At 41.9% G+C, this 288358-nt stretch overlaps 3 protein-coding genes and 1 pseudogene across 4 annotated transcripts in view; 1 reads left to right on the forward strand and 3 right to left on the reverse strand.

Annotated features, from left to right (window-relative positions):
- The first annotated feature begins 14077 nt into the window (after positions 1-14077).
- On the forward strand, positions 14078-22016 carry dio2 (iodothyronine deiodinase 2). Its single transcript, XM_085342698.1, has 2 exons — positions 14078-14522; positions 19383-22016. The coding sequence occupies exons 1-2, from the start codon at positions 14301-14303 to the stop codon at positions 19941-19943; spliced, it is 783 nt and encodes a 260-aa protein (XP_085198824.1). The 5' UTR covers positions 14078-14300; the 3' UTR covers positions 19944-22016.
- A 7178-nt stretch (positions 22017-29194) lies between these two features.
- nrxn3a (neurexin 3a) lies at positions 29195-227023 on the reverse strand. 2 transcript variants are annotated; one of them, XM_085379218.1, is made up of 24 exons: positions 226339-227023; positions 225088-225090; positions 217399-217416; positions 203216-203242; positions 201690-201701; positions 155927-156228; positions 152822-152983; positions 129037-129330; positions 122657-122804; positions 122041-122424; positions 109625-109828; positions 107864-107890; positions 104490-104609; positions 104087-104207; positions 103741-104001; positions 103294-103484; positions 101209-101382; positions 95226-95345; positions 55609-55790; positions 54618-54789; positions 47238-47327; positions 46192-46499; positions 41415-41502; positions 29195-29499 (listed from the first exon to the last, which is right to left on the reverse strand). In XM_085379218.1, the coding sequence occupies exons 1-24, from the start codon at positions 227021-227023 to the stop codon at positions 29195-29197; spliced, it is 4398 nt and encodes a 1465-aa protein (XP_085235344.1). The 2 variants fall into 2 exon arrangements, with proteins under 2 accessions (XP_085235344.1, XP_085235343.1); XM_085379217.1 differs by lacking the exons at positions 217399-217416; positions 225088-225090 and adding an exon at positions 204340-204363.
- A 31410-nt stretch (positions 227024-258433) lies between these two features.
- On the reverse strand, positions 258434-259044 carry LOC146611520 (uncharacterized; annotated as a pseudogene).
- A 26478-nt stretch (positions 259045-285522) lies between these two features.
- The window catches only part of adck1 (aarF domain containing kinase 1), a 91608-nt gene continuing 88772 nt past the window's right edge, over positions 285523-288358 (reverse strand). The window contains exons 10-11 of the mRNA XM_085343298.1: positions 286848-287041; positions 285523-285667 (exon numbers count right to left, since the gene is read on the reverse strand). Of these exons, the coding sequence (XP_085199424.1) occupies positions 285523-285667; positions 286848-287041 (339 nt within the window). The remainder of the gene's footprint in view (positions 285668-286847; positions 287042-288358) is intronic.

Here is a 288358-nt window from a genome sequence, read left to right on the forward strand (position 1 = left end):
CTATTTCTGACTTCACGACGGACATCCAACCATGGCTGACTATTTGTCCCGCGCACTGGTTTCACCTGTTTATGTCAGCACAGACCATTCTGCTATGGCTGCTGACCAGTGTGGTGAATCGGACATCCTTCACTTAAGTCTGCACTGATGGGCCTCATGCTGGAGGACAGACTGGTGTAGGATGGCGGTCCTCCCCTGATCTATGACGTTTCCACTGACTGCCCACCCCCGTGGTTCCTGTTTCATGGCATCGTTGCGTTTTTGACTCTGTGCACACATGATCACATCCAAGGGTCTGGGCCTCTGTTAAACTGCTCAACTCCAAACTTGTTTGGCCGGGCCTTTGCAAATCTGTTAGAAAATGGGCGGTGGCACCATGACACCATGGTTCCGTGACACCATGCAAAGGTCCATGAGCACACCAAGGCACCTCTTCAGCCGTTTCTCATCAATGGCAAACGTTTGATCACGTGCACGTTGATCTGGTTGGCCCCCTACCACAGTCACAAGGTTTCACACACCTTTTGACTGCGGTTGATCGCACCACCCAGTGGCCAGAGGTGGTCCCCCTGGCATCCACGACCGCGGTGGTGGTGACCAAGGCATTTTTGTCGACTAGGTTTCACATTTTGGCCCCCCTGCTGACATTATGTCCAACAGGGGCCCCAGTTTGTTTCGGAGCCTTGGTCTGCCATGACTGAGAGCCTGGGAGTCAAGATCCACTGCACCACTGCATACCACCCACAGGCTAACGGGATGTGCAAGAGTTTCACAGGTCGCTTAAGGCTGCGCTCTACACTTCTTTAACTGATGACGGCTGGGTTGACTGCCTCCCATGGGTTTTGCTGGGGCTAAGGGGGAACTTGGTGCCTCTCCAGCCGAAGTGGTCCTCGGTCAGCCTTTCCGTGTCTCTGTGGAATTCTTGCCCAGGAGCCCCTCACCGTGCTCCCGTTCACTGGTGTTGTCTCCTCACCCTCAAGTGGACTCATTTTGTGTTCTGGGTCCGGTGCACCAGTGCCTGCCTGACACCTTTGTCCTGAAGACTTTAGAGACTTTTAAGTTTGTTTGCTCCTTTACCCACCAATCAAGATGAGGTGATGAGGGAACTCCTGATGACAATGAGGGAGATTAGGCAATTCATGATTCAGTTATCTCCTCCCCATTCTCGCAGTTCCTCCAGATCTTCAATTCACACTGTCTCTGATGAAAGCAAATCCTCTGTTTGCGGTTCACATAGGACACCACTGCGTCCACTGTATGACGGCCCATTTCGGGTCCTTGGATCGGGCCAGAAACACTTTGTTTTGGACTTCAGCGGGTGTAGGGAGACTGCATGTGGACAGACTTAAACTGGCCCATGTTTTTGTGGACAATCAAGTAGCAGCGGCCCAGGTCCCCCGCCGCGGCCGGCCTCCTTCCACAGGATTAATGGACTCTGGTTTTCCCTCTAGCAGCACCTCTCAACTGCCGGAGCTCGGGTTTTCTTTAGTCTTTCCTGGCTGCCCACGGTGGTCTCATCCTCCCAGGTTCACCCCTTCTGGCTGTTTGCTTAAGCCCACGCCAAAACAACAGGGAAACACTCTCTCTAGAATCAAAACAAACCCCCACTCTCTCTATTCGCCAGCTCACGCCCCCTTTTCCCCAGACACACCAACAACACTCTCTGTAACTCCCATCCCCCCGCAACTTTTTTCTTTTCACTAGAAAAAAGAAAGGACAGAGCAAGTTAATACTAGGGCTGGGAAATATGAGGAACATCTAATATCACTATATTTTTTTGGCTATATCACGATACAATATATATATTGCGATATGTCTTTGCCCCGTTACCAGAGGGCAAAACTGCAGTTTAGGCCTCAGTGAAGTCAAGTTTTTTTATGTAAAAATGTGTGTGGTATCCACAGAAACCTCAGAATCTCAGCCAAAGCTCATATAAGTAATTTCTTCAGCCACCAAAGACAGCAAAAACAACAAGCAACTAAGTGTCAAATGAGTATATTCAATATATCCAAAGATACTGAATCCCAAGTTGCCCTCCAGGGTTTTCATTGGTGAATGAATGCATGTGATGTTAGACAAAAAGGAGGAAAACGAGCTTGCATTATTTGTCACAGTCCTAGGTCATGAACCCAGCGTTTAGTGTTCTCTGTGCCTCCCTTATGTTTGGTCTCTGAAACGCGCTACACTCACGCGCGTTTCAGGCGTTTTGGCGACGCAAATCTGCTTCCGAATTTTCGCGGGAGCCGCAATCGCGGGTCAGCGCGCCTTTCCATTGACTTTACGCTCTGCCTGCCTCTATCGCGTTCGGTGTGAACACACCGTTAGGTGCTCGGTCTCCCCTGTCAGCTGTATCCCCTAGTCAAGTTCGCATCTCAGTGTTACATTTCCTGTTTTACTTTGAAGGTCTGTGTCCTGGGTGAATATATTGAGTTTTGCTTCCCTTTGGTCTCGTCCTGTCTGATTTCTCCCAGCTGTGCTTTTCTTCTGTCTCATTCCCCTCAGTACTCCCCAGTGTATTTAAGCCCTGTGTTTCTCTGTGTCAGTGTCGCATCCTCCCTCATGCTGTGTATTTCCTTGTGTGCCTCTTAGTGAAGTTTAGTTTATATTTTTCAGTTTAGTTTAGTCCTGTATCATTTCTGTGTGTCAGCAATAAAGCTGCGTTTTGGGTCCTCTTCCTGCCTGCACACAGCCGAATCATGACATTGTTTGGTGTGAACTGGTGAATAAGGCATTTTGTATAAAGCAGTTTTTGCTCTAATAAAGTAGAAAAGCACTTTAATAAGAACCAGTCCATTTACCATTAAGAACGGGAAACTGGGGGATTCTTTTTGCCTTTTTTAAAATTATATTTCATTTTTTATTTTCATTATTGTTTATTTTTAACATCCTTTTTCAGCTCTGGGGAGAATACACTGTATTGAACACCTGTGCAATGACAAATAAGGCATTCTAATCTATTCTAACTCTCAGTATTTATAACATGTTCACCGTTGTCTGACAGAAATAAAGTCAGCAGGCTGAATCGAAAGCAAATACCACTTCAAAAATATTTGAAAGGTTTCTTTTGCTTGGTTTGAAGCAGGTGTTGAAGCAGATTTTCAATGCCCCTCTTCTTCTCTATTTTTCTTTCTCTCTCCATCTGTTCACTCTCTTTCAAACTTCTGTTTCCTTTTACAATCCATCCTGATTGTTATAACTTAAAAATTTTAAAAATTAAATAAAAATCGAATAAACTATGACAATCAAGTGGACAAACGCTGTAATGATCCACTTGGAAAAATAAATCTGTTGATCATTTTTCTTGGCCTTCAGATAATAGTTATGATTGCTGCAGTGCCAGACAGGACAACCAAAAAAAGAAAAGATTTGAAAGGTAACTCATATTTTTTAAAATGAAGCCTATTTAGCATGTGACTAAAAGACAACAAAACCCTAACCCTACCTCTAAGTGTTTCACCAGTGAGTGGATGCAAAGGGGTTAAATGACATTGATAAGAATCATTGACAAGGTCACAAAATAGCCAAACAAGCAAACATGTGAAGGAACTCCAACTCAGTCTTTCGTAAAATTATATAAGATTACGCCACTTGCCCAGACTTACACATTGTTACATATTTGCCCAGTTGAGGCTTGAAATCCTGTTTCTGGTAATAGAGTTCAGCACACTGTGCCACATCTATTGATCTCTTCTCCTCCACGCACATTCTCTATGTGTGCGCAAGACTTCATAGTTTCCATCTGGGCAGTGGAAAAAAGAGAAACATACATAACACACTGATTCAGTATGAAATAAAGTGACCTGACCAATTTTTCTTTTTTAAATATACACTGGTTTGTTAGTATATGCTGTTTGTAATTAACCTTTTTAATTAGCCTTATTTCACATGAGATTAACGGTTGAACTGGTTGAACCTTACCTTAATTTTAGTGGAGCCCACCAATAAAGCCTGTAAATATACCACTGGGTTCACATAACACATGTTGCTCTTTATTCAACATTGCATAACCACACTGTCTAAACAAATCCTGCATATTTCTCCTCCCAATAGCAAAGACCAGTCAGTTGTACCTGACTCGGGAATGTAGAAGTGACACTGAATAGCAATGACCTTCTTCTTTGGAAGTTTTAATCCGATAACTTTGGTCTTCATGTGAAACTTCATGGTCCTCATTTAATAATTAATACTACCTTTAAACAATTAGGACTTTTTTGGGGGGAGACATTGTTTGCCACAACTCACACACATTCAGTATATCTGTCTGACTTGTAGCCGAGTATATTAAAATGCTAACCCAGTTCTGTCCGTCTGTAAATTCCATTTAAAGGGGTAGAAGTGAACCTAATCCTACACATGATGTTGAGGGGTTAAACAAACAGAGTGAGATGTTGTGGTTGGTTGCTCTTGTCTGGCTTTAAATATATTTTTGGAAGACAGTCAAACATTAACTAATAACAGCTGAGTAAACTTTGTTTTTTTTGGATTCTACTCATGCAGCATTGCCTTTATGTTTCTCAGTATTATGACTAACACTAAGGCCCAGTGCTTAATATGGGGATGAGTGTATTTTTCACATTATTATCGTACCTGGTGGTGTATTCTGAAAAAACAACATTTTGCATGCAACGGTCGACATTTTGGTGAGTACTTGATATACCAGCACAGTCAGTCAATGTCTGTTTTTACCCTAATAGTGGCCTATGACCTGTTTACTGAGTAAACATCTGGCTTTGATATGGAGGTTTGTGCTCTAGAACATTCTAGTTAATGCATTCACAGAATACTGGGAACCTGAGCCATACAAGGAATGGGAAGTTGACACAACAATAATTTTCATCTTGATGGTCAAAAGGGATGTAATGATTGGAATCTGTGCCTTTCAAATCTGGTGGTTGAAAAACATGCTTATACCAAGTACTGATCCAAGCTGTGTTCCTCACTGGAAGTAAAAGACTGAAGTCATTTGTTTTAGGCAGCACCAGGTTCAAATTAAAAATGAAGTTTTGAGCACATCTGGATTTCTAATATGCTATTACAAACTGAGCAAGAATTGCTCTATTCACTATTTAAAAAATAAAAACAATGGGACCATACACAAAATTAAACATTAAAGAGGCCAATAAGTATTACACCAAAGATAACTAGAGTGAGTGTAGGAGCAAGAGACAGAGAAGCATCTGAGCCTTTGAGTCGTATTAAGTGGATTTGAAGTGTGTGTACTAATGTGCTTATAGAAGAAATGTTAACCACACAGCTGCTCAGCTAAGTTACACATTACAGACTACAAATTTAAGCTGACATTTACCACAGTCAGCTGACGCCAGAACTCCTGTGAGTCTGAATCCAGCAGATAGTAGAACAGTGCATTGACTAGTAAGGTTCATTTGTTCCTGAGAGATACAACAATGTATCTTGGAGGTCCATGTTATATTGTGCCTTTAAATGGTAACTAGACTGGTTCTTATATAGCACCTTTCTCCTCTGAGCATCCAAAGCACTTTACACAACTTGCTCCATTACTTTTTTAATAGTTTTTTCTTCGCTCTGTGTGCTTTCTAACATTCACGCACATTAATACTTGGGATACATGGTGGACACACGGAGCAGCTTCTCTCTGTCCCGACAAAACAGTGTTCCCGTCCTTGTTATGCGCTTTTTCTTGTTCTTTTTCACAAAAACACTCATACAGTTGTGAGCTCCTGCTCAAAATCAACAAAAGCAAATCCACCAACTTTTCATACGTGGACGAGCTACAAATTACACTAAGGAACTGCGAACTGCTTCAGAGACATTTACCACAGTGGAAATGTCTCAGGCGGTGCAAGAGGAAACAGAAGAGGGGTAAATGCGGAGGCATCCAGAGCAGGCTAGCGGCTAATCCACACAAACCTGCTATTCCCACCATCCTACTGTCCAACATGCGCTCCCTGGACAACAATCTGGATCATGTATGGTTACTTTGGTCCACTTTGAAGTCAGCGAGGGAGTATTGTGTCTTCGTGTTTGTAGAAACATGGCTTAATAATAGCATTCCTGACAGCGTCATTCGAGCAGACAGAGCTCTCATGATGCTGTTCTGGCTTGCAAACACTGTTCACCTCTGCTGGAGCTTATGATCGAGTGCAGACCGTTCTACCTACCGAGGGAATTTTCAGCATTACTGCTTGTTGCTCCAATAACAACAATGGGAGTGAGGCACTGAATGAACTATATCAGCATGTCAGTGAGCAGCAGACGGCCCACCCAGATGCTTTTCTCATCCTAGCGGGTGATTTCAATCATGCAGACCCAATGACTGTGCTTCCCAAACTGCACAAACACATTATGAGGTGAGCCTAAGAACAGCATGGGCAAAGCTGTCACGTGGCATCAGAGAGGCAAAAAGGCAATACTCCAGGAGGATTTCGCAAAGCTTTAGCGACAGCAGAGATACTCGGAGGGTGTGGTAAGGAATACAAACCATCACAGACTACAAGCCCACACTGCAGACCACCATCAGTCCCATCTCTCTACCAGATGAGCTAAACAAATTCTTAGCTACCTTTTAGGCACAGAACTACACCCCCACACAGGAGACTCCACCTTCATCTCTTCCCTCCAACCTGGATCCATTTCAGTTCGCATACTGGTTCAACTGCTTAACCAATGATGCAATTTCAACTGCCCTTCAGTCAGCCCTCACACATCTGGACACTACAGACTCATACGTCACCATTCCCCAGCAACTCATTAACAAACTGGATCTGCTGGGAATCAGCACCTCGTTGTGTAACTGGCTGCTGGATTTCCTGTCAGGAAAACAGCAGACAGTACGGGTCGGCAGCAACACCATCATCACAAGAAAACTGAATACGGGGGCTCCCCAAGGATGTGTGTTGAGGCCCCTTCTTTTCACTCTGCTGACCCACGACTGCACACCATCACACAGCTCCAACCTTTTCATCAAGTTTGCAGATGACACAACTGTGGTTGGTCACATCAGCAACAATAATGAGACCTACTACAGTGAAGTTAACCATCTGGCCTAGTGGTGCAGCAACAACAACCTTTCCCTGAATATGGAGAAGACTAAGGAGATCATCATAGACATCATAGAACTCGCACCCTGCACACCCCACTAACCATCAATGGTGCTGCTGTGGAGAGGGTAAGCAGCACCACGTTCCTGGGTGTGCACATCTCAGAAGATCTCTCCTGGTCAAAGAACACAGCTTCACTGGTCAGGAAATTTCAACAGCGACTCTACTTTCTCAGTAAACTGAGCCTCAATCCCCATTATGAGCACCTTCTACAGAGGCACTGTTGAGAGGATCCTCACCAGCTGTGGTGAGAGTCATACCACACAGGACCCTGCACTGGGTCCTGCCAGAAAAAGCTACGAGTAGTGAGAGCAGCGGAGAGGATCGTGGGTGTTTCTTTTCCCCTTACTCCAGGACATCTACTGCACCTGCCTCACCCAAAAAAGCTCTCTGCATTACAGGTGACTCCACTCATCCATCCAACAGCTTTTTCAGTTTGCTGCCATCGGGAAGGAGACTGAAGAGCCTCCAGGCTAGAACCAGCAGACTGAGAGACAGCTTCATCCACCAGGCTGCCAGGATGCTGAATTCTCATCCTGCTCTGTCCCGCTCGACTCTCACACACACAAACTCAACCAGGGTTGTACTAACGAATAAACTCAACGATCCAGTGTCGACTGAAGCTTAGCCACACAGTTAAGTAGGGAGGCTTTTGGCGATGAAAATCAGCTTACAAAAGCAAAACAAAACTGAACATGCTGGGACATGGGACCATGACAGACATCTTGCCCAAGTATACTTTAACATGCAGAACGGAGTAGCCAGGAAGCAAACCACTGACCTTCCAATTGGTATATGACTCACTCTAGCAAGTGAGACTCTTATGACACATGTTATGCCTGCAGATGAGAGAATATATTCTCTTTCAAAATTTCTTGAATGCCTTATTGCCAGCCCACCCAACCAGGAAACACCAGGTGTCAACCTTGACATAGAGTAGCTTGTATAAAAGGTTCATGTTAAGGATGGTATAAAGTTCTGAAAAAGAGGAAAATTCAAGGGCCAGTTGAGAGATATAATCCCTCCAGCGTGTACTGGGTCTGCCCCGCGGCCTCCTCCTGGTGGGACATGCCCGGAACACCTTGCCTAGGAGGTGCCCAGGAGGCATCCTTATCAGATGCCCGAACTACCTAAACTGGCCTCTTTCAATGTAGAGGAGCAGCGGCTTTACTCTGAGCCCCTCAGAGTACCTGAACTTCGCATCCTATCTCTAAGGGAGAGGCCAGCCACCCTTCGGAGGAAGCTAATTTCCTCCGAAGGGTGGAAATTAGGATGGAAATTTCTGCCACTTGTATCTGCGATCTCGTTCTTTTGGTCACTACCCACAGCTCGTGACCATAGGTGAGGGTAAGGACATAGATCGCTCTGTAAATAGAGAGCTTCGCCTTTACACTCAGCTCTCTCTTCACCACGATAGACCGGTACAGCATCCACATCACTGCAGCCACAGCACCAATCCGTCTGTCGATCTCCCGCTCCCTTCTCACTTGAACATGACCCAGAGGTACTTAAACACCTCCACTTGGGCCAGGAACTCGTCCCTGACTCAGAGTGGGCACTCCACACTTTTTCAGCTGAGAACCATGGCCTCAGATTTGGAGGTGCTGATTTTCATTCCCACTGCTTCACACTCAACTGTAAGCCATTCCAGTGAGGCTGGAGGCCATTGCCTGATGAAGCCAACACAACCACATCATCTGTGAAAAGCATAGATAAGATTCTGAGACTACCCAAGTGGAAGCCTTCCACCGCTTGGCCACGCCTAGAACGAAACCAGGAAACTGCATTGTTCCTCCTGTATCCAAAGTCCAACTATCGGACGGACTCTCCTTTCCAGCACCCTGGCATAGACTTTCCCAGGGAGGCTGAGGAGTGTGATTCCCCTGTAGTTGGAACACACACTCCAGTCCCCCTTCTTAAAGATAGGAACCACTACCCCGGTCTGCCAATCCAGAGGTATCGCCCCTGATCTCCATGCAACTATAACACAGAGAGCCTTCAGGAACTCAGGGCGAACTTCATCCACCTTAGGGCCTTAGGCCCCTGCCACCAAGGAGTTGTTGAACTGCCTCAGTGGCCTCACCCCTGGAGATAGATGAGTTCTCCCCCCATCCCCTGCTTGCTCCATGGAGGACATACCAGTGCAATTAAGGTCTTTAAACTATTCCTTTCACAGCCAACAATGTCGGGTGTATCTCTTTGAGGCAGTCTTTTTCCATGGCCTCTCTGAACTCCTGCCACACCTGAGTTTTTGATTCAACCTCAGCTGTGCTCCGCTTGGCCGGTTGGTACCTATTGGCTGCCTCCAAGGTCCCATAGGCTAGCTCAATAGGATTCCTTCACCTCTGGTGTCCACCATTTGGTTCAGGGGTGACACCAACCCCAGGCACCAACCACCTCTGGTGTCCACCATATGGTTCAGGGTTTACCACCACCTCAGGCACCAACCACATTGTGCTACGTCTGTCCAACATCCTCCCCCGCCACCACGTCAGGTGGCAGGATGGTGATGGACTGTGCTGTCAACTGAGGTGGTAATCAGTTGACAGCTCAGCGCCCCTCTTCACCCGAGTGTTCAGAACATATGGCTGCAGATGTGATGATACAATTACACACACTGGTGCCACCCGAACTTATGGATACCCTTATGTTCGAACATGGTGTTTGTTATAGAAAAACTGTGGTTTGCATAGAAGTCCAGTAAGAGAAGAGGTTTAGATCTACCAGGCCATTCCTCCCAGTCACGCCCCTGCAAGTCTCACTGTCATTACCCACATGACCATTGAAATCTCCCAGTAGGACAACAGAGTCCCCAGGTTGAGCAACCTCAAGCACCCCACCCAGGGACTCCAAGAAGGCTGGGTACTGTGAACTGTCATTCGGCGCATAAGCGCAGATGACAGTCAGAGCCCATTCCACGTCCCGAGCAGGGAAAAGACCCTCTCGCCTACCGGGTGAAACCCCAACGTACAGACAGCAAGCTGAGGAGATACTAAGATACCCACCCCGGTCCGCTGCCTCTCACCAAGGCCAACTCTCCAGGAGACTGGTTCCAGTGTCCAACCCATGCGTTGAGGTGAGGTGAGACTATATTTAGCCGGTATCTCTCAACCTCAGGCAGGGTGAACTATTCCCTCGATCTTCTGCTCATAGGGATTTTTTTGTCTGGTCTCTCACCCATGACCAAAAGACCCCGGACACACAAACCCCTCCACCACGTTAAGGTAGCAATTCAAATTTGTTTTTACATTCCAGAAAAAAACTAATTTCTCATTTGATTCTGTCTTGCCACTTCCTGTCATTGCAACCCTGTTCTCCACCACCTAAGAATGTCTGTCTTACTACCACTACGTGAGAAGCTTCCATGTTAAATATAGTGGTGTGAAAAAGTGTTTGCCCCCTTTTTTGTATGTTTATCGCACTAAATGTTTTTGATAAAATCAATTTAAATATTAGACAAAGATAACACGAGTAAACACAAAATGCAGTTTCTAAATGAAGGTATTTATTATTAAAGGGGGAAAAAAATCCAAACCTGCATGTGAAGTAGTGACATGCTGGCTCCTTTTGCTGTGCTTCTGGTCTCCCTTGATACTCACCTTGTGTTTCTTCTTGCATTCTTGTATTGCTCTTGCAGTTTTTCACTTGAAAACCTCACTTGGAACATGTCTGTTTGGAACGTCACTTACATGTAGCCTTTGGATGCCTCCTTTAACTCAGCTACCTGCTGCAGCAAGAACATTCACTTGCCTGTTCATAACCTGCCTACCCACTCTCCACCTGTCAGCTGTCTGGAACTCTCTTGCTGACTGTGTACTTTCTCCATGCTCAGCTGACCTCTCATTAAGTAAGACAAAATCAGGTTAATCTACAACTAAACACTACAATACCTACCTGTTGGATGTTTGCTAAATTAAACTCTCTTCTCAGGCAGAGCCATTGTGATTCCTTCTGAGCTGAGGTAAATTGTAACTCCCAGTTACCTGTTTGCTGAGAATTCTTAATTTTTCAGTAGAACTTTGCTCCAAATCTATTCTTTGGGTCCTGCCAGAACCAAACCATAACAATATTTAATTAGCAGGGGAAATTCTCAAGTGTGCAGGGCTATACTCCTTGCTCGGATCTATCTACTTAGATTTTTTCCTTATTTTTGCTATGTTTTTGCAAATTTTCTATACTTTTAACATTATCAAATTATTTTTAATATTAGACAAGAAATAAATAAATTAGCTGTTTTCGAGCATGATTGCATTATTAAGGGAAAATGGCTATCCAAACCTACCTGGCCCAATGTATGAAAGTAATTGCCCTGTAAAAATGGTAATTTGTTGCGCACCCTTTGGTAACGAATGGCGAGAATGCCAACGAAGCATTGGTAATAACTGGCAATGATTTTTGTTTTTTTACATGGCTGTGGAGAAAATTTGACCCACTCTTATTGTTTTGTCTTTTTGGTTAATTTGACCACATTCAAGGATTTTTGACTGTTAACTGTCATGACACCAAGTTTGCGATGACTCACTGGCAGGACGCAGACCAATCAGAGTTTACAGAGTTTATTAAACAAGTTTGGAATCAAGGTAGAAAAAAATGAGTAGATTGAATGGAGGCTAGCGAGCAGGGCTGAGGCAGGCTGGATCACAGGGACTCACTACACAAACACAGTAGCTTGGAAGGCCTCCTTTACGCTAAGCAGCCTGCACAGAAGCACAAAGAAATAATCCAGGAAAGACCAAACATGAAATTGACAGCAAAGCTACTGAACCTGAGATGTTTCCACAGGTGAAGCAATGACCTGGTGGCAACTGAGGAAAACCTTCAGCCTTAAGCAGACTAAAGAATTCATAGATTACACATGAGCAAGGTGAGTAAATCGGCCTAATCAGTAAATCAAGTTTTCTCTTTTTGCACTTTTCATGCAAATAAAGCAAAATGGTACCGCTAAGGGAGAACACAGCCACCCTACAGAGGAAGCTCAAATCCGCTGTTTGTATCTGCGATCTCCTGCTTTCCATCACCAACCAAAGCTCGTGACAATAGGTGAACATGGTACATCTGAAACGTTATCGTTGTTTACAAAATACTTGTGTTATCACTCACAGTGTAACGTCTTGGCACTCTCCTGTGGATGCTGGAGAGTCTGGATGTTTTTTGTAGTGAGTTTCTCATCCAAGGTTGACAGATCACGTGTGCCTTGTCCTCCACCTGTATTCTTCTTTTTCTTGTAGTCTGTTAGTATTTTTCACTTTATCAACTTTGATTCCAAACTGACACGTGTTGAAATGATATTCACGTCCACATCACTTTGTATTTATTTATTTAGACTGTCATTTTTGGAAAGCTGTGCCTCTTCTGGCTTCCTCCTTGGGCCTCAGACACAGACTACAGTCAGACTTTAACATTATCTTTTGCTGTCGAGGTGCAGGCTTCTGTCTTTTTCTGTCTCCACCGGGAGGTAAATGTATCTCCTTATACAGAGAAACTGGGGTCGGGCAGTATGCAGATAATATGGAAACTGTTTGCACAAGACTGTTGCCTCAGAATAACTCCGATTTACTAACATTATTACTAACTTGCGTGTGGTGGTGAACAAGATAGGCCGTACACACGTTTCATAAATCTGACTGTGGTTTTGCAAACTAATTTTTTCACAGGGTAAGTTTGATAAAACTTGGCTGAAACTGGATCAAACAGTAGGATTGAAAGCAGACATGCGAGTTATTCAAAAGAATTAAGGTGTTGCAATGCCCTGTCAAAGGCAATGACTCAGCCTGACTGAAATGCTCAAAAACCATAATAAACTGAAACAATGTCTCAAACAAGAGGGAGGAAGTTTTTTCCATAAGAGCTCAGGATTGTGGAGTCACGATTGCAATGCAAGCCCACATTTATAAAGAAACAGACATAGAGGTTACTTTGCGGTTTGAAATGAACAATGGTGAGTTGCTCAGTTCTAAAATGAAACAGTCATGCATAAAACTGGAGAAAAGCCCCTTTGGGAATGTGGTGAGATTTTTGTCCTTTCCAGCTTGGAAGCAGCAACAAGGAGATGAGATTGTGCAGCCAACAATGCATGTCTTGGATAAAAGTTAGAGGAAGAAGCAAAAACATCACTTTCAATCACATTTTGAAAAATCTGTTGTGTGACCGCAGCGGTTTTACTGGTATGCCACCATTACAGCAGATTTAACCGTTAAGGTTACATGTTATATGGGTGTTGCTGTGTTACAGAGCTTAGATGTGGGCGTTATCTTGACTGTAGCTTGTGGCAGCATAGATAGAACGACAGAAAATATTTAGATGTGTTTGTTTGTTTCTTTTTTAAACAGTTTATGAACTATGACAGTGTGATCCTGACCGTTACGCTTCTGGCACACATCAAACTGTTGCATGGTTAGAGGCTGCATCGCTAATGCAAAAACGTCTTTATGTTTTCAGAAACCAGCTTATGAAATGCAACAGTGTGATTGTGAATGGGTACACAGACATTAGAACATTATTTAAATTGTATTTATATAGCACCAAATCATATCAACAGGGCACTTTCTGCTGTAAGGTAAAGACCCCACAATAATACAGACAGACAGCAAGCCCTTGGCAACAGTGGGAAGGAAAACTCCCTTTTGACAGGAAGAAATCTCTGGCAGAACCAGACTGGCTGGAGGAAGACGAGACAAAAAAGAGAGCAGCAGATTAAGAAGAGAGATTAATAATAAGTAATGAGTAAATGCAGAGTACCCACATATTGAGTAAAAAAAGTTCCCACTTCTTTAAAGCATAGTCACAACTGGATCACTGGAATACTCTGGAAGAGTATGGAAAGTATAAACATTTCATATTTAGTCGATGTAACATGGTAAAAACAGTGAAAGCGTCGATCTGCAGCTTAGTGCAGCCGCTACGCACGAAGCTGCGGGGGAGAGGAAGGAGGAGGAGGAGACAGCGATTGCTCTATTTCTGACGTCAGAATCTTGCCGCAGAGATAAGCCGCGAGGCTTAATATTAACTACAATGTTCCTTCTTTCAAAAAGAGCGACAGCGCGCCAAGGGATTGTCGAGCTGATGAACAGAGACGCTTTGCGAGACGCATTCCAAACACTTTTCTCGTTCTGCGCACCGACTCTGGCGCAGTGCACGAAACAGAGCCCAAACTATGAGCTGAGCAGATAAGAGCTGTGGTGGAGGAATTGGCCAGCGGTCGTGTAAACGCACAAACGGAAGATGGGAACGGCGGGCGAGGATCTGCTCGTGACACTCCAGATACTACCCGGTTTCTTTTCCAACTGCCTCTTCCTTGCCCTGTACGACTCGGTGGTTCTGCTGAAGCGCGTCGTTTCGCTGCTCAGCTCTCGGTCCGCCGGCTGCGGAGAGTGGCGCCGCATGCTGACCTCGGCGGGACTGCGCTCCATCTGGAACAGCTTCCTCCTGGACGCCTACAAGCAGGTAAACTTTTTATTTGGGTAGGGTCTAAGTGCTTCGAGTGCCTCGATGCAGTGACGTCATTCAAGTGCACTCCAAAGTGGTGTAAAAGACAGGAAGTGTTTCTTAGCGTCTGCTCGCTCACCTGCCTACACGGCCGTGTGCACGAACGTTTGCGGCACGCCCTCGGAAAACTTGGTTTTTCATTGTCTTCGCGCAGATGGAGCAGAACTTGTTTTTCGCGTTTGGAGCTGTGCGTGTGTGTGCGTGCGCGCGGAACAATACAGTTTACACAAAGGGCTGGCCAGAACGAGAAGCGTTACAGAATCGCGTGACCAAATAGTTAATGTTTTATCACTACAATACTGTGTAACACGAGTATTATCAGAGCAAATACAGGTTATCACGTTAATCGCGTTGGATAGAAACTGGTTGCAGTTCATGTGGAGGTGCAGCAGATGGCCCCCGTCCTCACAGCTGTGTAACTTTCTGCTGTCAGGAGGCTGCTGCTACAAATTCGCTGCTAATGTTTCAAAAAGCTGATTTTGTTACGTCCTGGTGATACTGTGGCGTTTATACTACAGAGATATGTGGATACATCACAACCTGCAAAATGAAACAACATCTGTCGTTCAGCTGCTCTGATCAGACAAAATTACCAGAAGACAAATATTTTACCCACAAATTGTGTTTTTGTTTTGTTTTGTTGTTTGTTTGTTTTTTGGGGGGGACTCCATAGTGCCCAGTGTCTCACCAGTGCCTCCTGTGGAACGAGAAACCGCAGAGTGGGAGTCTTTGATTATATAAGAAGTTCTCTGCATATTAATTTATATTACAGTTATTAATAAGCTCACACTATAACAACAGCTCTTGTCTAAAACTGGTTTAGCAAAAAAGTTCTGCTGGAAAATCATTAGTTACTGTATTAACTATTCGTATATGTCTATATGTCTATACACAAGTGTGTGTGTGTGTGATAGCCGGACTATAGTGTGTGTCCCTTGGCTTTGTGCCTTGGACCCACTCTTTTAGCACAACAGCCTGGGCCTGTGGGTATGTAGGGGCCCCTTCTCATGTTAGCACACATCAAAAAAACGTTGTATCTGAAATGAACTGTGCACTTTTCAAAGTGTACAACTTATTGTGCTATTGTAATGTAAAGTATGACAGAGGCTTAGCGAGGACCCAGGTTCCTCTATGCGTCCACTGTGCTATTAGTTAAAAAAGAAGCCACTGACAAATCTCTGGGGATTAACATGTTCTGTTAAGCCTCCGCACAGCTGTGGCACATCCAGGTACCACGGCTGTGTGCAGTTTTCCTTTCAGGCCTTCGTTTACGATTACGCAGTCTACGCCTGACTGGCATCTGTCAGCGTTTCTGTGAACTGTAAAATGTTCAGGAATCTCCTTTAAATCTTACGAATAAGGAATTAATAAAACGTACATGTGGATACTGCACAGCACGACAGCTCCAGCCTGAACGTCATGATTGAGGAGTTCCTATTGGCAGTATTCATTCTGGGAAATATGTCACAAGAGATTAACTTTGGGTCTGTCTCCGTACCCACATTTTCCATCTTGTAACTGCCAAAGGCCCACTATAAGACCTCGAAGCCTGTTTTACCTCCATGCAGTTCTTGGCAGATATGCCGCATGGTTCGTTCCTGCAGTAAAGACAAAAAAAGTACTTTTCCTGTGCCAAAGCAAGAACCCAGTACGTAAACATCACAGTCTGTCTATCTGTCTGCCTACATGTTTCTTTCAATGTTATTACGTAAAAACTGACAGGCCAAACTTGGAGAGAATGTGGTGTGCAGCACGCAGGGATCGGGGTCGGCATAGTGCACGTGGTCCAAGGAGCTCTTCAGAGAAGCTTCCTCGGATGAGAGGTGAAACGTCTTCAAGCAACTTAAAAAAGTCCACATATGTATTTTAGCTTGATGACAGTATAACAAACTGGGCTGCACGATTTTGCATAAAATGAGAATCACGATTTTTTGGCTTAGAATTGAGATCACGATTCTCTCACGATTTTCTTTTCCAGTATAAATATTTATTGCGCTTATTAACTGCACATCAACTTCGTAACAGTTGAGACTGAACATAAAAACAATTCCGTCTCCACCGTTGCTCGACGCTGCGTGTATAGAGCAGGTAGTGCAACAATAGAAAAATAGTTGCGGGACGGCACTGTGTAGCGTTTGTCTAGGGTGTTGATCATTTTCCTAAATCCCTCGTTTTGCACAGTGTTGATGGAGCCATATCTTTGGTCAGGTGATAAGTAATAGCCTCCGTAGTTTCTTTGTGCCTGCGGGAGGTCGACGGGTATAGGGAAGCGCTGTATAAGGTTCCCGTTATTGATGTTTGGGTGGTTGACGGGGACTGATTTTCTCCTGTCACTTTCTTGGCCTTTACAGCTTCGTCATCTCTCACGTGCTCTCCGTTGTTTTTTTCCTGCTAATTTTAGCAGCCAGCTTCTGTATCACGTGGTATAAGGCTCCGCCCTTGTCATTTGTTGAGCAGGAAGAGTGAGCGCTTGTTTTCATGCAGATTACGTCCCGGATCAAAATGCGGTACAATCGTCACCTTTAATTATTAAGTAACGCGTTACCTTAACTACGTTATTATTGTGGTAACGAGCACAGTAACTAGTTATTATGCCAAAATCAGGAACGCGTTAACTGTTACTGGGATTTAGATAGGCTCGTTACTCGTTACTTCGTGTGGTGGCATCACGGAGCTTCCACAGATTCAGTAACATTAGCAAGTGGTGGAGGCAGCAGGTGGATGAGGGAAAGGGGAGGCAGAAGGAGGAGAGACCCGAGGCGTCCTTACTGGATCATCAGAGCTGAACAGGTGATGGAGAAACAGGTTTACCTTTTAGGTGACATGGATGAGTTGAAGTTATGAACTGCTTCTGAGAGACAAATAACACCAGGATCCTTTTCTAAGTAGCTGACAGCTGGTAACTGTGCAGGGGCGGGTCTAGCAAAGTTTTGCCAGGGGGGCATGTAGGGCATTAACAGGGAGAGGGGGGCACAAAGAAATACTTTTCTTTCTTATTCTCATTTAAAATGTCTCACTTTTAATAAATAATTATCTGAATCTTACAACAAACGATTGATAGATTGATGCATATACACCATCAGAACAGTGAACATCACTGTCACAACAGTGTTTATTTTCATTCAAAGGCTTTATGGTTTTTCCTATAATGGTGGGCCGGTCTCTAGTCAAAATGCCCGGGACGATTTTCTGTCCCAGTCCAGCCCTGTATGCAGCTCACCTGCAGTCTGCTGTTACCTACATCTTCCTATTCAGAAGGCAGAATTTCCGAGTTCTGAGTACAATCAAAGCACCACGACTGCAGTTTTTGTGTTGGATGTAAAAGGCGCACATGACGCTGTGACATAGGCTAGAATCATGGCAGCGGTCAACGACGGTCCAGGCGTGGGACTTCTCTCGTGGAAATATGCACATTATCTTTTCCTTTCCCTAGTAACTAGTTACTTTGAAAGTAACGAGTAACTTGAAGTAACTGAGTTACTTTTGATAGAAGTAACTAGTAATGTAACTAAGTTACTAATTTTAACACTGGACATACTGGATTCATTTTGAGAAAAGTGTTCTGTGTAATACATTACTTTTTTTGAGTTACAACCCCAACACTGGTCACAACAAAGTGGGGAAATGAGCTCACAGCAGGCGATTAATCTGCACGAATGTTGATTTGCTACTGACAGATGGGAGGAACTCTCAAAGCAAAGCCAATGAGAATCAATAAGCAATATCAATAATGGAATTGGAATCACCAAATTCCTATTTTAATTTTCTTTGTTCACTTACTCAGCAGTTTTAAAGTGTTTATTTATTCATCTTTCTTTATCCATCCATCCATCTTCATCCGCTTACCTGGGGCCGGGTCACGGGGGCAGCAGCCTAAGCAAAGAGGCCCAGACCTCCCTCTCCCCAGCCACCTCCTCCAGCTTATCCGGGGGAACACCAAGGCGAGAGATATAATCTCTCCAGCGTGTCCTGGGTCTGCCCCGGGGCCTCCTCCCAGTGGGACATGCCTGGAACACCTCAGCTGGCTCCTTTCTATGTGGAGCAGCAGCGGCTCTACTCTGAGCCCCTCCCGGATGGCCGAACTTCTCTCTAAGGGAGAGGCCAGCCACCCTTCGGAGGAAGCTCATTTCTGCCGCTTGTATTTGCGATCTCGTTCTTTCGGTCACTACCCACAGCTCGTGGCCATAGGTGAGGGTCGACCGGTAAATTGAGAGCTTCACTTTTACACTCAGCTCTCTCTTCACCACAGCAGAGGTGCAGCGTCCACATCACTGCAGCCGCTGCACCAATCCGTCTGTCAATCTCCGGCTCCCTTCTCCCATCACTCGCGAACAAGACCCCGAGATACTTAAACTCCTCCACTTGGGCCGGGAACTCGTACCGGGCACTCCGCATTTTTCTTTATTTGTGTATATTAGCTTATTTAGTTGTATTTACTCAAAATTACTTCTGTAATTTTCTTTCTTACAGGCCAGTGGGTGCAAAGTTGACTCTTTGACTTGTTTTAAATCACAGCCTCCTATTTTCAATACCAATGCAGAAATGCCTAATCATAGGCAGATATATATATATATATGTATATATGTATATGTATGTGGGTGTGTGTGTGTGTGTTGTAGACATAATTATAACATACTGTCAAATCTAAATCAACCCCATACTGAAATTCCAGCACAATGCCAGATGCTTTGCAATAGCAACAGTTAAACTACACCAGGCCCAATATGCCAAAACAGCAGAAATGCAAATCCCAGTTCTCCTTCTTCTTCATGTGCACACAGTCTACATTAAGTGTTTGTCTCTATTTTACCTCTTTAGGTGAAACTTGGCTGTGAGGCACCCAATTCCAAAGTGGTGAAGGTACCTGATGGCCCTCGGTGGAGCAGCACCATCAGAATCCAAAATGGGGGTGAGTGCAGACTTCTGGATTTTGAGTCATCAGATCGCCCCCTGGTGGTCAACTTTGGCTCAGCCACCTGACCCCCCTTCATCAGCCACCTGCCGGCTTTCCGGCAGTTAGTGGAAGACTTCAGCGATGTGGCTGATTTCCTGTTAGTGTACATTGATGAGGCTCATCCATCTGATGGCTGGGTGGCCCCTCCCATGGGTTCTTGCTCCTTCAGTTTCCGGAAACACCAGAACCTGGAGGAAAGGATGGGAGCGGCACGTCAACTCACTGAGCACTTTTCTTTGCCGCCGCAGTGTCAACTAGTTGCTGACTGCATGGACAATAATGCTAATGTGGCTTACGGTGTGTCCAACGAACGGGTGTGTATAGTGCAACAAAAAAAGATTGCTTACCTGGGGGGCAAAGGGCCATTTTTTTACAATCTGAAGGATGTGCGCCAGTGGCTGGAACAGAGTTATGGTAGACGGTAGGAGGATTAAAAGTGCCTTTTTAAAATTTTGAAAACAGAGATTATTTGGTTTTGTAAGAATGTGTTGTGATGGTATTCTTTACCATAAAGCTGTAACGAAGGGTCCCTTTTACCAAAAAAGGGGGGGAAAGGGCAAAGGCAAGAGACAACTCAACCAGCATCTTAATCAAGTCAACCTCACCCTCCTCACCTCAAGCCTTACCTCCTGAACTAAAGTCAAGTCTTTTCCATACAAATATTGTGCATAAACGTGCGTATTTATTTCAGATTTTGTCCGAATTACTTACTGTCAGCAGATCAGACATGCGACCCTCCCGTCCCCAGACAGCTGACAAGAGCAGTGAAACAACAACAGCAGTAGCTGGGATGACGTTATTCCAGCTACACACAGAGAGGAAAGATGCTGAGTTTTAGTATTTCTTAGTTTGGTAAAAATGTTATTACATCTCACCTGATGAATGTGTTATTGAGACTGAATCTCTAGAAGACTGTGAGTCAACTGCTTTGAAAACCTTGAGATAACAGCCACATTAAATCTAGTAAATCTAATTTGATAATGAGCACTGAACGCAATCCAAAATATGACGTGTAGGCACAGTGAATAAGTACATACACAGATTATTGTTCAAAGCATCGGATCACGACTGCACATGTACTTTGCATGTAGACACAGACTGAAGTGAGCCTTGTAAAAATCACATTTAAAGTTGATTTGCATGGTTTGCAAAGGAAGAAGCACTTTTGTTGACTTTATGACCAGATCTTTTTCCAGGAGGTTCCGTGGGCTGGACTGCATGGAAAACTCTAGGCAGACGCTCAGGGGGATGATGGGTATTACCAAGTGCAAAATTTATTGTCAGTAAGTGAAGCGTGTATCTTTCCGAATGTTGTGTACTGAATGTTCGATGGTTTGGCCAAGTCTTGTAAAGTGATGGTTTGGTTAAACTCTTATGCCACGAGTAAACTGCTGTGGGTTAAGGTTAGGTTGCATCTAGCTACATGCTCAACATTCACAATTTCACATGTAACTGGAAGTCATTACCTTTCAAACCAAGTCTTTGCTTTTGGCTCTTTGTTATAAGATATCCATTTAGATATGTAATAAAGATGAACAGTTCAATAAAGCGGTACTAGTAAACCTAACCCTAGCCCCATACTTCTCATTGGTGGCTCTGTGGATGTTAATAGACCTGCTGTTGCATCTATGTCACTTCCTTTAAACACTCTGAGAAAAGGCTTAAAAGGGTGATCAACTTTTGGTTGAGCATTTCATTTGAAGTTAAATAAATAACTGGCAGTATTAATGGAAATGCATCAGACTTTGAGCACATTACAAACGTGGATAAAATGACTGTTATCCAGCTATTACTCTGACAACAGGGGAGATGCACTGGGAGCCTTTAGCTGTGTGTGCCTATAAACAAATCAGTCACCTAAGCTTTGTTCATGAACTATCAAGTGATCCGCACCTTCGGTCAAAAGTACACCCCCTAACTAACAGAAGAGCTCTGTTTTTGTTTTTTAATTAATATCTTTTCAAATATTCATTGATAAAATACAATTTCTTCACATTAGCACAAATGTTTTGTTTTAGAGTCAGATCTCTCCTGCATACAGCTCTCTCTCTCATGTCTTGTGAAGAATTCATTTCATGAAGATTTCATTTGTAAATGCATATTTAACAGCTAAATGTAGATGTAATTTCAGATTTAAATTCATATTTCTCAAAATATGAACAGTGGAAGTTCAGTAGCTGTTCGGGTGATTCTTTTCAAATGAAAGCTCCTTCGAACAGATGCTTTGTTCTGGTCACAGTGACAAAGGTGTGCAAATGAAAACCTTTGACGAAAGAGTCCACAGCTCAGTCTCTGGTTGGATAGAGAGCAGCACCTGGTCAACGTGACGCAGATCCAAAGCATCTGTTTTCATTGTCACTTTGCTAATGTCTCAATGACTGATATCAATAGCTCTATTTTCCATTCTCTTTACTGTACTTTGCCATTATTTGAAGCGTAATGTATATTTTTATATGTCGAAGGAAAAATAAGTGGAAAATAAACATGAATGTGTTTGTGTGGAATTCTTTTATATGTTGTCTCTGCACCCAGTGCACAAAAAAGTCCTTTGCTTCAGCATTTCAAATAAACAGTATAATGTGTTTACTGCAAAACTTCAAAAAATAGAGTAGTTTACATCCAGGGATCGAAGATGCATCCATCACTTTCCTCTTATCCTCGTCAGGGTCGGGGGGTGGGGAGCATGTCCCAGGCAGGCTGCACCCTGGACGGGTCGCCAGTCTGTCCCAGGGGTGGATCGAAATTCTCCTTTTCCAGAAATCCAGAAAGGACATTTTATAATGTTTTATTTACTTTCAGTGGGACTTTTTTTTACTCTCCAAAAATAAATATGAATTATGAACTCGTACTGTGAAGCTGGCCATGCAGATAAATAACTGCAGGAGCCATTTAAAAAGTCCAAACACCAAGAAAGTTGTTAGACAGAGGGGATTTTTTTCAAACTTCTATTTCCTAATTTATTGAGGAATCTTAGCAAACGTATTAACTAAAACTAAAAAGTAGATGTGTGATATGTTGGTAACATGCAGCAGGTTTTCAAAATGAGGTGAAATCTTGCGGACACTCACCTGATCTACTAAAGCACAATCTTGAGAAGTCATTGATCCACGTTCTTCAAAACACTGTGTGCAAATCAACCTCTAATATTCTCTTCTGATGATAATGAGTCCCTCTCAACATCAAAAGTACAGCTTCATTTGTACAGCTGTCGTCAGCAGCCTAAAGTAATAATTATAAGAAATGCTTTCATATAACAGCTGCTCCACCACATACTGCAGTTCTGGTTTTGTAGGTCAGGTACAACACTGACACCATGAGGTCAAGTGGGGTCATGTACAAACCTGGTTGTTTTATTTTTGTTTGATAAGAACATTTTCTTAATCTTTGTCATTTCACCATCTGACAGAAGTTTATTTCTTATAAAGGATGTTTTACACCTATAGATGAGCACAGCCAGGTGTCAAGAATTAGGAGTTTGGTTGTTTCTGCTCTTGATTCACTTAAAGCTTGTGTGGTGAACATACAAACCTGACAAGCACACATTGTTTGGGCCTTTTAAGAATGTTGTTAGCATGTTTGGATAAATGTCAAAGACTTCAAAGACCGGGCTCTAGGCGTCAAGGTCAAGGTCAAGGTTCTTTATTTGTCACATGCATAGTTATACAAGTATAACACACAGTGAAATGTAGCCTGACACGCTCCTCGACATGTGCAAAAAAATTGGGGGGGTGTAGAGGAAAAACATTATATATATATATATATATATATATATAGATATAGATATGTATATATACATATAGTATATACGTTGGGTGAATGTGCAGTAGTAGCAGCAAGCAGGTGAATTCTGTACATTAATATGAATAGATATCTGACTATTTTACAGGATAGACAATATAAACATATTTAAAATTAAAGGAATTGAAATGTACATTGTGCCTTGGTTTAGTGTCTGGAAGAGTCCTGTCTCAGTCAATTATAGATGATGTGAGAGGGCGGGTGTGTGTGTTTAGGGCACGGATGGCTTGGGGATAGAAGCTCCTCTTGAGTCTCTCTGTCCTTGCCCGGAAGATGCGGAACCTTCTACCAGATTGCAGAAGTTGGAACAGTTTGTAACAGCTGTTGGAACAGCGTGTGACAAAAGCTGCAGTCAAGACTAACTGCTTACAGTGAGCTTCTGTGTGTACACTCACATCTATTAAAGCACATCCTGGTTGAATCAAATATTAATGATCCTGTTTGTTCAGCTTCACTTATTCAGTATTATTTAGTAGCATCTCCTTATTTTCTTTTCTCATTTCATTGTATCTATAGTGACCCAAATATTCTGACGAAGCTTACATATAATGTCATAGAAGTCCAAATGAATATATACTGATTATATACAGGACATATTGTGTTTATATATTGGACACATTTATGGGCACACTGCTAAAAGAATGTGGTTGTATACGACTCATAGTTTTAGATTAAGATTCAGGCTTTCATGGTCCCGGGTCTTCTCTTGTTTTCTTGCTTTTTCTCCCTCATGTCTGTGTTGTTGCACACGTGTTTGTTTACAAACGTTCCCACATCCTTATTAGTTACCCACCTGTCAAAAATCAGCTGATTAACTCACCTGCTCCTCATTGGGTCGTTGTGGCAGCTATTTCTATTGGTATTCTATTGAACACGACACAAAGCCATCTTTGACAGGCACGTTAGAAGCATCTCAACCTACTGTGGTTTTGTACAATCCATCAAATCCACCAAGTTTTTATCAGAAGCGATTTTGGTTGAAAAATGATGTCCTGGTTCAGCCAAAGAGGATAGATAACGTTTGTTGTACCAACTCTTTGTAGCTCGATCAAGTCTTAAGGACTGGCTCTGGCAGTGATTCTCCGTGGATTGTTTCCTCCAGCATGGTGGTAAATTGCCTCCTCTTGTTTGATGTTTGCCTTCATATGTTCTGCTTGGTTTTCATCTGGTCTCTGGTTGACTATAGAACTTACCTGCCTTGTCCCATGGCAGTTCTGTTCACTGCTAGACCCAGTCCTTGTTGTTCTTGCAGCTATCCACCTCACTCCAGTAGATACTACGCTTTGGATAAGCAGTAGAGAGTGAGCACTGACAGTCCTCTCCCTCTCAAGTACCCTCCCTGGACCTCAACCTCAGACTCTTCATTTATAGTAACGGAAGCTGATGAAGGCCTCAAGTATAGCAATGATTTAGAAATACCTTAGCTTTCTCTTATAATGAAGAATGCATTTCTTAAAAATATGACTGTTAGCATGTTGTATTTCCATAAAAGCAGAGGTTAAAGTGGACCGGCACAATCTGGAACAGCCTTCCAACACATTCAGGTAATGAGCAATTAAATCTGATAGGCAGGTGAATGCATACTACTATTGAATTAATTTTTCATGTGCTGCAGCTTAGCAGCCCTTCCAGTGATAGCACTGAGATACATCCTCTGTAAATAAGAAAGTAATGACATCCCACAGCTAGCTTACACGTCCAATGCACCCTTTGTTCTTCCCCCTGAGGTGCAGATATAAATAAATTTGAAGTCGGAGTATTTCAGCATTTAGCTAGTACTACAAAATAAGAGCAAACATAAGCAGAGTAACATTTTTTTAGAGCGTCAGGTAATTTCAAATGTAACTTTTCAAACATCTCAACAAATGCAGCCAGTTTGGCACAAAAAGTATCTGTTAGCCAATGTTTAATGCTGCTCGAAAAAAAAGTGCAACAGTGAGAGATGAAGAAAGACAGGACAGGACATTTACTGCAAGCTAAAGTGGTTAGTTTGCATTACTGTGGTGAAATGCACAGCGATGTACTGTGATGGGACTGGAGCAGGAGCAGGCTGTGGCGTTCATGGTCAATATTAAGTTACATCACGGATAACAGAAATCAATTTATACTTAAGGTAAAGACCAAGATGATCCAAATGTTACCTCTGGTAGTACCTTTATGCTCTCGGAAATCAGTCATAAACTCATGTAACATGTGGTTACATCTTGTTCAATTCACTTGCTTGAATCCACAAAGAGCAGTGAGATGGGAGTAACAGAAAACTGATCACAGCGTGAACACAAAACTCTGCTTAATCTCACAAAGAAGTTGTTAGGACTTAATAAATGTGACGGGTTTTGCCCCCATGCTGCACTGCATACCCAATGTTAAGGTTAAACAGGTAAAATGTTAAAAACAAGCGACCTATTCTCCAACGATATCTCCAAGAAGTTTCACCCTCAAAACAGTGATTAACCTGCAACACTGAAGACACCATGAAATAATAAATATGGAGTTTTCTGTGAGTTGAATATGATTCGACCTAAAGCCACAGTTGAGTATCTGTCAGCACATCGAGGGCTGATCACCTTTAGCGGGCCCGCCTTGAGACTTACTGGGTTGTAATTTTCCAAAGGCTCATATGTCTACAACATGTGGATATTGTACTGTGTACCTGTCTCACGGTCTCCTGGGGCCTGTACTGATAATTATAAGTTTTTCAGAGGAGAACTACAAAAATGATTTGGTAAGCATACAGTTAAAGGTTTAGTGTCATCACTAATGATCAGTTAAACTGTGGGTTTTTTAGAAGTAACCAGAAGGTGTTAATTTTAGCTAATAGAAAAATTAAAGATAGATTCCTTGTCAAAAAAAGAAAATTACAGACAAAAATGACATGAATAAAAAAGTTTTTCGATGCCAGTAACTTCTTTCAGCATTGTTGTCATGACAATTTCAGTGTCAAAGAAATGAAACAAACAAAAAACCAAAACAAATATACAACATAGATGATGATTCACATAGAATGCTCAAAATGCGTTGTCTCCTTATTTTGCCAGGCACTTTCACAACCTCAGTCTCAGTTCTAATTTCCTATTCGTCAGAAGAATGTTAAATGCTTATTGACAGTGGACTCATCTCTGTGCTTGTCCTGCTAGACCTCAGTGCAGCGTTCGATACTGTCGACCATAATATCCTATTAGAGCGATTAGAACATGCTGTAGGTATTACAGGTACTGTGCTGCAGTGGTTTGTATCATATCTATCTAATAGACTCCAGTTTGTGCATGTAAATGGAGAGTCCTCTTCACACACTGAGGTTAATTATGGAGTTCCACAGGGTTCAGTGCTAGGACCAATTCTGTTTACATTATACATGCTTCCCTTAGGCAGTATCATTAGAAGACATAGCATACATTTACACTGCTATGCAGATGACACCCAGCTCTATCTGTCCATGAAGCCAGATAACACACACCAATGAATTAAACTGCAGGAATGTCTTAAAGACATAAAGACCTGGATGGTCGCTAACTTTCTGCTTCTTAATTCAGATCAAACTGAGGTTATTGTACTCGGCCCTGAAAACCTTAGAAATATGGTATCTAACCAGATTCTTACTCTGGATGGCATTACCTTGGCCTCCAGTAACACTGTGAGGAACCTTGGAGTCATTTTTGACCAGGACATGTCCTTCAATGCACATATTAAACAAATATGTAAGACTGCTTTCTTCCATTTGTGCAACATCTCTAAAGTTAGAAATATCCTGTCTCAGAGTGACGCTGAAAAACTAGTTCATGCATTTATTACTTCCAGACTGGACGACTGTAATTCATTATTATCAGGAAGTCCTAAAAACTCCCTGAAAAGCCTTCAGCTGATCCAAAATGCTGCAGCAAGAGTCCTGACAGGGACTAGAAAGAGAGCGTGTACATCACCCATACAAGGCCTTGTCTAAGAGGAATAGTGCTGTATTATCCCCACAGAACAGTTTACTTGTGGTTCGTAAGACATTTGAAAGTAGAGGCAGAGCCTTCAGCTTTCATTTGAGGAGAAAAGCTAAAAGTTTTTATAGTTTTTAAACTGTTTTCCTCTAAGAAATAGTATGCCTGATTCTGTGATGAGATTTGTGGTAAATGTCAAAACGGTACAGTATTTTAGTGAAGACTAACGACAGTGAAGACTAACCATATTTACCCAACGAGTACAGTATAACGTCTGAAGAAAAAAAGTTTTATTTGTTATCAAACTGATGGAAAAAGGTTATGAAAAGTAACAATTGTGACAAAAATGTGATTTCTAAGAAAAAGACTGCACCTGGTGACTTAATGACAATGACAGGTAATGGAAACATAAAAGGACAATTGAGCAATGATTTATGGTCCCACAGAATTTGTCTTTCCAAACTTTGAAGGCCCATTCTTTTGTTGTCTCTTTGTCATAAATCTGATGTTGTTCTCTCCAAAAAACTTAAAATGAAACTAAACAAATCAGTACTGTCACCCAGAACAAGAAAGTCATGGTACAGAAGAAAGGGCACGTTGTATTTGTCGGACAGTAATTAAATATTCATGCAACTTTAGAAACATCTCTTTTTAGATTTCTAGGCTAACAATACATTTTATTCTTTATGAATAGCAATATGATTCTTCACATTCTCGTTAGAGTCTTTCTCCATGTAAATTAATAACAGTTAATAAATTTCTCATGAAATCTGTTGATAAACCATGTGTTTAGTCTGTACAATAGTGGTACTAAAAATTACAACTGTCATGGTATATGTACAATTTACTACCTACAAAGTACAACAGATAGCATGTAATAAAATATGTAAACAAATTTCTTCTTTTTTGACACAGTTGACTGCGATAGCAGATAGAATTCACACTTTCAACATTAGATTTATTTCTGTATACACATTTGTTAACAGTGTTGTAGTACTGCATTTGTCTTCTTCCTGACACCTCCATAAAAAAGAGAATGATACGCAATGAACCAACACACAATTTTGCAAAGAGAGAAGACCACCACTAGCTATGCGTCGATATTAGACCTTTTTCTTTTGCAGATTTTTCAGCAGTTTTCAGGGGCTCAGGGCAAGTCCCAATCTAATGATGACGTTTTGGCTTGTGCATTAAAGAGAACGTGGTCCAAGTCGAACACTGCATACTGGACTTGTGCTATACCATATGAATCAGGATGGCATGCATTTTACAATCACGTGTTTCTTACCGAGAGAACTGGCAAGCTCTCTCCACAAAGCTTCACTGTGTCAGCCAGACAATGAGAATAATTGTGTTCTGAGGTATGCCCTCTCCATTAGTTTATACACAGAAATCATTTTCTTTTCTTGCTGTTCTTTTGTTGGTTTCTCATTAGCCTGGAGCAAAAATAGTTAAGACACAGCACTTATTTATAAACCATAAAAATTGGTAATATTTTGATACAAGAGTCCTTTATTTTTACAACCATTGTGTGCCTGACCCCCTCTTGTTAAGCACTATGTTGTTTACATGCTGAAAAGGTGTAATTTTATGAGCCTTTTGTAATTAACAATTTCACAAAAAATTGTTTAATGCCAAGGATCACGTAGCTCTAAAAGTCACTTAGGAGAATGATGCTGTGAAGTATTTCTCTACCAATAATGTCTCTGACCAGATAGAAGAGTAAGGTCTCTAAAGTTGCTATTTAACCTTGTCATTAAGCTTTTGCTTAATAGTAAGTGTGCTTTATGTTACAGTACATATCATCAGTTCAACTACTCAGCACAGTATAAGAATTTTCAAGTTCCATATTATACCATCATTTGTCATAGCTCCTCACGAGGAAACTGATAAGTAAAAGTTCTCTTAGTGCTCTCTTTCTTCGCTCTCTCGTGTACACGAAAGTCTCACAGTCACACATAATACTCCTTATCCTTGTTTTTCTGTCTCTTGTTGCTGCCTTTCAAGCTTTGCTGTTTGTCCTTCATGACAGCGCCATTGCTCTGCACAGCCGAGTTGGTTATGTAGTTCCTGCTCTCGTCCACCTGGTAGGAGCCTTCATCCCTGTTCCTGTACTTATACATGGCATATAGAAGGATGAGGATGCACAGGGCAGCGGCCGCCACTATTCCGATGACCATCCCGGTGGTGCTGCTAGATTCGCGGACCACTTCCGAGGGCCCTGGAACTCGCCTGACGCCTGGCTCTGTGGGAAGTGCTGTGGGTATATTACGGAACATTGGGGAGGTTATTAATGGGCCCCTCAGCTTGGTGCTGTCTACCTCAAAGGATGTGGGCAATGGAAGCAACGCTAGGTCGGGCCGGGGTTTTAGCTCGCGGTTATTCGTTTTGCCAGCTGGCTGTTTGGAGGGTTGCGGTGGAGGCAGAGGTGGTGGTGGTGCGGCTCTGGTCGGCGGTTCGTGCTATGGCGATAGTGGTAGTCCTACTGCGTCTGGAGATGGAAGGTTTGTTACGTATAAAAGTCTTGGTTGCATTTGCTTTGTAGTCACCTTGAAAGCCTGACGTGGACAAGGTCTTATCTGTTACCAAGAAGAAGGTTGAGTAAAAATCTTCATCATCAGTAGGGTGGCAGCTTAGACTTGAACGCTTTCCCAGAGCCATACCCCGATATCACCAAGCCATCATCATCACAATCATCGCTGCCTCGGTCCGACAAGCAAGGTAGCCCCGCCTCAGTGGCCTTGGACAGGGACTCTTTGGTGGTCTCAAAATGGTGAGGAGTGGGTGGTGGGTTGAGGGAGTGGGAATGAAGGGTGTACAAGGAGCTACAGAGGGGTGCACTAATGGATCCTCAAGTATTTTGACGACTAACTCATCTCCTGGGGTTAGAGACACACATGTAGACACGTTAGAGGGCAACGTTTTATTAAGACAGTGCAATGCATTTGACACACCTGGACTCACAACACCTCATCTCAAATCAATGATCATGACTTGGCATATCGGTTTCTAATAAATCAGTCAAAAGTGATGCACATTTATCTTTGAATCCTGCTCTAAGTTCCAAAGGAAGTAAAAATGCATGACTTATCTATCTTTGTTTAACAAACTGAAGAACAAGTTATTTCTGCAACAAGAGCAGGTAGGTGCTGTTTGACGCATATACATAGAAGATACCGTTAATAATGTGTCCTCAAAGGTGATTTCTGTCAATGGAGAGAAATGATCCACTTACTAATAGGGATGGGTACCGGTATCCGGTGCCATGATGGCACCGGTTCTGACATAAACGGTAGTAACCAGACCAAAAAGCAGCGCACATTTCGGTGCTTTATTTCGGTGCTTTTTTTTCCCTGAGACGTCACACACTTTAGATTCTAGCCAATCATTTTACCTTTGCAAGCGTAGTAGGCAGGCCCAGGTATGTACGTTCTTTTAGAGCAGAGCTACAGATTAAAAATGCCCAAGGCGAAGCGGTCAAAGTCTGTCTGTACTTCACAGCAAACGATGCAGACTCAGCAGCCTGCAACAAGTGCTTTAAGGTGATACTGTGCAAAGGAGGTAACACCTCGAATCTGATGAAACACCTGGCGATGTATAGCGTTTTGTTAAAAGCCGAGAAATGCGCCGTATTTGATAGCTTGAGTGCGGGTGTGGTGCCTGTTATCAGACCCGGAGTTAGCAACATCTCCCAAGAATCCGAAGAGGAGAGTCCTGGCCCCTAGCCCTGCCAGTGTAGCAGAAATGATGACAGATGATGATGCAGCAGCAGCCGTTCTTCTCTGCGTGAGCAGCTTAATGTTGTTCGTGTGTAATTTATGTTGCGTAGGCTAACCACGTTATTACATTAATGCATGTAAGGTGAACTAGCAAACATCATCATAGCTACATGCGGCTGTCTTCTTGTTTGATGGCAGATACTCCCTTCACCCTGGCCAAAAAGGCTAAAATGACCAAAGAAAAAGAGGGAAACAGCTGAACATGAGAGGTTTTTGGACAAAGTTTGTGTTTTTCCATTGTTTAAGCACCGATTCGAGCACTGTTTAAGCACCGGTATCGGATAAAACCTAAACGATACCCATCCCTACTTACTAACCACATTTAACAAACTCTCCGGTCCTCAGATGTAATCCATTACATTTTGTCATGCTAAATTGTGCTAAATGCAAATTACTTAAATCATATTTAGTTGAGTCGTTTTATAAGATACAGTTTTTTCCTAAAGAAAGTAAGGTAAACTGATATATCAAGCCAAAATCATTTTATCGCACATGCAATAAAAATAATTTTGATAAAACAGATGATGCCACTATATTTCCTCCTGAAAACATTGGGAAAGGCTGAAAAATCTAAATAAAAACACAGTACAATGATTTGCAAATTATTTATAGTATATTAAAATATTCACTTTGAATTTCATGCACTTCAAGATTGGAAAAGTTGTTGAACAACAACAAAAAACGAAACAAAAACACCTAATCAGGTTATCAAGTAACATATGACTGTGTATGTAAATGACTGTCTTGGGCCCACACTCATTTGAAATAAATGCAAAGTGGAAAACTGTGCTCTGGCCTGACTGCTTAACAGTTCTTTTTGGAGAGAGAGGCCATCTAGCTTGTTATCAAGCACAGCTAAAAGCCAGCATTTGTGATTGTGCAGGCATTGGCATTGGTTACTCGCACTGTAAACATGTTTACAAGGTATGGCATCAACCAGGCAATATTTATTACAGGAAGTCTTGCTTATTTCAACAAGTCAGTGACCACACACCTTGCACGTTTTGACATGGTGTACCAATTTTCAAGAACGAGCTGATGAAGCTCGGCTACAAAGTGGGGTGAGGATCAGTGAGCAGACCTGAGGTATTTAAACTAACCTGAGGTGTTAGTATTAGAAAGAAGAAGGAAAATGCCAGTTTAAACTGTTTGTTTGTTTGTTTTTCATTGTTGTTGTTGCAAATCATTGCATTCTGTTTGTAGTTACATTTCATACAGCATCCCAACATTTGCAGAATTGAATTTGTACAAAAATAGGACTGATAATATTTTACACTTTGTATAAAAGAGTTTGATGTACTTATCATAGTCTGTAATCTAAAGCTGGCAACAGTCGGCGTAAACATCGAAAATGCGACTGTTACACTGACATAAAAAGTCTCCATGCAGTAGAGCACCTGTATACAGTTGTTGATGCACATACCAAATTAGATGTCAACTAAAAGCAGCAAGTATGCAACTCACAAATAATCACAAACACAACATCCACAAGCACAAAATTTAAGATGATCATTTCTATAAAACATATCCAGGGTTAAGAGATGCAGTTTGCAAGATTTTAAAACCAAAACCTGTCCTTAAGATCATTAGCTTCTAAAAAGTGTTACTACTGTATATATATTACATACACATATTCACCACTAATCAGTTATTTCTTTGGATGAGTAGTAGTACAATACCTGCATTTTAAAAGTCATTTTAAATTTATTAACGCTTATTCTGCATGAAAGTATTCTACAACCGCGAGGATATTAACCAAAAAGGGAAATTTACACTAATGTGAACCTAATGCTTTGACTCTATCCAGACGTGAGAAGTAATAAAGTATACCATTTTGTTACTGTACTTGAGTATTTATTCCTCTGAAACATTTCTGAACACTTTCCACATTTTCAAAACAGGCTTGTTACTTTTTGTTTAAGATATCTGAAGGGTTTTACTTCATCAAACAAACTGGTGTGAGCCTAAACCGTTAATGAAAGGCAGTCTTTCATGTCACGTCATGTTATGTCAGTTAGACTAAGTGTGTGTGTGTGTGTGTGTGTGTGTGTGTGTGTTGCATGTTAACAAGTATAAGTGGCTTTTACGGGGCATCAAAATAACAATCCAATATGGCTACATATAAAAGGCTGTTGTCATAGTTTAATTTACTTATATCCCTAAAGGATATATATCGAAAGGTTTCTGAGAGCAAGTGCCGGCATAACAGCTGATCGATACTGTAATGCAGAATAAGAAACGAATAAACTCTTTAAAATGACTACGATAGGATAACCTTTATTAATGCCACACGTGGGAAATTTGAAAGAGCCAGTAAGCTACTAATACGGATGGAAGAAAGCAGCTAATTCCGAGTATATTAATGTAAAATGTCACCTTGCCAGTAGTCTGACACACCTAAAATGAAACATTGGGAAAAGCCTCACATTTTACAAACTGCATCTTTGAAAATCAGTGCAAGGAGAAAACGTACAGACTGGATATCGTCAACTTACATCAACAAATTGCCCACGTGAGTTAGGCATGAGGAAAAGAATTTACAAAGGAAAAGTTGGGTAAGACTGTTGGATAGCCACTGTTAAAGGTCATTTTTATCCATTGTAGATTGTGTTCTATCTTAAAACGTGACGGTACAGGGAGGCAACAACACATACAACCACACCACATAACATAAAAAATAAACACCATAATACTGTTTTTTATCTTTTGTTTTTTCCTGGTAAATAAGTTGTTTTGTACAAAAAAATCTGTGTATCTTTTTTTCATTGCAAGAGACTTCAGTGACACCTAAAATCTATTCATGTTATAGTTTTTGCTTAATTTGACATATGTTCTTTAGAATGGATGGATGACTTTATATTGTAAAATCTCTAAAGACAAGGGAAAGGGTGAAGAGGGATTGGGACCTACGAACATATTACATAGGAAATGAGGATGATGAGGGTGACAGTGTAAGTCAGTTGCCATGTCCATGTAAAGGCAGTACGAAGCGGTCGGGCGGCATTAGAGCTTTGGGCTGTAAGGAAGGGATGGGGATATACAAACAATGAGCAATATACATGCCCATCTACAGAAAAGAACAGAAAAACTCTAACACTGACATGTCTCACAAACCCTAAACTGCAACTTCTTAGCCATGCAATTCATTCGTTTGTTTGTTTGTTTGTTTCATTACAGTCAAAATATTCTTTCTTTCTTTTTTTTCCCTCTTTTTTGTGAAAAAAGATTGTAAAAAATCTGAAAAATGGAAGAAATGTGACAAGTGGATGTGGAACTGCTTCACCTACTAATTTGTGAGTTTCTGAACAGGTTCAAACAAGTCGGACTTTTTTGCCATCTTTTGAATGTTGCTTTCATTGTGACTTAGGAGAGCTTAGTGCTGAAAGTAAAACACACAAACTAGTCGCTGTGAAGGAGTTCCAAAGCCCAAAAAGTTAAATTATATGGAAATTGTTCACAAAATAGTAATTTATGTATTATCTGATTTCAAAAAGAAAAACCATAAAAGAATAGAAAACAGACTTGTAAAGCCAAAAACATATTCAAAACCAATTGGATAAACTACCAAAAATATGACCAGTTAAAAACTATCAAATGAAAAATGTTAAGATGGAAGAACGAAGCCATTTAAAATTTTGCACACACTACAACCAGATGCACACAATAGAAAACAGACACTGCTGAGAAAGGTGCTCGACTGGACGACGGGCTCCTCTCTCGTGTGTTTCTTGATGACAAATCTATTTGTAATGTTAGTTTTTAAACATGAACCGGCCGTGCAGTCTGGGTGTACATCGGAGAGCGATGGTACTGGCTGAAAATGGGTTGTTATTAGAACTCTCCTTTGGTTTCGTTTTAGTTGTACTGCAGGATGTTGATGCATGCTTAAAGTAAGTTGCATTTAGGGAAAGTAGAAAAGAAACGACACAGCAAACTGGGCGCAGGTAGGACTGACCGATGTTAGAAGAACAGGAGACAGACGCTGTGTCCCAATCTCATAACCAGTGAAGTTTAAACAGGAGTTTACACTGAAAAGAAACGTGTGCTGCAAGGTTGCACACAGCCAAGCTGCAACTTTGGAAAGCCATTAGCAGTTCCCCGATGTCTGTTCATTCAACGTCCAATGTATCCAGGACGCAAACTCACATGACGAGTTTGTCACTTTAAACAATCCCAATAGCCCCACCCCTCCAATCACCAAAGAAAATAGTTGTATAGAGTATGCAATTGGGACACAGCTCACGTTGAACTAACAGCAGTGTGTGAGAAACAGAAACAAGTAACATAAAACATACATTAATAATGTTTTATTAAATGTGGAATGCATTTCATTAGAATTTAAAAGACAAGTATAAAGCTGATATCCATTAGACTGTGCATGTTGCAAAGGTGTTCTCCAGAGGGGGAGTTTGGGATAAATTGCTGCCAAGCCAAAACTTATCTTATTAGATCAAACAAGGATCTTAAAGTAGCAACTTGGACAACTTTGGTCCATGCTGGGTCAGCACTCCAAATGTTCTCGTGAGAAAACAGGTGAATTCCTCAGTCTAGTTTAGGAATTCTGCCTCGAGTGGAGGACTTCAAATATGTCTTGGTTAGCTTCATGAGGGGGGGAAGAAAGAGCATCTGTGCTTATGTGGACACTGTAGCAGACAGCTGTGCAGAGAGAGCCAGGCTTTTGCACGGTTTTTGATTTAGAACAGATTCATGTTACACTCGCACCTATGTCCACCAGCTGTGACTGAAAGAATGCAACTGTGGGCACATGTGGCAGAAAAGGATTTCTTCCAAAGGGAATCTGGCCTTTTATAGAAGCGCGAGAAGCATGTTGAAAGGTGTGGTCATTCAAGCAAACACAGCTCCTTTTCATTAAAGCAAGAGCCGGTTGACGTGGTCCAGGCATCTGACTAGCATGCTTCCTACTCCTTGTTGAGCTGTTTCATTCATTTTCTATTGAGACGATAGGTTGGTGAGATTATGTCTGACAGCTGGCTTGGGCCAAGAATGTAAGGTCTGGGAATCTCTGATTAGACTGGTGCCTCTGTGACCCAGACCTGATGAGGATGGTAAATCAATATATGAACAAAACACTATGCATAACTTGTCTTCTTCCATCACGACTTTTTGCTGCACTCACTGTGAGTTTAAACTGTAGAGCATAATGAAAGTTGACTTGTTGTTCCTAGAGTATTTAAAAGTAGAATGGGAGGCAGAGCCTTCAGTTTTCAGGCCCCTCTTCTGTGGAACCAGCTTCCAGTTTGGATCCAGGAGACAGACACTTCACTGTTAGGGTTAGTCACTCTTTCTTATTCACTGTGGGTTTATACAAGACTTTATTCATTTGTTATTATTAATCTCTGTCTCTCTTCCACAGGATGTGTTCTTTCCCGTCTTCCTCCCCTCACCCAAAATCAGTTGGGGCAGATGGCCCCGCCCCTCTGTGAGCCTGGTTCTGCCGGAGGTTTCTTCCTGTTAAAAGGGAGATTCTCCTTCCTGTGGCCAGGAGCTCGTTCTTAGCGGAGGTCAACTGTGTTCTCTTTTCTATGAAAAGTCAGCTCATGTTTCCCTGCTTTAATGTTTTCAAGATGAAGACGCAGCAGTAGGAACTCTTTGGTTTACATTAGCGTCAGCAGTAACTTATTTGCTTCTTTCTAGTTGTGTTGCTTTTGACAGACAGATTGTACTGCCGCAAATATAAAAGCAATCGTTTCATCAGTGAGCTTAAGGTTTAGTTACAGTTGTGTTACTTCTAGAGACTTGAAACAAAAATCCTAGAAACTGTTACTTTAAACCTTAATAAAGCATAAAACTGTAAATGTTACTATTGAGAATAGTAACATTTACAGTTTTATGACTGCAATCTTAGTTTAAAACTTTATTTATTTAATGAACGAAACCACTTGTTTTAATTGGGATATAGTTTTTGTAGTGTCAGAATGTTTGTTGTCCTGTATCAATATAACTACAGTGAAACAGAAAGTACAATATGTTTCCGTTTTAAGGTTTGATATATCAAGACATTAATATCGTAGGTCTGTTCTGAATTATCCCCATATATCATCATACGGTCCTCAGTAGATTCTAAAATTATTTAAAGTCAGATGCACAACAAAACGTGACATATTATACTGTGCTATTAGTTATCAAAAACTAAGCAAAGTGCAGAAGCAGTGTGTGAAAAAAGTACACCCAGTGATTCAATACACCTTCAGTAACAACTTCCTGTGCAGCTTTATCAGTCTCTCATATTGTGATGGAGGAATTCTGGCCCATTGAAGTTTTTAAACATTAGTTTATACATAAATAGTGTGTGAATGTGAGAGTGAATAAATACTGCAATTGTGAAGCGCTTTGAGGGCCCCGAAAAGCGCTTTGTAAAAGCAATCCATTATTATTGTTATTATTATAAATCTCTTGGCACAGCCTTTCAGTGAGGAGTTGTGGCGTTACGCTGGGCCGATTCGAGACCTTTGTTCCCATCTTCTGTTGAAGGAATACTTCATTTTCACACGCTGCTTCTGCATTTTAGCTCAATTTGCACAAAATAAACAATGATATAGTGTAATATGTCATCTGATGACATTTATGTCTTTCACTTCTACATATCGTTTTACGTTCAGAAACATCCTATTGTCATTGAATAATTGCAGCATTTAAACATATATAATTGTAACTTATTCTACAATTCTCATAAATAGAAATGATTATCATTTGATGATACAAAAAATAAGGATATCAGCTTTAAACCTGTAGTGTCATCTGATATATGAGTCAGTATTATAACTACATGTTTTTCCATGTAGGTCAAAATTGAATTCGACATGAATTCCATAAGATGGCAAATCTCTGATTAGCCTGAACTAAATAAACAATGTCAGAGGTTGTAGGAAGTCAAAAAAAAAAAAATATTATCATGAGTCACGCTTCAGAAAATGGTCAACACCTTTCTGTGTGTGATTTGTGTTTGAGTGCACATCCAGCATATAGTCTCTAAACCCCTCCCTTATATAATAATTTACTTTAAAATGAACCCTTTAAAAAAAGGAAATTATCATTATTATTGTTAAATTTATGGCTTTGCTTTTATCTGTTACTTTCATTTTTATCACACTGGTTGATTATGGGTGAAATCCATTGCATAGGTTGCTAAAACCTATGTGGAGCCACAGGATAAGAAAGTAAAGTCACTAGAATAGCAGTTATCTGAAGACCACGAGAATTTCCCAAAGATCCTACATTATACTGCAACAACTACCCTAAGGAAAGATATTTTTCTGTTCATAGGCCAAAGACGACTTCATCCTGGTAATAACTGACAAACCTTTGTGATAATCAAATTAAAGAGAAGAAGGAGCCTAAATATCCAAAAGCAAGTTTGATGCAGCCAAGATCCCCCAGATAATCAAAACATCAGAAGAAAATGAAATGCTTAAATTGATAAATACTGTCTCCAAAGGTAAAACCCATCGAGACTTGCTGGGATGTACGGTCTTAAAGTACAACCTATTTTTGAGCCAAACTTTCCTAAATGTGTTGTATGTACAAAAACACTATTTAACATTTTATTTAATATTATTAAATAATACTTAAGAGTCAAAGAGATTTTATTCTGTATAGTTCAGTAAAAACTAGAGAAGAATAAGGAACCCTATGACAGAATGTAAATGCATCTTTAGCCGAACCCTGCAATCACAAACTAATATTATATGATCCAAGTTATTTTTTCTCTACCCTGTTTGATAAAACAATTATTGTTGCAACATTTTTGGCATTTTTCATAAGAACAACTGGACAATTAACTGAAAATGCTTCTCAGATTTGATCTAGTTAGACATGTTGAGTCAGAAGTTTATGTTTGTCTCTAGTGCAGTCTCATCAGTGAGTGATGCTAGCATCTTACAGGATTTAAATGAAGGATTAGCACAATATTTGTTACTGGTTGTTGGCCTTTTTCATGGAAAAAATGTAACCTGCTTATTTGCACACTGAAGGTTTTTAATAGTTTGCAGTAAAACCATTTAAGAAGCCCTTTTAGTTGCCATCTTATGAAATCAACTGAAAGAAAAAAAGGAAAACGGAAAATTTACAACAGAGAACAGAATCACTTGATAAATTCTCTAAACAAACCAGACAGACAACAGCCACACGAAGAAAAGAAAAGGAAAGAAAAAGAAGAAAAACACTGCGTTGAGTGAGAAAGATGACCATTGATGATGATGCAACCACAAAAAATGGCTTCCAACGTAAACAGAAATGCAAACAAAACAACCAAGTTTGTGTAATTGCAGGCGCATGGTATCAGTCAAAACACATGCAAGAAACGATCTTCCTGAAGTCAATGATTTTTAGAGTTTATCATACCATGATAACAATGATCGCTTAAGAAAAGAAAATGAAGAAAGCAGAATTTGTGGCAAAAAGTCCTTTTTTGCCATCAGCACCAAAACATGTTCAAATGTAAAGCAGCTTTAGAAAGGAAGTCAAAGCAGGACGGCAGACTGGTTCTGCCGTCAGTCTCGTGTGGACCTCGGTATGTTCAGGATTAAAACGTTGATGGCAAGAAAAGTTTCTTTTTTCTGCCTTTGTAGCTGCTTTGAAATAATAAGGTGATGTGTGTGTGTTTTCTTTTTTCTTTTTTTTTTAACAGCTGGAAACAGTTGTCACCCACCAAAACGTCATGCCACACATGATGAGGCCAAAATACAAAAATGCATTTTTAGACAACTGGCGAAAAGGCGGGAATGAAGTCTTGGCAACAAAACTTTAAAAAATGCAAAACAACCAGAAAAAAGCATCGACTTAGAAAAAGGAGCAAAAGAAAAGTAAAATCAAAGCATGCAGCTGTCAACGTCAACGTGATGTCCGGGTTAGAATGATGTGAATTTCTGTGTAAACATATGATTGGATGACTGGGGCCCTGTCTTTGTCTTTCTTCACAAATCCCCATGGATCTCACCCTGGACCTGACCGTTTTAAACCCATTTAACAACAATATTTCACATACTCTGAAAAAATTTGGGAATGACCTTCAGTAAGGGCATATGTTGTGATGAACATCATCTTTCCGGATTAGGAATCACACTATATCCATTTCCCTAAAGGGAACTTAAGAAACGGCGTAAATGTTTCTTTATCACACTATCACCTCCAACATTTGTGATTTTATAGATATCTCGACTGTTTTGGAATTTGAATATTTTAACATGCAGTTCACACCCATAGCTCCACTTTGGTGGCATTACGTTTACTATTTGGGTGAAAATCAACCTTCGCATCGACGATTGTGCTGTAAATGAGACACAGAACCTCCACCTATTTACATCCACCAGATGACCTGTTTGGGTGTTAAAGGTAGAGTCAGGTTTAGTGTTACAATAAATCTTATCACAGAAACACTTTACTTGAAAAGCAACGTCTTTTCCATTTCTGAAAATACTTTTTGGTGTGTGGCTAAGATGTAGCTTACCCCAACTCCTGAGTGACCTGGTGGATGTTCCTGTGATCATATTAAAACTAACAACTTTCAACTTTTTATCTACCTAAGAAATACGTGTCTATGCTTTTGTGCCATAGCAAAAATATATCTGTTAACTGTCCACTACAAAAACTGAAATATGGAAATTCCCAAACTCTTTCAATTTGAGTGTTAAGTTATCGCAACATTTTATTTATTTAGTCGTTTATTTTAAATATTTAGGTACAAAAAAGACAGAATAACAAGTACACCTAAAAGCAAAAGTGTAACCCAAAAAAAGAAAAACCTGTACACAGAAATTCAATGATATCTGTTCTCTAGCACATGTACCAATGCAAGCCTCTAAATCTGGGAAAGCACAAATAGAAACCAAAATTAAAATACATTGATGTAAACTAGACAACACTTTAGCTGAACACAAAATCTAAAACCAAAAACTGTTCAAATGTACTGTTTGAAACTTAAAATCAACAGAGCAATGAATGGCAGAAGCAATGGACTCAAACATGATGTTATAAGTTCAGCATCAGTACAGAGAACATGGTTCACCATCATACAAACTCGGCATACTGGTGATGACATGGACTAACCCTCATTTTCCCCCTTAGCAGACAACAATTGAATGTACATTGGTGACCATGTTGACTACTTTGTATAACCCCATGTGCAAGTGTAGCTCATGACCTTGATACATTAGCACTGTGCTAAATTAAGATTCTGAATGTACAAATACATTTGAATACCCAGTTTTCTTACATTAAGTATTGCTGAGGAATTGGGCTTAGCTTACTGTTACCACCTTGGCCATTTATTAAGATACACTTTGACTGACCATGGGGGCGTGATGCTTTAAGGATACCTCGATCCTCTATTGCAGATGAGTGACAGCACATAGAAAGCAAGCAAATGCAAACTAACCTAGCCCACCTGTACGGCTAGTTTCACACTCCTCCTCATCTTCATCATCACTCGAACACTCGGCAGATGACCCAATGTCCTCTTGGTGCTTCAGGGCCAGAATGTTGGTCATCAGAGACACAATATCCATAGCAAATATACCAAAACAGCAAAGAGCCACCAGAAGACACAAAGTAGCGCATAAAGAGAGGAGAAGAATATTTAAGACAAGTTAGAAAGTGAATGCCAATCACAGGAGCACAACAACGAGCAAAAGATCTTAAGTCAAGGTTCATCGTTTTTCAGAGCTTTCAGTTTGTTATAGTTTTTTCCATGGCTCAGCTGTTATTTACACTATTTTGTTGGTGGCGTTCTAATTAAGATGGTCTTTGGTGTCGAACGCAAATACCCTCTTTCATACTTCTCCAAACATCTACTGTCTCCCAAATTTATTTGGACTTTTGATGACTTTAGGGTCTGCCCCGTCTATTGAATGCTTTGGAGTTATGCTAAGTCTACACTGGGTGCAAAGTCCTCTGCTATTAGGTCAGGCAAAGTTGCTAAATGTTATTTACTTTCTGTAGGCTCTGGGTGTTATATACCTGACATATACACAGAATGACCTCAGCTGGTGGTTCCACACTTGAACCTTTCTTCTGTTGCCTGCTTGCCGGGTAATATAACTTCGGAACTGGTTCAGTGCTAGGACCAATTCTGTTTGCATTATACATGCTTCCCTTAGGCAGCATCATTAGAAGACATAGCATAAATTTTCACTGCTATGCAGATTACACCCAGCTCTATCTGTCCATGAAGCCAGATAACACACACCAATGAGTTAAACTGCAGGAATGTCTTAAAGACATAAAGACCTGGATGGCCGCTAACTTTCTGCTTCTTAATTCAGATAAAACTGAGGTTATTGTACTCGGCCCTGAAAATCTTAGAAATATGGTATCTAACCAGATTCTTACTCTGGATGGCATTACCTTGGCCTCCAGTAACGCTGTGAGGAACCTTGGAGTCATTTTTGACCAGGACATGTCCTTCAACGCACATATTAAACAAATATGTTAGACTGCGTTCTTCCATTTGTGCAACATCTCTAAAGTTAGAAATATCCTGTCTCAGAGTGACGCTGAAAAACTAGTTCATGCATTTATTACTTCCAGGCTGGACGACTGTAATTCATTATTATCAGGATGTCCTAAAAACTCACTGAAAAGCCTTCAGCTGATCCAAAATGCTGCAGCAAGAGTCCTGACAGGGACTAGAAAGAGAGAGCAGATTTCTCCTGTTTTGGCTTCCCTTCATTGGCTTCCTGTTGAGTCCAGAGTTGAATTCAAAATCCTGCTCCTCACATACAAGGTCTTAAATAATCAGGCCCCATCTTATCTTAATGACCTTGTAGTACCATATCACCCTATTAGAGCACTTCGCTCTCGCTCTGCAGGCCTACTTGTTGTTCCTAGAGTATTTAAAAGTAGAATGGGAGGCAGAGCCTTCAGTTTTCAGGCCCCTCTTCTGTGGAACCAGCTTCCAGTTTGGATTCAGGAGACAGACACTATCTCTACTTTCAAGATTAGGCTTCAAACTTTCCTTTTTGCTAAAGCATATAGTTAGGGCTGGACCAGGTGACCCTGAATCCTCCCTTAGTTATGCTGCAATAGACGTAGGCTGCCGGGGGATTCCCATGATGCATTGAGTTTTTCCTTTCCAGTCACCTTTCTCACTCACTATGTGTTAACAGACCTCTCTGCATTGAATCATATCTGTTATTAACCTCTGTCTCTCTTCCACAGCATGTCTTTATCCTGTCTTCCTTCTCTCACCCCAACCAATCACAGCAGATGGCCCCGCCCCTCCCTGAGCCTGGTTCTGCTGGAGGTTTCTTCCTGTTAAAATGGAGTTTTTCCTTCCCACTGTCGCCAAAGTGCTGCTCATAGGAGGTCATATGATTGTTGGGTTTTTCTCTGTATCTATGAAGCTCCTTGAGGCGACTCTTGTTGTGATTTGGCGCTATATAAATAAAATTGAATTGAATTGAATTGAATAGATGTTGTAATGTACAGATGATCTGAGTTCAACTGAAAGGCTCTGCAATAGAACCTTGAGTTGAGTTTTTTTTGGTTTGTTTTTGTTTGTTTTTTTACTAATAAACAAAACTCATATAAACATTTGAAAAATAGTAGTTCTACCAATATTATCTAAGGGTTCCTAACATTAAATACATTCAGATGGTTTTACATTTAATATCAAAGAGCAGCTATTCCATTTGCATCAGCTGACATAAACCCAAGCAGGGCAGTAAGAGCAACAAGCAAAGAGTAGTTCGGCTGTTATCCTTGCCCCAGTTTCTTTTTAATCTTTTACACCTAAATTTGGCACAAAAGACTCTGGAATCTACCAAACCATGCCAAGCTGTGAATGCCCACGTCTTTAATATTGTGTAACGGTAAACAGATACTTTTAACATAGGTTAACTGACAGATGAGCTCTTTGCATTAATGCAGTTTTTACTTTTATTTCTATAGTGCTAAATCATCACAAGTCATCTTCACAGCAGTTGCTCTGAATCATATTAAATCATTAATTCTTTTTCATCAGAAGAAAAATCCTTTAAAAATATTCAATATTTAAAAATATTTCATATTCTAAAATCTGTCAAGATACTCCAGTCGGTCTTTCCCTTCTCTCCCTAAAACGGGAACAGCAGATACACAAGCGAGATAATCTGATACTACAACACAGCAATGAGACATTCACTTTCAGCTGCTACTACTTTGTATTAGGTTCAGATAACGTGTAAAACCTTTGAAATTGTATCCAGACTATAAGCTGCACATAAAGCATGAATACAGATTCGAGTCTGTAAAGTAAAGCCGGTGGAAATGCAATAAACCTACATTCTTTTTAATGACCAGTAGGCGCTGACTCTTCTGGTTTCAAAAACATTAATAGTTGTATGATATCTATGGGAGGTGGGCTTTTGACTTTTTTGCTCTGTGGCCTCAGTTAATATTTTCCTTATGTTAAGTTTTCTTCTTCCAGCTGCACCTTTTAGTGGTTGCCACAGTGGATCATGTGTTCACCTGCCTGTTTCATAGTTATATTGAATCTACCTTTTTAAAAATTATGGTCATTATTGGAGTTAGACACGACTACACTGCTATAGTCGCTCGTCAATAAGCATTTGATTTTTTTTAATAAGCATAAATAGAAGCAGCTTGCAAAGAGTTGGCTGGCGGTACGTGGCAGACTGCTGCCTACATTCTACTCTAACTGCTAACTTTAGCCACCATTTGCATCCTTTTTGGCCTCATAGAGCCATGCTTGCATAAACCAACGGATTATACCAATACATTTGGAGTCAAACCCATATTACAGCAACTGCTGCAGGACTGCAAGGTATGTAAAACCTTTTTTATTCCTTAAGTTATATTTAGCACCATGTGACTTGTAGTTATTAATCTATGTTACATACTGTCAACTTACACCACTAACAGAGTAGCTAACAGCAAGTTAGTAGCTAATGTTAGCTTAGCTAATAATACTTAGAGTAGTTCTAAAAACTAAGGTTGCATAAAAGTGATGCTGTCATGAAATAAGCTGATCATTAATATTGTAAATATGGACAGACAACTAGATGTGGTTAGTTATACTTTCAAATAAGACATAGTCACCAAAAAATAAAGCACTCCAGTTTTCAACAGTTTAGGGTGGTTTAGTGTACTCAGAATATAGCTATCCACCCCCAGCTAGATCTATGGATGGCAGTGCAGGGCGATGGTGTTGCGCCCCCCCCCCACCCTGAATTGTACAAGCAGGGGAAGATGGATGGCATCTTATTTTTGTATACAGGACATTTTAAAAATGTGCTCCACTTTCTTTCCTTCTTTCCTGAAATAGATTGACCGTATTATGTGTTGTCATCCATGTGAAAGAGCGTTATCTAAACTCCAATACGAGTCTAATGTAATCATATGTGTTATTCTTTTAAACTGAATTATTTGCATTTTGCACAAGTGTTTCCGGTTCATTACTTATTTCCTGATGCTTGTTTTAATTTACGATCATGACCATGGTATTAAACTCCTGCTTGTTACACAAAAGCTTCCACAGGTGTTTCCTGGTAGTCATTACTATTCTTTAAGTTTGCTTTAAAAGGTTATTACATGGTTATTAATATATTATTAAATGGAAACAGGCAGTTATGCATTTTGCAGCGCTGTTTCCTGCTTATTACACAGAAACTAATAGCAATATTTCCAGGTAATAATCACACTTCTTTAAGTTAGCCTTAATGGGTTATTCATATGTAATTAATTGGAAACAGGTCATTTGCATTTTGCAGCTGTTTCGTGCATATTACACAGAAACGACCATGGGTAATTGAGTGTTAATAACCACACAATTGCATTCTTGTTTCTTCCCTGATACCTTACTATTACCACTTTATTACCGAGCTGTATTTCCACATTATTACCCTCAGCTTTTGGGCTCTTATCATCCAATTACATAAATTTGCATGTAATATTACTCAGTGTGAACACTGTTGCTACCAGACTAATATTACTTGGATACTAAGTGGTTATTACTTTGGCAATTGCATGGTAAAAACTTAGAAATTACCACATTATTACGTTCTTGTTTCCGCTTTGTTACCCTACTATTACCACTTTATTACCGAGCCGTGATAGAAAGTGCAACCAAATGTTAATGCATCAAATCATGAAGGTTGAAGAACAACAAATATGACTCTTGCTTCCTGTATGTATAGTCATAAGAACATACATACCTGTACAGTTGAGGAAGATCTGTGTTTCCGTGTGGTCGTAGTGGACATCATGGTAGTAGTCTCAATGAAGGACGTTGTCATCTCTGGAGACATGGCTGTGGTCCTGGCTGAACCTGGCACACTAGGTACATCGCCTACCAGCCTTACACTGCCATTAATCTTGATGTTTGGGTTGCCTTCAGCTGCCATGTTCAACACCTTTAGGCCATTGTAATAAAGGCCCGAGAGCTGACCTTGAAAGGGCCGGCCACGATCACTACCACCAATTGCCACTGTTGCTTGTGTGTTGAAAATTGTTAACTGCCGCCCTAGAGAAGACATCCAGAGTAAGATATAGTCAACAAAGAAAGGACCTTTGAATAAAACAAAAATGCAAACACCCAGGTGCAGTGCCACTAAAACCCAATACTAAGCAAACTGCAACAGTGTGCACAGTAGCCAACCTCAAACATTACACTACACATATTTAGCTGTTGATTCCACCTTACAATGACAAAAGTAATTCATTTATCTTGACAGTGTGAAGGACAATACATAATGTATTCCTTTATTAAAACTGAATGATATTATATGTACTAAACTGAAACATAGATTTCTCACACAGTGGCATAAAACTGCATGATGAATTTTACCAACAGAACATAAAAAGAACCATTAACAGCACATCATTTGGTGAAAATAAATTAGTAAGGAATGAATCAGATGTGCTTGATCTCACTACTGCGTAGTGGAGACGCTGAAAGGCAGATGTGAGCTGCATAAGTGCAGCGGTTGTAGGGAGATGACATCTCCTCTGTGGACGAAGTTTGTGTACACACTCGCTAAATTAAAAACACAACCTTCACAGTTATTGCTGCTCTGTTTCTATAACTTTCAGTGACATTGCTTTTGTACAAATTCATTCACTTATCTAGTTCTTTGGTGAGTTCTCATTTTTAAGCGGTGTGTGGGTTCACATTCATGTTCAGAGGTTTTCATGCTATTCTAGAGGTTACAGTTAACTTTACATTAGCACAATCAGATACATCAGGTTGATTTGAAATTACCTTTCTCTTGTAGCCATTCTTCTACTGGTCTGGCAAATTTAAAAGGAATTTTCTTATTGGCCATCTGATAGCGTTCAATGTCGCTGTTCCCTTTAAAGTTTAAAAACACATGTATTAAACACAGATCGATGACCGGAGTCACATCATGAAGGAAATATCAATTTCTAGCTACATTTACAAAATAAATCTGAATTTAGCAGAAACATTAATTTTGGTTGAAACGGTTGTTGGTTAGAGGATGCACAGGGCTCATCATCTTTGGCTCTTTGGCTGTTACCAAACATTTTGTTTACAATCCTGACTTTTTTCTTCTTCACATTGTGTAGAGCAGTGTCTCCGACTCCAGTCCTTCAGAACTGCTGTCCTGCAGCTTTTAGATGCATCCTTGTTCCAACACACCTGAATCAAATGATTGGCTTGTTATCAGGCCTTTGCCCAACTTGATGGGATGCTAAAGAGGTCATCTAAATATACCTGTTGAAGCAAAAATGTGTGTGTCTGGTATATATCCAAAGAACTGTGACTTTAGCACCAGACAGCTAAAATTAATTGACTTTGGCCTCCTGCAAGCTAGGCGCTTAATATCTTTGTATTGGAAGAAAGTGGATGTACTCTCAAGTCATATGTGGGTGAAGGAGATGGCATCATGTATTGTATTGGAACGACTTACTTATATTGTCAGAGGAAAGGGAGTAGATTTTGAAGAAATATGGTTACCTTTAACTGAGTTTCTGAGACATTATGAAGGGAATTAATTTAGAAAGTGATACTTGGTGCTGAGTTTTGGGTTTCTTTGTGTGTGTGTGGGGTTTTTTTTGGTTTTTTTGTTGTTTTTGTTGTTTTCTTTGTTATCTGTTTCTTTGTTTTTGTTGTTTTTATTTTTCGTTTGTTTTACCCATGCTGTGCATCGGTTTTGTTTTATTTTATTATTTATTTATTTTTATTATTATTATTGTTGTTTCTTTTAATTTATATTTGTTTATTTTGGGGACTATGTTCTTTAATATAAATCTCATGTTAACTGTACTGTTATTCTTTGCTTGTTCTGTAATATAAAAGTCAATAAACATAATGTTTAAAAAAAAAAAAAGAAAAAAAAAAAGAGGTCATCCAACCATTTGATCCAGCTGCGTTGGAGTAGGGATGCATCTAAAAGCTGCAGGACAGTAGCTCTTGAGGACTGGAGTTGGAGACTCCTGGTGTAGCGTATGCACTGATGTCACATTTAATGCAAGATTAGTTTTCTTACTATGGAAATCATCACAAACACTTTAAAAACTTGCCTAATCCTATGTGTTCCGAATACCAAGTTATATTCTAATGAAACTGTACAATCCCTCCTACCAGTCAGGTTTGCCTACCTGGTAGGTAATGTCTTAGGGGTAACTTTTTCATGCAATGAAATTCATTCATTATCACTTTTTGTCACTGGATGTATCTTCACATACCTTAAAAAATAAGATCTTTCAAGACTCGCTAGATTTCTTTTAACAACCTGTGACGTGAAAAACTCAGGTAAAAATTTCCTACAAAGGATGTAATAGATGCTTGCTCCAGAGCAACTTGCCTTACTCCTTTTACACTTACAACATCAACAGTAAGTAACACTACCAAACATTACATTAGAAATTGATAATAATCAATCACTAAAATTCAACAAATGATCATCTGTAGACATGAAAGACTAAATGGGGAAAAACTGGTTATTTTGCAAGTCAAAATGTTGTTAAGCAAGCAAGTTGAGATGAACCTGATAGCTGTTATGTAATAGCTAGCCATTTAGTTACACAGCATGTACAGTATCTGTTTGCTCTGTTGTCATGACTGATACTCAGATATACAGTAAAGTGGGATTTTATGAAAGTCTCAACACTATTTAGGCCCATGCAAACTCAGGCACATTTAAGATTACAACAAGCTGTGTGGAAATGTGAACAAGACTTAGTGCTGCTGGCCTTTCTCTTCCACTGCTTCTTGCAGGTGACAGCAAGCAGTGTCTCATCTTAAACAATCAAGAGTCAGTGTTCAGAAAGCCAGTGAGCCTGATGGCATACCTGGCAGATTGCTAACAGATTGTGTTTATCTTGACTGACATTTTCAGGCTTTGACTCAGTCAAGTGTACGATCCAAGGTTAAAAAGGCTACATTTATTGAATGACCATAGACGAGTTGGACTGATTTCTGTGCTTTGAAAAACTACGTCACTCAGCAGCCGTGTGTCATCATTGAAAACGAGTTCCCTTAGGTTATGCAGAGCTCATTCAAAGTTCTTAAAATGATCACGCTCTTCTCTGACAATATTAGCTTGCCCCAAATCTTCATTAAATATACAGCACATATGATGTTTACACAGAGAAATCCTCAAACTGCCTTCCCACTTCAGTAGCTGATGTGCATGTTTGTGTTTATTCCAACTTTCTCCACATGTATTTGTTGCTGTGATACCAGAAGACTTTTTAAAATAAAATGTTTCGATCTTTTCATCACTTTCTATACATTTTCACTAGGATTTGTAAACGTTTTCCTCTTGTACAGGTATAAATAGTCCTGTTATCTAAAAGTAACCCAGCACCCAAAGCACAAAAGGTGGTGCCATATTACAATTGTGAAGTTGGATCTTTCTGAAAAAATAAACTTAACAGACTTTTGGAAATTATCTTTAATAATATTGCTTCTATTTTTTCACCTTCACCTGTCTGTTACAAATCTTCAACATCTCAGTTTGACTTGACTCAATTTTAACCCCTAAATTGTATGATTCATCAAATGCACACTCTCTGTGGCTAGACCAAGCTTATTTAACTGATATGAACAGTGCTTTCATTCAATCATGCTAAAATTAAATTTTAGTGACAATCAAAATGATTAGATATATCTTCACCGTATAAGGTAACATATATTTCAGCCAATACCAAAGAGGATGAGCCCGAGTAAAATGAAAATTTTTCAAAAGACTTCTGGGCTGTCATTAATGTAAAACAACAAAGTAAAACAGCATAAACCACAAAAAAGGGCCGATCCAAACACAATGTGTAGTTCACTGGGCAGTAGAGGTGCAGCGGATCACGGTTGATCCGTAATCCGATCCCACTCCACGGTTCGGTGCGCGCGGTCAGTCTGTCAAGCGATAGTTATGGTCAGCGCTAGCGGTCCAAGTGGAGGAGCGGAGGAGTTTTCGGTATTTAAGCAGCCCTTTGCTGCCCAGTCCGACCGGGCTAAAGCTATTACAGAAGCTACTGGGGTGTTTAGCTGCAGACGTTGTGCAAAACAAGAGGTTTAAACTATGATGAACGTGCTTGAGCCACGCTATGATATCCCGTTCGCGTCCACTTCAGTGGCAAGATCGTTCCAAGCATGTATGAGCAGGAAAAGATTTAAGTTATGGCTGAACTGTCCCAGGCATCTTCTGTTGCCCTAACTGCTACAAACGGGCGGAGCTCCAGGGCAACGGAAAGCTACGTGACCGTGACCGCTCGTTATATCACAGCGGAGTGCGATGTAATGAGCGGTGTGTATTATTGTAGGGTCTACCTTACAATATAAAGCGCCTTGAGGCGACTGTCGTTGTGATTTGACGCTTTATAAATAAAATTGAATTGAGTTGAGTGGTAGATACAAAGACTGTACTGCCCTATTATGTTTTTTTAATAATTGTATGGAATGAGTCTTGAGTTGAATGTTTTTAACAGGCAAAAAAACTTCAATAAGTAAATAAGTAAATGTTACATTTTTGTCTTTTTTCTTTTTTTGCTGATCCGAACCGTGAGATTTTTGATCCGTTGCACCACGACTGGGCAGCATGTGTAATTATGGACATCATATTTTAAAACTACACAGGATTATGTAAATGACGGTTTAAAATGAGGACTCTTAACGAGAGATTTGCAGTATGTCAAATCTATCTTGTTCATTTACAAACAAGCTATCATTCTCAAAAGTGAAGGGTGAATTGGCCACTGTGGGGTGGGAATTAGATTCTGGATGAGGACATCAAATCATGGGTCTTATCCATGATCGGGGGAAGAACAACGTGGATCATGGACAGATGGATGGGTACAGCTTCTGTTAAGCAAAGCTATTGCTCTGTATCTACTTTCACTTATGGCCATGGACTCTGTCTTGAGACTGAAAGAAAGAGAAAGAAGACACAACCAGCAACAATAGGTTTACTGGTGAGGATGCCTGGCTTTCCCTTTGACATGCATTATATTGCCAGAAGTATTCAATTCAAGACAATATTTTTATGGACCGGCCTTTAAGATGTCGCGGTTTATTCAAAACACACGGGAAAAGACTGTACTGTCAGACACTAGTGCTCAAAGCATAAAGACATGGAAGAGCTGGTGTCTGAAGTCTGGTGTGGAAGAATCTGCCTGCACAGAGTCTTGGCATCAACTCAATACAACACCCTTGTGATAAGAGCATCATCACAAACAGCAGAGACTGCAAAGCAGGGCTTCTCCTCCAACATCAGTATCTGATCCCACAAATGTGTTTCTAGGGTGAAGAATTCCCATTAACACACTTCTAAATTTTGCGAAGAGCCTTTCCAGAAGAGCTGAAACTGTTATAGCTTCAAATAGTGGGCCCTATGGATTAAGCATGGAATGTTCCTCAAGTTCATATGTGTGTAAGGACAAATGACCGAATAGGTCTCCTGATAAGCTCAGAGAAACATAGCAGACACTGGTTACACATAGATTACCCTCCAGCAGAGTTTATAGATTATAAGATATTACCCTTCATATAAACTGTCTTACATAAATCTTATTCTTATATCTAATAGAATAAAAAAATTTAACAGTTTAAAATATTACAATTTGAAGAGATGAGTTTATAGGAACAGGCACAGGTTTACAGGACAAACTGAAGGCCCATCCCTCAGCACTGCACCATTCTTTGAACACCTCACTGCTCCACTACTGCAGCCTTGTGAAAAGACTGTGGAAGGCTTGTGTACATCATGTATCCATCCAGGGCAAGTGCCAGGAAGCGCTGCCAAATAGTTCAGTACTTGAAAGCTTGTCTAACAAAGAGTGCCACACTGAATCACAAAACATTATACTCAAAGACCCTTCCTGGAGGCAGAAATGTTGTTGGCCAGAACAGCAGAACAATTTGTCCGTTACACTTGCCTCAAACACACTGTTACCAAGACTCCAGGGTGCTGGTTACCCATGGGAAACTGAATCAATGATCGAAAGCACTGAAGCAAATGATGGCGCAGGCTAGTAGAGGAGGGTGCCAGAGTGGATTCTATTTGACTTAAGGGATTTTGTCTTGGACATGAACGTGATGGAAATTGTTCTGCAGTCTGCACAAGGCCCTGCAGCCAGACGCTCTCTAGAGTCTGGATTTAATTTGTCTGTAGTTTCTGGGGTAATAGTGACAATTTTGTATGTTAATATAATGTCACACAAAAACAGTCATCATCCAGTGACAACCCCAGCTGACAAACCTAGCCCTATGTGACTTAGACCTCACAGAACAAGGTCCAAACATGGTTACACACAATTAATGGGCATTTCTATAACACGTTTTAAACGTGATGTTCAAAGCTCCACATGAAAGCTCTGTATTATATCTATATCTGTTTCCACCTTACCACCACTTATCACCAGTTAACCCTGTGAAGTCAAAGTCATCGTCAATGATGACCCTAAACATAACTGTATGCTTTTACATGTGTTCATTTAGTTCCCACGTGAAACTGTGCTCCAGGGTTAACCTAACCTTCTGACTATGGGAGGAAACCAGAGCAATGAGCCAGGCACCACTAAGATTCAAACCTAGAACTTTCTGGCTTTTCTAGCTGTGTGCTTTCATTTCGTTTAGGTTAACCCTGTGATGTCTAAGTTCTCATCACTGATAGCCCTAACCTAATCATGTGTGTCAGACAGGCAGATATACCGGACATATCTCCAGAAGGTAGGCCAGGTACTGAGACTCCAGCTGAAGTCTGCCACAGTTGACAGGAAGTTACAGACTGACCTCAACTACAGAAGGTATACCACAGCTGTGATGTGGAAATCCCAGTGGATAGTAACTTCAGGAAGAAGGAGTACAAAAAATACATAAGTACCAGGGCCCGAAGGAATAACTGGAGCAAATATGGAAGGTAAAGTCTAAAGTGGCCAAGTGGTAATAGGACCAGTAGGAGTTGTGACCCCGTAACTGGAAGAATGGCTCCAGCAGATTCCAGGCACATCAGAGGAACAGCTAAGATACAGCAGAGCCCTCAAACTCTCAGAGGACCCAAGCTAGAGGAACAAATACCAACACCCAGGGGATGAGGGCAATTATTTTTGTCATTATTTAAATTTCTCCCAAGTCTTTTCAGCTGTGAGATTCTGTATGGACATAGATGGAATTTACCTCATATCTCTGGCATATGAGGTGTGGATGTGGTTCATGCAAAGACTATTTATTGATTCAATAAGTATCAGATTTTCAAAACACAACTGATAATATACCTTCCTTACTGTTCAAACTACTTTGACTACAGGATAGAAGAGACACTGAAAATACTTCAGCTGACAGACTTAACCCCTTAACTTCCACCAGGTCACTAGTGAGCCACATAGGTGTACAATTAATGTTAGGTTGCATTTCTGCCACATCCTAAACAAGCACAGTTTCAGAAACTAGAACATGCTATCCTCAATCTATCCATAACAGGTCACTGGTCAGAAGACTTTATGTTGACTCTTACAGCTTTCTCCTTCCTCTCAGTATTTCCACAAACACTTGATCCTCATTGTGTCAGTATGATAAAGTCACCATAGTTCCATTATACCACCCCATGGTATGTGGGTGTGTACTGGGTTTCGACAGGCTGCACGAATCACAGCAATCATCATTTGCCAATCTGTGCTTTTTCAAAGTGCGATCTGGGATATCAAATTATCTCAGACAGTTGGAGCAAACACAGGAATAAAAAACACTACTGCTAACAGAGTTCTGCTCTTCACTCATGTAAAAGGGTTACAAATGAAAGGAGATTTTTGTAAACCATCACAGCAGCAGGGGCCCTGAACTTTAGCACTAATACAGCAATCCTCAGAAATCCTGATGGAGGCTTGGAACATCATTCTTTTTGTCTTTACTTTTAGGACAACGCGTCTAACATGTCCATCCAAAGTCTACAGAGTTACATCGTAATCCCTAATGCAGTATGGTAGTACGTAATGTGTTTCGCTCCTCACAGATAAATCCCACTATGTTAGACACCGTTTTATGCTAGAAATTAAAATCTGATGTTACTGAAGCACATGCTGCCCAGTGATCTCGTATCATAATGACACAACCCCACTGCATCATTATTACCAGTTAATACCAGTTGTTTTTCTTTAACAGCTGACAGATTTATTAATACTGTACCTGGTGGGAAATGTTCATTGATAGACCAGTTATCCACCTGCAGTGTAGCATTGCCACCATTTCTGGTGAAACGGACAACGTGATACTTCCCATCATTCACTGGGGTGCTGCTTTCCTGCACGCTGATATCCACTGTGCCGATGTTGAAGGTCACTCCAATTTTGCCTTGTTGCTGAAATGAGAGTAAAGAGTTATTAAACAGGACGTGAAACACTACACATATAAAGGCTAATTTACATCACGGACCCCTGCTCTCAAAATCTGACTGTTTGGCTAGCTGCACTCCAACGGTAAAATCCGCCTGTTAGCCATAATGTTTGGGTTTGTAAAGCACTTTATGAATGAGGACTGTGTGGAGGAGAGCCTGTTTGAGCCAAACAGTACTACATAACAGGTTACTACATGCATATCACACCAAAGCTGCGTCTTACCAAAGACGACTGGAAATCCTAACATTCCATCAACATGTCTGCAGGGGAAAAAGTCTCCTTGTTACAGTCGGGCTTCGGATTTCTTAAATTGTAATGAGAAGTAATCCAGTCAGTGAGATGACGTGAGGGAGGAAAGTGCGGCATCTCTTCCTTTGAGCCTTCTCTTTTTTTTGGCTTGTGTTTTTGGGCCATTGCACACATTGACCTATTTTCCCTGCTGACATACTGCTGATGGGATTCCCGGTCCAGCTTCACAGACAGTCTTACATCTATGTCAGTTTTTGAGAGCAGGGCTCAGTGATGTTAATTTCTATCAGTTTAAATATTTAGTGTTTCATTGTCCTCTGTGTCCCTCTCTTTTTCACAAGTAATGAGTTCTTGTATACATAGTCCTGTGTCCTTCTCTCTAAAATCCACATATTGTGACAGCTGAAGCCTGTGGAACATGCTGGGGGATAAAACTATGAATCTACTTTACTGTAAAAAAAGGAACCAAAAACTCAATAAAAGGACAAAAAAATCACAAATTATTCAAGGACAATATTTTGAGTTGAACTTACTATATGCAGCATGAGATAGTCCCCTAGACCAGGTGCACTGTCAATTCTGACTAAGATGCCATCTTTCAGGGAGGTGCTGAAGCCGACAGTCAACCTGTCCGTCCTGGTGCTTGGTCTCTCATTGGCTGGCCAATTGAATGTAATGAGGCCCCCACCTTTGCCAAAGATGTATGTTGTCCCCGCTGAGCAAAACAAGGAGAAATCATGAATTAGAAAATAAAGACCTGCTAACTGTAGATCTGCATCTTTTCACTAAGTGTTGTAAATTGTATCGTGGTAGCTTTGAACAAGAAGTTGAGGTAACTACACTAAATAGAAGCTCAGCTTCAACGTGCTTACTAATGTACAAAGAGTGCCCACAGGTTCTGTGCTTGGGCTGCTTTTACCACCAGTTTTTTTAAAGGATCATAGTTTATGCTAATTCCATTGGGGTCAGGAAGACTCAAGCAACAGACAGAGGACTATCAAAATAAAAGAGGAAGTTGTACACATGAGACCAGACTTAGATACGTGAACTTGACACACGTACTGGCGAAAAATAGCAGAGGTGGTACAGACATTCTGTACTCAAGTAGAAGTACAAGTACTAATGTTAAAAATACTCCAGTAAAAGTTTAAGTACTGATTCAACTTCTTTACTCAAGTAAAAGTGAAATATTTTAAATGTACTGAACGTAAGTAAGTAGCTCTTTGGAGGACATTTCTACCAGCTATTTTTGTGAAACGTTAACTAAACCTTGTAGTATTAGGAGATGGAAAACCACATTTTTTTCAGCATAAAATTTAATTCTGACAAATGTACTGAGCTTGGATCAGTTAAGTACAACATGATCAGCAGTGTTGGGCAGTAACGGAGTACATGTACCGCCGTTACGTATTTAAAATACAAAATATGAGTAACTGTATTCCGTTACAGTTACCGGTTAAAAAGGTGGTATAATGGTATAAATAAATGGATTACACGGTGGTCTTTTCCTGTTTCATATGTTCAGCTATGCCCTCTCTGTTTTTGGTAATTCCACGCCGCTGGAAACCCAAATAGAAAACGCATTAAGAGGCTCTGATGTCTGTGTCTCAATCTCGCGGCCCATGTCTCTACTTGCGGTTCGCATAATGACTTGAAGAAATATTTTTAAAAATTATTCACAAAACTGATTTAATATGAAGGCAATAGCAGAGTGTTACAGGCATCGCCCTAAAGCATGCAGCCTGATGGGCAGTGTAGTCCGTGCTGCAGGGAGAATGGACTGCTGTACCCGTTATGTGTCTGTGAGCGAGGGAGGAAAAGGAAAAGTACGAGCTGTCATCGAGCAAAAACGGGAGCTGGAAGCATGTAAATATAATAATAACCACTGCAGCCAAGAAGAGAGCCTGACGAGCCCAGCTGTAAGTAAGCTATTAAGACTCGACTGTACACCGTGTTCGTGTTTTCCTCCGAAAACAATAAGTTCCGTTGGAGCAGCCTTTCAACGCCTCTCTCTGTCTCTCGCTAGCAAAGTTGACCCAGACAACAAAGTAAAGCTATTTTTCAGCTACGAGCCGACACGAACCCGACGTATTAGTCAGAGGTCCCTTTACTACGGTACGGAGCCGCAGACCTGTTTTATATACGCGTGGAATAGTTTTCTATACGAGATCGCTGCAAAAAGTGCAGCCTTACCTAATGTCCACCTACTGTTACTCATTTATATTAAGATTTAAACATCTAGTTGGTGTTGGTGTGGAGAGTAACCTTCAGTAATAGTAATAAATCACAGCAATAGTACATTCATGTAGTTGTAAAAATCATGATAATATATTAAGTAATCCAAAGTATCCAGAATACATTACTCTTATTAAGTAACGTAACGGAATACATTACAAAATTTTGGGGCATGTAATCTGTAATCTGTAGTGGAATACATTTTAAAAGTAACCTTCCCAACACAGTAGGGAATGGGATTACAATAAGATTCAGCACATGGTGGAATCCTAAAAGTGGTTGCAGTGGCTCAGCGTGTGGAAAAGGATCACAAGTCACAATAATTTCTATCGAGAGCTCCAGTAGATTTTTTTAATGTACAGGCTGTGATCTGGGCTCTGAGGTTTCATGAACTGCCCTGGAAGGTTTCCATACTCTGCATTGACAGGATACTGTCAGTATGCTTGTAGAGACTGCTGTCTTTATACTAGACAGTATGGAGTTGGAATGAAGGATCTGGTATACTTGACGTAACTGAACTCTGACCATGAGCTCCACAGCTACTGTGCACCAGCCCAACACAGCACTTTATTTTAAATCCATCACAGCAATTCAATTCAATTCAATTTTGTTTATATAGTGCCAAATCACAACAGCAGTCGCCTCAAGGCGCTTTATATTGTACAGTAGATCGTACAGCACAGCAAACTAACCGGTTTATCCTGCACTAACCTGCAGGTTACTTTCATGCAACCTTTAAATAACACAGTTAACCTACTGTGCTCTCAGTAACGCCCCCCTCCAACAGCCAAACCCATCTGTTCTCTGATTGGATTGTTAAATTTGTGATTGACATGACATTGAGTCAAAGGAGCTTGCAAAGAGCTTGCATTGAGACATGACATTGACCAATCAGCTGAAAGGAAGAAAAATCAGGTCAAAATTTGTATGTGTAAGTGTAAATCCACATGCAGCCAGGGAACCTGAGTTTTACATGGAGTTTTTTGCTTTGTACCTGTAAGCAGACCTTAAAAAAATTTTGTAACTTGTGTAAATATTTTTTACAAACACAAATATTCATCTGTAAATGCACAAACATAAATTTTCATATATTTTGGTTTACAAGGTTACAAAACTCAGTACACAAATACGCATTTGATTTACAAGTACAAAATATTTATGACCACAATCTGAGCTTTAGCTGCAACACACTGTGCAACAAACTCAGTTTGTGTGTTTGCTGATGTTTGTTAAGCTGATAGAAATGCTGCATTTAAAATGACCTGACACTTAAAAAACGTTACTCACTTTATGCTTGCTCCTCTTTTGTGGAGCTAGCTAGATGCTGAAGACAAGCAGGTCATCAGCAAGACTCTGTGGAAGTTGACTGAATGCTGAGGTGGCAACCCCTAACCCTTCAAGTAAATTTAAACAGATGTAACTAAATGTAAGTGTTTGGGAAAATGTACTTCTAAAAGTACTTTTACCACACCGTGTTCATTCACTCATGAGCTGTAACATGAATCAAATGGCTGAACTGCAACATGTTCAAGTTCTGTGTTGACTTTTCTTGGTTCTGGTATGAAGTATATGTGAACCTTTGTACATATTAAAATGCTAATGCTATGTAAACATGGGAAATGTTATAGATCTCTATGTGGCTGGTTTGAAAGAGGAGTGAAAGAAGCATCCATGTCCACTGTGAGCGACCATCTTTGAACAGAGGCGGGGTTTACGACACCAACTCTCTGCCATCTATAATCCAGTTTTGAGTTCCCTTCCCAGACGCCTTAACGCCCACTCACATCCTGGGCCATCTGACCTCAGGAATTCGCATGATAGGGTGGGGCCAGGTTTCACAATGAGCTCACCTGAAACCCTGGCTGATTGTGACCCACACCCACTTTCACACCTTGGCTCGTGTGATTAGGTAGAGGATCATTATGGGGTCCATTGACCCTCTTGGGGGGAAACTCAAATCTGGGACTCTCCACCTAGAACAGAAGAAGCTTCTCGGATGAGAGGTGAAACGTCTTCAAGCAACTTAAAGAAGTCCAGACGCTTTTCTTTCAAGCTCCTTTGACTACGATGACCTGGATGACTGAGAACCTTCACAGACATCTCCATGTAAGTAAAGTAAAGTAAAGTAAAATTTATTTATATAGCACTTTTTAAGACAAAAACGCTGTTACAAAGTGCTTCACAAGAAGACATGTCAAACAAACAATATAGCAACATAAAGGAAGTATAAAAGCATATCAAACAAGCAATAGTACAATATAAATATAAAATAAAACAACATATTACGCATTAACATTACCCAAATGCCTGTCTAAACAGATGAGTTTTAAGCTGTTTTTTAAAAGAGGCCACCGTGTTGATGGTGCGTAGTGAGGAGGGTAAACCGTTCCACAGTATTGGAGCCAGGGTTTGAAAAGCGTGATCCCCCTTTGTTTTCAGACGAGTCCGTGGAATAGATAGACGACCGCTATCAGTGGATCTAAGAGTCCGCTTTGGAGAATAGGGCTGGAGAAGCTCCGAGATATAGATGGGGGCCTCACCTTGTAGAGACATAAACGTAAAGGTGAGGATTTTAAACTTATATCTATACTCAACCGGAAGCCAATGCAGGGATTTTAGTATAGGAGTGATATGGGAAAATTTATTGCTGTGGGTTAAAAGCCTTGCTGCAGCATTTTGAACCGCTTGGAGCCGATTTAGTGAGGCCTTAGATACGCAGGAGAAAAGTGCATTACAATAGTCCAGCCGGGAGGAAATAAAGGCGTGGACAAGCATCTCCAGTTCGGTTGTGGAGACAATAGTCCTGAGTTTGGCAATATTTCTTAAGTGAAAAAAGCAGGAGCGGGTCACGGATTTAATATGAACGTCAAAGGACAAAGATTGGTCGAAAATTATCCCAAGATTCCGAGCAGTGGCTTTTATCGACGATGAAAAAGCACCCAGATGTTGACTAATCTGGGGCTTGATATTCTCTGGGGCTAGGATTAAGCACTCGGTCTTGTCTGCGTTCAGCTGCAGGAAATTGTTTGTCATCCAAAGATTAATTTCCTTAAGACAGTCCATAAGAGTGGATAGCTTGTGAATTCCCAAGATTTAAAAGAAATGTATAATTGGATGTCGTCCGCATATAAATGATAGGAAATATTTTTGAAACCGCTAATGATCCGGCCTAAGGGAAGAATATATAGTGAAAATAACAGGGGGCTTAAAACCGAACCTTGTGTGTCTACAGATATCCTAAATACACAATCTGGGATGGTGTCAGAAACTGCATCTTTCCCTGGTTTAACTGGACACAGAGCCCTTTGTCTTAATCCCAGCAGAGAGTGGCTTTACTGACATGATATTTTGGGGTTCAAACAGACTGAAGAAAACATTTAGAGCATTGATTAAGTTATAGAAGGTGGTGAAGATGAGCTGCATTGCTATATGCTTGCTTTATGTGCATTTGTGTCATGGTCCTGGGTCTTTTGACCCAGCGTTTTAAGTTTGAGTTTATTTTGTTCATTAGGTTATCTAAGTTCATTTGGTTATTAGACTCCTTGTGTTTTCTTCCCCTGTATTTAAGCTTCCCCTCACCCTTCGTGTTTCATGCTGCGTGTCTTATGTTATCAAGTTTGTATTATCATGCCTAAGTGTTTCTAGTTCTTATTATTTCCCCCTCCGTTTCCAACCATGTTAAATCTCCCCTGCTCTTCATGCGTTTCATGTCTGTGTCTTACGTTGTCAAGTTCTGGTTGTCGTGTCTAAGTCTGCATGTTTCCTGTTTTATTTTGAAAAGGGGTCTTGTGTTCTGTGCTCATGCGGTTAGTTTTACTCTTGCCTGTGCATCATTATGTTTATCCTAGTCAGCTGTTTCCTCATGTGTCTCCACTTCCCCTAATCACCTCCTGTGTATTTAAGTCCTCTGTTTTCAGTGTGTGATTGTCAGGTCGTTCTGTCACAGTCTGGCGAGAGCAGACTGTATGAATTGAGAAAAGAACCCAAAACGCAGACTCCAAGGAACAGGGAACAGAACTTGAAATGTTAACAAAAGGCGAGCCGTTTAATATGGCTGGTAGAAAAGGTACAAACAAAGGGCAAGGCAAACTGAAGCAAAATTAACACAAACCTAAACTGGGGAATCTAAACAAACAATAAGAAAAACCTAGACAAGAAACTTGGAAGCATGGCATCGGAAACATGGCGTGGACAACAGACGACCTGACAATCACACACTGAAAACAGAGGACTTAAATACACAGGAGGTGATTAGGGGAAGTGGAGACACATGAGGAAACAGCTGACTAGGATAAACATAATGATGCACAGGCAAGAGTAAAACTAACCGCATGAGCACAGAACACAAGACCCCTCTTCAAAATAAAACAGGAAACATGCAGACTTAGACACGACAACCAGAACTTGACAACGTAAGACACAGACATGAAACGCATGAAGAGCAGGGGAGATTTAACATGGTTGGAAACACGAGGGGGAAATAATAAGAACTAGAAACACTTAGGCATGATAATACAAACTTGATAACATAAGACACGCAGCATGAAACACGAAGGGTGAGGGGAAGCTTAAATACAGGGGAAGAAAACACAAGGAGTCTAATAACCAAATGAACTTAGATAACCTAATGAACAAAATAAACTCAAACTTAAAACGCTGGGTCAAAAGACCCAGGACCATGACACATTTGTACATAAAAACACTGTCATGTCAGGCTGGTAGTTTAATTGTGTAGCGTGTACTGAACTTGCGCTTTGGCTTAGTGAACCACAATTTCATCATCTCGGCTTGAATTTCATAGTCTATTTGAAAGTACAGTATTTGCTTGTCCATCTGTTGTGCTTCAGTCATACCAGATTAAATCTAAGACAGTGTGGTCTGATTCAGACTTGCTGTGATCATTAAACAGAGTAGCGAAGGCAATGCTCAGTGGCAGACATCCAATTGTCCAAGAATTGGACAGCACCAGGCCCTGACATGGTTCACGTCTACTGGCTGAAGAAGGTGACTGCACTCCATGACTGTCTGGCAGTACACATGAACCAGCTGCTAGTCAATGAGAGACACCCAGAATGGCTAACTGAAGGCTGGATAATTCTGATTCCCAAAGACCCCCAGAAGGGACCAGTCCCAACAAATACCAGTCAGTAACCTGCCTCAGTACCACATGGAAGCTCCTGTCAGGCTGCATGTGCGCCAAAAAGAACAGGGAGACACGTCAGGGACAAGAGGAGAAAAAAGAACTCTTTTCGACTCCTGACTGGGAGACCAGTTTGATGACAGTACAGAAAAATGCCTCTGCACAAAAACACACTGCTCATGCTGATGTTAATTATACAATGTGATTTGACCATGGTATTCTACAGGAAGAAAACAAGTACTTTTACTTATTGAAGACAAATTCCTAAATCACATATTGCTCAGAAAAATAGCGATGACGATAAAGTGGAAACACCTTTGTCTATCTCTTTCTTCGTTTTGCATTTGGCCGTGTTTTCTGTGATGTCTGACTTCTGTGACAGGGGATGCTGAAGTCTTGGACCTAACAGTATATTCTGTATGATGTACATGACCTTGGTATGTATTTGTGGATAGAGATTTATTTATAACATTTGTGCAAAAAAGTAGCTAAGCAACAACCTAATGTGCAGCTTGTTATAGATCTTTGAATTGTATTTACACATTTTTAATTGTGAGGCTTGAGGAAGTTTTTTTCATGTAGGCTGGAAACCTGAGTGTCCATGATAACAGGAAGGAGAACAAGAACTATTCACTATACTGCTAACTGATGGCAGCCGTTCATACTAGAGTTTCACATTTTTACTAATACATTTGAAATTGAATTCCCTGTTCTTTGAATGTTATTGTGCTGTTTTTTGATACTCACTGTGACCACCCTTTAGCAATAGTGGAGATCTATATATGGAGACGGGTGAAGTGGAGTGGTGCCTTGCCACCTCTAAGTGTAGCTCCTCGGGGTAAGCAATCAAGCCTTTTTCCATCCGAGGTCTGGTGGCGCTCCTGGAGTTCTCTAACCTCCCTGATGGGGATGAACTGTGTTTGGAAGGTCCAGCAATACATCCCAGAATGAGCCATCCTATCCAGGCACTCTTATAGAGAGCAATTAGTCCAGAGGCTTGGGATGGAAACCTTTTAATGGGACCCCGCGAAGGTAACAGGTCAGTGGGGCACATGATTCCAAACAGTTCACGTAGACATAAACTGAAACACGGCTCTAGACAGCAAAACTGTCATGACTGAGAAAATTTAAAAAACTAAAAGACGATACCTCACTCTCAGATCTTTCAAAAGACATCTGAGAGATGCAATTGGTTGACCTGAGAAAAACAGTCACAGAGAAACAGTTTTAATCCTCAAATGCAGCAAATAAGGACTCAAACGAATGCAGATAAGTTGATTCTGCTGATCTGGACGTAGCGTTTTCAGTGGGAGAAATGTTTCGTTACTCATCCAAGTGAGTGACGAAATGCAAATGAATATCTTTTGCAGCCTCTTCTGAACGCAACTTGCAGATTAGCTTGTGCAGCCCTTTTCCAACTCAGCACCTGCTCCTCATGTGCTACACTTTAGTCACTGCCCATCTCTCTGACTATCCCTTCATCTCTGCTTTTTCTCTCGGAAAGGAATTTCAAAGTCACAGAGAGAAAGAGAACTGTTCCCTGCCTCTTGATCTTCTCCAGTTTGCAGAGAGATTTGGTCATGTGTGGTCCTCTTGATTTTGTTTCAGTTTCCTTTCCTCAAAGATTTTGTGTCCAATAAATTACAATTTAAAGAAGAAAATCCTTTCTGCTGTTTACCATTGTCCATCTTAGTGTGGACCCTTCATTGATATTTGCCTTTCAGTGAAGGCGGCAGCAATGATCTGTAATCTAGGTGCCAGAGCATCCCAGAGTGAGAGAGCGAGAGAGTGAGTGAAAGAGATAAAGAGGAAATGGGGTGGAGGTGTTGGAGGGGTGGGTGTTTTAGAGGTGCTGAGAGAGATAGCAAAATTAAAAGAGAGGTAAAAGAGTGATGTCAGGACAAGAGCATGTGGAAGCAAATGCAAATATAGAAGTGAACAGCCTGTTGTAAATATTGACAAAGGCCGTAAAAAGAGATAGAGGGTTGAGTTGGAATGGTAAAAACACAACAGCAAAAGGCAGGGAGTGTTTATAGTGAGGCAGAATGTAAATAAAAGAATGGCAGGAAGGCAAGAAAGACAGACGTGGCAGAAGAAACATAGACAGGGTAAAATAAGAGAGACTGTCGAGATTCTAAGAAACCCATTCACCTTTAAATTTATGAGTCACTTTTACCACCATTAGCAAGTACTGACATATAGATATTAGGGGTGCAACGATACACAAAATTCACGGTTCGGTTCGGTTCGATACTTTGGTGTCACGGTTCGATATTTTTTCGATACAAAAAAAATGTTCATGCCTTTTTAATTTGTCATTTATTAAAATTATAAATATATATTTTAACTCAAAAGTACAGTTTTTAAATTTAACCCTAACCCTTGTGCGTGTTTTTTATTTTGACAGCGAATGCGCACCTGCGGACCACTTATGTGCAGCCCTGGTTATTTAGCTCATCATATTGCAGTCCATGAAACAAAACAATGTCGTGGCGATCGTGGCTCAAGAGTTGGGAGTTCGCCTTGTAATCGGAAGGTTGCCGGTTCGAGCCCCGGCTTGGACAGTCTCGGTCGTTGTGTCCTTGGGCAAGACACTTTACCCGTTGCCTACTGGTGGTGGTCAGAGGGCCCGGTGGCGCCAGTGTCCGGCAGCCTCGCCTCTGTCAGTGCGCCACAGGGTGGCTGTGGCTACAATGTAGCTGCCATCACCAGTGTGTGAATGTGTGTGTGAATGGGTGGATGACTGGATATGTAAAGCACTTTGGGGTCCTTAGGGACTAGTAAAGCGCTATATAAATACAGGCCATTTACCATGAAACCATAAAGCTGCACTTTCTTTTTGTCTGATTTGTCATAACTTTTCCGTTTTGTGGTAAGCTCTGTGGTAAGCAGAGAATCAGCGATTCTCTGCGCGATCAACCTCTCACATGTTTAAGCTTGCTGCGGGAGATTTCACTTGTTATGTTTTGCGTAGTAAGCTAACGATTGATAAGACGATGTCAGAGGAATTGGTGCACAAATTATCATCACTCACCAATCAGTGCTGTCGCTCTCTATACACAGTTCGCGCGATTGCAAAGTGAAAGCAAAAAACAAGCGCAAATTCAAACGCGATTTCAATATGTCACATAATGACAGTGGCTCACCGATGCCAATGACATAATTACCCAGCTACATTTCTGAAAGAATGCAAAAGCATTGACATATATTTTTCCTTCGGGCTATTGTAGGAAGTTTAGAAATGACCTTAACGCCACAACACGGCAAATCTCCGTTAATGAGCTACCCCTGATCGCCCCGTGCATGGGGCTAGACGGCCAACACGTTAACGAGCTAACTGCGCTAACACACTAGTTCCCACCCATGTAATTGAGCATTGCGTGGCACATCCAACATACTGTTTTACTTTAGTCCATGACGCGCTTACCTTCAGGGTCATACGTCACATGAAAACCAAAATAATTCCAAACGCCAGATCTGAATGAGGGTGGGGGAGGTGCCCTGCGCTCTTCCTTCTGACTATGCTGTCTGTGTTGAGCGCTCAGTGGATCTGCGCTCGACAGTGCAGCCTAGGTGGAGTAGTCGAACGCAGATCCACTGAGCGCTCAACACAGACAGCATCGTCAGAAGGAAAGTTGATAAAATAAAAATTTTGTATTGTTCGATACATATGCGTACCGAACCGAAAGCACTGTATCGAACGGTTCAATATCGATACGAATATCGTTGCACCCCTAAAAAAAACACCCAGCACGCCCCTGCGGGCGGTTTATCCTTCAAGCTCGGGTCCTCTACCAGAGGCCTGGGAGCTTGAGGGTCCTGCGCAGTATCTTAGCTGTTCCCAGGACTGCGCTCTTCTGGACAGAGATCTCCGATGTTATTCCCGGGATCTGCTGGAGCCACTCGCCTAGCTTGGGAGTCACCGCACCTAGTGCTCCGATTACCACGGGGACCACCGTTACCTTCACCCTCCACATCCTCTCGAGCTCTTCTCTGAGCCCTTGGTATTTCTCCAGCTTCTCGTGTTCCTTCTTCCTGATATTGCTGTCATTCGGAACCGCTACATCGATCACTACGGCCGTCTTCTTCTGTTTGTCTACCACCACTATGTCCGGTTGGTTAGCCACCACCATTTTGTCCGTCTGTATCTGGAAGTCCCACAGGATCTTAGCTCGGTCATTCTCCACCACCCTTGGGGGCATCTCCCATTTTGACCTCGGGACTTCCAGGTTATACTCGGCACAGATGTTCCTGTACACTATGCCGGCCACTTGGTTATGGCGTTCCATGTATGCCTTGCCTGCTAGCATCTTGCACCCTGCTGTTATGTGCTGGATTGTCTCTGGGGCATCTTTACACAGCCTGCACCTGGGGTCTTGCCTGGTGTGATAGACCCCAGCCTCTATGGATCTTGTACTCAGAGCTTGTTCTTGTGCTGCCATGATTAGTGCCTCTGTGCTGTCTTTCAGTCCAGCTTTGTCCAGCCACTGGTAGGATTTCTGGATATCAGCCACCTCCTCTATCTGCCGGTGGTACATACCGTGCAGGGGCCTGTCCTTCCATGATGGTTCCTCGTCTCCCTCCTCTTTCTTGGGTTTCTGCTGCCTGAGGTATTCACTGAGCACTCGGTCAGTTGGGGCCATCTTCCCAATGTATTCTTGGATGTTCGTTGTCTCATCCTGGACTGTGGTGCTGACACTCACCAGTCCCCGGCCCCCTTCCTTCCGCTTAGCGTACAGCCTCAGGGTGCTGGACTTGGGGTGAAACCCTCCATGCATGGTAAGGAGCTTTCTTGTCTTTATGTCAGTGGCTTCTATCTCCTCCTTTGGCCAGCCTATTACCCCAGCAGGGTACCTGATCACGGGCAGGGCGTACGTGTTGATGGCCCGGATCTTGTTCTTACCATTCAGCTGACTCCTCAGGACTTGCCTGACCCTCTGCAGGTACTTGGTGGTTGCAGCCTTTCTAGCGGCCTCTTCATGGTTCCCATTTGCCTGCGGGATCCCCAGGTACTTGTAACTGTCCTCTATGTCTGCAATGTTGCCTTCTGGTAGTTCAATCCCCTCAGTTCTGACTACCTTCCCTCTCTTTGTTACCATCCGACTACACTTCTCCAGTCCGAACGACATTCCAATGTCATTGCTGTATAGCCTGGTAGTGTGGATCAGTGAATCGATGTCTCGTTCACTCTTGGCATACAGCTTGATGTCATCCATGTACAGGAGGTGGCTGACAACTGCTCCGTTCCGTAGTCGGTATCCGTAGCCAGTCTTGTTAATGATCTCACTGAGGGGGTTCAGGCCTATGCAGAACAGCAGTGGGGACAGAGCATCTCCTTGGTAGATCCCGCACTTGATGGTGACTTGTGCTATGGGCTTGGAGTTGGCCTCTAGTGTTGTACGCCACATCCCCATTGAGTTCCTGATGAAGGCTCTTAGGGTCCCATTGATCTTGTACAATTCTAGGCATTCCAGTATCCAGCTGTGGGGCATTGAGTCATAGGCCTTCTTGTAATCAATCCAGGCAGTGCACAGGTTGGTCAGTCTGGTCTTGCAGTCTCGGCTGACTGCTCTGTCTACCAGTAGCTGGTGTTTTGCGCCTCTGGTATTCTTGCCAATTCCTTTCTGTGTCCCACTCATGTATTGACCCATGTGCCTGTTCATCTTAGCCGATATGATGCCTGACAGGAGCTTCCATGTAGTACTGAGGCAGGTTATTGGTCGGTAGTTGGAGGGGACCGGTCCCTTCTTGGGGTCCTTGGGGATCAGGACCGTCCGACCTTCGGTTAGCCATTCCGGGTGTCTCTCGTTAACTAGCAGCTGGTTCATTTGTGCTGCCAGACGCTCGTGGAGTGCAGTCAGCTTCTTTAGCCAGTAGGCGTGAACCATGTCGGGCCCTGGTGCTGTCCAACTCTTCATACTGGAGACCCTTTCTTGGATATCTGCCACTGTGATGGTTACTGGACCCTGTTCAGGGAGGTCGCTGTGGTCTGCCCTCAGATCCACTAGCCACTGAGCATTGCCGTTATGGGTTGCGTCCTTCTCCCATATGCTCTTCCAGTATTGCTCCGTCTCCAGCCTTGGTGGTGCTGTTCTCTTATTGTTCCCTTGCCACTGAGAGTACACCTTTGCTGGTTCTGTGGAGAACAGCTGGTTTATTCTCCTGCCTTCTATCTCTCTGGTGTACCTCCTCAAGCGGCTGGCCAAGGCTGTGAGTCTTTGCTTGGCAGTTTCCAAGGCCTCAGGTATGGACAGCTTGCTGTATTTCTTATGCACCTTCTTTGTCGCACCTTTCTGCAACTCCGTTAGTTGGCTAACCTCCCTCCGTGCTACTTTGATCTTGCCCTCTAGCCTCCTTCTCCATGGAGGGTACTGCCCCTTGTGGCTGTTCAACTTGTAGCCAAGCATCTCACTGATCACTGCTGCCGTATTGTAGATCAGCTTGTTAGTGTCGGTAATCGTGGTTGTAGGTATTGTCCGTAGTGCTGCATTAACATCATCTAGCAGACCTTCTGAGGGTACTTCACGTAATCTTGGTAACCGGCTACGGGGGATCCAGGTTTCAAGCTTGGCCATTATCCTATTTTTCAGGTCAGTTCCTCTCGCACTCAACGATCCTTCTCCTATCGCACTTGGGGCTATGTACCCAATCTCGGGTGGGGGTGATGATATCTCCCCCCTGACCTGGCGTCCTGACTCCTCCTTGCTACGTTGTACCTCGTCAATCTCTAGCTGTGAGAGCAGTCCCTTCTTTCGAATGTTGGAACACTGAGCTACTAGTTGTTTCGCCGTCATTGTGGATGTTGGGTATCGAAGAATCCATAGGTCCGTCATCCTATTCATGTAGCCCCTTCCGCCGGGGTTACTTGCGTAGTAGCATTCCAACAACGCCCTGTTTTCGTCTCTTGCCCACCGATGCCTTCTTGTTCCAGTAGCCCACTTTTCGTCAGGGTGCCCTGGTTCCTCAACACCTGACGCGGACCTTGTTGATCCGGGCGACGTCCGAGCCGGCATGCCTTCATATTTATCTGTCTCGCTCATGTCTGCGGTAGGCTTGCTTAGCATAGGGGGTCTAGCCTTAGGACCCTTACTGGATACAGACGCCCCAGGCAGGAATCGAACTTGCGATCCTGGGTTCCAAAGGCGTGTAGTCTAACCACTACGCTATCCAGCTGCGCACCCCTAATATATATATATATATATATATATATATATATATATATAGGCCTATGACTCAATGCCCCACAGCTGGATACTGGAATGCCTAGAATTGTACAAGATCAATGGGACCCTAAGAGCCTTCATCAGGAACTCAATGGGGATGTGGCGTACAACACTAGAGGCCAACTCCAAGCCCATAGCACAAGTCACCATCAAGTGCGGGATCTACCAAGGAGATGCTCTGTCCCCACTGCTGTTCTGCATAGGCCTGAACCCCCTCAGTGAGATCATTAACAAGACTGGCTACGGATACCGACTACGGAACGGAGCAGTTGTCAGCCACCTCCTGTACATGGATGACATCAAGCTGTATGCCAAGAGTGAACGAGACATCGATTCACTGATCCACACTACCAGGCTATACAGCAATGACATTGGAATGTCGTTCGGACTGGAGAAGTGTAGTCGGATGGTAACAAAGAGAGGGAAGGTAGTCAGAACTGAGGGGATTGAACTACCAGAAGGCAACATTGCAGACATAGAGGACAGTTACAAGTACCTGGGGATCCCGCAGGCAAATGGGAACCATGAAGAGGCCGCTAGAAAGGCTGCAACCACCAAGTACCTGCAGAGGGTCAGGCAAGTCCTGAGGAGTCAGCTGAATGGTAAGAACAAGATCCGGGCCATCAACACATACGCCCTGCCCGTGATCAGGTACCCTGCTGGGGTAATAAGCTGGCCAAAGGAGGAGATAGAAGCCACTGACATAAAGACAAGAAAGCTCCTTACCATGCATGGAGGGTTTCACCCCAAGTCCAGCACCCTGAGGCTGTACGCTAAGCGGAAGGAAGGGGGCCGGGGACTGGTGAGTGTCAGCACCACAGTCCAGGATGAGACAAGGAACATCCAAGAATACATTGGGAAGATGGCCCCAACTGACCGAGTGCTCAGTGAATACCTCAGGCAGCAGAAACCCAAGAAAGAGGATGGAGACGAGGAACCATCATGGAAGGACAGGCCCCTGCACGGTATGTACCACCGGCAGATAGAGGAGGTGGCTGATATCCAGAAATCCTACCAGTGGCTGGACAAAGCTGGACTGAAAGACAGCACAGAGGCACTAATCATGGCAGCACAAGAACAAGCTCTGAGCACAAGATCCATAGAGGCTGGGGTCTATCACACCAGGCAAGACCCCAGGTGCAGGCTGTGTAAAGATGCCCCAGAGACAATCCAGCACATAACAGCAGGGTGCAAGATGCTAGCAGGCAAGGCATACATGGAACGCCATAACCAAGTGGCCGGCATAGTGTACAGGAACATCTGTGCTGAGTACAACCTGGAAGTCCCGAGGTCAAAATGGGAGATGCCCCCAAGGGTGGTGGAGAATGACCGAGCTAAGATCCTGTGGGACTTCCAGATACAGACGGACAAAATGGTGGTGGCTAACCAACCGGACATAGTGGTGGTAGACAAACAGAAGAAGACGGCCGTAGTGATCGATGTAGCGGTTCCGAATGACAGCAATATCAGGAAGAAGGAACACGAGAAGCTGGAGAAATACCAAGGGCTCAGAGAAGAGCTCGAGAGGATGTGGAGGGTGAAGGTAACGGTGGTCCCCGTGGTAATCGGAGCACTAGGTGCGGTGACTCCCAAGCTAGGCGAGTGGCTCCAGCAGATCCCGGGAATAACATCGGAGATCTCTGTCCAGAAGAGCGCAGTCCTGGGAACAGCTAAGATACTGCGCAGGACCCTCAAGCTCCCAGGCCTCTGGTAGAGGACCCGAGCTTGAAGGATAAACCGCCCGCAGGGGCGTGCTGGGTGTTATATATATATATATATTTATTTATTTCAGACCACCGCTGCAGTCTCTTCACCACCAGTTCATCAACTTACCCACGTTAGTAACAGGCTTTCATGCTTCATGTTATTATCCCAAACCTTTGTATTTACCTCGTTTTCTCGTGTTACAGTTCTCTGGTCAGCTCGCCCCTCGGACACTGAGCTACACTCACTACTGTTCATGCTCCATCTCCTGGGAAGGATTCCAACCATACACCTGCCTGCCCTCTTGCCACCACTGCACACAGTGGTGCCACCCTGCCTTGGAACTCAGGTCATATCTCTACTCATCTCACTCGGACCTTCACCTTCTCCTCTCAATGCACCCTCTGACTCCACCTGCAACATAAGCCATACCCCTCTGTTAAATCCATGTACACCTGGAGGAGTTCTGGAATACGCCAACCCCTTGTTTGTCCTCTCTCCTCAGCGCAACCACTCTTGTATCCAGCCATGCTTTGTGCTTGCCCTTAGACCTCCATGCTAGAGTCCCTAGGCATGAATGCTGAGCAAAATTGTATTTTGTGTCATCCTAAACATTGTGTCACGTTCCCGTGCCAAGTTGATACTTTGTGCTTTGGCACAAAGATTGCGTAAAGTTAACTGTCTCCGCACCTTTTCCAGCACTTGAGCCATGTTTTGGTACAGGCCAAGTGCAAGATGGACTCAGCGGATTCTGTGCGGGCGGCAATCGCCAAGCAGGTAGCAGTCCTGGGGAGTCACGAATAGGAGTTGCAGGCTTTAGGCGTTCAGTGCAAAGCCATCAGTGACACCCAGTCTGACATCTTCTTGTCCATTCAGGCTATTCAGGCTAGCTTACCTCCCACGCATGTACGCTCCCTTCATACTCCAAATATGTGACCCCGACAACTGCGACAGTTTCCCTGCCGTCGTTCCAGGTTCTGTCTGTTCCGGTAGGGTCGGTGTTTCATGACGCTGCGTTCCTGGATCCTGAACCGTATTCCGGTGCGCAGGGTCAGTGGGGGACCTTTATATTAAAATGTTCACTCATGTTCGCCCATTCTCTGACGTTTTCCGGACCATTTTAGAACCACTCAATCCTCCCATCCCTGTCACCACATGAAATAACCAAGTGTCTTCACTTATTTCTTACCAAACTGGCCCCATAACTCTCGTCACGTCAGGTAACCACCATGAAATCATCTCCCTCACATCTCTAGACTCACCCCTAATTCTAGGTTTCCCCTGGCTAAAGAAACATACCCCCCATAATGATTCTCTGGTTGCCAGTTGGAGTCTATTTTGCCTAGCTAACTACTTCAACTCAGCTCTTCCATCTGAACCCATTGAAACTAAGATCACCGAACCAGTTCTTCCTGATCTCACGACTGTTCCTCAAGAATATCACGACCTGCAAGAAGTATTTAGTAAGCACATAGCACTATCACTTCCACCCCATATTCCTTATGACTGTGCTATTGATTTCCTCCCTGGTGCCCCTTTGTTCTTGTCTGCTGTTCAACATCTCTAAGCCTGTAACAGAGGCTATGGAAAAATATATCAGAGTCACTGGCCGCTGGAATCATCCGGCCGTCCCTCTCCCCCGTGGGTGCTAGATTTTTTTTATGTGGCTAAGAAAGACAAAACCCTGGACTACAGGGGACTAAATTAAATAACAGTTAAAAACAAGTACCCACTTCAATTAATCAACTCCGCTTTCGAACCCCTCCATGGCACCACCGTTTTGACGAAGCTCGACCTCCATAATGCCTATCACCTGGTCGACATAAGGGAGAGGGGTGAATGGAAAACAGATCTGCTCCGGGTTCCTCATTTCCCTGTGTGTGTTGTTGTGTCAGTTTTGCTGCCCCACCAGGCCTGGAGAGTCCCTGCCTTTGAGCCAGCCACACCTGTGATAATCACTCACCTGTTTCCGATCTGTCTAATCAAGGAGCTCTACTTAAGAGAGCAGTGGAGCAGCAGTTGGCGCGGGATTGTTAAACTAGAAATAGAGTTAGTGCTCAGCTCGTATGGTCGTGTTTTCAATTACTCTCTTGTTGGAATGGTTAATGTGTTTTGTCGGCCGGTGGATGGGACGGTACGCATTGAGGCATCCCTTGTTTCCATGGTGATTACAGAAACATGTGGAGGGAGCAGTACACTGTTGAACACAGGCACCGAGGACGACGAAACACTAGCACGCATCATGGAAAGGAATCACGGCACGGGGAATTGGGAAAGCACAAACTGTGGACTGTTGGCACAGTTTTCTCTGTAAATAAACACACTTTCTCCATTCTAAAAGTCCAGCATTTGGGTTCTCCTTCAGCCAACCTTGACATATAACCTGAAATGTCTCATGGAATACCGGCTTTATGTATAGGCTGAAAAAGTTCCACTCTGCTTCTGTAACTTTAGGTGGGCAGGTGAAGACCTACCCAGGTAAGGTTCTAGCTGTCAAGGAATGGCCAATACCCTCATCCTGCAAACAGCTCCAACGCTTCCTTGGCTTCACCAATTTTAATCACCATTTCATACGAAACTACAGCCAGGTAGCTGTTCCACTCACCACACTCACCTCCACCAAGAGACACTCTCACTGGACACCTGAACCTGAGTCAGCTTTCAATATGTTCACCTCAGCTCCTGTTTTGGTTTATCCTGATACCACTAAACCGTTTATTGTGGAGGCTGATGTGCCTGATGTTGGGGTTGGAGCGGTGCTTTCACAATACTCTGGACCCCGTGCTGCGCTACAACCCTGTGCACTCTTTTCACGCCGTCTGTCTGCTGCGGAAAATAATTATGATGTAGGAGACAGAGGACTGATAGCTATAAAACTAGCCTAAGAGGAGAGGTGTCATCTCGAAGACAGGGCTGAACATCCATTCACCATAGTCACCGATCATAAGAACCTCACTTACCTTAAGCCAGCTAAGCACCTGACCACCACCAGGCGTGTCTCTGCCCTTGGTGTGTATCCCTGACTGTATCAGTGGCATTTTTGCCCAGCATTCTATGTGTCTACATAGCAAAATTGGTATGGCCCAGATCTGGCCCACATAATGTGCTTACATATGGCCCACATACCGCAAAGAATGATAGCCCTTTGGTGGCCCAGATCTGGTTTTCCAGAGAGGATCACACATGTGTTACGTTTCGGTGTTGTCAGTGTTTTGTTTTTGCGTGACTGTCATGTGTTTCCTGTTTTACTTTGAAGGTCTGTTGTTATCTTAGTGTGTTCAGTTTACGTTTCCTTGTCTCGTCAGGTCTAATTTGCCCCAGCTGTGTTTCCCTCCTGTGGTCCATTCCCTGATTGCTCCTTCTATGTATTTAAGCCCTGTGTGTCAGTTGGTCATGGTCGCGATCTCCCCCGTGTTGTAAATAGTTTGGTGTTTTGTTGTAAATAAATAGTTTGTTGTAAATAGCTGTAAATAGATTTGTCGATACTTTCGTTTTGGGATTTTGGTGGTGAGCTTTAGTGGGGGGTTTTTTGTGTGTTTTTTTTTCTTTATTTTTACTTTTTTCGTGTTGCACTCCGGTTGCCTAGGCCGGGGTGTAACACATGGGCCAGCATAGGACCACCAGTGTGTCTGCAACTGGCCATGTGCTGGCCCATGTGTGGGCCACCTCTGGCAAACCTGATCTGGGCCACCAAAGGGCCATCATTCTTTGCGGTATGTGGGCCATGTGTAAGTTGTGCGCAGCCACGGGCCAGTTGCAGACACGCTGCTGGCCCAGAACAGTTTAAGTTCTGGCCCCAGATGTCAGCCTAATGTGTACCTTAATCAAGCCATGTAGTAACAACATGTGCCGCAACATAATAGTGCAAAACTGGGTGGGAAACTTCACTAGATTTTGGATAAAGCATATACTCACAACCCTGTCAAACCTGCATTTGAAACGTTGGCTACCATAGCAGTATAGTATTGCAACATGGCATTTGGGTCTTCTAACTAATAGGAATACAATAGGAACACAAATAGTGCCATCATTGGCATACACCCTGCAATGACACCAGTCAGTCAGAAGTGCCAGCTTGATGCCAGACCAGGGCCAGACCTGTTTTCTATGGGCCTGGGCCACATAAACCAAACCACAATCAGGCCAGGTGTGGCATGCCATCACATAGACAGTGCCATCTATGCCAGGCCTGGCCCATATCTGGAAGACATACCACTTACCATGCCAGAAGTCAGCCAGCAGTGCCGGCTTGACACCAGATCTGGGTCAGACCTGTCTGCTATGTGGCTGGTAGATCATATTCTCACAAAATATAAGAGTTTATTCAGTAAGCATCAGAGTCCAACAATGTTATGTTCAGCATTTCACTTTTCGGTCACAAGTTGTTAAGTAAGTAACATTTATTTATTAAGCGCTTTTCATAGACAGGCAGTCACAAAGTGCCGTACACGAAGGCTAAAATAAACAGACAATATAAACAATACAAAAGGTTAAATGTAAATAAAAGTTTAAGATAAATAAAAAGAAAATTGGATAAATAAAGTTTTAGTATGTTAAAACTTTGTATGTTAAAACAAGAATTTTAAAATTGGCTCCCAATAGATTTTAGAATTAATGTAAAGAATATAAAATAGGAGTAATGTAAACTTGCTTGGCTGCTGCATTTTGTATAGCTTGGAGGTAGGGCTGGGCGAAATGGCCTAAAATCCATATCGCTGTATAATTTGAAGCATGTGCGGTAATGTTATATATCGCGATATAGTCTTTTCTTTGGTATACTGTATTTTCCGCACTATAAGGCGCACTTAAAATCCTTTAATTTTCTCAAAAATCGATAGTGCGCCTTATAAAACGTGCTTCGTCTCTTCACTATTACTGTCACCTGGCATAATTTGTAGATGTTGCTTGCATTTTTCATTTTTTTATTCCATTACACCTAAAATGAGTGACAAAGATTATGAACTAAGAATCAGAAGTCCATGTTGCTAATTACACCTGATAATGGAACAATGTCATGAAATTATAGTGTTTGTTTTTGGGGAAGTCTGTGTGATAGGGATGTCCATGATTATGTCTGTGATCAAAAAAAAATCCAAGGACGTCCTGTACTTCTAATTCAGCGTGGTTAAAATATCAGAGGTGGCTGTTGATACAAACAGGAAAGTTCCATTAAAGAAAAATGAAGAGCCACAAAGATCATGCCTCAGCAGGACTATACAGCATACCCTGTCCCATTAACATAAAGCATGGTCCTGAGAAATTATAAGCCTCCCTAATTTCAGGAACACTCAGACACAGCATTGCACTGTTCAAACGACCTGTCCACTGTGATGCACGGTTGTTTTTTTCCACGCCAGCTCCACCACCACACACGTCTCCACATTCTTTATTTCTGTCTCACTCTTCTTGCACAGAACACATGCAAGGGAGAGCAGTGAAGGACATAGATGACACAAACAACACTCATACAAGACCAGTAAGATGAAGGTCAACAAACACATCCTCCGCTTATCAAGGGTCTAATAACACAGCTTTCCCCCTACTGCATTATACTGAAACAAACTAGGCCAGCCTCACCTATCAGCACCAGCAAGGGAGGAAGCAAAAAGCTGACATCAATATAATGACATTAACTCTTATTTTCTGCAGTTTTTCAAACTACTGACACTCTGAAACCCATCCTATCAGAAACAGCAGGAATGGATGAAGAGCTGTTCCAGGATGTAGGCTGGGGCTACTGGGCAACTTTATGGCATGCACATGGACCTGATTATTAGGGGATCAATGGGAATGATCTAGCACATAGCAAGATAGATATAAAGATCACTGAAGGGAAAAATAGAGTCTCTCTCAACCTCTCTGATTTGCTGCCAGATTGCTCAGTTGTGACCAGCTGGCAAATACATGCAGAGTGATCACCTGTGAAACCTTCCCCAGTGGATCTGCCCCAAAGATATACAGGCTATGTTTCTCATTCATTGACCAATATATTCCAAATCTTTGTCCTGCCAAATTACAGCTTTGGGTGGACAGAATTTCTCCAAAAGCTGGATTTCTGAGTCATGTTAGTTAAGAAAATATATATATATATATATTCCATCTGCAATAATTCATATTTGGTTCAATAGCACTATGTCTTGGGACCTCCCCGCCCTTCCATGTGCATATACGGGAAGCTAAAGACCAGAAAGAGCAGAGGGGGGCAAAAAAAGCATGGATGGATTGCAGAGCAACTGTGTACACATTGAAACTTGAAGTAACACTATTTTCAGTTTGATGGCATACTGAGTGGATACTCAGTATCAGTATCATTCATGCCATCATTCTTTAACGTTTGTTTATATCTACCTGATTATATTTGCTGACTTAATACTAAATAACTAAAAAGCAAAGACTACAAAACATCCATGATAATTAGCCGAGGTTACAGCCCGCCTGAAAGGGCCCTATTCTAAGATTTCCCATTAGTATTTGATTTTCCAGTTGTACTTGTAATACAGTTAATTGACTTATTTACTTTCATCCTCAACACATCTCCTGACGCCCTGCTCCCCTACACAAAAAAAAGTTCCATAAGGAAAAGAATGATTATGAAATGGAAGTTACATTGTATTGATTAATTCTGCAAATAATGTCAGAAATACTTACAACCTACCATAAAAAGTAACATAGGTTAAAAAATTACAGAGGCATTGTACTTCTATATGCTATATATTACAAACCAGGGTGTCACCAAAAATTATTTACTATTAGCCCAAAATGACAAATGGTGGAGGAATGTCTCAAAACCAAAACACAATGAATGTACCTCACTACACATGAAACTGCATTATTGGAAAATCGCAAAAGTACTGCAAAAAACATATTAAAATAAAAACAGGTATTCATTAGAAAAACGTTCCCCATGAGTTTCAAATGGATTAATATAACTGCTGCATATGTTTAAGACTGAGCTCATTTTAAATGCATTGAATACGGTTTAATGTCCTGCATTGTCCAGCATTCAATAAAGCATATGTTTGCACCAGCAGAGAACCACACATCTACAGTGGGGCAAAAAAGTATTTAGTCAGCCACCGATTGTGCAAGTTCCCCCACCTAAAATGATGACAGAGGTCAGTAATTTGCACCAGAGGTACACTTCAACTGTGAGAGACAGAATGTGGAAAAAAAAATCCATGAAGGTAGGATTTGTAAAGAATTTATTCGTAAATCAGGGTGGAAAATAAGTATTTGGTCAATAACAAAAATACAACTCAATACTTTGTAACATAACCTTTGTTGGCAATAACAGAGGTCAAACGTTTACTATAGGTCTTTACCAGGTTTGCACACACAGTAGCTCGTATTTTGGCCCATTCCTCCATGCAGATCTTCTCGAGAGCAGTGATGTTTTGGGGCTGTCGCCGAGCAACACGGACTTTCAACTCCCGCCACAGATTTTCTATGGGGTTGAGGTCTGGAGACTGGCTAGGCCACTCCAGGACTTTCAAATGCTTCTTACGGAGCCACTCCTTTGTTGCCCGGGCGGTGTGTTTTGGATCATTGTCATGTTGGAAGACCCAGCCTCGTTTCATCTTCAAAGTTCTCACTGATGGAAGGAGGTTTTGGCTCAAAATCTCACGATACATGGCCCCATTCATTCTGTCCTTAACACGGATCAGTCGTCCTGTCCCCTTGGCAGAAAAACAGCCCCATAGCATGATGTTTCCACCCCCATGCTTCACAGTAGGTATGGTGTTCTTGGGATGCAACTCAGTATTCTTCTTCCTCCAAACACGACGAGTTGAGTTTATACCAAAAAGTTCTACTTTGGTTTCATCTGACCACATGACATTCTCCCAATCCTCTGCTGTATCATCCATGTGCTCTCTGGCAAACTTCAGACGGGCCTGGACATGCACTGGCTTCAGCAGCGGAACACGTCTGGCACTGCGGGATTTGATTCCCTGCCGTTGTAGTGTGTTACTGATGGTGACCTTTGTTACTTTGGTCCCAGCTCTCTGCAGGTCATTCACCAGGTCCCCCCGTGTGGTCCTGGGATCTTTGCTCACCGTTCTCATGATCATTTTGACCCCACGGGATGAGATCTTGCGTGGAGCCCCAGATGGAGGGAGATTATCAGTGGTCTTGTATGTCTTCCATTTTCTGATGATTGCTCCCACAGTTGATTTTTTCACACCAAGCTGCTTGCCTATTGTAGATTCACTCTTCCCAGTCTGGTGCAGGTCTACAATACTTTTCCTGGTGTCCTTCGAAAGCTCTTTGGTCTTGGCCATGGCGGAGTTTGGAGTCTGACTGTTTGAGGCTGTGGACAGGTGTCTTTTATACAGATGATGAGTTCAAACAGGTGCCATTCATACAGGTAACGAGTGGGGGACAGAAAAGCTTCTTACAGAAGACGTTACAGGTCTGTGAGAGCCAGAGATTTTCCTTGTTTGAGGTGACCAAATACTTATTTTCCACCCTGATTTACGAATAAATTCTTTACAAATCCTACCATGTGAATTCATGGATTTTTTTTTCACATTCTGTCTCTCACAGTTGAAGTGTACCTCTGGTGCAAATTACTGACCTCTGTCATCATTTTAGGTGGGGGAACTTGCACAATCGGTGGCTGACTAAATACTTTTTTGCCCCACTGTATAAATCAAACAACGGTTCAAGCCACACACATGATTTTTCAAAAATGATATTAAAATAAAATTTAAAAAAAAAACAGTTGAATTAAAGGCTTGAACTGTATTACATGGTTAGCTGTCGATATCTACGGCAGGATTAAAATATGAAAAATGAATGCAGAGACTTGGCAAAACAGCTGATTAAACATTTTACATTCAGATATTTTCATACCGTAGATGCTAATCTGAAAGTTATGATAGAATATAGGGTCACATCAAGAAAAATAAGTTTTGATCATGTTGAGAATAAAGTTGAAACTTCAAGATTAAACTATACTATTCTGAGAAAAAAAGTAAAAAAAAAAAAAAACAATTTTGAGAATAAATGTCAAGATTACAGTTTTGGTTTTAAGTCAACCAACTGCCTCATACCAACTTTACAGAATGCTTGGTGTTGATGAGTTAGTGAAACAACTTGATCAGCTGCCTTATTGTGTCTTGTGATGCAGCATATACCCTCTTTAAGCGTGTAACCATCAATATCCTTGAATCCATTGATAACTATTTCATTTTTCACAACTCTTCCAAGTTTGCGTGGTTTTTACTTCTGAGCAGAGGCACCATGTCTTCAACAACTTATCTACACTATTGTTTAATGTGAAACAACAGCTTTAATCTCCACCGTTCAACTTTATTCTTAAAATATTATTTCAACTTTAGTCTTGAATTTTCCTCAAAATAGTATTTCAAGTTTATTCTTGAAATTTTGACTTTATTCTGCTCCATTTCTCTATGCAAAGTAATAAATTATTCTACTGTAGTGCCACATTCACTACTAAGTCTGGTTGGGTAGCCGTCACGAATTTGTCCGTCTGTATCTGAAAGTCCCACAGGGTCTTAGCTCTGTCAGTCTCGACCACCCTAGGGGCGTCTCCCATTTTGACCTCAAGACTTCCAGGCCATACTTGGCACCAGAGATGGGCAGTAACGTGTTAAGTAACATGTTACTGTAATCTGATTACTTTTTCAAGTAACGAGTAAAGCAAGGGATTACTATTGCAAAAAAGTAATTAGATTACTGTAATTAGATTACTACTTTCCCATAAGCACGCTGTTACTGCATTATTAAACCATGATTTTGTTTGTGAGAGTGTCTCATGACAATGACGTAGCAGCATGTGACATCTGTGGTAGCAACAGACACGTGTGTAATATCAACAACTGATAATATGGAGTGTGGGAGAGAGTACGGCCATGCAGCATTTAAAGCTGGGAAGTGCTGACATTAATTTGTGTTTCATTGTGGAAAAAGTGACAAAAACATTAGCGTCCGCTGTTCACTCCTTGTGGGAAGAAAAGTTCTTTCTACAGTGAAAAATTCCACTTCAAATCTGAGCACACTGCCACGGGAATGTGAAATTCACAGAGAAACCCACTGACATAACCACTGCGGCTACCACATCCACTTATACTGGACAAACATGCTAAACAGGTGAAAACAGACTAAAGAGCGACAGGTCTTAGTGTTGCTGAACTGAGGAAGCTCTTTGCTGGCTATATCACCAAGGAAATGTTGCCGATTTCCACTGTAGACTCTGAATCATTCCGACGCATTGCAGAAAAAATACAGACTAAAAGCGGTGTCAAGCAGTCCCAGAGAAAGTAATTTGTAGGATACCTTGAGAGAGAATACAACATGGAGACTCTGCTGGGCCTTCTTTAAAACAGCCGAGGTGTTTGAGCTCCATTGGAGGTCTGTGTCTATGTGCACACCAAGGAACCTGGAACTGGACACCCTTTCCGCACACTCCCTGTTAATGCTGACGGGCTGCAGCTCAGACTTCCTCCTTCTGAAGTCGACTACCAGCTCTTTTGTCTTGTTGGTATTGAGGTCCAGCTTGTTGACTGCACACCAATCTGTCAGCCTTTTAACCTCAGCTCTGTATGGCGTCTCATCTCCCCCAGAGATGAGCCCCACCAGTGGGTACTGACACAGTCATGTGTGTACAGAGTGTACAGTAGGGGACTCACTACACAGCCTTGTGGAGAGCCGGTGTTAAGGAAACACTGAGGAAAGATGAGGGCCCACTCTAACTCTCTGTACACGATCTGACAGGAAGTCTCTGCTCCAGCTGCAGGTGGTAGAAGGAAGTCCGATATCCAGCGGTTTTACTATTAGTCTGTCCAGGAGCATCGTATTGAAGGCAGTCAGCAAAGTCAGCAAAGAGCAGCTTGGCGTAACACCCCTGTTGTTCCAGGTGAGAGATGGTGGTGTGGAGCGTTGTAACAATGGCGTCGTCAGCTGATCTGTTAGCTCTGTATGCGAACTTGAGCGGGTCGAGTGTTGGTGGCAGGCAGGACATGATGTGACGCCGGACCAGTTTCTCGAAACGCTTCATTATAACGGGTCTTAGAGCAGCTGGTCGTTGAGGCTGCTAATGTTTGTCCGCTTAGGCAGTGGGACGATTGTGGCCGGCTTTAGGCACGGCGGGATGCAGGACTGGGACAGTGAAGCATCTTAGTGAAGACCCCAGCCAGCTGGTCTGCACATTTTTTAGGACCCTTCCCTTCACCCCATCTGGACTGGCAGCCTTCCTGGGGTTCCATCCCCTCAGTGTGCGCCTCACCTCATATTCCTGCACCATGAAGCTTAGCCACGGCTGCCTCTGGCCCCTTCACCTCAAAGCGTGCAAAGAAGTGGTTGTATTTTGCCCCTCTGGTGTTCCTGCCCATTCCTTTATGTCCCCCACTCATGTGCTGAGCCCTTTTTCTGTTCACCTTAGCCACTATGATTCCTGAAAGCAGCTTCCATGTTGTGGTATGAGGCAGGTTGCTGGCCAGCAGTTGGTTGGGACAGGCCCCCCCCTCTGGATCCTTCCATAATCCATTCTGGGTGTGTCTCATCCATTAGCAGCTGGTTCATTTGAGCTGCTCATAGAGTACATGAATCATGTCAGGGCCTGGTGCTGTTCAATTTCTCATGCTTGAGACTCTTTCTTGGATGTCTGTCACTTTGATGGTTACTGGAGCCTGTCCAATGAAGTTGGTCTGCTCTTAGATCCACTAGCCACTGAGCATGGCTGTTATGGGTTGCATCCTTCTTCCATATGCTCTTCCAGTATTGCACCGTCTCCAGCCTTGGTGATGCTGTTCTCATATTGTTCCCCTGCCACTGAGAGTACACCTTGGACAGTTCAGTGGAGAACAGCTGGTTAATTCTCCTGACCTCTCCTCTCTTAGAGATAAGATTCTCCTGAAGGCACACATCAGCAGACTCCTCTGGAGGTGGTGGAGATGACAGGACACCTCAGATTTCTTGGCTGAGGGCCGATGACAGTGACTAGGATCCTCCAGTGACGTAGCTCGGGGCTGGTTAGAGCAAAAGATGTGGACACCCTCAGGCTCAGACAGCACGGTACCCTCACGCTCAAGAAACAACAGGCACACTGACTTGGTCCACCAGCCACTCAGGTGGCACAGGCTCATGCTTGGGCTCAAGTGACACAGGATACACATGGGGTGCAGGATACACAGCTAACTCCAGGAGGCTGTGGTGGCTCAGCAAGGCACTCAGCAAACAGAAAGATAGCAACAAGTCCTTGCATTAATGTTTTCTATTATTCTTCGTGTGGCAATAATGAACCTAAATAAAATACGATAATGCTGTAAGTAGGCAGTGGCCCTGCTAACGAGATATTTATTGGTATAGTTAGTTGGTATGTTGGTAGAATTATCCTGTCTTCATCCCCTAACCCAGGGGTGGGCAATCTCAGTCCACGAGGGCCGGTGTCCCTGCAGGTTTTAGATCTCACCTTGGGTCAACACACCTGAATCACATGATTAGTTTGTTACCAGGCCTCTGGAGAACTTCAGGACATGTTGAGGAGCTGATTTAGCCATTTAACCCTTTAAGACCTACCATAGAACCAAGTCCGCCAGAGCTTACTTTATATTTTTACATGCTGTAGTGCCGTTTTTGGGAGCATTTCAAGTTGCTATACATCAATCCAACCATTATAGCCCAGATTTTAATAATATGTCTGCATTAAGTTTAATAGTTAAATTATTTATATAGCACATTTAATTACAACAGGAGCGTTGACCAAAGTGCTGTACAAGAATACAACATACATAATAAAACAACTTAGAGTACTAAGTGCATAGTAATTATATAAATTGCAAAAAAAAAAGTACCTGATGGGTGAGTAGAGGGTCTCTGGGTCGTTAACCCTGACCCTAAGCCTCGGATAAGCTGGAGGAGATAGCAGGGGAGGTCTGGGATTCTATGCTTAAATGGTCCGGTTCATATAGAGCTTGAGGGTCCTGCACAGTATCTTAGCTGTTCCTAGTTCTGCGCTGTTCTGGACAGAGATCTCTGACGTTGTTCCTGGGATCTGCTGGAGCCACTCGCCTAGCTTGGGAGTCTCTGCACGTAGTGCTCCAATTACCACTGGGACCACTGTTACCTTCCCCACTGAGAATTGCTGTTATGGTCTTCCAGTATTGCACCATCTCCAGCCTTGGCGGTGCCGTTCTCACATTGTTCCCCTGCCACTGAGAGTACATTTTGGCCGGTTCTGTGGAGAACAGCTAGTTTATTCTCCTGCCTTTTATCGCTCTCGTGTACCTCTTCAAGCAGCTGGCCAAGGCTGTGAGTCTTTGCTTGGCAGTTCTCAAGGCCTCAGGTATGGACAGTTTGCTGTAGTTCTTAGGCACCTTCTTTGTTGCACCTTTCTGCAGCTCTGATCCCTGACCTTGATCTGATCACTGCTGCCGTGGTGTAGATCAGCTTGTTAATCTCGGTAATGGTGGCGGCGTCCGTAGTGCTGCATTCACATCATCTAGTAGATCTTCTGAGGGTACTTCACGTAGTCATGGTAACTGGAGGATAAGGAGGCAGCGGAGGATCCAGGTTTCAAGCTTTGCCATGATTCTGTCTTTCAGGTCAGTTCCTCCCGCATTCAATGATCCTTCTTCTATTGCACTTGGGGTTAGGTACCCAATCTCGGGTGGGGGTGACTAGACAACACTAGAGGCCAACTTCAAGCCAATAGCACAAGTGACCATCAAGTGCGGGATCTACCAAACAGATGCTCTGTCCCCACCAATGTTCCGTCTAAGCTGCGCACGTGCACAATTGCGCCCTGATGGCACGGTCTCTGCGCAGAGAAAATCTGCACACAAAAAAATTCTAACCTGAATTGAAATTAAAGTAAATATGTGCCGACACCGGTGCTGATGTGGAGTGAAGCCACGTTAATGACAACGTGTACAACCATTGGAGATGTGAGCAGGACAGACGGAACAACTGACGGGAAAAGTGTGGACTTTATACCAGTTTTTAAATTGTGTTGATCGGCCACGTAAAACCAGAGTTATGATAAAATATCTGCAATGTTTGGTTTTCTTCCTGAATACTGTCGTTGTTTATAGTTACTGCAGGAAGAAACGGTAAAAACTGCGTTTTACAAGAAAATTGCTCGAAAGCCTGTGAGCAAAAACAGCCCCCCTCCCTCAGCCTTTCCTATTGGTGGAAAAATGTACCATGTCGACCAATCAAAACATGATATGGCAACATGGCATTTAGTTGTTAAGGGAGGGGGAAGTTTTAGGAGTGACGGCGGTGTTTTGAGATATTGTGAGAGATTTCAGACGTTTCGCACAAATCTTGTGTAGTTAGTGTGTAGTTAGTGTGTAGTTAGTGTGTAGTTAGTGTGTAGTTAGTGTGTAGTCTAGTCAACAGTTTTGTTGTGTGTGTCGACTGTTGAGGCGACTGCTGAGTGTTACAGGTGTTACAGCAGTGATACATCTGCTGCTGTCAGGCCTGCAGGTATCAGGCTGTTGTTCTCCTTCATCTCATAGTGGACAGAAATTATTTTTTGGAGTGTCACAAATAATTTGTGTGGCATCAGATTTGATGCAGAACAGCTGATTGTTCTGTAAATAGTTTGTTTATTTAAAAAACGCCTTGGCTGCATTTTTAGGTAAACAGCTGCAAAACACTTTGTTTGCATAACTCAGTTACTTTTTTGAAGACGTAACTATATCATTAACTGCCCAACATTGGTCATTATTTACTGTATTTTGCAGACAGAGTTACAGACTCTCTCCCAGACCACAGACTCATAATACAAGTCAGAGCTTTATGAAAAGAAAAAAGAAAGTTGTGTTTTCAAAATTGGAGTTCAAGTTATTTTTACTTCCAATAGTGTTAACATGCTACACAGGTCATGAACAAGATTGTTTTTAATTTTCATTGTAAGTGGGCTAAAGCAGTTAATTAAAAGTAGTCTAACAGAAATGTAAATGCTGTAATTTGATTATTTTAATAAACATGTAACTTGGATGGATTTGATGCTGGCGTGACCACAGTGCACACGTCTGCTGTCGCTCACAGTGGTCCAAGGGACGCTCAGGGAGTTTGTGTGTTCGCTCAGACACATGAAACATTAGAGGGAACACTGGTCGCCACTGCTGTTCTGCATAGGCCTGCACTGGCCTGAATCCTCTCAGTGAGATCATTGACAAGACTGGCTACGGAAACTGACTGAGGAATGAAATTATTGTCAGCCACCTCAAGCTGTATGCCAAGAGTGAACAAGACATCGATTCACTGATCCACACCACCAGGATATACAACAATGACATCAAAATGTTGTTTGGACTGGATAAATGTAGTTAGATGATAACAAAGAGAGGGAAGGTAGTCAGAACTGAGGGGATTGAACTACCAGAAGGCAACATTGCAGACATAGAGGACAGTTACAAGTACCTGGGGATCCCGCAGGCGAATGGGAACCATGAAGAGGCCGCTAGAAAAGCTGCAACCACCAAGTACCTGCAGAGGGTCAGGCAAGTCCTGAGGAGTCAGCTGAACGGTAAGAACAAGATCCGGGCCATCAACACGTACGCCCTGCCCGTGATCAGGTACCCTGCTGGGGTAATAGGCTGGCCAAAGGAGGAGATAGAAGCCACTGACATAAAGACAAGAAAGCTCCTTACCATGCATGGAGGGTTTCACCCCAAGTCCAGCACCCTGAGGCTGTACGCTAAGCGGAAGGAAGGGGGCCGGGGACTGGTGAGTGTCAGCACCACAGTCCAGGATGAGACAACGAACATCCAAGAATACATTGGGAAGATGGCCCCAACTGACCGAGTGCTCAGTGAATACCTCAGGCAGCAGAAACCCAAGAAAGAGGAGGGAGACGAGGAACCATCATGGAAGGACAGGCCCCTGCACGGTATGTACCACCGGCAGATAGAGGAGGTGGCTGATATCCAGAAATCCTACCAGTGGCTGGACAAAGCTGGACTGAAAGACAGCACAGAGGCACTAATCATGGCAGCACAGGAACAAGCTCTGAGCACAAGATCCATAGAGGCTGAGGTCTATCACACCAGGCAAGACCCCAGGTGCAGGCTGTGTAAAGATGCCCCAGAGACAATCCAGCACATAACAGCAGGGTGCAAGATGCTAGCAGGCAAGGCATACATGGAACGCCATAACCAAGTGGCCGGCATAGTGTACAGGAACATCTGTGCCGAGTATAACCTGGAAGTCCCAAGGTCAAAATGGGAGACGTCCCCAAGGGTGGTGGAGAATGACCGAGCTAAGATCCTGTGGGACTTCCGGATACAGACGGACAAAATGGTGGTGGCTAACCAACCGGACATAGTGGTGGTAGACAAACAGAAGAAGACGGGCGTAGTGATCGATGTAGCGGTTCCAAATGACAGCAACATCAGGAAGAAGCAACACGAGAAGCTGGAGAAGTACCAAGGGCTCAGAGAAGAGCATAAATGATCTTTAAAAACTGATTATGAGAACATATTGTAATAAAAGCAAAAGCTGACATCAGAATGTTGTAGTAAAAAAATTATAAAACAAAGTTATTGTATACTCATTGCCCTCCCTTAACCAGTACATTTTTGAATAGTTCAACGAGCCCTGTTTCAGATGAAATGATAAAATCGTGGGATTTTATACAATGTTACCACCTTGAAAAGGCATAGAATAGTAGTAATGACTCAGCACTACTTTAACTTAGCACAAACCTATAAAAAAACTATGCAATACTTTTCCTGACAAGCAAGCATCCAAGATGGGGAAGTTCTTCCACCTTAGGAGAAATTGCTCAAACTTCTGGAAGAGGAATTTAAAACCAGGTTAAGGATATTCAAGATTTAAAAAGGAAAGTGCCACTCTTACACAACTGACAAAACTTACAACTACACTTTAATATAATCAAGAGCTGAAGTACTGAAAAAAGAAACTCAATTCAAAAAACAAAAAGAATAACCTTCATCACTGAATTTAACCATAATGATCAGCAACTTAAGGATATAGTTAAAAGACAATGGCAGATTCTAATGGCTGAATCATCTGAAGCAAAACTACAGATGTGACAAATGCATGCACATAACAAAACTGTATATTTACTACTATTACTATGTGTTTTTTTACTTTTCCACACAGTGGTAAGAAGTTTCCTGTTAGACAGTTCATAAACTGCAGCACAACATCACAGTCGACAAGCTCAAATGCCCCTGTGCTCAAGGTTATATTGGACAAATAAAGAGAGCACCTAAACAACCTCTTTGAGAAGACAAAAAAGTGTATGTGACAGCCAAACACTATCGTGAAGCTAACTATGGTTCTTTTGCCACTCTGAATTTTATCGTTTTTTAACTCAATGCAACTCAGTTCATCTAATTTGATCTCTCATGGAGAGATGCTTTGGATTTCAGTGCTCCATACAGTGACTCCTGCTGGCCTGAGTGAGGTTTTTCTTGTAAAATGCATTTTTGTGAACAAGCTTATATGAGACATACAAAAATACAAAATGTTTATGATAAAACTTGAGAGAACACTTCAATTGTAAACACACTAATCTGTTTTTTTTTTTTTTTTTTTTGAACTTTTAATTGCAAAGCAGGGAAACAGCAGTCACCAGCATATACACACACAGGACAAAGATGCATCTACATGTATAGCAGGACGTGGGAGGCAGAAAGAGAAAGCCAACAGCAATATTCATAAACAATGAAAAAGGTTAACAATCGTCCCTTTGTTGCCAGGCTAAATCCCGTAAGCCCGATTTCAACCTCTGAGCAGAAGGAGTGTTCAAGTGGGCCAAAAAAGGGTCCCATATGCGATAGAAAAGGAAAGGTTTGTCCTTAAGTGCTGTAGAGAAGGCTTCCATTGGCATGATACATATCACAGACTGTAGCCACTGGTTGACAGATGGGGCCTTATCAGAAATCCACAGTACCATAATGCACTTTCGAGCGTAGTGCAGCAGTATGTGAAGGAGATCTTTGCTGCGAAAGCCGGCAGGTAGCTCATCGTTCAGTCCTAACAGGCAAGTCCTTGGACCCAGATGCAGTCGGCAATTAAATATAGTACATAGCTTATCTATGAGTGATCTCCAAAACTGTAGAATAACAGGGCAGCTCCACAGACAATGAAAAAAGGAACCAACAGCAGACTGACATTTGTTACAGAGATTAGGCAAAGCTGGAAACATTATGTGTCTCTTCTCGGGTGTAATATAAAGCCTATTTATAAGTTTAAACTGCCTTTCCCAAATAGAATTAGATGCCAAGGCTTTAAAAGGACGACAACACAACTCATCCCAAGCTTCAGCATCTATAGCGCCTACGTCTGATTCCCATTGGCCCTTGATTTTGTTAGAGTCATCCATTCTAAGATCAGACAGAATGTTATAAATCTTTTTAGTGATACATTTTAGTTGGGTAGTTTTTACCATGAGTGATTCTATAGGAGAAAGACCAAACCCTCCATTCAAATCCTTCAATTTAGAAGTAATATAGTGCTTTACCTGAAAGTACTTCAAAAAATCCTTATTGGTCAGACCAAACTTGCTTTTCAGTTGATTAAAAGTAAGAAGAGAGTTCTCATGAACAAGATCACCCACTGTATTAATCCCTTTTTGAGACCAGTCCTCAAAACCAGCCCGAAGACCAGGTAAGAAGTCAGGGTTTTCATGAATAGGAGTAAGAAGGGAGAAACAATTAAAATATCCTTCCAGGCGCCTGACTTTGCGCCAAATAACGAGCATATTCTTTAGCACCATATTATCTTGTGTTAGAACTGTGGCTTTACCTGAGGAAATATATAGCAGGTTCCGCAACGGATACCCTTTAAAGAAGCGGACTCAGCGCTGAGGTAAATGGAATCCGGATCGTCCATAAACCAGTCTGTAAGAAATTTAAACTGTGCAGCCAAGAGGTATTGTGGGAAGGAGGGAGCGGCAAGACCACCTTTCTGAACAGGCAAACACAGAAAACTGTATCTCAGCCTAGGTCTTTTCTTACGCCATATAAAAGAAATAATTGAACCATTTAATTTTGACAAAACCTTTTTGGACAGAGCAAGCGGTAACATCTGGAATAAATACAAGAGGCGAGGGAGGATATTCATCTTGACCAGATGAATACGACCTAAGAGAGACAGAGGGAGGCTGCACCACCTACCCAAATCGCGATTGATGGTCTGAATTAAAGGGGTGTAGTTCAGACTATACATTTCTTTTAGATTCGGTGAAATCTTTACCCCTAAATAAGTGAAACCGGAGGGAGACCAACGAAAAGGCTGAGAAATGTTTGGATCAACCTCATTTAGAACAGAGAGGGGCATAGCCTCACTTTTAGAAAAATTGATCTTGTAGCCTGAGAAGGAGCCGTATTGGGAAATTAACGCAACTAATCTAGGAATTGAGTGAGCAGGAGAATTTAGAAAAATTAAGACGTCATCTGCATAAAGTGAAATCTTATGTTGAGAATTGTTCAAACAGAGTCCTTCAATAGCAGCATCCTTCCTAATGGCTGTGGCAAGGGGTTCCATAGCCAGGGCGAATAACAAAGGGCTCAGCGGACAGCCCTGCCGACTGCCACGTTCAATACTGAAATTGTCCGACCTATAACCATTGGTAATCACTGCCGAAAGAGGGGAAGTATAAAGGATCTGAATCCATTTAACGAAGTTGTCACCTAAACCAAATTCTTGAAGTGTGAAAAGAAGAAACGGCCATTCCAGACGGTCAAAGGCCTTTTCAGCATCAAGTGAGATGACTAGAGCCTCAGGGTTAAACAAAGATGAGTGCTGAATAATGTTAAGTAGGCGCCTGATGCTATGTGTGGAATACCGCCCCCGTATAAAACCAGTTTGATCATTCTCAACGATCGAAGGTAGTATTGGCTCAAGACGTACAGCCAGGACTTTAGCAAGTATCTTCAAATCAAGATTTAAAACAGATATAGGCCTATAGGAGGCGCATTCTTCTGGAGGTTTCCCCTTCTGCAGAATTAGCGAAATATTAGCCTCCATTAAGGAGGGGGGGAGAGTGCCTGCCTCAAAAGAGGACAGAAGGATCTTATACAGTGGGGAAGTCAGAATATTACTAAATTTCTTAAAGAATTCCCGCGTGAACCAGTCTGGACCCGGGGCTTTGTTATTTGGAAGCATCTGAATAACTTTCAAAATTTCACTTTGCGTTATAGGCTTACATAAATCATCCCTTTGGATTTCAGTAACTTTAGGTAAATTTAGTCCTAAGAAGAAGTGATGCATACCTTGTTCCAATGTTGATTTAAACTGGGAGGTATATAACTGCTTGTAAAAAGTTTTAAAAGTATCATTAATAATTAAATTGTCATATTTAGGTAAACCAGATGAGTCTCTAACACATGGGATATTACAACCAGCACCCTTATTATGAAGAAGATTGGCCAGATAGCGGTTAGGTTTATTAGCAAACTCATACAACCTCTGCCTCATGAAGAAAAGAGATTTCTCAGCCTTTCTTGTTAATAGTGCCTCCAAAGCTGTTTTAACCACCTGAATTTCATTCCTTAATTGCTCTGAAGGTGATTCATTATGTTTAGCTTGCAGTTCGTGCAATTCCAGTTCTAATTTCCGTTGTTCCATCTGATTTTTCCGCTTCAGGCCTGCTGAATATGATATAATCAGTCCACGGGTGTAAGCCTTCAGGGTGTCCCAAAGCAGGCCTGGAGAAACTTCAGGGGTTGCATTGACCTTTAAAAAATGTTCAAGCTGATCATTTAAAAATGTTTCGAACCTTGGGTCGTGAATCAAAAAATTGTCAAATCTCCAGGTATGAGACCGAGGGACAGGATTTAGATCGCTTAGCTGAACAAAAACCGGCGCATGATCTGATATAATAATATCGCCTATTGTACATCTCAAAATGTTTCCCAGTGATCGTTTGGGGGTGAAAACGAGATCGATCCTACTACTTGTTCTATGAACACCGGAAAAAAAAGTAAATTCTTTATCGTTAGGATGAAGAGTCCGCCAGGTATCAACCAGATCAAGTTCGTTACAAGTATCTAAAAGTGCTTTGGCCCTTGTAGACATTTGAATTTGTTTAGGAGGGGATCTGTCCTTAGTTGTAGAAAAATAACAGTTAAAATCACCGGCTATCACAGAATTATCACAAACCCAATCAGAAAAGGAAGAGAAAGTATGAGCAATAAAGTCGCTAGACTGTACTGGCAGAAAGTAAATATTCAGAAATGACACCGCCTGACCACCTAGGGTGCCTTTTAAGGAAACATATCTACCAGACTTATCACAAATTGTTTGGTCAACTGTCAGCGGTAGGTGTTTATGTATTAAAACGGCTACACCGCGGCTCTTACTCGTAAAGGAGGAACTAAAAACTTGACCGACCCAATCACGTTTCAGTTTTAGATGCTCCTGAGGAGACAGGTGAGTTTCTTGCAACAAGGCAACATGTACATTCTCCCTCTTAAGAAAGCTCAATATTTTTTTCTGTTTAATAGGGTTATGTATACTTCCTACATTCCAGGAACAAACATTTAACATTGAATTATCACTTATCATACAACATTTTAAATAAGCATGGAACCACGCTCAGGTGACCAAAGCATAGCTGATATGTAGGGCTCCCAAACACTGCTCTACAACACCAGTGGCAAGTAAAATACACATAGAAAAACAAACGTACTGCTTTGCTAACAATTAACAAAAAACTATTTACAAGAAACAGAACCGTCAAGAAACCAGTGAGTATGGAGGTCAGACAAAGGTCTCCAACGCCCAGCAGGGGGCGCAAGCAAACTTTCCAACTTGGACATAGAACGATGCTGGACCAGAGTACGAGTCTTTTCTTAATCAGTAACGTGAAACAGTTGCCCGCCCGCAGCTAAAACAAGGATTCGGATTATAAATGGCTAAATAAAATAGTCTATGTGTATGGGGTTATTATCTCCGCACAGACCCGAAAAGAAAAAAAAAAAGGAACCAAACAGAAAAAATAACAATAATAATAAACAGGGAAGGAAGAAAAAAAAAAAAAAAAAAGGAGGAGGAGGAGACGAGGGATTGGCGAATGCCTCACATATGGGACAGGAGCACAGATCAACAGTCCACTGGAGCCACCGAGGATGAGCGCGGCCCCGCCCCTTGAGGTACGTTATCCAGGTAAGCTGAGACTGCTTCTGGAGATCTAAAAGATTTCTCCTGGCCATCGATCTTGATCCTAAGGACAGCCGGGTACATCATGGCGAAGGGGACACCCATCTCCCTGAGGCGTTGTTTGACGTGGTAGAATCCCTGGCGTTTCTTCAGAACAGCGGCGGAGAAATCCTCGAATATCATAATAGGAATGCCATTATGAAATAAGGACTGCTTCCTCCTAGCCGCTTGCATGATCCGTGCTTTATCCTGGAAGTTGTGGAGCTTTATGATGACCGCGCGGGGTCGCTGGGCACTGGAAGGGAGGCGTGCAAGCACCCGGTGGCAGCGATCGATTTTAACAGCGCCGCCCTTGAAACTCACAGCCACCAACTCCGGTAACCACGTTTTGAAAAAAGACACAGGGTTGGTACCTTCACTGCCTTCGGGTAGCCCAATAACACGTATGTTACACCGTCGGCTCCTGTTCTCCAAGTCATCAATCTTATCCAAAGCGGCCTCCAGCTTAAGCTCCACTTCAGAAATCTTGGCGCCATATCCCGCTGTAACATCTTCCTGCGTTGATATACGTGCCTCTGCCTCCTTCATTTGAACATCCAATGCAGAAATGTTAGCTGCGCATGTTTCCAGTCTTTTCAGAACTGGATCAATCTTCTTCTCAAAGGAGGCCTCCACCGCCCTCAGCACCTCCACCGATATCCTCTCCACCAATTTGTCGACGTCCATTCGGTCGAGAAGTGGGAGCGACTGGGCCTCCGCCATAACCGCTACAGCATGATCGCTGAGCGGAGGGTGATTTCCTCTGGATTTGCCCGGTTTCGACCCAAGGTTGAGCTTCTTCTGGGTGCTTGGCATCGTACGAAGTTTAAAAGTCGAAATAAACAGAGACTTTAACCAAATAAGACATATAAAGGCCTAAACAAATGCCAAGCTGCGGGAGCGGGCGAGAAACACAGCTACTCCGCCATTGACGTCACGTGACCCCCCCACTAATCTGTTTTAAGATTAATAAGAGAATTAGCAGCAGACTATTTGGTTTCATACTGATATGTTAGCGTGTTTGCTGGCACGGTCAGATGCACTAGTGTGTTTGACAGTTTTGTTCTGTACCCTAGCAGCACTGGAGTTACATTATTTTGGTTTAGCACCACGGATGAATGTATTGGGAAAGAACATCCTCTTCAGAGACTGAATGAGTTTTTTTTTACAACCGACTCTTTCATCTATTCACCACTTGTGAACACAACTACAAGACTAGGAGTTTGCTCTACTCAGCTTTTCTCAGCAGCTTGGAAATTGTTCTTTGTGTCTCACATCCACACAGATACTGTTCAGCAATTTCACAGAGCTTGTTGTGGAAATGTCTTCCCAAATAATTTTGCTTAATATCTTGCTGCACATCAAGCACACACGCAAGCCGGTAAACAAAGAAACATGTCCACACAATGTTAAATCCTTCATTTTTGTCCATGATTTTTCTTTGTAATTGGAATCCATAGCTAGGAAGACTTAATACTAAGCATACATCAGTGCCACTCACCACCACTAAGGTTCAGCTAAATTAATATTTAGTGTATAGGCTACATATTTCTAAGAATATAAAGCTGACTTGCAACATGTGTATTAATATGCAGTCAACACATTGAATGTTCTCCATTTTAATTTTTTTCTTGAATCTCACATTTGTCACTCACTGGTCACAAAAAAGTGATATTGTATGAATGTGACATTAGATATTACTCACGGTCATTGCATTGTGTGCCGGTGTATGAAGTCATGGAGCAGTCGCAGGTGTAGTTCTCCCACTGTTGAATGCAAATGCCCATGTTGGCACAGGAATCCTCTTGGCAGGTAGTGCTGGGTCCTGGGGATCAGACAAAAGAAGCAAACACAAAACTGGCAAAACTGGCTTCAGTTCAGTGTTGCAGCTCAAAATATGTATATGATTCTCCTATACTAAAGAATGAGAGGAACGGTTTATGATCAGGGTACAGAAACAGTGGTACTGAAGAGGACTCATCTTCTTATGGCCACTGACAGAGGACTCACCTCTGTGCGTGTGCTGCCTCAATGCAGCATTCATTACCACTGACCACAATACTTTAGTACAGAGATTTGAAGCAAATCTATTGAATAGTTTACATTTTGTACATGTAAATGGGAAGTCTTCACACACTCAGGGTAATTACGGAGCTACTCAGTGTTTTGGTCCTGGGTAATTTAAGAAATACTTACATTAAAGCTATGTATCAGTTAGTTTTGAGTTTAGTAGTCCATAGTTTTTTCATTTATATTTTAAGTTCTTGATTCTCTTCCGTGCCCAGTCTGTCCCATTCTTGTCTTTGTCTCATCACCGGTGTCTCCTGTGGAAGTGATTTGTGTCCCCATGTCTCTCTGGTCTCTCCCTGTTCTCTCTCCATACTTATCTAGTTCATAAGCCTTCCTAAAAATCCCTACAAATCTTAGAAATGTGGTTTTTAAACAGATACATACTTGGCATTAGGTTTCACTCTATTATTGCTGGGTCTTTATCTTAAAATATACAGTGATCAGGCATACCATTATGATCACCTGCCTAATATTGTCTAGGTCCCAGTCCAATGAAATGGTGTGCATGGTCTGCAACAATGCTTAGCAGGACCCAAGGTCTCCCCAAACATTGCCCAGAGTATCACACTGCCACTGCTGGCTTGTCTTCTTCAGCTGTCAGGTGTTCCCCAGGTAAGCAACACACGCACCCGGCCATCCATGCAATGTAAAAGGAAACATGATTAATCACACCAGGCTACCTTCTTCCATTAGTTAGGGGTACAGTTCTGATGCTCGTGTGAACATTGTTAGTGGACAGGGGTCAGCATGGGCATGGGTCTGCAACTATGCAGCCCCAAACACAGCAAACTGCAATGGACTGTGTATTCTGACACCTTTCTATAATAATCAGTGTCATTTTTCAGCAATTTGAGCTACAGTAGTTGATCGGTTGGACTGGAAAACATAGGCCACCCTTCATTTTTCATGCACATTAGAAATATCCTGTCTCAGAGTTACGCTGAAAAACTAGTTCATGCATTTATTACTTCTTGGCTGGACTAATGTAATTTATCCTGTATTGGCTTCCATTCATTGGCCCCAGATCTAAATGCTGCTCCTCACATACAAGGTCTTAAATAATCAGGCCCCATCTTATCTTAATGACCTTGTAGTACCATATCACCCTATTAGAGCGCTTCGCTCTCGCTCTGCAGGCCTACTTGTTGTTCCTAGAGTATTTAAAAGTAGAATGGGAGGCAGAGCCTTCAGTTTTCAGGCCCCTCTTCTGTGGAACCAGCTTCCAGTTTGGATTCAGGAGACAGACACTATCTCTACTTTCAAGATTAGGCTTCAAACTTTCCTTTTTGCTAAAGCATATAGTTAGGGCTGGACCAGGTGACCCTGAATGACCCCTTAGTTATGCTGCATTAGGCTCCTGGGGGATTCCCATGATGCACTGGGTGTTTCTTCTTCACTCACTATGTATTAACAGACCTCTCTGCACTGAATCATATCTGTTATTAACTTCTGTCTCTCTTCCACAGCATGTCTTTATCCTGTCTTCCTTCTCTCACCCCAACCAATCACAGCAGATGGCCCCGCCCCTCCCTGAGCCTGGTTCTGCCGGAGGTTTCTTCCTGTTAAAAGGGAGTTTTTCCTTCCCACTGTTGCCAAAGTGCTTGCTCATAGGGGGTCATATGATTGTTGGGGTTTTCTCTGTATGTATTAGGGTCTACCTTACAATGTAAAGCGCCTTGAGGCGACTGTTGTTGTGATTTGGTGCTGTATAAATAAAATTGAATGGAAATTGAATGCGCATCACTGAAGTCTTGGCTGCCCATGAACAACCTGTCTGTCACTGCTGTTCCTTCCTTGGAAAAACTTTTGATAGATACCACTGCAGAGTGAGAACAAACTACAAGAGCTGCAGTTTAGGAGATGCTCTGACCATATCATCTAACCATCACAATCTGGTCCTTGCACTTGCTCCTTAAAATATTATCTATATATCTCTCACTCAATAATAGGTGCCAGAATAACGTGATCATCAGTGTTATTCACGTTACCTGTCAGTCATCATAATGTAATGTCTTATGGCTGTTAAAGTCCATGTGGTGACTGTTGTTGTATTTGGCATTATATAAATAAAATTGAATAAAACTCAATACTGAATTTTGATTGGACTGAATTGGTAAAAGATCATTCAACTGCTACAGTTATCCCTAAAAATCTTTTTCTCATTGGAATGTGGCAAAATGTAGTTATTCTTTAAATAAACTACACTATTTTATATTTGAAATGAAGCATAGTACATTTCAGTTATTTCTGTTCAGACTTTCTGTTTGGCTGTTCTCTATGCATCAGTTTTAACGGCTGAGCTAGTTCATGTTTACAGGAGAGCTGAAGCCCATTCCAGCTGCCATGGTAGACGCGTGTGGACAGGCCATTAGTCTACTGGACTAACGTGGAGAGACAAACAATCATTCATGCTCACATTCACACTGACAGCCAATTTAGAATCATTAATTAAACAGGCATGCATGTCTTTGGACTGAGAGGAAGGTGGAGTACACAGCGCAGGAGGAGAGGCCCAGCCAGACCTTTGTGCTGTCAGAACGCGACTGTGCCACTATAACAATGTGTCATCGATAACTCTGTGAATGTTAGGATGATAATGACAAATAAAGAGCAACGAGACGTTTTGTTAAACTGCTTTGTGTGCTGTTGTTTGTATACTTTGGTTACTCACACACATTCATTTGTTTGGGAAATTATTGTTTATTTTTTATAACTTGAATGGTTGGTTTGCAATGATACTGAACAAAAACTTATTGTTATTCGACCTCAAATCCGGAGACTTACCTCGTCAAAGATGCTCAGTTAAAGGAGGTATTCGGGACAAAGTCATGTTGACCGTCGAGGGGGGATTGTTTTAAACGTTAGCTTATAAGAAAATCCTAAAGCTCAGTTTTGATGCTTATTTGCTGTTTGTTAGCAGTGCAGCATCGCCCTCTAGTGACGGCAAAATGTATTGCTGCAGTCTGAACTCCCTAATTACAGATGGGCTTCGATATAGGCAACAAACTTACAAACAAACAAACAAGAAAAACTTTTAATGTGATGAAAGCTTGTAATGAAATTACAAACAATGAAATTTCAAACAGTTTAAAAGACTGTTGAGCTGATCGTGGTGTATTGCAAAAGAAAAAGAAAACCATACAAAAATCATACAAACACACAAAAATGCCATGGACAAGACCAACAAACTGCGATTGATGAAATTTTATTTGGAAAAATAAATTAATCAACCGATACTTTCTTGCGCTGCATACAGTACAATGAAATAACATTGTTTTCATTCTGATTCAGATTGTTATACCAAGGACATATACCGTTTCTTTTCTACTAAAATGAAATGTCAGCTAGCACATTTATTGGTTTAACATGGGGCTCTTTAAATAAATGTTCCATGAAAAACAAAAAGTACAATACATACATTTCCAACTCAATGATATGGCAGGCATAAGAAAAACTGCTGTATAGAAAATGATGTCCATGCAAACAGATTGTGGAAGATGGCCCATAAAACAGCAACAAATAAATAAGTGAATAATAAAAATGCACAACTTTTACAGGAAGATGGAAACATTTTGTCCACAATGACATTTGTTTTCTTGTGCAAAATGTTTCAACGGCCCATTTTGGTGTAGCTACACAGAACATGTTAAAACCTTTGGCAAGTTTGTCTTTGTGAACAAAGGTCTGTGTGAACTGAATACCAAATATAGCCTGATGCAGAAATAATGGCAAGATGTAAAACTGCACATCCTACAAATAAAGATATAAACTATTTTTTGAAGTAGTTACATTGTTATTTGCTTTGTACTTCTGCAGCTGACCATTTGTAAACCCCGGCTACCTCAAACAGCAGTAGTCTGACAAAATAAATGTAATAAAAACAGTGATTCCCATCGAAAGTGCCAAATATTATTCAAAAGAGTCACATAAATTTTGAGCTTTGATTTTTATAATAGATATATAACAGCTTGATCTCTTGGTAAAGTGTGAGAGTCATGAAAAAACAACTTAATGAGAATGTTTTAACCAAAATCAGGACATTGTTACTACGTAACCACAGCCAAGATATTTTCAGTCCAGTTGCCACAGGTGTATCTAATCAAGCACCAACCATCAGATCTGTATTTACAAACGGCAGTGAAAGAATGGGTCATTCTGACAGCTCACCGAGTTCAAGCATGGAAATGCAATCGGATACGAGCATTTGAAGTCAGTTTGTGAAATTTCTTCCCTCCTGGATATTCCATAATGAACTGTGGTGTTGTGATGGTATTATTCCAAAGTGGAATCATTTAGGAATCCTAACAAGTCAGCCACAGAGTGGCAGATCATGTAAAGGTGCCATGCATTGCTGCGTCGTAAGTGTGTAAGAGTCTCTGCTGACTGACTAACAGTTTCAGCCTTGCCCATCAACATCGGCACAGAAACAAAGGCGCTTCATGGCATAGGTTTCCATGACCAAGTACCTCCTGTACTTGTAATGTGTAGCCGCCCCTGTACTTTTCTTCATATGGTCTATTTACATGTTCATGGCAGAACATACACAGTGCAGACATAAAATATGTTTTCTTGTTGCTTAAGTTTCAAAGGCATGTCGACTGTCATATAAAAAAATCTACTTGGGTCCATGTCCAATGTTTCGCCTAATGCTATTCCAAATATAACATTTCCTTGTAACATACTCATTTCAGTGCAGTAATGGGATACATTACTTTCTGTTGTCCTATCTTGTTTGGTGGCCCCAGTGAGGATAAAGATTTTTGCAGATGTAACAATAACCAGGGCAAACACAAAAGTAATGATAGTTATGGTTACTGTAATGAATCATCTATAGAGAGTACAAAAAATGAATAAAGTAATAGAAATGATGATAGTTAATGACCTCAACAATGATGTACACAAAGAAATAGTTGTCATTTTGTCACCATTTATGACAGTGCTCTGAGACCAGAGAGAACTTTATTTACTGTGTAGCATTGTCTCATCTGAATCCATTACTCTGTGGGCTTTAAAGGTTGAAATGGATGTAAACAATGATCCACTCAGGACTGACACATCATTGGCATCGTGACACAGGACAGTGTTCAGCATATGTAGTCAGAAGCATTGTAGCCAACTCTCAGAGTTAGTGTAAGTGAAGAATAACGTGAGTATGTTGAAGGAAATGTAAATGTAGTGACTCTCTCTGTCTTTTGTCCTTTTACTGACATACCTGAGCCAGCACCCATTAGAATCTGTTTTTGTTTTGAATCAGTTATAAAACTTAATATTCATATCATTCAGAAAAAAAACTTTACAAAAGCATCATAGATTAAAAAAATAAGAGAGGTAATCTTTGCATTAGCAAAGGCTGCATAAATAGTGATGATGAAAGCTCTGTAAGGAGGCGACCGATGTGGCCGATAACTTGGTTTTGTACGAGGAGCTGATTTGATCAGAATTCTAACAGTGAATAAGTGAGGCAACAAATACAGTTAATAAGACGAAGCGCCTTCCATACGGTCTCATGGATGCAGAGCTACTGTTTGCATTGAGCAGGAAGAAAGGGCTGCTGGAGTTGGAGTTGAAGTTTGTGTTGTAGTAGTCTAAATCAGGCTGAGATTTGAGGGACGGTGTACCTTCACATCCACGTTCAATCTGCCCGCTGCGAAACAATGCATCGTTGAGGAGATCCGGAAGACGACCATTGAGGTCCACTGACGCCAAACAGCCCTGGAAGCCGTCTCTGGAAGCCACCAGTTTAGGCAGGTTGCCATACATGCCTGGACCCAGTCCAGCAATGAACAGATCACCTGGGGCACAGAAAAAATGTAAAAGTGCAGGAGAACATTATCTTTAAAAATATTATGGATATTTATAGAAAGATTTGTGTTGAAATCTTTTCAGATCTAAACGACATCAGGACAAACAAAACAGAACTTTTAATTAATCACGAAACCGAACTAAAGAGAGCGCACATATCACACAGGCTTTTCCTCTTGACAGCTGTACACGTACGTGGATTTTTATTGTTGTTGTTGTCTGAATACAACGCTGGCTGATTTGCAAATGTATGCTAATTATTCACCTTCTTATTGCTTGAGCACACAAACTATTTTACTGTTGCATTACTGGGAACACCAGAAAGATCCGTCTGCACTGTCTTGTTAAGTCTGATGCAGTTATTGGGGGAGGTTTTAAAAAATAAATTTCCTCTATCCAAATCGATTTTAGTTTAAATAAAGTGAGATCGATTCACTAAATCCTGAATCAATATTTCAATATAAAAGTATTTTGTCAGAATCTCAGGTTAAAGCTCACAAAACTATTTCAACAACCACCAAACAGCTAAACAGTAAATGAGAGCAGGTAAACGGATTCCACACAAAGATGTAAAACACAAAGCGTGGATCGTTCACCCGACGCCACGTACACCGACATCTCACAGATTCTGAAGCTGCAGGTTTCGTCACTCTCTGACCAAAACTCGCTGAACCATCAGCAAAACAAAATGATCAAAACTACGCTTCATGCATTTCCTCGTACTTTTGCTGTTTTGCTTCCACCACGATAAAATTGCACTTCAGCTTTCTTTCAGTGTACTCACAGACCAGTTTACCATCAAACGTCTCTGTTGTCTCCATCATTCGCTTGCTTATTACGCACCAGTCTGCTAGTGTGTACAGTGCTGCCGGCCGCTGTTTTTTTTTTTCCTCAAAAATAGCCTCAGGTAATGTTCACATGTTGTATCATAGTTTTCTTTAGGTTTTGTTCTACTGCAGAATATTTTTAAGGTTATAGGCCAGAAAAATCTGCTTGTTTTTCTGTTTTATCCTCAGTTACTTTGACACAAAGGCCTCTGCTGTGATGCTCACACCTCTGATGAAGTCTCAGCTTTGTTTTTATACATAGATATAAAAATATGGACATGTGCTGATAAATCATCAGAATTCTAATATTTCTGACTGTCTGAGTCAAAACTGAATCGAATCGAATCGGGACCGTCGAGTCAGTTATAGAAATCAAAATCGATACCCAGCCGTGGTAGTTGTTCTCTTCAAAAACCAACTCCTTCATTTCACAAATGCAAACCGGCATCAAGGCACGACTGGGGAATAGTCCTGAAGTATTTCAGTGTCAGTATATTGACCCACACTTCCTGCTGACAACGTCACGCCTAGCATCCATGAAAAGATTAAAGGTAAGTTAGAAGTAAGTAGTAAGCTGGCTGACCAGTTGGCATCAAAGGATGTACGCCATGAGCCCATCCTCCACACAATTAGTCATTAATATTTGGCAGTCCTAAACTTTAACTTCAAATTTAACTAAGTCAACAGTGATCATCGTCATCGTTCTGATTTATATCCCCAAGGTTACAGCATGCTCCACAAAGTGTCAAAAACTGGGCTTGAAGGCGCGCTGCACACACAGCTAAGAGGATTGTGCATCTATAGTCCTGAAATTGAAGCAGCTTGAGTAGATCGTAATAAAGTTTATTCATAATAATGATAATAATAATACATTTATTTATAGGCATCTTTTAAAACCCTCAAAGGGCTTGAGGTATGGTTTGTGTGTCTCCTGCCAAAATGAAACCAGGAAGCTTTTGCATGTCAGGTAAAATGTCTTAACCACTATACCACAGAGCGAAACACTCGTTTCTTATCAGTGCAGCAAACAACCACTATATCTAAATGAAAAACTGAGTCATATCTTGAGTGTACCTTTAAGGTCCAGATTCTTGGCACCATTGATACTCTGACTAGTGGCTGTAGCATCTACTTTCAGCGTATGGGTGTTGCTGTTGTCTCGGGTAATAGCCACATTGTGCCACTGATTGTCATTTAGTGCCCTTTCACTTTTTCCCTTGATGAGGTTGGGCCCATTTCCAAGGTCAAAAACATAGTGTATGTACCTACAAGAGAAAAATCACTAGTTATATGGGTTTAACAACAAAAACAAGTGTGAAATAGCAATACAAACATCTGCTATTTGCAAATTAGTAAAAATATAACAGAAAGATGAATTTTATCCTATAATGAAGGTTCGGCCATGATCAGGATATCAGACTTTTGACAAAAATGTGTTTGTTCGTTATTCTTATTGGAACACAATAAAATCAACCAACCATTAACAAAAGTTTAACAGGTATCCTCTAAAGGAAAGTTTACCCTTTAACTAGTTCCACAGCAATGAAATCATTGCCGTCTCCAGAGTTGAAGAGTATGAAGCCATCTGGTGAAGTGGTCTTGAACTGAAAGAAGAGGTGCATGGACGTGTAGGCCTGTAACGTGGCCAGGCTGAGATAGCTGCTCTTGGATTTGAAGGTGACAGGGTCAGCGATAATGGAGCGAATCCCAAAGCGGGCATTGAGCTCACAGTAATCAATGTCACCATTCTTGCATAAGTCAATGTATAGCATGCCGTTAAATCTGAGAAAAAGAAAAGAACATGTGGGCAAAAATAAGGAAACATTTTTAAAAATCTACAGAATATTCATCTTAGAAGTAGAAATACCTTAGGCTCTGGAGGTGACCAATAAAGCTGGATGGGATGCTAGAAACAAATCGGCGCTCTGTCATTATGCCTGTTTCGATGTTATGGAACTCCAGACGAGTGTGGTCACCCACCATTTGGCCTGGAGACGGGGAGGGTGGAGGGGAAGGGTTGAAAGAAAGACAAAAAACGAAAAGAAAAGAGAACACCGTCTGACACTAACACAAAAGGGCTGATTTAAGGAGAAAATTACATTACACAGTATTAGATGAATGCAAACTGACACTAATGGGTACATGTGTACTTGCTTTTTTGGAGCAGAATTACACACTGACTTTAGTGTTTATGGCGAGATGCTGTAGCATGGTGGAATAACACTGACAAAGACATACTAAGAATATTTCCAGTTGATGGAGGCAAGTACCTTCTGCTACATCATCGTCAACCGTTAGCTTGTAGGTTTTGCCACGACGCACCACACGCACTGTATGCCATTCATTATCATTGAGCTTTTGCCCAGCATACAGGGTCTCCGGTCCCTTGCCTGAGAACAATGGTCAGTCACAAAGTTAAGGACATCCTGAGAGCCTAAAACCAAACCTTTGCTTCCCACCAGTGACAATAGGAACATTTACAGGTCTTCCACAACGTGGTTAGTGGTTTAAAAATGAGGGAAAAATTGGATTGAAATTAGATCTGATGGGAAACAAAGGTTTGATATAGTCATTCATTTATTTACACAGGGTAAATGATATGAGCACAGATGTCAAACATCTGTGCTCATATCATTTACCTGACTGCTAAGCAGTAGAAATAATTGCTTTTACTCATCATAGAGTTAAAGAAATCTTCCTGTCATTCCTTCCATGTTCTGCACTGCTTTTTTATCTTCATTTCTTAATCTCCTGCTCCAATAACAAAATGCTATTAACATGACCAGTGTTATATGTTTGTGTTCAGCAAACATTAGGGCTTTATATCAGTGGTGCCCAAGCCCCGGGCCACGGACCGGAGTCGTTTGGTACCGGGCTGCCAGAGTCGAGGCTCAGGTGCGAAATTCATGCTTTTCAGGGTTTTTATCGTTTTTTATCGTTTTCAGTGTTAACAGGGTTTTTTCCCGTGTGAATCAATTTTTTTTTGATAACAGTACTGGTTTTATTTTGTTGTATTTATACGCAAAACCTTAAAGGCCGGTCTGTGAAAATATTGTCGGGCATAAACCGATCCCTGGCACAAAAAAGGATGAGGACGGCTGCTTTATATTATTGGAAACCATTTCTTCAGCCACACCTGATCTCAGGGCAGGAGGAGAACTATTCTTTCCTTTTAGAAAAGTATGAAACTACTTCAGGTTAGAAAACAGTCATGAGATTTAAAAGAAATTAGCACTGATGTGGAAAACAGGTTGGTCATACAGTTTTATTCATTTATCTTTAAATTAATTTAAGCATTTTCTTCTTTACATTTACATCATTTACATCAGCGATGCCACACATGGAAATGCAGAGGAAAGTGGGGTAAGGGTCAATTGATGCACCACCTGTATTTTAGCAATCACAGGCAGATTTTATAAAAAGATGTGTTGCATCATAACAATCCAAAACTAAAATTAATATTTTGTATGCATGTGAGACATGGTGGCATTTATGTCACCAGCATATGTCAAAGTCTGTAATTATAGAACTATTTGCAGTATTTTGTGGCAGTCGAGGCGGTGCACTGAAATGTAAAAAAGAAAATTAAAGAAAAGTTTAACTTAGTTTGAGTCTTCAGTCTTAATCTTTCACAACCGTAGACGAGAAACGTAATTATATTTTTCCATGGTTGCTGGACCAACCTATCCTTTGCTCAAGCAGCTCCAAGAATTTGGTGGACCTCATATATTTAATTGTTTATTTGAGTGACTGGAAGTGGATAGCTAACATCCCATCAATGTGTTTAATGCATGGTGCTACAACTTTTGGTATCGATCCAATACCAAGTAAATACACAAGTAATACAGATGCCAACACTGTGAACCTATAAAGACAGATTATGTAGGCAAGTTGGCGAGAAGTTGATGAGATTGATCATCATCAATTTTCAAGAAGCTGTCTGAAACGTGGGAAACAATTGTGTAATATTATCAATATTAATATTAGTTTTTAATATGTACATTCTTTGAGTATTTAAATTAAAATCTAAATTGGGTTAAATCATTTTGATTACATCTTTAAGCTGATCGAATCTCCATTACCCCATCATGAGTAAAAGCAATCGTAGTGATCTTGGAAATGACTGTAAAACAGCAACAGACACACTATAAGTAGAAAGAGCTTAATGATTCATCACAGCTAGCCTGAAAAATGCTTAGAAAGTTCCCTAACATGACAAACTATCCTGCGAACTAGTTTCCTCTGAAAAACACGCTTTCTTCAATAAATAGTCAAATATTACATTTAATTAAAAGACTGTTTGATTTTTCAGTCTTTTGAATCTGGGTTTGTGTTAGGAGTGTAAAGTACACCCGTTGTCAGTCAGTACTCAGCTAGTTGTCATTAGCATGCATATTACTTATGGAAACACAAATTTCAGTTTAAAAAACTGTCTCGTTGTACAGAAAAAGTAATGGACTGAAAATGTCCACCTGATGAAACAACATGTGAATTTTTCCTTGGATTTATATTTCTCTATTAGTGTGCTTTGAAAAATAAGGAGTGATAGCTCCTAGTTCTACATGGGTTTTATCATAGCATTATTATGGATATTATCAATGTTTTAACAAACACTCAAATTCAAAATGATTCACAAAATTCAATTTTTATGGTTACATCGTTTAGCTTGTCAAGTTTTCCCCTGAAATAAGGCTTTAATATTTGGTGTTTATAAATTCCTCACATAAAATCAAAGGTAGTTCATGAGCACTCATGTGCTGGGCATGAACGCTTACACACCTAATTACTTTAGTCCCTTTAGTTTAAATCTGAGTGCTTTCAGTCGTGTTCCACTGAAGACAGAGGCTTGTATGATTTAGTCAAGTTCATCATTTTGGTGCTAACCAATAATGACAGATTAATAATAATCGTTTAATAATAACTTACCTTGTTCAGTGTCATTTACCTACATCAGTGTTAACTTCAGGCTATTACTGCACTCTTTAGAGAACAATATGTACTAACTTACAGCTAAAGCACAAGCTCTACACCAGCAATTTCTATTGGTTTGCTACCACAGAACATAACAGTTACTCATCCTTTTCATACATTCTTACCAAATTTCATATTTATCTTCATCTAATTTTAATTTCCATCTTGTGAGGTAACACCAAAAGGTTGTTCATCTACCGTACCAGTGTCTCCATTACTGAGGCAATATGGTGCCATAGCGCCAAACTGGACGACAAATGTCAGTAGTACTCTGCTAGTATTGGCTCTCAATTATTATTTCCCACTCTGTACCAAAGAAGGTGGCAACTATAGTGAAATATACTGTATTTACTGTATATTCACGTTTTTTCTCCTAAGGAAGGTAAGAGTAATTTAATCTCATAAAAGCTTCTTTAAATATTAGTTATGTAGAGTATAGAGGAAACAGAAGACTGATTTTATCTGTGATCCTCTGGCATATATAAAATGAGGAATTATGTCATCACCATTTAATTTCACTGAGTCTGTTTCTACTGCTTTATGTTGCTCAAACTCACCCTTCAAATAAGAAGATGTTGGATTTTGAAAAATTACATTTCTTTCTTCTTTAAAAAACAAAAAACATCGATATCATTAACAAACAAAACAAAATGAAACTTGAGTGTTAACTTACTGGAGTTACAGTTTATCCTGATACAGTCTAGATGGGGAAGAATAAATGACAGATGAAATTGCATCCTTCAAGGTTACTGCTGCAGACATCCAAAAACAAAAAATCCACCCTTCCGGGGACGTACACATGCAGTAAGGCAGCCATTTCATCCCATTGGTCTATCTTTAGAATGATCTCTAAGTCAAACAATCATGTAATAAATATAACATGTCATTACTCAATACATTAATTTCTGCTCTTTTGTTAATCAACAGTGCTGTAATTAATAATTGTGCTATATTTACATAAAAATGGCCACTTGTAATACCAGCTACATGGGTTTTCCGACCCAACACTATTTGACTTTGCATTTAAATCAAAGCCTCCGCACCAGTGAAATTGCCTCAGTTACTTAATAAAAACAAACAATAATTATAAATGGATCTGATATTCAAACAGATTTTTTTTTTAAATAAACGTTTGTAACTGAGAAAAAGCAAGTTCATTATCTGAACTAAGGCCAGAATAACTGCCGCACACTGCGACAGCGAGGGTTGGTCACCATGTGGCTGGTGGTTTCATGTGTCGTCAACCGCAACAGAAAAGTGGGAGCAAACAGCCACGATCCAGTCAGCACCAGCACCGTGCAGAAGCACAGGAACCCCAAGCATCAAAACTCCTGCTATACTGTTCCTGCATGTCGCTACGCTCCATCAAAGGGTCAGGCTACTAACATTAACACTTAGTACAAAACTACATGGATTAATATGGGATAGAAAGTCATATAAAGTACTGACCAATTGGCGCTTCATTTTTGAAATTAAAAACAAGAGTATGCCTCATAAAATTCATCTAAATGGTATACAACTTCCACCGTTAATCAAACAAGACAAACTGTATGTACGATATAGAACAGACAAAATGCAGTTTGTGACTCGTGTTTCTTTGCCATTTCTTCTTCTTGTCTTTTCTTTTTAACATTGGGGTTGCAGCTAGCTGTAGGTTTTGCTGGGCTCTGTTCTCGGGCTGTTCGCCTGACGGGCCGCAGGCTTAAGGCCTTTGAAGGTGTGAATACCATCTTTTGACAAAGCATGATGGGAAATGGAGTTGATGGGAAAACAAGCAAAAGGAAGACGCTGAAAAACCACAAAATTTAATAACAAAAAGAAACTATCATGAGCAACAAAAAACAAAAAGACACCCAGAACAACAGCAGGGTGACACAGAAATTACCTGATGTCAGACACAAAAATGAAGGTCGTAGAAAGAAAACTTGTTCCTTTTATATCCTATCCTGCTGAATGATGGATCAGTGGTTATTCTTACTACGGATTACATCTGAGAAAATCTCAGCACAGTCTGTTCTTTAAAAAAATAGATAAAATAAAAACAACAAAATGAAACCAGATATAGAACCTGTTTATGATGTGTATTCTACTTATTTTGCTTTTACTGTCTCAAAGGTTCTATAAACAAAAGTGAGTACACGTTTCTGGTTCAAAGGTTTCCAAACATATTTAATAGTGAAGTAAAATGTATGTATTTTTAAATGTTTCCAGTAATTGCTGTCTGGTGATTTATGCACACATTAACAGCCATGCAAAAGAGAACTGATTGCTGTTCTAAAGATGGTTGAAATCTTTGAGGGATCACTGTGATGAGTAACCAATGAAAAGACGAAAAAAAAGAGAATAGAAAAGGAGAAGTTACCGCTCGACGGTAAACCATCTCACAGTGAAGGTGGAGGTGTAGTGGCAGATGGCTGGGTGGGGCATACGATACCTAGATTGACCGTGAGTTTGACGCGACTCCCGTCCAACTCCAGCCGTAGCGTGTCGGCTGAGTCTCGGGAGGTAGTGGCCATGAGGAGACCATAAGCCCGCTGGGAGCGAAACCGCAAAGACACATCCTCAGCTTCAGTATGCATGATGGTCGGCATCACAACCTTCATATACATGCTGCCATCATAGGAGAGGATTGAAGCCTCTGGAAGAGAAAGTCGGGAACAGAAGTAAAATACATTTATGTGTTTTTTTTTCTCTTACTATTGTTCTCCCACAGAAAGGAAGTATGATAAGTCCTCGCCATCAAACTGGTCCTACAAGAGAAAGGCACTGGCTGGAAGGAGCATGCCTTTGTAGTACAGACAGATCCCAAAACCTTGCATATCCCCGGACTGCAAAGTATTACAATGCTCATCGGGCCAGGTGGATATTATCCACCTCTACCAGATTTAACCTCAACATTAGCTATCGACCAAGGTCCTGTAACATCAAACCTGATGTGCTGTCCCAGAAAGTCTGGTCCCCTTTCACTGGACTGCATCATTGGTTCCCTGAGTTGGGAGATTGAGTCCCTGCTCTGGGATGCTCAGCTGGATAAGCCTGACACCAGAAATGGGCCACCCAGCTGTCTCCACATCCCTTTAAGGTTTATCCCCAGGTAACACACTGAGCCCATCTGGTAACACTGTCATCTTAACCATCATCAATCGCTTCTCCAAAGCTGTCCATTTTGTTGCTCTCCCCAAGCTTCCTTTAGCTCTAGAAATTGCCTCGCTGCTTACTGACCACATCCTCTGGCTTCATGGAATCCCCTTCGACATTGTTTTGGATTGTGCGCCTCAATTCACCACTCGTGTTTGGAGTGAGTGGTGCACAACTTTGGGAGCACAGGTTAGTCCCTCTCCTGGCTTTAACAGGAATTTGAGCTGCACAGGGGAACCAGACAGGGATGTCACCTGACTCCTATGCTTTTCACTCTGTATATTGAACCACTGGCCCAAATGATCAGGCAAAGTGACTTGATTACAGGAAAAAGAAATGACCAATCAGATAAATACCATAAGCCTATTTTCAGATGATGTTATGATTTATCTGTCAAACCCAACAAACTCCTTTACTCGGTTGGTCCAAGTATTAGATATATTTAGCGAGTACTCTGGCTGTAAGATAAATATTCAGAAAACCCACATTTTCATGTTCAACCGCTTACCAGATCAGGAACTTTAATATAAAGTAAATTGGGGAGCTAAATAACTTAAATATTTGGGTGTAGCTATAAACGAAAACCAGACAAAACTATATCAAACCAACTATGACTATAATGATGGTAACTTTGACATTGACAGATGGTTTTCCTACCAATTCAGATTAAATGATAGAATAAGGGTGATAAAGATGAATATACTGCCACAATTACTAAACCTATTTTCATCAGTGCCAATAGAAGCACCAAAAATTAAATTACAAAAATGGGATGAACTCATCTCCAAATTGGTATTCATTCAGCTCTTGTTAACATATTTGAATATACAATTTCCACGGTCATTTCAGATCCTATACTTGGGTCATCTTAAAGGAAATGTGCATCCAAAGGACGAATACCTGTTTAAGATTCTCCTGGTAGCGGCAAAGAAAACTAATTAAGAAACTATGAAACTATGAAACACAGAGCTATAGAGAATAGGTAACTGTGGTTGAGGAGATCCTGGTTATTGACACATTCACATACAGACTGGAAATAAAATAAAAATACTTTCTAAAAGACTGAATCAAATGGTTGGCATGCAAAGTGAAGGAAGGCCATAGGTAATTAAAATTATATATACATTACTGATGAGTGAGAGAGAGCTGCCTAATGTAGTGGGGGGGATTCAGTGTTGACCAGCCGCTTGAAGATTTGTACCAGACAGATAGAGACCACCAGTATACACCAGCTGTACTCCACCGAATCGTCCAAGGCGTATTCTCAGTGGCAGGGGACCAATATGAGAACAATCCCACCAAGGCTGGAGACGGAACAATACTGGAAGACCATATGGGACAAATGCAACCCATGACAACCATGCTTGTGGAGCTAAGAGCACACAAGGTCCAGCAACTATCACATTGGTAGACATGTCCAGAGCTGGACTGCACCAGGCCCTGACATGATTCACACCTACTGGCTAAAGAAGCTAATTCCACTCCATGAGCATCTAGCAGCACAAATAAACCAGTTCCTAATGGACGAGACACACCTGAAATGGCTAACCAAAGGCTAACCAAAGGCTAACCGAAGGCTAACTGAAGGCTAACCGATGCATCCCCAGAAGGGAATGGTCCCATTGACCTATCGGCCAGTAACCTGCCTCAGTACCATATGGAAGCTCCTATCAGGCATCATCGAGGCTAAGACGAACAGGCACATGGTTCAATTCATTCATTCATTCAAGACACTAGAGGGGCAAAACACAGCTACTGGCAGATATACTGGTGACTCAAAACTGTGAGACCAGACTGACCAACCTGTGCACCACCTGGATTGATACAAAAAAGTTCTAGGAATACCAGTAACTTTACAAGAAATGAGGAATTTGATGGGGATGTGTTGACAAGCCAGCTCCAAACCAATAACACAAGTCACCATCAACTGCAGGACGCAAAAGGAGATACTCTGTCCCCACTGCTGTCTTGCACAGGCCTGAACTCCCTCAGTGAGATCATTAACAAGACTGGATATGGATACCAATTATGGAATGGAGCAATAGTTGGCCACCTCCTCTTCATGGATGATATCAAGCTGTAGGCCACAGTTGTTTATCAAAGTCCAGTGTTGTACTTTATGGTTTGCCTCTACGTATAGATAACAGATATATCCTTTTTACAAAAATCAACTGAAATATCTAACATTTTGTGTACATGCATTCCCTTTGATTGCTTTATTAGTAATATTACTGAATATTTGTAGTAATTTGTCACTGCACAGTCAGATTACATTTAACTTCAGAGTCAAAGTGTTTGAAACAACCAAATAGAAAAACTGTAAAGCTAAAAAAAAAAAGAATTTAAATTGCCTAGTTTCACACAACTCTAAACCTAATCTAAATGGGCCACCAGTGATATCATTCTTTATTTCTCTACCTAAAGAAAAATCCATTTCATTGAGCTCACTTTACACTCTTGCTTTCTGTAGTCAAACCTCTCTTTCCTAAACCCTCTAAGGCTGATTGCCATTTTCTTGCATTCTCATTGCATCAATCAGATTACGGTGATTATTTGTCCTGTCACAGTAGCTTAATTTGATAAATGATCTGATAATATGCTGAAGCATTTCATGTCCTCTAAATGCCCTTTGTTCAGTTTATCTGCGTGACTGGGATGCTGTAGTTCTATCACATGGCCACAAGGTGGAGACACAGTCCATCTATCTGTTGGAAAGTCCTGTAGGTAAATTAGGGTGGGTGTGGCTCACTGAGAAACAAATGTGTAAATTAAAATATGGATAATGATTGGATAAAGCTAAGCTGAGGAAAAGTAAAGCTTGAGTAGGTAAAAGGCATGTGCGTCCACACTGATGGAGTCTGAATAAATCTGCATATCACTTACTAAGATCTGATAAAATCAATTACTTTCTCATCTCCAATAGTCTCATGCACCACCTTACTTTTTGCAGATAGGTCAGGGTAACCAAGTGAAATAACAGCTACATTCCCCCATATGCTTATTTTATGTTTATGTTAGAATGTTGAGTCTCTAAAGCCTAAAACATTTCCTGTGTTGTTCCACATAAAGTTCAATTTAAGTTTATTTCTATGGCACCAAATCAGAACAAAAGTTGCCTCAAGGCGCTTTAAAGTGTACAGTAAAGCCCTACAATAATACAAAGAAAACAGAGAAAATCCCAACAATCACATGACCCCCTATGAGCAAGCACAGTGGCGTGAGTGGGAAGAAAAAATATGCATAATAAAGGAGTGATAGACATACTAGTGCAGACCCAGAAGAAGAACTGAAATCATCCTCTTTTCCTTTTTCTTTTTGACACTGGACTCTAGATGAGTTGCTTTACATTATTCACAGTTTTAAAAATGTCTTGCCGAGCACACCCACAAGTTCATCAATTATGTGAAATGAGTTGTTTTAACTCGTGCCTTCTCTGAAGCCAGTTTTCTTCTGATATGCTAGCCCACATTTATACATTTTATTGCCGGAAGTATTTGCTCGTCAACCTTCACGTGAACTTGAGTGACATCCTTATTAATTCATAGGGTTACATATGAGGTCAACCAACCCTATGCAGATATAACAGCTTGAACTCTTCTGGGAAGGCTTTCCACGAGGTTTAGGAGTGTGTTTATAGGTTCCTCTTTCAGAAGCACATTTGTAAGGTCAGACAATGATGCTGGATTAATTCCAGCATCATATTTTTTGTTCCTAGGTTTTGTCCTATATTCTGAGTTTCTGTGTTCTTTATCCAGTTCTTATTATCTGAGTTCTTATTATGATTTCTTTCTTGGTCCTTGTGTAGTTTCCAGTATTTCCTAGTTTAGTAATTCATGTTTCTAGTTCTTAGACTCTTTTCTTAGGTGGTTCCCTTTTTGGCCTTGTTCTTGTTCTTAGCACTGTTTATATAGTGTCCTTTCAAGCTCCCCTGTATATAGTTCTTTATTTCTCCATGTTTGTGTGTTTTACTCTCCATCTGTGTTTATGAGTTATGTTCAGTTTTGCATCCTTTCCCTTTTCACGTAATGAAACAGTGTCCACTGGCCTACAACTAGCTCTTCTGCGTTGTGTTTCCCCGATGTATAAATCATGGCAATCCTCCTGGCACTTAACAGCATACACTACAAAACTCTGTTTGTGTCGGGGCAACCAATTTTTGGCGCAGTGTGTTTTGGGGTTTAAAAGCCAAAGAGATGCAGTGTTTATAGAAAATGTGTCTCAACTGTTACTCCTGACACGTACGGGATCACTACAGGTTTTCTCTTGGGCAGCGGTTGTCCTTCTCTCCTGGATCAGCTGGAGCTTTCTTTAGGAGCCTTCCCAGCTTTGACAAAAGTCCAGCTGAGATAACCACATTTACTCAGGGCCTTCTTGATGTTCTTCTGCCTCCCTGGCTGCTGTGTCTGTGGGGATGGTGTTCGCTCTGTGTTGTAGCGTCCTGATGACTCCCAGTTTGTGCTCCAGTGGATGATGAGAGTCAAACCTTAAATACTGACCTGTATGTGTAGGTTTACTGTACACATCAGTTTTAGATGTCCCCCATTACTGATGGAAATCTCACAGTCTAAGAAGGCTAACCTGCCACTTTTCATATCCTCCCTTTGATGTCTTGGTCCACCAAGTTAATGTGATCAGTGAAATTTGGTACGTCCTGAGATTTGATTTTCACCCAGGTGTCATCCTGATACCTGGATAGGGTAGCAAAGCCCTCTTTTCCACTTCTTCCATGTACAAATTGGCCACAATGGATGAAACTGGGGAGCCCATGGCACACCCATGTTTCTGCCTGTAGTACTGACCCTTATATGTGAAATAGGTGGAAGGTTTTTGGGATGTTCCTTTCGAAAGGAGCCAGTTGAGGTGGTTCCGCTGAGCGCCTCCTGGGTGAGGTGTTCCAGGCGTGTCCCACCGGGAGGAGGCCCCGGGGCAGACCCAGGACACACTGGAGAGATTATATCTCTCGGCTGGCCTGGGAACGCCTTGGTGTTCACCTGGATAAGCTGGAGGAGAAGGCTGGGGAGAGGGAGGTCTGGGCCTCTCTGCTTGGGCTGCTGCCCCTGCGACCCGGCCCCGGATAAAGTGGAAAAAAATGGGATGTGGTGTTCAGAGTAACCTACCTACTGGCTGATGATTGAAGCCAGACACTGTGAGATGTTATAGGTAACCGAGTTGAACATTCAGACTTATGATCATTTGAATGGTACTCATGACCAGTCATCAATGGCCATTGCGTGACAATTTGAAGATTAATGATCAAGGATCTGACCTCACAGCCACAGTTCATTCAGTGGGCTGGTTCAGTCATTGTGCAAAGGTGTGTTTATAAGAGTGGGGAAACCTGCAGTCAGCTGAGACTGAAGAAGTCACTTGGATGAGTAACGAAACGTTTCTCCCACTGAAAACGTCCAGATAAACAGACTTTTTGGGATGTTCCTGTATACTTTGCCTGCTGCTTGTTGATGGCCTTCCGTGTATGCCCTGCTTGCTAGGATCTTGCTGTTATATGCTGGACTGTCTCAGACGCATTGTTGTACAGCCTGCACCTGGGTCTTGGATGGTGTGGTAGACCTTAGCCTTTGTGGCTCTTGTGCTTAGAGCTTGTTCCGGTGCTGCCATGATAAGTGGCTCTGTGCTATCTTTTAGTCCAGCATTGTACAGCAACTGGTAGGATTTCTCTATATTAGCCGCTTCTATCTGCCGTTGGTTCATCCTGTGCAGGGACCCGTCCTTCTATAATGGTTCCTCTTCTTTCTCAGGTTTTTGCTGCCTGAGATATTCACTAAGCACACTATCAGTTGCTGCCAGCTTGATGATTTACTCATGGATCTTTGCTGTTTCATCTTGGATAGTGGTTCTGACACTCACTCGTCCTCTGCCTCCTTCCCTACATTTGACATACAGTTTCAGGATTTGGGTTGAATCCCTCTATACAGGGTAAGGCACTTTCTTGTCTTTATGTCAGTGGCTTCTCTCTCCTCCTTTGGCTAGCTTATTACCCCACCAGGGTAACTGATGACAGACAGGGCGTAGGTGTTGATTGCCTGGATGTTGTTCTTCCAATTCAGCTGACTCCTAAGAACCTGCCTTATTCTCTGCTAGTATTTGGTGGTTGCAACTTTCTAGTGGCCTCATGATTTCCATTTGCAATTTGCGATTCCAAGGCAATTGTAGCTGTCCTCAGTGTCTGCAATATTGGCTCCATGTACCACAGTCCTCTCAGTTCTGATTATCTTCTCTTTGTTAATATCAGAGTACACTTCTCTAGTCAGAATGACATTTTGATGTAATTGTAATCGTATCATTACATACAGCAGTGGGGAGAGAGGGATGCCAGTGCAGATTGTCCGTGTGTGGGATGTGATGCTCCTCAGCCTTGCCTGCTTCTTCCTGTCCATCAGGAACCTGGTGATCCACTGATAGGTGGAGCCGGGCACAGTACGTTGTGTGAGCTTCTGGTGGAGGATGTCTGGGATTATGGTGTTGAAGGCCAAGCTGAAGTCCACGAGTATCCTTGTGTATGTCCCAGATTGATAAATTGATGCTGGAGGTAGTGCAATTCGATATTGGCTGCATCCTTGGATGGTCTGTAGGCCCAGAATGCAAATTGCAGGGGGTTCTGCGGGGGTCTGCGATGTTCTACAAGTAGCTTAACACCAGTCTTTCACTTTATGACCACAGACGTCAGGGTGACAGGTCTGTAGTCATTTAATCCTGTGATGGCGGACTTTTTTGGGAGCAGGATGATGGTGCATTTGAAGCAGGAGGGCACTTCAAACAGCTCCAGCCTTTCAGACAGGAAGGGGACATACTGTCAGATCCCAGAGCTTTCCTGGTCTTCTGTCTTTGGAAGAGCTTGCACACATCTTCCTCACAAATCTTTAGTGTAGGCATGGGGTCAGAGGAGAAGGAGGTGAAGGCTGCAGGTATTTTTGCCTAAGAGTGAGGTGCAGTGGCGTGACCAGCGGGGGTGGCCTGGACCAGACTGGCCACCCCAGGTGCCACCCCGAAGCTAAAACAATAAAATTCAATCAAATATCAAATGTACGATTTTGTTTTCACGGTGAAGCTCAGATATCCGAGTGTAAGTGAATGCAGCATCGGCTTCTGCACTATGAGCATCACGTTAGCAAAGGTAGGAGAGCCAAGCACGAAAGAGGCAGAAAACAATTTTTCTGCGAAAGAAAATGAGGAGAGAATAAATGTCCCGGTAAGTAATATTAAGTTTGTTGAGTTTAGTAAACTTTAAATTAGAATACCAAGGAAAAAATAACACTTAAAGAATTATTGCAACCGTCGAATATTTCCGACAGTAGGCTGCTGGGGGGAACTAGCATAAGAGTTATGAGTTATAAGATATAATCCAAGTCGTAACATTGCTGTATGGAGCTGCAGATTTGGTTACAGGTTAACATAGCTGGACTGGCCATCGGGCATACCGGGCATTTGCCCGGTGGGCTGATGACTTTTTTATTTATTTTTTTGTAACGGCATGAACAATGAGAGGTGGTGGATTGGCCACATGCTGGCAGATGTGTAAAATGTAAAAATAACTCAGTTGTTTGGTGGTGGCTATGGCGGAGCTTCCACAGAGGCCAGCAGGTGGATGAGGGAAGGGGAGGCAGGAGGAGCAGAGACCCGAGGCAGCCGCCAGTCCGAGTGTCAGGTGAACTGAACTTCAGGTAAGAAGTTATGACCTGCAGTCTATCTGGGTCAGATATAAACTAAGTTTAGGTGCAGTTTATTTTCGTTATGCTGACTTTTTACTGTCAGTTACAATAACTCGTACTGCGTTCTAGCCAGCTTGATGGAGTTTTTATACAGCTGGGTGGTGCTATGATGTTACTGATAGTGAACTTTATTTTATTCATAAGGTTAGTTAGTAGAGTTTCCAACGGCTCCTTAAAAAAATGGAATGGTCCCTCAATCAGAGAAAATATTACACGTTTCGTGTTGAGCTGAGAAGAGACGCAGTTTGTCCCGGACTTTCGCTATAATGAAAAAAAGACACAAAGCTGGATTTATTCTGTCGTTACGCTGCACAGCTGCCTCTTCTTCTTTCATTCTCTCCCCTCTCTCTCCTGTTGCTGCTTCAATCATGAAACTGATCAATGATCAGCTGATCGGCTTTTCTCTCTCGTTTGTTTATCGCCCACTTTGCGCCAGAAACAGGAAACCAGCGGATGTCGCGCTAAACAACAGCAGCACGTTTGATCAGCTGTTGTTAGAATTTATTTAATATTACTTTCTAGTATCAGCTGATGTTTGCTGGAGCCACAGCTGTAAAGCTGCTGGTCATGATGTCGGTTTGGATATGTGGTGAGAGGGAAACATGAAACCAGGAGATGCCCTTACTGGATCATCAGAGCTGTGATGGAGAAACAGGTTTACCTTTTAGGTGACATGGATGAGTTGAAGTTATGAACTGTTTCTGAGAGACAAATAACACCAGGATCCTTTTCTAAGTAGCTGACAGCTGGTAACTGTGCAGGGGCGGGTCTAGCAAAGTGTTGCCAGGGGGCAGGTAGGGCATTAACAGGGAGAGGGGGGCACAAAGAAATACTTTTCTTTCTTATTCTCATTTAAAATGTCTCGCTGTTATTAAATAATTATCTAAATCTTACAACCAAAGTTTTTATCTGACGTAAAATGTATAGAAATCATACATATACCAACAAGACTGTACATCACTGTCACCACAGGGTTTGTTTTCAGTCAAAGTCTTTATGGCTTTAATACCTGGTGGGCCGGTCTGTAGTCAAAATGCCCGATTTTCTGTCCCAGTCCAGCCCTGCAGGTTAATACTGGCAGTGTCACCGTGTCAGCTGACTGTATTTCATCATCAGCCAGTGTTGTTCTTTATCAATATTACCAAAGTTTACCATAAGACAGCATAGAAAGTATTTACTTGCTTTCAGGTTTCATTCAAATATTAGTCTTTTCAGTTGTTTCTCCACTTTTTTCCTGTTTCAAAATCAAACACCAGTTTGTGAGAAGATTATCTTCTTTTTTTAACAGGCAGATAAAGTTTTGCATTGGCTAATTTGTCAATTGTTTGTTAAAGATGTTCGTATTTTAATATTCAAAAATGTTTTTGCCCAAAACGTAGGTGCACTATATGTCAGTAAAATTACTATGAAAATATTGATGTCCTTGAATGCTGAGTAAACACTGACAAAGCACTGATTGTATCTCTTGTACTTTATCAACGCAGTATCTAAAAACTTTGCACCGTAGTGGTTAAAATCTCATTCTAATAAGAGTTAAAAGCGCATTCGGTTTATGGGGTTATTGAATTATGGTTAACGGTTGGTAGATTTTTTTTTAACATTATCTGCCAATTACATCTGCCGCCCTTCTGTGTCCCTACCTGGCCCCCCAACAAAAAATTTCAAGACATGCCACTGGTGAGGTGAGGGCAAGCAGATGGGAGGTGTGAATGGTTGTCTTTCAAATCTGCAGTAAAAAGTGCTTAGGTCATCACTCAGGGTCATTTGTTGAAAAGCAGTTTTTTAGCTCTTCGCTGTAGCTCCTTTTTCCTACCCTGATCTTCTTGCTCTGTTTGTTTCTGGCCTGCTTGTACGGGGCCCAGTCCTCGCTGCTCGCTGCTGTAGGCCTTCTCCTTAGTTTCATTTTACTTTCTAGTTCTTAGGTTCTTGTTCGTTTTGGTTTGTTTCCTTTTGTGGGTCCCTGTTAGTCTGACATATCTATGATGTATGTTAAGTTCTGTCTCCCAGTCGTGTCTCTCCCTCTGTCACTTAGTGTGTGTCTCATGTTTCCTGTTTAAGTTTGTTTTAGGCTTTTAGGCTTTTGTTTCCGTTGTATGTTTCTTTCACAGCAATAAAGCTGCCTCTTTGAGTTTATCCTGTTGTGTTTTGACTCCTGTGTTTGGGTTCTTATCCTGTCTGCCACACAGCACCCCGATGACACTAGGAATACCACTAATGGTTTTAAATGTCTTTTATGTACAGACGATGGGGACTCACTGAGACTTCAATGCTGCAGAAAGTTTTCTGTACACTTTCCAAGATCTCTGCCCTTCTCAGATGTTTACACACAATTCCTTGGGCTTCATGGCTTGGTTTGTTGCAACTATGCAGCTATGGGGCCTTATAGACAGGTGTGAAATTTTCATAACCATGTCCATTCAACTGAATTTTCCACAGATGGACTCCAATCGAGTTTTAAAAACATGTGACAGATGATCAGTGATCAGGATGAACCTGAGTTCAACTTTGAGTTTTGTGGCAAAGGTGGCAAGCTTTGGGAGAGCCATGCCCAACTTATGTTAAAGATGTCACAGTACCATATCACCCCAATAGAGTAGGTTGCTCTCAGACTTCTGGCTAACTGGTGGTTCCTGTGAGATTTAAAAGTAAAATGGGATGCAGAGCTTTAAGCTTTGAGGCCCCTCTTCTATAGAACCAGCTTCTAGTTTGTATTTGTGAGACAGACACCCTCTTTACTTTCAACATTAGGCTTAATACTTCCGTTTTTGATGAAGCATATAAAATGATCTTTTGATTTGGTGTTATATAAATAAAACGAGCTGAAGAGCTGAAAAACTTTGTGTATGTTATATTTGAGTGGCCCTTGAAAATATCTAGAAAAGTATTTAATATATGAAGCTAAAATTTCACAGCAATCATCATTTGAATCATAACTCAGTGCATATACACTCCACACTGATGTCCTGCAAGCACTTCTATAACTAAAGATATAATCAGAACACTGTTCACTGATATGCTAAAAATCAGTTCAAGCTAGCAGTTTGGCTAGGGATGTGGAAATTAGTTTTCATCTCCAATTAGTCTTTATTAACCTGTCTGAACACCATGATGGAAACTGGTCAGAAGGGCAATAGTTTTAATATTGTCTGAATAAAAGTTGAATATTGTTAATTGATTTTTCTGTCACAAGAATTTTGACAGTCTGTCACACACAAAAAGAAGCAAGACAGGAGATAAGGAGAAGGGGAAAGCCCCAAGTTAGTTGAACACCCTGCATCAAATGGTAACTAATTCGGTTTAAATAATTAAACATACAGTAATTATGGATATTAAAGGTTCCTCTTGGAATTCAGTGAGCATGTTGTTCTTTTATGCTAGGCTCAAAGCTACTAAATGCAGGAATCCTGCTAATGCTGCAAATATCTTTGGGCTATATTCAGTTTAGATGTAACAAAGTTCATCTGACTGTTGTCCTCTTTACGGGTAAAATCAACAACATTTTTGTTGATGGTATATCAATAAGGCTAATTCTGCTGGAAATATTAAAATAAATCTCTCTTGTTTGCTCTTTCTGGTTTTATGTGATCTACTCTACACTGACTGTCAGTTTATTTTCTCATCTATTTAATATAAGATACTAAAACATGTGTCATACAGTACAGATGAGACAAAAGATGGAAATACTCAAGTCAAACTCAGCTGGACTCAGTCCTGCTTATGTTGTTGAAAGTGAAGTTATGCCTTGGTTCAGGTCCAGCCTAGTAAGACATCTATTAACGTAACTGATTTATCAAATGGAATGGTGTGAATCTACCAATCTACCAGCTTGCAAATCTTGCAATCAGAACTTCCTTTATAGCTGTCACAACGATTGTCCTGCTCCAGCTAGCTCCATCTGTTCAGATCGCAGTGTTACAGATAGTATGAGTATGTAAGGCTTTTGGAAGAGGACCGACCGTGTGCACATCTACACATCCACACTTACCTCTCTCACAGGTGCGTGACCAGTAGCCAGTACCAGTGCAGTCACAGATGAATCGATTCCAGCCTTCTTTGCAGACTCCTCGGTTCTTGCATGGGTAGCTCTCGCACTGCTTGCCAGGTTGTTTATTGCATGATGGTTTAATGCCAGCCCCATTTTGTGCCTCAGCAATCTGACGGATGTCCTTGCTTCGACCATCAATGAAAAGGTCACGAATACAGCCCACATAGCCATAGTTGAGCATTGCTGTCCAGAGCTCCGTGGGCAGGATGAGGTTGGTGCGGTCAGTTGGAAGCCCCCCCAAATACATGTCACCCTCCAGGTCCAGAATCTCACTCTCACCACTGGCTGTGAACGGAGTCCTTCTGCTGTTTACAGAGATGGTGCCTGAAGAGAAATTTGCAAATTTCATCATAGTGCTCCTACTCTTTGATCTTATGAGATGTGCCACCAATTTTTATTGATTTTGCCTTTCATTATAAAGGTTCCCTCACTGACATACTACTGGAGTAACAAATTCTTTCCGATTCTGATATTTGAATTTTACATTACTTCAAAAAAGATTTTTTGTATTTGTAGTCCAGTAGACTGTATACCCCATACATCTAGCCTCACTGACCTGAGCGTCCATCCCTCTGGATGTCGACATGATACCAGCCCCCATCATTCACCTTTGTCTGGGTGGCCTTAACCTTGATAGTCCCAGAGCCCATATCCAGCAGCAGGTACAGGCTGCCATCCAACAGCTCCACAGCAAAGAAATCCACCTGAGCAAGAGAAAAAGAAGCTCCTTATCTGAAAAAATTAAGACAGTTACTTTTTTCTTTGGGTGCTTCTTTTTCATTTTCCTAAAATCTAAAATCTGTGTGTCAAATAATCTGACAAATACACAAAACACTCAGTTTTGGTACACTCAGGTAAGCATGGATAAAACATGAAGCAACTTCCCAAGTTTGACCTATAATTAAACCATAATTCAGTTTGTGATACCAAGAAGCAACGTTACGTAAATCAGATTTCCTACAGTAGTTTTTCTTTCTTACCCTGTTGCAGTCAGTACAATGTGGCATCACTGTTTAGTTTGGTCAGTACATTTTAAACCACACTCTACCACACCCAGGTTATGTTTAGTGACAGGTGAAATTAACTTAAAACTTCCAAGCAGAAAATTGAAGCTAAGGTTAATCATGGAGTTACACAATGTTCCACGCTAAGGCCAATTCTGTGTCCTGTCATCCTGTCCTTAAAAACGCCTTGAAAGGCCTTCAGTTGATCCAAAATGATGCAGCAAGAGTCCTGATATATTGACATCTTCCTTTGGAAACAAAGCATCCCTCTTGACTTGTCTAAAGTATCCTGAAAATTTAGTTGGGTATTTGGTATACCTAGTGCAAATGTTTGAACCCAACTTATCTAAACCACTTGGAGCATCTATCAGCGCACACATTGTAGTCTCAAAGTTGGTTATACTGGAGCATGAGATATTATGCCTCTAAGTATGAGTATATTCTGAGTTTATGTCAAAAAAGTGATACCAAACGCTTCTGTAGACGCTCATATTTGAAACTAGTATGTAATTGCTCTGTCAGTACTAATTATGTTAGCAGGTCAAAGGGAAATTCCATTATATGTTAGCATTATGCTAGCGGGATGAACGCTAAATCTTTTTTCACTTATTTCTCTTGGTTATACCAGCTGTAATTTCAGTTACTAGCGTCAGTCTATACTGTGTAAGATGAGAAATATATTATGTTCGAAATATATGTTGTAATATACTTTTTTGTTATGTTTGTAGTCTTACAGCGCCTTCATTAGGGAGACAAATAAACCCTGCAATGACAACTGGAAACTTTTGCCTCTCCTTTTGAAGAACTCTTTATCTATCTGTCAAACTGGGCATCGACGTACAGGAAGGGCAGAATAGTAAAACGCTTCATTCTCATGAATCGTAGTGAGTTCTGTAAAAGAAAAGATGGACGAAACACTGGAAATGTCCAGTTCTTTATGCTCCAGCCAGCTTACATCATCATCTACTGCTGTCGACAGAGCATGAGCAAAAGCATAAAGCAGCTGCAGCAGCATTAGCTGAGGCTCAAGCTTGGGAAGCGTCTGCGCTGAGCATCCAACTGCGCTGCCACACCTTTGCCAGTCTTCTGTGCTTTGAGCCCAAAGAAAGAGTCTTGCAACTGGAGTTACGGAGGACAGCCAGCAAATAATGATCAATTTCACCATTCTCAGTCCAAGGTATGGACACCCACACCTGTAAGTGGTAGTCATTCAATTCAATTCAAAATGTATTTGTATAGCACATTTAAAAACAACAGAGTTAACCAAAGTGCTTCACAATCATTTAAGAACAAGAGACTGGATGTAACGTCACAAGAAGAGCTAGATCTGCTTTCCAGAGTGTGGTAGTGAAAGACGCCACAGCACTAAACCCCAATCCTCATCCTCAAAAAGCAGAGAGCCATGGGCTAGTGAAGGGCATGTCGGGGAGGAAAGAGAGTCAAGTGTGGCTGATGTTTCACCAAAATGCACAGAAATATGAGGAGACTCGATCAGTTCAAGGTCATGGTCCTTAACCCGACTGCTGTATCCTGCTGTACAACCAGAGAAAGGAGTCGAGATGTCTGCTGTTCTAGATGAACAAAGCAACCGCTCCTTGGCAAAACCATACTTTTTTGACATTTTCAACACTGAAGAACAGCTTGAACCGTGTTCACTGAAAACATCCTCAGGTGCTGTGGAGATAGCAGGGAGGCGAGCCCATCTATTTCATTTTATAGTCCTTTGATGGTACCACTCAGCTTCCCCTGCCTACTCTTACTGAGTGTGACATGATACCTGACAAAATCCCAGAAATTGATTCAGAGGCCAATTTCCTCCTTCTCATTGGCAGAGACATTCTGCATGCGTACAAAGTCAGAGAACAGCATAATTGTGTCCATAATGAGCCACATCATCAGCGACTCAACCTTGGTTGGGTGATCGTGGGAGAAGTGTGTCTGGGAGAGGTGCACAAGGCAGCCAACACTAGTGTATGCAAAACCAACATTCTACCAAATGGATGAGCTTCACTCTTGAGTGCATGTCCAAACAATATGCAAGTCAAAGGTTTTCACACCTCAAACCTAAGTCTTCAAAGCTCTGCACAACACCTGGAAAGTAAGAGAAGCGATCTTGGCAGTCAGGTCTCCAAAAGTTGATTCTGTTCATCTGGATGTAGCGTTTTCAGTGGGAGAAACGTTTCATCACTCATCCAGGTGACTTCTTCAGTCTCAGCTGACTGCAGGTTTCCCCAAATCTTATAAACAGTACATTTGCATAATGACTGAAACCAGCCCACTGAAGGAACAATGGGCTGGGAGGTCACTTCCATCATCATGATTATACAAATTCTCATGACCATTGATCAACAACCACTGATCAAAGATCAATGGCCATGAGTCCCAATCACAGAGAGTTGGGGAATGGCTGCAATCACAGCAGTGTAAGTTGGTGACAGATGTACCCTTAGGCCCCCTCCTCGATTCAGAGATGGTCTTTCCCTTTTCACGTAAATGGCCTCCTTGACTCCGCCCTCAAACCAGCGTTCCTCCCTGTCCAGGATGTTACATCCTCATCATTGAAAGAGTGTCCACTGGCCTGTAGGTGTGAATAGACTGCAGAGTCCTGGCCTGACGAGGTGGCTCTTCTGTGTTGTGCCATCCTCTTAGCCAGAGGTTGTTTGGTTTCCCCGATGTATGAATCCTGGCAATCCTCCTGCACTTAACAACTATGTTACTCTGTTTGTGTCGGGGGACCCGATCCTTGGGGTGGACCAGTTTTTGGCGCAGTGTGTTTTGGGGTTTAAAAGCCACAGAGACCCGGTGTTTAGAAAAAAATGCTTCTCAACTGCTCCGATACTATGAAAATATTGTTGGGCATAAACCGGTCCGTGGCGCAAAAAAGGTTGGGGACCGCTGTTATAGGTGACCAAGTTGATCATACAGACAATTGGTCTTAAAGGTGCACCCTGATTATGTATCTTCAGTAAACCATACAGACTTGGTGTAAACTCCCCTGGGTACAGCCTGTGGTATGAGGTCCGGTCAATAGCCTTGTCTTGTTCTAACCACTTCAGACAGTCTATCACCCACTTCCCGTAACCACTTCCTGGGTCTCGTTTCAGGGGCTCATAAGTATTTCTGTCACTGAGCAGTGACAAAATCTTCTCATGACAGTTTTTCTGGTTTAGCAATACTGTGCACCTACCCTTGTCTGCCGGAAGGATGATAATGTTGTTGTCATCACTAAGTGATGTGAGTGCCTTCCTCTCCTCCATGGTGATGTTGGATGCTGGGCGCTTTGCATTGCTGGAGACAGGCCAAAACTTTCGTCCGTAGTTGCTCTGCTTCCATGTCTGCAATATTGTTGTTTCAAATTGCTGTTTCTGTGGCTGTGATTAGCTCCACTAGCGGGATTTGTCTTGGCGTGACAGCAAAATTCAACCCTTTAGCAAGGATGTTTTTCTCTGTTTGGGTGAGCTGTCTGTCAGACAAATTCTTGTCCACTTGTCCACATCCTCGGTGTCACATCCTTCTCTTTTCTGGCCACTGAGGACACTCTCCGTATTTTGCTGTGGTTTCCGACATACAACAAGTAGGTCAAACTTCCTTTGTTGCCTGGTCTTAGACTTTTTGTGCTGTGCTAGATGAGCCTTCTCAGTGATGTCAAACACCTTTTTAAGAGTACTCTCATCTAATCGTAAGTCTCTGTTGTATCAGCTCCTCTTGAGATTTTAGCACGTTGATGGTAAAATTTGTTTGCCTCACCCATCCATTAAGCCGCTGGTGCTGTGACCTTCTGGAGGATTTTTGTTGCCTGGAAGCCTTTAACTGAAGAGCTCATTTGCAGACTACAAGAAGGTGAGGAAAGGAAATATTTGTGTTCAATTCAAGTCCCAAACATGAAGGATTTTCTCTAGATGATATACTCCTGAGTAGGGATGGGTACCGGTGTCCGGTGCCATGATGGCACCGGTTCTGACATAAACGGTAGTAACCAGACCGAAAAGCAGCGCACATTTCGGTGCTTTATTTCAGTGCTTTTTTTTCCTGAGCTGTGATACACTTCTAGCCAATCATTTTACGTTTCCGAGAATAGTAGGCGGGTCCAGGTACGTACGTTCTTTTAGAGCAGAGCTACAGATTAAAAATGCCCAAGGCGAAGCGGTCAAAAGTCTGGCTGTACTTCACAGCAAAAGATGCAAACTCAGCAGCAACAAGTGCTTTAAGGTGATACTGTGATGCTGTCAAAGGAGATAACACCTCAAATCCGATGAAACACCTGGCGATGCATAGCGTTTTTTTTAAAAGCCCAGAAATGCGCCGTATTTGATAGCTTGCTGCGAGACCTCACACCGAGCGCATCTACTGCGGGTGGGTTGGCTGTTATGCAACATCCCCCAAAAACACGAAGAGGAGAGTCCTGGCCCCTAGCCCTGCCAGTGTAGCAGAAATGATGAGGATGATGATGCAGCAGCAGCCGTTCCTCTGCGTGAGTAGCTTAATGTTGTTCGAGTGTAATTTACGTTGAGTAGGCTAACCACGTTATTACATTAATGCATGTAAGGTGAACTAGCAAACATCATCATAGCTACATGCGGCTGTCTTCTTGTTTGATGGCAGATGCTCCCTTCACCCTGGCCAAAAAGGCTAAAATGACCAAAGAAAAAGTGGAAAACAGTTAAACATGAGAGGTTTTTGGACAAAGTTTGTGTTTTTTCCATTGTTTAAGCACTGCTTCCAGCCAAGAGTGATACCATATATGCCCCATAGCTGCAGAAAAGGCTAACATTGTTATCTTTTTACAAAAACCAGCTGAACATGAGAGGTTTTTGGACCAATTTTGTGTTCTCCATTCTTTAAGCACCGGTTTGAGCACCGTTTGAGCACCGGCACCGTTTCAAAAGTACCGACTTGGCACCGGTATCGGATAAAACCTAAACGATACCCATCCCTACTCCTGAGTGGACCTGACTTGAACAACACTCTCACTGGAGTTCTGATCTGCTTCTGTGGGGAACCAATAGCAGCTACAGCAGATAAGCAGCAGATGTTCTACTGCCTCAAAGTGTGCAACAAGCATCTAAACTTTCTGAGGTTCTTATGGTATGAAAACAATGATCTGCAAAAACAGTGAAAGAGTTTCAAATGACAGTACATGCATTTGGCAACAGTCCTTTACCAGCAGTTGCCATTTACTGCCTCAGACCAGCTGCTCAGGAAGCAGATGACTCCACTACCAGTGCAAGGAAGTTCATCACATGCAATTTTTATGTGCACGATGGACTTGCATCTTTTCCTAATGAAGCGAAGGCCATTGGTGTCCTGCGCACTTCCCAAGCAATGCTAGCTAAATCAAACATTAAGCTACACGAGATTGCACTGAACAGCAACAGTGTTATGCAAGCATTCCCACCCAAAGACTTGTAGGACTGAAAGGATTTGAAAGATCTATATTTAGGAATGCAATCACTACCTCTTCAGAGGAATCTAGGTCTAATTTGGAATTTGGAGAAAGAGAACTTCAACTTCTATGTTTCAAAGGAGGAGAAGCCTTTGACAAAAGAGGCATTTTGTCTCCAGTGAACCCTTCTATGGTTAAAGTGATCTGTGATAATCTAATATGCAATGTGTTATTAAGATAAACAGCAAATCTAATTTTAAATGAACTACTCCTCTTAAACAAATGGTCACAAAGCTAGAAAATTTTATTGTCTACAACAGTGGTTCCCGAAGTGGGGATTTTTCTTGTAAAACAAAGAGGGCCCTAGCAAACACACTTTGGGAACGACTTGTCTACAACAGCCTCGCAAACACAGGTGAATTTGTTGGTTTGCCATTCTCACCAGGTGGTGACCTTGATGTCAAGACACATCAGTCCTTTCAAACTGTTTTCAGTCAAGCATTTTTTAAAACAGAAATTATCAAGTGACTGAGGAGATTATGAACTGACCTTGGTGTTCTTTTGGCTCCGTGCAGCATCTTTGCGCTCTTGGGGTTTGCCATGGGTAAAGAGGATGAGTCCATTGGGCTCAGTCGTACGGAAATCGAAAGAGATGGATCCCATCCGCTTGGTGTTCCACTTGGGGAGACTGATATAGGCCTCAGGGGTTTCAAAAGAAATTGGGTCAAGGGTGGCCACATTTTCACACTTGTAGGATACCTCACCCTGGATTTTCATCTTGGGGTCCACAATTCGAGCCAGACGGGACAACTCAAGACGGATGTCATTATTCTTATACACTACCTGCAATAAGGCAAGAGCAGGATTAATGACTCTTTTATTTAGGATTAACATGAGATACACATTTAATAACTTCCAACAATTACTAAATTAATAAAATTAATTCAGTAAAATAAAGACTGTAAAATAAGAAAATCATCAATGTTGTGTCAGGAAGGACATTATTGGCTTTACATATCTCAGTAAAGCTTAGTGTGATAAATTGCAGAATACAGAGTTACTATATACCATACACACATTCCTATTTGGCATGTTGTTATTTAAAAACAAAGTATAAAGGAAAATGTTATTGAGTTCACATAAAATACAGGAACCAAAAATACTGATCATTCAGTTTGTCAGATATTTCGTTTCACAGACTGAGATCATCTCCATGTTCCCAGTGCGTTTCATACTTTACACTCTCAAGTCTCAGAGACCAGGTCAACTGTTCCATTTAACGGATTTCCTTAACGATTTTTATCCACTCATAGTTTGCTGGCAATTCTTTATTCAACAAGTTGTATTTTTCTTTTAATTTCAATTAATGAATTCTCAAAATAAACAACACTAAAATCTAAATCTGTGGAATGATTATTTATCTCTGTTACCACATCCAACCAGTAAGGATACACCACAGATTCAGGTATTTTACACTAGAACTGCAAAGTTATTAAAAAAGTGTTTTTCCAGGAGAATTCTCTCAAAAACAGAGCTATGGTGATGAACTGTGTTTTTCACATATTTAACCTTCTTTTTCCCACCTTCATTTAACATACATTTTGGAGAGACCTCTGTTTGATTGGCAGGCTAGAGAAATCCTAAGTGAAAGAATACAAATAAAATTAAAAATAAAATTAAAAAAAAAAAAAAAAGTCAGTTAAAATGACAATCAATCTAATTGAAACAGTTGCATGTTATGGACTTGGCCTCAAGGATTCGTAGTTTAGATTTAAAAGCACTTAATGAAATGAATTCAGTAATTTTCCTTCTGCAGTTCCAAGCCGAGGGTGCTAAATGGACAAAAGCTCTTTTACCAAGTTCAGTTCGGGCAAATGGAACAGAAAGCAACAAGTAACCATGCGGACGAAGAGAATACCGACCAGCACGTTTCATTACAAACAGGCAGCAACCCAAGTATCGCCTTATATATAAAACTGTATAAATGAGAGTTCCTCCGACTTACCAAAGCAGGCCGTCCTACCTGAGAGTATAACTCACAGTGGTGAGTCTGAAATTTACAGTTAGTGATGAACCTCAGAGAAGCACGATACACAGAATCAACCATTCGAAGACATTGAGCAGAAGCATTCATATATAGAATATCACCATAATCCAGCACATGCAAGAATGTTGCAGCAACAAGCCGCTTCTTTGTATTAAAAGAGAAACACAACTTGTTTTGAAAATAAAATCTCAGTTTTAACTTCAGGTTTTTCACAAGATTCTCTACATGTGGTTTGAAGGTGAGCGAGTCATCAATTAAGATTCCCAGATATTTATAGGTGTGAACCAACTCTTCAAGAGTGGTTACTGATGGGATTGTTTGGGCTCGTCTCCTTGATTTAGAAAACAACATGAGCTTTGTTTTGTCTGCGTTGAGAACAAGTTTAAGCTGAAGTAATGAGTGCTGGACAGCAAAAGAGGCTTTCTGCAAGGAGTCAGTGGCTTGGACAAGAGTTGAACCACAGCTGTAAATAACTGTATCATGAGCATAGAAGTGGGATGGCCTAGATCTTCTGAAATCCCCTTTATTTTAGCAGTGTTGAGGTGGAGAACTATATTTGCATGTACAGGATTTTGAGCTGTACACTGCACACTGCACATGGACGTTGCCTTATCATCGATTCAAGCCGAAAACCCATTGAATGGTTTCAGCTGGATGGGCTGCACAATCCTTCAGGAGTCTTGTCACTCACCATCTGGGCCTGCTCCTTTCCCTGGACGCAGTCTCTGAGCTGTGCCCTTGCTTTGTTAGCTGAGAAGGATGGGGGCAGATGGTCAGATGTAGTGGATGTTGCAGTTGCAGTGGTGTTGGGGTTGTTGTGTGCAGGAGACAGAAGATAGTGGTGCTGGAGCAGCCTCTCAAGAGGTGGAGGCATAGAGGTGTCATTGAAACAGGAGCATCAGTTGAAGTAGTCCGAGGGAGGACAGATATTAAAGCACAGCAGGCATTCCTGTGTGGCAACCCATCAAACCAGCTATAAAACAGGTTGAATTGACTGGATTTGCACTCATTGATGGCTGCTCTTCTGTGAGTGACCCTTGATGCTCCCGATTTACTCTCTGCTTCTCTTTTATACTCCACCTTTGGCCGCATCTATCGCCCTTTCAGTTGGTGTTGAAAATACCTTCTTTATCGCTGACTTGAATGTCTGCGTTTCTGGTGAAGGATTTCTTTAATGTCCAGGGCTTATTCTTGGGAAAACAGCAAACAGTCCTTACTAGAATCAAAATGTCCCTACAGAAGCTGATGTAGGTTGTGAAGGTGTCACAACCAGCACAGTCCAGTCTGTGCACTCAAAACAAACCCTGAAAGACTTGTTGGCCTCTGGTGATGATGTGTGAAAATTCCCTTGGTGCATAGTGCAGTCTAAGAACAACAGCAGTTCAATATCCTGACTGCAGATCACATCGTTCACTGTAACATGTCTGACGTGACACAATCGATCATTTACAAGCACAAATCCAACCTTTGCTTTTGCTACTCATCTTCCGATCTCTATTTGTTTGCATAACAGTGCAAATAGAGCAAAAAATCAACAAAAAGGTAAAAACACAAATGCTAACAGAGATTTTAACCTTTGAAATGCATCAGAAAATAGACTGAGAGTTTGCTGCACGTAATTGAAAATGTCCTGAAATAGAAAAATGCACAAAATCATCACATTTTAAACGATGGAACTCATGAATGTTTGATATATGTGATGGAAGGATATATATGATTTTCCTCTGCTGATAGACTAAATCAGTGAATGAAGTTTGTATTAACAAGTTTAACAGCAGTACAGGATATTTAGTATCTGTTGAGTTTGTTGTCAAAGTACTGAAATTCTGTTGTTTAAACATGTAATGGTACTATTTCTCTGTGCATTTTGTTTAAAAAACAAAAAAGAAGTGATGTGTTGGACCCACATCATTTAATGATGTATGGTCCACAGCTGCAGTTCACTTTATCAGTCCCACAGACAGAAAATAAAACAACCCACAGAAATACAGTGTACATCTTTCTCCATAAGGCGTGTGTGCGACATACACTGTTTCTGCCATGGGCCAGTCTAAATGCTGTCAATAACAATGGGAGGACGGCGTCACGGAGGGGTGTGTGTGAGTAAATTGAAATCTGCTCAAGTGGAAAATTGAAGGCCTTTTTTCTCCTTCTAATTCTCTGGGCAGAAAAAAACACCCTCTGTCCGTCTATATTTTGGCCACATACATACACTAAACAAACACACCCTCTCCTCCATTTCATTCTCCTATATTAATGCTTCTGCTCTTGCTGGTTGTTCGGCTTCTGTTGGATTGTAGAAATGGAGTTGGAGTGGGTGGATTGGGGGGACTGGCTGAGATTATCATTAATCCATAAACAGACATTAGAGTATATCAAGTTGTCCCTTAAGGTGCAGAGGGACTAGATAGAAAACAGTCTGTCTCTCTTTTCATTTGTTGCCTTTCCTCCTCTTTTTGTTATATCCATCCTCCCCTTACTCACCCGAGCTACCTCATCCCCCCATCTCTCAGCAAGAAGCAGCCATTTCTTCTCCCACTCAGACTGAGCATAAATACCTAGAGCCGCTGAACAGGTCGATCATTCACTCCAAAATAAAAGCTTCAATAAAAATAGTAGTCCCTTCAAGCTCACTGACAACATGAAAGAAAAGGCCAAGTGAAAATTTGTCCCCTGAGACTAAGAAAACTTGCAGCATTTTCACATAAATACGAACAAAACCTGCATTGCTGCGTCAGTGCCTTACTGTTGTGATGGTGTTTAATCTTTACTCTTCTTATTATTACGAAAAAAGCTTTGAAGCACTTTATTATTGTAGCCCACTAACAGAAAAGAGACTGTTTGTTTTTTTTAAACCAATACAAAGCATTTAAATTGTGTTACATTGTTTATGAAACCTGAAAATGTATCAAAACTGTGCATCATTTTCTAATGAAAAGAAAGACAGCAAAGTTACTGTTATTTATAGGACTGTTTTTCCATCCACCAGATTACTTGTCTAAGGTTAAATTCATAGTTAGGCCTTCTTCCCTTGACATTACATTTTCGTTCATCTTGAATACCTAAATAGACACCTTTAAACAAAATAAATACAAATATTCTCACAAATATTTTGCAGCCCATCCAGGACATCTATGCTCCAGTTTTGGTGAGTGAAACTGATTGCATTTCACAAACTAATTACTTAGCTCTAGTTAGCAGGTATAATATGGCCGCAGCAGATGGCCCCGCCCCTCCCTGAGCCTGGTTCTGCTGGAGGTTTCTTCCTGTTAAAAGGGAGTTTTTCCTTCCCACTGTCCCCAAAGTGCTTGCTCATAGGGGGTCATATGATTGTTGGGTTTTTCTCTGTATCTATTATTGTAGGATCTACTGTACAATGTAAAGCACCTTAAGGAGACTGTTGTTGTGATTTGGTGCTGTATAAATAAAATTGAATTGAATTGAATTAATATATACGTCTGTATTCATGATCACTGAGTTTAAAGATGAACAAACCTTTAAAAAAGTGTTTGTTCAGTATTGGTAAGAGAACCAGTATATGCCACATGTTTTGAGCACATATTGGAGTTTTTTTTAGCATCGTTTCCCGGAGGCTCACGGAGTTTCTCCACAAGAGCAATTACATCGATCCCTCAGTGCAGACAGGTGACATTCCTGGAGTACCTGGCTGCTTAGAGCACACAGCTCATTAGAGAAACCCGGGAGAACAGGGATGACTGTGGCTGGATTTGGCCAACGCATATGGATCAATTCCACACAGGTTGGTTGATCTTGCACTACACCGCCACCATGTCCCTGGTAAAATCAAGACCTCGTCCTGGATTATTGTGACAATTTCAGACTGAGGGTCACTTCTGGGGAAGTAACATCCAACTGCCATCGGCTGGAAAAAGGGAGAATAACTGGTTGCACCTCACAATCATGTCTTCCAGTGAAGAGTTTGGGGAAGCTTTTCGACACATCTCTGAACAACTCCACCACCATCCAGAAGTCCACCAAAGAACTGGATAGCTGGCTCACTAAGGTTGACAAGTCAGGCCTGCCAGTAGATTCAAGGCCTGGCTTTACCAGCACTCTATCCTACCACATGTCCTGTGGCCTCTGCTTGTTTACTCAGTTCCAGTGTCAACTGTGGAGTCCCTCGGGAGGAGAATTAATAGCTTTCTGCACAAATGGTTGGGCTTCCCCCACTGCAGTGCAGCGCTTTATGGAACCAGTAACACCTTGCAGCTCCCATTTAGTAGTCTCACAGAAGAATTTAAGGTGGCATGCACTAGAGAAGTCCTTCAGTATTGGGACTCCAGGGACCAGAAAGTGTCAGCAGCGGGTATTGAGGTGAGAACAGAGAGGAAGTGGAGAGGAGAGAGAGGAGTGGAGGTGGCAGAGTCATACCTCAGGCAGAAGGAGCTGGTGGGGACGCTGGCCACCGGGACAGCTGGCTTGGGTATTTTCCCAAAGACCCAAATGGGGAAGGCCCGAGGGAAGGAGAGACACCAGCTAATTCAGGAAGAGGTCCGATTAAGTAAGACAGTGGGGCTGAGGCAAAGTGGGAGAACATCTTACAGCAAAAGGTAACCTGGACAAACATCACTGAGGCAGACCTCTGTCCATTTCCTTGTTCAGGCTGCATATGATGCCTTACCAATCCCAGTCAACCTCCATGTCTGTGTCAATAGTGAAACACCAGCATGTCAGCCATGCTCTGGAACGGGATCCTTGCAACACGAGTAGCTGAAAGTACAAAGTCCCTGCAGAAAGTCGCTACCGCTGGCACCGTGACCAGGTGCTGAAGGCGGTTTCAGAAAGCATAAGCAACACCATCACTCCTGGCAAACACCATATTGCCCAAAAGACAAGAATTGCATTTGTTAAAGCTGGAGAGGAGACCTGTCAGCAGCAAAGAATACGGTCAGGTCTGCTCTATACAGCCTCAGACTGCCAGCTGCAAGCTGACCTAAGGAAGCAGTTGAAGTTCCCTCAGCACATCACTGAAACATCACTTTGGCCAGACATAATTATTGTCTCAGAGGCAACAAAACAGCTTATTGTCCTCAAACTCACCATGTCCTGGAAGGAGCATATGGAAGAGTCAAATGAAAGGAAATGCGCCAAGTACCAGGAGCTGGTAGAGAAGTTCTGGGAAGGGGCTGGAAGGCGTAATATGAGCGAATACAGGTGGGCTGCAGAGCCTTTGCATGATGCTCACTCTGCAAAGTCCTAAACCAACTGGACCTAACAGGAGTGGCTAGGAAGAGGGCCATCTGGTCTGTATGTGAAGGCGCAGAGAAAGCCACAAGGTGATTGTGGATAAAGAGGGCTGGTCCATGGGTGGCTGCTGCTGGGACGCAGGCTGGGGTCTGATCAACCTTAGCTGGGTTGTCTGGGCGAGACTGTCTTATGTTGAAAGACCCGACACACCCCATTGAGCCCAGGTTACATCACTGATGATGCCTCTCAGCGCATCCAAAAAGGTATCTTGCACACACATATATGTGAACAAGTTCTTAATGTGGTTAATGTTTCCTCTCCTGTTGCACCCTTGCTGGTGAAAAATGTGATCATGTAGGTAGAGGAGAAGGGGGGTGTAACGGGGAGAAGGGGATAAGGATGGAAGGCGTAGCTGAGGATTTGACAAATTACTTTCAGGTCCTGCCACCTCTGAACAATAATACCAAAAAGGCATTTGAAAATATAAAGAGAGCTTTATCAACACACTGCAGATGCAGGCTGCAGGTTAACGCGAGAATGAAGCATAAGCAGACACTGATAGCAGACCGAGGAATACCTAATCATATCAGACATGTGATAAATACATAATATACACACAAGCATATATAAAAATGCTTGAGTATGTTTTAGTTTGACAGAGAGAAAATAATGAAAAATGTTAGACAATGGTTAGATGAAAGGAAACCATCAATGCAGTATCCCCTCCACCAGACTTCCACCGTGCACATCATTACACATGTATGCACACACGCACTTATCAGTGTCTGAGAAAAAACAACATAACACAATATTTAATTTACCTTTTAGATTGCCCGCTAATATAGCTACCACAATTTTCTGGTATCATTCACTAAGAAATACCACAAGATTGGAAGTAACACAATTTTCTCCAAGAAAAAAGAAAACAATTCACAGTAAAACATTATGTATGCTTTCAGAAGCTTACAACAAAGCAGCAATGATGCAAAGGTATACTGGAAAGGTTGGAAAGGCCCAGCTGCTTAAATCTTTTTGGTAGGAGCACAAGCTTTGTGCTAACCCTGGGAAGTGACTGCTGCAATAATGACAGACTCACTGTAAATAAAACCCTGTAATCTTACAGTAAGTTTTACACTATTTTTTAAATACATGAAACTCCTGTCAAATAGACTGTAAGTACACCTTCAAACAAACTGAATCATCTAAACTTTTTTTAGGTTTACATCCAATAAATTCACAATTGTGTGTGACATGACATCTTAATTTGTACTTGATATAATCTGGTGAGGGTAACTGCCTCACTAGATTGCATCTAGGATGAAACAGATGTTTGGCATTTCCACAAGGAGACTCTGTGGAATAGTGATGAAGTACAGGACAGTACTCAAAGAAAAAGTGAGATACCTATGGCGTTATTTTTGTGCCACTATTCTGAGCGCATGTAAAAACAATTTGCAGGTGCAAGTGTTGCATTTTGAGGAGAAATTTATTTTGAGCGAAGAAAAGCTAAATTTGAAATTAAAAAACTAAAAACTCGTTGCTGCGTGCAAAAAATGTATTTCAGTGTTTGCTATTATCCACACACACACACACACAACAGCAGCCCCTCTTGCTCAGTTTTTGCATTTGCGCTCGCTCGCAATGTGTCGCTCGCGCTCTCAACATTTCTGCCCGTGCGCGCTCAACTCTTTCTCTACACCGTTATATTTGTGCCACAGAAGAAGAAAAAACTACACAATTTATATGCCACAAATCCCACAAAACAAACACTGAAAGAAATTACAGAACTTCAACTCGACAGCATCATTAATAAAAAAAAAATACACAATTTATCTTACAGAGACTGCAATCTAAACACAATGACGAGTCTTAAACAGTACAAGTTTCTCATTTCTCATTACAGCAATTAAAGACTGGACAGGAAACATCACCAACGACTCTTACATCATAAATAACACCTTCAGACAATTTCATTATGAAATATATAAAGATATGATGATATATATGATTTCAAATAAACAGACAAGTTTATCAATAACATCACATTACTGTCACTGTCAAAGGAAGAGGCAGACATCTGAGACTCCCCACTGACATCCACAGAAGATGAGAGAGCAAAAATTGTCAAACAATAAAGCTCCTGATGGATGTCCCCCTGAAATTTCTGTCTCCGCTTTTTGTTAAAATGCCAGATGAAATTAAAAATAGCCAGTTCATTCCATATCATGTGAATACAGCACTAATTTCAGACCCTATTCACTGCTCCAGTTACAGAGCTATTTCCTTAATTAACACGGACGTCACAATAATCAGCAAAGCTCTAACAACCCGCATTGAATCAGTTATCTCCTTTCCCATTCACCCAGACCGAACAGACATTCTTTAAATAATACACGTAGACTTTTCAACCTCGTACATCTCTCTCACCAAAGTAACCATAAAACAACGATCTTCTCAGAATGCAGAAGAAGCATTTGACAAAGTAAACGGCACATTTCTTATGGAAACACTCATTTATCCAATGGATCAAAACACTCTACAATTAAACATTGAACCATTAGCAGCAGCAATCCATCAGAACATTAACATCACAGGCATTCACACCAATAATGTAACACATGAACTAAGTTTATATGCAGATGATGCACTCCTGTTCCCAACAAATCAGTTGAAGAACTAATCCAAATCATTAAAACATACTCCCAAATCATATACAAGATCAATTACTTGTTCACAATGATCCTTATTCAACCCACAACAGCTTTTTTTCACCACTCTGGACACAGTAATAACATCATTCGACTGAAAAAACAAAAAAACTCCCCAGGAGCATCTTCCTTGGAGGGTTCGACCCGAGGTTGCGGTCATGGCCTATTAAGGGCTCTGTTGGCTCTTAGGTGATGGTTTCCTCGTGGCTGCATGCAGCGGGGCTAGGGGAGGGTCTGTGCTGACAGACGTGGGTTACTGACCTGGTAGCCTGGCTGTCCCTGGGTGGGTCTGGGAGAGGTGTGAGGTTCTGGGGCGCTCCGTCTCTGGGCTGGGGCCCTGGCTGGGCCTTGGGGCTTGGGTCCTGGTTGGTGTGTTGCTGGGGTTGTGGGCGGGTGGGTGTATGGGGGCCCAGCCCTGGCGCAGGATGCCACCAGTGCATCGAGCCACCATGGGGGCTCTTCAACTGGTGGGGGAGGTTGTTACACCTTGCAGGAGCTCTCCTCTCTCCAGGAACTCACTCTGCAGGAGGGGGAGATACAGGAGAGGTGGAGGAAGCTCTCAGCCTGGGCGTCTATTGACTTGTGTAGTCTGGAAGATGAGTGGATGACGGGGTGGGTGCAGTTCTCTGTGGTGGGGTCGGGTGGGCTGTCCTGGGCTCTCTGCTGAACTGGGCCCCGGTCCGGATGGGCCTGGGCCCCCTTTCCCTGGCGGGTTGCAGAGTATGGGGGTGCCTACTGGGGACAGCGGGGGTCAGCGGTCACTTGCCCCTCCCTTCCTTCCTTCCCCATCTCCAGCTGCCTCCCTCTTCCCGCTCCACCACAACCACCCACACATGCAGGGCCTTGGGGTAAAGGTGTGTCACCAGGGTGCAGAGGAGGCTACCCCCCCCCCCCCCCCCCCCCGTCCCCTTCTGGCTGCTTCTGCCTCAATTTTATCCCACAACTTAGACATTCACATTACTCACACTCTCATTACACATACATATAGGATCTTGGGGGTGGGCACGCTACACGGACTCCAAATTACCATCAGGGTGTACACCCCACCCCTGGCGTTGTTGCCCACGTCTCAATTTTAAATACACGTAGACATTGAGGGCTATCAGGAGGGGCTATGTGCTTACCTGCTGCTCTCTGGCAGGTAGCTCCATGCCCTCCTGGGTTTTAAATGCACCTTAGAACACACATGCATCAACACTACAATGAGCGGGTGGAGGGAGGTTTGGAGTCTTCACACACCCCCATTCTCTGCGGCCTGCTGGAGCGGGGGGGCTGGGAGGAGGAGTCAGCCGTCCGACTGCGGTCTGGGGTGTGGGGCCTCCCTGCTGCTGCGGAGTCGGGGCGGTCTGCTTCTCCCCACCGCAGGGAAAAGGGTAACACCACCTGGGTCTGGGTGCAGTTCCCCCCTCCAGGGGCAAGGGTACCTAGACCCGGTTTGTAGAGTACGCTTGGGGAGTGTGATCGTGTGTACAGCGTCTCTTTATGTCTGTCTCCACGTTGGTTGAGTGCTGAGTAATTGCATATGAGAGCATGAGGGTGGGAATGGATGTTTGTATCTGTGTGTGCCTGTATGTCTGTGTCTATATGTCAGGTTGGGTATCAGACGCCACCTCTCTGGGGACATCTCAGGCCCTCCAAGGTTGGAGGCCTATCTCCCCCCACCACCACTTCCCCTGCCAGTGGCGGACTCCCTCAGACATTGGTGCGTTGGTGGTTCTTTGTGTCCAGGGATGGGCGTCCAGGTACACACCGGCTCACTCCTTGGTGGCTGCTTATCGGGGCCTGGAGCCTGGGGCTCGCTTTTTCTTTCTCAACACGTGATCCAGGTGATTGATAGATGTATTTTTTGTCTGTTTGTTTTGTTTGTTTTTTTGTTTTTTGCCCTTTATCCCCGTCCCTCTTCCCCGCTGTTTCTCTTTCCCTCTTTCTTTCTCCCCTTTCTTTTCCCCAGTCAAGTCTTTACCCGTATTTAGCAAGTGAAAATAAAATAAACAATAAAAGGTGAATCAAATAGACCATTACGGCAAGGCTGGGATGGTCCATTTGGTAAAGTAAATCCGTTGGGCATCTTTCGCCACCTTTAGACAATAATTCTGATGCAAAAGAGCCAAACGGGACAGGCAAAAAAAAAAAAAAAAAAAAACTAAAATAAATAAATAATAAATAATAAAACTAACATTACACCAGTCAAAACTCTAAGGAGCCCTAGATGCACCAAATCTCCACCACTACTTAGTCAACCAACTACAACACCTCATCAAATGGATGCATTCAACCCATCACCTTCATCCATGGCTGGACATCGAACAATCTGATTGTAAAGACATATTAATCCAAAATCTACCATTCATCAACAATACAATTAGACATTACAACTGCTTTAAAAGCCCGCCAATAGCAACAACTCTGACAGCCTGGTGGAAGACGAGCAAAATCAAAAAGAACTCAAACACCCATATGGAACAACCCTTCAGTGCAAATGAATGACCCCTGGCAGGCATTAAATGGAAAGAAAAAGGCATCACACACCTCTGCCACATTTGTGATTAGAATCATTTCTTAACACTTCAACAGCTCATTGACAGGAAACAGTTTCTTCAGTATAACCTACTAAAACACTCCATCAAAGCAAAAATGAGTATCAATGACACTCAGCTAAGACAACTACCACTACTGGACAGCATCAACAAAACAGCGCAGACACAAACACACTCTCGAAGCTAAATAAACTAATATTCTCTAATGATAATGCACCTCACACGCCAATCAACAAATGGGAAAAAGACCTGATATACCCCTCTGTCTGTTTACCTCGCAATCTGGAAGAACTAAACATAATGCAGATCAAAACAGCCCTGCTTGTGTCCCTGACTATCACCAAGAACAATACTGCCCAACTGGAAAAACAGGACAAAGATCAGCACATCACAATGGCTAGACCTCACACAACAATCATCAATACATAAGAAAACTCTACAACTGAGCTGATGCCACAGCATTAGGGAAACAGGGTTTAACTAAAACAAGGAATATTGGGACCCCCCACCCCGGCCTAAAAAACCCCCCCAAACAAACAGACAAACAAACAAACAAACAAACCAGGAAATAACTGCCAAGAGTTGAAAACAATGTAACCTAACATATAAGCCACATGTGTAACCCATATGTTTTTTGCTTTTGCTGGTTATTTAGTAAATCAGCAGCTCTGCCTGTCTGTACTGCTTTTGTTTTGTTTTGTTTTGTTTTGTTTTGTTTTGTTTTGTTTTGTTTTGTTTTGTTTTGTTTTGTTTTGTTTTGTTTTGTATGCACTACTTGGTGAATTAATGAAAAAAAAAGTTTTATTTCAGTCCAGTTCAGCTGGGATCATTTTTACTGCAGTCACAGAAATCCTAAACAGGAGGGAGAGAAGGAGTCCCACTGCATCACAGCACGTAAATATAAGAAAGTACGGTGGATTTAAGTAAACATGTTCTTGGTGTGTATAACTAACCTTGGTTCCAAACCAAGAACATCCTCCCATATCCCTAAGAACTACAATGCCGATACAAAAGCCAGAAGAGCTGAGAAAAAATCAAAAATAGTACAAATCACCCAGGACTCAATTTAATAGAGCATCAGTGGGGTACACTGGAACAATATCAGTGTATGGAGGCCTCGCTCTGCAACCCACATGACCCAAGATGCCAACAGATGGCACACACCACAGGACATCCCTCATGGTATTCCAAGTGCTGCTAAAAAAGTGCTAGATCGGCGATTGGGCTGCTTTTTGGGTATCGTCTCCAAAAGATTAGACTTTTTTCTGTAAGAATTCAGGGGGAGGTGAATTTAAACTTCCCTTGAAACTCGAAACCCCTGATATTCTAACATTTGTGAGGGGCAGCAAATCAAAGTGGCATCCTCCAGGCAGAGGATGAACTGAAGGGCTGCACCAAGAAGGTAAATAAGGGCGATTTGGATCCATGAATCATGCACATCACCAACTGTAGTACATCCTGAAAAGTTTGTAATAACTTCCCTTTTATAAATTCTACCACTGCAGTTCATATGATTAAGATATCCTTTTCCTTTGTTACTGCACATGCACCAACCAGCATGCTGCCTGCTGTAACCCACAATTTCCTTCAGGATTGATAAAGTATTTTTGATTCTGATATCCAACATTTCCTCCTGAAATAATCTGCAATGAATTCGACCAAAGACGACCCACGAATTGTTCAAAAAGTTGCAACCAGTGTTATCCATCTCTGGTTAGCTTTGGAACCTTTGACATCTATGTATTTAACGCCGTGACCAGGCTTCAGTCAGCGCTGGATCATTAGACTAAGCTCGTTAGTACAGGTAAGAAGATCGTGTGCTCTTTCAGATGCCCTTTTGGTTACCTTCTCTCTCCTTTGTTGTCTTTTGCACCTGGAGGTGGAGAGGAAAACACAGGAGCTGAACCACGAGCGGGGAATTAATGCACAAGTGCAGAGTGTCGCCTTTTTTCACATCGCCATACAGCACTATCGGGAGTCGGGAGAAATGACCACGGGGAGCCACGGCCTAAGGATTTCACACTGAACTGTCATTGTTTTTGCACTGTAAATAAATTTACTGTCTCATTGCAAAGGAGATCTGCGTTCAAGTCCGCTCCATCCACACTCGATGACAACACCAGATTAATTTACTGCATTATCTGGCTTGCTCTCACTCACAGTAGAGAATTGTCTACAATTATTAAAGACAAAATTATTATTTTAAACTACATAAAATTAGGGAAAAAAACTTAAGTTCAGAAAGAATATAATAAATATAATAGCAATGTGTAATATAGCTGTTATAACGTGATTAATTAGAGTAACAAAGACATATTTCCACTGGAAAATACTGTCATTGCTGATCCCATTCAGTGCTCAGTCTGTGAGCTCATCCTTTGTGTTTCTTTCTTGGCTACAGTACACGGGAAAGCCAGAAGCCTCCGTGTGAGTGGTTGAGGAGGTGTAATGACAACGACAATTATAGCAATTATGTGTTATTGTAGGCCATTATGTATTTTGTAGGTTTTGAGATGTAGGCTTTCTTTGTAATTGCTGGCTTATAAAAGGCATAAAAATAATAGTCCCCCCAGTTGCAGGAGCTACCACAGGCAACCAGTACCTGGTGCCATGGTAACAAAGCATTTATCCATAATGCTGCTCAGTGGATGGCGAGGACAAGAGCATCGGGAACAGGCAAATTAGCATTAATGGCAAGGAGTGGAGGACAAGAAGGTGCTGGACAGCAGACAGAGGGAGAGCTGGTGGGTACTACAGATATGTGGGTGGGTCTGTGATTAAGAGGTGGGCAGAATACAGAATGCATGTGACTTTATGTCTTTCCTGTAGTTCAATTCAATTCAATTTTATTTATATAGCGCCAAATCACAACAAAAGTCGCCTCAAGGCGCTTCATAGATACAGAGAAAAACCCCAACAATCATATGACCCCCTATGAGCAGCACTTTGGCGACAGTGGGAAGGAAAAACTGGCTGAGGGAGGGGCGGGGCCATCTGCTGTGATTGGTTGGGGTGAGAGAAGGAAGACAGGATAAAGACATGCTGTGGAAGAGAGACAGAGGTTAATAACAGATATGATTCAATGCAGAGAGGTCTGTTAATACATAGTGAGTGAGAAAGGTGACTGGAAAGGAAAAACTCAGTGCATCATGGGAATCCCCCGCAGCCTACGTCTATTGCAGCATAACTAAGGGAGGATTCAGGGTCACCTGGTCCAGCCCTAACTATATGCTTTAGCAAAAAGGAAAGTTTTAAGCCTAATCTTAAAAGTAGAGATAGTGTCTGTCTCCTGAATCCAAACTGGAAGCTGGTTCCACAGAAGAGGGGCCTGAAAACTGAAGGCTCTGCCTCCCATTCTACTTTTAAATACTCTAGGAACAACAAGTAGGCCTGCAGAGCGAGAGCGAAGTGCTCTAATAGGGTGATATGGTACTACAAGGTCATTAAGATAAGATGGGGCCTGATTATTTAAGACCTTGTATGTGAGGAGCAGGATTTTGAATTCAATTCTGGATTTAACAGGAAGCCAATGAAGGGAAGCCAAAACAGGAGAAATCTGCTCTCTCTTTCTAGTCCCTGTCAGGACTCTTGCTGCAGCATTTTGGATTAGCTGAAGGCTTTTCGGGGAGTTTTTAGGACTTCCTGATAATAATGAATTACAGTAGTCCAGCCTGGAAGTAATAAATGCATGAACTAGTTTTTCAGCGTCACTCTGAGACAGGATATTTCTAACTTTAGAGATGTTGCACAAATGGAAGAAAGCAGTCTTACATATTTGTTTAATATGTGCGTTGAAGGACATGTCCTGGTCAAACATGACTCCAAGGTTCCTCACAGTGTTACTGGAGGCCAAGGTAATGCCATCCAGAGTAAGAATCTGGTTAGATACCATATTTCTAAGCTTTTCAGGGCCGAGTACAATAACCTCAGTTTGATCTGAATTAAGAAGCAGAAAGTTAGCGGCCATCCAGGTCTTTATGTCTTTAAGACATTCCTGCAGTTTAACTCATTGGTGTGTGTTATCTGGCTTCATGGACAGATAGAGCTGGGTGTAATCTGCATAGCAGTGAAAATGTATGCTATGTCTTCTAATGATGCTGCCTAAGGGAAGCATGTATAATGTAAACAGAATTGGTCCTAGCACTGAACCCTGTGGAACTCCATAATTAACCTCAGTGTGTGAAGAGGACTCTCCATTTACATGCACAAACTGGAGTCTATTAGATAGATATGATACAAACCACTGCAGCACAGTACCTGTAATACCTGCAGCATGTTCTAATCGCTCTAATAGGATATTATGGTCGACAGTATCGAACGCTGCACTGAGGTCTAACAGGACAAGCACAGAGATGAGTCCACTGTCAGAGGCCATAAGAAGATCATTTGTAACCTTCACTAAAGCTGTTTCTGTGCTGTGATGAGCTCTGAAACCTGACTGAAACTCTTCAAATAAACCTCTGCAGATGATCTGTTAGCTGTTTGACAACTACTCTTTCAAGGATGTTTGATATGAAAGGAACGTTGGAGATTGGCCTATAATTAGCTAAGACTGCTGGGTCTAGAGATGCTTTTTGAGTAAAGGTTTAACTACAGCCAGCTTGAAGGCCTGTGGTACATAGCCGATCATTAGAGATAGGTTGATCATATTTAAGATCGAAGAATTAATTAATGGCAGGACTTCTTTGAGCAGTTTTGTAGGAATGGGGTCTAAAAGACACGTTGATGGTTTGGAGGAAGTAATTATTGAAGTTAACTCAGAAAGATCAATTAGAGAAAAAGAGTCTAACTTAACATCAATGGTACTAAGAGTAGCTGTAGATAATATTACATCTGTGGGATGATTATTGGTAATTTTTCCTCTAATGATAAGAATTTTATTTGTGAAGAAGTTCATGAAGTCATTACTAGTTAATGTTAAAGGGATTGTTGGCTCAACAGAGCTCTGACTGTTTGTCAGCATGGCTACAGAGCTGAAGAGAAACCTGGGGTTGTTCTTATTTACTTCAATCAGTGATGAATAGTAAGATGTTCTGGCTTTGCGGAGCGCTTTCTTATAAAGCAGCAAACTATTTCTCCAGGCTAAATGATGATCCTCTAAATTTGTGACACGCCATTTCCTCTCCAGATTACGAGTCATCTGCTTTAGGCTACGTGATGGAGAATTATACCACGGAGTCAGGTACTTCTGATTAGAGACCTTAGTTTTCACAGGAGCTACAGTATCCAGAGTCGTACGTAGTGAGGAGGTAAAATTATTAACAAGATGATCGACCTCTGTTGGAGCAGCGTTCAGATAGCTGCTCTGCTCTGTGTTGGTACAGGGCACATTCATTGAGGAATGTACCACTGAACGACACAGGAAATGATTCCTGCCTGTGACCTTCTCTCTGTACAATTCATCCAGTTAAAGTACAAGTACACGCTACAATAGTTACACTGTTAATATCTGCACATCCTCTACAGAGAAAATTACAGTTAATGTGATAAAAAGGACACCTCATTGTCAATCTTATCTATTTAATTTTGTGTAATATACTGGGATATTTATAATTAGAGCCATTTGGATTTATTAGAGCTATTTTGTTATCATTTGTAACATTTTTATATATTGTAATATTCAATTTAGTTTAGGGTCTGTTGTTGCTGTCTGGGAGCAACTGTGACCACATCATTTCTTCTGGGATTAACTAAGCATTCTGATTCTGATAAACTGTAGTCAACAGGATGTATGAAATGATTATATATATATATAATAAAGAAATGACCTGTTTTGAAAGTGTTTTTGTTGTTTTACCTACATTACACTCAATCCAGTTCTTTTTAGCTACTTAAAGTATTTTTATAGAAATGTAATGCGTTGTTTGTTGTAATTTCTGCTGCCCTCTTGGCCAGATCTCTCTTGGAAAAGACATTTTTAATTACACTTTGTTACCCATATAAATAAAAGCTATATAAAAGCCTTTTCGCCAACAAAGTATTTACAGCTTCTGCATTATAGCAGGAATGATGTTTCTGGCTTAAAATAACTTAAAATGCTACAGAGGCTTTCACGAAAGATATGTTTGACAAGTGTTTCACAGGTTGTAAGACAACAAGTCATTTAAATAAAATATAGTGATGGGATTTCCAGCTCATTTTAGAGAGCCGGCTCTTTTGGCCCCCAACCAGCTCTAAAGGTTGTTTTGTTGCTTTAATTAATTTATTATTAACAACAATATAAAATTATGCACAAAATGAATTACTAATGTAAAAAAAAGTGTTTTTATTTATATATGTTTATATATAAATATATGCGATGGCCCCTAGAGACAAAACATGTACAAACTCCAAAACACATTTCTAGCATGAACTGAACTGATAACGACTGTGTTTAGTCTGTTCTTCCCATTCCATGCAAAGCCACCTGGGTTGGCTGGTAGACTGTTTACTTAGCCTGGCAGGGCGAAGGACACTGTCTCAGCTGAACTATGGACACGCACACACACACTACTGATACTGATAAGCACTCACTGACGCATCACCCTCCCTACCCCGGATCCAACGCCACCTCCAACGCTTGCCTCCCCTCTGATGTGGACATCGGGTCAGTTGGATGCGCAGTCAAAAGATTGCAGCGGTCCCAGATCAGATGTACACACTGGAACACTTTCCCTTGTTGCTTGTCTGTGTTTATTGTGCTATGGCGTGTGCTTTTTTTGTGCAGAGGAGTTTTTTTGTTTCCTGTTCTCGTGCTGTCCTGCCATGGAAGCACAGCATGAGTGGAGGTCTCTTTTTTTTTCCTCTTGTACCTTCCCGTTGTTATGTACCTTTCAGTGTTTTTCTGCAACGCTACCGATCTCCGACTTGTAATCCCATGTGATGTCTGTGTTATGTGTGTAAGGTCGGGTGGGGGGTCCCAACCTGCATGTGACAAATAAAGCTTTGATTGATTGATTGATTGATTGATTGATTGATTGATTGATTGATTGATTGATTGATTGATTGAACTTTCAAAACAGAGCTACCTAGATCACTTAAATTACACAATTGAAAGCATATGTGTATTGTTCGTGTATTTATACACAAGCACTCACATATATTGAAATAATTTTAAAAAAAATGTTCATTTACCTGTTACTACCACACACCAAATCCGGTCGTTGGTACTTGCTGGCTTGTGTAGCCACTAGGTAACAAAAGCTCAACACTGCCCCCTAGCATCCTGGAGCACTTCTTCGGAGCTTGTACGTGCTTTGTCTCTAGGGGCCACCGTAAATATACTTTTATTTATTCACTCCACATAAAATGTAATAAATAAATCATATAATACAAAAAACAACTGTTTACATTTCAACTTTTAACAATTTAAATTTTCAGTTTCTTTCCTTTTACACAAATTTAAAGTGAAACAACACAAAACGCTGCAAACCACAACACAATTAAATATAAATATGAAAAAATATGAAAACAAACAGAAGATGCACATTCTCTGTCATATGGACCTGCATGAATAAACTTTCTGAATCCTTTATCATCTGCAACTAAAAATACTTGTGGATGATTACTACACCTTTCTAATCCCTGGCTCTCTTTCTCTCCCCCCCCCCCCCCCCCCCCCCCCCGGTCTGTTCCTGTACTACTGCGAGTGTAGCGCAAAGCACAAGGCTTGCGTGCGGAGTGAAGTGGGAAAAAAGTGCGAGAGGGTGAGAGAAAGAAGAAAAAAAAACACGGCTCCCAATAAGGATCCGGCTCACGTCGTTCACTTCAAAGAGTCGGCTCTAAAAGCCATTTCGTTTCGCGACCGACACATCACTAATAAAATAAAGGCAAAAACTTTTTGGCAAAAACCAGAAATCATTTTTAGGCAGATGATCACTTTTTGGCACCATCAGCTTAAACGGCCAGCACCAACTCCTCAGGCTCCACTTCTAAGTTTTCGGTTCTTCGTACAGTGGGAAAGCTGAACAATGTGCAGAGTGGCTGCTTTCAAGTAATATTTAAATATTTTAAATATAAGGGAAAGATGAGGTAAAAAGGTAGTTGCATGTGCTCAGATGTTTCTTTTGTGCACATGCAGGTACATATCCCTGTCTGCAACTGGACACTTCTTATGTTCTTGGAAACTAAGACTGTGATATTTGTCCGTTACTCTCATGTATAATATCACAGGAACAACGTTTTCTTGTCTCTCTAGGTAGTGAATGGACCTATGGGTCTGTGGGACCTTACATTTCCGTGTGGGAGTACACACGGAAATGTAAAGAAATATTTGAAGAGACAATGTAAAATGATTCTACCAGCAAAGGTTATAGAGCAAAACATAGCTTGGAGTATATTTTAGTTGTGCCAGTTACAGCTCTTGATCCGTTACTGCAGGAGTTACACTATTTGTTGACCATTCCATTTGTTCTGATCACCTTTAACAGCTATTCTTCTCAAAAGCCATAGTGTTCATGTTTAGAGTCGGTTCAAGTGGTGCGCAAATCTGGTCCTTCAGCTAAAGCCTTTGCAAAACATGGCCCCTGACTACAGCTTACAAAAGAAACTTGCTGTTGACCAATACAACGCTCACATTAGCAAAGAAACTCCACCAAATGATTGTGGACCGTACCAGTGTTTCCCACCCTAAATCAAAACTGGAAGTAGTTAATGTTCCTGCACGTCCTGTGGATGTACAGAAAAGGGAAATAGTAGCAAACCTCAGGCAGAGATGCTCAAAGATAAATCAACCACACAGTGCTAACTGCTTTTGGTTAAACTGCTGATCTGCCTGTTTCATAAAATTCTTCAAATCATGTTAAAAACAGCTTCAGCTTTGTGTTCAGAGTATTGTGTGCTTAGTATCATGAGCACTTTATGACTTAAGAGTCGACCATATATCCTAATAAAGAGGTTGCTTTAGTTTGCACTGAAGACATAACTGATGCTTATCCACTCCACTCTTATACTGATGCCTGTACACTGTGGTCGACGTATGGTTACACTGAAAAGCCATATTATTGTCTAAGGTATGTAATGTTATTTTTCTTTCTGACTAACCCTATAAAATACACACACACAAAATGCACTTATGGCTGCAACATATATACCTTATATTGTGTGTGCATCCAATTTCTGTTAACTCGCAGTTAAGTGAGTTAACAGAAATTGCCTACATCCCTAATACAGAAACGTACTGTAGTTAAAACTATTTGCTCCTTGTGCATCCCACATCGTTTACATGTAAAACTTGATTTATAAAGCTATATGCAGCCACACTGAGTTAACAATTCAAGATGGCAACAGTGAACATAAACAGTGGTTAAATGTTTAAGCTCTCCTGCCACTCAATAAAAAAGCACTGACACATCTGTGTACATGTCTCAGCACTGACTTCAAACACACACAAAAAGCACTGATCTATATTGCTAGTAAAGCCTTGTAAAGCTAGTAAGACCACTGATCAGTGGCCATGAGAACCATTCACAGAGAGTTGGGCTGCAATCACAATCACAGCAGACAACATAAGGCTTCAAAATAATTTAAAAGAACTAGTATGCAAAATATAAGTAGACATAATAGCAGAAATTTACTGTAGTATTCATAATTAATTTCATAATCATTAATTAATCATTCATAATTATATTTCCATTACTGTATAATCAGTTGGTATCACACCAACAGTCAGCACAGACAGACTGCTCAAGGAGGTAGAGCTGAATTATGACTTTCCAAGGTATTTATTATTATTATTAGTGTAACATGAGGCTTCATACCTACATATCGAGTGCATCCTGTTCCATGTTAGTGGCCAGTGAGCCAAACCATTACAGTGATGGCCACTGAAGCATCATCTTTGTGTCTGTGACCCGATGTCTGAGGCAGTTTGATGTGACGACCTGAGGACGTCCTTTACACTGTAATACTGCGGGCTGTGTTCTGCTGTTGTTACCTTATGCTTTGATCCTGTGTTTTCTGATGGAGAATAAAGGTTTTGATGATTTGGTTTATTTGTGAATGTGTGTGTCTGTCTGTCCCTGTGTGTACTTGTCGAGAGTGGTTAGTACAGAGAACTGCAAACATGACCAGCGTGACACAGAGCAGGAAGTAGGCCAGAAGGGGATTAAATAACTACTGTGCCCCCCCATCCCCCACCCCCTTCTCCTTGCAGCCATATGTGTATTCTGTGTCTGTGTGTGTGTGTGTGTGTGTGTGTGTGTGTGTGTGTGTGTGTGTGTGTAGTTGGTGAACACTGACAGAGAAAGCCAAGCCCCCACTGCCATATTACTCTTCCTCCAGTTAGTGCTGTGGTATGACATCACCTTAAGCAAACAATATTTGCAAGTGTATGTGACAAATACGTGTGTGTGTGTGTGTGTGTGTGTGTGTGTGTGTGTGTGTGTGTGTGTGTGTGTGTGTGTGTGTGTCAGTTTTTCTGTCTATTCTGCAAAATGTACCAGTAATCTACAATTTAATCATTTTTTATATAGTACCAAATCACAACAACGTTTCCCTTGAGAAACCTTGTTGTAAGGTGAAGACCCCACAGTAACACAGAGAACACGGCAACAATCAGACAACTGCCTTTGTGCAAGAATTTGGCAACAGTGAGAAGGAAAAACTCCTTTTTACCACAGCACAGTCAGACTCAGGCAGGGGCTGCAGGGTGAGGGAGGGAGACAGTACAAAAGACACGCTGTGGAAGTGAGAGAATGTGAATTGAGATGACTGAAGAAAAAAAAACACTCAGTGCATCACGGGAACTCCAGGCAGCCTCGGCTTACCAGAACTGATCCAGCCCTAACTATGCTTTACCAAAAAGGAAAGTTTCAAATTTAATCTTAAAAGTAGAGATAGAAGAAGGACCTGAAAGCTGAAGGCTCTGCCTCCCATTCTACTTTTAAAAGCCGAGGAACCAGCTGAAGGTCTGCGAAACTAACTGTTAAACGAAAAAGGGGGTTGGGGGGAGCTTTTAGTTAAGCTGATAATAATGAATGACGATACTCCAGCCAAGGAGTAACACTTGCATAAACTAGTTTTTCAGCATCACTCTCAGGCAGGATATTTCTCACTTAGAGATGTTGTGCAAATGCAAGAAAACACCTTCTAAAAGTAGCGGTGATGCTCTCTCTGTCTTGAACTTTATATTTGAAATAAAAGCAGTTATCCTGTTTATAAACAAGATTTGTTGCTTACACAGAGGGAAACAGGAGTAGATGTAGATGTTCGTCCCCCTGGTGAAATGAAAGCAAACTGGAAGCAAGATTTTGATTTATTACAACCTTTAAAAAGACTCTTAATACAAAAATTCCTAAATGTAAAAAAAATTAAAAAGAAATATGTGTTAAAGTGCATTTTGTACACACTGGTCTTGCAATGCAAACACATTTAAGAAGACTGGACTTAATTAAAAGCAGGAAATGATGTCATCAGAATTATGGCTAATATAGCAGTCAATTAAGTGTGCTCCTTAAAAGTGCTACTGCTATTTCATTTAGTGACAGAACTTCAGTGCTCTGCTCTCTGTAGGTCAAATATATCCAATCTGTAACTAACTGACTTTAACTAAATGTAAATAACATGAAAGTAAAGCTTCAAAACTACGTCTGCTTCTTCCAACAGCATTCAGATTTAAGAACTACGACTACATGTTGTTGGTCTCTTTTGTCATGAAACTCAATGATCCCTGAAATCTAATCTTTAGTCTAAAAAACAAAATAGAAATTAATTATTATGTGAACATGGAATCCAATAAACAGTCCAAAAAGCCAAAACTGAGGTTTAAGGTCTTTAAAAATTGCATTCTTCTGATGTCCAGCTTTAAATAATGTATTTGCATAGTAATCAAACTGAACTGTAAGCGAGGTATTTACCTCCTTGAGACAGCCCATGAAGTTGTTGCTAACTGGAGAACCAGGCAGGTCAGCTGTGCTGGGGCTCCCACCCACATAGAAGAAGTCATCGGAGCCCAGCATGGTGTAATCTTCCTGGGTGTAGCCTGTAGTTGTCAGAATCCCATCCACTGATATTGTCACCTGGCAAAAAGGAGTAAAAGCAAGGTGAGGCAGAATTGTTTTGTTTTGAGTGTAAGATAGAGCGGTTGCTGCTATTTGAGAGCACACTCAGGTGTTTAATTATAAATGCCAGACCTGGTTTATCTGTGTTACTGATGACATGAGACAGATGATGAGAAAATTGTGCCAGACCATTTGATTTCTCTCTTTTTTTCAGTTAGTAAATTTCTGTTTGATTGAATATTTCTTTGTTGAAACGATGTTTCTTATATCACTAGATTTGTGGATTCATTTGTGGATTGAGCATCAGAGTTGAGAATGTGGATTAGCACAAGACAAACTTGCCAAATCTTCTCTGCCAAGGCCAAACAGCTTATTCTGTGACTGACTCTTGCGCTGAGCTTCTGTTACCCCAGGTGCAGAGCTGACAATCCAATGCCTGATGGGCACTCGATTAGGAGCACCTATGAGCATGGACCTAGTGATCAGCTGATATCTGCTCACATCTGACTGAGGGCCAGTGCCACAGGGCATCATCAAGCTAGTGTATTGAAAGCCAAGATTCATATAGCAGAGGATGTCAGAGGTGTGCCAAAATGATAACACAGGAAGAAAGTGGTTTGAGCCGAGGTTTGCAGGATGATATGGCTGGTGGCTCTCTACCCATTAAAATTTGTGAGAGACTGAACAGTCAATCTCCAGACTCTAGAGCAGCCATGACTGTCCTTTACTGTGTACTATGTACATATGGATGTACTATGGAACCTGCACATGTGGAGGAACATTATGTGCAGCAATGAGTCCAGATTCTGTCTACAGCAGTTGGATCATATGGTGATTGTTGCACTGATAATAGATAACTGCTTTTAGCGGAGGCAGTGTGATGTGTCGGACGTCATCTCCCTCACTGATAATAAAGGCTTGTCATCATTGGAGGGGAGGCAACTTCAATGCAGGGAGATAGCGAGATAACATCTGTAACCAGTGGCTATGTATGGTTCTTCCACATGATACTGCGGCCCTGTTTGTCAAATGGATCGACTGTTAAATTCCCAACATGTCTTGTTTCTTCAGACTTCAATCATCCGATGACACCAACCAAGAGTCAATAGCACAAAGCTGCTTGGCATTGGCAGAGAAGATTTTCTCGGGTGCAGCTCAGATACTCAACTCTGCTGCTCAACCCACAAATCAAATTTCCCTACAAATGTGGCACCATTTAAACAGGCTTATTAACAGTTTAAGGTTTGCCAAGAAGCACTGTTACAACAAAGAAATAATTGATCAATCACTTTTTGTGCTAAGTTTGCTGTCTGTGTAAAATAGTAAAACAATATGTTAACTGACTGGATTTAGCTTCAAGCAACAAAAACATGCATTAATATTCATATGTAACTAGTAATCAAGCAAGCAGATGATTTGATTTTCTGTTGCATGTAAATATATATAATAAATATAGAAAAGAAAATAATGAGGATATTGTGGCAACCAAGAGCAGATGAAACCAACCAACCAACAGGAAAGAAATGCTGAGCGCACAGAATCAAAGAGTGCAGGCCACATCGCAGGACATGGGAAAATGTAGTAATATTGTAATAATAAGGAATAAAGTAATATTGCTGTGAGGACCTCTGGTTCTACTGGTAAGATTTATGGTTTAAAAAGATGTTACCAGAGAACTCTACACTTAAATCTTCCAGCTGCATGTCTTGCATGCCAATAACTCAACTGCCAAAGCATGTAATATATGAAAGGAAAACCAATGAACCTGGAGTTTGACTTTGTAAATCCAAAATATCATCATCATCATCTGTGATCCTTTTTGAGCTTATTTCATAATTAGCAGAAGAATTCTTAAGATATGATCAAAAATGTGTTTTCAAAGGTCACGTTGATCTTCGACCATCAAAGGAGAACATTTGGGCCGAAGTTGAAGAAAATAGTATTAGATTAGGCAAGCCTCCAGCTGCTTCTTTAGCATGCTAAAGCTCACGTCCAGCTCAGGTAGTGTTGTTTCCAGAGAGATACATTTTCTTTGAAGACTCCTTTTCTCGTATTTACAAGTCTGTACAATCAGTGTGTAATTACCTCAAAGCCAGTACTCTTACTGCAACGGGTACTTATCTATTATGCTCCTGCATCCTGCTCTATTTCATATTTTCCATATAATTTTACGGGATATAAACAGTATACAGTAAACTATTATCTGAGTTGTAATGTGGATTAGTCTCTGTTTCAGCTTATATCTTTCCTTACAGTTTTTCTGTTACAAGATTTGCCATTTGGTTATTATACCACATAGGTGAACATTCAACATAAACGGGTCGATGTCAGCCTAGTCTTAATCAGGTTGATGTTAAGAGGTTAACAAGAAATTCAAAAATGAAAAACAAGTTAATTTAAAACAAAAGGAAGAAGAGACTAAAAGGAAAATGAAGAAGTGAGCAAAGGAGCCAAAGAAAGCCTAGATCAGAAGAGCAAAATGAACCTGCTCACTTATTTTTAGAGGAGTGCTATCTAAGGGTACAAAAGGCAGAAAAGAGGAAAGATCGAAGTACACAGCAAACCAAAAAGACGATAATAAGAATGATATCTACCATACAATGGAGTTTGTTTATCACACCATATCCAATGCCTGTTTGCTTTGCAGAAAGATGGGGTGGGTAAGACAAGTTTATATGACTGAACAGAGGCTTTGTTCATACAAAGTATATCCGTTGATAAAAGTGGCAAAGGACAGAATCAGGGATGAGTGTAAAAACCACCCACAGATGCATTCATGACTTAAACTCATAAGTAGCTTTGTTGCTTCCTAGTGGCAGTCAGCAGGATAACTAACAGCCCGTTTGCAGCTGTCAGTGTGCTGTCGTCCTTATGTTCTACAAGGTATATTCAGCTGCTGTTGAATAATCCTGACCAAAACACTGACATGTTCATATCTTAAAGTGCACCTCTGTGCCTTACCTGCCGGAGGTTGCGGGTCACTTTGACATCGTGCCACGAGTTGTCATTAAACTTCCCATTGACCGGCTCCACAATGGCTTCAAAGGCTCCAGAGCCCAAGTTGATAACGAGGGAGACAGCTCCGTCCTTTAGCGCCAGATTGACATAGTCAGCTGACTTGCCGGTGTGAAGAATAAGGCCGTTCCGCTGCCACGTCTTAAAGGAGAGTGTAATTTCATCGCTACTGCTCTGGATTGGGTTCTGGGAGAGATCGTAGCAGAAGTACTCTGAGCCACGGAAAGTCGCCACATTCTCTTCTCTTGCTATAGTAAGAAAAAAAGATTGTAGTGAAGAATATGTTTCAATAAAGGTTAACATCTTAATCTTTTTTACATTATATAACATATAATATAATGAATATATATATTATATAATAAAGATATAATATAATAATATCTTTACACTTTATCATATCATATTTGTATTTACAGGATTTTTTTTCTTTCTTTCTTTTTTGCTTACTGAGCAATTGGGTGAATATAAAAGAAAAGAAAGAAAAAAACAGGTTGAATAAATTAAGATAGGTCAGTTAAACCAAGAGATACTCTTAGGTGAATAAAAGGAATATCAATGTGATAACTGTATAAATATGACCCTTCAAAAATATCGGACATGACAGAGCAAAAAGCAAAACCTGTAAAACCAGGTGCTGAGAGGAACCGAAGAAAAGGAACTGGACAGCTGAGGGATAACACATGTAAGGTGTTATCTGCAATTAACTTTCTGTCTCTAAAGCAAGAATGCTGGACACTTTGATCAAACAATATAACCACAGGACTCCAATGCAAGGAGCTGCACGAGTACAGGTTTCATCTATTTCATTGGGGGTGTTGTTTAGAAACCATATGCACACTGATTTCATCATCATCATCATCAAAATAACAACAACAACAATAATAATAATAGGTTAGACAGTGAAACATGCAAACATGACAAAGGAAGTATGAGCCACCTGTAATCTGTTAATAAGGAATTTTTTAAAAAGCATTTTGGGATAGATTTACTAATGTGTTGTGTCACCACAAAATTGGCTTGGTGTAAAACAAAAAAATACTGGTGATACAGTCCCGATCAAAAGTTTAAGAACACTTGAAAAAATGGCAAAACATCATATTTTGCATCGTTGGACCTTAAGGTTCCAAGTTGAGCTTCAACATGCAACAAGAAGAAATGGGAGTGAGACAAAGCATTTTTCTAAGCATGCAGTTCATTGAAAACAATGCTTGAATACAGAGGAGAGGAGAACGTGCACAGTGCTGAGGGGCTTCAGTGCTGATGCACTCAATGTCCAGGATGTGCTCAGTCAGTTTCATGAGCGTGTCCATGAACCATTAACAAACTTTGGCGCGGATGAGAGCAGCTTTTTCAGAATGCTTGCTTAAGTGCATTGTGGACAGTCTTCTAGTTTTCAATGGGAGACTGACAGGAGATCAGCGTGCTAGAAACGTTGCCAATAGCTCTGCTTCCACTGCTTTGATATCACTTACATTTATTGTAAACATGCAGTACACAGTACAAGCAATTTACTCTGTGATTTATCGTCTTAACCGATACGTTTTTTTAAAGTTTTTTCTTTTAATAACTAATTCAGCACAAGGAAAGTATTGATGATACTGTTGTGGTACTGAGTCTATGACCCAGTGTTTCTGTTTCTTGTGCTCTCATGTGGCATTTAGCTTGAGTTTAGTTTCTAGTTCTTAGGTTATTGTTCATTTTAGTCATTCATGCCTCCCTGTGTAGTTACCATGTAGTTACCAGGTTCTGTCTCTATGTTTACTCATCTGTTTCCCACACGTATCTCTCCTTCTGTCTGTTCCCTGCATTCATTCAGTCCATGTCTTAGTGTGTTTCTGTTTGTTTCCTGTTTTATTTTGATAGTCTCCTATCCTGTGTGCATTATGTTCAGTTATTTTCCTGTCCCGTTAGTCTGATTAGTTCCAGCTGTGTTTCCTCCGTTTCCCATTCTCTGGTTATCCTCTGTGTGTTTAGTCCTCTGTCTTCCTCTGCTTGTTGTCACGTCGTCCCTCGTTGCTATGTAGTTTCACTGTGCTCCTCAGTTTCCTCATAACTCCCAGCTTCTAGCTTGTAGTTTTCCCATTTTAGGTTATGTTTTTTTGTATCTAGTACTTGAGTTTTGAACTGCCAATAAAGCTGCCTCTTTCAGTTTACTCCCCTTGTGTGTGAGTCCTCCATTTGAGTCCAACTCCTGCCGCTGCCTGTCACACAGCGATCTGTGACAGGATCTCCAGTTTCATACAGAGGTATAAGCTCAACCAACATTTTCAGATTAACATCAACAGAACCAAAGAAACAGAGTCCAAATAGAACAGAAAACCAGTCCAGAGGGTTGGCCTGGCCAAGGGGCAAAATTGAGGCCACGTAGCGATTAAGGGGACTGACGGGGAAAAACAGTTCTCGGGGTCAACCATGGAGCCAAGGCAAATGTTGACAGAGACAATGGTGCAACTCAGGTGGCAACTGCGAGGGTCAACGTTAATAGAGAGGAAGACACTTTTGACAGGAGGTCAAAGATGGCAGTGAAGACACTCAGGTGGCATGGCTGGAGGCGGAGTGGCAGAGGAAGGTACCCCTTAGGTGGTGAGGGCGAGGGCAACGAGACACTCCTGATGACCACCCCTGATGACCATCTCCAATGAGCCCTTCAACTCTTACAAGACTTTTAGTAGATCCCCCTATGGTATTGATTTCAAAATCCCACATTGCCTCATTCTCAAGTTATCACATTCATGTGTAAATGCTGCCCACCTGCCACTAGTGTGGATGCTGTGATATCAACGCTGAATGGGTAGGTTTTAATTTAAGTTAGTGTGTCGTGTTGGTACCTCGTTTATGTCAATGTTTGTACAGTAATGTTTATGTTAGCTTAGCTGTCAGAAACTTCTCATGGATGATGCTTGCTAAGCTAACACTTTCATCTTTGTTAGCTAATGAGTGAAATACATAGTAAACCAGTGAACAGGAGGGGCTACACTGTCTCCTAGTTTTGTTTCTCACATTAATATTACTGTTTATTCTGAACAGTAAACCTCTCACTCCGGAGCATGTCCACTACATAAATTCATGAACTAAATCATATGTAAACTGACTGGAAATATAAAAACTTTTATTTTAGTTTCAAGCTTTATTTAAACTTCTGGACAGAAGGCATTTTTAGTTTAGGTAGTTTTTTTGTTTAAATACTATTAGAACTTAGAGCCGGTTGGGTACTGGACCCTAGAACAGCAGGTTTGCACACAGATGGTGGAGATAAGAGTTATTAAAGTAACTGTTGACTAATCGACTAATTAAAAACAAGAAGATTATTCTACTACAAAAATAATCTTTAGTTGCAGCTGAACATGGTCCATTCAGACCCAGTGTCCCCAGTCTTCCTCTGAATGCTGTTGAAGCTCTGTCAGAGGTGAGAGATCTCATAGTGGTGACTTTCACTAACATTTACATTTAGAAGATAGACCTCATCACTCAGATTTTTTTACTGCCAAATTGGCTACCAGCTTAGCCTGCAAACTGCCTCACATGGTGAGCCAAAGGCACAATCTCACAACGATAACTAAAAAGGCATTCAGACTGTTCATGGACTCTCCCTTCAAACACTGAGCACATACATGACAATAAAGTTCTCCATTAAGATCAGTTAAAGAAGTCAGTTACCACAAAGCTGTAAATCAGGGGTCTCCAACTCCAGGCCTCGAGGGCCGGTCTCCTGCAGGTTTTAGATCTCACCCTGGGTCTACACACCTGAATCACATGATTAGTTCATTCCCAGGCCTCTGGAGAACTATAAAACATGTTGTTAGGTAATTTAGCCATTTGAATCAGCTGTGTTGGATCAAGGACACATCTAAAAACTGGTACAAGTCAAGAACAGGGTCCCAGGGGCCCAAGAACCACCCGGCACACGAATGGCCTTACACAATATAACGTGTAAGACCGGGACGTACAGGTCTACTTCCGGAAGGAGCGAGCTAGCAAACAACTGGCTCAGTAGGCACCCCCATTCCCTACACCAGGCCACAGGACTACGCACCATTACGGACTACAAAGCCAGGGACACTGCGCCGATCAACGCCGACTCTGCATTCACCAACGAGCTGAATCGGTTCTACGCCCGTTTCGAGGTTAGCCAGGCGGCTAATGCTATCTACCGCCTGACTACCGAGGACAGTGACGTCATCAGCGAGAGACCGGTGACCAGCATCGCGGAGCATGACGTCCGAGCGGCACTGAGGAGAGTGAACACAAGGAAAGCGGCGGGGCCAGATGGCATCACCGGCCGTCTGCTGCGCTGCTGTGCTGACCAGCTAGCAGGTGTGTTCACTTACATCTTCAACGAGTCCCTGGCGAAGTCTGTGGTCCCCACATGCTTCAAAAGATCCACCATCATCCCTGTGCCCAAGAACAGCAAACCCTCATCCCTGAACGATTACCGGCCAGTTGCACTGACCTCGGTAGTAATGAAGGTGTTTGAGAGGCTGCTGAAGAACATCATCTCCTCCTCCATCCCAGACACCACAGATCCGCTGCAGTTCGCCTACAGATCCAACAGATCCACAGAGGATGCCATCGCCCACGTCCTACACACCACTCTCAGCCACGTGGACAAGAAACAGGGTAACTATGTGCGAATGCTGTTTGTTGATTACAGTTCAGCGTTTAACACAATAGTGCCCTGCAGACTGTTCACAAAGCTGAGGGATCTGGGACTTAACAGCCGTCTGTGTGCATGGGTGTTGGACTTCCTCACTGGCAGAACTCAGGTGGTGAGGGTGGGCAGGTGCTTCTCCAACAGCATCACCATCAACACAGGAGCACCTCAGGGATGTGTCCTCTCGCCACTGCTCTACTCCCTCTACGCTTCAGACTGTGTGGCCACCCATGGCTCCAACACCATTGTGAAGTTTGCTGACGACACAGTGGTGTTGGGTGCCATCTCCAACAACGATGAGGCGGCCTACATGGATGAAGTGAAGAATCTGGCATCGTGGTGCCAGGACAACCACCTCCAGCTGAACGTCAGCAAGACCAAGGAGCTGGTGGTGGACTTCAGAAGGGGTCAGCACAGAGACTACAAGCCCATCATCATCAATGGAGCTCCAGTGGAGAGGGTGCAGTCCTTCAAGTATCTTGGTGTCCACATCTCCTCAGACCTGACATGGGCTGCCCACATTCAGGTCCAGACCAAAAAGGCTAGGCAGCGCCTGTATCACCTACGACAACTGAGGAAGTTCAGGGTCTCTCCAAAGATCCTCAGGATTTTCTATACAGGCGCTGTGGAGAGCATCCTCACACAGAACATGACATCGTGGTTTGGGAACAGCTGTGTGAAGGACCAAAAAGCTCTCCAGAGAGTGATCCGTACAGCAGAACGCTGCTGCAGGATTGCTCTCCCCCCGCTTCAGGACACCTACACCAGGAGATGCCGGACTAGAGCAGCGCAGATACTGAAGGACCCGTCCCATCCTGGCAACAAACTGTTCCAACTTCTGCAATCTGGTAGAAGGTTCCGCATCTTCCGGGCAAGGACAGAGAGACTCAAGAGGAGCTTCTATCCCCAAGCCATCCGTGCCCTAAACACACACACCCGCCCTCTCACATCATCTATAATTGACTGAGACAGGACTCTTCCAAACACTCTAAACCAAGGCACAATGTACATTTCAAATTCCTTTAATTTTAAATATGTTTATATTGTCTATCCTGTAAAATAGTCAGATATCTATTCATATTAATGTACAGAATTCACCTGCTTGCTGCTACTACTGCACATTCACCCAGTGTATATACTATATGTATGTATATATATATATATATATATAATGTTCTTCCTCTACACCCCCCCCAATTTTTGCACATGTCGAGGAGCGTGTCAGGCTACATTTCACTGTGTGTTATACTTGTATAACTATGCATGTGACAAATAAAGAACCTTGAACCTTGAACCTGAACCAGGATAGGAAGTCTAGGGCCTACAATGGCAATGCCCTGGAATGCCACCAAGTCTGCAGCAGCACCCACCACCCCCACCACATAGCGGATACTGGAGTGTGCAAATGAGTCCAAAGACTCATCTGCAATTCAATTCAATTTAGGTAGACCCTACAATAAATCATGCAGAGAAAACCCCAACAATCATATGACCCCCTATGAGCAAGCACTTTGGCGACAGTGGGAAGGAAAAACTCCCTTTTAACAGGAAGAAACCTCCAGCAGAACCAGGCTCAGGGAGGGGCGGGGCCATCTGCTGTGATTGGTTGGGGTGAGAGAAGGAAGACAGGATAAATACATGCTGTGGAAGAGAGACAGAGGTTAATAACAGATATGATTCAATGCAGAGAGGTCTGTTAACACATAGTGAGTGAGAAAGGTGACTGGAAAGGAAAAACTCAGTGCATCATGGGAATCCCCGGCAGCCTACGTCTATTGCAGCATAACTAAGGGAGGATTCAGGGTCACCTGGTCCAGCCCTAACTATATGCTTTAGCAAAAAGGAAAGTTTGAAGCCTAATCTTGAAAGTAGAGATAGTGTCTGTCTCCTGAATCCAAACTGGAAGCTGGTTCCACAGAAGAGGGGCCTGATCTGCACACTGCGTCACAACACCACTCAGCTATAACAGACACATACAGTAAAGGGATGATATAAACTGTTTTGTGTGTCAGACAAGCTGCACCAAAAAATGGTTGCTCGCTCACCTGAATGCCCCACCCCACCCAACAAGCCCTGGAGGCACAGACATCCTAACATGGGTCGACCCACCCGACATGCCAAGGTGGTCAGGGGGGTCCAGACCACCCTCGCACAAGGAGGGACTCAGTCAGAGACCAGGCCCAGCACCTGCCTCCACCAGGATGAGGCCACCTGCCACCACAAAAACCCCAGACCCCACATCCTCCACGGTGACCAACCAAGGCAGATATACAGACACTCCAAAACAGCAACCACAGCTCTCCAGCCCCCAGGGGGCCGCCATATACCAGTAGTCCCAGAGACCATCCCCACCCACCTGTAAGGCAAATAGGGAAACAAGACTACAGCTGACTCCTCTCACTAAGTAATGGAATTGATCAATGGGGACCAGAGAGAGACAAATTCATCCAGTTGGTTTTATAAAGAGGCAGACATTCTCTCCGGACTAATGTGATCAAAACTAGCAGCATGGCCTCTTCACCTGTCCACCCTGCATTTTCCTGCTCTTTGTGTCAGGTGTTTAGTTATTCCTCTGCCTCCTTTAGCAGTAATGATACTTGACAGTGAGGAGTAAGCGCAGGCCTAAAAAGATGCCTCCAGTTCACCACCAACCCATTCAAGTGCCTAACTGTCTCGCCCCACGCGGTGACACACCCACTGTGGATCAAACTCTGGTAACTGGCAATTCTGTTCTGAGACATGTGAAGCTAGAGACACCAGCAACCATAGTCAATTGTCGTCTAACGGCAAGAGCAGGTAACACTGAGGCAAGTTTAAAGCTGCTGGCTAAGGATAAATATCTGCAGAGGCTTATTTGAAGAGTTTCAGTCAGGTTTCAGAGCTCATCACAGCACAGAAACAGCTTTAGTGAAGGTTACAAATGATCTTCTTATGGCCTCTGACAGTGGACTCATCTCTGTGCTTGTCCTGCTAGACCTCAGTTTTTGAATGCGTTTGCTTGTTTTTGAATAACTATTGTGATTTGGTTCATAGTGATCTTGGTTCTCCCTCCCTCAGTGTTTATCTTCTATATTTAGTCAGCCTTTCTCTCCTTGTTTGCTTTGGTTTTGCTCCCTGACTCATTGTGTCTGATTAGTCCCAGCTGTGTTTCCCTCTGTCTGTTGTTGTGTTGTCCCATTTGCTGTTTGATTTTTCACTGTACCTCGTGTCCATCACAACTCCTAGCTTCTAGTTTTCTAGTTTATTAGTTCATAGTTTCTTGGTTCCTAGTTTTTAGGTGTTGTGTTCTTATATCCTGTATTTGAGTTTGGCTCTAGCACATTAAGGCTGCTTCCTCTATTGTTTATGAGTCCTGCATTTGGGTCCTCGTCCTGCCTGCCACACAGCACCATACATGACAGTTTAGAGATTTGCCAATCATTGCATTCTGTTTTTATTTAGTTTTTACCCAGTGTTGCAGCTTTTTTTGCAATTGGAGATGTGTTTAAAGCATAGTTTAAAAAAAGTGTTTGGATTGTATGGATAGTATCGCATTTCATAGCAAATGTATCTCCAAAGGGTTGCCTACTAATTGGAAAAGTCAGCACTGTGATCTCTGACTTGTGGTGACCCAGATGTTGAGACTTTATAATGCAGTCTGACATGGAGTCCAAAGCCAGTAGGTGGCTAAATCCTCTCTGTATGTTTTATGTTGTGTGTATCTGTGCTGTCAACTTTCACACAAAGAAAATTTCACATATTTGGTAACCCAAGTGGAATGGCAGAATAACAGTAAGGCCAAAGAGCATAGAAGACACTTGGTTAGACAGAAAGGAAAGTGTTATAAGTCTAATTTTAGATTTTTAGTTGTTTGTGCATTTTCTTTGACAAACAAGCTAAAAACACACCAGATAGGCATTAATTATATCACAACATATTATACAATAACTGCTATATGACTTTTACTGCTGACTTCTTCACTAACTGGAGCAGGATCACCAACAGTGGATGTGAATGACAGAATAATAGCAATAGGGGTGGGAATAAATAAATAAAAAAAATAGGCGAGAAAATCCTCATCCCTCTGAGCTGAAAAAGCTTATCTGAGGGGAGGCTGATTGGTGCAGGATGGCTGAAGGAGGCAAAACAGAATAGGCTGAAGGGGAGTTTGTGACGATGAAGGGGGAAGGGTTTGGAGATAACCATCAGTAATTTCAGCATGCTGGTGGGTTTCCATTTGTTTGTTAGCTTGACCAGTGGTGCGTTGGGATGTCTGAACCAAACAGCATTGTGGGACTGAAACACCGAAGCGACAGGAAGGGGGGATGGAGCCTGTCAGGCATTAGCTCAACAACAAAAAGAAGTCAGTACTGCCATTTTGGTGGTGTCCAGAGAGTGGAGGCTGAGCTGCTCAGACAATAGGGTCTTCAATATTTACACACACAGAAAACACATGTGGCTAAAGATTAAACATCACTTTGTAACTGATGTTCACTTAAAAAAGAGAGAAAATTAGAGCGACTGTATGGCAAAAATCGAAGAGATTAATATTATAATAAGAAGCTGAGTGGCAAACATATGGCCTGCATTATGCGACAACAGGAAATGGTGATAATATTCTATAAAATCATATGCAGAATGACCCGGAAGGGCAAGCAGCCTACTGGAAATAGACCACTAATTGTGGAGCATATTTCCCACTCATTCAGCCCTAATAATAACCATATTGTAGTACATCAAAGCTCCTGGCACTCCCCTGGGACTCCTTCATAAACGCAGAGGGGTGGTGCTGGCTCAGATGGGCTGAAGGGAATCGGACGTTTCCTGGTTCCCTGGCTCCTCCAGCCTGCATGCCTAATATTTTTAGGCAAGAAACTCCAAGTTATGTGTGAATGTTAGGTAGAAAACAAAAGTGTGAGTGGGTGTGAATATGTCAATGACATATATTGTATAAAGCACTTTGAATGCTCTATATAAGAATCAGTTTATTTACTATCCGGTCTTTAAGTGATGACGTGATGAAACCTGCTTCCGGGCCCAAACTACTCTGCATTTAATAAGGCTGATGTGTTTTTAGCATGTTTTAATGCTTTGTATCTTGTTCTATTTAATCTCAACAAGCCCCTAAAAACAGGCAGTGATCACTGTCTGCTTCTCTCGGTCAGACTTAAAGACCGGATAAGTGCCCTTGTTACAAAATTGCCATCGTACCCAGAAGCACATCTGTGTTGGCTTTACACTGGTTGGATGGTTTCTCTATATACTGTGAGATTAAGGGCAAACTTAATTCATACATGGCATCAAAATGCCATGTATGAAGTTCATCCCAAGATGTTCTGTCATGGTCGCCAGCCTCCAGCGAAGCCTCTGCAGGGTCAAGGTTTGTCTTCTTCTCTTCTTCTGCTTTCCCTCTTCAGCCTGCCCTCTGACTGTTCCTCCTGCGTCAGTCTGCTCCTTTAAGTTTTGGACTTTTTTCTTGTTTTTTAGTCCCAAGGAGCAATTCACCTTTGGGTCCTTTCACATATAAATCAGCCAAGTCTCAGAAATCACCTTTCTCCAAAAGCTGTTTTAAAATAAAAATAATAATAATAAAAAAAAACAACTAGTTTTTTGCTTTTTAATATCCTCAATTGTTTTTGCTTATATCCAAAATTACTATGGCATACTTATTCTAAGAAGTCCACAGTACAAACCCCAACCTTTAAAGGGATGCTTTTTGGGGACGGAATGATATGTAATGGGAAAAAGGGAGCTTCCACCAGACTCAAAGCTTTGTTAATTTTGTTTTTCTATCTAGAAGGAAACGTGATAATAAAAACAAACAAACCTTAATGACAAATATTATAACAGTTATAACAATTTTTGGGGGGGGAAGGAAAACTAAATTCAAACCAAATCAAATGAGTCCCTACGAGCAAGCACTTGGTGACAGTGGGAAAGAAAATTCATTTTGAAAAGGAAGAAGCCTCCAGCAGAACCAGGCTTAGGGAGGGGCGGGGCCATCTGCTGCGACTGGTTGGAGGCTGATGGAAGGAACACAGGATAAAAGGGATTGATAATAACTGATTATATATAAACACCATATAGTGAAGAAGAAATACTCAGTGCCATAAGGTAGCAGACTATTGCAGCATAACTAAGGGAGGATTCAGGGTCACCTGGTCCAGCCCTAACTATATGCTTTAGCAAAAAGGAAAGTTTGAAGCCTAATCTTGAAAGTAGAGATAGTGTCTGTCTCCTGAATCCAAACTGGAAGCTGGTTCCACAGAAGAGGGGCCTGAAAACTGAAGGCTCTGCCTCCCATTCTACTTTTAAATACTCTGGGAACCATGTCAGGTGACCATATCATGAAGCACACTGAGAGAAGGCCAAGGGTTTGCAGCAGTGTCAACAAAGCAAGGAGGGAATCTAAAATATAAAACGTATTTAGAGTTATTTATCATTTTTTTCTTTGCTACATAGTTCCATATATCTTGCTTCATATATTTGATGTCATAAGTATCTACAGTGTTGAAAGTAGTAAAAATAAAGAAAAACCATTAAATGAGAAGCTGAGTCCAAACCTTTGACAGGTAGTGTATGTATCTGCCGACCTGGTGCCAATCCAAACAGACCAAACCTCCAGCTTACCGTCTCACTCCCATCTCCCTGTACCCACACTCCTGACACTGAACCAGCGCCACTGATGAGTCTTTTATGTCGAAAAAATGTGCAAGAGGCTCCCTGGGAAATGTATTTGTTTTTCTACACACTATTTATTTTGTAATAATAATACACGCTCAGTATAACCCACATAAACAGAAACATGTTCCTCTGCATGCATTTTGCACAGTCCCTATGACTGTTGCAGGTGCTGACAGATTTCAGTACTCTCAGCATAGAGACGTATTTCAGTCGGCTACACTTTGTTTGAATAATGACTAAGTCTAAGTTATATTTGCCAACACTGCCAATAATTAATATTAAAAATAAAAATGTTTAAGCAGTAAAAAAAAATGCAAGTTTAAATTTATTTCCAAAAGTTAACATTTGTTTTATTTGTATTTAGTTTCAGGTTAATGTAAAGGGAACAAACGTCATAACATTATTATTAAAAATATTAAAATGTGGAAAATGACTTGCACATAGCTCATCAACCTTGCACAAAATTTAAAAAAAAAAGCCTATTTATCTAAGCAGAACACTGAGTCATGTCTGTACAGCCTTTTAGGTTTTTTATAAAGCAAACTCTTTTTCCTAAATAAATTAGTGAGATGCAATTTTCTTTCAAGCCTACAGATGATCTGCTTTAAGGTGAGTGTTTAAAAGTTATACCAAGGATTCAAGTACTTCAGTTTGAGGCTTTCTTCAGAGGAGGAGGAGCCACAGTATCCAAGATTGTTTCAGTGAGGATGTAACACTATTACTGAGATGATCAACTCACAAGAGTTTAGGTAGCTGCTCTGCACTGTGTTGGTACGTGGTAATGAAGAGAGCAACAGTGGAGGAATTATGTCTTTAAATGTAGTTACAGCACATAACAAAAGACATCTACTGTAATGAAATGTACTCTCACTGCTGTGTATTTCATTCCTGCAGATTTCAATGTTATTATAAAGTGATTAGAAAAAGAAGGAATGCTAATGACTGTTTAGTTTCCATGATGTATTTCAAGATCTAAAGAGTGATTATAGTGGGCTCTTTAAGATTTTAAGAGAATTCAATTGAGTAAAATAAAATAAAATAAAATAAAATGTGCATGCATGATGGTTGAAGGTTCCAAGGGCAGGCGCTGGTGCCTTAGTTTAACAGTACCAAGTTTAAAAAAGTGAACCAGTGTAAGATTACAGAACTCCAGAGATCAGCAGAAACAACACTGAAGTGGCAGGTTATGCCATTCGACTTTTTTCGCCATCTACTTTCTGTAGGCTAAAATATTAATATGTGGGATTAAATATTATTAATGATGACTTTATTATTGTTTAAAGTAACTATTTATTAAAGTGCAGTGATCTATTAATTCCACAGTAAATTTATAATAGCATTGCTATATATTAGTTATAACTAAAACGACACTAAAACAGATTTTCATATTTTCAACTTCTCTCATTTTATTTCTTTTATCATTAGTCTACATTTTGATTTTGCTCTTTTTATATTTATTTTGCCAAATTTTAACCTTTCTTTCTGTATTTTTTTTTAATATATTATTGTAGTAACTGGTGATGTTAACAACTGCTGACAGCGAGGTTGAGCATGTTTGACAAACAAAGCTTTGACTTGTGACTAGTCTTCATGGGCCTTTGTCACTGTGAGTCCTTCCTCACAGTGTCGGTGTGTAGATGAGGCATACACGTGTGTAAAACTGCATGTGCATATCTTCCCACATAAGTGAAGTGAAGGATGACTCCAGCCACGCTTACAAACACACACACGCAGACACACACACACAATTTACTGAAGCATGACAACAAGGTTGACTTCGTCCCTGCAGGCTTTTCATTTACTGCCCAGCATAATGCCGCATCCCTACCCACCCCCACCCCCGCCCAAACACACAATCACGCACAGCTTCTTATTGGCTATTATCTGGGCTGTCGGAGCCTGTGTTGATACCTAATGAAGGGCCACGGTTGCCATTTTTCAGCTGATGGTCACCAAGGTAACAGGAGTGTTGGGGGGGAAAGGGGGCACTGGTGAGGGTGGTTTTGATGGGGGATTATTACAGGGAGTAAGGAATAAAGGACGAGAACAAGAGCTAGTTCAATGCAGAATCAGATTTGATTTAGTTGTTTTCGGTCATTGTTCTGGAACACAAACAAACCATTTTCGTCCACACCAGAAAGAACAAAAGTCATTGTTGAACATGTTTCATATTTACTGAAAAGCCCTTTCTTTTCCTGACCCCAGTGCAGTTAGTGGGGTCAGGTTAACTGGTGATTCGAGATGTCACCCTGTGTCAGCCGATCTGTCCAAGGTGCTTAAAACTAGAGATGGACCGATCCGATATTACGTATCGGTATCGGTCCGATACTGACCTAAATTACTGGATCGGATATCGGAGAAAAATAAAAAATGTAATCCGATCCATTAAATATCACGAAAGCACCTCACAAAACTTGCAACACGCCGTAACTCGCCTCAGCACGTTAGCACGTCGGAGCAGTATGCATCACGTGATAGAGCGGCTGTGGCATGCCGGACCTGTGGTGGTCTGGATAGCATGTGGAGCTTCCCTAGCAACCCGGCATTTCATCTCCGACAAAGTTATCTCCGAGAGAAGTAAAGCAAGTGTGTAAGTCCATCTCTGAATGTTAGTAAAGCATTCCTGCGTTAAGCTTAACAAGCGATATATGGAGCGACTGCCTCTTCTTGCTGCTACTTCAATCATGAAACTGCTTAATGATCAGCTGATCGGCTTTTCTGTCGCGAGTCCGTGTCTCTAGTTTGCTTTTGGCCCACTTTGCACCAGAAAGAGGAAACCAGCGGCTGAACAACAGCAGCACGTTTAAGCTTGATCAGCTGTTGTTAGAATTTATTTAATATTACTTTCTACTCGAGGATCTTTTTCTACGTAGCTGACGCTGGTAACTGTGCAGGGGCGGATCTAGCAAAGTTTAGCCAGGGGGGCCGATAGGGCATTAACAGGGAAAAGGGGGCACAAAGACATACTTTTCTTTCTTATTCTCATTTAAAATGTCGAGCTTTTAATAAATAATTATCTGACACCCAAAGTTTTAATTTGATGTAAAATGAATAGAAGTCAATTACTGTATATAGTAACTATTAAGTCTAATATACCCTAGTAAGCTATAGTACTTTTTCCTTTGGGAAGGTACCATCTGTGCAGTCTGCAATTTTGTTGAAGAAAGATGTTGAATCTATTTAATATTTCTTGAAAAATAATTGATTTCTGTGCATTTTTTTTCACACTGCATCAAATTAAGGTTGATTACGTCGATTAAGCATCATGAGGTGGAGCGTGAGGGGTGGTTCCCTATTTTTTATTTATTTATTTTTGTTGTTGCTGGGAGTTGGAACCCTATTAGTTAGGTTGCTTAATATTTACGCTAAGTACTCTTTAAAATACCAGAATAGGGAGGATGGTGTAGGTTTAAGTTTATTAGATTGATCAGTATTGCTGAACTATGAAATATTTTTTTTTACATACAGGTATAACAGAATAGCTTTAGTGTAGTTGTTGTTTTAAACTTGAGTATGAACTTATACAAAATGCAGCAAGATATTTAAAAAAAAACAGTTTTGTTGATTAAAAAACACTATATCGGATTCATATCGGTATCGGCAGATATCCAAATTTATGATATCGGAATCGGTATCGGACATAAAAAAGTGGTATCGTGCCATCTCTACTTAAAACAGCATTGAGCACTAGCTTTTATTTCCAATTGTGTCAGATTTCAAATTGACAAATGATCAGAGGTGCAAGGCAGAAGGAAGCCGATGTATATATTCTAAAAACACACATGTTCTGGAATTCTCTCGATGCTGGGTGATGTGAACATTACAGTAGCAACACTGGTTTAGATTTGAAAACCCTGAACACTGAAACTGAAACAGTTTATTCGGCCTCCTCGTTTTCTTTTTTGGGTCGCTCCTTCTTTAGTCTTGTTTCTGAATTCCTTTCTGTCTCCTAAATACAACGAACATATCTTCCCAATACACTCGCTCCTCTTCCACTGCCACTCATCATTTTTCTCATATTTGTTATCATGCTCGGCTGATGGACAGTTTGTCCTTTAACTAAAAGACATAATTGCATTTTGAGAGGGACGGATGACACAAGGGCCAGATTAATCAAAAACCTAAACTCATTCCTGAAGGACACTGGTAAGGTGGCAATTCCACACACTGTCTCCAGGCAATCTGCAACAATGAGATGTGGCAGGTCTAATACTCCATGCTCACTCTGACCTAATGAAAAGACAGTCCAGTCAGGATTATGAGATGCCTGCGAGCTTCAGCTGAGGACTGCAGCCTCTGTGAACAGCAACAGGCAGCCTGTCTGGGTCGTGATGGATGAATCAGACTTTTAAATAAAGTAATTTGTAAACTAATGTCACGATTATTCTGAATTAAAAGAATAAATAATTAGAAATATTGTATCATCTCACTACAGCAATATGTCAATACTTGCAATTTTTAACTGAATGTTTTAGATTGTGTGACAAATTTATTGATTTATAATAAATAAACGCTGGTTCACCTTTTAGTAATATAAGTTCATGTATATATGCTCTGATACAGCACTACAGACACTCTGTGAATGTCTGCATGTGAAGATCTGAAGTGTTCGTCGCCGTGACGTCTGTGATGGGTCCGCAGCGATGTTGCCTGCTCGATTCCTGACGCTCAGTTTTTACAAATCCTGAATCATGGGCAAGTGGGCACCAATGTTTGTTTTTCTGTAGAGCTCGCTGTCCTTTCGAGTCTGCTCTTCTTTGGTGGTTCACACCATGCAGAGTTGGATGAGCAGACTGCAGACTGGACTGCGGTGTTGAATTCAATAAAAAGATCCTCAGGCATGTGGAACTTCTGGGAATTATGGAGTTTCAGTAACAGATTTAATAGATATGCTATACTATCTGTATCTATTAACCCAAACCCGAGTTGTCTAAAGGCTTATGTCTAATCTCTTCCATACACGGCAACACCCAGAACAAAAAGACCACACTGAGAAAAACACATTTTGGTAACTTTAAATGTACAAATAAAATAGCTGTTTCTATACTATATAGTGCACCTCACTGTTGACTTAGGCCCTCTCATCATTACATATGATTAAATAATAATAAGAAGAAGAAGAAGAATGATATAGATAATGAGATATTGCGCTGCACTGAAGTCCACTGTCAGAGGCCATAAGAAGATCATTTGTAACCTTCACTAAAGCTGTTTCTGTGCTGTGATGAGCTCTGAAACCTGACTGAAACTCTTCAAATAAACCTCTGCAGATGATCTGTTAGCTGTTTGACAACTACTCTTTCAAGGATGTTTGATAAACACAAACCTTCTCTATTTTACGCTGTTATTTAAAACACACATGCAGGCCTGTGTGTGTGTGTGTGTGTGTGTGTGTGTGTGTGTGTGTGTGTGTGTGTGTGTGTGTGTGTGTGTGTGTGTGTGTGTGTGTGCGACTTGACAAAAACAGTAAGTGATTTTGGCTCGCCACAGAGAAGCATATCGCATTATCACTCTCAGAGCCATACACACACACACACACACACACACACACACACACACACACACACACACACACACACTCATGTGCACTCACACAAACACCCACAATGGGCCTCTGCAAGCCTTCCTGAGGCTAAGTGGCATTAACCTCTTTCTCTCATGGGGCCCAGACAAAAGCCCCCAAGGAAGGCTAATAATCACATCGCTATCTGCCCCTCCTCCTCCCCCTACAACACAACAGCTCGCCTCACGTCGGAGCTTCACGCCACCGAAAAGGAAATTTCAACACAAAACTGAAATGCAGAATAAAACCAAGCAGTTTTGTTAAATACTGGTTTGAAAAAAATGTCAGTGTGTTACTATCATACATTTATAATTAAATGATAATTAATTCAATTTGATTTATATAGGGTCAAATCACAGTTTCCTCAAGGTGCTTTATATTGTAAGGTAAAGAGCCTACAACAATACAGAGAACACAGAGAAAACCCTCAGATACTGGAGGAACAATGTGACTCTCCGCAGAACACCAAACCAGCCCTTTATCCTCACCAGGATATTTGAGGGTGCATAGGAGGTAGCCAAACCAGTGTACATGTATTTTGTGGACTTGAAAAAGGCATTCAACCCTCAGGGTACCCTGTGGAAGGTTAACCGATGTTATGGGTCATTTGGCCCCTGGGTAGAAGTTAGGCTATGTTAGCTAAGTTAGACTTGTTTCTGGTGGGTGCTGGACTCTGCCAGGACTGCCCTTCGTCACCAATTCTATGAACAGAACTTGTAGGCATAGCCAGGTGGTTACCTTTTTGTAGATAATTTGGTTCTGTTGGCTTCACCTTCAGCTTGGTCTGGCCCAGATCACACCCACGTGTGAAGCAGTATGAGTCTGAGACAATGATGAAGTGCTCACTCCAAGTCTTGGAGTAGTTATTGCCCCAAGTGGAGGAGTTTAACTATCTCGGTGTCCCGTACAGAAGTGAGGGGAGATTCTGCATGAGACTGACAGATGGACTGGGGCAGCATCCACAGTGATGCGGCATTTCTGCCTTAAGCCTTCATTCTTTTTAATAGCCAGCAGGAGGTAAATCATCTGAATGCAGAAAAGCTGGGCAAACAGCTGAGTTTCTGTAAGTGCATTTCACTTAATGGGTGATTCTAAATTGGCCAAATGTGTGAATGTAAGTGTGAACTGTTGTCTGCTCCTATGTGTCCCTGTGATAGACTGGGAACCTGAGTGTGCCCTCTCTCTCACCCTGTGACAGCTGAAAAGTCTCAGATCACAACCTTGAACTGGATAAACAAAGAAATGGATGAACATTATCAAGATATCCAAGAAAACATCATGTCCAAATCCCCAGAGTAGAATAAGCAGGCCAGTGAGCACACAAAAGATCACATGATCTATTTTTAACTGTTTGTTTGTGCTGTATGTATAGGATTATACAATATCTATTTTGTAAAACTATTTTCTATTTTCTGTTCATCACAAGGACAAATAAAAAAGAAGACATGACGTATCTGTTGTTTTCTAAGACCAGGTAAAGTCCCAGACTGCTGGCCTTGGAACAGGCCTCCTCCTCCTCAGTGGTCCTACTGTCTGTCTGATCCTGTCTGTCAGTCACTTCATGTCTCACCTGATCCAAACCACAAATCTTTCCAGAAGACAGGCTCCCCAAAAGAAAACTCGGCTTTTGACATTTCTCTTATCATCCTGTCTGTGTTGGTGCGTAACTTTGGTCAGTATGATATTTGCTCTGTGAGCCAATCAGAATTAAACATACTCTCTCTCAGCGTGTTCACTAAGTCTCCCTCCTCGTTTTACAGCATGTTGTATATTCTAATAGAAAAAAGAAGAAAATCTCTCTTTGACCTTCCTCTTTGGTCAGCGTGTGCTGCATTTGGACCATTAAGCATTTTTTAAATGTGAACCAAGTTGTTTGCACACCGTTTTCCACCTCGCCGATCTGTTCTTCTGCTTCCTCAGTTCTTTGACTGCTGAGCTTAATGTCACTCATCTGACAGTTTCATTACCTGTGCTCCATGTGGTCCTTTCACATCATTGTTTGATCATTTTTTGACTTTGTTTTACTCTCGTTTCCATCATTGTCCTGCTATCTGCAAGCTTACAGTTCAGAGTGGGGTTTGTTTAGCTTTAACAGGATAAAATAGATAATATTTCAAAGAAAGAAATCTAGTATTAGTTTTGCCATTTTTAAAACTTGCTGGACTAACGGTTACCTTTGTTATAAATACTTTACACTTGTCTCAGTGGCCTTTTTTTTAACTTGTTTAAAATTAAATAAAAGGAGCAGTTTTAACAGGCAAAGGGTTTCAAGCCTAAAGATGAATAGGAAAGCAATCATGCATTAACAAGGGTGGGGGGTGGGGACAGAAAGGAATAAATGTGAAGGGGCACCAGGAGTGGAGGGAGCGGGGTGGGGGAGGTGAGAGTGTAGGATCTGGACAGAAAGAGATAACAGCGCTCTCTCTCTTTGAATTGTCATGTGAATAGTGTGTCACAGCGAGCATCTGGTTGATAAAGATAGCAGGGTCCACTGCAGTAATCTACTCTGCACACATCGCACGCGAATCCATGAAAACACACTTTATCATGATTAAATGTTGTCCGGTAAAGTGTTCATCAAAACCTGTACACTCAGTAAACGTACACCATTACCACAACAAATCACCATCAATGATTCTTTCCAACAGTATTTGTTTGTTTTGTTGTTGTCGCTTCTTCACATAATGACGACGCCTGCAGGAAAGACCAACAACCAAAATAAACTTTTGGGTAATATGACGGAAAAACCAATGAGACATCATTTTCTACAGAATGAGTTGGAACCAGGAAGTGTGAGGCAACAGAGTAATAATGTGGTAAATGGATTGGTTCTTATGTACTTTATTATATATTCAACTATACCTGAGCATACAAGCACTGCTTTTTCTATTAACTGCATTTACTTATTTGTAAAATGCTCTCAAAATATTTATATTCAGTCACTTTTCTTGTAACCGTGCAAAATAAATTCCTTGCTATTATTACTCATCTATACCATTGGTTATATTAATTTACTATGTGATTATTACCTATTTATATTATTATTATTGTTATTATCATTTATAGGTGCTTTATATTGTAAGGTAGATCCTACAATATTACATACTGAGAAAAACCCAACAATCAGATGAGCCCTTATGAGCAGCACTTTGGTGACAGTGGGAAGGAAAAACTCCCTTTTAACAGGAAGAAACCTCCAGCAGAACCGGGCTCAGGGAGGGGCGGGGCCATCTGCTGTGATTGGTTGGGGTGAGAGAAGGAAGACAGGATAAAGACATGCTGTGGAAGAGAGACAGAGGTTAATAACAGGTATGATTCAGTGGGGTGATATGGTACTATAAGGTCATTAAGATAAGATGGGGCCTGATTATTCAAGACCTTGTATGCATCAAATTATTACTCTACTATCATGTGTGTTACTATGCTGTCATACATATGATAGTGTTTTCAAAAATAGAATAAGGATTTTAATAGGTTTGAGAATCAATAGTAGTTCAGTGTATAGAGTCATAACTGTAAATGATCTCAACCTCTTCAATCACTGTTGGATGGTGTGCTACTGAAGTGGAAATAACAGGCAGCAGTATTGACAGCAGACAGCTGTTGTTTTGTGGTTAACTACAGTGAGATACAACAATAATGAACTCAGACTAGAATCAATGGACTTTTTTAAACATGACACTAACACTGCTGTACATGTGGGAATAGCTCAACACGTACAAACTTAGTCAAAGCTTGCTCCAATCAGTTAACACTCTGTTTCATAATATTTTTGTGTATGTACACACTTGGAACAACAAAGTCAACACAGGAAGCAAACCCCTGACACTTTTGCCACACGCAAACACACAAATGTCAAGTTATGCTTGCAAGCATCGTGACATGAAGATAATATCTATAGAACACTGGATCCTGTCACTGCTCCCTCACTGCAGCCTTTAACACAAGATGAAGCCACTGATAGAGTCCACAGAGGCTCACTGAGGACTGAATAATGACAGGACAATAAAGTGGGGTTGTGTGGTAGTGACAATGGCTGACACCGTCATGCACAGTGGGACGATGGTAATGAGGAGACGAGTTTCGTTGCATCTTGGTAAGTTGTGTAGCGTCTACAATAAATATGAAGTTGAACAAAATATACTAATTGGACTTTAATGGGACACATGGAAACATTAGAAAGCAATTACATTGAAAGAAGAGAAAGAAACAGTGTGTGAAAGAAACACACACAGACAGTGTTTTCTTATCTTTTTACACAACCTAAAACTGGTTCTCAGATGACTTGTTTTAACATCATAATTTGGACATCCGCTGTGAGACCATATAGTTCTTGCACAGAGCAGAATGGCCACATTCAGGTTTGTAATATTGTTGCTTGGCTTTTTGGCCAAATTGATACACTTTTACTTTATTGTATCTTCAGAGATACACCAGCATATCATTAACCTTTTACAGAAAGTTGCCAAAGTTGGTCTCCAGTTTCCCCAGCATCCTCCTCTATCACAAGGCTGACTATTAGTTAAAGTAGGAATTGACGGGTGGGGGAACCCTCTCTCTTTTATCGTCTGTACTGTTATCTATTACCTAAACTAAGAAAAAACACTAAATACTACAGCCTAATAGGACTACTGCAATACACTGTATTTTTTGGACCATAAGGTCTGTTTTCATTAGTGCTGTCAAAATTAACACATTAACGCAAATGAATCCGCCATCACGGTCACGTGATTAAAATCTTTAATGCAATTAACGCATCTGGAGTGCAGAATGATTCAAAATCCCCGAAATGTTTCTGTCAACACATTTCGGGCAGTTTGTCCAAGTAGAGTTACCTTCGCACGTGTGCTAATGGCTGAATCAATCAACTCAATATGGAAAATGATAAACGCACTTTGGCTCTCTCGATGGGAAATTTGAGTATTAAAAAATAACAAATAAACAAACAAATAAAAGTATTATGCACATTGTGCAACAAGGAATTTCCTTTTCACTGAAGCACAACCAGCTAAAAATATCACATTGACGTGAAGCATACGTTAGGCTGCTAACACTTTGGCTAACGTCTCACACAGCTTGTACAAACCACTCACGGAGCATCGGGGACGCAGTAAGTCTAGCTTGGACATATTGACTGACACAGTTGCCAAAGGGATTGCAACAAACTGCAGACCTGTTAATATTGTTGAAAACATGCACTTTACACAGCTTTGGTTCCTCGTTTCAAGGACTTGAAGTGCCTCCCCAGAGTGACAGACAGAGTGGATAAATGTTTACAGAGTTTTTTGTTAACATGAATGTGCAAGATGTTCAATACACATATTTTAACTGTTTTCTCAAGTCTGTTTACTCATGCAATATAATGCGATTAATATAGAATAAAAATGAATATTTAATCGTGATTAATCAAAATTAATCTACAGTAACCCTGTGGTGAATCTGATTAAACATTTGAATTGTTTGACAACACTAATAAATATTATATATTAGTGTATACTTATTAGTACAGGGCTCTAGAGAGAGACCAATTTGGTCTCAAATTTCTCTGTCTCTGCTTTCTCACCCGACGGCCCGTACACGGACACACCGTTGGGGCTGAAAGCCGACAGCTCACTGATTCTGATGCGACGGCGGGTCCGCGCTTTGCGTTTGTGTCTTTTTTATGCTAGATTCTGAGCTGCAGGTTTTATCTCTCTCCAACCAAAATTGCCTGAACCAGCAGCAAAAGAAGATCCAAACTACGATTCACATTTGTTAAATGTCGTCATTAATTCACTCTTACTTTTGCTGTTTTGCTTCCACCACAATAAAATCACACTTCATGCACAGCTGTCTCTCAGCTTCCCATCTCAAATCTCTGTTTTCTGCATTACTCATTCACTTATTAAATGGCCTCCATTTGTATAGCGCTTTTCTAGTCCATAGGACCCCAAAGCGCTTTACACTACATTCAGTCATTCACCCATCCACACACACATTCACACACTGGCGATGGCAGCTACATTGTAGCCACAGCCGCCCTGGGGCACACTGACAGAGGCGAGGCTGCCGGACACAGGCGCCACCGGGCCCTCTGACCATTACCCATCAGTCTACCGTTGTTTACAGCGCTGTCGACCGCTGTCTTTTTTTTTACTTTACTTAAATGACCTCAGACAAAAAAGACTTATTTCTGCTGTTCAATACTGAAGAAATTTAAACTTTTTCAAATTATGCAATATTGCAGAATATTTTTAAGTTTCTCTGCTATAAAAATCCAGGCCAGGAAAATCTCCTTCATGTTTTTCTGTTTTATCCTCAGTTACTTTGACACAAAGGCCTCTACTGTCATGCTCACACCTCTGTCAAAGTCCCACATGTATCAGTACTGATAAATGATCAGAATTATAATATTTCTGACTGTCTCAGGCAAAACTGAATCGAATCAGGACCTTGTGAATCGGAGACGAATGGATTATAGAAATCAGTGATGATGCCCAGCCCTCATGAGCAGCCTAGGCCTGACAGAGGGGATGTAGCTGTGGGTAATAAGAAAAGATGAAAAGAACTATTGATACATTTTTTGTTAAGTTAAGGCCTGATCTGTCTGAAATTCATAGCCAGCTCTGACACGGAGCCATCAACCTCTGAATGCTGAAAAAGCACAGTGTATCCAGGAAACACATTATATGCTGCGATAACTGCCCAAGTGTCCCCTCTAACACTGCCTTTCAGCGGCAAGCAGGTCGTCAGAGGAGCCGATGTGATGATTAAGTTTAACATTGTCTACAATACTGCCAAAGAGTGCCAACGCACTTTAAGCACAAGCACTTTTTCAGTAACTTATCTTTCCTTAGAAATGTGCTCTAAATAAAGAACTTTGTGTTGACAACATTGTTAGTGAATCATTTACAAGTTAATATTGTCTGTGTGGACAGCATGAGGCTCCTGACTACGGTAGCCGTAATGCTCCAACAATCCATCAAGCGGTGCGACTTCATAGCTTACCAAAGTCGTACTACAACATTTTTGACAGATTTCTGCGCGCCGTGTAGCACGTAAAATCGGTTCCAGGTCAGTAAGCACAACCGGAATTCATACATAAGGCGCACTGTCGATTTCTGAGAAAACTTCAGAATTTTAAGTGCGCCTTATAGTGTGGAATATACGGTAGTTTATCACTGTTAAATGAATCATTGTAAGCTACCCAGTTTACTCCCGTTTAAACCCACCCAGTCCAGTATAAACTTATAACATTATTATGATGGGATTATTATTAATGTATTACGGGATTATTATGAATTATCACATCAAATCCAACATCATATAAAAAATATAAAATGAGTAAGGATTTACACGTAAGCGTTAAATTTCTAGATTACGTAATGCCACTTTGAGTAGCCTTTACTTTAGAAAAGAAGCTCTCATGTTCCTCTTCTGTCCTCTCTTTCTTACACTTTTTATCTCCAGAGTAAAATTGTTACACACTTTTTACTTTCCTGTAAATGACTGTCATTGGACCTGTAGCAGAAAGACTGACTGCCAAACTTTACAGAAAGTGTTTGCGTGTTGAAAAGTTGTATTTAAACTAACAGCCAGAAGATTAAACTCGGTTTATCTTTAATATTTCTTCCTCCTCTGTAGCACAAAGACAGCTTCACATCTGAACCTTGAACCTTGAATGCATCAATGATGGGGCAATGATGAAAAAACGAATATTCAGTGTATCAACCTGCCTAGATTTATGTACTCATATGTAATATGTAAAGTTTCCTCTTTCTCGCTCTCCATCTGCCTATTTATCTCTCTGTCTTAAAAAAGGCAACACAACTTCACTAAAACCTGTAAAGTATCTTGTATTAAATGGAACATGAAGACCAGGCCAGACCTTTTTCATGGCTTTTGTTGGGGGGGAAGTAAGAGAAATAATATTGCAGGTAAAACAGATACTGGATACTTGCGTCTTCGGTTGTCAGGGCAGTCTTGGCATTAGGTCCAAAATCTACCATGACTGTCAGCTGCCAACCCTTGGATTAGCTTGGGTGACATTGCACTGAATGACTCAACAACTTTAAAGTTAACAGCAATATTTTCATTCTGAATTGGTTAAACAAAAATGGATGGCAAATCTATGTGTAAACAAACAATACCACCAAATTTAAAGTCTTTTTAATGCAGTCCTGACAAAAATATGCTCAGCTTTTGTCTCTGAGATCCATGACCTATATCTGATGGTTAAACCAAAGTCCAAATCTCCCAACGGTTAACATTTCTGTAGAACACACAATAAATACACTTAAAAAAATAAACATTCAGTTTAAACAATTACATTTAAGATAAATAAATAATAATGTCCACATTCAGAAACTACTGGATGTTTATTTCTTGGTAAACTGTACTATCAGACCAACATTTTTTTTAGATTTGACTGGAATCAAAGAATCAGGTTGGACAGCTACATGCAGCCTGAGGGCATACCGTCAGCATACATAATATGACGTGTGTCAGAGTAAACACACACAAACACACACTTCAAGTGTAGTACACTCAATAAAACAGTCAAAGGAGCTTGCAAAGAAAAGCGTCTGGACTTCTTTAAGTTGCTTGAAGACGTTTCACCTCTCATCCGAGAAGCTTCTTCAGTTCTAAGGTCAAATGGTGGAGAGTCCCAGATATAAACCTAGTGGGAGTTTCCCCCCACAGAGGGACAAAAGGACCCCCTGATGATCCTCTAACCGCCTGAGCCAAGGTGTGAAACTGGGTGTGGGTCCCAATCAGCCAGAGTTTCGGGTGTGTTCATTGTGAAACCTGGCCCCACCTTATCATGTGATTTCCTGAGGTCAGATGGCCCAGGATGTGAGTGGGCGTTAAGGCGTCTGGGGAGGGATCTCAAAACTGGATTATAGATGGCAGAGAGTTGGTGTCGTAAACCCCCGCCTCTGTTCAAAGATGGTCGCTCACAGTGGACATAGATGCTTCTTTCACTCCTCTTTCAAACCATCTGTCCTCTCTGTCCAAAATGTGAACATTGGCATCCTCGAAAGAGTGTCCTTTATCCTTAAGATGCAGATGGACTGCTGAGTCTTGTCCTGTGGAGGTGGCTCTTCTGTGTTGTGCCATGCGCTTGTGAAGTGGCTGTTTGGTCTCTCCAATGTAGAGGTCTGAGCATTCCTCGCTGCACTGTACAGCATACACCACACTGTTAAGTCTGTGTTTTGGCGTTTTGTCTTTCAGGTGAACCAGTTTCTGTCTGAGTGTGTTGCTGGGTCTGAAATGCACTGGGATGTCTTGCTTGGAGAAAACGCTCCTGAGTTTCTCTGATACACCGGCTACATAGGGGATGACAATGTTGTTGCGTCTGTCCTTCTTATCCTCCCTCGCTGGTGTCTGGTCTTCTTTTCTGTGCCTCTTTGCTGACTTTAAGAACGCCCATTTCGTTTTGAGTGCTTCCTTTACATGTGTGTGTTCCTTCTTTTTCCCTTCAGGCTTAGAGGGAACATGTTCTGCCCGGTGTTGTAGGGTCCTAATTACTCCAAGTTTGTGTTCCAAAGGGTGATGGGAGTCAAAGAGGAGGTACTGGTCCGTGTGTGTGGGCTTCCGGTAAACTTCGATGTTGAGTTTGCCGTTCTCTTCAATGTGCACAGCGCAGTCCAGGAAAGGCAAACAGTTGTCCTTTGTGTCTTCCCTGGTGAACTTGATGTTTTTATCCACAGCGTTAATGTGCGCAGTGAAGGATTCCACTTCTTGTGTCTTGATTTTGACCCAGGTGTCGTCCACATATCTGTACCAGTGGCTGGGTACTCTTACTTTGAAAGAGCCAAGAGCCTTCCTTTCCACTTCCTCCATGTAAAGGTTGGCTACAATAGGTGACACGGGGGAGCCCATGGCACAGCCATGTTTTTGTCTGTAGAAGCCTTCGTTGTATTTGAAGTATGTAGTGGTGAGGCAGAGGTCTAACAGTGTGCAGATCTGATCGGGTGTGAAGTTGGTCCTGTCCTCCAAGGAGCTGTCTTCTTGTAGTCATTTTCTGACCGTCTCCACGGCCTCCGTGGTGGGTATGCAAGTGAAGAGAGAGACTACATCAAAGGACACCATGGTTTCATCTGGATCCAGGGCAAGTTTCTGGACCTTGTCAGTGAAGTCGGTGGAGTTCTTGATGTGGTGTGGGGTGCTCCCCACGAGAGGAGCAAGGATGGTAGCAAGGTGTTTTGCAATGTTATAAGTAGCTGAGTTTATGCTGCTGACTATGGGTCTGAGTGGGACAGCTTCCTTGTGGATTTTAGGAAGTCCATAGATGCAGGGTATGGCATCCCCTGGGTAAAGGCGGTGATATGTAAGGCGGTCAGTGATTTTGTCCTTTTCAAAGTCTTGAAGGCAAGCTATAACTTTCTTTTTGTAGCTGCTTGTGGGGTCTCGCTTTAAGGCTTCGTAGGTATTGTTGTCACTGAGGAGAGTAGTGATCTTTGTATGGTTATCTGTAGTGTTTAGGACCACGGTGCATCTTCCCTTATCAGCTGGTAAAACAGTGATGTTGTGGTCTTTGCTCAGGGAAGCGACGGCCTTCTTTTCTTGTATTGTGAGGTTGGACGGAGGGACTTTGGCACTGGAGAGGGTGGCTGAGACTTTCATCCTGATTTGCTCTGCTTCTGTCTGTGATCATTTATTAATCCGTATGGCGGATTCTGTGGCTGTGATGAGGTCCACTATGGGCATCTGGGACTCCCCACCATTTGACCTTAGAACTGAAGAAGCTTCTCGGATGAGAGGTGAAACGTCTTCAAGCAACTTAAAGAAGTCCAGACGCTTTTATTTGCAAGCTCCTTTGACTACGATGACCTGGATGACTGAGAACCTTCACAGACACTCAACAAAACAGTGGAAATGTCAGTGTAAAGAAATTGAGATAGTAAAACTACATCTGCTTGGTTTTCCCAAATAGGATGTCATGTAGTAGTCTGGATCACACAGCGGCCCAGAGAGTTCAAATGCACTGCAACTTAGGAAAACACCAGCAAATAGAAAAATGCTCCAAAAACACACAAAACACAATGGAAGCTGAATAAAGACAATGGGTATTAGACAAACAAACAAAAACCAACAACGACAGAAGTTGAACAGGAAACAGAAAAAAACACAGCAAACGTTCACAAAAACCTCACAAAAAACAGAGTATTTTCAATAATGTGACAGAACAGTGTGGAAGTGACAAGCTAACGGTAAATGGCTAAAAGCAAACATCGGCAGCGTTACATGAATCATGCAATCAAAACACATGTGACTTTGCACCTCGAAATACTTTGACTGTTTTGGTTTCTGTCACTTTTACAGCTGTTTTAAGAAATTTTTACTCCCCTTGTGTTTTATTCACCTTACATTATGTTTTGTTTCTTTCTGCAGTCTTTTTCTATTTACTGGTGTTTTCTTAAGTTGCATTTAAACATTGGGCCATTGTAGGATTAAATAAAAAGATCCAAAATAGAATAGAATAGAACAAATGGCCAGTGTGACTCAGTGGTAATTTTTCAGAAAACAGAGAACATTACATTATGTTTAAAACACAGCTGTATACCTCACATATATGCACTTAGTGTGTGGACACATAAATTTGGTGTTCCATTTCTTGCCCAAGAATAGTTCAACGTGTAAAGTAGAGTAGGTACCGACTGACAGACTTCCAGTGGTAGCTGAGCAGCACTACTTCCTGAGCTGCACCAGTTCAGTGTTCAACTTTCACTACTGAGCCTTGTTAAAATCTGAAACTTTCATATTATTTTTCTTGGTATATTTTAAAAACTCATGACCTCATGACCAGAGCTCTTACTGAGGCTGACCACAAGAGTGATGACTTTTAAGATTTTTGCTGTTAATGTCACGTGAGCAGATTAGAGTGATTCTTCGAGTGGTGCACCTAAAGATGTAAAATGGGCTGTAAAATCAGAACACTGCTGCTTGCTGGCTTAGTTGCTGTTGTCTGCATGTCACAGGGTTGCTTGGCAAATCACTGAACCCCAAATTACCTCAATGCATAAATAAATGCATAAAAGTGCACAGAATCTATATGAATGTGGCTTGTACTGAAAAAGTATTAGAAGTATTAGAAGCTCTATATAAATACAACAACAGTTAACATATTATGAGCATCATCTCATATAATTAGCTTATTCTAATCTGATGCCCAAACCACCTCAAAGTATCTGACTACGTTGTCTGGGTAGGTACTAACACAGTCATGTGTGTACACAGTGTACAGTAGGGGACTTAGTAGAGTTGGATGTCTCGAGACCACTTATACTTGGTCTTGGTCTCGGATCCCTCGGTCTCGTCTTGGTCTCGCTGTCTCGGTCTTGCTTTCTCAGATCGACATAGTGTTCGGGAGATTTGGAGTCAACCATCGGCAGAGCGGGGGGGGGGGGGGGGGGGGGTGGCTTACTGGGCTTAAGCCCGGGTCATTTTGTCAGAAGCCCGGGGTCTTTTGGAGTGTCATTTGTTTCATAGTTAGATTTAAACCTTACATAAAACTATGTCTGTGAAATTTTCTGATTGTTTGAAATAAAAAAGTGAGATAAGAGCCCAGACAAAATTCTTTGGGAGGTGCAGCCGTTAGGGGTGTGGTGGGGTGTGGGGGGTATTTTCAATCCATAGCCATAACTAACTAACTAACTAATTATATATATCGTGTTTGACCTGAGTAGCAAAAGAGTGCAGGGGGGTTGAATACAATAAGCCAGGAGTTAGCTGTGCTCCTGGACTCTATCAAGCCTTGACCTCCCGGTCAGCTATCGCGCTGGTGGATAACAGAGCTCTCCGAAAACGTGGAAGCACTTTTGCAAATATGTGATATTTTGATAAATTAAGTAGATATTAGAGCATTACACAGCTATTCTCGCCTGAAAATATCTTAAAAGGTTATTTTGTGACCCAGAAAGGGTAGTCTGGGGAAAAGGAGGATCGCATTTGTCACCGGTTGTCGGAGCCTGTGCGTACTTGTAAGCGCGGCAATGGCGGAGGAGCGCGGCTAAAAAACGTATTACTTTTTCTGGGTCACAAAATAAACTTTTAAGATATTTTCAGGCGAGAATGTAGCTGTGTAAAGTTCAAATATCTGCTCGATTTATCAAGACATCACATATTTGCAAAAATGCTCCGACGTTTTCGGAGACGTCCATTTTTTTCATGCTTTGTGGCAGCTTTTGAACATCTGTGGCATCTATTAATGTCAAATCTAGCCTTTATTTAACAACATAAGCAAACTCTATGTTACAATGATTGCACAGCCATTAAGGATCAAATCAGTTTCTGAAAAATGTTCTGTTTTTTCTCCCTCTGCTCGGGAGGCTCGGGACCAGCACTCCTGCTGTTGGACAGAAAGACATCAACTCAGTGGTAAGTATTTTGGTTTTCCAATATATTAACAACTGTCAGTGACATTTATATTAATCAGGCTGAACTTTAATCATTCTTTAGACCAGCCTGTTTTACTTATTGTTTTATTTGTGCTTTGGTTTGGGGAAGTTGTTTCTTTACTGATCATTTCCTGTCTTCTGTTATTAGACTTGAGATATGACTGCACTATGCTGTTGCTGGTGACTCCAGTTAATTCTACAAGACATGCTGTGTAAGTAAACAAACAACAACAGTTTGGTCTGCATTTCTTGAAAGATCACATCCCCCAAACTTAGTTTAGAGGGTCTACACTGGGTCTATATATATATATATCACCAACTTATTGCAAAGGAGGGATTTGTGTCTCCCAGTGATCTAAGGAGGTATGCTGGTTTGGTCCCTCAAGGAAAATTGATCCTGGATAAGGAAGAATGAGTCAGGTGACCCTATGAAGTAAGGAAAGACGAGGAACCACTTCACCCTACCCAAGCTCGGTGGGCAGGACCCAGTCAATGCTCATTAAACCTAGAAATGTGTGACTCAGAGGAAAAGCCTGCACAATCTGAACCCAGTGGTGTCCCAGTGTGATTGGACTTCAGTGTCAACCACAGTCCGTCCCTAACAAACACCAACTTCAAACATAAAGGTGCACGTGGCACCAGGACACCCTACAGGTCACAAGTAAATCGTCCTAAACACACAGCCAAGGAAACAAGAAAATAAACTCCTAGAATGGCCCAACCAATCACCTGACCTGAATCCAGCTGAAACTGTTTCTGTGGAGGAGGCGTCATAATCATCAAAGGCTTTTATATGAAGCATTAAATAAATTTCAGTAAGTGTGTTCAATAAGTTTTCCCTGTAATTTATTACTACATTATTATTACACAAAACTTAGTTTATTAACATCTAGGGTTTAATTTCTTCACATGTGTGGATTGAACGGGTTTTTACCAACGTCTGGCTAGAACTTCATGTTAATAGCACCTAGTGAATTCAAGTGTTATTTCCCCCCCTATATATTAAAATAAGAGGCATAAACCATAATTGCCAGGTTATGAAAGCAAAAAGAGAGTGCAGTAAATATATTTTTTTAAAACAGATGAAAAAAAAAAGGCAAAGAAAGGGGAAGGGGGGGGTGAGAAAGATGATTGATGCCATCTAAATGAAATGCTATTCCCAGTAATGGGAAAAAGGCGATGCCGGAAAGCAGGTCACGTAAACTGCAAAAGAAGTACTTAAGCAGTGCTGCCTGGGGCACAGTGAGCTTGACAAATATGTTAACATTAACCTTCCAAAATCAAAACTGGAGGGATGACACATGGAAGGAAAGGGAAGCCGGGAAGAATATATCAGCTTTTATCTGCAACCTGCGGCCTGACTCCTGAAACTGGGGTGGTATCTCTACTGGCAAACTGCGGTGGGTGCACACACACAATAAAAAGCATCCATGCAAACAGATATCTTTCCAAATGTGCACTATTCTATCTTTCCATGCATATCACATGTTTTTTTGTTCTATCAAACTCTGTACCTAAAGTATAAGCCAAATTGAGTCTGACATCTGCACATTGTTTCTTAGAGCTTAGCTTGGTTGCACTTTTTAATTAATGTCTCGCTAGTTTGTTGAGTGCAATAGTCTCATCAGCCATGAGCAAAAAGCAAAAAAAAGGAAAATGCTTCTGAACCAGCATTACAGAGCAGACTTTCCCTTTGAAATACACACAAAGCCCCTGGCAGAAATCAATAGGAGGAGCATAAAATCCACTTGCATTTAATTAAGATAACTAGCACATTCTCGTTCATAATCTCTCTCTTTCCTCCTCCATCTTTCTCTCACTCAATTTCTCTTCCTGAGCTGCTGCTCGTGTCAGTCCCCTCTGGGGGGTGAGAAATGTTGTTGGTAGGAATCTGGATTTAATCGTTTCCCAGATCGACACTATGTTTTTCTTCCCCTGAAGCATGTTTCATTCACCCACCCCCATAACCTCCTCTTTGAAATGTTGTCTAGGTTGTACTCTGCAGCAGAAAAATGTTTGCTTTACGGCAAATGGACTACTGGGACTGAAATCTTAATGGGTTGCAATCCACTGTGTGGTCTGTGGGACAGTGTCAGTGTTCTGCTTCACTGTTTGCAGATGCATTCTGCAGCTAAATAACAAACTGTTAGACAATTCCTGATTTTCATACTCTACTCTTAATAGTGTTATCAGAACAATAGCAAGCTGTAAGTTATAGACTGCTTTAGAACTCATATGGCAGCGTCTTGTCTCAAATACACTGAAACAATTAGGTTGAAATATTCAATTTAAAAAAAACATCTGCATTTGTTTGCATTATTTCAAATTCATCATATGCAAAAACAAAAGAGACCTTGATGTTGTATGGTTGACACCAGCTTCAAGTGTTTGCAGTTTGCAGTCAGTGCAGAGCCTTGAAGAGCTTTCAGAGAACACCTTCATCAACTGAAAGTGATTTTGATTTGAAAAATAATCTTACCTTTTCTTCACCAATGAAAAAAAAACTTCAGTTCAACTTTACCTGTATAGTTCCCATTCACAACAGTCATTACAAGCTGCTTTATTAAAGGCTAAAGACCCTTTGTATTTTTATATTCTTACATTTATATATTTTTTAGTTGGATAAAGTAAGAGAGAACGAGTATTAGTTACTATATAAGCACACAGGGATTACAAGGCAGTGTCCCAGCAGGGCACAAAGTTATGAGACAGATTTAATGGTGTTTAGTTAAAAGTTGCTCAGTAGCACCTTCCAGAGGGCGGCAGGCACAAAACCACGAAGGGTAATATGTTTATTAAATGAAGCCTTCGTGAACCAATGTTTCAAATATTTCTCTCTCTCTCTCTCTCTCTCTCACACACACACACACACACACACACACACACACACACATTTGACACGGTAAAAATAAGGTTTTAGTCAGCCTTGACATATTGCACTGTGTCATTGTTTATTTAGCCAAAATAAGCCAAAATGCACCTGATTAACTGATGATCAGCTAATCAGTGCCAAGAAAGGATGACATCAGCAAGCTGCCCTTCAGTCTGTGAATGTTTACGAGGTCATTTGTAAACAATCTGAAGTCTACAGTGAGAATAATTATTCAAAGTGGAAAACATTTAAGACAATTACCATTATTCCCAGGAACGCATGTCCCATCACATTCACCAAAAGGTCAGGCCGTTAGGGTCTCAATAAATATCTTAATACACACCCCAACACTTAGCACATCTTAATACAAAGTTATGCATAGTTCATCGCATCTGAAATGACTTAACAAACAAAGTGGAGATGTTTGGCAACGATGCACAGCGCCACACAATGACAGCATGTCAGCATAAATACCTCATACCGACTGTCAGTGGTGGAAGGATAATGTTTGGCTTTGTTTTGCAGCCACAGGCCCAGGCGTGCTGCAGTCATTGAATCCATGATCTCTTCTGCATGCCAAAGTATTTTAGATTAATATGTAAGGCTATCTGTCTAAACGCTAAAGTGTGCTCCAAACAGGGAAATGCAACAGGACAATAATCCCAAGCACATCAGCAAATTTACAACAAAACAAGAACAACAAGTGTTGCAATTTCACAGTGATAACAGTGAAGATATCAGCCGTTCTGACAGGAAATGAAAGAACTGCTCATAAACAAATGTCCACAAACCTCAATGGAACACTGAAGCAACACTGTAACAATTATATGACCAAAACTGCACAACAAGAGAGCACTAAAGTTAAACTGTTGAATGATGGGGTGCACTTTCATACGCTGCTTCTGCATTTTGCCTTAGTTTTGCAGGTAAATTGTGTGGGCTGGTACCAGAGAACCCAAGAGAATTAAGCTTTGTCAGTGTTTGTGTTCTCTCTCTCTCAGTGTGTGTTTTGCCTCTATTTTTGTTGCCACTGCTGTTTGTTGACACGTGACCTGTGCCAGTAAGGTACATGGCACAGTATGGCCCTGCATGAACAGCTTGGCTGTGAGTAGCTCGCCAGTATGAATCACATGGCAAGTCGTGTAGTTCCTAGAAAACGTATTATTCATTGTATGGTGCGTGTGACTTTTCAAAATGTGGTAACATATAAGATCACAGGGTAATAAGATGAGATGCGCTTTTTCATCTCAGCACACCGCAGACCACGGCCTCTCTGTGTGAGGATCTAAACGTATTCTACACTAGATTCGACACAGCGAACACCATGAGACCGGACAGTGTGCGCACCGCGGATGACGTCAGTGCGCACACTGTGTCTGAGGAGGATGTGCGGAGGTGCTTCAGGAAGGTGAACGCACGCAAAGCTACTGGTCCCGACGGGATTCCCGGCCGCGTCCTCAAGTCATGCGCGGCTCAGCTGGCTGGAGTGTTCACGCACATCTTCAACCTTTCCCTCTCTCTGTCTGTAGTCCCAGCCTGCTTCAAAATGGCCACCATCGTCCCTGTACCCAAATCCTCCACCATCTCCTCACTGAACGACTGGCGACCTGTAGCCCTGACCCCCATCGTAAGCAAATGCTTCGAGAAGCTGGTCAGGGACTTCATCTGCTCTGCACTACCCGACTCACTGGACCCTCTACAGTTCGCATACCGCCACAACAGGTCCACTGATGATGCCATAGCCCTGACACTACACACTGCCCTGTCACACCTGGAGAAGAGAGACACGTATGTGAGAATGCTGTTTGTAGATTACAGCTCAGCATTCAATACCATCGTTCCCTCGAAGCTGGACAGGAAACTGCAGGATCTAGGACTGAGCAGCTCCCTCTGCAGCTGGATCCTTAGCTTCCTGTCTGACAGACGCCAGGTGGTCAGACTGGGCAGCATCACCTCATCCCCCATCACACTGAACACTGGTGCTCCACAGGGGTGTGTACTGAGCCCTCTCCTGTACTCACTCTACACCTACGACTGCACAGCCACTAACAGCTCCAACATCATTGTGAAGTTTGCAGACGACACTACAGTGGTGGGTCTTATCACCAACGGTGATGAGACGGCTTACAGGGAGGAGGTCAGCGCCCTGACCCACTGGTGTCAAGACAACCATCTCACCCTCAACGTCGCAAAGACAAAGGAGTTGATAGTGGACTTCCGGAGGTGCAGAGAAGTACACACCCCCATCACCATCAACGGCGCTGCTGTGGAGAGAGTGAGCAGCTTCCGCTTCCTTGGTGTACATCTGGCTGAGGATCTTACGTGGTCAGTACACACAAACAAAACAGTGAAGAAGGCGCAGCAGCGCCTCTTCTTTCTCAGGAGACTGAAAAGATTCGGCATGAGCCCCCGCATCCTCAGGACCTTCTATCACTGTGCCATTGAGAGCATCCTCACTGGATGCATCACCACCTGGTATGGCAACAGCACCGCCTACAACTGCAAAGCTCTCCAGCGAGTAGTGCGGTGCTCTGAACGGATAATTGGAGGTGAGCTTCCCTCCCTCCAAGACATCTACAGGAAGCGGTGCCTGAGGAAAGCGGGGAGGATCATCAAGGACTCCAGTCACCCCAGCCATAAACTGTTCAGACTACTTCCATCAGGAAGGAGGTTCTGCAGCATCCGGTCCCGTACCAGCAGACTGAGAGACAGCTTCTTCCACCAGGCCATCAGACTGCTGAACACGTCATAGACACCTCAGCTTCACTACTGGAACTTCAACATTATGCACTCCATACTGTACAGTAACGCCACTGTTTTGCACATATTCAACTCTGTATATTTTTTATATATTTTATTTATTGTTTACTCTATTTAATTTGTAAAATATGTGTACACACACACACACACGTAGAAAAATATTTAGTATACACATGCAGTAATGCATATACTATTATATATTGTACATATATTTATTACTTTCAGATGTAGCCATTCTTATATTTTGCTTGTTTTACGTTATTGTATTTTTGCACAACTCTGTTGCTTGTGAAGCTCGCACACAAAAATTTCACTCGCATGTACTGTACCAATGTACCTGCACATGTGATGTGACAATAAAAGTGATTTGATTTGGGAAATTATTTGTTACATCATTTAAAAATTACATTAAAAACAACAAACATATAACAAATAGCAAATAAGTAGAATGGCACATAAGATCTCTGGGTCCTAGAGCATGTCACATCTGCTGCCAGTCTGTCACAAAGATAACAGTCAACCATTCACACATTTTGGTCATTTTAAACCTTTCGGAATAACCTGGAAAGAACCCACGAAGGCAAGGGGAGAACATGGAACATGTAAACATCGTTCTCCACCTTCCTCCAAAGACGGCCTGGGTTTGAACTCACCAGCCTGATGGAAACTTTCTGTATGAAGTTTGAATGTTCTGCCTGTATCTGCATCAACCCAGGTACAAACGAAACACCAAAGTAAGAGTGGAAAAAAATAAAATGAATTGTAACATGTACATGTGTATTCACAGCTTTTGCTCAATACTTTGTTGAAGCCCCTTTGGCAGCAGTTACAGTCTTTTTGAGTATGACACTAGACAAAGTTTCTTCTTTGCAGAACCTCAGAAGCTCCATCAGCTTGGATGGAAAACGTCAGTGCACAGCCATTTTCAGATCTCTTCAGAGGAGTTCCATTGGGTTCAGGTCTGGGCTCTGACCACTCAAGGATGTTCACATGATCCTGAAGTTAATCATTTGTTATCTTCACCGCGTGCTTCGGGTCATTGTCCTCTTTAAAGACAAACCTGTCGAAGGTCCAGAGCGCTCTGAAGCAGGTTTAGATCAAAGATGTCTCTGTACATCGCTGCAGTGATTAGTCTCCCAAAATGCTTTTGTGTATTCTTTTCAAATTCATTTAAAAACAAACAAAGACGCTTTTTCTTAAATTCACAGAGATGAGGGTTATCGTGTTATCTGCAGTAATAAATCTATAATCTATAATCAAAATATGCGAGGGATCATTTTTTTGGTTTCAGCAGATGATTCTGCGAGTTGTTAAAAGCAGGTCTGCAGTGCTACCAGTGTTACAGAACATCAGTACAAAAATACATCTCACAGTGCTGAATTTGGAAATGAATACTGACATGGATAAAATAAATAAAACTGGGACTAACACTGATCCAACACCAAGTAACTGATATAAATGTTTTAGAAGTGCAAGCTGTAATATTGCTGCTTTGTTGTTACGACTTTAACTAAGCCAATAAAATAACTGCTTTCCAGGGTGAACTAACAGCATATTTCACCCTGATTCCTGGATACACTCATAGGCCTACTCATCATCTACCTGCTGTCATTGATGCATTGATATTATTGGCTAGCCTCAGAGTCTGGCACACTTACCAGAACTCAGTCAAGCACAGAAAACCCAAATGTCCAAGCATCCCCCACTCCCACATCGCTGTGTCCATGACCTGATCTAACAGCTTCACAGGATTTTCAGATTTATTTTAGAGGCCAATTTTACTCAGCACTGGATCAATGTGTGTACTTGAATATCTGTATTGATGGGCTTTCTTCAAGGTGGCACCCATGTTTGGTTGCCGCTGCTGGTGTAGTTTTTTATTGCCGGCCATCGCCATTTGCAGCGTTATGTTTTTCTTTTGTATGCTGTTTGAATTCATGATCGACGTACATTACGGATTCATTGGACAGCTAATGTGACAGCTGGAGCAACTACAGCAAAGCCTTTCCTCCGTTCTGTGTTCCTCAGTGGAGTGTTTGATACTGTACACAACACACAGAGTTATTATCGAGGTGAAACAGGCAGCATTGGAGGCTAGCTTCTTGGCTGTGGGGAGACTCCCAGCGCCTGTGGCCAGTTCCTCTCCTGTCACTTGGCAGGCACACTGCCCTGCTGTCTGTGGCTCTGGGTCCACGGCTCGATGGCAGAATGGTCATCTGGGTCTGTTTCACTGGTGGCAGCGATGTCCTCTCATCAGTGATCGTTTTATCTGTTTTAGGAGTCAATGCAGGTTCGCAGATGTGTACAGGTGTTGAATTCCAGTGAGCTGCTGAATGTCCCAATCAATGGTCACCAATCCAGTTTGCCCTGTTTAATGTTTACATTATTTATTCTAAATAATCTCTTTATTAAGGACTCTGTAGAGTTGATGTTGCTGACTCGGACGTGGCAGCGACATATAGATTATATTCACTTCTCTGGCTGCTCCGTCAATGGAACGTCGTGTCTTTTGAGTCATAGCAGAGGACTTGCTGCCTGATGAACTCAAACCGGTTTTCTTCATTTGAGTTACAGACGATTAAGGTCGGTTCTCCGAAAACCTTTTATTTTAATCTATTACCTGCTGGCATTGCTGGACTCTTTTTTAACTGAATTTAATGACCTTTGTCATTTATCATTAGATGGATGTAACACTGGGAGATTTTAACCTTCATATTGACGAACTCTTGATTGATGGACTCTTGTAGGACAGCTGCTGATCTCATCATTATCACAGAGTATTTTAACTTTCAGCAACATGTTTCTGGCCCTGCACATATAATAATCCCCACATTTCATGACACTTTTCTTTCATCCTTTGACTTTCAATCTATTCAGGTACAGGAGCAACTCTGAAACAAAATATTGTCCAATGGTAACATGTTTGTCCTTGGATAAATATTTGTCATTTTATGAGATATTGTCACAAGTTAGAACATTTATGGGTGGCCTCCTCACCTGATGCAACAATATTGTCTCTTCCAATATTCCACATGCACCAGGTCTGAGTACAATGAGTTTTTGAACAATTTGTAAATTAGGTCACTGACATTAGTATTTCTCCATCACTGTCTCAATAATGTCCCCCAAATTCAAGCCCCCTCGATGTCCTTCCTACTTTTGTTTTTAATTAGTGTGTTTGACTGTGTTTGACTGTGTTTGACTGTGTTGGCCACTGTATCATGGAAAGGATTATTGCTCAGTTTCCAGCTCAAACAAGCTGCTGTTGGGCCAAAGAAACCACAGTAGATGCACCTCTGTCGAATAGTTACAGACCAGTCTAGAATTCTGTGTCAAAGGTTTTGGAAAAAGAGTAACAGCAGAGCAGCTGAACTACTTATTAGAGAAAGACAATATTATGGATATGTCTCAGTATTGTTTTCACAAACTGCACTCTATCGAAACTGCTTTAACATTTCGGTTTAATTGTATATTAGGTTGATACTTTATTGCAGTATCTTTACAAACAAGCTATAGGCTCATGTACTATCTATCAGAGAGATTTTTTACTGTTTGTATGAATCAAGTGATGTCTGAAGCAACAGCAAGATAACATGCATGGTAGTGATATTGTTCACTCATCGTCATAAACACCAGTGAAAACAGAAAAGTGCATCCTCACAGGCAACAAAACTGAATACGGTTTTATCTCAGGAAAGACTTTACAACTCAGAACTGTTCACATTACAAACTAGTTTCAGCTACGATTGCGACAGCTTTATTGCCAGTGTGCATTTTTGCACACACTCTCTTAACTGCTTCATCACAACGCATAGGCTTATGTAAATGAGCAGAAGGTATACAAAAATGCAATAAAAGAAAAAATACAAACAGAGAACGAAGCTAACAAAAACTGATGAGCCAAAGAAAGAGGGGCAGGCAGTGAAGGAAAGACAATAAAAGAGCAGTAAAAAGATGCAGAGTAAGAAAGCAAAGACAGATAAGTAGAGCAGAGAGGGTGACTGACCATGGAAATAATAAAAAGACAAAAAGAGTCTGACCAGATATCTGAACAAGATGAGGACAGAATCGCTTTATGTCAGCCCAAAACATCAAGAAATGTGACTCCACAACTGCAGACGCACCAAATTTTATTATTCCTTTCTTGCTCTGCTATTCTGCCACCAGTGAGCTGCCATGCAAATGGAGCCAGAACGGAGCCTCTTGTCTGCCTAATACGAGACAACAGGGAGCCTGTGTATGTGTGTGATACCTAATAATGTCTACATCTTGCTCAAGGATTAGACACAGTAACAAGAAAAACCGCACAGGTGGTGAGGGAAGAGGAATCTCCAGGAGCTTACACAAGCTTTTTCTGTGAATGGGGGAAGCCATCACAGGTGTACACAGCGAGATCCAGCCAATCACAGCTTCTCAGGACAAACACCCGACAATCTTTTTGCACTGAAGACTTTGTACCAACACCTACTGCAGCTCTTAAATTTCCAAATGAATTGGCATGCTGAAGTATTATGTGATCATCAAACATAGAGTGGCACCAACTGTACATGCAGTGGAACAAGTCTTTTTAAGTTCAATTAATACTTTATAAAATTATAACAGACGGAAGGCTTTCTGCTTTATAAATCCAGTACACTCTATACTATCTAGAATTTCAGTAGCACATTTACAATCACACATATTAAAGATGTGATGAAGCTGAAAGTAGAAAATGTATTTTAACAGTCCAATGTTAAAAGAAAAAAACTGCTAGCCCTTATGGTAAATGGCCTGTATTTGTATAGCGCTTTACTAGTCCCTAAGGACCCCAAAGCGCTTTACATATCCAGCCATCCACCCATATTCACACACTGGTGATGGCAGCTACATTGTAGCCACAGCCACCCTTGGTCGCACTGACAGAGGCGAGGCTGCTGGACACTGGCGCCACCGGGCCCTCTGACCACCAACAGTAGGCAACGGGCGAAGTGTCTTGCCCAAGGACACAACGACCGAGACTGTCCAAGCCGGGGATCAAACCGGCAACCTTCCGATTACAAGGCGACCTCCCAACTCTTGAGCCACGATCGCCCTGGGAAGTATTTCTTTCCAAAGACTCAACAGGTTTTATTGGGACTGCAAAGTCCAGCAGTGATTGCTGGACTCTGGACAGGATGGAATGCTGGTGGATCCGAGTTTTAAATCTACCAGACAGGCCAGATTTGTTGACCTTGGTAAGCCACTTTCCAAGTTCTTGATTTAGCTTCTGGATTCTTTCAGGCTTACCCAAACTCTTGACTGGTTGCTCAATGATGGATGAGATGACCGTCCCTAAAATCAGCCAATTCAACTTCCCTTCCTTCAGCACCATGGGCCATTACTTGGAGGGCTTGAAAATTATCCTAGCTCACGTGATGAGCTTAGAAGGATGCTTCCAGGACTATTCTGAGTAGACCAATTGGCAGGTTTTCAGAGAGGCAGCAATTCATGATGGCGGCAGTGGCGTGTCCAGCGGGGTTGCCTGGGGGGGCACAGGCCACCCCCCCAACCAGACTGGCCACCCCAGGTGCCACCCCAAAGGCAAAACAATAAAATTCAATCAAATATCAAATGTCCGATTATGTTTTCACGGTGAAGCTCAGATATCCGAGTGTAAGTGAATGCAGCACCGGCTTCTGCGCTATGTGCATCACGTTAGCAAAGGTAGGAGAGCCAAGCACGAAAGAGGCACTGCAGGAAACAATTTTTCGGTGAAAGAAAATGAGGACAGAATAAATGTCCCGGTAAGTAATATTAAGTTTGTTGAGTTTAGTAAACTTCGGTGAAATTAGAATACCAAGGAAAAAATAACACTTAAAGAATTATTGCAGCCATCAAATATTTCAGACAGTATGCTACTGAGGGCAGCTAACATAAGAGTTCTGAGTTATAAGATATAATCTAAGTCGTAACATTGCTGTATGGAGCTGCAGATTTGGTTGCAGGTTAACATCGCTGGACTGGCCATCGGGCATATGCCCGGTGACTTTTTTTTTTTTCTTTTTTTTTTTTGTAATGGCATGAACAATGAGAGGTGGTGGATTGGCCAGATGCAGGTCGATGTGTAAAAATAACTCAGTTGTTTGGTGGTGGCTATGGCGGGGCTTCCACAGAGGCCAGCAGGTGGATGAGGGAAGGGGAGGCAGGAGGAGAGACCCGAGGCAGCCACCAGTCCGAGTGTCAGGTGAACTGAACTTCAGGTAAGAAGTTATGACCTGCAGTCTCTCTGGGTCAGATATAAACCAAGTTTAGGTGGAGTTTATTTTCGTTATGCTGACTTTTTACAGTCAGTTGCAATAACTCATACTGCGTTCTAGCCAGCTTGACAGAGTTTATATACAGCTGGGTGGGTGCTATGATGTTACTGATAGTGAACTTTATTTTATTCATAAGGTTAGTAGAGTTGCCAACGGCTCCTTAAAAAAATGGAATGGTCCCTCAATCAGAGAAAATATTACACGTTTCGTATTGAGCTGAGAAGAGACGCAGTTTGTCCCGGACTTTCGCTATAATGAAAAAAAGACACAAAGCTGGATTTATTCTGTCGTTACGCTGCACAGCTGCCTCTTCTTCTCTCATTCTCTCCCCCTGCCTCTCCTGTTGCTGCTTCAATCATGAAACTGATCAATGATCAGCTGATCGGCTTTTCTCTCTTGTTTGTTTATCGCCCACTTTGTGCCAGAAAGAGGAAACCAGCAGATATTGCGCTAAGGGGTATTTATTATTTTCTTCTTTTTTTTTGGGTTGTATGGAAGCCCCAAACGCAATTTCATTGTTCTTGACAATGACAATAAATAAATAAATACTAAATACTAAATACTAAATACTAAACAACAGCAGCACGTTTAAGCTTGATCAGCTGTTGTTAGAATTTATTTAATATTAATTTCTAGTATCAGCTGATGTTTGCTGGAGCCACAGCTGTAAAGCTGCTGGTCATGATGTTGGTTTGGATATGTGGTGAGAGGGAAACATGAAACCAGGAGATGTCCTTACTGAACCATCAGAGCTGAACAGGTGATGGAGAAACAGGTTTACCTTTTAGGTGACATGAATGAGTTGAAGGGAAGTTATGAACTGTTTCTGAGAGATAAATAACACCAGGATCCTTTTTCTACGTAGCTGACAACTGGTAACTGTGCAGGGGCGGATCTAGGAAAGTGTTGCCAGGGGGCCAGGTAGGGCATTAACAGGGAGAGGGGGGCACAAAGACATACTTTTCTTTCTTATTCTCATTTAAAATATCTCGCTTTTAAAAAATAATCATCTAAATCTTACAACCAAAGTTTTTATCTGACGTAAAATGTATAGAAATCATACATATACCAACAAGACTGTGCATCACTGTCACAACAGCATTTGTTTTCATTCAAAGTCTTTATGGCTTTACTACCTGGTGGGCTGGTCTCTAGTCAAAATGCCCGATTTTCTGTCCCAGTCCAGCCCTGCAGGTTAATACTGGCAGTGTCACCATGCCAGCTGACTGTATTTCATCATCAGCCAGTGTTGTTCTTTATCAATATTACCAAAGTTTACCATAAGGCAGCATAGAAAGTATTTACTTGCTTTCAGGTTTTATTCAAATGTTAGTCTTTTCAGTTGTTTCCCCACTTTTTTCCTGTTTCAAAATCAAACACCAGATTGTGAGAAGATTATCTTCTTTTTTTAACAGGCAGATAAAGTTTTGCATTGGCTAATTTGTCAATTGTTTGTTACAAATGTTCGTATTTTAATATTCAAAAATGTTTTTGCCCAAAACATATGTGCACTACATGTCAGTAAAAATACTATGCAAATATTGCTGTCCTTGAATGCTGAATAAACACTGACTGATTGTATCTCTTGTACTTTATCAACGCAGTATCTAAAAACTTTGCACCGTAGTGGTTAAAATCTCATTCTAATAAGAGTTAAAAGCGCATTCGGTTATTAGGTTTATAGGATTATTGAATTATGGTTAACGGTTGGTAGAATTTTTTTTTAAAACATTATCTGCCAATTACATCTGCCACCCTTCTCCAAATCTGTGCCCCTACCTGGCCCCCCCAACAAAAATTTTCTAGACACGCCACTGGATGGCGGGGTGGACTTTAAAGTCTTTTGCTTGCTCAGATTGTGGATACATCAGCAAGTGCAATGTGTAACACAAAGGTTATAATCATCTCTCCTAATCAGAAACCCTGGCTAAATGTGGAGGTGAGATCTCTGAAGGATACAGGGCTCAGCGTTTGCATCTGAAGATCCAGTGGCACTGAGAAGAGCAGGGAGGGAATTGGATGCAGATATTAAACTGGGAAAGGCAACCTATGCCCAAAATATACATGGTCATTTTTTCACCAGTGGCCCTTGAAGCATGTGGAAGGAAATAAAGAGCATCACTGGGTTTTAAGACTGTGTGCTCAGGAACTCACCATGGTGTTGACAATTTTAACATCTCTCTCTCTCTGGCTTTGGTCCATTGTTTTCCCAGTGCCCAAAGACCCAGCTGAGAAAGCCATGAGTAACTATTGCCTGGTGGCTTTCACCCCACTTATCATGAAGTGGCTGGAATGGCTGCTTTTGGCCCCATTCAGGAGTCAGTTGACATCAGTGTGGGTCCACAGCAGCATGCATACAGGAAGAACCAGTCTGTCATCCACTCTGCTCTCATGCATGTGTCAGCCTGCTCTTTCTGAACTCTGACTCTGTATTTAATACCATCATTCCACAGACACTAACCAATAAGCTGTTACTGTGTGTAACTGGGTGCTGGACGTCTTGACAGGCAGGCCATCCTCCACCATCAAACTTAAAGCCAGCTCTCCACAACGGTGTGTATGGTGGCCTCTACTGTGTACACTTCTCACGTGATTACTCAGCAAAGTATCCAGGCAATCATATTCTGAAGTTTGTAGATGGCTGTTGTTGGTCTGATCTCTGATCTCTACGTACAGGAAAGAGGTGGAGAGCAACCTCACATGGGCCACGAATTCAGCCAGTATTATGAAGGAAGCTGATCAATGACTGTTTTTCATGAGGAGGCTGAAGTAGCTGATCTTGGGGTACCGTGTTCTGGTGGAGAGTGTTCTGACTTCTTCTATAATTGTCTGTTATGGCAACTGCTCTGAGGCTGACAAGACGGCGCTGCAGAAATCTGCCCAAAAGGTCACCAACAGCAGTTTCCCTTCTCTGGAGCACGTTTATATTAAGAGATGCAGAATCGGGTATTGAACATCAACAGCATCTATCTAAAAACTAAATTTCTGGAAAGCTTAAATGATCTGCTGTTCTGTATCAGTGGTCTGTTTGCATGATTTTGCTTGATAAGATGAATTATCAGTAACATAAATAAACTAAATGCACCTACATTGTTCTCAGACCACAACACACTGGTTACATTTTGAGCATTGTTTAAGGACAACCTGCTCTGTCACTGGTTCCATCAGCCAGGAGAAGATCCTTTATTTTCTCCTGGTTGTTCTGTAAACTGCCCCACAGTGACGCTTGTTCTTTTAACATGTGCAGCTTCTGCACAGGTGTACTGTATACAACTCAGATCAAATTACAAAACACATGCACGCTTTTATAAACAAGCAGAAAGCAACACAGTGTGTTTTTTTCCTTCTTCAATTAAAGTTGGCTTAATTACTTGCTTACTCCAAGCACTCTCTGTGAAAAGCCATTACACAAGAGAAGTGAATACAGACAAATACACACCTTAAAAACATCAAACACATAACACTGCACTGCTCTTAAACACTCACAGAGCAACCGTCGCTTTTCATAGAGGTGGAAAAGGAAAGATTTTGAAAAAGCTGTACCTTTGCTTTTAGCTAGAAGAGCAGGGGAGGCGGAGACAGCACAGAATCCACAGCCAAGAGTGCCCAGAGAGGGGAGAAGAAGAAGAGGGAAATTTAGTCCAAATTATAGCAGACACCAACCATATCATGTCATAGAATTCAATAATGCACAGCACCATCTTTGATGTAACTGTACATCTCAAACACATGAAAGCCACGAGCAGTAACTACTCAAATAGAGGACTTCTGGGAAAAGGGGCGGATAGAACACTCATCAGGAAAATGAGGAAATTTGTATAATATCTAAAAGTAGAGATGCATGCATGAAAATAAACTTACAATATATATTACATGACCATGCAGAGCTGTTTCACTAATTTACCCTTTCATTCATACTCATGCATTTTGTCCCGTTTCTACTGACATTCATTCCTCTTCTTTCCACTGCATACTTTCACCTCTCCGGTCTTCCTACTCTCACTAGACATCTCAGTGTGTCTCTCTTGACATTACGACACGTTTTCTCCAGATAGAAATAGTGCAGCCCTTCTGACCTTCTCTATACTTCTCCATCAACATTCTCAGAGCAAGCATCACATTTGTAATTCTCGTTCTGCTGCTCACTGATCATCGGGTCACTTTAAAAACTCTTTCTCATAGCTTCATGGTATGGTTCCACTCCCTCTGTAGCCATCAGTACCGGCACAGCTCCTCTCTCCTAGACATCTACACACCTGCACCAGTGTGTGATGTGGACCAAGTGCCTTTCACTCTCAATCCCTTTTTAAAGCTGCTCACTTCCTCCTTATTAATTCTCTGCACTTTCTGAGTCACTAACTTTCCTCCATCCATCCTAATCTCTCTCTCATCTTTCTTCATTTATCTGCTTCTCAGAGTACTCCTCCCATCTTCGTACCACACCTGTAACTTGTTACTACATTTCCATCGCTATTCCTTTTTTTTTAGTGTGCGCAGTGAACACCCGTGTCCATCTCTATCACTAATCGCCCTGACCTGTTTCACATTGTTTCTAGCTCAATCACTGCCAATCCATCTTTCTCCTTAGTGTCACGTTTTACATACAAACCAATAAAAGCCTTTTTCTTTGCCTTTCCCACTCCTTCCTTTGGGAAATGCCTTTTCTGTCCTGTGCATCCTCATTCCACCAAAAGACAATTGTCCTTGTCTTCTTTCCTCTGTCCACAGTATAAATCATACACCTCCTTGGCTGTTTCTGTCTCACTTCATCTCTGAACTTCCTCCTTCAACTTCCACCCTGTAACGCTTGGCTCTGCCCGATTTCCAGAAACACTCTACAGACTACGTCTGATGCTGCCCACTGTAGCTACAGTCTCTCCAGGACAACACATTTCAGGAAAAAAACAAGCTTTGTTTGTTACAGTTTTCTTAGGACAGTAAAAAGAAGGAGAGAGGGGAAATAAAATAACATCGTGTATTGAACAACACCATCAAAAACAACCACAGCACAGCACAACAGAGTCACAACCAAAGATAGACTTGTAGCAAAGACATAAAGAGAGGCATACCTTGCTCTGCCATCATATGTGCAAGGCCTTAAGAAAATAGGAAAGGTATAAAAGAGAGGAAAGAGAGAGAATATTTCAGCAAAGAGAACACTTAGTTTCAATACCCTCTGGTATTGTGATGATTCATGCTTTTACTCATAGTGAAAGCATAACATCAGATCACACAGGTGCCACAAAGCTTCCTGTGCCTGAGCAGGAGGCTTCCTCGTAACGAGTATAACACATAAAAAGCTCATGTGTGCTTTTTACGTTTGTGTAGCAGAACTCAACTGACCTGCTGTACAGACATAAAAATGCGATTTCTGCTCTTTGCTCTTTGGCTGTTTGAGGCAGCAAACACAAATTATAAACACATTATTGAAATGTCTTCAGTTTATTAGTTTATGTCCCTGTCACGCTAACACACAGCTGCTTATTTAAACATCCAGTTGATGGGAGTGACATGTCTGTTTTTCTGTTTCTGGTTATTGTCCAGTTCTATTTTTTGGTTTAGTCTTTTTTTAGTATTATAGCTGCTTTAAAATGAATTGTGACAGAATATATAATATTTTAAATATGATTTCCTGAAGGCCAGCTCGTGAGCTGTCCAAGCATTTGACACACCATGAATGTCCTGTGAAGTTTTAGTCCACAAGAACTGAATTTCATCACTTTTGTGCAAAGACAGTAAAATAATGAGAATTAATGCAATGCTCTAGTTTAATAAATTCTTTGTTTTCAATCAGATACTTAAATATCTCTATAGAACTTGTTAGAGGTAAGTAATCTGTAACTACTGGTATGATGAGACAGCCCAAGAGGCAGGATCCTATAATCTGTGTTGAAAATCAGATTTCTGAAGGAATAAACAGAAATATTATGGACATTTGTAACTGAAAGATAAACCTAATATCTGCACATGGTTGAATAATTAACACATAGTGTCATAGTAATAGTCTTAGTCATTTGTCCCTCCTTTGTAAAAGAAATATCCCATTTCAGGGAATGCAATGTGAATTATGTTAAAGCACAGACAGGAACATTTCATTAAGCTGGAACAGTAGCTTCACATTGTCGTCACCAAGTCTGTTTGCACTTGTCTGAATATCTGCTTCCATCTGACATTATTCACTAAAAACACTCACCTGGCATGTTGTTGCTGTTGATTTCTAGAGCAAAAAAAAGGAGACAAAGAAAACAAGCAAAGGTAGTATTAGAAACACACTTGTTTCTTGCATGCTGACTATCATGCAAATAATTACACACATAGTTCATACAGAGGGCTGGCAGTACACTCAGCCTTTTGCATGTTCTTTACAATGCAGAATGTTTCAGCAAGTAGCACTTAAAGCAGCAGCACTTTGAACCACAATCACGACAGGAAATACAAAGAGAAATGTTCAGCACAAAAAGGCATTTGTTCTCACGCATGTGTGCATTTCCCCTTATCCTGCATTGAAGTCACATTACCTCATTTATTCTGTAATAGTATACTGTTACTACAGCACGAAGACATGCAAAGAAAAAATAAAAATGTCAAATGTTAAAGCCAGAAAGGCCCTAATGTCAAAGATCTACGGTTGTGGTCTGAGACTCATTATGGGCATCTTTCAGGGTGGAGTAACTGTACAGAACAGATCTTTATTTAAGTATTAGGTGCAATCCCCAACCTCAGTATAAATACAGGATCTACATGTCTACATTAATCCCCATGAATATTTGGTGAAATGTCCCTTAGCAAGTTGAACCTTAACAGGATACGTTTGTATCAACAAGCTTGTGACAAAACTCTGGTTGGATAACTGACCACAGTTCTCCTTCTTAGCTCTTGGATCTTCAGGCCAATCAGAAGAGTGCTGCCAAACAAATTATGCTGACAGAAAGAAGTCAATCATGATCACTAACAAAACGTTTAACAGGTCTTGGCCTTGTCATGTTATAAAACATCCATCCATCCATCCATCCTCATCCGCTTTATCCGAGTATAAAATAATAATGCAGAATTCAGCTGACTGCAGTGAGATTTTACACACTTTATTTATTTGAGCCTGTATATGCACCTTTGACCCTGCATGGGTTAGATGATGATGATTGGATGTGAACTTGTGATCACAACTGCATGTTTGCATATCCACAGATACAAATGTGGAAATATGGAGCTATTTGAGCTTTTGTCACAGATGCAAGAAAACTGAGCTTCTATATGAGTTTCAATCTATTTTTTACGTACAAATTTACTTACATTAGCAAAATAATCCACTAAGACAATGATGGCAACAAAAAAATAGATCTCTGTATAACTTAGTTTGCTACACAGAACTCATACTGTATGCTGTTAAAAGCAGTACAAATTATCATTGCAACTAATATTTATTTACCTTGAACACAGGCTTGGAGAGAAACCCAACAAAATCAGTGATTTAAAGCCACTGGAAACCAATTTTAGGTGGAACATTGTTTGTTTGCTTGCTTCTTAATCCAGTTAACCTGTAAATCACTTAATTCAAGAAATGAATAATTGTGGAATCTATAAAGAACAAGTTAGCAAAGAACAAATTTTAGATTGTATTTATCTGCTATTGTTGTTCCTGGGAGCCTGTCACAACAGCATGAAATATCTTTCCATGTGTTCAGTTGAAACTTTGAAAATGCAAACTTCACACATAGACTGGGACTACATTTCAACCAGTGGTGCTGAGGATCTTGTCAAAATGATAAACGCAGAAAAGTACCAGCAGATTGTGATCCTCCATGCTATAGCATCTCAAAAGCATCACATGTACTGCTTCATTTTTCAGTATGTCATTAATCCCAAATAGGCATAGCTGGACTGGCCATCGGCAATTTTTCTTTTTTTCGTTTTTTTCCCGTAACGGTATAAACAATGAAAGGTGGTGGATTGGCCAGATGCTGGGAGATGTGTAAAAATAACTCAGTTGTTTGGTGGTGGCTATGGCGGGGCTTCCACAGATTCAGTAACATTAGCAAGTGGTGGAGGGCAGCAGGTGCAACACGCTGGCAGGTGGATGAAATGCAGGAGGAGCAGAGACCCGAGGCGGTGAACTGAACTTCAGGTAAGAAGTTATGACCTGCAGTCTCTCTGGGTCAGATATAAACCAAGTTTAGGTGGAGTTTATTCTCGTTATGCTGAGTTTTTACAGTCAGTTACAATAACTCGTACTGCGTACTAGCTAGCATGACGGAGTTTATATACAGCTGGGCGGGTGCTATGATGTTAATGATGTTGAACTTGTTTTGTCTTATTTTATTTATAAGGTTAGTTAGTAGAGTTTCCAACCGTCCAGTAAAAAACAGAATCGAAAAGAAAATATTACACGTTTCGTATTGAGGTGAAAAGGAACAGTTTGTCCCGGACTTCAGCTACAATGAAAAAGACACAAAGCTGGAATTATTGTCTTTGCTGCACAGCTGCCTCTTCTTTTCTCATCCTCTCCCCCTCCCTCTCCTGTTTCTACTTCAATCATGAAACTGATCAATGATCAGCTGATCGGCTTTTCTCTCTTGTTTATTTATCGTCCACTTTGCGCCAGAAAGAGGAAACCAGCGGATGTCGCGCTAAACAACAGCAGCACGTTCAAGCTTGATCAGCTGTTGTTAGAATGTGTTTAATATTAATTTCTAGTATCAGCTGATGTTTGCTGGAGCCACAGCTGTAAAGCTGCTGGTCATGATGTTGGTTTGGATATGTGGTGAGAGGGAAACATGAAGATGAAACCAGGAGATGTCCTTACTGGATCATCAGAGCTGAACAGGTGATGGAGAAGCAGGTTTACCTTTTAGGTGACATGAATGAGTTGAAGTTATGAACTGTTTCTGAGAGACTAATAACACCTGGATCCTTTTCTAAGTAGCTGACAGCTGGTAACTGTGCAGGGGCGGGTCTAGGAAAGTTTTGCCAGGGGGGCAGGTGGGGCATTAAAAGGGAAAGGGGGGCACAAAGAAATACTTTTCTTTCTTATTCTCATTTAAAATGTCTCACTTTTAACAAATAATTATCTGAATCTTGCAACAAATGTTTTCATCTGATGTAAAATGTATAGAAATCCATTATTGTACATAGTAATTTTTTTAGGGTCCTATCATAATTTAGTTTAGTTTAGTTAGTCCCAACACTGCTGACAACTGATCCATTCTGTAGTTGGTATCCGTAGCCAGTCTTGTCAATGATCTCACTGAGGGGATTCAGGCCTATGCAGAACAGCAGTGGGGACAGAGCGTCTCCTTGGTAGATCCCTCACTTGATGGTGACTTGTGCTATGGGCTTGAGGTTGGCCTCTAGTGTTGTACGCCACACCCCCACTGGAGTGCACTCCAAACTGTACGGCCTCAAGGTTAATGCCGAGAAGACCAAAGTCCTGACCACTGACGGCTTACCAACGATCATCCATCTCGACGGTGTGCAGATCAAACAAGTCCAACAATTTCAATATCTGGGGTCCCTCGTCGAGGAGAAGAAAGTGGCATCATCAGTGGAGAGACGCTCCAGAATTGGGCAGGCGGCGGCAGCATTCGCTTCCCTGCTCTGGTGCATCTGGAAGAAGAACAACATCTCATTGGCGACAAAGATCCGCCTTTACCGAACCCTGATCATGCCCATTCTACTTTACGCCGCAGAGACGTGGACAATGCTCAAACACAACCTGAGCAAGCTCGAAGTTTTCCAAATGCATTGCCTTAGATGCATTCTCGGCGTTTCCCTTCGCGACCGTCATTCGAATGACATCTACCTCACCAGATGCGGCAGCCAACCGACGATCGGCCACCTAATCCAGCGCCGCCGATTTCGTTGGTTTGGCCACATTTGTCGAATGGACCCGAGCCGCTACCCCCATGGCCTACTCTGGTTGACCCGCCCCACCGATTGGAGGGTGCATCGAAATGCACCAAAGAAGACATGGATGAAACAAATCCCGGATGATTTGAAGGCCCTTCGACTTGACCTCGAGCAGGCAAGAACCATCGCCCTAGATCGAAAAGTGTGGAAGATAATCGTTGGTCAAGCAAGAGAACCTGCGGCACCTACAGCAGCGTACTGGTTGCGCGGCAGACCACCACCGCTGGTCACCCGCTAAGGACAAGAAGAGAAGAGAGACACCCCCACTGAGTTCCTGATGAAGTCCTGTTGATGTTGCATAGGTCTAGGCCTTCCAGGATCCAGGTGTGGGGCATTGAGTCATAGGCCTTCTTGTAGTCAATCCAGGTGGTGCACAGGTTGGTCAGCCTAGTCTTGCAGTCTCGGGTGACTGCTCCATCTACCAGTAGCTGGTGTTTTCTGCCTCTGGTATTCTTGCAAATTCCTTTCTCATCTATTGAGCCATGTTCATCTTAGCCGCTATGATGCCTGACAGGAGCTTCCACATGGTGCTGAGGCGGGTTATTGGTCGGTAGTTGGAGGGGACCGGTCCCTTCTGGGGGTCCTTGGGTGTCAGGACTGCCCAGCCTTCGGTTAGCCATTCTGGGTATCTCTCATTGACTGGCTGGTTATTAGCTGGTTCATATGTACGATGGAGTGCAGTCAGCTTCTTCAGCCAGTAGGCGTGAATCATGTCAGGGCTTGGTGGTGTCCAACTCCTCATACTGGAAAGCCAGTCTTGGATGTCTGCCTGTTCAGAAAGGTTGCTGTGGTCTGATATTAGATCCACCAGCTACTTGGCATTGGTGTAGTGTAAGTAACGGAACCCCATAACTAAGAAGATTCCTCATTTACATTAACAACAAATGGAAGTCTGTCAGATAGAGTCGAGTCACACCATTACAGCACAGTTCCTTTGATACCAATTGTGTGCTCTAATCTATATAATAAAATATTATTGTCAAGAATATCAAATGATGCACTGAGGTGTAGCACGATAAGTTGCCTCAAGGCACTATATAAAATAACACTGAATTGAATTAAACTGAATCGAATAAGTCCACTTTCTGAGGCAATGTAAAGATAATTGGTAACATTCACTCGTGCTGTTTCTGCACTATAGTCTGAATCCTGACTGAAACTCCGCAAATAAACAAGTTCTTTGCATACACTTGTCCAGCTATTTTTGAACTATTCTTACAATATTTTGTTAGTAAAATGAAGCATAGAAATTGGTCTATACAATAATTTGCTATGACAGTAAAAGCTTTTTTAAGTAAATAATTAATTGCCGCAATCGTAAAACAGGTCTGTTTTAATAAAGATAAACTGATCATATTTAAAACTGAAACATTAATTAATTGTAGGAATTAGACTTATTGATGATTTAAAGGAGAAAATGAATGAAAATAAGTAAATAAGGATAGGAGGGTAACAGTACTAGCAAACATCAGCGACCACTACAGGCGACTTTTAAAGAAATGAGTGAAGTCATCACTAGTCAAAGCTAAAGCAATAGCTCAACAGAGCTCAAACTCTCTGTTAGCCTGGGTACAAGGCTGACAACCTGGCAGGTTCCCATTTTCCTCTTTCTTACATATGGTAAGATGTCCTAGCTTTACAAAGACCCTTTTTTTTTCTTATAGAGCAATTATTTATCCAGGCCAAATGAAGATCTTCTAAATTAGCAAGGTGTCATTTCCTCTCCAACTTATGAGTTCTTTACTTGAAGGCTCATATTTGTGGGTTGTACCAGGGAGTCAAATGTCTCTGACTGGTTGCTTTCTTTTTCAGAAGAGCCACAGTATCCAGATTTGTATGCAGTCATGAATTAATACTGCTGCAAGATAACGGACTTCTGTACATAAAATACAATTTAGGTAGCTGTTGCTCTTTGTTACTATTGCAAGTCATTCCCTTTTGTCTCTACTGCAGCTATGTTTGGTCTCTTCCTGTTAAACTGAAATTCTTCTATTAACTTATCAATTCTCCCAAGTGCTTGCTCATAAGAGATCATCTGATCATTGGGCTTTTCTAATATAGTAAGGCTTGCTTTGAGACAGCTGTTGTTGTAAACTGGCATTATAAGACTGAACAGAACAGCTATCTAACTTTTGTTGACACCGGTGATTTACAGGTAACTAGGGAAATATTGAAATGTGATCTGCCACACCATTGTCTTGAGAAATATGGTAGTCTCAAAAGCAAAATGGGATGATATTTGAATTAGTGTTAATTCACTTTAAGTTTTTTAATCAGGTTTTCTAACAGGCCCAATTTAATCAAAAACATTTTCTGAACCAATCACAGATAGAGCAGGGCGATATGGCCAAAAATATTTATCACGATATATATTTGAAAATTTGCGATAACGATATAACCGACGATATAATTGATGCGAGACAAAATACAACTCCACAACATTACTAGCGCAAAAAGACAACCTTCCATTTATTTTCACTTAAACAAGAAGCTGGTTTTTATGTACATTAAAGCTTTATAAAAATGTAACAGTGCAAATGCAAATTCCTTGCTGAAAGTTTAACCAAAAGGCATTTCCAGTAGAAATGGGCTGACATATCCTGAGCATAACCATATATAATATCCACTGAAGTTAAAAAGAGGTGCTTTGCAACATTAAACTGCAGTGTGCAGTACGCATTTTTCGGACCATAAGGTGCACGGGATTATAAGGCACATTAAGTGAAACAAAGCAGTCAGATAAATCAAACTTTATTAAACTCATTCTTCTTGCTTCCTCCACTTCTGTACCATTGATTCATTAATGTTGAATTCTCTGGCAGCTGTTCTATTCCCATGTTGTTGCAGTATATTAATGACTAACCTCGTATTGTGGATGGATTATCTCAGTTGTTCTCCTGACTGAAGTTTGGTCCGTTTACAGCATCCTGCCATGCGATTGCATTTGTCTCTAACCATGAAGAACCTTCACGTTAACTTTTATAAGTGGAAAAGTGTTAGTGTTCGTCCTCCAGCTTCACTGTTTATGTTATGCTAACATAGCTGTGTCGCTAGCGATCACGTAGCACATCATTATATACCAGCTAGCCCAACTTCAGTAACCCTACAAACGTCACTGCTGTTTAGTTTCCTGTCTTCATTTATGTTGGAAGTGATAGCAGAGCTGTACGTTTGATTTTTTTCAGAAATCTCTCAGTCAGAACATGCAATATCATGCTTAGGTAACTAGCGAAACTAGCGAGCTAACTTCCGCTAGCTTCCTGCTAACTTCTAACTCCGTTAAATGTAATAACTTTTGTTTTCATGGATGCCTGGAAGTTAAACTTTATAGTTACACCTGGTAAAGCAGCAATGCTGATCGTTTTATTAAAGATGAAAGAATTTAGACAGTTTTTAACTCTAAGTGATGCTGCAGTGTTGTTTGACCTGAAGCATACGGAGTTTAGGACCCAGATTACTCCCAGATTTAAGAGCATCTTAGTCCGACAAATATGACAATGACAACGGCCGCTTGCATGTTCTGCAAAAAAATGTGCTTTGTTGTGTATCTGACGGACAAACACCAAACCAGTTCCACATCACGGAAGTTGCACCATTTTTACAAACCAATTCTGGTTCATCTGTTTCACTCAACAATCGGCCATGTGCGTATGAAAACAAAGGCACTGCGCATGCGCGTTTTACTCCCATTCTATCGCAATATTTCATTTTCCTATCGTTGCCTAACATTATACCGGTATTACCGTGAACGGTATAATATGGCCCAGCCCTAATCACAGATATATAAACTAGTTTGATTGATTTTTTTATTATCTGCATTTTGAAAAAGTAAAAGACTATAGACAAGTAAAGCAGTGTTGTTATGTTAACCTAATTAAATACACTCAATTAGGTTACATTTAATTAAATATTTGACCCAAACTTTAGCTCTTATCCATTATTACTGACAGATGAGTCAATTCTTATTTATCAAATACAATATATAAAATATATTAAAAAGGTAAAATGGTAAAAACAAAAAAAGAGAAAGAAAAAAGTCATGCAAGTGAGTTATGACAAATTCTAGCTGTCACGAATGCAAAGATATTTTGCAAAAACAGACTAGTGAGTTTATTCTGGAGCAGCTCATAGGTTTAGTTAGCAGCAAAAGATACAATGTTCTTGGTTAAAAACCAATTCTGCTCTTAGATCAGTGAAGAATATCTTCCTGTATTCGTTTGGGCCACTCACAGAAATGAAGCAATGGTGTGACTGACTTGCGATCCATTAAATCCTCTTAGCATGGACAAATTGGGCATGTTAGGGAGTTAACACGAACGCAGGCAGATGGAAGTCAATCTGATATACATTACATATTAATTCAGTTTAAAGTGAAGACTGTCAACTGTGCTCAAATGTCAAACAAGCTGATCCAGTGGTAATCAGGGGGAGGAAGTGTGTGTGTGTGTGTGTGTGTGTGTGTGTGTGTGTGTGTGTGTGTGTGTGTGTGTGTGTGTGTGTGTGTGTGTGTACACAACAAGCTGTAATAACGACATATTTCAATGAAAGTCTCGGCAGTATTGAATATGATGGCACACCAGTGATTACCAACATTTGACTGGTTAGTTTTCATTTCCAACGTTATGGTGGACGTTCTGGAGTCGATAGATAAAAAAACGATCCAGTTTTGATGCATGTCTGTCACTACTTGAAATTCTCCACAAAGAGTTTCAAGCTTTCTGTAATTCAGTGAAGCAGAGCACAGCCTTCGGAGAACTGGCAGAATCATTCACAGAGGGAATGACGTGACTCTCAGAAGAAGACAAAGAAAGTCGGAGGAACCATTGGTAGGTTTTAAACCCCTTTATGAAGTGCTCCAGCTAACAATGGCAATAGCAATGAATTTCAGTATCATTTTCTGACATTGTTTTCTAATGTTACATTTTGACAGCTTGTCTACTGAAGACAGTAAAAGTTAGAATAAAACAAAGTTTTAATGTCTTGATATAAAGTGCCTTGAGGTGACTGTTGTTGTGATTTGGCACTATATAAATAAAATCACTCACTAAGAGGCATTGTGTGCAGGCTTATCATTAGTAAATAAGATGTGTTGGTGCAGTAGAAAGAAAGTCAAAGGTTCATTTCATGACAGAAATCAGTGATGCAGATTGAAAACAAACATTACCTGAAACACTAGCAAGCAAAAGTGCAAAAACGCAGAGTCATTCATATGACTTAGAAGTGTCTGTTTATGTAGACTTGCTCTCTAAACAGTGTTAAAACGTTAGCTAACATTAGCCAACTTTAACTGTAACTTTAACCTTCAGTCTGCTGGCCAAGGAACTGATGTACTTTATTGTCTTCGTTTGTTACAGTTTCTTAATGTGGTCAAACTGGGCTTAGGTGATTGTTTACAGTACAGTTAGATTAGAGCTGGGCGATAGAACGATAACGATATGTATCGCGATATAACTTTTACTCGATAGAGAAATTAAGCTATCGCGATAGACCTCGCCGCTCTTGTCCTCTTAAAAAAAAAAAAAAAAAAAAAGGTCAGCCAATCCAAATTAAGTAGCGCAGAGCCGAACCAATCACAGCCGCAGCGTCACGTCGCGTGACTTGTTACATACAGCACAAGTGCCAAGCCGCACGTGTGTTTGTTTGGGAAGCAGCCAGCGGGTAATGGAGGAAATGAGTGTGCCGACTAGAAAAATCAACCGAGCGTGACCGGAGAGAAAACAGATGATGGTTCCAATGCCGGAGAGATTGTCGAACGGAAGAGCCATAGAAGTTCCGTAGTGTGAAGGTATTTCGGCTATTTCAAGTCTGACAAAAAACAGAGTAGCGTGCACTGTAAATTGTGCCGAAAGCAAGTCTGGAAATACAATAAACTGGTGCATGCGTCACACTGTGCACCACGTTATTGTTTCGGTGAAATGAATTTCTACAACACTGTTACTGTTAATTCTACTCTCTGCAGTGTTTAAATGCTTACATATACACACAGTTACTGTCCCTCCACACATACGACTCGGTTCTGCTTCTATGCCCCAGCTTTGTTTACTTTTTCCCACCGAGGCTTCTAGACTTCTGATTGGCCAACATTTCTGCACGGTTAGGAATCTAGCGCCACCTGCTGCTTTGGCATGTTCATAGCAGCGTTTTCCTTCATTTCTGCCTTTATGTGTGGACGGGATTATTTTTTAAAACGGAAACGGAAACTCTCCGTTTTCAAAAATACCCGTGTACGTGTGGACGTAGCCTCAGTCTCTGACTGGAAGCGCTAATTCGTCATTCGGCTTTTGTCAGACTAAAGTAACTGTTAAAACTGTTTGAAAAGCTAAGCTATACAACAAGGAGAGATTGAGAATTTCCTTTTAGTTCTCAGTTTATTTGATATTGACAAAAGTTAGTCAGTTTTGTCTGTTCTTCTGTAAAACAAACTAAGATTTATTTTTAGAATTAATATTTTGTTTCTAAGTGGAATTGACAATTTAGTCTGTTTCGTTTGTTCTATTTTGAAACTTAAACGCTTTAGCGGCTGCCTTTTGTGTAGTTTGCAATATTTGCCTTTATTTAGCTGAAAAAGTCTCATGTTCCTTAAGTACATCTACCCTGTTGAACTTATTATGAGAAATAAATATTTAAATAAAAACAAGCTGCTGATTATTTCACATTTTACTTGTGAGCAACGGCACATTTAAATCTTACAAATATAGTTATTTGGCTTATATCGTGATAGATATCGTTATCGCCTGAAATGAAAAAAACATATCGTGATATGAAAAAATCTCATATCGCCCAGCTCTAAGTTAGATGGACATTAGCTATTGTCCAACAGCCCTTATTCAATATTAGAATATTGCTATAAACCTTATTGGACTGTAAATCTGTTTCCCTGTTCATTTTACCTTTTGAGTGACAGAGGACGATAGTGAAGGAGAGGAGGAAAAGAAACAAGCAGCGATGGACTTGTAGTGGTAGTGGTCAGACCAGGTCATCATCACGGATGCCTCCGTACTTTGACAGCCCCTGTAGCCCCTGTTTGAGTATGTTCACTGATTATTGGTTATTACTGGTTATTTCACATAACTAAGCAGTGTGTTATGCTGTTATCAAATGTGCATATGCAGTGAGAACCAGGTGAGAAAATAGACTGATAATGAAGTTGGGTAGAAAGCAATAACTGCTGAACAAAGAAGAAAGAAAAAGAAAACCAAGATGCGTTTCATGGATACTTTGTACCACACTTAAAATACTGTGGGACATTTTAAATAAAACATATTCTTTAATATGAATGGTAACAGTTAACAGCCTTCAGAAGTAAAGCATGAGGGTGGCAGTATCATGCTGTGGGGAAGACTTTCAGGAGCGGGATCTGAGAGACTATTCAGAGTCAAAGGTTCAATGCAGCAGCGTACAGAGGCATCCTTGATGATGACCTGGTCTGAGCGCTCTGGCGGGGCAAAGGTTTATCTTCCCACAGGACCACAACCCCAAGCACACAGCCAAGATAAGAAAGAAATGGGTTTGGGACCTCACTGAGTGTTTCTGCATGGCCCAGCTGGAGCCCAGACTTGAACCCAGTTGAACACTGGAGAGATCTGAAAATGACACAGATGCTCCACATCATACCTGGTGGAGCCTGAGAGGTTCAGCAAAGAATATTTTGAGACAATAGGTGTGCCTGGCTTGTAGCATCATACTCATAAAGACTTCAGGCTGCAATTGTAAATCTCTAAAGGTGCTTCAACAAAGTACTAAGCAAAGGCTGTGAATAATTATGTACATGTTATAATTTTTGGTTTATTATGTTTAAAAACTGTTTGTTTAACTTTTTTAATTTAATGGTAAATGGACTGATTCTTATATAGTGCTTTGCTACTCTCCTGGAGTACTCAAAGCACTCTATACAACATGCCTCATTCACACAAGCACTTCTAAACACAAGTGCAAACTGAACTACATTCACACGATGAACGCATCGGAGGGCAACTCAGGGTTAGTATCTTGCCCAAGGATATTCGGCATGCAGACTGGGGAAGCCAAGGATCGAACCACCAACCTTCCGATCAGTAGCTGATCTGCTCGACCACCTGAGCCACAGCCACCCCAAAGTCCATTTTGGAATAAAGTTGTAACATGACAAAATGTGGAGCAAGTGAAGTGCTGTGGATATTTTCCAGGTGCACCGTAGTCTTGGAACTGATGACCTGTGTTGAACCTGCACAATAAAGAGAGGGTTTGCACAAATTTGAAAACCAGCTCTCTTAACAGTTTGCTTCTTGTCCAGGTGTGTGGAGCAGCAGTCTGATTGCATCTGTACTGAATAACTGCTTTAGTTGCTTGATGATTTGGTGGACTGTCTCCATGTGGTTAGGAGACCAAAATAACCTTGTGTGTATTTCTCCTCTTATCTACTATATTACATTAGTAGTATTAATAGTTCTTTAACTTACTTTTGAAAGTTCTGATTGTCACATTTGATCCTTTGCCTCATGTTTAATGACTAAAGCTCAACTGTAAAAGTCTTGTAATATACTGAAATCCAAATAACGTTCTTTTGAAAGTAGCATTGTAATGTGTACACAGCTAAACTTAGATGAAGAGAACTGGTTAAGAGACATGACCAGAAACTGACAGGACAGACTTCAGTTTCAATGACCAGCTTCCTCAGGAAATTCTGCAGAAACGCATGGTCCTGTTCCCAATTCAAACACAGACACACCCATACAAGACAGACATATATCAACATACAGCACACATCCACTCAGACATGGAGGGTACCCACAGAAGAACACACACCCATACACTCCCATTACAGCATCTTCAATAGATGGTCACATTATCGCTACAGTAACCACCAGACTCCTCCATGTTATTTCCAGCAATCACCATGAGCATGCAATCTTTTAGATTTTTCAGCCTGTTTTGTTCATCACATTGTCTCCAGTCTGCTGTTCCACCTGCTAGTCAGAATCCAGAGCAGCCCACCTATCCTTGGTATCACAAGCATATCATGTTCTCCAACAGTCTTCAGTAAAGATAAAACACTCTCTCCCACCACCTAGGATTCTTCCATAGATCTCCTTCTTGTACTCTGTTGCCTACAGCAGATTATGTAACTTCTATCACCTTGAGTACATACCATCCTCTTCTCCTGTGGTTGCAGGATTCTTCTTTGTCGCTTAGAAAGACAACAGTCTCAGGCCATGCATCAATTACCACATTTCGGACCAAATTACAATTAAAAAAAAATCAACTCCCTCTGAAAGTTCAGCTTTCTAATAACTTCAAAGGGCCACTGTTTTCACAAACCTTACAAATTGTAAGTATTTTAAGTTTCTATGCCCTTTGGACTCACAAGCACCCTGCAGTGTTTTAGCCACTAATGCTGTGATTTCCCTTATCTCTTAATGTTTGTATATCTCTACAATATCCTAAACTTTTCCAGAAGTCTGAAGAAACACCATGTCCATTTGTGGCATGTGCTACAGAGTCTACTGGAGAACTCGTTATATGTTAAAGCAGAGAAATGTGAGTCCCATGGGTCACCTTACTTGGTTTTGTATTTGAGGGTGGGCAAATGAAGACCAATCTGGAGTAAGTCAAAGCAGCCGTGAACTGGCACACCCTCACGACTCAGAAGCAGTTTCAGCACTTCCTAGGATTTGCAAATTTTATTACTGAAGTTGACGCCTCTACCTCTGGTGTTGGTACACCCCTCTCCCAACGGTCCACTCTAGAAAGTAAACTATAGCCTTGCTCTTTTTTTCCTGTCATCTAACTGTTGATGAGTGCCATTGTAATGTCAGAAAATGGGAGCCGCAAGCTGTAAAGTTAGCATTAGAGGAGTAGCAACATTGTTTGTGGCAACACCCAAACACCCATTTGTCGTTTAGTCTGTTCAGAAATATCTAAATCAGGGGTGTCAAACTCAAATACACAGTGGGCCAAAATTCAAAACTGGAACAAAGTCGTGGGCTAACGTTAATATTTATTGAAAAAATAAATAAATCTTCCTCCAGATATAAGAATGAATCTTTTCTTATGGACTCAAACAAGTTTTGCTGAAAAACTGAATATGGAACAAGCAAAGCTTAATACTAAACAATATATATATTAGTTGTATAATACCAGTAGGCCAGCTCTAATAGTAATTTGGTATGGCTTCACGGGCCAAATGTAATTAGGCTGCGGGCCAAATTTGGCCCGCGGGCCAGAGTTTGACACCTATAATCTAAATGATTGAATTCTCATCAGGCTCCATGGTCACTGCTTTTTGGATATTTTGACTTTGCCTCAGAGGATGAAACGGCCGAACCAGAAAACATCCTGCCATCCACATGCTTCATTGGCTCCCTCACCTGGGAGAAGGATCACCAGGTATCACCAGCTTTCAAGCCTTGGAAGCTGGTGCTACTAATTCCTACAGGTGTTCCAACCTTTCTGGATTACTTACAGCCCCGTCTGTCTGCATAAAGCAGTGTTGGACACACTGTGGTACCCTCGTCAGCATCAGCTGAACAGTACTGTGCTGCAGAAAGCAGTGTGTTGGTACAAACATGGTGAGAAAAAGGCAATTAACAATGGAAGAGAGACGGACCATCATAACTCTTATAAATGTAGGTCTGTCCTACAGAGAGACTGCAAAGAAAGTCAAGGTGTCAGTGAGTCCAGTTTCCTTCTGCACTATGAAACAAACTGTGACAGGAAGAGTCTGACAGACCCAGAGACACGACTGAATCAGGTCATGTGATGGCGGCTCACAGGACAACAGCTTCAAGCAGCTTAACAGTGCTCGTAGTAAGAAAGTCTGTTTCAACTGTGAAGAGAAGACTTCAAGCTGCAGGTTTGACAGGATGAGTTGCAGCGAGAAAGCCAGGCAAGACAAAGAGGCTTGTCTGTGCCATGCAACACCAACACTGGACTGCTGAAGACTGGAAGAAGGTATTATGGACCGATGGATCAAATGTGAAATCTTCAGTTCATCACACAGGATCTTTGTCGTCGAGTAGGTGAAAGGATGGTTCCACAGTGTGTGTCATCACCTGTCAAACATGGAGGAGGAAGTGTGATGGTCTGGGGCTGTTTGCTGGATCCAGGGTCGGCGACTTGTAGAGTGGGAGGCACCATGAACCAAAACAGCTACCACAGCATTCATGCAGCACCCTCTGGTATGGTGCCAACTAGGTCGGGGCATGAACCCGACCATTATCTTGCCTCATGATGAAGCAAGATAATGACCCCAAACATAAGTTGAAGCTGTGCCAGAACTACCTCAGGAATAAAGATGGTGAGCTTGAAAACATGGAGTGTCCAGCACAGTCTCCAGACGTAAACCCCATCGAGCTGGTTTGGGATGAACTGGACAGAAGAGTGAAACCAAAGCAACCTACAAGGTCCACATTTATGGGAACTTCTGCTACAGATATGGGAGAATATCTGATTTCTGTTGTAGACAGAAGCCACAGGTGTGTTCAGCTGTTATATCTGCCAAAGGGGCTACTTTGATGAGTCAAAAGTTTAGAAGGTCTATAGGTTATTTGTACTATGCTTTCATTGTAAGTGAATGAGATATTAAAATAAAAAATAAAATGTTTTCAATAAAAAACTGGATAATTGGGGTGTTCTAAAATGGTAGTGTATAGTGTATATACGATTTCCTGGTATACCGATTACACATCAGAGCTACAAAGAATCAGAAGAAAGCGCTTTATAATAATAATGGATTGGATTTATACAGCGCTTTTCAAGGTACCCAAAGCGCTTTACAATACCACTATTCATTCACTCTCACATTCATACACTGGTGGAGGCAGCTACAGTTGTAGCCACAGCTGCCCTGGGGCAGACTGACAGAAGCGAGGCTGCCATATCGCGCCATCGGCCCCTCTGGCCAACACCAGTAGGCAAGTAGGGTAAAGTGTCTTGCCCAGGGACACAACGACCAGGACAGAGAGCCCAGGGATCGAACCGGCGACCTTCCGGTTACAGATGCGATTCCCAACCCCCTGAGCCACGGTCGCTTTGCCAGGACCGATCGGAGGCAAACTTCATTTCAATACCACTGCATACCACGAAGCACTTTAACATTACGTTACCATCTAAATGCAAAACATGTTGCAGCGAGCACAAACTGTGGGAGCTGTTAGCGCTAGCAGTTAGCGTACCAAAAAAGGTGTCAGCAGCCCAAACTTGATGAAATAACTGGCTTCAGGAGCACAATTTGTTAGTCAACATCGGACAAACATACAAATTCTCTCACAAAGTAGATTGTTCTGGACTGTAGACCACTATCAGTGGTACAAGATAGGGGGTTAGAAAATGTGCTACAGTAGCATCAGGTGATCCAACTTTCCAAGTGCCGAAAGAGTATTTCAAGTAAAATTCAACAACTGTGTGTGTGTGTGTGTGCATGTATGTGTGTGTGTGTCTGCAGCAAAGGAGAGACACAGAGAAAGATGTGAACACATACATTTTTGATGAAGGTTCCAGTCAACAAACCAGTCAAACACTCACAGATGTCCACTGGGAGCCTCGTAGCATTTAATTCAATACAACTACCGAATCAGGAACCTTTGAACACTCTCTGTTTTCTCCAGCTCACCTCAGAAATTGCTTTTTACAAATTACTTACTAAACACTTTGAGGTGATTCACGAGGACTTTGACAAATCTGTTTATTCATCAGTGGATACACAGCTACCAGTAAGGTTGTGCTGCTTTTAATTCAGTACCCGAAAGGTGACGTGAGGATAGGAGAGGATTAGAGCTGAAAGTGGATTACTTAAAGGGATGATTCATGATGTACAGGAAAAAGTGTGAGAGCGCAGTGATTAATGAGGCATTCAAAACCTACTTTCTATCATCATTGTTGGCTAACTGATTTTTTTTTCTGCAAATTAGAAACACAAAAGGTAAACCAATACACTGACCACTTATCTACACACACATTCACCATTCAGGGACCTAAAGAACTAAGTTTCCACCAGCCGCCATGGTTCATGTTCATATGAACACACAGCTGAGCCGTGCAGCAGAAGCTACCTGCTCATGTCCAGGTTCAGTACAGCTGGTAGCTCAGTATAATGAAATCACTGTTACCTGCTTCTTTTAGTTTCTCAAACAACGCTTGTTTGGTATGTGGCTAAAATGTGGCACGACCTCTGAGTTACTGGTTTCTCAGTAACCTGGTTGACTTAAAGTGGTTAAACAATTAGCGCTGTTTTACTGCATCGCACATTCCTCAGATACTTTTAACACACAAAGGTGCATCTTTGTTTTAATGAGTTTAAAACCAAGTGCACATGCTTCTAAATAAAGTACCATCGATCAGATGTCGGTTTTTTGTCACAGCAAAGAATCAGCTTATCTTCTGCCAAACCTAAACAGACATGCCGAAAAACTAATATTGAATTTTAAGAATTTTTATTGAAGACTTAAACAACGACCATGTATCTATCTAATGTATCCTATTAGCTTACTGTTCCCAATATGCTGGAAAAAGTGGAAAGAGCTAGTAAAGTTGATAAGTAGGCATATCCAGCTCTTAAACCTCACTGGCAGAAGTGGAGACAGCAGATCACCTGCTCTGTCAGCTGCTAAAACTAGCAAATGTGACCACAGACATGTTTGTCACAATTATATTACCTTCCGAAGTGCAAAGTGGTATTCCTTGCATACCTGATGGCTTGTATGTTTTGCACATGGCACTTGTTCATAGATATTCACTTTATTGTTTGTGAGTAAACTGGCTGCTAACTACTACAGTACATCTCTCCTGCTTTGAGTCTCCTTCTGCTTGGGATGATGCATAATTCACAAAGACAGAGTAGAGTGAGAATGAAAGGCTAAAGCACAAATGAAAGTGAAGAGGAGCGGGGGGAGCGGGTTAGCTCAGTGCATTGAGCCGGCGCCTACATGCCATATGGCTGAAAGCGGCCGGCCTGAGTTCAAGTCTGACCTGTGACCCTTTGCCACATATCTGCCCTGCTTTCCTGTTGTTGCTTCACTGATCTGTCTGATAAAAGCTGGAAAAGGCCAACAAGAAACTTGACAAAGATTGGTTTCTGATATTTATATTGTAAGATTCTTTTTAGTTGCATTTTTTAATCACATTGGTCATTATCTCTAAATAATTTACACGTGTTTTAGAAGAATAAATTTAGAATATATGCTAAAAGCTGTATTTGTTTACTTTCAGTAAGATATCAGTTTCTCTCCATAATGTATTCAGAAAGCAGCCAATCGACCAATCCATACCAGCCAGCCTCATTAAGCATGTCATTTATGCCTTAACAAAAATTAATCTAAATTCTCTCTGGTTTGGAAGAGGCCCCTGCATCCCTCACCTATCACTGCTCTGCAGAAGGCAGCCAGGCGGATCGGCAAAGGAGGGAGAGCCAGACATAAATCAACAATGGGAATGGGTCCCAGCATGGAGGCTCCAAATCAAGGTCGGGAGAAAGCAGCCTATCAAACTACAAGGGTCAATAGATAAAAGGTTGTTAGGTGTGTGTGTGTGTGTGTGTGTCGTTTATCTTTAAATTAATGATAATCTTTTAACGTACATTTTTTAATTATTATTATTTCTGTTTGCTTGCATTGCACATTATGTGTCAGAGCAGCCTGAGCTTTTGGCTTCACATTAGCTGTTCAGACATCGGTGTCATTATTTCGGAAACACTGCATCAGAATATATTACATAAGGCTGAGGTAAACAGTAAATGGACCTGTATTTATAAAGCGCTTTTCTACTCTGCGCACTCAAAGATATACATAAACAGTCCACTTTAACCAGTACACACACCACATGACTGATAATGGGTGACTACTAGTCCCAAGGATTTATTCTATAGTCCATTCATCATACTTCTGAGAATACAAATCCATAAAAGTGCTGAGCATGTTAATATTACATTCAATACATACAGAGAATATGTGGAGGAGTAGCAGCTCTACTCTCCCAAATAGCAAAGTCCTCAGTTTATTTATAAAGAAGATGCAAGCCACCAATGTGAGTGAGTGCGGAGGACAGCTTTGAGTGCTCAGAGTAGGAAAGCACAATATAGGAACCAGTTCATATACACAAGTGGTCTGCGTATAATAATGCAACAATAACAGGCTTAACAAAGAGAGTAACAGTTATGTTGGGCCCATCTAGAAGTAAACCCACCTGCCTGCCCACTATTACACCACCTATTACACCACCTATTACACCACCTATTACACCACATATTACACCACCTATTACTTCACCTATTATACCACCTATTACACCACCTATTACACCACCTATTACACCACATATTACACCACCTATTACACCACATATTACACCACCTATAACACCACCTATAACACCACCTATTACACCACCTATTACTTCACCTATTATACCACCTATTACACCACCTATTACACCACCTATAACACCACCTATAACACCACCTATTACACCACCTATTACTTCACCTATTATACCACCTATTACACCACCTATAACACCACCTATTACACCACCTATTACACCACCTATTACTTCACCTATTATACCACCTATTACACCACCTATTACACCACATATTACACCACCTATAACACCACCTATAACACCACCTATTACACCACCTATTACTTCACCTATTATACCACCTATTACACCACCTATAACACCACCTATTACACCACCTATTACACCACCTATTACTTCACCTATTATACCACCTATTACACCACCTATTACACCACCTATTACTTCACCTATTACTTCCCCTATTACTTCCCCTATTAATTCACCTATTACACCACCTACTACTTCACCTATTACACCACCTATAACACCACCTATTACACCACCTATTATACCACCTATTACACCACCTATTACACCACCTATTACTTCACCTATTAATTCACCTATTACACCACCTACTACTTCACCTATTACACCACCTATTACACCACCTATAACACCACATATTACACCACCTATAACACGACATATTACACCACCTACTACTTCACCTATTACACCACCTATAATACCACATATTACACCACCTACTACTTCACCTATTACACCACCTATAACACGACATATTACACCACCTACTACTTCACCTATTACACCACCTATTACACCACCTTCATGTGTTTTAAAAACTAGAGAAACGCTTTGTTAATTGTATGTTTTTTATGTTCCAACGTGAGAAGTTCTGTTTTGTATTCAGTGTAGCCTGTTTTTATGTTTCCCTTCGTCTTTTTCTCTCTTGTTTTGTTAACTTTATCCACAATTGTTCAATAAAAATATTCTGAGTAAAAAAAAACTAGAGAAACTTGTACCTGTGTTGATCTGCTTCTGTTTCCTGAAACTGTGCCAGTTTTGACAGATGGTTAGATGGTAACAGATTCAAAAGTGGGCTCTCTCTCTTACAGCAATATAATCTTCTGACGTCACCTTTATCATATTCATTATCTTAAGTTACCATCATTTTTTTAATCCATCAGTCTAAAGACAGAACAAACTTGGACAAATGCTTCCCTGAGCTGAGACTACAGACATGTCTTTATAGGTTTCATTCTATTCATGTAAAAACCATATTGTAGGAAACGTCAGCAAACGCATCCCAAAGAATCAGGCTTTAAGACAAAAAACAAGAAACTAAATGGAAACTAAACTAAATTCTGAAAGATCCCTGCCCAAATGTCCCATTTAGAATTGTTATAAATCTTCTAAATAGTAAAGGATGAAGGCAAATAACAGGTCTGATAGCAGGATAACAAAATGTTCTTATATATTGGACTGGCTCTGGGAGCAGACAGGTCAGTATACAGAAAGTGTGGCTTCCCCTCTCAAGCAGACAGTCCTCCACTCTGCACATGATGTTAAACGTTAGGCAGTCTTCTCCAGTTCTCAAAAGCAACCAAAAGACACGAATCAATGCACAAACACTTCTTCCCTCCATGTGAGTTAAATGCCTTCCTTCAATCAGCTGTACAAAGGCAAAGCAGCTGAGCTACCACCAAGACAGAGAGAAAAAGGAAAGCCCTCATACCTCCTCCTACCTCGAAGACAGATTAAAAGAGTCTAATCTTTAAACTCCAGATTCCCTGGCCTTTGTCTGTGTGCTGGGGATGTGGCATCAGCCCAAATGGGATGGAAATTCTATATTTGTGAAAGGTTAAGAGAAGCACGCCAAAGTCTACGAAACACGGAGGAAAAGAGAAGAATAAATGTATTTAAATGACATCTGATCTAAATTAATTAAACAAAAAAAGAGTCCAGGGACTTTTTCATCTAAGTGGTATTGATTATCTTATAAGGAGTCAGATTATTGTGTCTACTTAGTAGCTGAAGGATGGTGGTTTGGACAAATGTGTATTGATTGTGAATAATTAAATTCATGGAAAGAGTTTTCAGCGCACATAAAAGGAGAGGTGCTGGGATCTATTTCATGTACCAGTGGTACTGTTCACAGAGAAAGAAGCGAATTTTCGGAGCTCAGGATTTATCAAATGACAAGAAGTTTCTATGTAAAGTCAATCAACGTGCCTTTTATTTGGCCTGTAGGGAGGAAATAAGTAAAGGAGGTTTCTTTAAATAGAAATCAATTTCACCCTGGCTACACACATCTGTAAAGCAATTGAAACACAGCTCCAGCAAAATTGTCAGCACAAAAGGATGTGATATAAAGCACCTGCCATCGTGTGATTGGGTAAAGAAAAGGGACTCGGGGGGGCCCGTTCTCTGGAAAGGCATCCTTATCACTGCCTGCAGGGCCGATGTCATTAACCTGGACTTCACTAGCTGTGGCTGGATTAGATTCTGATTTTATGGTGTAATCATACAAAAACACATCCACACGCTCGCCCAGATTCCTGCTGTGACAGCGGAGGGAAAAAAGCCAAGTTATGTGCAAAAGGACAATGTTTTAACATTCTTATTATGAAGTTATTTTCACTAAAGTCGGCTATATACTGTCCCAGCTAAAGCCCATTCTTATTTGAGCTAGTTCAGCTTTGCCTCTTAGAGCGAAACCACGTAGGAGTAAGAATATAGGCGGGGTTACACTGCTTATTAGCCACATGCTAACACAAACGCTGTTTCAGAAACAGAAGATGTCAGAAGATCTTTCAAATAAAGTCTCATTACAGTAGAAAAGGGGAACATAACTATACCCTGGAAGACGTCGCTACCAACCGCCAGGATACTGAGAGGCTGACACGCCAAGTTTAAACTTTTTAGCAGTTTTAGTCCTGTCTAAATCCTTCAGGATCAATAGCAGCAGGATTTCTAGGTGTTTTACCTTCGCTGCAGAAGCGGCCCTTGTATTCTGTTTTGGAGCAGTCACAAACCGGTTCTCCGTCCACCACTGTGCACATCCCACCATTCTCACACGGGTTCACGGTGCACCATCCTTCCGACTCCAGCGGCACGTTAAGGCTTCCTAGGAACAGGGGCTGTGAGATGCCGTATTTGAGGTCTGCGATTGTGCCACTGAAGGGCTGCATGTTTCGCACTGTAGGCAGTGTAAGTGCACCGCTGCGGATATCCTGAGGCACTCCACCTAGGAACAGGTCGCTGACTATTTTCATGAACTGACGCTGAGGCTTTACCTCGCCTGCTTTGGCTTGGCCGTCCAGCACCAGCACTGTGCGCAGGTTGTACCTGCTCAGGGTGGCAAAGTGCCAGCTGCTGTCATCTACCCGTCTGTCTGACACAACAGTGGTCTCAGCACAGTCGATGCTGAAGCGCAGCCGCAGTAGTCCCTCCGCCACTGAGAGCTGTAGAAAGTCACAGTAACCTCCATCGTCAAAGTACAGCAACAGTGCGTCTGAGGCCTCTGTCTTAAACTGGAAGCTGAGGTCACCGCGGGTGCTGGCATCCCAGCGGAGGTAGCGTGCCCACTGACCTGGTGTACCTAAAAACTCCAGTCCCAGGCATGTGCTGAGGAACACATGCAGCCTGATAGAAAAACCTACAAGATCCATAGCTGTAAGTAATTTCTTAATCCAAAAAAATGTCTGACGAGAATTCGGTTAGATTCAAATCTCAGGGACTGGACTCAGTTTCAGGGTTCCACAGTTCAATCTTCAATATAGATATATTTGGATAAACATTTATTATAAAAAAATATGTCTTTAAAAGAGGGAAAGGGCAATAGCAGGAGAACAGTCGTTGTAGTTAACAGTCGTAAGGTAAATTGTCCAGGTGTTGCAGGGCAGTGATTGTTGTCCTTTTAAATGTTACCGAGCAAGCTGACAGAAGGAGGAGACCTTTAAGACGTCGCCCTGCTCTTCAGACCGGACGAAGATGGAGACTTGTGGTGCGAGGTCATGTGAGTGGAATTTCCTCCTTCATTTTGTCTGCTGGGATGTGGAGCTGGCAGGGGAGCCGCTGGCCTTTTGCAGTTACATCCCTGTCACAAAACAGAAGGCACATGGTTACAATGAGTCCACTATGCAGCACACATGCTAGACCACTGCAGCTCTGTTCCAGGCTGTTCACATGGATGCAGTTTCAGTGGCAGACACAGACACAAAGTGGAGCACTAAAATGCATCTGTGCACATAGCAGCTAGGAAAACACTTGTTGTAAAAAATGCAGTTTTGTTTATTAGAATTTCATCATCTTTATTTCATATTCAGAGATGTGCAGAGATAATCAGAGGGAAAAACCAGGTTACACACTCAGCTGTGAATGGTCCACTAAATACATTCAACCTTTTCTTTCTAACCTGCACGCTGCAGAAAACAATCCTGAATAACAGTGCCTGTGAAATCACTGCATTTTTCCCTCCTCCACAAAGGTTGTTGGGAGTTATCGGTCATCTGCTAGGGAAATTAGTCTCATTATTCTCATGGCAGTGCATGACTATCAGTCAGCCAGGCGCACTGCCTTTATCTGATGACCAGCCTGGAGAGACAGCTTTCAGCTTCAGCTTTCAGCTGAATAAAAAGAAGCACAGAAAAAACACAAGCAGGCACGGATCCACTAGCTAAATACTATTTTATTTAATAAAATCTCAGTTTATATATTTTTTAATACAGACAAATTGTACACTCGGTCTTTTATATTCCAACAAATTATATTTATGCTTTCTGTATGAACTGTCAAGTCCTTCCACAGTACTATCCAAACATCTTGAGACACCTCTCGTTGCTTTACTTATTTCTTGATTTATTCACGTCCAAGGACAAAGAACAACGAGCTTACAGTGAGCCTGAGGTTCAATAGTTTTTCATCATAGCTGCTTTTCACTCATTTTCAATCCGGTCCATTTTCAGAGCTGTTTGCTTTTGTTTTTAGTTAAGCTTCCCAACACTAACCTATGAAGCACTCAAGCATCAAAAAGCACCAAACTCAAGAGAGGACAGCATAGAAAAGAACTCATTTTAAACTACATCGTCTTTAGTCTAATCTATAAAAAACAAATAACAAACACAACACAAAGATAAGCATCGAATGGTCTTTTTGCACCAATAACTTGACATATCTCAGAACACATCTGACCTTTAAGAATTGAAGGAAACTGGACACCTGGAGGACAAAAGAAGAAGTGTCAGGCCTAAAAAACTACACACAGCAGATAATATCTGAAAACCATGTCTTTAAGAAACAGCGAAACATTTAAAGACACAGAGGCTAAGACTTGCTCCTGGACCCTCAGTTCATCCGGCTTGTGTTCACTGGAGCGCCGTTAGAAAGGTCTCACGTAGCTGTCATGGAGCCGATCTTAAGGAAGAAAAAAAGTGATCTATGCCAAATTACACAAGCACTCGTCTACAAACATCTGTGGCAACTGGACTTACAGTATGATGAACACAAGTATTGAAATTTGTAGGTGAAACTGTCAGAAAAGCAGCACAAAAGTGAGTGTGTACAGCAATGTGTAAGCCCCGGTGGAGGCTCTGTTATGGTTCGGGGCTTCATTTCAGCCAGTGCTGCAGAGGAAGTGTTCAAAATTGGTGGAGTTATATTTTCTACACCACACTGCTAAAAATAAAAAATAATAAAGGAACACTTGGGGAAAAACTGGCTATCTGTACTGATATGGACTGGGTAGCAACTAAAAGATGCCACATCAGGGCAGGGATGGAAATGAAAAGTGGAAAAGAAACACAGGAGGCTAGTCTGAAATGTCATTGCAGCAACTCAAACTAGTACCCAGTAATTTGTATGGTCCTCATGTGCTTTTATGCATGCCTGACAACATTGAGCAGGATGGTGTCCTGGGGAACTCCTCCCAGATCTGGACCAGGGCTTTACTGAGCTCCTGGACAGTCTGAGATGCAACCTGGCAGGGCCAGATGGACCGAAACATAATGAACCAGAGATGTTTTTTGGCTTCAGGTCAGGCAATGGAGTCCTTGATCCTCTAGGAAGTCCACATGAGACCAGCCACTGCATAAAGAAGAACCCCGACAATGTGTCAAGTCTGACGATCTGTCTATCATCCCGATACCGATCAGGTGCCTCTGTGTAACCTGAAGAGGTCTGAGCGTCCCTCTATGGTTATATCGCTCAGACCATCATATGGCCACCAAACCGGTCATGCTAAAAAAAGTTACAGGCAGCACAACCTTCTTTCTCCGTGTCTGTCACATGTGCTTAAGGTGAACCTGTGGTAGACCTGCTGATTCTGATATATATGGCACATCCCAGTCGTATTCCACAGTGTGGGGCAGTGATCACAAGCCCCTCTAGAGGACGGTGGGTCAACCTCATGAAGTCTGTTTCTGATTGTTTGGTCCGAGACCTTCGCACCTGTGGCCTGACAGAGGTCATTTTGTACGGCTCTACCGATCTTAATCCTGTTGTAAGAGGCCCCCGCCTGTAAAACCATTCTTGTTTTGTGGCTGTCTCTTTGTTGCTCCTCTGTTGTCTCATTAACACCAAGGCACCTCAAAGTGATTAGCAACACCTGTTACCTGCAGTGCATCTGGAAAGTATTCACATTTTGTCCCGTCACAGCCTTATTCCAAAGTGGATTCAATTTGTTTTCACCTCATAATTCTTTGCATTATAGCCCTTAATGAGAAGATGAAAAAACAGCTTAAATTCCTGTAAATGTATTAAAAATAAAGAACAAAAATGTAACACGTACATAAGTATTCACAGCTTTTGCTAAATATTATGTTGAACCACCTCTGACAGCAATTCCAGCCTTCATGAGTGTGATGCTAGAAGCTTGGCACGCCTGTCTTTGGGAAGTTTGTCCCACTCATCTTTGCAGAAGCTCGATTGCTCCACCAGGTTGCATGGTGAGCATCGGTGCACAGCCATTTTCATATCTCTCCAGAGATGTTCAATCAGGTTCAAGTCTGGGCTCTGGTCTTGCATCTTAAGGACATTAACAGAGTGGTTAACATTAAGGATGTCTCTGTAAATTCCTGCATTCATCTTTCTCTTGACCCTGACTAGTCTCACAGTTCCTGCTGGGCCTAAACTTCTACTACTCACCTGGGTTTTTTGAGGAGGTTTCACCCTAGTAGGGAAACAGCAATAGTAGGATAGAGAATTTTGTTTCTCGTGGTCTGGGAGTCCTTTGTCAATTTCAAGACCCTGCTTCTTACTTTCATCCTCCACTTCCAATTCTGAGTGTCAGGACAGAGACTGAATATTTATGTACATTTTTATTCCTTTTAATTTTTAATACATTTGCAAGAATTTCATTCAAACATTTTTCACTTTGTAATTATGGGTCATTGTGTGTAGAATTTAAGGTGAAAATGAATTGAATCCATTTTGGAATACTTTCTGGATGCGCTGTAACTGATCGGAGCAAGATCACAGAAGTTTAGTTGACTTAATGCTACACTCTGAATAAACAGGGTTCCTTTAACTGTTTGGATCAGTGAAATTTCCCTAAAATTTACTAAATACTAAAATGTGTAAAAAAAAAATTTAAAAAAAATTGGTGCCTTACTAAAGTAATCTGAGTAGTTTTTGTGCACATAATGAATCAGACGAGGAAATGTATACAGCTGTACATTTAATTCACCAGCAGGTCATGTCCCACTGTGATCTACAGCAACCAGTTTTTCTCACCATCGCAGTAAAATAAATCTTTCTAGAATTCAAAGTTTCCCGACATATTCCGACATGGAGCCATGAAATTGTGAACACGGGTAAGGGCGGATAAATTACAGCGAAATTATAAAATCAAAGAACGCAGGCCAACCTGAGCGTGGAGGAGGCATGTAAACATAATAATAATCCATATCTCCACTGCAACAAGTACGTCCTCCACTCCTGAGTGATAACTGAAAACAATATCTTTGAATAATCAACATGAAGTTCGACTTTTTCTGTTCTGTTCATGCGCACTGCTCCCTGTTATATAATAATCAGGGTAATATTTAGCAGGCATTGTTACAGGCCTGCACCGAAAAGTCATTAATATTAGAAATTAATATTAGTGTTGGAACTGGCAATGTTTCCAATACATATACAATGTTTCTAATATATATTTGTGTACAATATTACTACGTAGAATTATTACTGCTGCATTTTCTCTCTCAGTGTGTGTGTGTGTGTGTGTGTGTGTGTGTGTGTGTGTGTGTGTGTGTGTGTGTGTGTGTGTGGGTAAAACCCCATTATAAATAAGACATAACTAAAATTAAGCTCTTTTTTTTCATGCACAGCATTAGGATCAGTTAAACTTCATAGTTGATCATGATGAAGGACTTTGATACATTTTCACATGACAACTTTACGTTTAAAGACTTTTAATTTGGTGTCACAAACTGACAAAAATTATACAAAAATGTTACCTTCATGACTTTGATCTAAAACAGTCTTCTAACATAAATGTAATAGTGACACTTACAGCAATGATGTGGGTTTTTTATTTGTACACACAGTACTGATGTATTTTGTTGTTGTATGTGATAATTATTATTAAATGTATGAAGATCGGCCGACCAGAGTATTTCACAAAGCTTCTTCTGTACACGGTCTACAATAAGAATAAATCATCTTTTTAAAAATGAACCCTTTGAATATTTACACTCTCGGTGAGTTTATTGAAACACCACCCGAATCCTTTGCTGTGTCTCGGGGTGGGAGCTCTGGCGAGATGTCATGTGACAACTGTTTGGGTGAAAAATCTTCACCACTCATTTTTCAGCTCTTTTGAAATGTGGGCTCGTTATACTGTGGATCATGATTAATTATGAAGTCTTAACCAGATGTCACTGCAAATTGTTTTCTGGGCTAAACTGTGTCAACTACTCATACAGCCTCAGTATGTGCCCAGTGGTACGAGTTATGCAAACCATTTGCACAGGAATGCTCACCTCTGTGAACACACCAGTATAAACATGCAGTGCAGTCGTGTTAATATCGCTGGACACTTTTCAAGTATAAACTGAGAAGTGAAATCAAGAAATATTTTAATATATTGTTTTACACGGACACACATAACATTTTGTTTTATGTTGTTGATCATTACTTGGTTGTTTGCTTGGGTTACCATGGTAATACAACTTGATGTAACCCAGTAAAGTAAAGCAGCCAAAAAAGGCCAAACTGGCATTACTGACATAAATTAAGCCATTTTTGACGGAGAGAGTCTCTGCAGTGTCTGTTTAGCAGAAATAACAGAATTCAAAACGAAACCAGAGCAGAGACAGCCACGGATGTTTGCATCATCATATCACTGAACCTCCAAAACGATCCTCGTAAGACTTTTACGTGTTGTGTGATGATTGTGTCATATGACTCTATCAGCACACACAATGTCTACAGTGGGCTGGTTCTTTTAGAGCACCTTTCACTCAGACCACTTTATAGAACATGTTTCATTCACACAAGCACGTTCCACATCTAAGTGAATGCACACAGCGTGCATTCATACTCCAACGAATCCGTCGGGATCAGTTCAGGGTTCAGTAAATTGCCCAAGGGTACTTCAGCATGCCGACTAGGGCAGCCAGGATTTAAAATACCAGCCTTTCAATTAGTACACCTGCACTATCTCACTGTGCTATGCCGAACCCCTCGATTATCAGCTGCTCCACTCTTGGAAACACTTCTCTTCTTCATTAATGCCAAAGATGATTATTAAATGTTGCATTTAGAAGCAAACTTTATCATTTCATTTACTCGGATATTAAGGATGTTAAGAATGTGCATTTTATATTACTCGAGTAGCAGCCATCATCTACATCATCACTTTAATACGCATCCCAAAAAATTAATTACATTTTTTAAAAGACCTGCAGGATGGTGAGAACATAATGTTTAGCTGATTTACTGAAAACAGGAACTTCCAGCTAGCAGCACAGGCTGCAGGTATAGTTCAAATCCTTTGAAATCTTCTATGAATGTTCAAATGAGTAAAATCTTGATTTTTAAATGTTCTGTGGTTGTAGTCGTAATTTGCATTATCAGCCCCACATGGGCATCGCAGTATTAGGCAGTAAGAAATTGAGGATGCAAGTCTGCAGTTTTGGTTTCAGGATGTGTACACTCTGCACGACGCGTGTGCACACGTGTGTGTCTTTTGTTGCTGTGTGAGAAGTGTTGGGGGTTAAAAGGCTAAACGGCATGGATCATTGTTCTCGGTAAAAGGCTCCTTTGACGAACCCCACAGGGACGAGTCCACATACACTCACTGACAAAAGGCAGCAGCACACTGAATCCTATTAAGAGCCACACGGACTGGAGTGAAGCGTGTGTGTGTGTGTGTGTGTGTGTGTGTGTGTGTGTGTGTGTGTGTGTGTGTGTGTGTGTGTGTGTGTGTGTGTGTGTGTGTGTGTGTGCAAATGCAGATGAAAGCGACCAATCGGCTGGCCTCTTGTGTTTAAATTGATGCTACTTGCCAGTAATTTTACAGCAGGTGCCCTGATCACAAGCGTAACCCGTTGCACAAAAACACACACGCATGCGGTAATGCTGTCCAGATGCAGAGACAAAATGTCCTCCATAGCTTAACGATAATATCTCAGGCTACAGATTTTTGGGACGCGCTTATCTCACTGAGAGTAAAGCCTCCAGATACGTACAGAGACACTGGCCATTTTGCATCTCACAGCGGATTCAAAGAAGTGCCATTTTCTTTGCTGGCTTTATTGCTGCAGTGGTACAAAATCATTTGAGCAGCACATGCATGCTGACAGTGGCGAGGAGGAGGAGGAGAGACAGCAGAAGGAAAGATGAGTGGAAACAGAGATGGAGGAGGGAGGGATGTTCCACCTCATCCATTCCCACTCATGCATTTCACAAAACACCCTAACACTATTCTTCATCACACTGCAAACACATACTTCAAGTCTGTAACAGACCTTTCCTGGTACACAGAGCAGCACTGATCCACCATTTTAGGCAGATGCATTTGGGCTCAGTTCTTCTACACAGACTGGATGTGACGATGTGCTGTGATGTCCTGAAACCTCTGGACAAGCCGCTGAGATAGCGTGTATTTGTTCCTCAATAGAACGTCTCTTTGCTTCTCTGTACTCGTGTGTTTATTCCTTTGGCATGAAATGAAACATGAAATTACAGATGAGATTAAGAGATGGTCAAATGATCATTGTTCAGCTTTTTTAGACAGTAATAATGTTTTTTGATAATTCTAACAGACATGAAAATCATGCCATGAAAATCGCATATGACGACAACCTAACAATCCATCATATGTACCAAGGTACTGGCAAAATGTGCAGAATCTCTATTAGAAGTCGACTAAAATAAATCATTTCACCTTTTTAAGGTGGAAATTGTAATTTGTTTGACTGAAAACATTGTTGGGTTTTGGTTTTTTTTTTGTTTGTTTGTTTGTTTGTTTATTTGTTTTTTGTTTTATATTTTTATTCATACAATTATCAAACAATTCAACGTATCAACAGAGAAACGTCGTGGAAACCAAATATATTCATTATTAAATTCTGACCCTAAAACCTTCAGCATGAAATGAGTCAACGTTCAGTCTCATTTTCTTTGCTGACCTGTTAAAAGCTTCCATATTTTATTACTGCAGATTGTTCGTTTTTAAATAAACTACAAGTTCATTAAATTAAATAACAGCAACATAAAAGAAAGCTAAGCTGAGGGACGGTGTGTGTGTGTGTTTGTGGAGCAAAGGAAGGGAGAGAGCGGGAGGGGGGTGTATTTGGCAGCGGTTGCGCGTGGGCACCGTGTTGTTATCCAGCTTCTCTTCTCAGCAGGCAGGACACGCCTTCCCTGGGCTCCGTGATTTCTGCTGCAGCCCCCTTCACGGCATTACATCACCCAGTCAGAGAGCACCCAGCACCCCACAAACTCCCACAGCCTCGTGCATGTGTGCTCAACGACACCACAGACGCCTATACTTTACCAACGGCAGTACACGCAACACGCGAGCGCACGCGTACAGCATACACTCCATAAGTCTAATCACGAGTGTGCACGTTCGAATAAAAAGAATAAACGACTGCACGTGTACGCGACAGCCAAAGCACGGATATACACCTCTCAGCCACACACACACCGCCACCACCCGTTTACGTAACACCAGACAGCCTAATAGCTGAGGACTTTTTTCATTTGATTGAAGGTATTTTAATCACCTTATATTTCTCATGTTATCCAAAAACTCGGTTATTGAATTGCCCATCATTAAGCCTAAAACCTTCATCAGAAATAACTTGTATTTTCAGGCTGACACATACAATTTTAAATGATCAGTTGTTCACAAAATTGAGATTTTTTATGGCCCAACTATGACACACTCACAACGAAAAAATGCAGAAAACGACCAAACTAAAGAAAAGAGCATTCTCCAGAATGCTGCGTATTATTTGACTCTCCCCGCCCAGTGGGATTAGTGGTACCTTGAGAGCCCTTGGCTTTTTACACTTGATTTGTCAGCGTAGTTAATCGGCTGCCAACCACGGGGGGAAAGGGACAGCCAATCACCCCCACCCTCCACACTACCACCACCACCCTAACCTTAAATTAGGATGAAGGAAAATTAAAGGGGTGTTTTATATTTCTGCATCAAACACGCGTCGTATTCTGAGGCGTTTTTCAGTATATATCAACCCAACACTGGATCACATGTTAATAATGAACACACATTTACAATCAGATTTAACACAACCTGCCGAGAAATATTTAAAAATAATCAAACGAAAGATTTTTTTTCTTTCTAGAACTGTCAGCCTCGGAGAATATTAGCCATTTAAAGTGTAGGTGATGAGACATCATTGGGCCCTTTGCAGGGGAAACAGACGCATTCTCTAGGTTTGGGTTACGCCCATCCACAGAAGCGTTAAAAAATCCAGATTAGGAATTCCCCGTGCATAAAAGCACACAAAAAAAATCTAATCCTATTAACTCTACAAATCCGACACATCGAAATATGCACTGCAGCGGCGAAGAAAAAAATATCTAATTGCCATCCGCCTGAACTCATTTTCACTCTTGTTCATGGGTTCGAAGTAGAGCTGATGTTAGACGGCGTCAGATCGAGGCCTTGATTGTTATTTTGCGGCAGACGGTGGATTCTTATACAAGCGCGGGGCCTTTTGTTTTTGTCCTGTGGAAAACAGTCAGATTTGATGTAAATGAGACATCCTGCATTTGCCGCAGTGTAAAAAAAAATGGTGTAAAAGGGGGAAAACACTGTCCAATTAAAATGACATTTTATTTATTTATTTATTTATTTTGTTGTTGTTGTTAAATGAATTCGAGTTGATCTTATAATCGGGCCCAGTTAAAACAGGCCCCTTCAGCAAATGTGGAGTGATGCAGATGAAAAAAAGTTGTAAGCTTATTGTGCGCCATGAAAGGCAGTTTGCTGAGAGGAGCAGTCAGCAAACCTCCCTGCTGTTACTGCGGACGCCATTTGATCCACAGGGGGAAAACCAAAATCCAAAAACTCCTTTTACGGAAATGAAATTTTCCTCACATATAATCGCTATGCTCCATTTCAGCGGAGCACGTTCGTTTTCCAAGCAAATGCTAAAACTGAACCGGCTATTATTGATCTTGATAGAGTAATGTGAAGGCTTTTAAAGAATTCCGTTGAGTTGCGTTTAGCTTAAAAAAAATCAGAAAAATGGGGGATGATTGAGGAATGTGGTGGTTATTTCATGGCGAGGAAGCGTGCAGCCTGCCGCCGCGCGCTGTCCATCTCCGGAAGGTCATGAATCAAACTGCTCAAATGACACGAAATGACATGAAGCTAAATGTAAAGATTGTAGGCTGGGTTTGTGGGGCCTAAAGGGCGTCGCAGTGTGTTTGACATTCCAGCATAAAAGCTGCAGACAAGAACAATGCGCGGACACTGGACACCTGGCGTTCACCTCATCTATTATTCATCATTTTAAAAACGAGTTCTGCAGGTTTCCCTCAAAGCCCCGTTTTTCATATTCAACACGAGCATGTTTATTTGTGTATGTGTGAAATATAATGAAACGAAAATTGAGCATTTCTGTTGTAAACACCGAGAGAGCGGAGGGGGGTGTAATTCTACACCCGCCAGTCACTGTGCGTCTGTTCCATCAGACCAATTTAGAAGACAACATGGCAGAAATTCTCATTTTCAGCCCCTCAGACGCGACTTTTCCTTCAAGGAGACTCGGCACATTCGCCGTTTCGGTGCGTAAAAATTGTGAGTGAAGGGGAAACTCCCGTAAAAGTGGCTAGTCCCGTGGTACCTGTCCGTCAGGAGTGGAAACTCGATCCGCCTCTTCCCCATATTTTCCCTGGAACATGCTCCTGTCTCAGTTCAAGTCATACGTGGATAAATGATATGGACAGACTAGACTACACAGACGACGTTACTGACCTTAGTTAAACAGACAGCCAAGAGTATCCAACTGCTAAAATCCAACTCCACAGAGATCTTTTTTCCTCTTCTAGTCCAGACTTGTGTTTTTTTTTTTAAGCAGCAGTGTTTCCGGCGCCGGTGGTGCTGATGTAGAGACGGTACAGTGACAGCTTTATCCTTCCTTACAGGTGCGACGACCACGGTGCATCATGGGCACAAAAGCCGCTGTTAGCTCGGTGCCACTTGCAGCGGCTGCAGGCGAAAGGCGCACACGCGCGCGCCACCCAGGTCCGCCCTCTCCTCAGCACCAGTACACGCCATTTAAAGGCATACTGGTTAATAACGGCCCGCTCTTTCGCACTCACACACCTCTAAATATGGTCTTTTGTGCTTTAGGCTGGTAATAGGCTTTGTCAGGAGGTGTGGTGCTTCACTTTATCACCGTGGGTCAGCAGCATACCAGATCTTTCGGGCTTCACATGTGGAGAAGAGCATGATGTAAGGTGTAGCTGCACTCAGCCATTGATTTGTGCTGTGTTTACAGTGTAATCGATATTACTGATAACCTGACTGATTATGCATTACATTGTTTTTGTTTTAACCATAATTGAAGAATATGTGACAAAAAAAGTTTTCTTTAAATTACCTTCTTTTAATAACTCCCTTTATTGTGGCCTTTCTCTGTAGCTGAGATAAGAAGATCTTCACTAAAGAGAAGCTTTATTAGAGGAGGGGCCTGTCAGCAGCAGGCTAACAGTGCTGCTATCCAAGGTGCTGAAATGCCCGCAGACACCTCATAAAATGTTTCACCTTTATTATCTTTTGCAGTGCTCACTGAGGGAAATTAATTCATCACCTGTATAATAACATGCTTCAGATTATTGGGTAGTACATATATTTGGTGAGAGAAAACACACGTTTAACAAAATGTGTGTTCCTGTTAAGACTCATGAAGGACATCCAACACTGTCAGTGCAGCAAACAGACCCACTGTTTATAATTTACTTTCTTCATCTTACTACAAGGATAAAATGACTTTGACATTATCAGAAATAAAAAGCAAACCATCCAAAAATGAGTTGAACAGCAAGTTCTAATCATTTCAACTGTGGGAAGACCTGCCCGCAAAAGCCTTATTGTTAGATGAATAGATTTGAATAAACAGAGGTAGGCATGACATGGACAATCTCCCTGTGTAACCGCCTCCACACACACACACACACACACACACACACACACACACACACACACACACACACACACACACACACACACACACAGTCAAGCACCTGCTTTCCACCTGGATAAAGTTACTCAGGGAAACATATGCTGCTTACCTTATTGTTTTTCATTCACACTAAATGACATCAAAGCTCTTGTATTAGATGTTCCACATTTCAGTTCATCACACTGTGTCCTACAAAGGTTCCCAGACGTTCTTTTTAACTCTACTGAAGGTCTTCCCTTTTCTTTCTGCAACACAGTGAAATGGAGCTGAATGGGCCGTCCACAGCTTTCCTGAAAGCAGTTTTTTCAAGCTCTGAAAACAGCAGGACTACAGTTTTTTGAGCAAGTGACCTCTTGTGGTTGCAAAGAAGAAGTAGAATGATGTCACTATCTGATTACAACCTCGATGAAGACGTCAACAAAACAAGTGATTTTATCTCCACTATTTTCTTTCCTTACATTAAACATGTTTTCTTCAAAGTCCTTGAAGCAAGTTTTACATTTGCAAACTATCTGTAAACACCTTTAAAGCTAAATCTGCTCAAACACATTTAAGTATTGAAATTTCTTGTCATTTGCCGACAATCTTGTTCCTTTTATTTTTCAATACAAAAACAAACAATGCTAATTCTATGAAAACTGAGGGATAAAAAACACGCAATCAAACTTTTCAAAATCATATTAAATCATTTGTTTGGCTCTGCACTTTCAAAATTAATCAAATATAATTTCATAATATTTCACAATATATTTTGAAACATTAACTAAATTAACCTAAATGAATTTAATGTGACTGGTTGTAAACTGTGACAGACTGGAGAACTCTTCTGGGTATACCAGACTTGCCCTTTGTAAGCTGGGATAGTGTTTCACTGTGTTGACAGGCTTTTGTTCTATTGTCTGTCACAATGAACCCACAGAGCTTCAGTTATGTTGAGGCTCTGGACAGGCCAATCCACGACCGATAGTTTTCCATTGTGGATTTTTCCTGTTATGGTTTTAACACATTGGCAGTTTCTTTGGGATTCTTGTCATAGTGAAAAGTCGGTGCCATGTGGAAAGATGTTTTCAGATGGTTTTATATGGTTGATCAAAATCTGACAGTATTTTTTTGCTTTCAAAGTTCCATCAATTTTAATAAGATCATGAGCACCACTTCAGCCGGTTTCCTTGCCTTAAGAATGTAAGCCACCTTTCTATTGAGGCCGTTTCTCAGTGAGTCTGTCACCTTCGTGCCAAACTTTATTGCTTCATTAGGAAATATAGTCAGGTCGCCTTAGTTGTGGTATACCAGTGATCAGAAATACCATTATTACTTTAGTATTACTTTAACACAAAGTCAGGGCTGACCCAGGACCAGTGCTGTGAGTCACACTGCGCCGCAGAAGTGCTGTCGCTCCTCCATCTCCAAAACCTTCCAGGACCTGATGCTCAGCAAAGTGTCCTCCGGCAGCCAAACCCATCTGTTCTCTGATTGGATTGTTAAATTTGTGATTGACATGACATTAACCAATCAGCTGAAAGGAAGAAAATCCTGCAGTCTGAAGTGCAAAATATTTACGACCACAATGTGATTCCATAGTGTTATTACTGTTCATGAAAACAGCTAAATGTCATACAAATTCTTTCCTAGCTGTCCCAAGTGATTAACCAAAAGGTTTATTTGAGTTCATTCCACATAAAAACAAGAGTAAAGAATGTAACACAATTTCAGTTTAGTGACCTGTAACGGGGGAAGAACATCAATGAATGCTAGAGTTACATGTTTGTATGGAATGAATGATTTACTCTTTACATTATGGAATCAAGAACGCTTTGTAAGTGATTTACTCCACATTTATAAATATTCTATAACAGGTCAGGAACAAGCACCTTTTTCCTGCTGCACTTGTTAGTCCAGACAAGTAAATGACAGCTACAAACTTCAGGGACACACATGAAGTTTTTAGCTGCCATTTATTTGCATTTCAGGGGCTTTCCTGGAACGTCTCACACACTTGACACAAAACCCAAGTGGCTGATGAGCACAGTTTAAAAATGTTCTTTGACATTTTAGATCAATTATACATTTAATATAATTTGCTCAAAAATGTAAAATGATCTTGATCATTTTGTACCCTTAATTGGTAAATATATCAACAAACAAGTCAGATACTTATCATTTACTGCTGACTTCTTAAACATTTCAGTTTAATTCTTATTTAATTTATTCTTATTTCCATAGTGCCCAATCACAACAAACGTCCCATCAAGGTACATTATACTGTAACGTTGCGTTCAGCTGGTGCCCACCAAAGCCTGGCGTATACCTCCATTGCACCTTAGTGGACAGGAGTGTCTCAGGTGTCTCAGGTCACCCTCCCCCAATCCAGAAGGGATGTACAGCATTCCACTAAGGTGCAATGGAGGTATACGCCAGGCTTTGGTGGGCACCAGCTGAACACAATTGTGATCACTAGTTAGACCCTCTGTTGTTTACAGTGTGGGAGGTGCTCCAGGCCATGTTCAAGCCCAGCTAAAAATGAGAGTCAATATGTTCTGGGCCTGAGGGCAAAGCTGCACACTTTGGGGAGATTGTCACGAGAAAATTTGTTCCAGGCCCAGGAACGTCAGCAGTGCCTGTACAACAGAGGGGTTAGGCAGTTTTCACTGGGAGATAGTGTGCTTGTGTTACTCACTTGTTCGAGTGTCCCTTCGTGGTCACACTGCGAGTGGGGGACATAGACTATGAAGTGGTACAGTCGGACAGGGGAGGATCCACACAGGTATATAACCTCAACCTCCTTAAAGCATGGGAAGAGGCTGAAACCGTTTTTCTGGTGAGCATGTTTAATGAAAGACATGAGTTGGTGCTGGAGGTGCAATCGGCAATTCCCACCTCCCTCCATTGTGATGACCATCACACAGGCCTAAAGAGCAGATGCTGCTGCATTGCAACAGCAGTTTTCAGATGTGTTCTCCCCCCCTGCCCAGCCATACCAATCTCATAGAGCACACTGGGTGGTGTGATGCTGGGTTCATGGCCCTACAGGTTAGCTGAGCATAAGATACAAACTGCTCAGAGAGAATTGGCTGAAATGCTGAAAATGGGTCTAGTAGAAGAGTCGCACAGCGCTTGGTGTAGCCCCATAGTTCGTGTGGTAAAGAAGCATGGGTCTATGTGGTTCTGTGTCGACTACCACAAAGTGAACGAGGAGTCACAGTTCGATCCTTATCCCACGCCCTGAGTTCATGGCTCAGTTTTTTAGGGCAGCCCTGACTGAGCCCATCACCCACCAGGAACGAATCCGACTTATTGCCAGCTAGGTGGGCCAATCTCTTGCAACGGTTGTATAGGGATCGAATGGCCCATAGCAATGGGCCAGACACCGCATACTCCCAGAGAACTCCCCACAGGACCCCCCAAGGGACACGGTCAAATGCCTTCTCCAAGTCCACAAAACACATGTAGACTGGTTGGACAAACATGCGCCCTCAAGTATCCTTGAGAGGATAAAGAGCTGATCCAGTGTTCCACGACCAGCACGAAAACCGCATTGTTCCTCCTGTATCTGAGGTCCGACTAACGGACGGACTGTCCTCTCCAGCACCCTGGTGCCAGTGGACACATGCTGACAATTTTCTCAGTTGAAGTCAGCAGCATTCCACCCGCACTATACACAGTGCAGGTAGAGCACCGCTTTCCCCTCCTGAGACCCCTGACGGTTTGCCAGAATCTCTTCGAGGCAGTCCGAAAGTCTTTTTTGATGGCCCCTCCAAACTCCTCCCACACCCGAGTTTTTGCTTCAGCCACTGCCCTAGCCACGTTCCGCTTGGCCTGTCGGTACCTATCAGCTGCCCCCGGAGTCCCACAGGCTAACCAAGGCCGATAGGACTCCTTCTTCAGCTTGGTGGCTCCCTTCACCAGAATATATGGCCAAAGGTCTGGTGATACGATTACAAAATCAGTCATCAACCTGCGGCCTAGAGCGTCCTGGTGCCCCATGGACTTGTGGACACTCTCATGTTTGAACACGGTGTTCGTTATGTACAAACTGTGGTTTACATAGAAGTCCAATAACGAAACACCGCTGGGGTTCAGATCCGGGAGGCCGTTCCTCCCAATCACGCCCCTCCAGGTCTCGCTGTCGTTACCCACGTGAGCATTGAAGTCTCCCAGTAGGACAACAGGGTCCCCAGGCGGAGCACCCTCCAGTACCCCACCTAGGGACTCCAAGAAGGCTGGGTACTCTGAACCACCACACAGCGCATACGCACAAACGACGGTCAGGACCCGTTCCCCGAGCCGGAGGCGAAGGGAAGAAACCCTCTCATCCACTGGGAGAAACCCCAACATACAGGCAGAAAGCCGAGGGGATACCAGGATACCCACCCCAGCCCACCACCTCTCACCAGGAGCAACTCCAGACTGAGACAGATTCCAGTCCCTCTCTAGGAGACTGGTTCCAGAGCCCAAGTCGTGCATCAAGATGAGCCCAACTATATCTAGCCGGTACCTCTCAACCTCACGCACTAACTCAGGCTCCTTCCCCACCAGAGAGGTGACATTTCATGTCCCAATTGCCAGTCTTGGTAGCTGGGGATCAGTCCACCAGGACCTCCGCTCCTGGCCACCGCCCGGCACACAATGGTAAATGGTAAATGGCCTGTATTTATATAGCGCTTTACTAGTCCCTAAGGACCCTAAAGCGCTTTACATATCCAGTCATCCACCCATTCACACACACATTCACACACTGGTGATGACAATGCACCCGACCCCTACGGTGCCTCCTGCGGTTGGTGGACCTGCAGGAAGATGTCCCTTTTTCGGGTTGTGCCAGACACTCACTCTCAGGCACCCTCCCCTGGCTCCAGGGCAGGCCCCAGTAACCCTATCCCGGGAAGGGTGAACTGTTCCTTTGATGGTCTTCTCATAGGGGCTTTCTGAATCGCTTTTTGTCTGTTTGATTTGCTCTTTGTCTGGTCCCTCACCCAGGACCCAGGACCAATTTGCCATGGTTTGATTACAGACACAAAAAACCATGGTAGGGTTTAAAAAACATTGTCAGTTTTTGGTTATCAGTTTAACATCAAAAAAATCTGTTTATTCAGTGATTCTCGAGATAAGGGACAAAACATGTCCGGCAGATAAAACCCAATTTTGTGGTTAAAAATATGCATACAAGTGTTACCCAACTGCCTAAAAGACAAACCAAGGCAATGTTTATACAACAAAAGTATGATTTAGCATTTTTTATACATATATATTTATTTTAAGTGGTACAATACATTACCAGTACCTTAAAAATCCATTGTCCAGAAGCAGGTGTGATAATATTAAAATACAGAAAAAAAATTAAAAGTAATGTTAAATTAAACATCATGGCTCTGTTCATTAAGTATTTAAGTTAATACTTTATATAATATCAAAATATGCAATTGAAAATTTATTTTTAAATATTTTTTAAGTGATTAAAATCGTGTCCAGAGTTTTTGTCAACACCGTCAGATATTTTTAAAAGTACAAAAAAATCAGGAATTATTGTGGGCAGCTTACACTCTGAGGACCCCTTTACCACTTCCTGTTTGATACACATGCCATGAGGTCACTGCTGTGATAATGTTTTTATTTTTATTTCATTTATTGCACACCTTTCTGATAAAGCTCTGTGTCACAACCATAGTGCGTCAACACCACAGTTGATGTAATCCAGGATTTAATTATTTTTTCTTGTAAAAAGAGCTTAATTTAGGTAGATTGTAGAGGCCATAAGTAAGTGATGAAAAACAAGATGGCTTCTGTCAGAAAAACATGTGTTATGAGAGAAAGTCGGGTATTGTGTCAACACCATCAGGATTTTTGTCTGACGGTGTTGACCCTTTTTCTAATGGTGTTGACAAATGCCACAAAAGTGTGCTATTCACCATTTATATTAAGTTATTTTTTACTAATATTTCAGTCATATTACTTCCTGTGTATTTTACTGATATTTCTGCTTCACAGATGTGTCAAATATAATCAAATTTGCCTTATATTGAATCTCATTGTTTATGTATACATTATTAATCCTGTAGGAACATGCTTAGTCCTCTGCATTTAACCCATTTGCTCAGTGATGCAGTGGGCAGCTACCAATCCAGGATCGCCTCTGTTCGTTGGATTTGAACACCCAACCTTCCGATCATGTGGCATCTGCTGAGCTAGCTGTGCCCGAGAGCTGTTCTTTAATTGATGATGTATGAATCCTGCTTCTGGGCCCAAACTACTCTGTGTTTATTAAGGCTGTTGTGCTGTTAAAATGTTTTAATGCTTTTTATCTTGTTCTATTACATCTGAACAAGCCCCTAAAAACAGTCAGTGATCACTGTCAGCCTAACCATTGCGAACCTTCACGTTAACTTTTATCAAGTGGAAAAAAGCGTTCATCCTCCAGCTTCACTGTGTTTATATTATGCTAACACAGCTGTGTCGCTAGCAATCACGTAGCACATCATTATATACCAGCTAGCTTCAGTAACCTGACAAACGTCACTGCTGTTTAGTTTTCTGTCTCCATTTATGTTGGAAGTGATAGCAGAGCTGGTGTTCAGGTGGAAACAAGCAATCTAACTTCTAACTCTGTTAAATTTCATATATTCTGTTTTCATGGATGCCTGGATGTTACCCCTGGTAGAGCAGCCACACTGATCATTTTATTAAAGATGAAAGAATTTAGACAGTTTGTAACTCTCGGTGATGCTGCAGAGTTCCTTTGACTTTGGGATCTGCAGCGGAGTTTGGACCTGGAAACGGCTAATGACATCAGACTTAATGGCCGGATAGCATTTCTATTGCTTAATGCAGCGGTCCCCAACCGCAGCGGTCATTTGGTACCGGGCCGCGAGAGTTGAGGCTCAGGTGTGAAATGTATGGTTTTCAGGGTTTTTATCGGTTTTCAGCGTTATTTTGTTATCGTTTTTATCGTTGACTCTGTTTTCCTGGGTCTTTTCACGTGTGTTATGAATAAATCTTCTTTTTTTCGGTACCAGTACTGGTTTTATTTTGTTGTATTTATCCGCGACACCTTAAAGGCCGGTCCGTGAAAATATTGTCGGGCATAAACCGGTCCGTGGCGCAAAAAAGATTGGGGACCGCTGCCTTAAAGCATAATTGTGTTGTGAATATTCATCCTTAATCTGTGAAAAAGCATAAGGTTCAGAAAAATTATAGTAATTACAAAATGGTACATTTCAGGCTAGAATAGCAAAGGGGAACCTGTCAGTAGAGGAACGAAAGAGAAGGAACAGGGAGTATCAAAAAAGAAGGAGAGAAACAATTAACATCCAGCCTGAGTTGAAGAAAGAGTTTCTCATAAAGGGAAAGATGGAGAAATAGAGTGAAAGAGGGAAAAACAAAGAACATCAGTGATCTGAAAGGTTTTGGAAACAAGCACAGAAACAAAAGGAGAGAAAGTCCAGCAGCGTCTAAACACACAACCACAGAGAACTTTAGGAATCAAGGAGCAGTAGGCGGCTACTGGCTGGTGAACTATTAAGATGTAGAACTTGACATGTGCAAAAACAGAATTGTTATGATGCATCTTGTGATATTACAAAGGTTGTTAAGGTTTAATGGTCATTTTGAAAGAAATAATATCTTGTTTTCTACTAGTGTGTCACCACCGTCAGATTTGTGTCACCACCGTCAGCACCTTGTCAACTCCATAATATGGAGTTTTTCTTTATTTTTCTCTTTTGGAGAACCATATAGTTTCCTCCCTCATGATCTTACAATAAAAATATGTAATTTTCTCAATAAATGTGTAATTTGCAAGCTGCTTAATATGACTGTTTCTTATACAGATTAAATACAAGCTTCTGAAAATATGTATGACTGTAACTCTAATAATAAAAAGCCAACACAATCTTACTTTTAAATGTGGTATAAGTACTTTGAAAACATATGTGCATAAACAATAGAATAGAGAATGACCTCCAACAAGGAAGCCTAATGTCTGCTGTTCAATACCGAAGAAATGTAAACTTTTTAAATTCTGCCAAATTACAAAACTCGTAGTTGTGTCTGTAATCAAACCTCTGTAACTTTGCTCTGCTTCACTTCAACATGGTTTTCTTCAGTTTTTGATCTACGGCAGAATATTTTTAAGGTTATCTGCTATAAAAAGCCAGGCCAGGACCTAACCAGCCCCTTGACTGATTTTACCTGAAAGGGTGCCCCAGATCTAGTCCAGTGGGCAGAACACTGCCAGGTGGTATTCGTGAGCTCATTTCCCTTCAGAATTACCTCCTCGAACACTCATCACCCTCTGCTCAGACCACGCCCCACTGCAGTGACTCCACCACATGAAGGATGCCAATGCCCGATCACCAGGTTGTATTTGACTTTACAGCCCTTTAAATTCAAGGCAGTCAATATGCCTCACGCTCAGGGAGGGGTGGTGCGCCAGGCTCGAGGGGCAGTGCTAGGGAGGCTGGTGGGCTGCTGCACCTCGTTGAGTAATCACATCTCCCCCCTTTTTCAGTGACTGTGTGATGTCGGCTGGGAAGCTGTCTAGTCGGAGATGCTACAACCGTGCAAGACAAATATGCTCTTTTGTAAAAAAAAAAAATCATCATAAACCTCACCAAGCTGTCAAGAGTCATGACTAGGGTTACAGATATGTTATGCCTTCTAATAATATGGCTTAAGGGAAGCAGGTAAAATGTAAATAAGCACATAAGGAAAGCGATTAATAGATCACTAGATGTTATCATATTACATGACAGTTACATACATACCATAGCTGCCTCCACCAGTGTGTGAATGTGAGAGTGAATGAATAGTGGAATTGTAAAGCGCTTTGGGTGCCTTGAAAAGCGCTATATAAATCCAATCCATTATTATTATTATTATTATTATTATTATTATTATTATTATTATTATTATTATTATTAATAATAATAATAATAATAATCATTCGGTTTATGACTGACTTTCAAGTTATTTGTTAACCATTTACTAACAGAGTTTTATGGCCAACTTCAAGGTTTACTAAAGGCTTATGAACAAGTTAGAACATATTAATTTTTCTAAAATAGCAGCTACCAATCATCTACAAATGTCTATTCATATTTTTTGAAAAGTAACTGACTAATAATGTAAAAAAAGTAATGTTGCACTGGAGCCTTACAGTGATTCGTTTCTCCTGTTATCTTGCCAGCTGACACACCTGCTAATAAGATTGTTGTGGCACTCGATGGCCTTTATCTCACCTTAAACACTTTGTAGGTCCGTGTCTGATGTCAGTGTATTCAGATTGCGTCCTCCCTCCTGTGTGTATTGATAGTGTGTAGTCTCTTGTGCTCATCACTGGTGCTTCTGTATTTCCGCGTAGCTTCCTGTTTTCCTCTGTGAGTCATCCAGTGTTTCTCACTGCATGTCATCCTGTGAGTTTAGGTTTCAGATTCATTTGTTAGATTTTCCCAGTTTAGGTTATTTCTTAGTTCCTGTCCTCACCACCTCTGCTCCTGTCTGTATTTTCACTACGTGTAATTAAAGCTCACTCATCGCATAAAAGCCAGTACCTGCATCTCATAACTCCACACCCCTGCTGCTATGACATTTAGTGCTTAAAGTTAAAGTTTTTATAGCATGTTTATTGACATTGTGCCAGTACAGGACATGACCTCATCGGGTTGGTTTGTTGGTTGCGGTCTTACAGTAGTTAATGTTAGCTGACTAGAACCCCTGGCTCTAACAATGAGTTTCATGTTAAGAAACCGAGGATATTTCACTGTCTGTCGCTTAAGCAGTAAGTGGTTTTATGTTGTCTTCATAATCCACCAGAAAATGATTCTTCCTCGTGTGATTTGATTTGATTTACCTTTATTAGTCCCACAAGAGGAAATTTCATAAGGCTGCCGACCTATTGCACGCAATGGCGGCGCCATCTTACCCTCTGACCACACATACATTACACAAACATCACATGGGGAAGACAGGTCAGAGAGGTATAACAATGGAAAATGCACCACATGAGGAAAGATAAGGAGAAAAAAATAACTCCCCCAGACTGAGCTCCAACAGGGAGATCAGTTTGAGAACAGAAAAAAACACCTCTGCACATGAAAAACTCTTAATACACCAAAGAAACACATGACAAGTAACAGGGGGGGTAAAGGGTGAGAGACAGCCGAATTAGACAGTACTGCAGCCTGTGCGCTGGTCTCCTTGATCCACCGTCAGCATCGGAAAGGAATAAGCGTCGAAGGCGTTTGGAAAGGGAGGGGGGATGAGTGTGTGCATATCAGTGTATATGTATGTGTGTGCGTGTCCAGAGTTCAGCTGAGACAGTGTCCTTCGCCCTGCTAGGCTAAGTAAACAGTCTTCCAGCCAACCCTGGTGGCCTTGCATGGAATGGGAAGGAACAGACTAAACACAGTCGTTACAGGGCTACTTTATTCAATAAAATAGTGTCTGTTTTCCCAAGTACATCCTAACAGGTTAATACATGCACATCATACCACACACAGAGCTATGTTTCACACACAATAGGGAATCCTGACATCTACATGTCTGCAGGAACAAAAAAGAAGGCAAGTCAGGTCGATGACGTGAAGATAAAAAGGTCTCCGAAAGGTGTAGCATCTCTTCCTTGGAGCCTCCAAATTCTTTTATTGCATATAACAACCTGTTTTCCCCACGGACATGCTGATGGGATTAACAGGTGGATCTTTCTGTTTCTATGCAGCCAAACAGCAGGGAACCATTGAAAGCTCAAGAGACACAGAGAGGGAAAGTGGACTGTATGTCCTCAGCAGAGATGGGCAGTAACGCGTTACTGTAAAGTAAGGGAGTAAAGTAAGGGATTACTATTGCAAAAACGGTAATTAGATTACCGTTACTTTCCCGTAGGAACGCTGCGTTACTGCGTTACTAAAACCGTGAGTTTTTTGCGAGAATGTCTCACGACAGTGACGTAAGCGAGTGCGCCGTTAGTGACAACAGCTGTGTGCAGATCAACAATGGATCACATATGGAGTGTGGGAGAGAGTATGAGCGTGCAGCGTTTAAAGCGTGGAAGTACTGACCTTACTTTGAGTTTGATTCCATAAAAAGTGACAAAAACATTAGTGTCCGCTGTGCGTGGGAAGAAAATTTCTTTTTACAGCGAAAAAACCCCTAAACTTCCAACAAGCACCGAGTAGCTACGACGTAATGGGAAACTCACAGAGAAACTCGCGGATTCTTCCACTGACCGCGGCACACCTGCACCAGGGTAAACCTCCGCCTGCCCCACTCCTGCTTTACAGGTGAAAATAGAGCAACAGGACCGCTGAGTCTTTGACTTTATTTATTTTCTGCTGTGTTTTACTTGCATCTATTTGAAAGACTGAGTGTAAACACAAAAAAATATTTTTATGTGCTGGAATGTGCAGAAAATAGGTTTAAATGTTAAACTAATTTCTTCCAGTCAGAGAATGTTGCATATAATTAAATTTTTGCTTGATGCATAAAGTTAAAAGATTAAAACTAATAAAACAAGTTTTAAAAAGAGACTTTTCCATTTGATTACATTTTGTATGATGGATTATGCAGAAAAAGTAGAATTGGGCTGAAAGATCTATCGCTTTATCACCTCTTCAGGTTGTAAATCGTGTTTTTAAAAAGTAACTAAGTAACTAAGTAATTAATTACTTTTGAAAATAAGTAATCAGTTAAGTAATGGGATTACTTTTTGGGGAAGTAATCAGTAATTAGTTACTGATTACTTTTTTCAAGTAACTTGACCAACACTGGTCCTCAGTTTCTTAACATAAAACTTACTGAAAAAAGTGCCGTTCTGAGTAGAGAAACGATGTTTTCTAAAACCTGTCTCAGAGGCCAGGGGTTCCAAATGTAAGTTATTTTAGTCATATGATTGTTGGGTTTTTCTCTGTATCTATGAAGCGCCTTGAGGCGACTTTTGTTGTGATTTGGCGCTATATAAATAAAATTGAATTGAATTGAACATTTGTTTTTATAATTTATCGACATGTTTACAATACATTTTACAGTTTAGCTCTTATTTTCAAAAATAAATGTTTCTATTTCTGCTTTATGATGTATTACTTAAAGTAAATGCTGAGCAGTGACTGTAACAATGTAACAATTATTACATTGCTTTACAGTTTGTGTGTTAGTTTCATAGTGTTTTATAATATATTTACATTAAATACAGAAATATCCATGAATAAGCAGATGTACCCAAACTTGACCTGTATTTTAAAGTAACAGGATTTAATTCCACTTAATCTGTCCATTTGATTTCGTGATTGCTTTACACGATTCTTCTGACACTGCACAGTAAAGAGAATCCAATGATCCTCTTAGTACTCAAACTGCTTGCATCTGAGGAGTCCCTTGCATTTATTGGCTGTACACCTGTAGAGAGCATTTGTATTGAAGTGAAGCAGCTATTAGCCCCTTTTCACCACCCACGTTACAAAGAAAGGTCCTTCGATGTTTAATCACAAACAATGAAGCAATAAATTCTGAATTACATGTACAAAAAGTTTAATAAATGATGCAATTTTTATTAAAATATAATTACTATTTCAATAATGTGTTACAAATGGTACAATATCTCCAAATGTCATTTGATTCATTGTTAATTCTTTCCTGTGAGGGTGATCATTCTGTAGATCACATTCTGTTGACTTAAAATTTGTGATTTAGAATTCAAAAACCTTCTTACTTGTAGTGACCCGTTATGCAACCCCTTAGTTCAAGCTTGTATGTAGCAGGAAGATCTTTTCGGACTCCTTCCACTCTCTCCAAAGGCTATAAAGGCACACAAGAGCAGTGGGGGGTTCACACAAATTTCCGTTTCTTAACCCTTTCACACATAGTGGACAGCTATTCAAAGGCTGCTGTCTTGTATTTGTGTCAGTGTTGATGGTTACTTGCACATAAACACAACACATAGTGTATATTATTTATTCGTTTGTCAAATTCAAGTGGACATGTAAAAACTCTTTGAAGAGTACATGTTAAGTTCAAAAGTCTTTTTTCATGCCTAAAGATGAATAAAAATACTTAAGAAAAAATCCTGATTAAGGTTGTTATAATTCATGCATGAAAGGGTAAAACATCTATATTCACTTTAAACATGTGAGTGAACAGCACCAGCAGCTCACTGAACAACAAGCTAAGCAATAACTGTTGCATTAAAGGTTTTATAACCTTTGTACATGCTCTGTGTTTTTCATCAGTGTGTCAGGGCAGAGTAACAGTTGGAAATTATACATTCAAAACTGCTTAAAGACAGTAATTTTGAATTTTAATTTAGACTCAAAGTGAACATTTTTACTGAGAGTCAGTCCAAACTTTGGATCAAAAAAGTCTGAATCAAAAGTACTAAAGACAGAAAAATTCATAAAGATATATAAAGATAAAAATAAATAAAGTCTACTTTTACAAACTCTTTAGGGACTGAACTCTATTTATATTCTTGGATTAGAATAATTCACAGTATAAAATAAGTAATGCATATTGTGAAGTGGTCGGGACCCACGCAGTGTTCAGGTGACAGTTTCCAGTGTTTTTATTTATATGACAGCGTTCTTTTTTTTTTCTTTTTTTTTGATGTCGGGTCAGTCAGCTTCCACCTGCTTCCCCACTCCATACTCCTCTCTCCCCTCAGGTTCCAGTGTCACTGAAAAAGGGGAGCTCATGATTACTAAATGACAGCAGCTGCCCTACCTTGGCACTGCCCTTTGAGATAGTAACCAGCCAGCCTCACCTCCTTTTTATTCTGGGACACGGGCAGGATGCAACAGCTCCTGTCTTCTCCACCTGTGGGCGCACCTGTCCACCCCCCAAGTGGTACCCCAGATTCTGTACCTCCCTCCATCCAACCGCACACTTCTTCGGGTTGGCTGTGACACTGCACAGCCAACCCCGTCAGTCACGCGCTGCACATGCACATGCATATGCAGCTCCGAACAAGCCAAACGGAAGTGTGACGAATTGGTTAAACCGTACAGAGCAGAGAAGGCTGTTTTTTTCTTGGAGTCTGAATCTGTCAGTAGTCCTTGGTTAAATTCAGCGTCGTGAAAATTGAGTGGTGCCTAACCGGTCAAGGAGCTCGTGGACCCGGGGCATGGGGTAGGCATGAATATGGCACCTCCAAACACAACTCTCTTTCCTAAACCAGGCTCTCCAGAGAAGCATTTTCAGCTTTGCTCTCAGGTCCATGCCGTACTGACTAGGGATGGGTACCGGTATCCGGTGCCATCATGGCACCGGTTCTGACATAAACGGTAGTAACCAGACCGAAAAGCAGCGCACATTTCGGTGCTTTATTTCGGTGCTTTTTTTTCCTGAGCTGTGATACACTTCTAGCCAATCGTTTTACGTTTCTGAGGATAGTAGGCGGGGCCAGGTACGTAGTTCTTTTAGAGCAGAGCTACAGATTAAAAATGCCCAAGGCGAAGCGGTCAAAAGTCTGGCTGTACTTCACAGCAAAAGATGCAAACTCAGCAGCAACAAGTGCTTTAAGCTGATACTGTGATACTGTCAAAGGAGGTAACACCTCGAATCCGATGAAACACCTGGCGACGCATAGTGTTTTTTTTAAAAGCCGAGAAATGCGCCGTATTTGATAGCTTGCTGCGAGACCTCACACCGAGCACATCTACTGCGGGTGTGGTGCCTGTTATCAGACCCGGAGTTAGCAACATACCCAAAAACCCAAAGAGGAGAGTCCTGGCCCCTAGCCCTGCCAGTGTAGCAGAAATGATGAGGATGATGATGCAGCAGCAGCCGTTCTTCTCTGCGTGAGTAGCTTAATGTTGTTCATGTGTAATTTACGTTGAGTAGGCTAACCACGTTATTACATTAGTGCATGTAAGGTGAACTAGCAAACATCATCATAGCTACATGCGGCTGTCTTCTTGTTTGATGGCAGATACTCCCTTCACCCTGGCCAAAAAGGCTAAAATGACCAAAGAAAAAGAGGGAAACAGCTGAACATGAGAGGTTTTTGGACAAAGTTAGTGTTTTTTCCATTGTTTAAGCACTGCTTCCAGCCAAGAGTGATACCATATATGCCCCATAGCTGCAGAAAAGGCTAACATTGTTATCTTTTTACAAAAACCAGCTGAACATGAGAGGTTTTTGGACCAATTTTGTGTTCTCCATTCTTTAAGCACCGGTTTGAGCACCGTTTGAGCACCGGCACCGTTTCAAAAGTACCGATTTGGCACCGGTATCGGATAAAACCTAAACGATACCCATCCCTAGTACTGACTTTCATTTTTTGCCGGGCTTGGACCTTCCTCCCAGTTTTCCATAATTAGGGCAAATATAAGTGGACACTAGGTGGTAGGTTGAAACAGAAGGGAAACGGGAGAACGGGGAGAGCAGTGGAGGAGCAAAGGAAGTAGAAAATATAACTCACGTTGTTAATTTAGTTACATAGAAAACCCTAAAATACTCTGTCCAGGCAGAACATGAAGTTAAAAACATTAAAACAATACAGCCAAAATCCAATGGCCTCAGCCACGAAGATAAAGTCCAAACGGCGCAGAGACTGGCAGCATTGTCGCCGTCCTGTCTGCCTCTTCGTTCTGGTGCAAACTAAAAGGAGAGAGGGCCTCCTCTCTCCCTATAGGGCTGAGGGCACGGAGGGCACAGAGGCCCTATAGGGAGAGAGGAGGCCATCTCGCCTCTGTGTCGCTATGCCAGGCCGTCGCCAACCCCGGTCACCACGCCATGTCTCTCCCCCTGTTTCTCACGCTCTCTCTCCCTCTTATTGAATAGCTGTGGCGAACCCTGATTGGTCCCAGGTGTGTCAGGTTAATGATCAGGAGGGGCGGTGGAATGGGCATCCCCCCAGAACAAATCACATATCAAAATAAAAAGCACGCAATAACCGCACAAAAATAAAACACTACACGCTAATAAAAGAAGGGTGGCTGTAGCTCAGGCAGTAGAGCAGGTCATCTACTGATCGGAAGGTTGGTGGTTCGATTCCTGGCTTCCCCTAGTCTGCATGCCAAATATCCTTGGGCAAGATACTAACCCGAAAATTGCTCTCCAATGCATCCATCAGAGTATGAATGTGTGTGAATGTTACTTAGAAAGCACTTAGAACAATGCGCTTGTGTGAATGGGTGAATGCACAAGTTGTGTAAAGCGCTTTGAGTGCTCAGAAGAGTAGAAAGGCGCTATATAAGAACCAGTCCATTTACCAACCAGTCCATCTAAAAGATCAAAAAATAAAACACAGCACTACATGCAAGGAAATAAAAACACCAAGTTAAACTTGTCCATTCCGCCCTGTGACACCAACACCCCCGTGGCTTCCTGATAACAGCAGTTGAAAAGGGAAAAAATTCCATGGAGGCCTGGGGCATCTCCTTCACTGCAAACAACAGAAGGTCTAACCAGCGATCCCAATTGTGTTCGTCCTCATGAATTTACGAATCATGGACATTAAAGTCTTATCCGGCCGAGGGTGGTAGACGCTGGTCCGAATAGATTTAATGCAGAATAATTTGTACAGTTCTTTTAGTGTGCGACACATGAACAACGTGCCCTGATCAGTCAGTATCTCTTTCAGGATGCCGACTCGGCAGATGACCTGAAACAGCACCTGCGCCACACTCTCTGCAGAAATGGTACTGCACTTCACTGCAGCAGAGCCAGAGACCACACCCCCGCCCCCTTCAAAGCCACAGTCTCTCTTCTCTCTTGATGGAGTCAATCGTAGAAGAAACTGTTGGAAATTGTTTAGAGCAGCTGAACTACAAAAAAGCAAATGCGCTATGGCCAAAGTCTACACCCAAAAGCTCACTCAAAATAAAATTGACATTTTAAACACTTAAGTGGGATGATGAATGATACAAATTTCATGACGAGATTTTTGTTTACTGTAACATATCATGTTTGGTTCTTTCCTTAGTGTCTTGAGCCTTTTAGTTCTTATAGTTTCTCTTTGTAATTACTGACCAAGTAAGCTCCTTGAGTGTTTCTCTCCATGTCAATCTACAATTGTAGTTTGCTTGTTTGGAGAGACAAGTATGTAACCTGGCCTAAAGGTTCTCTGATTTAGATACTCCATGATCTTTTCTTGTGCCATCAGTCTCATGCCCATTTGGTGAATGGACTGATTCTTATATAGCGCTTCTCTACTCTCCCAGAGTACTCATAGCACTCTATCTACATTCACCCAGTCACACAAGCACTGCTTTCTAAGTACATTCACACATCGGAGAGCAAGTTGGGTTAGTGTCTGGCATGCAGACTGGAGGAGTCAGGGATTGAACCACCAACCTTCTGATCAGTAGGTGACCTGCTCTACCTCCTGAGCTACAGCCACCCCTAACTTGGTGAGCATATTCATGATCCCTGAAGAACATACATACTTCAACATACAACACATTTTGGTTTTAACAGCACTGGCTGTATATAGATTTGAATTTACAATGGGAACAAAATAAGAGTAGCATACGTTGTTTCACCCAGTACAGTACATTAATGTGTTTGTCTGAGCTCTGTGATAGAGTGAGAACAAGTTGTTTCTCTGCATTTTACATAAATACTGAATAGAAAAATCCCTGCAGTGAGGTCAAATGAGTGATATATAGGGCTTCTGGAATAAAAGAGAAAGAGAACGGAGCGTTTTACTGCCCTCTAACAGTATATATACTAAGGATGGGGAACAGGGAGTGGTTGTGAACAGAGCTCTATTCTTCACACTACTTTGTTATCTCCTTCACCTCAGAGTATATAAATCATGCCTGCCCACAAGGAGCAAGGAGGAGGTGTGTATGTGTGTGTAGATATGTGGTTCTTTGCTGCATACGTCTGTCAGGGGGTGGCGCACATACAAAGTTGACATGCCAATGACCAGCAATGTCAAGTGACTGAAGTGGTCCATAATAGTGTTAAACAGCAATATTCATTCACTCTGGTAAGCCCATACTCGCCTTTGATATGCTCACACTGTCTCAGAATAAGCAGAAGCATCCTTACAAAGGCTCTGTTTCCCAGTAAGCAGATCCGTCATAAAACATAAGACCACTTAACTGATTGCTTTTATTGACATCTGTAGCTTAAATAAGTAGTAGATAAACTTTTGTTGTTGCACCACAAATATTTGACCAGTGGCACTCTATAACACTGATCTATTGGTAATCTGTAAGTTATTACCAATAATCAGTGTCTCAGTGAAGAGGTCTGCACCCTGATTAAAACAGTACATTAGCAGTAACCAGGGCATTGTAATGCAACATTGTCGCAAAGACCTATAGTCACAAGCTTTACAACAGCGACATAAAAATAGGCTGTATTTATCCTGCACAGTATTTTTGGTGTTCCTAGGACTGTGCTCTTCTGGACAAAGATCTCAGATGTCATCCCTGGGATCTGCTGGAGCCATTCACCCAGTTTGGAAATCATTGCACTGAGTGCACCGAGTACCACAGGGGCCACTGTTGCTTTCATACTCTGCATCTTCTCTAGTTCCTTTATCAAACCTTGGAATTTCTCAAGCTTCTAATGTTCCTTCTTCCTGATGTTCCTGTCAGTTGATATAGATACATATGTGACTAAGTCTTCTTCCTCTGCTTGCCCACCACTGGTTAGTCATCAGAAGTTTGTCAATGTTTATCTGGAAGTTCCACAGGATCTTAGTGGAATCCCATTTTGACCGCGGGACTTCAAGGCCATACTTGGCACATATGTTGTTGTATACTATGCCAGCCACTTAGTTATAGCATTCCTGTTAGCATCTTGAAGCGTGCTGTTATGTGCTGGAATATCTCAGGGGCATCTTTACACAGTCTGCACCTGGGGTCTTGCCTGGTGTGGTAGACCCCAAGTCCCAAGGTCAAAAGTAGTTGAGAATGACCTGAGAGAATGAGCAATCAATTCAGTTCAGTTCACTTTTATTTATACGGCACCAAATCACAACAAATCACAACAACAGTTGCCTTGATACAAGGTAGGGTCTGCGTTATATTGTAAGGTCGACCCTACATTAATAGATACAGAGAAAACCCAACAATCATATGACCCCCTATGAGCAAGCACTTTGGAGACAGTGGGAAGGAAAAACTCCCTTTTAACAGGAAGAAACCTCCAGCAGAACCAGGCTCAGGGAGGGGCGGGGCCATCTGCTGCGACCGGTTGGGGTGAGAGAAGGAAGACAGGATAAAGACATGCTGTGGAAGAGAGACAGAGGTTAATAACAGGTATGATTCAATGCAGAGAGGTCTGTTAACACATAGTGAGTGAAGAAGAAACACCGTCGGCCTGCGCATCAAGGATTCTGATAGTTTATTGTCTGTTTGGGAGCTGACACAGTCTCTGTGGAGATGAGTTTTGGGGGGGTAGCAGGAGGAGAGAAGCTGCAGAGAGGCGTGTAAGACTGCAACTCTGCTTCCTGGTCCCAACTCTGGATAGTCATATTTTGGGGGGTTTAATAAATTTGTCCATATTCCTAGAAATGAGAGCTGCTCCATCCAAAGTGGGATGGATGCCGTCTCTCCTAACAAGACCAGGTTTCCTCCAAAAGGTTCCCAATTATCTATAAAGCCCACACTGTTTTTTGGAGACCACTCAGACAGACAGCAATTTAAGGAGAACATGCGGCTAAACATGTCACTCCTTCAATATTGATTATAGTGACCTCCGACTGGCCTAACCGGGTGTCATTACTGCCGACATGAATTATAATTTTACTGAATTTACGTTTACCCTTAGACAGCAGTTTTAAATTTCCTTCAATGTCGCCTGCTCTGGACCCTGGAAGACAACTGACTATGGTTGCTGGTGTCTCTAGCTTCACATGTCTGAGAACAGAATCACCAATTACCAGAGTTGGACCCCCGGCGGGTGTGTCGCCGAGTGGGGGAAAATGGTTAGATATATGAACAGGTTGGTGGTGCACCTGGGACTTCTGTTTAAGACTTCCTCCTCGCCGTCACCCAGCCATCCTGTTTCCCCAGCTGCTCAGGACAGCTAGAGAGTGTCCCCTCCAAGAGTATCCAAGAGAGTGCTTGGATGAAGCACATGAAGATTACACTATGAAATAAGAAGTTATATCTATAAGGTTTTAATTAAAGTTTTAATTTAATTAATTGCTACGCAGATAAGCTACACAAAAACACCACTGTGTGTTCGAACAGGAACAGGAAGGGATACTCTACCACAAAAAGAACACCAAGTCACTGTTTGAGTATACGTCCAAATACAGATCGACAAACTGGCAAAACTACCAAATGGAAAACTTTGAGTTACATGTAAAATCTGTAACCTGGCTGGGATATGTGTTTGAGAGTCGGCAGGTGAAGACTGATATGTAAAAGGTAAAAGCTGCAGCTGACTAACCCCTACAACCCTGAAGTTGCTCCAGCGCTTGGCTTTACCAGTTTCTACTGAAGGTAGTGTTTCAGGGCCTGAAAAGGAGATTTATGTCAGCACCTTTCTTGATACAACCAGACCTGCATTAACAGTTCATTGTTGAGTTTGATGCCTCTGAGAAATGTGTGCTTGCTATTGCTAGCTATAAAGCTAGCTTTTGAGAAATAGAGACATTGGTAGGAGTTGCCGAAGATCCATTTACTGTGTGGATAGACCACAAGAATTTAGCCTACCTGCGAGCTAGGTACTAGTTATCTTTCGGTAGATACAGCTTCACAATTTCCCTCGCCAGTTCTCCTTCACCTGGTTCAAATTATAAATGGCCTGTTTTTTGCCCCCAGATTTTCTCATTTTTGCTAGCATTTGATAAAAGTCATCACCTTCTCTTCTGAAAAGTGAAAAATTCATTGTTGTCCCTTTTTAAATGTCCTATAATCCCCAAAGGCCTCTCCTTGTAGGATCTTTTGTAGTTTCTGCTTCTTTATAAATTTAGAAGTTTATTTACATATTTTTAATTAATTCACTATCTTCATTTGGCAAAATATCTTATTAATGGTGAGTTTTTTCTCCCCTTTCAGGCGTTTCCTTTTTTTAATTACTAAAATCTACACTCCCTTTAAAAACGATAAATTTCTTCTCAGTATTTCTCCCTTTCATCCTCTAAATAGTTAACGTGCTGAATCAGACAAACTCTAATACTCAGCCAGTTTACTGAAATGCTCTGCAGATGCTAGAGGAAGGACAGATCACATGGCTCTTTACATCATATACTCATTGCTTTTTCAAAAGCTCAAGCACACACAGTATGAATGACTTTGGGCACAGCTGCAGGTGCTTTGCCAGGCAGTATTGGGTGAAACTGTTGATATTGCTGGGTCTTTAGAAATGTATCATTTAGTCACCTTAAGGTAGCATGTAAGTGGCTGCAAGAAAATGGAAAAAACACTGCAAAATATAGCCAAACCTACTTCAGAATAGAGTGACAGTGCATTATGTTATGTTATGAGTAATTTATGATTTATAGGCTAAAATCACAAATTGGCAGCAGAATTTAGTGCAGAAAATGAGACACAGTCGAAGCTTTGAGCTTTTGACAATTCATTAATAGTTATAGCTAGGGATGAGAATTGATAAGAATTTAGTTATATTGATTCCATTATCAGTATCACTTATCGATTCTCACTGTGTTCTCGTTGGCTCTGCTTTGAGAGTCACCACCACTGCTAAGACATTACATTTGTTCAAACTAATTGCATGCCGTGTGATCAAAGGTTTGTGCATGTTGGAGGTGTTTCCCCTCTTTGTTGTGATCAGTGCTGGCTTCATTTCTCCAAAAAATTAATTAATTATTACTCATATTACAGAGAATACTGTAGTTACTTAATTACCTCTGTAAAATGAACCGCATTGTCTCCTAATTACCATTCAATGTAATAAACCTATAGGCTACAATCCCACACACCAATATATATGGAATTTATATGATTAACATTTGACTCTAACCTGTGAACTTTGTGATTTGCTTTTTTACTGTAGAGTGTGTGCAAATGGGTGTAACTATTACAGTGTTTACAGTGTGTTAGATGGAGGAGTTGTACAGGGGGATGGTCACGGGCAGGAATTACTTCCTCTGTGGTGCGTTTGGGTAATCTCAGTCTCTCACTGAGTGTGCTCCTGTGACTGGCCAGCATGTCATCGAGTGGGTGGGAAGTATTATCCAGGATTGTCCTTATCTCAGACACCACCTTAAGGAGTCCAGCTCCATCCCCACAACATTACTGGCCTTACAGATCAGTTTATTGAGTCTGTTGGCATCTGCAACCCTAACCTTCTGCCCCAGTATGCAACAGCATAGAGGATAGCACTGACCACAACAGACTCATAGAAAATCCTGAGCATTGTCCGACAGATGTTGAAGGACCTCAGGCGCCTCAGAAAATAGAGACGACTCTGGCCCTTCCCGTAGAGTGTAGTGGTGTTTTTAACCCAGTCCAGTTTATTGTCTATGTGTACTCCAAGGTATTTGTAGTCCTCCACAATGTCCACGTTGACCCCCTGGATTGAAACAGGGGTCTTCGTTCCACTCCACACCTCTCTCATGCTGATCTGCTGTAGTTTCCACTCCAGATTCCTCCTGTAATTGTCCTTAGCCTCTCTGATCTTGTCCTTTAGTAACACCTGTACCGTTCTCACCTCCTCTTTATTGCCCCCTCTGAAAGCCCTCTTCTTGTCATTGAGGAGAGCTTTGATGTCCTTAGTCACCCACGGCTTGTTATTTGGGTAACAATGAACAGTCTGAGCTGAAACAATGGAATCAGTGCATTTATGTAGTCAGTAATTGACTCAGTAAGCCAGTTGATGTCCTCAGTGTGTCTCCCAGTCAGTCAACTCAAACCAGCCCTGTAGTTCTGCTAAGGCCTCATCTGACCACCTCCTAATGCTTGTCGTCATCACAGGTTCCCTCCTCACAATCGGCACATAGCGCAGGACATTAGCATACAGTAGGTCTAGGATTCTCTCCCCCCTGGTGGGATAGACCACATACTGTGTGAATGTTGGTAGTGTATTGTCCAAGGTGACATGGTTAAAGTCACCCAAGATCACAGTGAAGGCACTTGGGTGCTGATAGTGTCACATGCAGCTGTGGGGTTAGCAGAGGGAGGAACATAAACAGCCACCAGGATCACATGGGTGAACTCCCTGAGTAAATAATACAGCCTGAGTCCAACAGCATACAGTTCAATGTCCGGGCAGCAAATCCTTTCTTTGATTGTTATGTAGGCAGGGTTACACCACCAGTTGTTAACAAGAACAACAAGCCCCCCTCCTTTCTGCTTACTGCTAGCGGCGCTGTCCCTATCAGCCCGAACAGTGCGGAAGCCTTCCACGGATGCGTTGTCTTCTGGAATATCCTGGTGCATGCGTAATTTGATGAACCAATCAAGCTACACTCCCGGTATTCCCTCTGACTCCATGCTAGTGCTGTTAGTTCACCCATCTTGTTTGCTAGCAACCGAACGTTCCCCGTTATAATAGGCAGCAGACATGGTTTGTACCTCCTTCTCTCTTTGAGGCTCTGCTGTCTCACCGTCTCCTTCCTTTTCCTTTTCTGTTCTCCACCTCTGCATCCTGCGTGTTTTCCTCCAGATCTGACCAATAAGCTAGCCGACATCAGGGCAATCAGCTGATCTCTGAAGTAAACAACCTGTGCGGTGTGTAGGGGCTTTTACACAATAAAAGTAACAGTTCCGCGGCCACAAGCAGAACAAAACTCTCTCAATCCACATGAATGAAAGGTAAGCTATTAAAACAGACGGGCACTCTAATTACAAAGAAAAGGACAAAGAAATAAGTAAGAAAACAGTTAAACTAAAGCGAAAAAGCAGGAGCAGCTGTAACAGGCTGCATGCTGGCTGATGGATGCGCACGAGGGGCACATATATGATCTTCCTCACAAATAAAATAAAATAAAATAAAATAAAATAAAATAAAATAATAACAACAAAGGTCGATCAAATGGACAGATATGGCACAGCCGTGATGATCCACTTGGTAAAATAAATCCGTTGGGCATCTTTGTTGGCCTTCAGACAACAATTTTGATGGATAAAGGACCAAACGGGACAGACAAAAGAAGAAAAAAAATGTATGAACACAAAGGCGACAGCACAAAGCAAAGATAAACACCAGCCACTATTTTCCTGAAACATGATCTAAAATCAGCTGATTGTAGCACAAGTACAAGTGACTTTGAAAGGCAAACTAACAATTCCAAGGAATTGACCTACTGGAAACTCAATTCCAATCCCTATTTTTAGCCAGAGCCAGACTGTTAATGTGGCATATCAGGAATTTGACTGGGGGCTGACAGACTTTTGGGTCGATGGGTCAATTGAAGTACTGGCTGTGCACCAGCCCTATAATCTCTGAAAGCAGTCCATTCAATTACTTTCATTACTGACACTGTATTGCCCAATCAAATCTCTTAACATAGCTGTTCCCTCCCCTACCTTTGCTGTGCACTCACGCAGCTTGTAGAGCAGAATGTAGTGTGGAAGAAATGGCAAAAATTGTGCAACTGAAAAGCTAAGAGACGTGTTATACATGCTAGATGTCAGGGCTGCTGTGTAGAAATGTCTAGAACTGTACAAGATTAACGGGACCCCAAGACCCTTAATCAGGAATTCAATGGACATGACACAAACAACACTAAAGGCCAACTTCAAGCCAATTGCAGAAGTCACCATCAAGTGCAGCATCTACCAAGGAGATGCTCTGTCCCCACTGCTGTCCTGCATGGGCCTAAACTCCCTCAGTGAGATCATTGGCAAGACTGGCTACAGATACCAACGACAGAATGGAGCAATCGTCAGCAACCTCCTCCACATGGATGACATCAACCTGTATGCCAAGAGTGAATCATCGATTAACCGATCCACACCACTAGGATCTACAGCAACATTGGAACGTCATTCGGACTGGAGAAGTGTAGTTGGATGGTAACAAAGAGAGGGAAAGTAGTCAGAACTGAGGGGAATATACTACCAGAAGGCAATATTGCAGACATCAAGCACAGCTACAAGTACCTTGTGAGCCCACAGGCAAATGGGAATCATGAAGAGGCCGCTAGAAAAACTGCAACCACCAAATACCTGGATAGAGTCAGGCAAGTCCTGCGGAGGATACAAGATTTGGAAGAACAAGATTTGGGGCAATCAATACCTATGCCCTGCCAATAATCAGATACCCTGCTGGGATTATAAATTGGCCAAATGTGGAGATAGAAGCCCTCTCCGTGAATCGCTACCTTATCGCTGTGGAGGGGTTTGTGTGTCCCAGGGATCCCAGGGGCTTTGTTGTCTGGGGGCTTTTGCCGCCTGGTAGGGTCTCCCATGGCAAATTGGTCCTGGGTGAGGGACCAGACAAAGAGCGATTCAGAAGACCCTTATGAAGAGAACATCAAGGGAACAATTTACCCTGCCCGGAATAGGGTTACCGGGGCCCCGCCCTGGAACCAGGCCCGGAGAGGGTGCCCGAGGGCGAGCGTCTGGTGGCCGGGCCTTAGTCCATAGAGCCCGGCCGGGCACAGCCCGAAAAGGAGACATGGGCCCATCCTCCCGCAGGCCCACCACCCGCAGGAGGCGCCACAGGGGTCGGGTGCATTGTGGGATGATCTGATATCGTCGTGTTGGTGTTGTTCCCAGACCATCATGAAAATGTTGTTCCAGAATCAACATTGCAAGTGACCAATCACATTGTTGTGATGTTATTCTTTGACGCGCCAAGCCATTTGTGCATTTATGAAATTCCAATGTTGCAAGGACAATATTAATTCTGCTTAGCGTTTATTAAAGGGTCAGGGTCAGGGTCCGTTGATCGGCGGACAGAGGCGGTTTCTCGCAGCTTAAGTATAGTTTTTAGTTTTACAGCGTTTTTTCCCGAAGTCGCAAAAGTATGACGTCACAACATTCTGATTGGTCACTTGCAATGTTGATCCTGGAACAACATTTACTATGTTGATCTGGGAATAACACCAACACGACGATATCAGATCGTGCGTGCATTGTGTGCCGGGTGGTGGCCAGGAGCGGAGGCCCTGGCGGACTGATCCCCAGCTGCTAAGACTGGCAATAGGGACATGGAATGTCACCTCTCTGGTGGGGAAGGAGCCTGAGTTAGTGCGTGAGGTTGAGAGGTACTGGCTAGATATAGTCGGGCTCACCTCTACGCATGGCTTGGGCTCTGGAACCAGTCTCCTGGAAAGGGGCTGGACTCTGTCTCAGTCTGGAGTTGCCCCTGGTGAGAGGCGGCAGGCTGGGCTGGGTATTCTAATATCCCCTCGGCTTGCTGCCGGTACATTGGGGTTTTTCCCGGTGGATGAGAGGGTTTGTTCCCTGCGCCTTAGGGTCGGGGAACGGGTCCTGACTGTCATCTGTGCTTATGCGCCGAGTGGCAGTTCAGAGTAGCCAGCCTTCTTAGAGTCACTGGGGGGGGGGGGGGGGGGGGGGGTGCTGGAAGGTGCTCCACCTGGAGATTCTGTTGTCCTGCTGGGAGACTTCAATGCTCACGTGGGTAACAACAGCGTGACCTGGAGGGGCGTGATTGGGAGGAACGGCCTCCCTGATCTGAACCCGAGCGGTGTTTTGTTATTGGACTTCTGTGAAAATCACAGTTTGGCCATAACGAACACCTTGTTCGAACATAAGAGTGTCCATAAGTGCACGTGGCACCAGGACGCTCTAGGCCGCAGGTCGATGATCGATTTTGTAATCGTATCACCAGACCTGTGACCATATGTTCTGGACACTCGAGTAAAGAGAGGGGCTGAGCTGTCAACTGATCACCACCTGGTGGTGAGTTGGATCAGGTGGCGGGGAAGGACGCTGAACAGACCTGGTGCACCTAAACACGTAGTGAGGGTGTGCTGGGAACATCTAGCAGAGGCCCCAGTCCGCGAGATCTTCAACGCACACCTCCGGCAGAGCTTCAACAGCATTCCGAGGGAGACTGGGGACATTGAGTCCGAATGGACCATGTTCAGCGTCTCCATTGCCGAAGCTGCTGCATTGAGCTGCGGCCGCAAGGTGGGTGGTGCCTGCCATGGTGGTAATCCACGAACCAAATGGTGGACACCAGAGGTGAAGGGAGCCACCAGGCTGAAGAAGGAGTCCTATCGGGCTTGGTTAGCCTGTGGGACTCCGGAGGCAGCCGACAGGTATCGATAGGCCAAGCGGAATGTGGCTCGGGCAGTGGCTGAAGCAAAAACTCGGGTGTGGGAGGAGTTCGGAGAGGCCATGGAAAAAGACTTTCGGACTGCCTCAAAGAGATTCTGGCAAACCGTCAGGCGTTTCAGGAGGGGAAAGTGGTGCTCTACCTGCACTGTGTATAGTGCTGGCGGAGCGCTGCTGACATCGACTGAGAAAATTGTCAGGCGGTGGAAGGAATACTTCGAGGACCTCCTTAATCCCACTGACACGTCTTCCGAGGAGGAAGCAGAGTCTGGGGATGAGGGGAATGACCCGCCAATTTCCGGGGGCGAGGTCACTGAGGCAGTTAAACAACTCCTTGGTGGCAGAGCCCCTGGTGTTGATGAGGTCCGCTCCGAGTTCCTGAAGGCTCTGGACGTTGTGGGGCTATCCTGGTTGACACGTCTCTACAATGTTGCGTGGAGATCAGGGGCAGTACCCCTGGGAAAGTCTATGCCAGGGTGCTGGAAAGGAGAGTTCGTCCACTAGTCGAACCTCAGATACAGGAGGAACAATGCGGTTTTCGTCCTGGTCATGGAACACTGGACCAGCTCTTCATCCTCTCAAGGATACTTGAGGATGCATGGGAGTTTGCCCAACCAGTCTACATGTGTTTTGTGGACTTGGAGAAGGCATTCGACCGTGTCCCTCGGGATGTCCTGTGGGAGGTGCTGCAGGAGTATGGGGTGTCTGGCCCACTGCTACGGGCCATTCGATCCCTATACAACCGTTGCAGGAGCTTGGTTCGCATTGCCGGCAATAAGGCGGACTCGTTCCCGGTGGGTGATGGGCTCCGCCAGGGCTGCCCTTTGTCACCGATTCTGTTCATAATTTTTATGGACAGGATTTCTAGGTGCAGCCAAGTGGCGGGGGGCTTTCACTTTGGTGGCCTCAGAATCTCGTCTCTGCTTTTTGCGGATGATGTGGTTCTGTTGGCTTCATTGGGTGATGGCCTCCAGCTCGCACTGGAACGGTTCGCAGCCGAGTGTGAAGCAGCGGGAATGAGGATCAGCACCTCCAAATCTGAGGCCATGGTTCTCAGCCGGAAAAGGGTGGAGTGCCCACTCCGGGTCGGGGATGAGTTCCTGCCCCAAGTGGAGGAGTTCAAGTATCTCGGGGTCTTGTTCACGAGTGATGGGAGAAGGGAGCGGGAGATCAACAGACGGACTGGTGCTGCACCTGCAGTGATGCGGACGCTGCACCGGTCCGTCGTGGTGAAGAGGGAGCTGAGTGTAAAAGCGAAGGTCTCAATTTACCGGTTGATCTACGTCCCTACCCTACCTATGGCCACGAGCTGTGGGTAGTGACCGAAAGAACGAGATCGCGGATACAAGCGGCAGAAATGAGCTTCCCCCGAAGGGTGGCTGGCCTCTCCCTTAGAGATAGGGTGAGAAGTTCGGCCATCCGGGAGGGGCTCAGAGTAGAGCCGCTGCTGCTCCACATCGAAAGGAGCCAGCTGAGGTGGTTCGGGCATCTGACAAGGATGCCTCCTGGGTGAGGTTTTCTGGGCATGTCCCACCGGGAGGAGGCCCCAGAGCAGACCCAGGACATGCTGGAGAGATTATATCTCTCGGCTGGCCTGGGAAAGCCTAAGTGTTCCCCCGGATAAGCTGGAGGAGGTGGCTGGGGAAAGGGAGGTCTGGGCCTCTCTGCTTAGGCTTCTGCCCCCGCGACCCAGCCTCGGATAAAGCGGATGAAGATGGATAGGAGATAGAAGCCACTGACATCAAGACAAGGAAGCTCCTTGCCATGCATGGTAAATCCAGCACTCTGAGGTTGTATGCTAAGCAAAAAGAAGGAGGCCGGGGACTAGTGAGTGCCATAACCCCCATCCAGCATGAGACAATGACCATCCCCATGAGTACATTAACAAGATGGCGATAATAGACCATGTGCATAGTGAACATCTCAGGTAGTAGAAACCCAAGAAAAAAGAGGAGCAAGGAGAAAAACCAGTGGCTGACATCCAGTAATCCCACCAATGGCTTAAAAAAGCTGGACTGAAAGACAGCACAGAGGCACTAATCATGGCAGCACAGGAACAAGTTTGAAACACAAGATCCATAGAGGCTGGGGTCTATCACACCAGGCAAGACCCCAGATGCAGGCTGTGTAAAGATGCCCCTGAGACAATCCAGCATATAACAGCAGAGTGCAAGATTCTAACAGGCAGGGCATACATGGAACGCCATAACCAAGTGGCCGGCATAGTGTACAGGAACATTTGTGCGGAGTATAACCTGGAAGTCCCGGGGTCAAAATGGGAGACGCCCCCCAGGGTGGTGGAGAATGACCGAGCTAAGATCCTGTGGGACTTCCAGATACAGACGGAGAAAATGGTGGTGGACAAGCAGGAGACAGCCATAGTCATATGTGTAGCTTAACTGAGTGACAGCAACATCAGGAAAAAGGAACATAAGAAGCTGGAGACATACCAAGGGCTCAGAGAAGAGCTCCTCTGTGGGGAACACTGGGAGTGATCCCCAAGCTGGGCAAGTGGCTCCAGCAGGCCCTGGCCAAATATCAGAAATCTCTGTCCAGAAGAGCGCAGTCGTAGGAACAGGAAAGATACTGCACAGGATCCTGAAGCTCCCAGAACTCTGAAAGAGAGCCCAAACTTGAAGCATAAATACCCCCCTCAGGGCAAGTGGGGAATTTTATATGTATTAAAAAATCCCCTCTCACCCCAGCTGCAGTGCTGCATAGGATGCACCCTTGCAACAATTCAGTTTGAGAAATGTTCTGCTTTCCTGATATTGATCAACTGGTCTTGTTGCAAAGTGGAAGTGTTTAGGAATCACAGCAACTCAGCCACAAAGTGGCAGCCGATGTAAAGTTACAGAGCAGGGCTGCTGAGTGGGCCGGGCATTGTGTGTAAGACTCCAACACTCCGCTGACTCAATAACTGCAGAGCTCCAAACCTCCTCTAGCATCGACATAATTATAGAAACTGTGTACCAACAGCTCAATGGCACTGGTCTCCAGTGGAGAGTAGTTCTTACAGGTAAATGTCTAGGTGGGCCACTACTTTTGTCGAGTGCACACTGATGAAAGCTTTTCTAAATGGATGAGTGAAAGTGAGGTAAAGTACAGTGCTGGAATCAATTCAGCCAGGTTCCTCCAATAGACAGGAAACGTCACATTGATTAATTCTACCATAAATTTCAAATCAAACAAACTCCATCGCATATGTCATGCTGAGGGAGGACCACAGTGAAAGGCATATTGGATTTTTAATAAGAAGAAAATATCAGCCTCGATGTAACTAAGAAGACATTACCAAGAGGCTTCAGTGAGTGAACTTTCTGTCAGGTGACTCAACAGAAGAAAGCCAGAAGGAGACAGATGGGAGGGAAGAAAAAAACACTTACCCTGTAACCCTGTTTTACATCAGCGGCTATTGAGACAGAGTGTGGTCTGTGCTGCTGTGCTGTGAACAGTGTGGGCCAATGGATAGTGACACCTTATTTATTATCCTGAAGAGGAATAATGATATTGCTTTGGCCTATGATGCAGAGCAGGCCAGAGCCACAAAGTTGGGGTTGGGTTTACGGTGGCCTTGAGAGCCTAACAGAGTCTGACTTAAAGAAGCCAGAAAAAATCTCTACCAGACACATGATGGTGATCTGTCAAGATATAAGAAGTTTTATTCTTTTTTCTTTCATACTTAATGTGATTTGTTGAAACCAAATTCATTATCAGTGCATTGGGTCATTGTTTGTTGATGAAGATGATGATCTCACTTATGCACAACATCACTCACAGTATAATGACCCACTGATTCATTTAGCTGTAGTTCAGTTGAACGTGAGCTTACTTTGACCACAGACTGTATAGAAAGGATTGAAATGGCCACCACATAATCCACTAGTTAGTGAAGGTTTATTGTAGAGTGTGTTTGAAACCAGAGTGTGAGCCACTGAAATCTGAAACCTATACTGGGCCTTGTGGAGTCTTTACCCCTCTATCTAATGAGGTCCAACTAACTGAAGAGGTCTGAACAAAGGTTTGGTTCAATTCAGTTCAGTTCCATTCATAAAGGAAAATAAACAGTAGCTCAGTTTAGTGTTGGCTTCTGATCTCAGACCTGCTTCTGTAACTGAATGTCGTCCGCTGCATGAAGAAAACATGACATTTCTCTGACAGCAGTAAATAGAACTTGATAAAGGTCAAACGTTTTTTCTTGCAGGTTGAACTAAAAACTCATCTAGAATTGTGTCAGTGTTTTTCTAATAGTGTGTGCTGTTTGAGTTTATTTAGAGTCATTCCTACATATTTATGCAAAATGTGTATAATTTTCTGCAGGACTGAATAGAGCATCATTATGTTTAACACAGTGCATATGCTAGAGGCTAATGTATGGCGTTATTTTTGTGCCACTATTCTGAGCGCACGTAAAAAAAAATTTGAGCGCACGTAAAAAAAGTTTGCAGGTGCAAGTGTTGTATTTTGAGGAGAAATGTATTTTGAGCGAATAAAAGCTGAATTTGAGTGAACAAAATTCATTCCTGCGTGCAAAAAATGTATTTCAGTGTTTGCTATTATCCACACACACACACAACAGCAGCCCCTCTCGCTCAGTTTTTGCACTTGCGCTCGCTCGCAAAGTGTTGTTCGCGCTCTCAACATTTCTGCCCGTGCACGCTCAACTCTTTCTGATTGGCTGTTCTGGTCTCCAATCAGCTCAAAATGATGAAATGCAATATCCCAGAATCCATTTCGTCCAAAACTCAAACGAGGCAGTGGTGGAGGAACACAGAGTGGAGGGGTTTGAAATATTACTCTTTCTGGGTCACAAAATAAACTTTTAAGATATTTTCATGTGAGAATGTTTCTGTGTAAACTTCAAATACCTGCTCGATTCATCAAGACATCACATATTTGCATAAGTGCTCTAACGTTTTCGGAGCTGCGCAAATGCAAAAACTGAGTGAGAGGGGCTGTTATTGTGTGTGAGTGTGGATAACAGCAAACACTGAAATACAGTTTTTGCACACAGGAATGAATTTTGTTCACTCAAATTCAGCTTTTCTTTGCTCAAAATAAATTTCTCCTCAAAATACAACACTTGTACCTGCAAACTTTTTTCACGTGCGCTCAAATTTGTTTTACGTGTGCTCAGAATAGTGGCACAAAAATAACGCCATACTAATGTACCTAATAATTTAACAAACAGGAAGTTTTGGCTCTAAGTTTGTACAATGGGAGGAAGGGTAGCCTCATCTTTTATATAGTCATTGTGTAGCTCTCTCTGTGTCTGAGGGCGGGTCTGTCTCCTGTTAACAATGACTGCAGCTGGGAAAGCTGAGAGGCTGGTGGTTTGTGCACGGGCATTGTGGGTAAACCACTATTCTGGCCACAATCTGATGGGCGAGCAACATAGGAGGCAAGCTGCGCTGCTTTCACTGCCCTGAGATCAGTTACAACCTTCACCTTGTATGGAAACAGAGCTAGCAATAGCAAGTAACTGACCTTAAGTGATTCAGAACTGTAACGGGTAAGTTTCATCTTGGCCAACATGTGTCATGTAGAGAAGATGGAGTGTAAAAAAGTTGTTAATAAGTCCTTTAGTACATTAGTAAGGAAATCCATGACAGTGATGGAGGGGACTACAGCTCAGACTGTGTCTGTTGTAATAAAACAGGCGGGTTGACTAGGTGCAGGCTCAGCAGCACTTTCAGATTAGCATCTATGAGAATGAGCGAATCTAATATGTTTAAGCTATTTTGCCAACACTTCATCTTCATTTTTCATTAATATTTTTAATCTCCTATGTAGATATTAGCAGTTAACCATGTCACACACTGCTCAAGCCTTTTAATTGAGATGATTTTTTTGCTATTACTATTTTAACATACTAGACCTTTCAGTGATTCTCCCAGGACAGCCACTACAGCATGATTACAGAATCTGATGCTGGACATTAAACACAATATTAAGTATTTAAAATGAGCTCAGTCTTATACATATTATATATAATATATTATTATATATTATATTATATATATTATAATGTTATAGTAATGTTAATGACTGAAACCATTGTTCCTTCAGTGGTGCTAGTTTCGGTCATTGTGCAAATGTGCTGTTTATAAGGTTGGAAACCTGCAGTCAGGTGAGACGGAAGAAGTCACCTGGATGAGTGATGAAACATTTCTTGCACTGAAAACGTCCAGATTAACAGAATCCACCTTTTGGGATATACCCGTTGATTCACACATTGGCTTAATTTGCATCCGTTGGACTGTGGGAGGAAGTTGGAAGACACCCACAAAGGTACAGTTAAAACATGCAAACTCAACACAGGAAGTCCCCACTCGACCAGGAGATCTGACGCATAAAGCCTCCACTGCACCACCATGCCAGACATCAAACATCACAGCCCTCCCAGAATCTGATAAGGAACCCCAGGGACCAGCAAATGCAGCACATCACACCAGTTTGTTTTATTCTTTAAAGACTCCAAACAAAGACAAGATGGAACAAGTGGCTTTTAACTTATATATATAAATTCTTTTCCTCTGAAATTCAGGCCACACTCTGAACATCAGCCTGTCATTTCCCAGGGTATAATCCCTGCACCAGCCAGTCTCAGAGACACACTCACTACTCAGTCTGCTGATAATTTGTCTGTCTGGGCAGTTGACCCAGCCAAACTGCATAACTGTAAAAGTGTCAAAAGGGAAACAGTTTCTGGACAAGACACTGAACATCCAGTGGCTGTGCTCATTTGCAATGCCCTGTGAGGTGAATTCAAATGTGTGTTGATTTTTTGGCATTTCCTCTACATGTCAGGGGACAAATTTTCTCCAAATGTGTCAATCTAGATTCACCCAAAATCACACAAAAGATGCAGAGGTGCTCATCTCCCAACGGTTTAGCATTATAGTGTTTTCTCAGACCAGTGTGTTTGTGTGTTTGTCTGTAAGAGATAAAGACCAGCATGACTGCACTAGATATATTGTATAGTGTGTGTGTGTGTGTGTGTGTGTGTGCGTGCGTGCGTGCGTGCGTATACTTGCCACAGGAGGACCATCCATCTCTATCACACAGAGCCACCCAGGGATGCCAATGCTAATAAGAGCAGCTCTCTCTTTCTTTCATGGAGAGAGAGCAGAGACGAGCCCTCCCGTGGTGGAAGAGCTCTGAAGGAGTATGAGAGGTCATCCATTTACAGCACATGTTAATTCAAAGTGTGAGGAAATTGTGTGGATATACCTTAGTGGTGTTCTGCAGGTATCACAAACACCACCAATATTAGGGTTAAGGGTTAAATATAGTACATATAATATAGCACCATTATGCCAACTGGATTTTTTTTGAAAACTGTGTATCAAGTAGCTCTGACTTTTTATTTTCAACATGTTCAAGCATCTTAGGTTGTTTTGGGCTCTTCACATTTTCTCCCATCTCTCTGAGAGATACTATTTGTAGCTTAAAGCTTGTAACTTGTAACAATATAACATTAGTTCAGTCATGCAGTCTTGGGAGATCAGCTGAATGCAAGGACACGTCAGCTGATGGTTCAGCTTATACAATTATATCCAGTTGTCTGTTGTATATAAATGAGACCATGACATGTTTGCAGTGGAGGGATCAAAAACAGTAAAGGTGGTCAAAACAGTAAAAACAAATCTTGTCAAATAACTAATCATTCCACCTTTAGTTATGTGTATGATCTAAGGTGACAACAGATATGACATTTGATTAAGTCAGAGATAATATGAAAGGAAGAGCTGGAGGTGGCTGGCAACACCACAGCAACTGAACGCAGGTAAAACCAGCCCAAGTAGTGTGACATAAACTCTGTGTCACAGAGTGTGGGCTGTGTCAGGGTGATTTATGGCAGGATAGCAACAAGAGTGAAAGGGAAGGTTTACAAGGTTGTTGGCTCTCGACCAGGCACTTCCAATACAAGAAGGTGTGAACTGGCTTTTTGTGAACTGGCTATTACGCAGCGTCTCCGCAAATTGCTACCTTATCATGGTGGAGGGGTTTGTGTGTCCCAGGGACCCCAGGGGCTATGTTCTCCAGGGGCTTCGGCCACTTGGTAGGGTCTCCCATGGCAAATTGGTCCTGGGTGACGGACCAGACAAAGAGCGATTCAGAAAGCCCCTATGAGAAGGCCATCAAAGGAACAGTTCACCCTGCCCAGGATGGGTTACCGGGGCCTGTCCTGGAGCCAGGCGCGGGGAGGGTGCCTGAGAGTGAGTGTCTGGTGGGCACAACCCGAAAAGGGGACATGGGCCCAACCTCCCGCAGGTCCACCACCCGCAGGAGGCACCATAGGGGTCGGGTGCATTGTGTGCCGGGCGGCGGCCAGAAGCGGAGGCCCTGGCGGACTGATCCCCGGCTACCAAGACTGGCAATTGGGACATGGAATGTCACCTCTCTGGTGGGGAAGGAGACTCTGTCTCAGTCTGGAGTTGCCCCTGGTGAGAGGCGGTGGGCTGGGGTGGGTATTCTAATATCCCCTCGGCTTGCTGCCTGTACGTTGGGGTTCTTCCCAGTAGACGAGAGGGTTTGTTCCCTGCGCCTTCGGGTCGGGGAATGGGTCCTGACTGTCATCTGTGCTTATGCGCCGAGTGGCAGTTCAGAGTAGCCAGCCTTCTTAGAGTCGCTGGGTGGGGTGTTGGAAGGTGCTCCGCCTGGAGACTCTGTTGTCCTACTGGGAGACTTCAATGCTCACGTGGGTAACGACAGCGAGACCTGGAGAGGCATGATTGGGAGGAACAGCCTCCCTGATCACCAGACCTGCGACTATATGTTCTGGACACTCAGGTAAAGAGAGGGGCTGAGCTGTCAACTGATCATCACCTGGTGGTGAGTTGGATCAGGTGGCGGGGGAGGACGCTGAACAGACCTGGTGCACCTAAATGCGTAGTGAGGGTGTGCTGGGAACGTCTAGCAGAGGCCCCAGTCCGTGAGATCTTCAACGCACACCTCCGGCAGAGCTTCAACAGCATTCCGAGGGAGACTGGGGACATTGAGTCCGAATGGACCATGTTCAGCACCTCCATTGCCGAAGCTGCTGCATTGAGCTGCAGCCGCAAGGTGGGTGGTGCCTGCCATGGTGGTAACCCCCAAACCAAATGGTGGACACCAGAGGTGAAGGGAGCCACCAGGCTGAAGGAGTTCTATCGGGCTTGGTTAGCCTGTGGGACTCCGGAGGCAGCTGACAGGTACCGACAGGCCAAGCAGAATGCGGCTCGGGCAGTGGCTGAAGCAAAAACTCGGGTGTGGGAGGAGTTCGGAGAGGCCATGGAAAAAGACTTTCGGACTGCCTCGAAGAGATTCTGGCAAACCGTCAGGCGTCTCAGGAGGGGAAAGCGGTGCTCTACCTGCACTGTGTATAGTGCTGGCGGAGCGCTGCTGACGTCGACTGAGAAAATTGTCAGGCGGTGGAAGGAATACTTCGAGGACCTCCTTAATCCCTCTGACATGTCTTCCGAGGAGGAAGCAGAGTCTGGGGATGAGGGGAATGACCCGCCAATTTCCGGGGGCGAGGTCACTGAGGCAGTTAAATAACTCCTTGGTGGCAGAGCCCCTGGTGTTGATGAGGTCCGCTCCGAGTTCCTGAAGGCTCTGGACGTTGTAGGGCTATCCTGGTTGACACGCCTCTGCAATGTTGCGTGTGTGAATGTGTGTGTGAATGGGTGGATGACTGGATATGTAAAGCGCTTTGGGGTCCTTAGGGACTAGTAAAGCGCTATATAAATACAGGCCATTTACCATTTACCAGATCAGGGGCAGTACCCCTGGACTGGCAGACCGGGGTGGTGGTCCCCATCTTTAAGAAGGAAGACCGGAGGGTGTGTTCCAACTACAGGGGGATCACACTCCTCAGCCTCCCTGGGAAAGTCTGTGCCAGGGTGCTGGAAAGGAGAGTTCGTCCGCTAGTCGAACCTCGGATACAGGAGGAACAATGCGGTTTTCGTCCTGGTTGCGGAACACTGGACCAGCTCTTTATCTTCTCGAGGATACTTGAGGGTGCATGGGAGTTTGCCCAACCAGTCTACATGTGTTTTGTGGACTTGGAGAAGGCATTCGACCGTGTCCCTCGGGGTGTCCTGTGGGAGATGCTGCAGGAGTATGGGGTGTCTGGCCCATTGCTACGGGCCATTCAATCCCTATACAACCATTGCAAGAGCTTGGTTCGCATTGCCGGCAATAAGTCGGACTCGTTCCCGGTGGGTGATGGGCTCCGCCAGGGCTGCCCTTTGTCACTGGTTCTGTTCATAATTTTTATGGACAGGATTTCTAGGCGCAGCCAAGTGGCGGAGGGCTTTCACTTTGGTGGCCTCAGAATCTCATCTGTGCTTTTCACGGATGATGTGGTTCTGTTGGCTTCATCAGGTGAGGGCCTCCAGCTCGCACTGGAACGGTTCGCAGCCGAGTGTGAAGCAGCGGGAATGAGGATCAGCACCTCCAAATCTGAGGCCATGGTTCTCAGCCGGAAAAGGGTGGAGTGCCCACTCCGGGTCGGGGATGAGTTCCTGCCCCAAGTGGAGGAGTTCAAGTATCTCGGGGTCTTGTTCACGAGTGATGGGAGAAGGGAGCCGGAGATCGACAGACGGATTGGTGCTGTGGCCGCAGTGATGCAGCACAAGAAAAATGAGCAGAGAATCACCTGATGTCCAGCCACACCCTATCATCCTCCCTCTGTGACCTCACTGCAGCACGGCCTAAAATAAAGTTTAAACTTTAAAATAATTTCCTTACATTTCTCTTGTACTTTAACATGATTTATCAGTAACTACATGAAGATACTTTTCTTCATGTCTCATTAAATTTATGCTGTTTTATTATTAGCTTAATCACACATGGATATCCATTTCAACATAATCTCTTGTTAATTGTGCTCATCAGATCAGAAGAGAGAGAAATGAGACACATGCATCACAGTATCAGTGTCCTTGAATTTCATGCAGCCTCTGAGGAAACAAAGTTTGAATCACCTTAGAGGGACTCTGATGACGCGCTTTGTAGTCTGTACAGGTCAGATACAGAATCATTATGCACAATCACCAGATAAACAAAAATAAAGTCCAGGTTGCACAAAAACAAAATATCTCTGTAAATTTCTAAATTAGAGAAATACTCAAAGTGTTTTTGTTTCATTTATTTTGTGAAGACATGCCAGCAGTGACATGATCAAACCTATTGGTTTTATTTTAGTTGGTTTTAATACTCTGCTAGGAGCCACATGTCCTTTGTCATGTATAGTGATGTGATATGCTAACTATATACAGTTTATATAATGACACTGATTACAGCTTAATGTTGTAGGACACTCAGAACTTGGTGGAGCTTGAAAGGCTGACACTGTGAAAGTCATGAGTGGGCTTACTGCAGTGGGCTGGCCCTGTCGTCCTGGTTTGACCTGTTCCTTTGCCTACAACCTTACAATATATATATTTTACACACAACTAAACTTTGCTTTTGTTAAATGTTCACTTTTGTTTTCCCAGATAGCTCAACCTGAAACACTGAAGTTTGAGGACCAGTTCCTAAATACCAAATTGCCTGATTGACATAAGGACAACGAATTATAATTCTTCTCACTGGAATATTGACATGTTTACAGCAGATGTGTGTAATTGTACCTGTCTGCGATATTTCAATTTTATTTTGAACCTTGTTTTTCCATTAGGGTTAGGGTAATTATATACATATATACATAATTATAAAAGGTGTTCCTGATGTTGCTGTCATTCGGAACCGCTACGTCGATCACTACGGCCGCCTTCTTCTGTTTGTCTACCACCACTATGTCCGGTTGGTTAGCCACCACCATTTTGTCCGTCTGTATCTGGAAGTCCCACAGGATCTTAGCTCGGTCATTCTCCACCACCCTTGGGGGCATCTCCCATTTTGACCGCAGGACTTCCAGGTTATACTCGGCACAGATGTTCCTGTACACTATGCCGGCCACTTGGTTATGGCGTTCCATGTATGCCCTGCCTGCTAGCATCTTGCACCCTGCAGTTATGTGCTGGATTGTCTCAGGGGCATCTTTACACAGTCTGCACCTGGGGTCTTGCCTGGTGTGATAGACCCCAGCCTCTATGGATCTTGTGCTCAGAGCTTGTTCCTGTGCTGCCATGATTAGTGCCTTTGTGCTGTCTTTCAGTCCAGGATTTCTGGATGTTTGGATGATTATTGAATATGTATGTATTTTCTTACAGTGCAGGACCTCCTGGTAGAGGACTCAAGCTTGAGGAACACAAACATATCACCTAACAGCGGGGTTAGATGAAGATTTTCATAGATACAACCTTTAGTAACTCATATTTGTCACTAATTAGTCTTGTGATATTCCAAAACTGAACCTTTAGAGTTCTGTAATGAAGAATTTCTACCTGTGTCAAAGTCCCCTGATGAAAAAGATGAATGTGTGGTAGAAAAAGAAACAGAGTAGATCCATCAAACATACGGGTTCTTCAGTGTCTGTTACACTGCTGCAATACCAATTCCCCTTAGGAAGAAGTAGAGTACTTAATTTACCGAATGATGGATTGATTATGCATGGCTGCCATTCACTGACCGTGTCACTGGAAGCACAAAGATAAATGCAGGAGCAGTCTGTCTGCTCAGAACTCAGCTGAAGCCCATTGAACATGACATCATCATTAAGCACACGCCAATCCTAAATACATATGGACAGCATTCAAAAAGCTGTAGAAGGTGAAGTGTTCTGCCTGTCCAAAGTTTGGTGTTTATTTATTGTTTGGTTTGTTTGTGCCAGCTGATTATTTCAGACGGATGATCTGATATCCTCGTGTCGGTGTTGTTCCCAGACCATCATGAAAATGTTGTTCCAGGTTCAACATTGCAAGTGACCAATCACATTGTTGTGACGTTATTCCATTCGTGCATTTATGAAATTCCAATGAGGCAAGGACAATATCAATTCTGCTTACTGTTTATTAAAGGGTTACGGTTAGGGTTAGGGTCAGGGTCTGTTGATCGGCGGACAGAGGCGGTTTCACGCAGTTTAAGTACAGTTTTTTGTTTTACGCCGGTTTTTCCCGAAGTCGCAAAAGTGTGACGTCACAACATTCTGATTGGTCACTTGCAATGTTGATCCTGGAACAACATTTAGTATGATGATCTGGGAACAACACCAACACGAGGATATCAGATCAACCATTTCAGACACTGTTGCATAAATGAATGGAAACATACTACAGCGTAGGTGTCCAAGATAATGAAGTGTGACTGTTACCCATTTATCAGTAACAACAACATTCTGTGGCACAGAAGGAATGAAACAGGAATCACAGTGTCGGGCCTTCAAAAACACTGATTAGTGGGATACAGGTATAGTGTTTTATATTTTCATTTGATTGGTGGCAACTGCACATGATATGACTCAATTTAAGAGTAACAGCCGGAGATAATTATCAAAATAAATAATAATCACCAATAATAAAACGTAAAATGAATGGTTAAATAAACTTTTTTTTTAAAAACGTACCATCATATATATTTATATGATAACTGGAGTCAACTACATTTTACATTTAGTTAGCTTGTAACACTCAAGTTATTTTTTTATACAGTTTGTTACTGATCAGTGAGTAAATGGTAAATGGCCCGTTTCTACTTTAGCACTCAAAGCACTTTATAAAACATGCCTCATCAACAACTTGGGGTTCAGTATCTTTCCCAAAGATACTTTAGCATGCAGACTGAGGCAACCAGGAATTGAATCCCCAGGTTCCATTTACCACCATCCAATCAGTAGATCTAATTATGGAATTGACCGTGCTAGCTCCTGAGCTACAGCCTACAAAATTTTGAGTGGAAATCTTGTTAATAAAACTTTATCAACATCATTCGATGTCACAGTTTAACATCCTCTGATTAGTGTGTACTTTTTGGATGCAACCTTAATTTTACAATCAGACATATTTTGAGTCTAAATATAACCAAAGAAAAAATAAGACCAGTTTCCAGGTTAACAGTCTTGATTTAAAACAGTCCACCTGCTAATTATAACGTTCCAAACAAACGTGATATTCATTATGATCATTTCATTCTTTGTTGTAGTGAAATAATTTGTAAAGGCTTTTGCGTTTTATTAACCATGGTTATTGTATTTCAATAATAAAGTCAAAACACGCAGTGGTTGGTTTTCAAAACACACAAAATCGTTTAATTTTTAACAGGACAAAAAAAATAAAAAAATACAAATAAACACTCCATGCTCAATAGATAAGAATAATAACATAACAATAAGCAGTCATTACCTAAAATGATAATTACTTCAAGCCATGGCACAAGGGTCAGTGCTGGATCATTTCATAGAAGAATCAGTAAAGTCTCAGATAATCTCCGTCGTACCAGCTGTTTCAAAGACATGTGTAGGATTTCCTCATTATTTGCACATGCTAATTCTAAGAAGTGCAAAGTACAAACACTGTGGCCTGTGTGCTCTAACACGGTGGTGAACTGTGAAGACGTCATTGAACTTCCACTACACCCAAAGCCTTTTCTATTTGACTTGGAAACAGAAGTAAAGATGACAATAAAAATAGAAAAACTTTAATGAACATCAGTTTTTTTTTATGCCAAACACTAAAATAATATTTTCTCCTCATAAATCAAAAGTCATCCACTGAATAAGATGAAGCGAAACTTCTGCATAAAACAATAAAAGACATGAATGTCACAGAAACAGAAATGGAGTTCCTGTCTGTTGTAAACCATCCAGTGTCTGGTTTCTTAAAAATTATGAATAAATACTAATATCATAATTTTTATGTGAATTTGCGATGCTCTCCAGAACTGAAGCTGTTGATTTACCAGTCAGTCTGCATCCCTACCCTCACCCAGCTTTGGAATGAGACTGTGGATACAAGGGGCAGGAACGAGCTTTCTCTGAAGCTGGACTCAGGCTCAGAGATGGTGTGAAAAGTTCAGTCTCTGTCATCGCTGTACCTGTTATCTGTCAGCTCAGACAGCTTCACAGTCAGTAACACAAACTGCTGCGCTTAAGGGATGAGTGCCTAGTATTTGACCTAAGATCAACAGTACTCTGAAATGGTAAACACGGTCAGTCACATACTATAATTCTATCATAAGCTATTTATCCATCAGATGCATTCACCATCAGCAGAAACCTCTGTGATCTGATGGAAACATCTTTGAGGTATTTTGTAGAGGAGCAGGAATGAGTTAGAAATACTGTCAGGACTGAGCTTCGTACAGGTTGTTCTTCTAGTTCTCAGCACCCTTCATCACTTTGTTGGCTCATAGCATTGAAACAGCATTTGTATCTGTGGCACTTTGAAAAAGGCTTAAAGATGTGGCACTTGGCTGCTTCACTGTTTTATTATTATGACGTCATTTCCTTTACATGTTTGTTTCGCTCCAGCAGACCTTTTTGAAATTTTAGACCGAAACATTTGACGATAATTATGAAATAATGTTATGAGTCTCTTGGCCAAGTCAGGGTTAAAAGGCAGCTTATGATACTTCCTGTCTCAATATCAGGACTACTGAATTTCATAACATGACCGGTAATGAGAGCTAAATATTCTTACATTCATTTGGAAGCTCTGCCATCCAGAGTAATCACCGTGTGTTTTAAAGGTGCAGTATGTAAAATATGGTTCCAGTCCTAAGCCCAAATAAAAGGGGAGGGTTGTGTCAGCAGTGGGATTCTGCCAAATCAAACATCAACAAGAATGAGATTTCTGTATCGGGTCAGTCAGAGCTTGGGTTAACAACTACAACCTCCGGTGTGTTGGCAAGCATGCTGTCCAAGGAAACTGTGTGCTGTTGCCCCAAACATAGGAGGAGAGGGTGAAAACCTTGGAGGCAGGGAGAAAGAAGGCAGGAGTGTGGAGGTAGGGACTTTACATGTACTATGGGACTGGTAAGGAGGGCAGATGTAACTGGTAACTGGAGCAGATGTTAGTAGACAGAGTTTATGAGCAGATGTTGGGTAGACATGGGTTAGCCCAGGGGTCTGCAACCTTTAACACCAAAGAGCCACTTGGACCCGGTTTCCACGCAGAAGAAAACACTGGGAGCCGCAAATACTTGTTGACATCTAAAATGAAGATAACACTGTAATATATTGTTTTTTACTTTTATGCTTTGTGTGAACAACTAAGGTGTGTTGCTTATGAAATCCATGAAGTGCTACAGAGAAAATTACATTTTATTTAAGTAATTAACACATTTTTAACTCTTAAAGAAATATAACAAAAGCAAAGACACCCAGCTGAACTAAAATGATCCAGCAAACAAAAACTGCTGTGAGCCACCCTTATATCGCCTTTGTGCTTTTGGAGCCTTGACCTGACTTTTAAAAAATAACTGGGAAAAAAGCTCTATGCTGCTAAAAAAAGAAAGAAAAATAAATATTTACAAAATTCTAAATATGTATTTTACCTGGTTAATGTGTGTGGCGGGGCGTGGTCTGCAGCGCCACTGCAGGAGAGGCGGACGCACCTGAGCGGCACCCGCAATCACGCCTCGCCGCCTTAACGTCTGTGCGATCTATGCTGTTGTGTTGGTGTGTGTCGGGCTGTGAGCTGCAAAGCTACAGCCGGCTGTGTGCGTACGGCAAGGTCTGCCGTGATATGTTTACAACGGGACTTCTGCTCCTGAACCTCTGCGCACAGCGTCTTCAAATCGGGGCTGTACGAAGTCACTTTCATCTTTACGCAGGACTGTAAGCTGTCGTCTGTGAGGCGTGAGCGGTGTTTGTTTTAACATAGTTCACGGTGGAGCTGCTGACATAATGTGGATCCGAAGATCCATAATTGGCCAACCTGGGGTTGAAAGTCTCGATAAATTAATGGTGTTTCGGCGGGTACGCCGGCTCCCGCGAGTGTGACGCTTATTTTGAGCAATGAAGAAATAATAGAATGTAATTGTATTTTTGTATTTCAACATCACAATAATCTAACAATTTAGAACTACAAGTTAAAAAAGAACTAACATAAATAAAATACACTTCAGCTAAATACTTCTAATTTATTTTCCCAAACCACGCGGAGCCCCACTGTAAGGACTAAAGAGCCGCAGGTTGCCGACCCCTGGGTTAGGGTATACTGGTGGTGTGTGGGAAGGCAGAGGTAAGTACTAAATGGCAGTAACTGAAGAAAGAAGAATATTATCCAGGAGGAGCTGAGACAGGTTCTGGGTTTTAGGGACGAGTTACCAGATGACTGGGAAAGTAAAGCCCAAGTGGTGAGTGAAACAGTCAAGATTTAGTATTTAGTGTATCTCGTGGACAGAGGAAAGAAGACAAGGAGACCTCTCTTGTGGTGGAATGAGAAAGTATAGAAAGGTATCTCAAAGAGAAGTGGAATAATCAGGGAAATGGAGAAAGCAGACAGGAGTGGCGGGATGTCAGGTGTCCAGCAAAGAGCGAGGTTTTACAGCAAAATAAACTGGAAACGAAAAGGCTTATAGTTGTATGTGATCCCGGACAGAGAAAAGGACATGTACTGATTGGCTAGGCAGAGAGAGGAAGCTGTAATGATGTGACGTGGGTTAAGACTAAGGATAGACAGCAGAGTACTAAGACGTGTGTTTCATCTTTGTAACGCTGAGGGACTAATGAATGAAGAACATGAGAGAGAATCAGGAAGTGATGATTCGAAAGGAGAACGTGAGGGCAGCTACGAAGCAGAGTGGGAGGCAAATGGTCCGATGACACACCTGTGGAGGTATAAAAAGGTCCAGGAGAGACTGTAGTGGACTTTTGTTAACAGAGAAGTATACAGAAGGTCAGAAGGAAATCTAGAGAAAACATATGCTAGGGTGCCTGAAAGTAACTGTGGTACTACGTTAGGAAGTCAGGAGTGGCAGAGACATATGTGAGGGTGGTGCAGGACATGTATGAGGACAGACACTGAGGTGTGAGGTAAGAGTTGTGTTTTATTGTTTGGACAGTATCTGTTAAGAAGAGTCATTATAGACAGCAAGCTTCATTTAAATCATCTACAAAGATTTTACTGCAGTTATGATTCAGAGAGAAAATATGTTTTTGACTAATTATTTTTTAATGGGATTGTACCAGTTTGTGATAAAACATGGGGAATGGTCACTTACATCATTTAGTTGTCCACTTTTGACATTCTTGCCAAGAACATTTGTAAATAATGAGTTTAGGACAGTGTGAGGTGATTTTCATTGAACGAGTGACTGAGGGATAGATGCAGACTACTGTATACTGTATGTAGGAAATCTGTAACTGATCTGTATCAGACTTACATTAAATTGACATTCAAATATAAACCATTTTCTTATCATTGAGAGGATCATATGACCCTAACGGTAAACGTTTTATACATGATCCAGGGGTCATGATTCGTTTCCTTCGTTTTCTTTTTCCGTCTGTCGGGTTCATTCTGTTTGACAGCCTGACAGCATTCCAAGAGAGGAACTGGGATATTATATGAGGAAATTAGGAGTGGCAGAGCAGCAGGTGAGGGCTGCACAGGACATATATGAGAACAGCAAGGCAGCGGTGAGGTGTGCATAGGAGTGACAGATGGGATCAAGGTGGGGGTGGAACTACACCAGGGATCAGCTGTTGGTTGCAATGGTGATGGGCAGGTAAAGAGATGAGCTCAGGCAGGAGTCCTCCTGGCTATGACGTGTGTGGATAAAACTTTTATCTGTAGTGAGAGTGGGGGAGCAGGTGGAAGAAAGCCTGCAGAGGTGGAGGTATGCAATGAAGACAAGAGGAATAGAAGTTAATACAGCAACATTTATGTGACGTTCTCTGTCACAAATACTGTCTCACGTGCTTCTCAGAGGCGATCAAACCATCAGCCTTCCCATTGAAAAACAAACCCGCTCTACCTGCTAAGCCACACCCACCCTCATGATGATGTCATGTTTGGTATGTGCCACCATGTAAAAAGATGACAACAGCACAAATTTGCTGTTGGCCAAACATTTAGGCTAGCTGCTCAGTAGATATCTGCAGGTGAGTTTTATCAGGTGTTGGTAAGAGTTACTATTTTTCCTGCTCTATTGACCATCAATTTTAGATAATGCACCTTTAACAACTAATTAATACTAACTAATAACTAATCCGTTTGTATTTTGTATGTGTTATTCCCTACCGAATATAAACTGCGATATTTCATTTTTAAGCTAAAATTAAAAGTTCAGGTTTCCAGATGTCTCGGAGCTCATGTTGTAGGATCCATCTCTGCACTACAGAACCTACAGGAGAATGTTTTTTCACGTCATAAAATTCCCAACAATAGTGACCTGCTGAAAATGCAATGTACAGCATACTGAGTAAATTACAGATAACGATGTTACAATCATTATCTGAACACTAATGAGTGGACACTTGAGGTAAAAGATGAATTTAAAACAAGGTTGACATCCAAATATGTCTCAGTGTAGTAATGGCATCAGAATGGTCATGGATCCTTTCAGCCACAGAAACAGTTCATACATGTAGAGTTTCCACAGGCTGAGAGACTCGGCCAGCGTGATCTGCACACGCCTTCTCCTGCTCTGAGTTTTAGTCCTCTTGTGCCTGTCAGACAAAGCAGAAGAAAGAGGAAGTGGTTATGCCTTTGGCACAGTCTGGGTCATAAAATCAAGATTTCTCTCAAAAGCCATTTCTCATGAGTTTCACACAAAATCACAGACAATTGCACGAGCCATCATCTGTTTACCACTGTGGGAATAGTGAGGACGTTTGCACTGTGATGCACAGAAGAATGAATCAATGTGCTCTGTACATGTTCAAAGCGTTAGGAAAATACATTTTAAAATGTTGTCAAAGGAGCTTGCAAAGAAAAGCGTCTGGACTTCTTTAAGTTACTTGAAGACGTTAATTTAAAGAAGTCCAGACGCTTTTCTTTGCAAGCTCCTTTGACTACGATGACCTGGATGACTGAGAATCTTCACAGACATTTTAAAATGTTGTTGCCAAACACACAAACAGAATATGGTGCAATCAAAAGAAACCAAATTTATTTGTAAAGTTTTGTTGTTTTTTGGATGACAATGGTAAGATGTTAATGAACACACAAATGAGAATTTACTTTCATCAGCAGCCCATGGAGCCCTTCACTTCAAGCCCAGGTTCTCATACCATTAGTCATGGATAAATTGGTATTGAATATTTGGATTCTTGACATTGTTCATCTAAATGGAACCAACCTGCAGCCCAACTGGACCTTTGGGTAGTTTCATAGATGTAGTTTTCTTTAGCCACATTCCCTCACTATCCTCTGTTCATTTAAGCTGCACAAACCCAGTGAGATGTGCTGTCCACATTGGAGAGTCCATTTGGTTCTTGGGTGTCCTATTTCAATTTTTAAAAACTGATGCAATTAGAACAGGTGATACCACATTTTATCAAAAGGTTTTTTCAGTGCTCCAAAGAGCACAAAGAATATTTCATTCACCTCCATTACATGTATGAAATCTAAGTCTTGGTCAAACTGTCACTCAAAGTAACCTCCACATGTTTGCAACATACAGCAAACAAAACACCCTGGTTATTATATTTGATTCTTTTTCCACCTACCATAAAGCAAAAAGTTTGCAGTTTGAAAACAAGGTAACCTCTAAAGAGCCGTCACTCATGTAAATTCTATGTTACCAGTGAAACATGTCAAAACTCACAGACCAGCCAAGACTTTGATATGTTAACAGATTCTTATGTCATGTCTTATGTCACCTCTTTCTGAAAGTACATTTCTTACCTGGCTATGGCTCGTATGCAGCAGCGGGACATGTTGATGAAGGATGAGGATGAGGCCCTGGTCTGTAGCGTGGTCTCAATGCCTCGCAGCAGGTCATTGGTCTTCAGCAGCAACAGCATCTGCCGGGGAACTCTGTTCAACAAGTCGCTGATCTGGGGCAGGTACAGGCCTGCATTGGTCCTTATCTCAATATCCTGCCAAGTAAGACACGCAACAGGAAAAGTAAAACTCAGGTTGCATGTATATGTGTAAGTCCATCAATGGCTGCTTATACCCAGTGAGTGTGAAAAAGATAAAACACTTGAAGTGGACAGAACAAGGAGAAGGAATTGGCTGATCTTATCAAACTGTAATATTTTCATATAATCAGACGAAGCAGGCCCCCGGGTCAAAGTACTGTTACTGACTATTAATAATGGCTCGTGGCTACATACGACAGATGACACTGACAGTGTAGGCTGATCAGTTGCTTCAAGTCACTACTTTGGCTCTCGGAGGAGGCGGACGCACTTTTTCTCCTCTCCCTTATCTTCCCTGCTTATGTCCTTGTCTTGTCTCGTGTGTTTTTTTGTATTACTTTCCCTGGAACACTCTCTCACAGTCTGTTTCTAAAACCTAAAGAGAAGTCTGGGCTCGGGAGAGCCCGAGTGTCCTGGAGGTACTTTCCCTGCCGGATACACGATGGACGGGTGGCAGACATGGAGGATCGTGTGCCTGGCGGGACTGTCGATCGAGGACGCTGAAGATATCTACCTATTTGGAAGCATGATAACAGGGTTCTTGCTGATCGGAGCTGGCTTGGCCCTGGCTTATCGGAGAATTAAGAAAGCCAAACCGGCTGTTCAAACCCCCCCCCCAAGGCTGCCCGCTGGGATTGGAACGATGGGACGAGGCGCAACTTCTCAGAAAGGGCTCACTGAGTGCAGCATGGTTAAGAGCTTGGAGGCGCTAACGGCTGCAGTGAAGGCTCAGAATAACACCTCTGGGCGGAAGCTGGATTACATCGCGGATCAGTTGGCTGCGGTCGTGAGGTCTCAGAATCTGCTCTGTGAGCAAAAGCCTGAATAGACCACGGAATTGAAGGTAAATAACATCATGGAGAAACTCGCAGCTATTAACGGGAGATTGAGAGACCAGTGTCGGAGTGTTAAAGAACAGCTTTGAAATTCTCATGAGTTGTTGCAAAAGACAAACCACCATCATAATGCGGCTATCCCTTCGGCGCCAGCTGTGGGCTCAAGGCTGGAGCTGAACAAAAACTCCCTGATAACGACTGTGTTGAGTCTGTTCCTTCCCATTCCATGCAAGGCCACCTGGGTTGGCTGGAAGACTGTTTACTTAGCCTGGCAGGGCGAAGGACACTGTCTCAGCTGAACTATGGACACACACATACACATACTGATACTGATAAGCACTCACTGACGCATCACCCTCCCTACCCTGGATCCAACGCCACCTCCAACGCTTACCTCCCCTCTGATGTGGACATCGGGTCAGTTGGAGGCGCAGTC

The sequence above is a fragment of the Diplotaxodon limnothrissa genome, linkage group LG19 (genome assembly GCF_057381915.1).
Source record: "Diplotaxodon limnothrissa isolate DT_005_m linkage group LG19, D_limnothrissa_male_GT1.1, whole genome shotgun sequence".
NCBI classification, from domain to species: domain Eukaryota; kingdom Metazoa; phylum Chordata; class Actinopteri; order Cichliformes; family Cichlidae; genus Diplotaxodon; species Diplotaxodon limnothrissa.

Excerpts from the sequence above, each read along its gene's own strand:
- nrxn3a (XM_085379217.1), bottom strand. The coding sequence starts at position 227,023 with ATGGATCTTGTAGGTTTTTCTATCAGGCTGCATGTGTTCCTCAGCACA. Across the intron at positions 55,791-95,225 it reads CGGCACACAATGCAATGACC|CGGGGACAACATACATCTTT; the intron begins GTGAGTAATATC and ends TGTTTTGCTCAG. Across the intron at positions 54,790-55,608 it reads ACTATCTCATGCTGCATATA|CAACAAGGCAAAATTGGAGT; the intron begins GTAAGTTCAACT and ends CTCTCATTTCAG.